Consider the following 288,358-nt stretch of genomic DNA (forward strand, 5'->3'; position numbering starts at 1 on the left):
TACCAACTTTTTAGAGCGGGGTTTCACTTGTGCGTTGCCCACACTTACTAGCCCCGCCTTCCAAATAGGTGCATATTTTCTTAATCACAACCAGCACTCTAAAAAGGATACAATGTGCTATGAACCGACAACATTGAAGGCACATGGCTTTAGAATGAGAACAAGGGCTGCTCACGTTGATTTACATTTTATAGATACGTACATTTTCCTCAAAAGAGATGACCGGTCCTTGGTTGACTGTTTTGCCTTTAGTTTGGATAGTGAGCATTTCATTTCGTTTGCATCGCTCAGTGGAAGGGCATTGCACTTTTCTTAGCGTGGGCACTCAGCGCCTTGCCTTCCCCCCCCCCTTTATCCATCCTTTGTTACCCCCCCCCCTCTACTCCTAATCAGTCATACCATGCAAGCAGTAGAAAATTGACACGACACCAGTTTGGGTTGGAAGGTTAACATGCCTCAGCAGCTTTATTTGCATAAAGTCTTGGAGTTATCTTACAGGCGATCCGTAATTCACCGTCACCGATACACTATTCCGAGTGCGGCTACCTAGGGCTCCCCCCCCCCCCCAATCGTACTCGTCCGGTGGACGCCTCGGATTGAGCCCGGCCCTGGCTATCCACCTCTCTCTACCCCGGCCGTAGTTGCAGTCAATTATTTGTGCCCCCCATTTCACCCTGCCCCTTGCTAGGTCTTGTAGCGGGTGCCCGACCCCCCGCACCCTTGCCCCGTGTCCTACGGGCTCTAGCTAAAACCGGCAGCCACGCGGTGCCTCGCTAATGTTCAGGTTCCTATACCGGCACCATACAAGTGCCCTTACAATTTCCTATACCGGCACCATACAAGTGCCCTTACAATTTCCTATACCGGCACCACCACAAGTGCCCTTACATTTTCCTATACCGGCACCACCACAAGTGCCCTTACAATTTATTTACGTATCCGTATTTGGGCCGGCACCGCCCTCCGATGCCGGCCCCCACTTTCTGCCTGCCTAGTTGGCCGTCGCTTGCGACGTCCATCTAACCTTTTCTTGCCAAACTCTGCTCAGCCCCCCCTAAGCCTTCGCGTTGTTCCGGTTATTGGCATCCTAGTCCTACCCCCGCTATGCCAAAACCCCCCCCCAGGTCTCCCTGCTGTGTCCCCGAGCCCCCCAGAAACATCGCAATTCCCTCTCACTCAAGGCGCCCCCCCCCTCCAACTGCAGCCTTAGCAGGTGTCCTCCCCCCCTTGGCTGGTGTCATATCTCTTCCAGATTCCCTGTCCCTCGTACTGTCTTCCTTTCCCAACTGTCTCCCCCATTCCCCCGGTCCCCTATGCTGCGCCCCGCCAGGCCCCCTCTTTCCTGTCCTTGCTGGCCCTCCTTGTCCGGGCTCCCCCCGCCCCCGATGCTCCTACCTTTCTTCCTCCCTCCTCCAGCTCCCCCCTCTTGCCCCTCCCCCTTCGTGACGGCTTACCCCTGCTGTAATTTTTGGTCCCGGTAGCATACCCCCCCGTATTCTCCTCTTGTTCCCCTCCAACCAGCTTCACTTGCTGCCCTCTTTTTAGTTTGTTGTTCGTTCCCTCCCCCCCCCGCAATTTGGGTCTTGGAATTGCCTCCCAAGTCCCCTACATCCCTCCCCTTTTTCCCCAGGGCCTCCCCCAAGCCTATTGCTCTTGGGGCGCCGTGCATCTAAACTCTTGGCTGCTCGTTCCCCTGTGGGTCTGCTGGCAGTGCTTTGTAAAGGGATCGCAATGTAACTCCGCTGGGCGACCTGTAAGACAAAAGAGAACATTATTCACATACTTTTTATCGGGAGGGTGGGTGGGAAAACGACGCAGCTCTGGCAAGACGGGAAACCGAGGGAGGATGTGTGAATGCTCACACCAGCACGGGCTTTTATGCCCGGCTTCTCCCCGGTTTCCCGCCCTGCCCCTGAAGCTTTCGCGCCCTGCCGGGGGGGCGGGCCCCCTTTTCGTCATCAGCCGCCCCCCCCGGCGCATTTTCCTTACAGGCCTGGGGGGAGGGGAAGGGCGGCCTGTACCGCCCCCACTAAGGGGCGGCGCCCGCCATGCCTGCTTTCGCTGGCGCGTTCGCCCGCCGTAGCGTGGGCACTCAGCGCCTTGCCTTCCCCCCCCCTTTATCCATCCTTTGTTACCCCCCCCTCTACTCCTAATCAGTCATACCATGCAAGCAGTAGAAAATTGACACAACACCAGTTTGGGTTGGAAGGTTAACATGCCTCAGCAGCTTTATTTGCATAAAGTCTTGGAGTTATCTTACAGGCGATCCGTAATTCACCGTCACCGATACACTATTCCGAGTGCGGCTACCTAGGGCTCCCCCCCCCCCCCCAATCGTACTCGTCCGGTGGACGCCTCGGATTGAGCCCGGCCCTGGCTATCCACCTCTCTCTACCCCGGCCGTAGTTGCAGTCAATTATTTGTGCCCCCCATTTCACCCTGCCCCTTGCTAGGTCTTGTAGCGGGTGCCCGACCCCCCGCACCCTTGCCCCGTGTCCTACGGGCTCTAGCTAAAACCGGCAGCCACGCGGTGCCTCGCTAATGTTCAGGTTCCTATACCGGCACCATACAAGTGCCCTTACAATTTCCTATACCGGCACCATACAAGTGCCCTTACAATTTCCTATACCGGCACCACCACAAGTGCCCTTACATTTTCCTATACCGGCACCACCACAAGTGCCCTTACAATTTATTTACGTATCCGTATTTGGGCCGGCACCGCCCTCCGATGCCGGCCCCCACTTTCTGCCTGCCTAGTTGGCCGTCGCTTGCGACGTCCATCTAACCTTTTCTTGCCAAACTCTGCTCAGCCCCCCCTACGCCTTCGCGTTGTTCCGGTTATTGGCATCCTAGTCCTACCCCCGCTATGCCAAACCCCCCCCCCCCAGGTCTCCCTGCTGTGTCCCCGAGCCCCCCAGAAACATCGCAATTCCCTCTCACTCAAGGCGCCCCCCCCCCTCCAACTGCAGCCTTAGCAGGTGTCCTCCCCCCCTTGGCTGGTGTCATATCTCTTCCAGATTCCCTGTCCCTCGTACTGTCTTCCTTTCCCAACTGTCTCCCCCATTCCCCCGGTCCCCTATGCTGCGCCCCGCCAGGCCCCCTCTTTCCTGTCCTTGCTGGCCCTCCTTGTCCGGGCTCCCCCCGCCCCCGATGCTCCTACCTTTCTTCCTCCCTCCTCCAGCTCCCCCCTCTTGCCCCTCCCCCTTCGTGACGGCTTACCCCTGCTGTAATTTTTGGTCCCGGTAGCATACCCCCCCGTATTCTCCTCTTGTTCCCCTCCAACCAGCTTCACTTGCTGCCCTCTTTTTAGTTTGTTGTTCGTTCCCTCCCCCCCCCGCAATTTGGGTCTTGGAATTGCCTCCCAAGTCCCCTACATCCCTCCCCTTTTTCCCCAGGGCCTCCCCCAAGCCTATTGCTCTTGGGGCGCCGTGCATCTAAACTCTTGGCTGCTCGTTCCCCTGTGGGTCTGCTAGCAGTGCTTTGTTTCAGGGATTGGCCTGTGATTCCTCCAAGACTCTCTGCTGGCTGCCGGCGGCAGAGAGTTCCCCCCACACCAGCTTGCTTCCACAGGGCACTCCCTGTATTTTAATGGCTGGCATCCTGGGAGGTGCCCCACCCCACTCGGGCCTCTCATACACATCCCGCATTTTGAAGTGCCGTCCTCCATTCTAATGACGTCAAAGCAGTGCCCACCTCGGACAGGTGGGTCCCGTCCCCTTCAAAATACCCTGGTACTTTTCAAGTGATGAGGGGATGGCGAATCCAGAATCATCCCCCTGCCTTTCAGAGAACCGCCTACCAACCTGTACCTATTACCAAACATGGCGTGATTTTCCTGATGAAACGATATGCAAGGCCATCAAAGCTCCAGCTAAGCTGCGCACCACTGTGTGTATTAAGCACCATCCTAGCGAGCCTGTAGCTAACCACAATCACGGGCAGTCATACTGTGTAACCAAACTACCAACACCTGCCCCTATTACCCATGCAATTCATGAACACACGGCAAACAGGGCGATAAACCGTACAAATCAACCTATCTTACCCAACTTGTTTACCAATCCCTGTTAACTGCCGCACCACGGGCAGCTGTTAATTCTTGGTATGCTCTTGCCACTGCTGACTATTACCAAAACCCACTTATGTATACAGCAGCGAGCCCTCTATCGCATCTGCCATTGTGGCACCCAGGCCACGTGTAACCCAACAACCTCCCCAAAACGCTGTACGCTGCCGGCTCTTGCCTATGGCGCTTGCCTGAACCCCCCCCCCCCCATGATGCCCCTTACAGCAAGGCAGTGGCATGTGATCTTATAAGCAAACAAAGTGCATTCCGAAAACCCCCTTGCCATGGACCCCCCACCCCAGTTATTCAGTCGTGATTAAGTGATTTTTCCTCACGCCCCGCATTTGCTGCCCCTTATCCGTCTGCAGCCTCGGGTTATGGCATCAAAGGCACTTCACATGCACAATAATAGCGCGTTTAAACATAGCGCTTCGCATAGCACATATTTGCATAATCATATTGATAAAGAATGCCCTTCTACATAGCAATGTCCCTAGCATTACCCCCGCTTTTCCTCACTCCCACTCCTTGGTCCCCCGGCCCCATCCCAAGATTACCTTCTGGGACCCCCCCCGTCCGAATCTTGCCCATACTCTTGAAATAGAGTCTCTCAGCTCCGTTCCTCATACTCCAAATGCACACACCCGACGTTGCGTATGCTGAGCCTGGTGATGTTCACTAGTCCTTCGATTATCCCCGCTTTTACTTACTCCCACTCCTTGGTCCCCCGGCCCCATCCCAAAATTACATTCTGGGCACCCCCCCGTCCGAATCTTGCCCATACTCTAGAATGATGGCCTCAACACCTTAGGCAAGACCAGACGCCATGGCGACTCTCCTTCCCGTCTGGAACCGGGCCCTCGCTCCTGGCATTCGCCCTCAGGCACCTCACTGACCCCCACCAGCTCTTCGGGTACCACAGGACCCCAACTCGAACAGCAGCACGCACGAAGCAGCAAAACAAGTGTCCTTAATGTGACCCCCAGGCTGACCCTGCATTACCAGCGGGCCCCAGAGCCCACCCCCATGTGTGCCTGGCAAATAACACTGCGGATCTGTGACCCTTTCTACTGCACACGACCCTCGCTCACCTGTGCCTTTGCTTCTTTACGACTGGAACCGAACCCTGCTGGCGCTGGAAAACCCGGAAACCTGACCTCGAACTTCTCCACTGGCGCTAAGGCCACTACTGCAGACAAAATCGACGATCCGGAGGGGGCAGGGAAAACTACACGGCTCCAAATTTCAGAAGGTGGAGGTCGAACTGCATATATGGCCTTCTGGCTGTGCTGAATATGTACCGTATCTTTTTTTTTTTTTTTTTTTTTTTCTTTCTCCCCCCCCCCCTCTCTCCCCATTCATTTGGCTAGGGCAGTTGGGAGGAGGTGGCTTTGTACTGGAGCAAAACTATTCTGAACTCTTGTGTTCACCATCGGTGACTTTATTGAGATATTGAAACATTATTAAATAATGTATGTAGGAATGGAGCAAACAAAATCATCTGCAATTACAATTAACCAAACAGTGAATAGGTGAGTATCTGGTTCCCCCGAGTGGATACTTATAGTATTACATCCAGAAATAATTACCTTTATTTTTGACTGGGCCCTACCAATAACTTGCTAAAATTATTAAATGACACTTAAATTGCTTGTTTTTTTTCTTTTATGTACTAACAATTATGGCCCATAAGGTACAGTAAAAGAAAATTATTTGGACACAATCACACACTTTAAGTGGAGAAGCTAGTATTTCAGCCTAGCTTGCAATTTAGGCCCCTAGCAGACCACCTGTTTTCTCAGCTCTCGTTTTTAAAATATATAATATATAATAAACCAATCTGGATAATAAATAAACCCTTATGGAATATATATTGGGCAAAAAACAATAATCGTATAATTGTAGTCCCTATTCGGGGTGGAAGTATACAAGTAATGTACTGCTAAGTAAGTTAAAGAGTAATATTTCTCCTCTAAGTTCTTCAACTTAATTAGGAACTGAAAATGTGAAGTTCCAAAGAAAACAAAACAAAGCATTTTTTGTCTATGACAACATGGAAATTAATTAACCAGTTTAGAATACGACAAGGAATGAATGTGTGACTCCATTTAAATGTCTTGAGGGAATATGCCAGGGGTACATGTAGGCAATCATTTCGGGTGGTATGGCGAGGGTTGGGGGTTGACTGAACCCTTCAAATGTTGGGAGATGCGCTAACCTCAGAAACTGTGGGGGAGGGGCAAACATACTCATGTGGAGGCATCTTACTTCTTACATGTTACAAGCAGTTAACTCTCTCCTTCATTTCTGAAATGTCTCGCTTAAGGATTGCTCCGATAATTACCTTTCTCCTGTACCCGCTACCCTTCTAAACACTCCCCAGGCATGCAAGTACTAACCCACATCACGATTTGAAGTGCCTGCAAATGTATGCATATGAATGCAGTGCTAACATGTTAGTGAGTGTAGTCCTATTTTGTGGCGGCACAGCTCGGTTGGTCAGCCTGTTTGAGTCTACAAAGCCCAACATCGCGGGATGTGCGGGTGGGCTAGAGCCCCATCTGCTCAATTGTGTTGCGCTACCGGAACATGCAGAGTTCCATAGTGAACAGTTGGTGCTATATGGGGGCTTTCAAATACAAAAATCCCCATCCACTCTTATCACCGAAACGTTAATGCCAAGTGAGTGGTATTACAGACACAACAGCAGTCTTTTCCACAGGTTTAAAGCTGAAGTTTGTGGGCTCTGCAAGACCCCTAAAAGAGCGACCCGATGGGCAATTCAAAGTCTACAAAGTATCATCACAAGAGGTCAATTGCCTGTGACTGCTTACTAAAGCTATTGTAAGCAGATGAAAAGGTTGCTTTGCATTTAGAAGACTCCTCCCTTTGCTAACATAATGATCTGGTTTCTCAGCCTGCCCTGCTCGTGAATTTTGTGACACTGTTTGCGGCCTCGCGGGTTTGGTGTTTTATTGCAGGCTAAACCGTTGAGTCGTGGGTCAGTTGGCAGCTATGCATTCATATCTACTGAGAGAGAAAATAACACTGAATCATGGCTGTCACCCGGGGCTTGGCGAATTCCATTTATAACAGACACGTAGCAGCAACGTAATGGACGTGCAAGCGACCTAGTCTTGGGACAGTGCAATAAAGAACTAGCTGACAGAATACCTCTAGCACCAGCAAAGCTAGGGTGGGTTTACAAATATATGAAAACAATAACTGCAATGCCAGAATGAAAAAGGTCATTTTCAGCTAACAAGTACACATGCCATAGTGCTATCCAGAACTAGTCCTGGAAGTTTACCGCAGTCTTAACCGACATAGCAGTGCATTGTGGGAATGCACATTTGCATTCATCTAATCCCCCACATGCCATTTGCTGCAGGCTTGAGCACTGTGCAGTGTGATGAATCCTAGGTATTCGTCCCTTCTCCCCAAGGGGGCGCCACACCCTGTGATACTAGGGAGGTGAGCCTGCTACACAAAATCCTCTCTAGTGGTTTGGGCAAGCGGGATGACAATATGAGTGACTAAATGGAATCGGCTTTGTCAAGACCTGTTAGGAGAGTATGACATCACTCCTTCAATGCTAATAGAAAATCCAGAGTCAGCTAAGAAGAAGATGTGGAGGCTGGACTGGATTAAGACCTGCGACCTAAGAGCCAAATCTAAAACAATGCATGAAGCACCGGGTGAGACGAGAGCTTTTAACCAACGCCACTCCTATTTAACTCGCCTGCCAAACCAGCATGCAAGAGCACTCTACATGCGCTTCAGATTAAATGCATTTCGCACAAAAGAACGCATATGTATCTGGCCGAAATACGCAAACCTTAACCCCATGTGCCGCTTTTGTAACCTCGCCAGAGAAACGTTGAAACATCTGACTATGTCATGCCCGAATCTTGAGCAGCAAAGAGGTCTTATCTTTGCCCCAGTTATTAACAGCTATTGTTCAAGGAGCACTGAAGAGTGGTGGAAAGCTCTTTTTGAAGGATCCAGTAGAGCAGTCCTATTTGCTCTGATAAACTTTCTTCACGTTCGAAAAACTCGGTTGGAAGAACTGGAACCAACTTAAGTGATTAGAGACAAACAATAAGGCCTGGTAGTATAAAGGGCTTGTCTACTCGAACTGGAGATGTCATAACGAACTGGATAAAGATTTGAGGAGGGAGGGAGGGAAGGAAATGACAAGGCTAACTTTGTTAATCGTTGTCTTGTTTTGTCTTCTGTTTTTTAAAGGTTGAACAAACCAATAAAAAAATAAAATAAATGAGTGACTCCCCCTTAGGGGACAATGTGCCTCATTACGACCCCGGCGCTAAACCATGGTGCTATTAGCACCATGGTCCATGCCGGGGTCCGCCATGGTGAATGGCGGAATTACCGCCCCATTCCAAGGTTGGCGGGCGGTAATTCCCCATTCACCATGGCCCCTTCCCCATTCCCATTTTTGGCCCATAGGGCTCAATGGGAATGGGGAAGGCACTAATTATGGCACCGTAAATTACAGTGCTGTAATTAGCTCCTAGGTCCCTTTGCGGGTTGGTTTTTTAACGCCTGCTAAAAGCAGGCGTTAAAGTGCAACCCGCAAAGGGACCTCGTAATCAGGCGTTAAGGGTTTAACGGCGCTGACACCTTTTACGGCGCCGTTAACCCCTCAACGCCTGGGTTGTAATGAGGCCCAATGACTCCCTTTCATGATCAAGATCTCAGTTTAACCCAGGCTTTTCCGCTTATGTGGGAGTAAAAGAGGTTGTTAATTTGATATAAAACCTTCACCTCTGCCTAACATAAATGCTAACACCGCACCCCCTCGATTGTGAAGTCTTATAATGAATGGAACTTTGTTTCAGCTGTGGTGGACCCGTGCAGAGCGCACGTCATCACTGCCGCACTGAAACAGTGCGGCCTGGAGGTGGGACCACAGAGTGCGGGTGTTGGGCGAGCAGCCAGCAGAACTTCACAGAGCTCAAGGGCCCCAACGAAACATGGCTTTCTACTCATGTACTGAAAGACGCTGACAGAGGAAGGAGAGACACCGGCAAGCCCACAAGAAGGCTGCTGTCAGAGAAAACCAGAGATAGAGGTCCTGGTAAGCTCGCATGAAGGTCGTCACCAGAGAAAGGCAAAATAAAGAAGTGATGGCTGGAAGGGTTACACTTAATCTTAACCTCTGGCATTGCTCTGGCCAACCCTCCGGACCATTGTTCTTCGCCTGCCAAGCAATTACAAAAGGGGAAAGACCATATGCAAATAAACTTAGTCCCACCATAAAAGGGGCAGTCCAGCCCCAACTGCTTGATCATATCCCTTCTGCAAGAGACAGCAAGCATCACCAAACAATCTTTGTTGGGCCTCATCTGTGAAGAGTAGCTTTGGTCTCTGGCCCAGCAGGCACAGGACCCACGTTTGGGCAAACCCTTCCCACTCGGGGGTGACTACAGCAAAACAAGAGGCGATGGCTTGAAGGTTTAGAATTAATTTTAACCTGCAGCATTGCTCTGTGCAACCCTCCAGATCATCGTTCTTCACCTGCCAAGCCATTACAAAAGGGGAACGACCATATAGAAATCAGGCTTAGTCCCACCCCAAATGGGCAGTCTAGCGTGAAATGCTTGGTCATATCCCTTCTGCACGAGACCTCAAGATTCCCTAACCATGTTTCGGCCTCGTTGGGCCCCATCAGTGAGGAGTAGCTTGGGTCACCAGGCCCAGCAGGCACACGACCCACGTCTGGGCATACCCATCCTGAACATCCAGGACTGGAACAATATGCGGCAGCCCTTGACCTTGACATTGTTTTCGATAGAGGAGATCTTGAGGTAGAGCCGCCTGTCATCTTCGTATTGCTGAATGTGGATGTTTTGTGAAGCCATCAGAGCTCTGAGCGGTTCCATGTGAAGGTTCAAGATCAAGGGTGAGAGGATGGATCATTACAGGACTCCACAGGTGATCGGTAGAGTTGGACATCTGGAGGGAAACATTTGAGAGAATTGGTGGCAGTTGGGCAGGATTTAAAGCAGCCGAGGACCATCTCAATAATCCCTAAACTGCCATGTAGAAAGCCTGTGAGTGTCTGGTATTCTGCTGTGACGAAAGAGATTGAGGAGAGCTAAGAGGCAAAGATGGCCATAGCCGTTTCTAGCCTGCATCTGGGTGTGAAGCCAGATTGGTGAGATTGAAGGAGGTTGTTGGCATCGATGTGTTGGAGGAAGTGCATGGCTACTGCACACTCAAGGATTCTGTGGTAGTTTCTTAAAAGCAAGAGGATTAGTCCAGTCTGGAGGGTTGAGGGGAAGGTGCCTTGAGTGGGGGAGCTGTTGATGATTGCCAGATGAGGGAGGAGTGTTTCAATCGGAGGAATCCTGAGTACGGAGGTAGGAAGGATGTTGTCTGCATACGATGTGGCCTTGAAGGATCCTAGGGAGACTGTCAGGTCTTACATGGAGAATCTTGAAAATTGGCCAGGTAATTAATTGTAATGGGTACTTTATAACACGCTTAATACCCAGAGGTTTCTAAGTGCGGACCCGTGGATCGAACTTGTGTTCCTCCGCGTCGTCTTGCTTCCAAGACGAGCGTGTTGCCCCTGAGCTATTCTACCAAGACAGTAATGGTGGTTTTGCAAGATGGGATGTGTGGTGTGCTGCCAATTGTGGCATTAGTGTCTATGTGGTGTCTGATCATACTTATCTTCTTGATGAAAAAAGAGTTGATTGCAGTGTTTTTTTTAAACTAAGTGCAGTACTGGTGTGTCGGGTATATGTGTAAAAAGGTGAAAATGATCCATGCATGCAAACATATCCCAGGTCAACTGTGAGATGCCTATCCAGTTCTTGTATTTTCTAAATCTGCTACTACAATTTGTGGTGGTTTAGTCTTTGGCAGCACACGGCACTGCTGACCAAAGCAGTTGTACTCAAAGGGTGCAAAAGGTAGATGGGAGAACCAGCACTTGTGCAGAGAAGAGCATAAGCTGGGGTGGGTATGACAGACTGGACGATCAAGTGGTTCAGTCTTTTAAATCTGCAGCATCTGATCTGATCCTGTGAATTCCAGCAATACATTGTAGATTATTTTGTTAATTAAAACCAAGCATCAAGTGATGCAAAGAGAATTAATAAATACTTGCTGAAGCAAAATACTAAGTGATGTATGTTGCAAAGAGATATGTGCATCACCACACATTGTGGTGAACTTGAAGAAGGACTCGGACGAGTGGGTGTAATGTTTAAGGACTTTATTAAAAATAAAGGGATCCAATGCCTAACTTTCCCTATTTCTATGAGCAAAGTTCCCTACCTAGCAAAGTAAAAACTAAGGATGGATATTAAAGTTCAAAATAAAGTTCTTGTGTCCGAATCCTAACCACTTTCTGGCCCCACCACTTAGAAAAACACCGAACTAAAAAGGGAAAAGGATGGGCTTGTTAGAGTAGCCTCAGCAAGGATTCTGCTGGCCCAGTTCATGCTTGGTTGGATGCAATAATCAAAATGATCCTCTTTTCGCACATGGTATTCTTCTCCTCTTTGCTGCAAAACTAAAGGTTGCAGTCTCTTTGTTTTGATAAACAAATTAATGTCTTGACACAAAAAGTTCCAATCCTCCAGGACTACTTGGAACTTTAAATTGTCTCTGTCTTTTCCTTGACACAAGTTATTTTATATGCGGCTTGGATCTGCCCAGCCAATTCAAAGTTGTATAGTTTCGTTGGCTTTTTTGGCATTGATTCGAAGTATCAATGGGCCTCATTACAAGTCCGGCAGTAACCGTGCCGGAAATTCCGGCAGGTTACTGCCGGACTCATATTACCATTCCGCCTCTGTGATTGCCGAAATCACTGGGGCATTACAACCCCAGTGACCCGGTAATTATGGAGGCGGAAATCGGTAAATCCCCATTCCCATGGAGTCCTATAGGACTCCATGGGGATGGGCACCATGGAAACACTTGCTCCGTCCATGACAGAGCCCGTGTTTCCATTTCCGCCTGCAGGCGGGTGGTGTTAAACCCGCCAGGTCAGACCAGGCGGGAGTGACACCTCCCACCTGCAGGATTCTCAATCAGCGGGTCCGGAAAGAACGGTGGTGGCAGATTTACCACCACCGTTCTTTCCAGAACGGCTGACTCTTATGAGGCCAAATGTCTCGTTCTCTACTCCTTTCATAGCATTGGTACACTCTGGCTTCTCAGGCTCCCATAACCTAGAGAGCTTCCCAGCTGTTATTCACAATATTAGTACTTTTTCTCAGATCCCCTTTCATAGGGTTATTCCATTCTCGTGTTTCTCAGGTCCCCGTAACCTTGATAGCTTTTCCATTGATTTCTCACAATGTTCTTGTTATTCTCCCTCCCCCTTTTATTGGGTATTTGTACACTCGTGTTCTTCAGGCTCTCATAACCTGGATAGCTTCCCAAGCTATTATTCTCAATGGTTCTTGTTATTCTCAATCGCCCTTCCATAGGGTATTTGCACACTCAGGTTTCTCATGCTCCTATAACCTTGATAGCTTTCCCAGCTTGTATTCACAATGTTTGTACCTTGTAACAGTAGGCTCTCCATCGGGGTTTTCAGTCTCTCGTAACCTCGATAGCTTTCCTGCTTTCCCAGCTTGAATTCATACCAGTCGTACCTTGTAATTGTGGGCTCTCCTTTGGGTTTCTTAGGCTTGCGTAATCTCGTCACTTTTCCCTGCGACTGCTTGTCTCCGTAGCTATGGTCTGACGTGTGCGGTGCCCGGGGATCTGGGCTCCTTCTTATAGTCTGGTCTCAAGGCCTGTTGACGGCCCTTCAGGTCACCAGTGCTCCTGCGAGGTCTAGCCACCAGACTGGAGGGGTGTCTCTCCGTCCATGCTCCTGTTTTGACCTAGACTTCTTGGCCGATTCGAACGCCAACCCGTAGGCCTTCGGTTAGCGTTCTCTTCATACGTCGTGGTTCCACTGGCCCTGCAGCCCAACGTGACTCTGCCCCTTGTGAGGGGTCAGACATGAAGGATGGACATAAAGGTATTGTTTTCCCACTTTCAGACATGTTTATTAAACGGAAATGGGTTGAATGAATGTCTCTCTATCCCTATCCTAAAGAGAGTTACCTTACCTAGGAAACTAAAACTAAAGACCAGTCTGTGTCAGGCCATTAAACTTATAAAACTGTCCTTGTGTCCAAAACATTCTAATCAGGCCCTCACACTAGAAATGAACAACTAAGAATGTAAGAAAATGTCTCTGGTTTAGAATTGGTAAAAAAAGTGTTCATAATCAAAAGTAAATTAGTAAATCCAACAAAAAAGTATTTTCCAAGGAGAAACCCTTGGATGCAGAGGGTGGTTCCCGTCCCCTGGACTTTTAGACGGAATGGCAAACGTGTCTCTTTCAAATAACAGTTTCTTGGCTCTTTGATTAGGTTCAGAAAGTTCCTGTGCAAACAATACATTCCATAACATTCAACTATTTCTTGGTTTCTTTGAACTGGAGTCACAAAAGGTTTTCTTTTTTTCACTATAACATTTTATTGGAATTTTAACATATGACAGTACATCAGAAATTTCGTAAGGTTCTTGTTACAACACCTCGTATGCTAGTTTCTTAGGTTAGTAGTTTGGTGGTCGGGGTGGGAGGGCTTTAGGTTATGCTTCTGTTCAGTTCGCGGTGGGGTGAGGAGGGGAAGGTGATGCTATTACTGTGGTGTTTCGTGGCCTCTTAATTATCCTAGCTAGCGGGTAAGTGGGGGTCTGCGGGAGAGGGTTGGGAATTGTTCTGCGAAGTCCTATGAATGGGGCCCAGGTGTTCCGGAAATTGCTTGGGTTCCCTGCTCGTAGGGCAGTGATCTTCTCTGCGACTACTGTGTCCCAGCATTTTGCCCACCACAGCGGGATTGATGGGCCTGTAGGGTTCTTCCAAAGCCGGGCTAACGCGATCTTTGCTGCCGTTAGGAGATGTGTACATAAGCCAGCCAGGTGACCAGTAAGGGGGAGTTCGCCTTCGCCTGTGTCCCCCAGCAGTACTATCCCTGGATCCCATGGGATGGTGAGGCCTGTGATTGCTTTTATGTGGTTCAGGACATCTCTCCAGTATGCTGCTGCTTGTGGGCATGTCCATAACATGTGGAACCGGGTTCCTTCGGATTTGCATCCCCTCCAGCAACCCGGTGGGATGCTCGGATTGGCCTTGTGCAGCTGCGCAGGTGTGATGTAGTATCTGTAGCAGATCTTATATCCGCATTCTCTGTTGGTAATGCATTGGGAGCTTTTTTGGTTCCTTGTCCATATCTTGCTCCATGTGCTCTCGTCTATCGGTCGCCCCAAGTCTCTTTCCCAATTGGCCATATATTTTTCCTTAGTTGCAGCGTCGTGGTTATCCAGGAGCCGGTATAGTTCAGAGATCCTCCCTTTAGGATTTGGGGCTGTTGTCAGCGTGCGTTCTAACAGCATTAGGTCTCTAGAGCCCTTCTCCTTGAAAGTTCTTTGTGATAGCCAGTGCCGTATCTAGGAGTATCTGAATCTTTCGGCTTCTGAGACCTTGAATTTAGCTTGGTACTCCTCGAACATATGTGTATTGCCTCATGCTAGGAAGTCATAGATTGTCCGCAGGCCCCAAGTTTGCCATGCAGCGAAGCTCAGTGGTTGGAGGCCTGGGGAGAAGTCTGGGTGAACCCAGATCGGTGTTAGTGGGCCTATGACTCCTGTGGTACCCCATTTTCGTGCTGCTGCTTTCCAGTTCGTTATTGTGTTATGTGTCACTTTTAGAGGCTCTGCATTTGGCTGGTTGCTTGGCAGCCGCATGTGTGTAAGGTCGTGTAGGGGAGCTTTGCACCATTCTCCTTCTATTTGTGCCCAGTAAGGGGGGGTCTATAGTTTGTAACCATGTGAATGCTGGGGCTAATTGAGTGGCTCGCTTGTATCTGGAGACCTCTGGATCTTCCAGCCCTCCTGTATTGCGGTCTCGGGTCATTATGCATTTTGCTATTCGAGCTCTCTCCCCCCCCTATATGAATTTAATTACCGCTTGCTGTAGCCCTTTGAGCTCACTTTCTGGGACATGGGTTGGCAGCATAGACAAAAGGGGTTTTATTAAATTCAGCTCCTCCTTGGTTTCTTTATTCAGATGTTAGAAGAGTTTTTTTATTTATATGAGAGATTCCACAAAAGAGTTTAACTTCAGCTGTACCTTAGCGAATTGCCTGATGTGCTGCTTCATCAGGGATCCTCTTGTGAGCTCTTAGGATTTCCTGGTGTACTCCCCTACCAGGTATCTTGTCCCAAAAGGTCTTTATTCAACTTCACAACTTCAAACTTTTGATGCCCGAACTCACCAAGACCTCCTTCATGTGTTTTCTAGATTCCCTGGTCTACTTCTCTGCCAGGTATTTTGCAACTTTGATGGACCTTCTAGTATACTCTCCTGCCAGGAATCCTTTGGTAGGCTCTTCAGATCCCCTGGTGTACTCTCCTGCCAGGTATCTTCCTACAATTCTAAAGGTTGTATTCAGTTCCAAACTGCCTGGTATATTTGGTTGCCAGGACTTTATGAATGGCCTTTTTAGATCCCCTGGTATACTCTGCTGCCAGGTATCTTGCCACAATGTCTTACAACTTTCTATATTTTTGTTGGATTGCCTGGTGTACTCCCCTACCGGAATCCTTCTCTGGGGTCCTGCAGATCCCCTGGTATACTTCTCTGCCAGGTATCTCCTCCCAAATGTGAACTGCCTGGTGTACTTCTTTCACCAGGACTTCTTTTCAGTTTCTCTGTCCTTTAGGTTTTCCACAGTTGTATCACTTTGCTGTGTTTCTTTTTGCTTGCTTAAGGTAATACTTGCTCAACTTTACCCACATTAACATCTCATACATGGGGACTTCTTCAAGTTTTTTCGTTGCACTTTATCTGCTCGGTATTCAAATGTTTTTAATTAATTTACTTGTGTACATGCCTGCCGGTATGCCCCGAGGACCCGAATGCCTCTGGGAAGACTCAGAGGTACTTTGCAGCATTCCTGACCAGTGGTTTGTCTCTGCGAGGAAGCTTCCTCTTTGGGACGGCCTCCTGTGCACTGTGGACATTCCTCCAGCGTTCCTTTCAGCTGTGCACTCTCCCGCCGGCACCTCACCATGACCGGGACTGGAGAATGCTGCTTTTTTGGCACAGTCGTGTCTGCAAGAGCTCCTCTGCTGCTCCCGGTACTCTGACGGTCCTCCAAAGGAGCCCACTGTGTCTCTCCTTCCTTCCCGCCACCCTGGTATGTGATTCTCGCATTTGCAAACTGCTGTAGAAGTGTGCTAGTTCTCTCGACTTCTTTCGGCACAGATCTAACTAAACAACTATTCTGCACATTCAACTTTGGGTTTCTTTTCATCTGCATCAGCTCCTTACTCCTCTTCCTCGTCTCAGTACTTGAAGCTTTATGAGAGTTGAAGTTCCTAAAGTTTAGGGGATTTCTAAAACATTGTTGTTTAGGAGTTGTACTTAGAAAAACACCAGAAACAGAAGATGTTTTGTGTGTGTGGTGTATGTTGTCTAAGGAACTCATGGTGGTAACAGTAAAGACAGACATAAGTGATCACAGTTCAAGGGGGTTTATTGAACTATAAATGCGGGGTGGAAAAACACCTAACCTAAATCTAAGATGGGAGCAAGCGTCGACCATCAAATGAAAAATATTACAGTCCTAGTGGCATTGCGTCAATTACAACTGATTACAGAAAGAGTGTGGGATAGGCTATCAAAGTAAAGGAAACAGTGTTCAAATAATAAGTCAGGATGTGATTGCCTTGAGGTCTCCCTTCACTACGTTTTTAGCACGGGACAAGGTGGGACTTTGGGGCACAGCAAACGCTCAAGCCTCTTCAGCATGAGCTGACAGTTCCGGTCCAGCTATCAGGTTCTTCGATGGTAAAGAGTCTCTTTCCTTCGAGGCCTGATGTATCCAACAAACAAACACAAAGTTCTGTTTTGCGTAGACTTTGGGTGACGACTTCACCTTGGTCAAAGACTTTCGATTGTACAGGATTTTGCTTGACCTCCTGTATGACCACTTTGACTTACCTTGGCAGCTCTTCTACGGCCTTCTGGGTTTCTCGAGTCACCACCCACATGGTGCCGGTTCTCTCTGCAGCTGGTCTTCCCTTAACACTTATACAGTTCTTTGAACTCTTCTTCATATGCCACTTGCGACTTTCATTCAACACAGCCCGGTTCTTATCGGGTCTCCCTTCGACTCACCGGTTGTGATTAACCACTTGGCTCTCCTTGGATCTGGAGTCAAGGCAGGTACCACGGTAGCAGGAGTTTTCCTCGCTTCAGCTTAACAGCGTAGACACGCTCCGTGCACCGTTGACATCTGTTGCAAAACACTTGGTCTATTGTCCATGGCCTTACGATTCTCTCTGCAGATTTTTTGCTTGGTCTGAGTCGAAAAGGGCAAAGTCACGTCTCTCCTTGTCAGCTTCTCAATATTTGCTGCCTTTCTCCTCCTTTTGAACTGCCAGGTCTGAATAGCTGTCTCGTCATGCTGTCTGCCTCTCTCGTCTTGTGCTCTTGTGCTCCACCTTTTATCCCTGTGGGGAAGGGAAAGGGACTTCAGGTGTGCATGATTCAGGTCTATTGCCTGACTGTGCCTGACCTTGGCATTGGGATATGTCAGGAAAACAGCCCTGGTTTTAGCCCGTTGTCCTTCATATTGTGCAAAAGTGTTTGTGTGGGAAAAGGGGGGGCAGAATTTTGGAATGTCCTGGGGGGAAAGGTTTCAAAGAACCTTTCAAAGGAGAGGGATACCACATCAAGTCCGTCGGCGTCTCGCTCCCACTCTCCAAGGACGCCCCCATTCAGGTGATCCTCCCTCATTGGTCCACCCCCAGGAACTGGATCCAATACCGATGGCCGTGCCCGAGCCATCTGGATGACAGATCCCCAAGGACTAGCTAGGGAGACACCTTTGGGTTTCTCATATACCCTTCCTCCATACGATGTAGCCACAGGGGAACCAGGAAAGAAAATCTACATTTCCCTGGTCTTTTCCTTATCAGTGTTCCACTGTGAAATAATAGGGTTGTAGGTCTAGAAACATTGTGTTGGCTAATCCAAATGAGGGGGGAGTGGTCTGTAACGAGTGTGAACTTTCATCCTAATAGGTAATACCTAAGCTGGATAATGGCCCACTTGATGGTCAGGGTCTCTACTTCCAACACAGAGTAATGTATTTCATGTGGGAACAACTTGCGGCTGGTGTACAAGATGGGATGTTCTAATCCATCCTAAACCTGGGATAGGATGGCTCCTAATTCTGTAACACCAATTCTTTAGAGTAGTCGACTACCTTTAGGATTGGGTTCTGACGCAGCGTTTGCTTCAAGGTGTTATAGCATATCTCATCCTTGTCATTCCACTGAAGTTTCTGGGATTCTGCATTCTTAATCTTATCTGTCAGCCGGTCTATTTGGTCAGAAAAGTTAGGGATACATCTTCGGTAGCACCCTATTAACCCAAGAACGCTCTAAGATATCTTTTAGTTTTGGGAATTGGTGTATCTAAGACAGCTTTTACTTTCTCATGTTGAGGTTGTACAATTCCGTTCCCTACGAGGAAGCCAAGATATTTTACAGCAGATTGAGCCAATCTGCATTTGGCTGGATTAACAGTAAGACCTGTGTTTCTGAGGACTTTCATGATGTGTCACGTGGCTGGAGGTACGGCTACTCTTCTACATAACCTTTGGACCTGTGGACAGAATGCATACAGGCAGTTGCCTCCAGCCTGGTGATATGTGTGCTGTCTCTCTTTCCTTAATGTGCTTGTCCTCGTGATTCCTAAAGAGCACCTGATTTTGGCCCATCCAATGCCCGAAATTACATCTGTGCCCCCTTTGTCCCCTGTGCCCCTAGTGTCCCCTTCACCACCGTATGTAGACAAATCATCGACTATATTTGACGGTGAAAATCCAGGACAATTACAACGTAGGAAAAGATTGTACCATCTCTAAGGAGCATCATCACAGACTTAAGGAAGAATTACAGGCACTGAGGCTCATAACTTTGCAGAACTGGTACATACTCGACCTCTTGACAGCAATGGAGGGTGGAGTATGCCAGAAAATCGGGAGTACCTGCTGCACATTTCTGCTTTCCAATGATACACAAAATGGCATGCTCACCAGGACTATTGCTGCCCTGCATATGCTGAAAGTGATCACGGAAACTGATGCTCAGATCACCACTGACTCCTGGATTGATTATTTATTCTCATGGGTACCTCCTTGGTTGAGCCTTGGTGTGAACATTCTTATGCCTATTTTTGTCTTTTTACTTATTCTTTTTTGTTCCTGCCAACTGATCCTACGTTGTTGTTCTGCCCAGGTACCAACAGTTGCTGCCATAATAACGGTAACCCTGTACAAGGGTAGGGCCACCACTACTTCATTCCATAAAGGTACTCAAACTGATGCTGTTTTGTTTCCTCCTCCAAATTGACATGCTTGTGTGGAGCAGCGGTTAGATTGCAGGAATGGTGGAGGGACGAGTTGGGTTGGTTCAGCTGAGGAGTATGCCCATATTAAGACCGAGGTGAAACATGGTTGTAGGGATGCTCTCCAAGAAGATGATTATGATTTGTTAGCTCAAGTATTAACTAAAGGGGGGAATGTTGGGGTGGTCCGGAAGCATCCCATCATTACGAGGGATTCATGTAGCGCGCACCATATTGATTATGGGGGGATGGCAGCAAACCGGGCGCAATGTTGCAAATCCATATGTATCGAGTGTAGTTAATTATGGATGGGATATGTTACTTTTAGTATTAGAAAAAGAGGTACTGACACCCTCTGCGAGAACGAACACGGCCTAATGACCTGTTCTATGGGAAGGTGCCCACTCGAGAGTCCGCAGCCACATTTGAGCTCACTGTACCTTTCACAAAGGAGGAATAGCCATTTGCATATCAGTCTTTGTCCCGCCCAATTGAGCAGCCCAGCACCGAAATGCTAGGCAATCCTCCTTTGAACAATAGTACCAACAGCAATCCCAGACACGTGTTTCGGCCTATTTGGGCCTCATCAGTGGGGTGGAGCTGTGCCTCTCTTAGCACAGCGAGCAAGGGGTCCACGTCTGGATAACCCTAGATAACTTAGGGTGACCAACCCTAAGTTCCTTAAACATAGAAAAAGAGGTACGGGTGCCCCTCTGCAAGACCAAAAACGGCTTCATGACCTGTTCTATGGGAAGGTGCCCACACAAGAGTCCGCAGCCACATTTGAGCTTGCTGTACCTTTCAAAAAGAAGGAATATCCATTTGCATATGAGTCTTTGTCCCGCCCAATTGAGCAGTCCAGCACCGAAATATATCCTGTTTATTCAGGCTTTCCTCTATTTGCTAAAATATGTTAGCGGATCATGTGCAATCACACAAGAGTAGTACAAAGACATTGGGAACACAGAGCACTGAGACATGCTGCATGCTGGATATTGCAGTGAAACAAAAGTACAGAGAAATTGGGAACACTGAGCACTGGTGCATGCAGGATATTGCAGTTAAAGAAAAGTACACAGACATTTGGAACAATGAGCGCTAGTGCATGCTTTTTATAGCAGTGAAAGACAAGTACAGAGACATTGTGAACACTGAGCTCTAGTGTGAAAAGCAACTCTACAGGGAGTGTGGGAACAGGACGAATAGGATGAATTTGATGCTGGACATTGTAATGAACCCATCATTGAGACAATGGGCACTTATTATTGGAACTGTGGTAAAAGGCAGCCTGATATATTATTGAAAACCAGACACGCTGACATTGGTAGGGAATTGAAGCACTACTACCATGTGCCGGTCAGAGTGGAAGGAAAGCCCAGACTCAACACCAGGGGCTAAGAGAGAGCAGCCTTCATCCTGGCAGCTCAGTCCTTTGAATAGAAGTCCCTGAAATGATAACTGTGTGCCACCATTTATTACCCATGCACCCACCATTGCATGCAATTGCACCGGCTGCCTCTGCATGTAACTGTGTCTAGTCCTACATCTGTCTGCATGTGTATGACTGTGTCTGCCGCTGCATGTACGTCTGTGATTGTATGTAGTCCCTCTCGAGCCTGGTCTGTCATACCTTGTTCTTTTTATGGTGCTGTGATTAATTTTGAATACAGTCAGTTTTTTTTACAGTTTATTCGGATTAAAAGTCCCTAAACTAAAACTCACATACAAATATGCACAGTCCAATCTTAAAAAACAATACACTATACATAAATAAACTTGCGATACACAAAATAAAAATACACAGTCCATACTGATGGCACGCAAGGGTCGAAAATGTAAAACAAGCATCCATGTGGCATCTGACATTGGGCTTAGAGGGAAAACATTAGCTTGAAGAGGGGGAAAATTATTTTTTAAAGTGTTCACAATGTGTTTCCTTCTGTTTCATGCCTTCCTCAGATATTATTACATGCCCCAGGCAAAAGGTAATGGTTCTGCACACAGCAGGAACAATAGTGTGGGTGACACTGCATAAAATCCGCTTCCCTAAGGAATGGGGTAATAGATTGCCTCCTGATGTCATGGTATAAAGCGCAAAACAGGACAAAACGGTCTTCGCACCCCCGCAACCCGGACAGGCCACATACCTCTCCTGCCCCTGCCATTTCTGCATAATATCCCTCAGGAGGAGCAGGTTTAGGCATGCCCTTGTAAGTGCCCATCTGTCAATCTGTCTATATCGCTATACAGTATAGTTGAATAATGTCTAATTTTGAAATGTATGAATGGAGCCTGTTGGATTGCAGCGCAAGTACAATGTATTTATGTTTTGTTGTAATGAGCGAGCGGAAGGCCCTCTTGTACGCAATCCTCTCTGCTAGTGTCAAATTTTGGGCCGGGTATTGTAGAGATGGTGCATTGACCATAGACACACATTCAGATATACGTTTCAGCCAAGGTGTTCTTTTGCCAACGGGTGCCTTGCAGCAGAGATCTAATAATGTCATGTGTCAGAGTGGCTCTCGGATTTGACCAAATCCCCAGCCAGTGCATAAAGGGTGCATCATACCAACCGTCACCTATGTGGGTAATAACCAGTTCAATGTTCACGCCATAGTTAGGGGCTGAACTGGGGAGGACCAACAGTTTTTTCAGAAAATGATTCTCTGTGACTTAAATGACCATTGCATTTTCAGTCCCTCCCAGGGTAGCTAGCCCCATAGTTGGTCACAGCCTTTGTTAGTGCACAATACACTTCCATAATGAGACTTAGTGGTTTACCCTGGCACATTTTCATAAATCTTGCAATACCCCCCAATGCCTGTTTCTTTTTTGTGCCTTGTCTCTGAACATGGGCCATCCCCCTACAATTGACTGAAAAACATATGTCTAGATAATCAAACTTTCTTATGGGGATAAGAGACCCATTGCTCAACATGGGGCACATTTTAACTGTTTTCCCTCTCCCAGCACTACATGACATCTCTGCGGATTTAATTTTGAATACCCCTTTCTGTCTTCATTTGTGTTCTCTTAAACCTTGGCTGCCTGCATGCCGGATGAGAACATATGATTGTGTGCCTGCATAAGCACTTTGAGCATGTCTGGTTCTTTGCATGCTTGCTGATATACACCACACACACAGAACACCTGCTATTTTCAAAAAGCTGTGCAGCTTTTGCAAAGAGAGGTAACACAAATAGTAAGTCGATGTGAAGAATACAATTTTACAATTTACAATTTTATTAATAATGTGATACAGTTTATAAATAAACTTTACACATGATTACAAAACATATTAGAGAAGAAAAAGTAAAAATAAGAACGAAAGAGTAAAACACAAAATAATAAATAACGGTACAATTAAAAGACATTTAATTCCTACATGCTTCCTAATCAAAGTGTCACCAAGTACAGTCATAGAAGAAATGCTTGCAACACTGAGACACAAGGATAACATCTTTTCCACTTATCTAGGTATTATTTTAGCATTCATCAAAGTATACCTACAAGGTTAGCGCATCCCACATCTATCATTGCTTCACCACAACTGCATTTGTTAAGATAAGCTTATAAACAGAGCTTAAGTCCATATTTCTGTCTTTAGCTGACCTATTGCCCAGAAATTAATGGTACTTTCTGCGTTGATTTTACAGATACTCAATATCGTCAATTGATCTTAGATGGAAATACCCAAAAGATTTTAAATTTTGAGCCAGACATTTAACATAGAAATTGATACCTTGAGGCTTTGGGAGTTAATACGGCGAGACCAAAACATGGGTTCTCTAATAGACTCCAAATCATGTACGTGATTTCTGTAGCATAAACGGTACGTATCTATCATACTAACACATTCTGTCAGTATGTGTTTTGCAGTTTCTTTAATCACTCCATTTTTATGAATACGGCAGAATCTTTCCGAGGAGGACTGATGTCTATGTGCACTTCGATTTGTCAAGATAGGTAGATTATCCATCCTCAGTAGTAGGATGATTCGTGTTAACTTACTTGAAGGGCAAATGTTCAAATAGCTCTGCATGCGTTTAATTGAATATAGCATATAATGTATGTATTGGTATTTCCGAAGCTTACCAATTTTCAAACCAATCCCAGAGATCAACCTTTTTTGATAGAGCAATGTTTGCGTGATGACCGAAACCCCCACCGCTGGTGGTCCAGCATATCTCCCCCAGGAAATGTTCTGTTTTATCTTTAAGATGATAGCTGGTGGTTTCCTTAGAGATTTCCTGGTAAATAGCCCTCGTAAGGAGATTCTCCGGGTTGTTGCTCATCCTTAAGTACGTTCTGCTCTCTTTTTCAGAACTATAGATTTTAAAGAAGATAGTGGAAGCCCTAATATCTCTCCGCCAGAATTTACCCTCCACCACTTGCAACCAATTCAGATTGATAGATATGCGCGCCTCAAGACCATAGACTACCATGGGTGCCAAAACCTGTGTGTTTAGTTGTTGGACTCCGCAGAGAGTGAAACCACAATTTTTGTTCGCAAATTGACTTATCAAAGATGTTATTTGGGCGATCCTAATTTTGCGTGATTAAATGCATGAATTATATTCCCTCTTACCGTCTACCTCTATACCTAGATACCTGTATTTTTGTGTATATTTGATTTCGGTTCCATAAACTGTAAGTCAGGGACGGCGATCTTTCTACCAGAGAATACCATTACCTGGGTTTTTTCTCAATTGATTATCAGACCATTACTCTCTGCGTAATCCCATACAATCTTAGCTGATCTTTGGAGCCCACTAAAAGTGTGGTCCATGATTATGCGATTATCCGCATAGGCCAATACTGGACAATGGGCAGTACCGATAGCAGGGGGACAATTATGTTTGGCAGATATAAAGACAGGGAGATCGTAAGTAAATAGGTTGTATAGAAAGGGAGCTGTCACGCAACCCTGCTTAACTCCTCTGTTCTGTGAGATCGGAGCTGTCATGTTCCCCTGGCTATCCAGCCTAAGTGCAACAGTATTGTCTTGGTGAAGTAATTTTAGATAATATAGAAGTTTGTTAGGGCAACCCAGATGTTCTGATTTAGCCCATAACTTTCCCCTCCAAACTAAGTAGAAGTCGGCCCGAAAGTCAATGAAGAGGGCATACAAAGGAGGATTCCCAATTTTCATGGCCTTCGCACCTAACATGTCCAAGATGGTAATATTTTGTATCTTAGAGTATCCTTTCCTAACGCCACTCTGGAAGCAATTAAGTATTCCAGCATTGGCAGCCCATTCCTCTAGTTTCTCTGAGAGTAATGACGCAAACATTTTACCCATGCAGTCAAGCATAGATACAAGTCTGAAATTGCCAGGATCCAGTTTATTGCCTTTCTTAAATTGTAACTAGAAAGGCTATTTGCCATGACTTAGGGATCCTTCCTTCTGCCAGGATTTTTTCAAAAAGAATTTCAGGAGATTGGTCCAGAATTCAGGTTTGCTTTTCATTACTACGTTTGCTAAGCTGTTGGGACCGGGTGCATGTGATGACTTAAGGGTTTTAATTTTAAGGATTAAATGGTGAATTGCAGTGCTAAATGGATATACCAAAGGTGTCATTTGTACTACGGGCGGGCCCTACTCACTATGAGGAATATTATGGCTAGCGTACAGTCCGTTCATTGTTTGGCTCCTATAGGGTTGATCATAGCAGTTTTACCACTCCCCTAGCTTGCCCAAGCATGGCCCAAATACTTCTAGAATATTTAGAGCACCTAATGTGCACCATATTCTGCCAACGGCTAAACTTTTGTAGGGTTCTCTTTGATTTAGTCCAGGCTCTGTACTTATTTATCTGAGACCTGCAAATGGAATGATGGAGTCGGGTGATCAACTAGTTTTTTTAGCCGTGCGAATTGCAGCTCTAAATCCCTTTTTGCATCTGATGGTTTTATTATGAGGTTCAGATGACTTGTCATCTTTAACTATTATACTAGTCGCTGATGTGGCATGAGTTGAAGAAACAGAAGCAATCCAGTCTTCAATGTCAATGTCATTCACTGACATTATTTGAAACTGACCAAGATCACCTATGTGCAAAGACTGAGCCATATGGGCTGCTTTGTTTTTATTTTTTTCTGACCAACGAATACAAGTACCAGGGTGGTTGACTGCCATGTTGCCCAAAGGCTTAGCTTTCTGTTCTACACCATCAACCTTGAATGCTAAGGTGAGTACACAGTGGTCGCTTCACCCATTCGAGTTGATCTTCATGTCTGTTACACTCAAAGCCGTTTCTGGACTTACAAATATGTAGTCTAACATACTTTTAGATCTACTACTTTGCCATGAATGTTTACCCAGATCGAAGTCCTGAAGGACAAGGGCAAATTAGCAATGCTATTACTCCTTGACCTTTCCGCCGCATTTGATTTGGTTAACCACCAGATCCTTTGCAGGCACCTCCACTCTGCTGCCAACTTCTCTCCCTCCGCAGCGGCCTGGATCAAATCCTTCCTGAGCAACAGATCTATGAGGGTCTTTGCACCCTCCGCTGCCGCAGCTCCCTCCCCTATTCATTGCGGTGTTCCTCAGGGCTCTTGCGTGTCTCTTACCCTTTACAATATCTTTACGAAACCACTCTTCGATGTGCTCGATTATCTGGGTGTCTCCTACACCAACTATGCGGACGACACCCAGATACTCATTCCCATCTCGGGTGACTATCTTGCTGACACCAAGGCCCTCAATGACGTCTACCTGGTCATCCAAGCCTGGATGGCCCAGCACCAACTATGTCTGAACGACGATAAAACGGAGCTACTTATTCTAGGTACTTCACAACGCCTGAGCAAACTGGAGCCATCCTATCAGTCATTCATCATAGACGGCAACTCCATACAAGTCTCGAAAGACACCAAAACACTAGGCTTTTACCTGGATTCCACCTTTTCCTTGTCACGACAAACTAATGCAGTCAGATCCACCTCCGCCTACACGTGCAAACTCATTTCAGCCTGTAGACCATTCCTCACCACCCACAATAGCGTCACACTAGCGAGAACACTTATCATGGCAAAAATAGATTACTGCAGTGCCCTATATCTAGGCACCACCCAGAACAATGCAATTCGAGCGGCTCTGAACATACCTCGTAACCACCACATCTCAGAAGCCAGAGCTAGCCTTAGGTGGTTACCCGTGAAGCAGGGAATTTCCCTAAAAACGCTTGCCCTCACGCACAAATGCCTAGCCAACAAGGCTCCGATCTATCTCTGCAGTCGGCTTACGCGCCACTCCACTGCCCGACCACTAAGAATTGCTCAGACTCACTGCCTGACTATCCCTAGGTTAAAGCTCCAAAAAGCGGGAGGCACTAGCTTCCCTGTCCTAGCCTCCAAACTTTGGAACACCCTCCCCGCTGCCATCAGAGCTGAAGACTCCTTCAACGCCTTCAAGAATAAAACCAAATCTTGGCTCTTTGACCAGCAATAGCTGTGTCAGACATCGGTCCTACTTACCCAACCCGCCTTTCCCATGCACGATTTCCGGTCTACTACCTTTCCCAACTACCTCAGGGATACTTCCTCTGCAGAGCCTTGGGACACTGTACCACTGTACCATGTGTAAAATATGTAATTATTAAGTCTGTTTATTACGCTGTATTGTTATACTTTTTTGTAATTTATCTCCCTGTATGTTCTTTTCTTGCAACCCTGTACAAATTGCGCCCTGATGCCCCCGGGCCTGATGGTCTGCGTGTTATAAATAAACAAATACAAATACAAATAACTGGATTGTCGCTTGGTGTTCTACCGTTGATCAATTCCAACTCCCATTTGCTAAAGAAACTCAGCCAGCACAGCCCCTCAGGATCTTCAACATCATGTATCATGATACATTTAGGGTTAAGTGAGGGATTAATGGAGGTACCCACGAAACCTTTCATGTGGCAGTTCAAGACCCCAGTAATTACTATAATTTTGTTCCCGGGTATCAATGTCCTTTAGGCAAGCAGCTCATGAATGGCTTCCTGAATGGTCTCAGTTGTGTTACCTCCTGGTGGACTGTACAGGCAAATTAAGAGGATTCTTTAAGCGGTCGCTCCATATATACCCTCTAACTCAACTGCAATAATTTTATCTGCAAGAATAGTTCCAATGCGGCGCGATTTTACGGTATGTCTAATACCTATGATTTGGCCCCGATAAGGTCTACCCCTCCTCCCCTTTTTGGCCAAAGACTGATAGATTGTGTAACCATTGAGCGTGATGGATGAGGTCAACCATGTTTCCTGCAAACATATACAGAGGTAGTAAATGAGGGAATGAAGCGAGCCCCTTGGGGAAAACAAATGCTTAAAACCTCTTCAGTTCCATGACACAATTGCAGATTCTCACTGTGCGTTCACAAACCTAGGTAGAGAGGGTGCAAGCCAGGTTAAGACTTTCTGAATGTCAACAATCTGGATCTGTTCACCCTTAGGTAATGGAGGGGAGCAGACTGTTTCTTGTGTTTCCACCATGCTCTTCTTGGGCCATTTCGGATCTTCCAGTTCAGGATCAGCGTCTATTTCGATGTCCACCACACATAAACTCTCCTTGAAACTGTGCATCATTTGGGCCGAGGAAAGGAATTTTCAGTGGATTGCCGATACATTTGTATTGATCACTTGCAAAGGTTCGATGAACTCAAAGTCTTCTGATCTTAGTACCCATAGCTGTGGTATTTATTTACTTATTTATATTTATATAGCGCGCAGACAGCCCAGGGGCATTGTGGCGCTGTTACTTGCAGGAACCTAGTTACAGGGGGTACAGGATTGGTAGCAGTCGTTGGCACATTATGATTGCTACAAACAGATTAGTCATAACAGCTCATGCATCTTTGGTTATTACATTACAGACAGTTTATTGGCAAACATGGTGCTGCGAGAGACCTTATGTGAAGAGGATGGTTTTCATAGCTTTCCGGAAGGCAATGAGGGAGGGCTCACCTCAGATTGTGGGAGGTAGGGCATTCCAGTGTGATGGTGCGAGATAAGGGAAGCTGGATCCTCCGGCTCTGGCTCTTTTTACTAGTAGCACACAGAGCATGTTGGTATATGGTGACCTGGTTGGCCTTGTGGAGGAGACGGGGTGGATTCTTTGTGAGAGGTAGACCGGGGCGGTGACGTGGATGCATTTGTGGGTCAGTGTCAGAGATGATTCTTTCCCTTATTGGTAGCCAGTGGGCTCGTTTTCTGGCCTCAGAGATGCGTTCTCTTTTCGTGGTACCTTGGGCAGCGCGGAGGGCATTGTTCTGAATGATTTGTAGCCTTTCCAGGTTTTTGTTGGAAGTTCCTAGGAAGAGTACATTGCAGTAATCTAGCCTGGAGCCGATGATTACTCCGGCTATGTTTGTGCAATTCTCTTTGGAGATAAAGGGTCTGACTGCGTTGATCAGTTTGGCGTGGTACGCAGCTGAGGAGGCTATTGCGTTGAATTGTCTGTCCATGGAGATGTTGGAATCCAAGTAGACACCAAGAGTTTTGACCGAGTCTGAGACAGGTATTTTAATGGAGCCAATGGTGAAATGACTGAATTGGGAGTCTAGATTTTTTAGCGTGTTGGGGGAGCCTACCAGTAGGAGTTCGGTCTTGTCGGAGTTGAGGCATAGTCCATTGTCTGCCATCCAGGCTTGGATGGCGTTGTAGAGGTTGTTGAAGGTCAGTGAGTCAGTGTCATAGTTGCCAGTGAGGGTGAGGAGGATCTGGGTATCGTCAGCGTAGTTGGTGTAGGAGATGCACATGGGGTCGAGGATGAGGAAAAGGGGTCGTGTGAAGATGTTGTAGAGAGTGGGGGAGAGGCAGGAGCCTTGGGGCACACCGCAGAGGATGATGGTGGGTGAGGCGGAGGCTAAGTCAGAGAATACTTGCATGGTTCTGTCTTGTAGGAAGGACGTGATCCATGCTGTGGCCTCAGGGGAGAATTTAGCGGTGGCAGAGAGGTGGTGGCATAGGACGTCATGGTCTACGAGGTCGAAGGCCGCTGATAGGTCGAGAAGTAGGAGAAGTGCTGGTTTGCCCATGTCTCCGGCGTCGTCCATCTGGTTTTTCAAGTCAAGTAGCGCGGTTTCAGTCCCGTGTTTGGGGCGGAAGCCAGATTGTCAGAGACCTAGGAATTTATTCTCTTCAATAAAATGCTGATCCTGCAGATAGGCTGCTTTGTCCAGTATTTTGAGGAGGAATGGGACAGTGGTGATGGGTCTATAGTTGTCAGGGGAGGTGGGATCAAGAGTTGTTTTTTTTAATAGAGGGCGGACCCAGGCTTCCTTGAGAGAGGCGGGGACTTTCCCCGTGGCAAAGGAAGCATTGACAAAGGCTGTCAGGAAAGGAGCTAGTGCTTCGGTGCAGTCCTTGATGAGGGTAGCCGGGCATGCATCACCTTTACAGTTAGAGGGTTTGATATTCCACATTATGTTGATGATGTCTTTCTGCTGTGTGGGTTTGAAAGAGAAAGGTTGGGGGGTCGGAGGCTGGCGGGGGGACAGGGATGTGTGTGTTAGGCTTGTTTAGTGGATAATATTTTCTTTTGGAGGAGGTTCAGTTTGGCTTGCATGGCAGTTTGTATTTTGTCGCACCAGTCTTTGTCTTTGGTGAAATTCTGGGGGGCGGGAGTGGGCTCTAGCTCCCTGAAGATAGCAAAGATTTCTTTAGTGCTAGATTGGTCCTCCGAGATTCTGGATTCAAAGGATTTAGCCTTTGCTTGGGTGATTGCGTTTTTGTATTTGGTAGAGCGGGCTTTGAAGATCATCTTATCTTTGTCCGAATGGGATGTTTGCCATTGTGTAAGTGCAGCCTTTTTCTCGTTGCGGAGTGTGAGAAGGTCTGGGGTGAACCAGGAGTTGGAGTGGGTGGTGGGTTTGGATTTGTGAGGTTTCAGTGGGGCAATGGAGTTGATGGCTCCTTTGATGGCACTGTCATATGCTGTTGCAAGTATTTCTGGGTCTGTGGAGAAAGGAGGTCTGAAGGCTGGGCCTTGGAGGAAAGGCAGTAGCCTTTCCTTCGTGAGCTGACAGGAGCTTCTTGCAAGGCAGGGTGGCAAGGGTTGGGGTGCCGGGGTGGAGGGTCTGGTGGTGGGGATGCTGAAGGTGATGATATGGTGGTCAGACCACGGGGTGGGCGTGTTACCAGTGATGGTGAGTGGACAGTTGTGCTGTGCAATCCAGTCAAGAGTTCGTCCCTGGGTGTGGGTAGGGATGAAGATGGTGTTTTTGTAGCTTAGTGCCTTGAGGGCTGAGTCAAGGGATTTAGCTGCTGAGTCTTTGCAGTCAAGGAGGCCTAGGTTGATGTCCCCAAGGAGAACGGCTTTAGAGTTCTTTTTAAGGTTGTCTGAAAGGAGGTGGATGTGAGAGGCTTGAAAGTCGCCTGTTGGGCCTGGAGGGCGATAGACAATGTGAACAGCAATGGTACAGTGGGGAGAAAGGTTGATTTTGACTTGGATTTAGTCACTGTTGTGCAGGGATTTCTCTATCTTTCTAATGGAGAGAGAATCTCTGGCAATGATTGCTACACCTCCACCTTTAGAGAGGCGATCTTGTCTCGTGATGGAGTAGGCCGGAGGTAGTGCAAGGGAGAGTGCAGGACCGGAGGCTTCATGTAGCCAGGTTTCTGAGATCATGAGCAGATCAAGATCATGGGAGATTATGAGGTCATGGATGTCCAGAGCGTGAGCATTAACGGACCTGGCATTGATCATGGCGCATTTGAGATGGGGTTGTGTAACAGCTAGAGGGGGGGGGGGGCGAGGGAGAGGTGGCGGAAACACATGGAATAGCGATTGGCACAGTAGCATTCAAAATGGTGGTAGACGATTTGCCTAACAGAGATTTTACATTTTGGGGCATGTTTTCAGTGGTGGTGGGCGGCTGTAGAGTCATATTCAGTATGGAAGCAGTAGACTTGTAAGTGGGGTCAAAAACTTCATTAGCTGCTATATTGGCAGTCCTTGTATTGGCTGTGGTTTTAGAGGTTGGGCGTAGGAGTCTGGTCTTATTGGCAAATAGAGCGGGTTGCACGGTGCGTGAGCATAGCCTGGTATTACGGGTGCTTGTGGGGATGGGCTGTGATATGACGGTGGCTTGCAGAGTACGGGCACGTAGTCTAAAGCGCCTTGCGGTAGGGCATGGATTACTAGGTAGGTAGCAGTAGTTGTGCTTCTTACCTTCCGGATGCAGCATAGGTTTGGGGCAGACGGTAGACGAGCAGTGAAGAGCTGCAAAGAGCACCGGAGGCCTTTCCTGACGGCCTTCCCAGCTCGGCTTTGCCTCTCGGTTCTCTCACCCTCCATATGAAGCAGGAGGGGAGGTGCGGGCTGGGGGAGCCGGTGAATCGGGGCACGGGCCCGCAAAGGAGATGTTGATTGCACTTTTAGTTGTTAGTGCACTGAATGAAGTCTTACCATTAGCTCAGACCTTGTTAACCAACTTCACTCACTTTGCTGGTCAAGATTTTTGATAAGACATATACGATTACCAGACTGCGAGGCCACCTTATCTTTACTCGATTCGTTGGGTTTGGTGTTAGCAACTTCCACCACGGTGGTAACTTTAATTTTTTCGTTTGGTGTAGAAGAATTCTTATCTTGTTCCTCATCGAATTGTGTAGTTCCCAAGTCAGGCAGGTCTCTGTATTCTCTATAACTCTCGAATTTATTATCAAGAGCCAGCTAGCTAGATAACCTACCTCCTTATTGTGTTTTTTCGCTAGTGCTGCTTTTTTCTTTGCCTTTTTAGGGCGCTTGCCCAAGAGTGCAGTCTCAGGTAGAGCGGAGGCCACCACACATGGTTTCTTGCTCTAGGCGGCTCTTTTAGCTAGCCTCAGCTGCTTACGATGAAAAATACTTCCGATGTGTCCATTTCATTTGGTTCAACATCGGGCTTCCCGTTCGTTTCGGGGATATCTATCTCTGGCTGTAGACGCTTAGTGGATTCTTTTCCAGAGATTAATACTTTGGCTGAGTCCTGTGGTATCAGACTAATTGTAGTTTTGAGTATACGGCCACACATTTTAAGGAAGATCTTAAGGGCAAACTGTAGCCATAGACGATTGCAATTCAGCCAAGTCTGAGGGACTGGCAGAGGAAGCATTACTTACTACGATGTCTCTTCCTTCTGTAGAGGGATCCACCTGTATATCCAAATTCAGCAAAGCTGACAATCTCACTGATTCGTCCCTCTGAAGTTGGGGTTCTTCAGTCGAAGAACCGCTGGGGAGTGTCTCCAAAGGTTTCATAATTGCTCATGTCATGGATCTCTGCATAGACAGACAGAACTCCAGAAGAGAGTTATTGTCAATGTCACCATAGTTGGAATAGTCCTAAGGATTCGTGTTTTTAACCACAACTACCTCAGCTTCATCCATAGAGGTGGAATTATTTTCAGGAGGGCCATTCGCCGGAAGAAAGTTTGTAATTGCGCCTTTAGCTAAAGGTTCTTGCTTTTTCTGCTTTCCCTTGGTCATCACGCTGCCGTCAATCTTCATGTTGCTTTTAATATTTCGCTGGCCCAGATTGTAACTTGATTGCTGGGCCTTCTTACACAGCGGCATATAGCAAATTCACTGACCACTTCTTTGTTACGGTAACAGTGTGCACGTTGTGCTTAGGGTCACTGTCCAAATGTCTGGCAATACAATGCTTATGCAGTGACTGCCACGATTTAGACTGCACAATTTAGTTAAAGCTCCAGTCTTTTCCTGTGATCTTAGGCAAAGACCGGCTCTTTTTAAATGATTTATGCAGCGTATCCAATAAATTAATCGGACTCACTGTGTGACAGATAATATTTCAATATTTCTAACTATAAAATAGTCAGAGAAAGGGCCATAGACATGGAGCCCGATGAAGATAGCCAAATCTGCTATTTCTTGCTGATATACTGATGTACTGCAATGTACTGCATAGTAATATTGGAGCAGTCCAGGTATCACTTGATTCAAAGAGCAAACAAGAACGGGTAAGATACCCCCTGCGGTCTCCCACAAACCTTGTAAGGATAAAGGTAGAACTTCACTATTGTGACTGGTCATGCGCGGAACTCAGAGCATCTAATAAAAGTCTATGGGCCTTAGCTACTGTGTGACCTTGATATTAATGCGACTCAAGGGCAGGCAGGATCAAAGGGAGTTCTCCCCACAGTCTCCTGCTCGCATCCGCTGCATGCTCAGGGGCTCAAGCCACATCTAAGCCCCACAGCGCAACCTAAGAGGGACCGCAAACAACCAGCATGCAAACTATGCGCTGACACACCAGCGGCTACCCAGGCCCAGCGTCTTGCAGTAGAGCGGGACAGTGATAAATATAATCTGTCACCCTGGTAGCCCGGATAGCTCACCTATACCAATGCACACAGTGGATCGTGGGTCCTGGAGTGCTGCAGTCAAATGTAGTCAGGCGCTCACACGCCCTTGCAGACGGTGAATGGGACTCCTTTGGTACCGACACCGACTCCGCAGCATCACACCGACACCGTGGCCACCAGAAGCATGTTGAATTTGGTTCTCAAGATCAGGATCAGCAGCTTCTCAGCGTTGTTACTCGCTTGCTCGAATTCGAAGATGGGGCCCTCGCCAATGTTGCTAATGTGGCTAACGCAACATAACGCAGCGAGAGTGTCAAGCCGCACCTCAGATAGCCTCCGATAGCAAGAACTGAGGCAAAAAGGCTGCTTCCGAATATGTTTCAGTCGTGACCCACTGGATGTGCAAACACCCCCAACAAATAATGCTGCCCTCTCTCCCTCACATCTCCTTTTATCTTCAGATAAACCCGGCCAGGGCTGCCAACCCTAAAATGTTACTGAAGGTGTGCAAAGAGGGAAGCTTTATGACGCAAACCTTGACTCAGGTGATCTCTTCAAAAGTAAAAACCAAAAGGGTGGGCGAACCTATCACCCATCGACACCTGGGCTACCTATCTACGAGAACAACCAAGGAAGGTGTTGCATGGGAAAAATGTCAAAACCTGCCACCAATGAGAGCCGGCTGGCGCTTACTACTAGGTCCGGCCCATTAGTTCAATGTCCTCCAGGAGCTGGCTAGAGGGAGGTGAGAATCCTGAGGTGTGGCTGTGGGCAGATTTACCCACTGTCTTTGTGCTGGAAAAACTAGGTGAGCCCCAAGTGTATACTAATAAGATGTACCCTCTGAGTTTAGGTGGGTTTGGGAATCTAATGTGGTGGCTGATAGAACAGATAAGAGTAGGGAGTATGTCGCGGGTGCTGTAGGAGCCACTGATTGGTCTGTCTTAGTTGCTTGACTTAAAGAGTGCACAGTGGAGATATCCTCTGAGTTTAGGAAGGTTTGGAAATCTAATGTGGTGGCTGACTGAACAGATAGGAGTAGGGAGTCTGTCGTTGGTGCTATAGGACCCAATGATTGGTCTGTCTTAGTTGCTTGACTTAATGAGTGCACAGTGGAGATATCCTCTGAGCTTAGGTAGGTTTGGGAATCTAATGTGGTGGCTGACTGAACAGATAGCAGTAGGGAGTCTGTCGTGGGTGCTATAGGAGCCAATGATTGGTCTGTCTTTGTTGCTTGACTTAATGAGTGCACAGTGGAGATATCCTCTGAGTTTAGGTAGGTTTGGGAATCTAATAAGGCGGCTGACAGAACAGATAGGAGCAGGGAGTCTGTCGTGGGTGCTATAGGAGCCACTGATCAGTCTATCTTAGTTGCTTGACTTAAAGAGCGCACAGTGGAGATATCCACTGAGTTTAAGAAGGTTTGGAAATCTAATGTTGCGGCTGATAGAACAGATTAGAGTAGGGAGTTTGTTGCGGGTGCTATAGGAGCCAATGATCAGTGTTTCTTAGTTGCTTGATGTATAGAGTGTACGGTGAAGATATCCTCTGCGTTTAGGTAGGTATGGGAATCTAATGTGGCAGCTGATAGAAGATATACGAGTAGGCAGTCTGTCGCGGGTGCTATAGGGGCCACTGGTCGGTCTATCTTGGTTGGTGTAAGGAGTGTACAGTGGACATATCCTCTGAGTTTAGGTAGGTTTGGGAATCTAATGTGGCAGCTGACAGAACAGATAGGAGTAGGGAGTCTGTCGTGGGTGCTATAGGAGCCAATGATCGGTCTGTTTTAGTTGCTTGACTTAAAGGGTGCACAGAGGAGATATCCTCTGAGTTTAGGTAGGTTTGGGAATCTAATGTGGCGGCTGATAGAACAGATAGGAGCAGGGAGTCTGTCGTGGGTGCTATAGGAGCCACTGATCAGTCTATCTTAGTTGCTTGACTTAAAGAGCGCACAGTGGAGATATCCTCTGAGTTTAAGAAGGTTTGGAAATCTAATGTTGTGGCTGATAGAACAGATTAGAGTAGGGAGTTTGTTGCGGGTGCTATAGGAGCCAATGATCAGTGTTTCTTAGTTGCTTGATGTATAGAGTGTACGGTGAAGATATCCTCTGCGTTTAGGTAGGTATAGGAATCTAATGTGGCAGCTGATAGAAGAGATAAGAGTAGGCAGTCTGTCATGGGTGTTATAGGGGCCACTGGTCGGTCTATCTTGGTTGGTGTAAGGAGTGTACAGTGGACATATCCTCTGAGTTTAGGTAGGTTTGGAAATCTAATGTGGTGGCTGACTGAACAGATAGGAGTAGGGAGTCTGTCGTGGGTGCTATAGGAGCCAATGATCGGTCTGTCTTAGTTGCTTGACTTAATGAGTGCACAGTGGAGATATCCTCTGAGTGTAAGTAGGTTTGGGAATCTAATGTGGCGGCTGACAGAACAGATAGGAGTAGGGAGTCTGTCGCGAGTGCTATAGGAGCCACCGATCGGTCTGTCTTAGTTTCTTGACTTAATGAGTGCACAGTGGACATATCCTCTGAGTTTAGGTAGTTTTGGGAATCTAATGTGGCGGCTGACAGAACAGATAGAAGTAGGGAGTCTGTCGTGGGTGCTATAGGAGCCAATGATTGGTCTGTCTTAGTTGCTTGACTTAATGAGTGCACAGTGGAGATATCCTCTGAGTTTAGGTAGGTTTGGGAATCTAATGTGGCGGCTGACAGAACAGATAGGAGTAGGGAGTCTGTCGCGAGTGCTATAGGAGCCACTGATCGGTCTGTCTTAGTTGCTTGACTTAATGAGTGCACAGTGGAGTTATCCTCTGAGTTTAGGTAGGTTTGGGAATCTAATGTTGCAGCTGATAGAACAGATAGGAGTAGGGAGTCTGTCGTGGGTGCTATAGGAGCCAATGATCGGTGTGTCTTAGTTGCTTGATGTATAGAGTGTACAGTGGAGATATATCCTCTGCATTTAGGTAGGTATAGGAATCTAATGTGGTGGCTGATAGAACAGATAAGAGTAATGAGTCTGTTGCAGGTGCTAAAGGAGCCACTAATTGGTGTGTCTTAGTTGCTTGTTGTCAGGAGTGTACGGTGGAAGAGGGGTCATTAAAGTGATGACAATATCTGACCTGGTAAGCGGGTGGGCAGGCTGAATATTCACATCCATGCCTGGGGTGGTCGGATCCTTGAGACCCTGTTAGGTTCAGTGGGTCCTCTGTGGCACCTTGCGGTCACTATCAATTGCTGTCTCTGCTTTTCATTCCGTGCAGGTGTGTATTGTGCTTCATGGCTGCGTCAGCTAGATGGCCAGTACCAGGTATTTACGATAGTTTCTATCATTTATTGGTGCACTCATCTAGATTTGGGGCATAGGCGATGGCTGGGTAGGGACCCTCATTAGGGACATATTACCTGTGGGTGGGACGCCTTATCCTGGGCTAACCGTGCTAGATCTTCCTGCCTAACCTGTTCAATAAGCTGCAACACATCTTTCATGTGTGTTAGTTATTGGTCATGGGCATCTGAGGTTTCTGATTCCATGGATATACTCTTGGAACATCTGGTTAATTTCGGTGACCAGGGTGTTGTGTTGAGCTTTGCCTGCATCTGGTGCAAGTGAGTGGAATGGTGAGATGGGAGGCAGAGCAGAGAATGTTTACCGTTGAGAGCGTTCCAGGGTTGTCAGTTGTAAAGATGTAAGCCCTGAGAGAGTATGCCGGTGGTGGGTGTCCTTTGTCCCCATACTTCCTTGACTCCAAGAACTGCATCTAATTGACTTTAAACTAAGTAAAGAGTTAACTGTTCATGTGGAGGTGTCAGAGTCATTTATGGCCAGAGTCAGAACCCAACAGAGGGCTTCATGTCCACGTTGAGAAGTGTTTTCGAGGCATGTGCCGGTGTGTGTTTAGCATGGGATAATCCGTACCGGAAGGTGGTCATGGTAATTTATTTGATATCTCACTTGCAGCAGTTGGCATATTCAGGTTCCAACCAGTGAGGTGTCTGGGCTTCCATATGTTTATTGAGTGCACGCAATGTGCACTTAGATGTCAGTGCATAATTCTGCGCTGTTAGCGTGTGTGCACGTGATCTGTCATTTCGACTCCACATTAGGTGGCGCGCACAAAATATTCCTCATCAAGGTTTGGAAGGGTGCCAGGGCTTCAGAGGCTTCTGAAATGTTTAGTAGGCCTCCTGCATTGAAACCTATCTGTGAATGGTGTTCCAGAGGCTGATGGCCATCGGGGAGGTGGTCTCTCCTGGGCTTTTCCTGTCTTATTAGGGAGCCATATGTAAGGCATCCTCTCTTGGCCGTAGCATCTTGCCCGGGACGTACCCTACCTGGCACAAATGCAAGCAAAGACCAATGGACCACCATTTCTGCTGGCACATGTCGGGTAGCAGGTCGAGACCCAATGGTCATGGGCCCTAAGTCTGGGGGATGTGTAGGGGGTACCGAAACCTTTGTGCTCACAGGCCCCTATCAATGAAATAGAAAATCAGCCAGATTAGATCTCAGGGAGTTTGTTATCATCATGTTCTTACAAGAAACAAACAGCATCCCATCATAGTCCTGCAGACCCAACTAATCCCGCTAGGACCTCCAGATGGGCTGCCCTTATTTTCCTAAAGAAGCTCAACTCCATATCTTTAAAATGTCCAATGTAGGCTTTCCGGCACTTTGCTCTCGCCTCCCCGGAACAAAGAACACCATTGTATTGTCGGAGACGTCCGTTGTTTATCATACCGATCAGACGTCACGTGATGAAGCACTTCCAGTTCAGCTCGGCAGACGCAATAACTTCCAGACCCGTTCTCCTCAGGAAAGGGGGGTAGGTCTTCCACCCCCGATGTGCTTCCTGTCCTCAATGAAAGGCATATTCTCTTAGTCAGCTAGAACTGGTATATTCCAAACATGTCAGCCAAATGACCTTCACACACTAACTCCAGGCACCTCGGAAATGCTAGTTTGAGCACCTCTTATGGCACATGACAGCTTATAGAATCAACCACAAGCATTGCCACATGCCACTAGTCCACGAGGGAAACCATGACTAAGGGCCTCATTACGACCCAGGCGGTAAGTTACCGCCTGGGTCGTACCTTTACCACCATGGCGTAAACTACGTTTACGCCATGGTGGTTGGCGGACTTACCGCCCCATTCCGAGGTCGGCGGGGCGGTAAGTCCCCAATCCCCATTTACCCTTCCCCATTCCCATTTTTGCCCCATAGGGCATAATGGGAGTGGGGAAGGCGTTAATTACGCCACCGTAAATTACGGTGGCGTAATTAACATCAAGGTCCCTTAGCGCCATGGATTTTAACACCTGCTAAAAGCAGGTGTTTAAACCTCCATGGCGCTAAGGGACCTCGGAATCAGGCGGTAAGGGTCGGCGCTGTTTACGCCGCCGTAAACCCCTTACCGCCTGAGTCGTAATGAGGCCCTAAGTCTGCTATGGTTTAAAGACAAATAATAAACACTTGGGCCAATGACATGTAGGCATGGCATCCACTGGGGAAAGTTCTGTTTATAAACTTGTAAGCCCTCCCACTGAGTTCACCTGCCCTCCCCACACCCTGTCATCAGACTCAGACGGGCCTATAGGGCAATAGGTCCATGGCCCATGACCGAACCAAAATTGCAAAATATTTGTGTGGGCCAGTTTTTTTAGCCAAAGTTGCCCACTTTTTTGGCCAATGTGGGCCAGTTTGATGAGTTACTTCACTATGTGGTTAGTAGTTTTGACCAGTGTTGCTGAATATATATTCTTTAAAATGCACAATTTGCATCACATTTTATCAAAAAGCTCCCCTTTGGCTAATATTCAAACAATGTCACAAAAGGAATGGATTCACATTTGCAACTGTGGGCCACTTTTCTGTTGGTGTCTTATGCCCCAGTCCGACCCTGCCATTGTGACATCATCTCATTTTATTGAAACCTAAAGAGGAGCGGCCAGACGTTGCCCCTCCATACCCAGTTCAGGCCCAGGCCTGAGGCAGGGTGCCTCACCCACTAAACATTTCAGTGTTTCATAAAGTTGGCTGTGTCAGGGGCAAGCTAGGGGACACATGAGACTGTGCTGTGTACTATACACATCACCAATATTATTAATATATATGGAGCAGCACTGCAGAGTGTTTAACCATCTATGAGTGAGGCATTGTTTGTGTTGTACACTCTTAACTAAATCTGTTGTAGGTTGCACCAATATTGGCAGTGAAGGGAAATTACCCATATCAGGGGAGTGATTTGCCCAGTATCACACTGAATGATACTATGGGCATACTGGGCTCTGAGCTGAGGTTGTCTGACTGCACTGTTTAGATGGTTGTTCCAGACTGCAGTTCCCCATATAAGCGTAGTTTTGCGTCAGCATGCAATGTTTTCAACATAACACACCAGGTGTATTTGTAATGAGTATGTTATTGTTCAAAAATATACAGAAACAAAGTGTTGCGGGGTGAAATGAAAGGTCTGATACTCAGGTAAGGGAAGTGAACATCTTTACTAAGTTCCAGTGACAAGGTATATACATTGGGTAAGTCCAAGGGTAAGTAAGTAGGAATGTACACAGGAGACATCTACCAGCCTCCTCTCTCACAGGCTGCACCACTCCAACTGACCTTCATGGAGCTTACAGGGACACTCACACACCAACATTCCACAGGCATAGCATTCCATCAGGAATTCTCTCAGGCAAGCATTCATGCAGGACCAAAGCAGGGAACAAAAGACACAAGACAAAGCTTGCAAGTTTCCCCAGGAAAAGTTTGAGACTTCGTCAATCCTTTGTGGTAGAAAGTGTCATTGTATTTTATTGAGGGCATATGTTACAGGTTTTTTCGCCCAAGAACACTGTTAAAGGAAATCACAACTCAACACAGCAATCCTGAGTACACTCCTGCTGTACAATAGAGGATGCGTTAGTGACCAAAAGACTGGCGGCTGAAGAGGCGCACGTGGAATAAAACCCATGGACAAGATAGCCAAGTAACAGAAAAGCTAGTACATACAGTGGGATGAGGAGAGGTACAGTCCGGAAGGGAAGGACAGGAGCAGAGAGGAGTAAGTAAAATGGGATGAGGAGAGGGATAGTCAGGAAGGGGAAGGGAAGTATAGGGGAGGAGCGAGGAGAGGGATAGTTCAGAAGGGGAAGGGAAGTATAGGAGAGGAGTGGAGTAAGTAAAGTGGGATAAGGAGAGGGATAGTGTGGAAGGGGAAGGGAAGGACAGGAGCGGAGAGGAGTAAGTAAAATGGGATGAGGAGAGGGATAGTCAGGAAGGGGAAGGGAAGTATAGGGGAGGAGCGAGGAGAGGGATAGTTCAGAAGGGGAAGGGAAGTATAGGGGAGGAGTGGAGTAATTGAAGTGGGATGAGGAGAGGGATAGTCAGGACGGGGAAGGGAAGTATAGGGGAGGAGTGGAGTAAGTAAAGAGGGATGAGGAGAGGGATAGTCAGGAAGGGGAAGGGAGGTATATGTGTGGAGAGGGGTAAGTACAATGGGATAAGGAGAGGCATAGTCAGGAAGGGAAATATAGGGGAGGAGTGGAGGAAGTAAAGAGGGATGAGGAGAGGGATAGTCTGGAAGGGGAAGGGAAGGACAGGAGCGGAGAGGAGTAAGAACAATTGGACAAGGAGAGGGAAAGTCAGGAAGGGGAAGGGAGGTATATGTGTGGAGAGGGGTAAGTACAATGGGATAAGGAGAGACATAGTCAGGAAGGGGAGTATAGGGGAGGAGTGGAGGAAGTAAAGTGGGATAAGGAGAGGGATAGTCTGGAAGGGGAAGGGAAGGACGGGAGCGGAGAGGAGTAAGTAAAATGGGATGAGGAGAGGGATAGTCAGGAAGGGAAGTATAGGGGAGGAGTGGAGGAAGTAAAGTGGGATAAGGAGAGGGATAGTCAGGAAGGGGAAGGGAAGTATAGGGGAGGAGCGAGGAGAGGGATAGTTCAGAAGGGGAAGGGAAGTATAGGGGAGGAGTGGAGTAATTGAAGTGGGATGAGGAGAGGGATAGTCAGGACGGGGAAGGGAAGTATAGGGGAGGAGTGGAGTAATTGAAGTGGGATGAGGAGAGGGATAGTCAGGACGGGGAAGGGAAGTATAGGGGAGGAGTGGAGTAAGTAAAGAGGGATGAGGAGAGGGATAGTCAGGAAGGGGAAGGGAGGTATATGTGTGGAGAGGGGTAAGTACAATGGGATAAGGAGAGGCATAGTCAGGAAGGGAAGTATAGGGGAGGAGTGGAGGAAGTAAAGAGGGATGAGGAGAGGGATAGTCTGGAAGGGGAAGGGAAGGACAGGAGCGGAGAGGAGTAAGAACAATTGGACAAGGAGAAGGAAAGTCAGGAAGGGGAAGGGAGGTATATGTGTGGAGAGGGGTAAGTACAATAGGATAAGGAGAGGCATAGTCAGGAAGGGAAGTATAGGGGAGGAGTGGAGGAAGTAAAGAGGGATGAGGAGAGGGATAGTCTGGAAGGGGAAGGGAAGGACAGGAGCGGAGAGGAGTAAGAACAATTGGACAAGGAGAGGGAAAGTCAGGAAGGGGAAGGGAAGTATATGTGTGGAGAGGGGTAAGTACAATGGGTTAAGGAGAGACGTAGGGCCTCATTACACGGAAGGAGGTAATGGTTAACGGCCACCGTTAATGGTAACAGTGACCGTTAACCATTACCGCCTTACTACGAGGTCCCTTAGCGGGTTGGTGCTTTAACGCCTGCTTTTTGCAGGCGTTAAAAACCAACCCGCTAAGGGACCTCGGAGCTAATTACGGCACCGCAAAATTGCAGTGCCGTAATTAGCGCCTTCCCCATTCCCATAGAGCCCTATGGGGCAGAAATGGGAATGGGGAAGGGCAATGGCGGAAGGGGGATTTACCGCCCCTCCAACCTTCGAATGGGGCGGTAAATCCCCTTTCCGCCTAGGCGGTGCCGGTATTTTACCGGCATGAGCCATGGCGCTAATAGCGCCATGGCTCACCGCCTTCTGTGTAATGAGGCCCATAGTCAGGAAGGGAAGTATATGGATGGAGGGGAGTAAGTACAGTGGGATAAGGAGAGAAATAGTCAGGAAGGGAAGTATATGGATGGACAGGAGTAACTACAGTGGCATAAGGAGAGTGATAGTCGGGAAGCGAAAGTGAAGTAGATGGTGTGACAAGGGCAGTACCCTGACCTTGTCAAGAGGGAGCTGGTACCCCTCCCAGACGGAGGTGGGTAGCTCCTAGGATAAAATCAAGTGCCTGTCCCACCCCTGAGGCGGACTGTGGCAGTTGCCAGGGCCACAATTCTGGTCACCCATCCCTATTGCCAGCCTGTATGTGTGCAGTCCACAATTATCTCACACCATGCCCCAGACAACAAATGCTCATCAGTTTTTTCCCCAAATTTCCTGACGAAAGAGCAACCAACAGTGAGATTCCTTTCAGCAGAATCTGTCCTCCAGGACCAGCAGAAATCCCTTGACCTGCATTGAGAGATCCGGCCCAGCAGATGCCCAGCCTTCCGGAGTACCATGCTGGAAGAGAAAGTGCAAACCAGCAGCACTGACATCTCGCAGCAGCCAACTGCGCCGTGCAGTACTTTCCAGAGGTGGCAGAGACAATCCACTGAGCGTCTTCGACACCCTAAACTACCAGGGAAATGTAAAGGGGCCTGTTACCCTACCCACATCAGTACTTGGGGTGTCAACGGACCAAAGCCCGATAACACAAATTTGGACATATGCTTTCTAGGAACACCATTGCAGTTCAACGGTGCATCAGCATGGAGAAAGTGGACCAGGTTAGGTCATTACTTGTGACATATCCTATTTTTGGCACATATGGGGAGGAGAAGACAGGGCCAGATTGGCCTGGGGTGGGGGCCTAATCCAAGGAGCGGGAGGAAGATAAAAGAACAGTTCAGGAAGCAGGTATTGTGGGTTGCTTGGGTGAGGTGGTGGACCAAGACACCAACAGGATAGACAAGCAGAACTTGGAGGCGAATTGTGGGTGGAGCAAGTGAGGTATTGGATAGAGAGTGCAAGCGGTACTGCAATGTAAGTGTGTGTGTTAGTGTGGCAACTGTGTTTAGATAAAGGAGTGACTGAGAAGTGTGTGGTACTGACTGAAAGGAGGAGGGTGTCTGAACAGAAGGTGTAGAGGCAGGAGAAGTAGAGGCGAGGAGGGCGTAGTGGAGTGGAGGAGAGGGTTGGAGTAGGAGGAGGAGGAGTGGTAGCTTGAAGAAGGGAGGTGAGGAGGGAGGAATAACATCAAAAGGGTGGATGCAAGACGTTGCAGGAGTGGAAGATATCAGAGGGACAGGAGAATAGAGGGAGGGGTGCGGTAGGAGGGACAAAAAGAAAAAAGAGTAGGCTAGGCAGAGGTGAGAGTGAGCATATTAGAAGGGAGGGTTTAATCCAGCCGGTGTCTCTTAGGCAAAATCCCTTACATCCCCGTAGAGGACTAACAACAGGATAGAGTAGGGACAGCTAGGAGGTCCAGGAGAGAGTCTAGTTGGAGAACGCAAACCGCTTTCATTTCATCATCCAAAGTATAAGTCACTCTTTAGACAGTAGGGGTTAACATTCAGTATCGACTAACCTGGGGCAAGGTAAGCCTGGGTGAGGGAGTAGGTGCATTTCAAGATGAGAGAGAGAGAAGGATGGCCCTAGGGCCTATTGAAGAATTAATAACACCCTTGGACTGTCTCTGAATGTTGGAGTGATTCCAGGGCCATATATGACAAATCATGGGGGTAAGTACCGTGGGATAAGGGTAGGGATAGGGAGGAAGGTGAAGCTCGGAGCAGGGGGATTAAGAACAGTAGGATTCGAAGAGACATAGCAAGGGAAGGCACGCACAGGGATGGGGGCGTAAGTACAGTGGGATAAGGAGGGGGATTGTCAGGAGGGGGAAGGGCAGTAGGTTACACCAACAGGGGTGGAACGAGTAAGTACAGTGGGATTAGGAGAAGCATGTGGAGAAAGCAGAAAGGAAGTATGGAGTGGGGAGTAAGCTCCAGTTTAGAAGTAAAAGAGTATTCTCAGTTTTTTTATTTTTACTGTGATTTTAATTGCTAATCAACTTTACACATAATAAACATTATCACAGAAAATATATACGTGTAAAACAGTTATAATCATATTATTGCATTACATGTGGTTATTCAATCAATTACACACTTTAAAAAATTACTATAGGTAAGATAAATACTTCTTGTACCTAAATTTGGGAGATTCCTGGTTCTTCGTCCATTATTGAGACTACAGGATCCCTCATGTTAGGTACTCTCCATTTACTACAATTTAAAACACATTCAATCTCATGTATTTACAGTGTTAAAAGTCAGTATGATCACTGCATAACCACTCTCGATTGAGTTCCTATGTCACCTACTTCAGCAGCTATTACCTCTATTCAGAACCCACCTTACTCACTATCATTGTATCTTGCTCACACTCTAGGTTTAATGTTAGTAGGAACTTGATTGTAGCAATGTTTAGTGAGATCTGGTTAGCATTAAATATCTTACACCACATGTCTTTGGAGTCTAATATTCTGAATTTTCCTAGATATTTATGGAAATATTCTTTATGCCAGGTTGTGAGATTTCTGCATTCAGTTAGCAGATGCTCTAGCGTTTCATTTTCTGCCGCTAACATGCAAAATCTGCAACATGTAACACCATTTACTTGCTTCTGTCTAGGGGCCATTGCATCTCTCGTAGGCAATAAGTTAAAGCGTAATCGCATAATACGCCGGTCTGTATTTTGGGTCACAGAACTGTTGCATGTATATCAGGATTTGCCGCATTGTTTTCATTATAAAATTACCATCTTTGAAAACTTTACATTTCGTGCACGTGCCCCATAATGCTATCCAATGATGATCCCTGAGTTTTTTTTGGCCAACTCAGGGCTTTCCATTAATAGCGAGACCTCTATGTCTGCGTCCTTCCTTATATGGATGCACTGATCGCTCCAAGATTTTAATGATGACTCCTGTTTAGCAATTAAGGCTTTAGCTAAAGCTGGGAGCAAGGTAAGAGCTTGATTGTCAGCTAAAAGGCATTTCCTATAAAGGGCTAGAGCCTGCCAAGAAATTGTTGTTTGAATAGATGTTAAACCTAATTCAAATCTGACTATTTGAATGGGAAAACTCTTAGGTAAGGCTTATAGTGTTTTCCAATATATTCCCTCAATGAAGTTCCAATTTGGCTGGTTTTCTTGGGATTTCACCGTTGCACCATATGTTATAATTGGGATGACTTTCTGTTTGTAAAACATTATGATTGGCTTACAAGTGAATGTGCTATACTTATTGTGTATTATTTTAGCGTGCAAAGTTAATCATTCCATTTTATGTCTGATTTCGTTTTTCTATGGTACATCTTTCATGTTGTTATCAATGTTTTGCCCAAGATATTTGAATTCTTGGACTCTTTCTAAATACATGGTACCTATGCTCCACTTGTGGAGGCAGATCTTTTATCTTTTTGATAGCACAAGAATGTTCGATTTGTGTGTATTAATCGTTAATAAGTTCTTTTCTGCATACGTTTGTAACACACTTAATTTCCTTTGTAGTCCGATTGGTGTTAAATTAACTATTACATGGTCAGCGGCGTACAGTAACCTTGAAATTGGTTGACCTCCCACGTTAGGCAGAAAGGCTCTGGTGGTTTCAAACACCACGTTATTATCTTTTATATAAAAATTAAACAAAGTGGATGCAAGCTTACAACCTTGTTTTGGGCCTCTAAATATGGGTATTGGTTTAGCTAATAGGCCTTGTTGGTTCAATCTTACTTGTATTACTGTGTATGTATAAAATTGTTGGATTGGCATAACTAAACAAGATGGACAACCTGCTTCTGCTAATTTATGCCATAATAATTCTCTTCAGATTGCATCGAAAGCTTTTTGAAAATCAATAAATGCAAGATATGGAGGTTGGTTGGTTGGTAGCACCTGATTTTCATATCGTGGTACCGAGTCCTGCTGTCACGCTTACCAGGAGACCGGGGTTCACTGTTCGCGCTCCCCCTCCCTGGCGCCTCTACCCGCGCTTCCGCGTTTGGGGAAGCGCTGGGGGGAGAGCTCCAGGGACAGGGGCGGCAGCTCCGCGGCGCTTGCATCGGGGACCGCGATTACGGTCCCGCGCATGCGCCGTGGGGGCGGCCGCCGAGGCGTGGAGCAGCTTGCTGCTCAAGCCTCATTCTGGGACCGCCGGCGCCTGGCAACCATCGGGCTTGCGCTCCAGGCCTCGCAGGCGCCGGCGGCCCATAAAGGGAGAGAGGCGGTCGGGAGCAGATCGCGTCTCAACGCGTTCTGTTCCGGATCGTGTCCTCGCCTTCTCCCGCTCTATCAGTTAACGCTTACCTTGTTTGCCTGATCCTCCAGTCCTTACCTTCCCCTACTGCCGGTTTTTTCCCTCCTGTGGCCGGGGTTCTTCCTGGCTTCATTCTCTGGTCCAGCTTCATCCCCTCCTGGTTTCCTCTCTTGTTAGCCCTGGTTCCCTGTCCTCCTTCTTCTCTTCCCTTGGCCTGGCTATTTTCCTGGTTCTCCTGTGCCATTTTGGACTCAGCTTCTCAGCACCCATCGCCTGCTACGGGTGTGGCCTCCCACACCTTTGGACTCTGCTTCTCAGCACCCATCGCCTGCTACGGGTGTGGCCTCCCACACCTTTGGACTCTGCTTCTCAGCACCCATCGCCTGCTACGGGTGTGGCCTCCCACACCTTTGGACTCTGCTTCTCAGCACCCATTGCCTGCTACGGGTGTGGCCTCCCACACCTTTGGACTCTGCTTCTCAGCACCCATCGCCTGCTACGGGTGTGGCCTCCCACACCTTTGGACTTTGCTTCTCAACATCCATTGCCAGCTACGGGTGTGGCCTCCCACACCTTTGGACTCTGCTTCTCAGCACCCATCGCCTGCTACGGGTGTGTCCTCCCTCACCTTTGGACTCTGCTTCTCAACACCCATTGCCTGCTACGGGTGTGGCCTCCCACACCTTTGGACTCAGCTTCTCAGCACCCTTTGCCAGCTGTGGGTGTGGCCTTCCACACCTTGGGACTCCTAACTTCTCTTCAAGGATTCCCTCCAACCACTTCTTCTGTCAACGCTGTGCAGAACTGCCATCTCTGCAATCTGGTTGTGGCATTGGGAATCGGTCCATCTTCCACCCAGTTCCCATTCAGGGTGGAGGAGGGGCTGGTTGCTTGTGTCACCAAGTCTTCCCGTCAGCCTGGCTGCCCCGTCGAGACCATCCAGAAATACAGGTACGCAGCATTCCCGTGATTCTCATCTTAACAGATTGAGACGCCTACCTTCCGATTTGGATATGGAGGACACGCAGGACCTGCGTAGTGAGTTGCAAGCCCTCAGGGCAGAGATGACTGCTCTTCATCAAGAAAATCAAGTCCTACGACAGATGGTAACTCAGGGGACCGGAGGTGCTCCACAGGCCGAAAGTTCATTGGCCCATACTGCCCCAATCAGGTTCGATGGAGACCCGCGTCGAGTGGCGGAATTTTGCAACCACTGTCGTATCCATTTCCTTTTCAGGTCAACCTATTTTAATAATGATAAGGCCAAGATCGGTTATATCTTGGGAAACTTGACTGGAAACGCCCTAGCCTGGACGACACCTTTTGTGGCTACCAACAGTCCTATTCTTAACGATTTTGCTGCTTTCGAGAAGGCATTTCTGGAGGTTTTTCAGACACCAAACTTGGCTGCCGCTGCGCAGAATCAGTTAATGGACATCAAACAGGGCAGCTCAGACGTAATAACATATATCAGTCGCTTCCGCCTGCTGGCTACGGATTCGCAATGGCCCGAAGTTACGCAAAAGACCCTGTTTCGCCGGGGGCTTAGGGAGGAATATAAGGACGAACTACTCCACATCCCTGAACCTGAAAGTCTCCAACTCTTAATTAACCAGGTGCTTCGCATAGACCAGAGACTAACCGAACGAAAGACCGAGAGACGTCGACTAGAGAGAGTCACTCCCAGAACGGCCAGTCTTCCCGCCGGCGCCTTTGGTTCGACAGACTCTGGACCAGAACCTATGCAGTTGGGTGCTGTGAGAGGGCCATTATCAGAGGAAGAAAGAAGGAGGAGAAGAACATTACGACTATGTCTGTATTGTGGAGTCGCCGGACACTATTTGGGAATGTGTCCTTTACGGCCTCAAAAGAAGAAGTCGGGAAACTAGAGGACCTGTCGTGTGGAGGAGAGGCAACGACAGGTCTCACCCCTTTTTCAGACCTTTCCGCCTTTTGCTCGATTCTTCTTCCCATGCAACCAGCTGTTTTATTAACCTTGAAGATTCAGATTCAACTGCCCGGCCGGACACTTGTAGTGTTTGGATTGTTGGATAGTGGAGCATCGGGCAATTACATTGATGAGGATTTTGCTAGCACTCATAAAATCCCTCTTTTGCCCAGACAATCAGTCCTTCCTGTGGAGGTTATTGATGGTACTCCTTTGTCCTCTGGACCAGTTCGTCTGCATACTATCGGACTAAGACTTAGGATCGCCGATCATGTGGAGAGGCTTGCTTTGGACGTCATCAGGTCACCTACCTACAAGTTGGTCTTGGGGCTACCTTGGCTCCAGCATCACAATCCTGTTATTAATTGGAGGACTCATACCTTGACCTTCTCCTCCACCTCTTGTACCTCGAGATGCAGCTTGCCTGTCCAGACTCAGGTTTCTTCAACTAATCTGGAACTCCGAGACAAGGGGACTCACCTTTGTTCTTCATTGCTGATCCCTCCTGAGTATGCTGACTTCGAACAAGTGTTTGCCGAACCAAGTAATATACCTCTGCCACCTCATCGGTCGTTCGATTGTGCCATAGAATTGTCTCCGGGAGTTGAGATTCCGCATGGCAGGCTATATGCATTGTCTCGGGAAGAGAGACGAGTATTACAGGATTATTTATCGGACTGCTTGAGCAAGGGGTACATCGTACCATCCAAGTCTCCCGCTGGGTTTCCTCTATTTTTCGTAAAGAAGAAGGAAGGTTCCTTAAGACCCTGTGTGGATTACCGGCTCTTAAACGATATCACTATCAAGGATCGGTACCCATTACCACTGATTCGAAGTATCTTAGAGACCCTACATCAGGCTCAGATTTTTACTAAGCTAGATCTTCGAGGGGCATATCATCTGGTCCGAATCAAGTGTGGAGACGAATGGAAGACAGCATTTAAGACTCCTTTTGGGCATTTCGAATATAGGGTTATGCCTTTTGGTCTGTGCAATGCCCCGGCGATTTTCCAACGGCTCATGGATCATATCTTTGGGGACTTAATCGGAATCTCTGTCTGGATCTATCTGGATGACATCTTGATCTTTTCCCGATCTAAGGAGGAACACATAAGTCATGTACGAGAGGTTCTCGATCGGCTGCTCCATAATCATCTGTTCGTCAAGGCGGAAAAGTGTTCTTTCCATCAATCCAGGATCGAATTCCTAGGGTTTGTGATAAGTCAGTCCGGTATTGAGATGGATTCCAAGAAGGTAAAGGCAATTCAAGAATGGCAGCTACCACATGACGTAAGATCTCTGCAACGCTTTTTGGGATTTGCCAATTTTTACAGGCAATTCATTCCACGCTTCTCTGAAATCACAGTACCTCTTACGAGATTGACAAGCAGCAAGATAACTTTTCTGTGGGATGATTCTGCTTCGCAAGCCTTTAACGCTCTGAAATCAGCCTTTATGGCTGCCCCGATCTTACGCCACCCACAGGATGAATTGCCCTTCATCGTTGAAGCAGACGCTTCGGACTTTGCTGTTGGAGCTGTACTGTTGCAAAAGGATCCTGCTACGTCAATCGAACATCCCGTGGCTTACTTCTCTCGCAAGCTAAATCCTAGTGAGAGGAACTGCGCAGTTATTGAGAAGGAGCTATTGGCCATCAAGATAGCTTTCGAGGAATGGAGACACCATCTGTTGGGAGCCTGTTTTTCGGTTGAGGTCCGTACAGATCATCGAAACCTACAGTATTTACGCTCTTTACAATGTCGGACACCCAGACAGGCTCGGTGGGCCTTCTTCTTTTCTCCGTTTGTGTTCCATATTACTTACATCTCCGGATCCTCGAATGTAAGGGCAGATGCCTTGTCTCGGTCCTTGGAGAGAGAGAAGAACGAAGATACCTCCAGTCAGATTCAACCTCTGATTCCTTCTCATCGTTTTCTGTCGACGGTATCGCCACTCTTAAAGTCGATATCTGATGCTACCCGGTCTGATCCTTGGAGGTCAGTCTTGCTCCAACGGCCCTCTATGTCTGAAAGTCATGGCCTCTTGTTCTTTCGGAAGAGACTATACATCCCTAAAGGGGATATTCGCGATGGCATTCTGCATGGTGTTCATGATTCCCCCATTGGAGGTCATCGCGGAATTCGCGCTACACAAGAGTTACTATCACGACAGTTTTGGTGGCCTGGTTGGGCTGAGGAAGTTCGGAAGTATGTACAGGCCTGCCCCATTTGTGCCCAATCCAAGGTTCCCAGACAACATCCTTTAGGGCTGCTCTCTCCTACTGAATTACCACCTTACCCCTGGCACTCGATTGCTACCGACTTTATTGTCGATCTTCCTCCTTCTGCAGGACATACTTGTATTATGGTCGTAGTGGACTGTTTTACAAAGTATGCCCATTTCATTCCTTTTAAAAAGATTCCCACTGCGGTCCAGATGGCCACTGCTTTTCTTCACGAAATCTACCGTTTACATGGTCTTCCTGAGAAGATCATTTCAGATCGAGGGTCTCAGTTTCTCTCTTCCTTTTGGGGAAAGGTTTGTGGTCATCTCGGTATTCATAGGGCTTTAAGCTCGGGATATCATCCACAGACCAATGGTCTCACGGAGAGAACTAATCAGACCTTGGAAGCCTATCTCCGTAGTTTTGCTAATGCCACACAAACCAATTGGAGTACCTATTTAGACCTAGCTGAGGTCTCCTACAATAATTCTTTTCATTCGTCCATCGGAACCAGCCCCTTTCATTGCTCTATGGGACAACATCCTAAGCTGATTCCTTTCCACCCTGTACCAACCAGTACGGTTCCTTCCGCTGACGCCTTGGTCTCCACAATCCAACAACAGCATGTATTGGCGCGTGCCTCTTTGACGGCCGCTCGTGACCGCTTGAAGGTTCAGGCTGACCGTGGGAGGCGGTTGGAACCCGATTTCCAGGTTGGTGATAGGGTTTGGCTGTCCTCTAGGAATCTGCCTCTCCGCAATCTACCTGTTAAGTTAGCTCCCCGATACTTTGGCCCATTCAGGATTGTCAAACGTCTATCCTCTGTAGCTTTTCGTCTCCAGCTGCCTCGTTCATGGCACGTTCATCCTGTTTTTCATGTTTCCCTCCTGAAATCCTATGTGGTAGATCCTTATGGTCGCTCCAGTGTTTGTCCAGCCCCAGTTCTAGTACAGGGGGTTCCCGAATTTGAGGTTCAGGAGATCTGTGATGCCCGCTATCGCAGGGGGGTGCTCCATTTCCTAGTGGATTGGAAGGGGTACCCGGCCTGTGATCGCACTTGGGAACCCTCTCGGCATGTGCACGCTCCGCGCCTGGTGCGCGAATTCTATCGGCGGTTTCCCTGGAAGCCTGGGGCTCCGGATCTTCCTAGGAGGGGGTATAGTGTCACGCTTACCAGGAGACCGGGGTTCACTGTTCGCGCTCCCCCTCCCTGGCGCCTCTACCCGCGCTTCCGCGTTTGGGGAGGTGCCGGGGGGAGAGCTCCAGGGACAGGGGCGGCAGCTCCGCGGCGCTTGCATCGGGGACCGCGATTACGGTCCCGCGCATGCGCCGTGGGGGCGGCCGCCGAGGCGTGGAGCAGCTTGCTGCTCAAGCCTCATTCTGGGACCGCCGGCGCCTGGCAACCATCGGGCTTGCGCTCCAGGCCTCGCAGGCGCCGGCGGCCCATAAAGGGAGAGACGCGGTCGGGAGCAGATCGCGTCTCAACGCGTTCTGTTCCGGATTGTGTCCTCGCCTTCTCCCGCTCTATCAGTTAACGCTTACCTTGTTTGCCTGATCCTCCAGTCCTTACCTTCCCCTACTGCCGGTTTTTTCCCTCCTGTGGCCGGGGTTCTTCCTGGCTTCATTCTCTGGTCCAGCTTCATCCCCTCTTGGTTTCCTCTCTTGTTAGCCCTGGTTCCCTGTCCTCCCTCTTCTCTTCCCTTGGCCTGGCTATTTTCCTGGTTCTCCTGTGCCATTTTGGACTCAGCTTCTCAGCACCCATCGCCTGCTACGGGTGTGGCCTCCCACACCTTTGGACTCTGCTTCTCAGCACCCATCGCCTGCTACGGGTGTGGCCTCCCACACCTTTGGACTCTGCTTCTCAGCACCCATCGCCTGCTACGGGTGTGGCCTCCCACACCTTTGGACTCTGCTTCTCAGCACCCATTGCCTGCTACGGGTGTGGCCTCCCACACCTTTGGACTCTGCTTCTCAGCACCCATCGCCTGCTACGGGTGTGGCCTCCCACACCTTTGGACTTTGCTTCTCAACATCCATTGCCAGCTACGGGTGTGGCCTCCCACACCTTTGGACTCTGCTTCTCAGCACCCATCGCCTGCTACGGGTGTGGCCTCCCACACCTTTGGACTCTGCTTCTCAACACCCATTGCCTGCTACGGGTGTGGCCTCCCACACCTTTGGACTCAGCTTCTCAGCACCCTTTGCCAGCTGTGGGTGTGGCCTTCCACACCTTGGGACTCCTAACTTCTCTTCAAGGATTCCCTCCAACCACTTCTTCTGTCAACGCTGTGCAGAACTGCCATCTCTGCAATCTGGTTGTGGCATTGGGAATCGGTCCATCTTCCACCCAGTTCCCATTCAGGGTGGAGGAGGGGCTGGTTGCTTGTGTCACCAAGTCTTCCCGTCAGCCTGGCTGCCCCGTCGAGACCATCCAGAAATACAGGTCCGCAGCATTCCCGTGATTCTCATCTTAACACCTGCTACAAAACCCGAATGGTATTTGTCCATCTGTTTGGTCTTTCTTATCCAGGCCTGGAGGTCTCTGAGGACAAGGCAAGCCAACAATGTCCCCGGTATATCGAGCAGACCTATCAGTCTATAGTTCAGTGGGCCAGCTCTATCTCCCTTCTTAAAAATAGGGATGATTATTGATTTTTTCCACGTTGGTGGAATTAGTTCTGTTAAAAATATCTTTTGGAATATTCCATTAAGAAGGTAGGCCCAGTTAGTTGGGTGGGCTTTCAAGATGGTGTTTGATAGCTCATTCGAACCCGGAGCCCACAATGATCTAAATTTTTGGATTAAGATGGCTATATCTACCAAGTCAAACACTAGTAGACCACTCAAAGCATTGGGCTTATAAGAGGGCGATGTCAAATTTCCAGATTTAGCCAATAGCGTGGAGAAGTGTAAGAGCCATGTTGTTTCACTTCCTATATTGACAAGGCGGGTTGCTGTTGAAGAATAATTGGTATTTTTTAACCATTTCCAGATTTCTCCACTTGATTTGGATCTAATTGCTTTTAGCATACCTTCTGCGTCTGTTCTCGTACACATTTTATTATATCGTTCGGATATTTCTGCCCAACTTTGTTCCCACCTCACTGTTACATGCTCGTATTTCCTTTAGCTCTTTTCTCATTGCTATTCTCAAGTTTTTGATGGTGATATCAAAGGAATATTTATAGTATATTCTCGGTCTGCTTGTGTTGTCTTTGGATTCCTGAAAAAAATGTACTATCTCATTATAATCTAAGTAAGAGTGTGTCATCTGTACTTCATCTTGAAAATACTTAGATATCTTTTGTAAATACTGTGGTGAGTTTTTTTTCGGTTACAATTATCTGTGAGCTGAAGCAAAAACCAAAAGCGAATCAGCCCACCATGGATAACTTTGCTAAACTGAAGCAGCAGGTGCCAGGAAGTAGTGCGGCCTTGGCGCAAGAAAAGGATGGGAGCACAATGGAGCTGCACAATCAGGAGATGCAGGCTAAAGTGGATCTGTCGGCCACACTGGGGATGCAGATAGCAGCAGTACAACTAGATATAGGACTTTTGTGTCAAGATGCGAGGAACCTAGCGGAGCGCACTACCACGCTGGAGACACAGGTAGAGGAGAACTCAGGAGTGCTCTGCGACACACATGCAGATGTCCACATTTCGCAGCAAAAGGTCAGTCTGCTAGAGAACAGAGTGGATTGGGCCGAGGGACAGGCCAGAAGGAACAATATTCGCATAGTAGTCCTGCCGGAGGGGGAGGAAGGGGCAGACCCTACAACGTACATCAAAAACATGCTCCTTAAAGAGATTGGGCCTGGCAACCTCACACAAGGTTTTACAATCGAGAGGGCGCATAGGGCGCTTAACAGGAGACCCCTCCCGGGAGCGCCCCACAGGCCGATCATCGCTAAAGTCCTGAATTATAAAGACAGGGAAAGAATACTGGCATATTCTAGACAAGGAGGCAAACTAAGGGGAGCCTCTGCAGACTTGCCGGTCTACCCGGACTATACGTTCCAGGTGCAAAAGAGCAGAGCAAGGTTTTCAGCAGCTAAGGCTGGACTCTGAGAGGCTGGTCTGAAATATATGCTGATCTACCCGGCACGACTTAAGGTTATACATAAAGGCAAGACTTGGTTCTTTGATATCCCAGAGGATGCGCAAGCCTGTATGGACAGGGAGAGAGTTGGGCCCAGCACAAAGGAGAGTGATGACGAACGTGGTAAACGAAAGGAGAGTCCAGCACAATCGGAGATGAGAGAAAAATAAGGTATTTTGGTCGGCACGAGCAGCACAATGAAGTGTGCTGATAGAGCGGGATATGAACATACGCTCCAGAGCCGGATGGCTCTTACCAAAAAGATACTGTGTCGGAAGAAGAGCTTCTGCGTGCATGGCAAAGGGCTTTATTGTATATGGCAGGACTATGGGCAGCGCAGAGAGGTGGAGTCCAGACCCATGGTTGTGCTCATCACACCATCCGAGTTCTATATTTCTGGGGCACTTGGTTGGGTGCCCACCCGCTGTGCAACTGCCCTGGGCAAGACAGCCTGGGGCGGAAGTGAGAAGCGGATAAGCCTGACCAAGGGTAACAAAGCTGGGCATTTATGTTTAGTTAGAGTAGTTGGGGAAGTTTATGGGGGGAAGGGGTTGCCTACATGTTTGTTGAAAGGAATATGCAGAATATGTTCTGAGATGAAACATTATGAGGATGGATGCCGAGGAATACTGGGGTGCCAGTGGAGAGTGGTCTAAGAAAAGGGGATAAAGGCAAATGGCAGGTACCATAGACGTATTGACCTGGAATATAAGGGGTTTGAATGCTTATGTAAAGAGGAATAGAGTATTTACATATTGGATAGGAAAGAAGGTGGGCATCGCCTTCTTGCAGGAAACGCATTTTACGGCCGAGAAACAGGCGCTAGTAGCTAGCAAATGGAGAGGGCAAGTATTTGGTTCTATGTATTCCGCTTATGCTTGCGGGCTATTGATACGTATAGCGCCCTTAGTGCCTTTCAAAGTTACTCACATCAAAACGGATAACGAGGGCAGGGTGGTGTTAGTCCAGGGCCTCCTGGAACACGTAGACACATGCTTAATTAATACATACGTCCCTAACCACAGTGGCGCCAAGCGTTTCCAAACCATGTATCCAGGTCTTGGCCCCTATCGGGATAGTAACATGATATGGGGGGTAGACTTCAACTGCACGTTGAACCCGACCCTGGACAGGTCAGACGCCAAGTACACTAAACCTGCTCTGCCTGCCAGGACATTACAGAGGCTTGTGGACTCCTTTGACCTGGAAGATGCTTGGAGAGCTCTCCAACCGGCAGCCAGGCGCTATTCCTATTTTTCAGCGCCACATGCATTACATACAAGGATAGATTACCTTTTTGTAGGGAAGAACCTGATCAATCAGATTACGCAGGCTCAGTATGGAGGTAGAGTATTGTCGGATCATGCCCTACTTAGTCTGCAGTGGCAATATGTGGCCTTAGGGCTCCTATACCTACATGGAGACTTAGGAGCTAATCATTGAGCGACCTCCCCATTCCGGGATAGCATTCACACTTGTATCACGGACTACGCGGTGCATAATACGGGCAGCGTACCTAGTGTGGGAACCTTCTGGGAAGCACTAAAAGTGGTGGTTAGAGGGGCCACTATGGCAGGGTCTAGAGCATAAATCGTGAAGTGACCTCCTCAGAGGAACAGCTGAGGGTATTAGAGCAGTTCCAAGAGCAACATCCAGCCACGAAGGCAAAGACAAGAGAATTAAAGCAAAAATGCATGGAATGCTGGGACAGTCTGGGCAAGCACAGTATTGCCAAATATATATGCCTGTGGCCTCAATACCTTCAACTCTCTCTTCTTAAATATCTTCCTTCTCGAGCTCTTCGCTCATCTGCCTCCAACTCCCTCAGGGTCACCTCAAGACCTTACTCTTTGCTTCTGCTTTCTCTCCTCCTCTCCCCTGCTGAACTCCCGACTGAAACTGCACTGGTCACTTGGCTACCCTCCGATCTCGGGCCCCGGTTCCCTCCCCTGCCAGCTGCTCACCTGCACTGCCGTTTAGGCAACCCCTGCACTTGGGGGCTGTTTCTGTATCCTACAGTCCCCTCCAGCTCTTGACACTTGATGTCTGCACTTACCCCAGCACTTGCCACAAGCTGGCTGCACTTTTTACCGATTGTTTTGATTATTTATTTATTTATTTATTTATTGTTGATCCCATGTATTGCACTGCCCCTCCATCCTACCCCTGCACTTTCCCTTTCCCCCCTCCCCTGCACTTGCATGATCTGAATGACACTGGACCTAGTAAGATCGGTGTCTGTCTTCCCTCTGTTCCCCCTCCCTTGCCTCGTCACACCTTGAAACACTGGTGTATAGGTGCTTTATAAATGCCATATTATATCCTATCCTATCCTATCCTATCCTATCATATCATATCATATCATATCATAGAGAGGCAGCATAAAGAAGGGGAAAACCAGGAGGATTGTAAGCATGGCTGTACAGGAATGAAGTGCAAAAAAGCCCTATACACTCAATAGGATTGGGCCAAGGGGACTTATGCTACACCCAAAATGGGGTAAATGAGGTGTTCCATGAATTTTGTCAGCAATTGTACTAAGAGGGGACCCGGGCGAGGCACCCACTTAGCAGATGTGTTGGTCGAGATCGAGCTCCCGAGCTTGACCCGAGAGGAAAAAGATGGTCTAGACACAACCATTACACTGGAGGATATACAAGCCACGATTATGAGTTTACCGACAGGGAAGGCACCTGGGTCAGATGGGCTATCTAGTGAATTCTATAAGGAGTATGCGCAAGAGCTGGCCCCCATTTGCTTAGCAACTACAATAATTTCTATGAGGCAGGGGTTCTCCCATTGAGTCTGAGAGAATCTATCATAATACCCCTCTTAAAACCCCATAAATCACTGACGAACTGCATGTCCTATAGGCCACTCGCAATGCTTAATCAAGATAGTAAGATACTGACAGCGATACTAGCGACTAGAATGAAGAGAGTGATACATAATTTAGCACAACCGGACCAGACAGGGTATGTCCCTGGTCGAGGTATGACCTGGAATCTGAGCAGATTACACCACACATGATTGATCGGACAGCGTCCTGCGACATTCCATGTGCTATTGCCACACTAGATGCAGTGAAGGCGTTTCAATCAGTAAGGTGGGACTGGCTCTATGCAACCTTGCGTAGGTTCTGATTTGGGCATGCGTATATTAAGTGGGTCCATTTGGTGTATACCAGGCCGATGGCCAGAATTAAAACGGGTAGATTTATCTCCGAATCGTGGGAGTTGGAAAAAGGTACAAGGCAAGGTTGCCCATTGTCATCGTTGCTCTATGTCTTGGCCATGGAGCCTATTGCTCAGTACCTCAGAACGGAATACAGGGATGCTGGTATTGAAATAGATGGGGCCAGGCACCTGTTATCCTTGTATGCGGATGATACTTTACTATATATTCAGAACCCGGAGGACAATTTGGAGCTGCTATTAGAGGCCATGTCATTGCTTGAGAAACTATCAGGGATCTCCATCAGTGTAGATAAATCGGCAATACTCCTGATAGCAGAGCTGAGTGGGCCAGGGAAGGGTATGCTGCCATTACTAGCCTTACAGTGGAAAGAACATACGTATCGATACTTGGGGGTTAACGTGTACCATGACCCGAAGAAGGAGTACATACACAAAACATTACAAGCGCTGGAGGGTATTCAGAGATCTATGAAGTTCTGGGCTAAATTGCCACTAACCATGATGGGGAGGACTACTTTGCTGAAGATGGTGGTATTGCCCAGATTATTACATCTTTTTGTGAACATCCCATATTATATACCTAGGTCCTTCTTTAAGAAATTGGACAGCATCAGCAGATGTTTTTTGTGGCAGAATGGGCGGAGTAGGTAACCGTTAGCAACACTGTATGAGCCACATGCGAAGGGGGTATCAGAGTCCCGCATTTTTGAATTATACAACTTAGCGGGAGAACTACAATTTATGGTGGATTGGCTCGCAAAAGACCCAACACCAGACACACTGTTGCAATCTGCTGGAATGAGCTATAATTTAAAGGAAATGGGGAAACCCAGAGAGAGCCAGCGGACACATCTGGTGTCCCTACGGGTGAAGGTTTGGGATAGAGCCCTGGCAGTAATGGGGTCCGGACCCCACTGGTCTCTGTAATATCAACCACGCCACAGGTGTGTAGGGGGCATATGCAAGTATTGGGAAACCTGCGGGGTGGCCATCGTAGCAGACCTGTTGCAGAATACTGAGTTCCTACCCTTCTTGGAACTGGCAAGGCAGACTGGGATACACTCAGGTCAATATATGTTTCATAGCGCCATTAAGAGAGAGGTTCAGCTGAGGTGGCCTGCGTAGAGCAAATTAATGGAGAAACATTTGATTGTGGATACCCTGAATGACATAGCTGAAGTGGGGCACACCATTTTCGCGGCTATACAACCTCCTACTGTCTAACGGGGCAGCTTTCCCCCTGGAGCTAAGGGGCAAATGGGAGGAGGATCTGGGCCACCTTCGCAGACACACAATGGGGGAGGATTCTGGGATACTACAAAAAAGTATCAAGAAACACAAGGTTACAGCTCATACAATTGTTGGTGATGCATAGAGAGTATATGACTCCTCAGCAAATTTCAGGGTTCTGGGAGCGGTAGCACAGGGATACCCAAGGTGTAATGACATGGAAGCGGGCATGCTCCATATGTTTTGGGCATGACAGGTGGTGGGGCGGTATTGGCAGGATGTAGCAAGCAGATTACAGAAAGGGGGAGTAGTACTGGATGTGCTTTCTCTGAGTTCTTGCCTATTGGGGTGCTTCCTGCACCCCAAGGGTTGGAAACATGTTACCAAGCTGAAGGATCTAGCGTGTATTTTGGCTAAACGTAGAATTGCTATGACATGGACATCGTATAAAGGCCCCGGAATAGAGGACTGGTGGAGAGACATGCATAGGTGGGGAATGGCGGAAACCATGGTATGGAAGAGGACAGGGCAGCAGGATTCTGGGGGAACCCATGGGGAAAGCGGGGAATGGGAACCATTATTACATACCCTGTTTGCTGAGGCTTCCGATGAGAAAGTACAAAGGGATAGACCCTAGCATGAGTACAGATGGTTCTTACCCGATGGAACGTAGAGTGTTTACAGTAGAAATAAATAGCAGGCAGGAGGTGGGGGTGGGAGTAGGAGAGTTGGGGGAGGGAACAACAGAGAGGGTGGGGGTAAGGTTTACGACGTGTTATATGGAAAGGTGGCTGATATTGTTTATAATGTTCACAAGTCATTTTTGGTTTGTGTTTTGATAAAATTAATAAAATATATATTTTTTTAATCTATCTGTGAGATGAAGGCATTCTTTATAATAGTCACCAGTTAAGTGGTTGCCTAACTTTCAACTTACCTCCAGGATACTATGATCACTATACGCTTTTGGTATGGTTTTAAAGTTTTATATTAGGTCTGAGTGATTATGTGAGATAAATACATAGTCCAAGATCAATGCTGAATGCTCTTTGTGCCACATCGTGGTCAGTGGCACATCGTCTTTCATTGTGCCATTTAACATAACAAAGTTCCTATCGTCCATAAAGATCAACCATTGCTTTGCACAGGCTGATATCTGATCACACTTCTGATTAAAATCGCCGACAATTACTGTTATTGAAATCATAACATTGTTTGTTATCTTTTCTAGCATGTTAGTGACTAATCTTATATACAAATCTTAAATTATGGCCGATAGAGATTGAGGATGGCCATATTGGTTAACGGGGAGTTTTCTACATCCGGCAAGCTTAATTTTGTCAATTGAATGCCTGGATGCAGAGAAGCCCATGGGCATAATGTCGCCCGTGTGGTCAATTTGATGGCCGTTAACATACTTGCCGATGGCCTACCTTTCTGGTGTTTAACCGCCGGAATCCAGGAAATCTCATATCCCGGCCAGGTAGGTGGATTCGTCATCCAGGTTTCTTGAAAAATCAATATATCATTATTATTTATCGGATTTTTAGAGTTGTTTTGCGTTACGTGTTTAAATCCCCTCGTGTTCCAAATGGCCATCCCCATATTTACAGACTTGGTTGTAATCTGGCATTAATATCCAACTTAGGATCTTGAGTCAGTTGAGGCTTTAGCCAGCCACTCCCATTTAGATGTATGTACTTTCAGCTTGTCTGGCTTCATTCTACCGCTCTATTTAAGTGGCCAGTTCTACCCACACACTTAATAGTCAAGGGTTGAAACCTCAAACTATTGTATCTGCTTTCTGCCACAACTTCGGAGCATTTCCTTTTCCTTACTCCTTCTGAGCTACTAGTATATGTTTTATCAACCTTCGAAAACGTACTCCTGTAGTTTGTCTTTGGAGTTCCATATTATGTCCTTGATGATTAAGGATGGAATTGTTATTTCCACCGTGTCCATAAACACATTGTTCATATTGTACTGTATGTCTCTTGATTGTATTAGCTCCAAACTTGGTATTAGTTTAAAGATTACAAGCTCGGTGGATCTATTTGGGAATGGAGCTTGTCGTCGTCTCTCTACCATTCTTATCATAAGGATCTCCTCTTTGGATGGGTAAGACTTGTTCTTCTTATCATAGGACCAATTATGTGGGTGTTTGGATTGCACTTTGAGAGGTGGATTCTTAATTTGCATGCTTTCGCCCTCTCTAGGTTCACAATCCACATTTTTGTAGACACGTTTGTTAAATAAATTCCGTTCACCCTGTCGCGCTCTTTTTTGTTCTAATGTTAAAAAGTCTCATTCATCAACGTTATTATGCTCACTGCTAATGATCTCAGTGAGTATCGATAGATCACTCAGGATCGGCCAATCTGCCACCACTACATCGTCAGGTAAGGTTGTGGATGCATTAAGTCCTTTATATCTGCAGGACAATCCGTTTCAGGTGCGATGGGTCTGGCCTTCACAGTGATAAGTGTATGGGCAGCTGATTGCTGCTCACCGCTCTCTAGACCACTCTGGTTCTTTTGAGTTTTTGTTGGGCCTTCCTTTTCCTTTGCTATAGAAAGGAAATTTGCTTCTGTTGCATTCTCAGTTTTAACATGGATGATGGAGCTGGGCAAGATGGGAGGTGACGTGCACTAAGTCCTACTTGGTAGTGATGACATAAACTTATAAAAACAAAAAAAAAGAAGTACAAAAAAGTGGGGGTTTGAACGTTTCCAATTAATTATGACCACTGGTACTGTTCTTGGCAAGCCTCCAGATAATTGTGTTTCAGCCTGACTAGTTACAGAAGGGCAAACATCTAAGGTTCTGTTGATGTAGGTTCAAGGGTTATGAAAATCCGAGGTAAATTGGTGATCAAGAGTTGGTGCCCAAAGCCTTGCCAATCCTAGGCATTGCCCCAAAGGTATAATCCTTAAGAATAATCCAAGTCACTAAGTGGAGAAGAGACATGAGGAGGCAAGGAGAGAGGAGAAGTGAGAAGGAGGCACCCTACACCAGACGCAGATCAGTTTCATATCCGAGAAAAAAGTAGGGGTAGACACCCTCAGTGAAGGCAGCACCAGTGAACGTATAGAGATGATCCATGGTGTTAGCATTGTAAAGGGCCAGCCGGCCCCCCTCATAGTCCAAATACACCCCCAGCATCACTGGGTACTGTAGGGAGGGCAAAGGGGTGCATGGCACGGTGAGAGCAGAGTAATGACTCCTGCATCCCTGCACAGCCCAGAATCCCCTCTTGGGTGACTCCCTATCTGCCTCCTTTCTGCTCACAGACTCCCGTGCAACTCCCACACTCCATCCCCACCCATCCCGCAGCACCTTCACCTCCCAGTAATGCCTCCCCGAGGAGAACCGCTCCCTCCCCAGCACACACTCAGAGGCAGTGAATCTCCTGGGATTGTCTGGTGGGATCTGCCTTCTGCCTGTCCAAGTCACACGCCTCCCATCCTCAGACAGGGTCAGCCATCCATGCGCCGTGTCTGGATCCAGGGTCACAGGCACTGCGGAGAGAGAGGAGAAGAGAGGGGATTAATAGGTAGCTAGGAAAAGAGTCTGCAAGGAGATAATTGAAGTCCCCTCACGCGTGGCTTCCTTCACAAAAGCAACATCACCTTCACATGAGGGGAACGAGGACTAGGTGTTCCTGGATCATCCCGCTAATGGAGACACAGGATGAGGTGAAGGCATGTGCCTTTGCTTCTGTAAGGATGTGCTTGGTTCAAGGGGTGTCTAAGTTTGTGTTAGGAGTTTGAACCGGCGAATATGCCCCTCGCTGATCGGTGCATTGTTACTCAATGCCAGAGCTAGGGTTAGTGGGGTTGAGTAACACCAGCAAGGGGTAGCATTTCTAGGGGTAGCGTGGTTGAGTAATCCAGCAAGGGGCAGCATTGCTAGGTGTATGAGGTTGTTGCTATCACCAGGTGTGAGGTAAAGGAGATGACCGGTGCTAAATTCTTCATATACCTGGCTACCTATTCTGGCTACCTATTCTGGCTACCTTGGCTTAGGCATGTTTGTGTAAGGCTCCAGGGCATCCTTTGGGGTTACATGCAAATGTGCCTGCATACCAGGCTAGAGTTGATAAAGAGCTTTAGACCCTCCCGCTATGCTACACATGGGCGCCGAGTACACGGGGGCAAACAGTGAACCTGAACATATGGACAGAGAATCGCACACAGGCTCCACACTCAAGAGGAACAGGCTCGTTTAAAGACATGAATGGGACTTTCCCCAGCTGCTGGCTCTGTGAAACCCATCAGGAGGGGTGTGCAAGTGTGGAGAGTCCTTCTGTTATTCCCACTCCCTTTATCTTAAAGAGGGCACCTCTAATGATCAACAGTTTCATTAATGGCTTCAGAAGACACCCTGAACAGTGTCCAAGGAGCCCTTCCTCAGAGAACCTCAGCTTTGCTTAGATGTTGATGGGATTGTGTGATATGCAAATGTTATGCACATTATAAACAATAACAATATGGCTGTTATGGTCGAACAGTGAATGCAAGCAGATCATTTTTACCATAAAGGCTCTTCTGGGGACTGAAGGACACTTAATGGAGATCTCAAATTGTCCAATGTCAGGTGTGAAATAATCAAATTCACTGGATTTTAACCTCTTATGTTGCATTCTGGGACTTATGGTCACCCATTTATAATGTGTTAAGAACCCAAAACAGCGTATGCTAAAAATGCCAGTATTTACAGAAAAAGGTTTTAGAGCTATTTTTCTGCATATGTTTAAAAGAAAAGAGTGTTAAATGAAGAGGCTTTGGAGGGCTTTAGAATTCTGATCTTTTCATTATCACCAAATTTAAAAAACATCTTCATAAACAATTCATCACTGTTACACTTCAGACTTCCCCGCCGGCATCCTTGCAGAATACAACTTCTTTACAGGCGTCGACGCACTCCAGGTCACCTGACACGCCTTGTACGTGGAAGATGTACAGCAAGCCACGCCCCTCTTACGACTATAAAACCACCGTCTTCCAAGGGGCTCGTTGCTGCTAATTAGCGTTACCAGCTACACGCGGTTTCATCCGTTTCCTCTTCGTGTCTCCCTACACGAATCCTTATCTGAACTCCTGGTTTTGACCATTTGCCTGAAATTTGGATTGCTTCGTCTTCTCCCTTGTTCTGTGATCGTCTGGTTGTTGGACTCGGAACGCTACTGGATACTGCCCTCTTCTGTGTCTTGCGGTTCTTCCCTGGTTGCCGCTCTGCACTTCAATTTGCTGTCTACATCCAGATCATCTCAACAACTACTCAACTATACTTGTGTACTCAGGTACATGTCTATTGTCTTCCATGGACATTGTCTTCTGTTGGATTCTGGGACATTGAGTGACTTTCCTTTGAGATTGCTTTTTAGTGCATATGAACGCTTTCTTGAACTGCGTCCCTCGTGCCGTTCGGGGTTACTTACCTATACTAACTTCCCTGTTTGTTATTTTCTCCTGTCGTTGTCTTCAGAATCCTGGACTCCTCTTACTCCATTTATCTTTACTCAGGTCAGTTGTTATCAATTCTATAGCTAAAGTGGGAACCGATACTGATTTAGATCAATTCCACTCATTCGTGTTATTCTTTGTAGATTATCCCGGGGAAACGCAACTCCACTCCAATATCCATATAGGTAGTTGTCCAATCATTTCAACTGTTCTAATCACTTATTTAACATCAACACTAATATCTTGGTATTCTTTTGCAGCATTGGTATTGGCGGTGTGTGTTCTCCCCGCTCTTTTACTCAATTGACACCTCTGTCTGTTCTAACTGAAACAGCAGAGAGGTACATTGTGGAAAAGAGCCCCTCTTTGAGGAAGCCTGAGTCTTGTACTCAGGGGAGCTGGGATGGAAGGCTGAATTCGGAATTCTATACTACCAACACCTCCAAGGTCGTGTTCTCCGCATCTTCGGCCTATTCGGAGTGGTGAGTAACAGAATTAGCAGCCTTAAAAAATGTCCACAGAGGCCAGTGATGCTTTGAATTAAATTGTGCAAATGGTCACGGATCTACGTACCGACTTGACCAATGCACAAGAAGCACTGCGCCAACGTATGGACGCCATTCAGTCTTTGGTTACCACACCAGCGTCACAGATGGCTGGTGCCGGAGCTACAGCATCCGGTTCAGGGTTTCCACTTCCACAGCAGGAATCAAATCCGATCATGCTTACAACCCAGTTCCAGCTAGCTCCTCCTGAACGCTTCCTAGGCGATCCCAAACAATACAGAACCTTCATCAATCAATGCAAATTGCATTTTCTGTGTCGCCCCGCCTCATTTCCCACATCTACAACCAAAGCGGCTTTTGTTTTGTCTCATTTGGGAGGCACTGCAGCCGCATGGGCTAACCCGTTGTTGGAATCTAATAGTCATGTTCTTTACAATTGTGATGCCCTTCTTGCTATGATGAGTAAAGTATTTGATACACGTTATACTACTCAAGCTACTGATCTGGAACTCTTAAAACATCGACAAGGAAACAATTCTTTATTGGTTTATTTGGCACGATTCAATCAGTTGGCAACAGAGACTGACTGGCCTGAAGAAAAGAAGACAGCTGTCTTCTATCAAGGCCTCTCAGATGAACTAAAGGACATTCTCTCCACTGTTCCTGTGGTTCCCGCAGCATTCGGGGAACTACTAGATTTAGCGCTTCAGATTGATGCTCGTAAGTCTGAAAGACGCGGCGAAAAGAAAACAGCATTGTTCAGCTCGGTTGCAACAGAGGCCTCATCTTCGTCATCTCCTGCGCCTGAACCTATGCAGATTGGGGTGGTTAGGGGACCGCTTACCCCTGCTCAACGAGAATATCGTCGATCACACAATCTCTGCATGTATTGTGGGGCCTCTGATCTCTTGTTACCTGAGTGTACCAAAAAACCTAAAAGAAAGGCGGAAACGCCAAATCCCGACAGTAGACAGAGTCCCTATGTCGGGAAACTCACCCTTGGACTCTACAGTACAGAATCCGAGTCATTTAGTTCGCCTACCTGTTACATTTTCTTTAGATCATGGTGCTTCATTCCAGACTACAGCTGTGATCGATTCAGGTGCAACAGGTAATTATGTTGATCAATGTTTTGCCACCATGTCAAAAATACCATTAGTTCGCAAAACTATCCCTGAAACAGTAAATGCAGTGGATGGGTCACTTCTTGTCTCAGGAATGGTAACTCACCAAACAATTCCACTCCATATGAGTACTGACGAAGGCCATACTGAAGACATCTCATTTGATATCATTAAAGCACCAGCTTACAAAGTCATTCTGGGCATTCCATGGTTGAAACTTCATAATCCTGCCATCGACTGGTCGACATCTCAGATTCAGTTCCCTTCCAATATGTGCAATACTCGATGTACTACATTACTCGGTGTTACCCATGATAGTCCAGTTAGGGCGCTAGTTTCACCTACTATGCATATCGGAGCTGTCTAAAAATGTATCCTCTGTGATACCTTCGCAATATACAGATTATACAGATGTTTTTGACAAAGGGATGGCGGAGACTCTACCCCCACATAGAGCTTATGATTGTCCAATAGACCTAAATCTGGGAGTAAAAATACCATCCGGCAGAGTGTACTCCCTCACTCTCAAAGAAGACGAAGTTCTTAAAGATTACATAGACAAAGCTTTGTCCATGGGATTTATTCGTTCTTCCAAATCACCTATTTCATCCCCACTTTTCTTTGTCCCTAAGAAGCAAGGGGATCTACATCCTTGTATAGATTATCGTGCTTTGAATGCAGCAACCATTAAAAACCAGTATCCTCTTCCTCTGATTTCTGTCCTTCTTGACCAGTTGGGTTCTTCCAAAATATTCACTAAGCTTGATCTTAGAGGAGTTTACAATCTTGTCCGTTTGAGAGAGGGGGAGGAATGGAAGACCGCATTTAAAACACGTTACGGTCTATTTGAATATCTTGTCATGCCGTTTGGCTTATGTAATGCCCCGGCCACCTTTCAAGCTTTCATGAACGATCTGTTTTACGACATTCTTGATTGATTTGTTGTTGTCTATCTGTATGACATTTTGATTTATTCTCAAAACCAGAAAGACCACGAAAAACATGTCAAGATAGTACTCCAACGTCTGAGAGAACATAGATTGTTCGTTAAAGCCGAAAAGTGCATATTTCATGCCTCAGAGGTGGGATTTCTGGGATATGATCTTACTAACAATGGTGTGCGCATGAGTCAATCCAAAATTAGTGCGATCTTGGAATGGCCTGTGCCCAATTCAGTCAAATCATTACAATCATTCCTGGGATTTGCAAACTTTTATAGACGCTACATCAATGGGTTTTCTGAAATATTCGCACCACTTAACTCTCTGACAAGTGTCAAAGTACCATTTGTATGGTCTTCAGAAGCTCAGGGAGCCTTTGATCAATTAAAATCAGCCTTCACTTCCGCTCCTGTCCTCAAACATCCTGATCCCGAGCTTCCTTTTTTTGCTGAAGCTGATGCTTCAGGTTATGCCATTGGGGCGGTATTGTCTCAAACCTGTCCGCATTCGGGAGAGATTCATCCTGTTGCCTATTTCTCTCATAAATTGACAGCTTACGAAAAGAATTATTCCATCACAGAACGCGGACTTTTAGCCATCAGAGACGCATTCTTGGAATGGAGGCATCATCTTTTGGGGGCCAAACACCTTGTCACTGTATACTCTGATCACCGCAGTCTGTTAGCCTTCAAATCTATGAAATGTCTTACGGCTAGACAGGCGCGGTGGCATTTATTCTTTTCACAATACCAATTTGTTATTACATACCGCCCTGCTAAAGCTCAAGTTCCGGCTGATACTCTCTCGCGCTTACATGCGGATGGCCAGTCTCAACAGATCGAAGCTCTTCCTCTTCTGCCAAACAAGGTTGTTTGTGGTTGTTCGGTTCAGCCCTCTTTGCGTTCAATTATCCTTGATTGGGTTTCAAAACATCCAAAAGAGATCATTGACCTCAATCTGGAAATCATTCAGGGTATGCCATTCATTCAAGGGCGCGTCTATATACCATCAGGTCAAGCTAGAGATTTAGCTCTTCAGTGGTCTCACGATTCCTTGATTGCTGCACATCCAGGAAGTCAAAAAACTCTTGAAGCCTTACGGCGTTGGGCCTGGTGGCCTTCTATGGTTCGTGACGTAAAAGATTACATTCTGACTTGTTCCATATGCACTCAGTGTAAAACTTCTAGAGCCAAACCAGTTGGATTTTTACAACCTCTTCCTGTGCCGTCCAAACCTTGGCAGATGCTGTCTATGGATTTCATTGTGGAACTTCCTGACGTTCAGGGCTATGACACTATTTGGGTAATCGTTGATTACTTCACTAAATACGCATTGTTCATACCTTGTTCTGGTTTACCTGCAGCTCCTGAATTGGCAAAACTGTTCTTGACAAATGTGTTTTGTTTCTTTGGTTTACCCTCGGTTATTGTTTCCGATCGTGGCACCCAATTTACGTCACGATTCTGGAAGGCTCTTACAGCTTCTTTGGGTATTGAGGACAGGTATTCCTTAGCTTACCATCCTCAAACGGATGGGCAAACTGAGAGAACTAATGCTACCATCGAACAGTATCTACGCTGCTTATGCCTTCAGTACCAACAGTCTTGGTTTACTTCTTTGCCTTATGCAGAATTTGCATATAACAACTCTATGCATACATCAACTGCAGTTTCTCCATTTTTTCCCTGTATGGTGGTCATCCTAGGGCACTTCCACTTGATCCAGTATTACCAGCAATTAATCCTGCAGCAAAGGATTGCATCAGAGATATTGATAAGATTCATCGGGATGTACGCTGCCATTTACTCCGAGCTCAAGATCGTGCCAAGAAGTATGCCGATGTGCATCGATCACCTGCTCCAGTCTATCACAGTGGCACGAAGGTGTGGTTATCGTCCTGCAATTTGCGAATTGCAGGTAAACGCTCGCTTCTGCCTAAATTTGTGGGACCCTATGTCATTACTGATGTCATCAATCCTGTGGCAGTTAAGCTTTCTCTGCCGCGATCATGGCGCATACATCCAGTCTTTCACGTCTCCTTGATCAAAACATTCATCCCTGGGACCCGTCTGCCTACTCGTCCTTTGCCGATCTTGGTGGATGGTGAGGAGGAATATGAGGTCTCGCGTATCCTGGACTGCAGGGTGTCTAGGGGTACGTTATTCTACCTCGTGGAATGGAAGGGGTATGGACCTGAGGACCGTACTTGGGAGCCACTCTCCAATTTGCATTGTCCGGTTCCTCTGAGGAGCTTCCATTCCACCAAGGGGTTGCCGGTGTCTTTGGGGGAGGATGCTGTTACACTTCAGGCTTCCCCGCCGGCATCCTTGCAGAATACAACTTCTTTACAGGCTCCTCTATGGTCCAGGTACAAGCTACCATGGCATCTGTACAAACGTCGACGCACTCCAGGTCACCTGACACGCCTTGTACGTGGAAGACGTACAGCAAGCCACGCCCCTCTTATGACTATAAAACCACCGTCTTCCAAGGGGCTCGTTGCTGCTAATTAGCGTTACCAGCTACACGCGGTTTCATCCGTTTCCTCTTCGTGTCTCCCTACACGAATCCTTATCTGAACTCCTGGTTTTGACCTTTTGCCTGAAATTTGGATTGCTTCGTCTTCTCCCTTGTTCTGTGATCGTCTGGTTGTTGGACTCGGAACGCTACTGGATACTGCCCTCTTCTGTGTCTTGCGGTTCTTCCCTGGTTGCCGCTCTGCACTTCAATTTGCTGTCTACATCCAGATCATCTCAACAACTACTCAACTATACTCGTGTACTCAGGTACATGTCTATTGTCTTCCATGGACATTGTCTTCTGTTGGATTCTGGGACATTGAGTGACTTTCCTGTGAGATTGCTCTTTAGTGCATATGAACGCTTTCTTGAACTGCACCAACCCGGCACTAGTGCGTCCCTCGTGCCGTTCGGGGTTACTTACCTATACTAACTTCCCTGTTTGTTATTTTCTCCTGTCGTTGTCTTCAGAATCCTGGACTCCTCTTACTCCATTTATCTTTACTCAGGTCAGTTGTTATCAATTCTATAGCTAAAGTGGGAACCGATAATGATTTAGATCAATTCCACTCATTCGTGATATTTTTTGTAGATTATCCCGGGGAAACGCAACTCCACTCCAATATCCATATAGGTAGTTGTCCAATCATTTCAACTGTTCTAATCACTTGTTTAACATCAACACTGTCTAATAACTTGGTATTCTTTTGCAGCATTGGTATTGGCGGTGTGTGTTCTCCCCGCTCTTTTACTCAATTGACACCTCTGTCTGTTCTAACTGAAACAGCAGAGGGGTACATTCTGGAAAAGAGCCCCTCTTTGAGGAAGCCTGAGTCTTGTACTCAGGGGAGCTGGGATGGAAGGCTGAATTCGGAATTCTATACTACCAACACCTCCAAGGTCGTGTTCTCCGCATCTTCGGCCTATTCGGAGTGGTGAGTAACAATCACTGACTTAATACACCTTAGTACAATTTTATTAGTGTAATCCATTGTTGAATTAGTTTAAAGAGATGAGTAAAACTATTAATGAAAGAATAATAATGCAAGTATTTATCATTCATATAGATCAAGATAATAAATCAGTGCAAGTAAAATTGATGATCAAAGCGCAGTAGCAGTAGCAAGATTATTTGTGATTCATATGATAGAGAATCAAGCAGTTTCTGGGCCCTACGGCGCCATGCCCTATGTATGTCACTACCACATGTAAGAACATGCTTTCATGTGTGGATGATTTGGCTTCATTTATGGTTCCATGTCGATTGAGAATGGGCTTTAGATAGAGTGGTTTTAGGTCTCAATACTTTGGGCCCAGGAATAAAAAGTGATGCCGCGCTCCTACTCTTCCAGAGCAGGAAGCGCCTAGATCTGAGTACTCTGAGTTCCAGGCACTTTTTTACACGACCAACTGGAAGAGCACCCACCCTGAATCTGATATGCAGAGATCTCGCGTATTGCAGTTGGATATGACCTAAGTATTTCTCGTAGCAGATCTCTTGGATTACTGACAAATGCGTTCCTGCCAGAACAGGGTCCTGATACTGACTAACCATTTGGTTAATGATATAACTATTTTAGGCATCTTTCCCCACCAGAGGTGTAGTGATACACGAAATTGCAACCTTGCCAATCAGGGCTTTAGATGACAGCATTAGCCGCTGAAAGCCAATAATGTATTCAAAGTATGTGCTAAAAATGCTGACAGTAGTCTGTTGTAGCACTTCCATTATGCAGTAGTGACCTACAAGGAATATGCAGGCCTAGTATGAAATAGGTCAAATTAAGCATTGTTGATAGACAGGCAGGGAGGGCCCCCAGCTATGTAGCTAATAGGTTTTTGGAGTGTTTGGAACATCATGGCACCTATATAGCGCTTAGATAGCCAGTCTTAAGCGCTATAAACACTAAGCTATGAGTGCATGCCTTTTAGAGCTTGCAGATGGGGTTAATACATCCCTGCTTCCCTTAGAATATTCAGCCTCACTAACGGTAGCCCTGGCTCCAAGCTAATCTTCCTTTTCTCTGGGAAGGTACTGATAAGACATTCCTCAGCCAGCGCAGATGGGAACCAAGGGAGGGGGTAGGAGCGAGCAGGGAGCATCTCAGAGAGAGCTGGGTTTTTTCCATGAACCAGCCTCACAGGGAAAGTTCTGGAACTATGCGTCATGGTGACTGACAGCAAGAGATTATAAAATATCCATGCACACATGGGATCAGGGGGAGATCGCCTGTGGACTTGATTCGTGTACAGTCAGGTGCCCGGAATTGGCTCTCACGGTGTCCTCCAGCCTTGTTTTTCTATGAAAAACCCAGGTCTCCCAGGGCTGAGATTAAGGGACGTAAGACTGTGTTTCTCTATGTTTCTCTATATTTCTCTATGTTTCTCTATGTTTATCTAAGTTCCATGTTTCAATATATTTTGCATTGCTCTTTGTTTTATGCTTTGTAATATTCTCTAACTTGAATCCCAAATGTATATGAAATTCACTGCTTAGAATAAATATGCTAAAACTTTGAGGGTGTCATTTGTCACTAGCATGAGATCACTGCTCAGCACAATAGAACCTGTATTTTGGGCTGAATTGGGTATTTTTGCTCTCAAAGGGCTGGCCCCGAGGAAGATTTTGCCCATATCAAGACATTTGGTGGCAGCTTTGTGGGATTTGTGAAGAGCAGTGCCATGCTGACATGACAAATGGTGTGAGAGAACACAGTGTAGAGTGGGGAGCAGGCTGTCGCATTTCCTTGATGGTCTCACTGCAGCTCTGAGACTTCAAAAGGCAGCAATGTTGTGTCGGCTTGCCGTGGCCGATAGCTTGTGTGGTTAAGACTCCCTTCAGTAAATCAGTCGTGACTGACTTATTGCATGGGATTGGTGCCAGGGAGTACAAGGCAATAAACGAGCGGGAAATGGCTTTGTTTAAAGCACTCCGATGAATGGTTAAGAAAGATGTATGCTCAATTAGAAAAAGAATTTTATCATGTGGTTTCCCAAGTTTAAAGTTGTAATTTGGAATGCATAGTGAGACGGAGCTCTCATCTCTATTCTGTCATGAGGGCAGGAAAAAAATAATTGCAGGGATTTGACATGCAAATTGTGAATAGTGATTTAACCATTGACTCAGCCCCAGTGTGCTAGCGAGTGGGGGCTGTAATGTTCGGAGGCGAAGGTTCGCTTTTTTGATATATGCTTTTGAAGGGTTGGCATTCCTGAATAATGAGGAAGGGGAATGAGCCATGCTTAGGAGAATGAGTAACATCTGTGCTGAGAGCCTAAAGAGTTTTTTCTTTCTTTTGGCAACTGTAAAATTCCATGTGCTAATGGTGGCAAATTCTGTTTAAAGGAAACACACTAAAATGGTTATATTGCATTTTAGGCTGTGCCATGCTTATATTGGGTGAGAGACTCACTTAAAAGGAAAGTGAGTGAATGTTATTTGGATTTTCGATTTTTGTGTACTGATTTGAAATTGCAGAATCAGTTTGCAATGGTTGGGGGGAAAAACAATTTATATTTTTCTAAATTGCCCCTGGAGTATTTTTGACTGTCCCCATGCTATGCCATGGATTTGTGCTGTTGCCTTATAAGTGATGTATGATTTGGAAATAGTGTCCTGTTGACTGTGATACATGGGGAAAAATGTTGTTGACACATTAAACAGCCCACAAGCAATAGAGTGTGGGTTGTTCTTGCAGAAAAAAAAAACGTGCAGGGAGCTGCAAAATAAATATGGCATTTTTATTTTTTAAATGCACTGAAATGAGTGGTTATAGTTTGGCAATGGTACAACAGAATTGACATCTGTGTGTGATAAGATAGCACAAAGATTTAATGGGTTGCGAGTTCTCTTGAAAGATCGCACATTACAAGAAAAGTGCCGCTTTTGAAAACAAGAGTCTTGCTGTGTGTGCAGAGCTTGTGCCTTGAAGCTGTCTTGGGCGAGGTGCGTGAAGGCAAACAAAAGCAGAAACAGCACAAGAAAGAGTTAATCTGGATGAACTGTCTGAAACGAGTGAAGCCGCCACAGTATAAGAGTTATAGGCAAAAGAGATAAGCTGCGTGCTCATGGCGCTGCCAGGTGCACACGAAAGATAAACATGCCTGCATTCCTGAGGAAGGGGGAGCAAAAACAGAGAGCTGTTCAAAAAGTAAAGAATTTGCCCAGTAAACTGTGGTACGGAGCAAAGGCTTCATGCAGGATGGCAGACGGGCACATCACATCTGAACATTTACCTATGCATCTGTGAATGGGCCAAGAAAAGACAGCTGCCCATTCCAACAGACATTACTGTGCAAACCGCATTCCCATGTGATGTGATGTGAAGTGAAGTGAAACGCTATTGCTGTGCAAGCTGCATTCCAATGCTCCATGTGATGTGAACTGAAGTAAAGCGCTGTGCACTGGAGAAGAAACCTCTAGGCGCTTTGAGAAGAGAAAATACACATCTGGCAAACTGCAAGCTACATTGCCAGGGGATGGAGTAACTGACAAAGACATTATGGCATTCCAGATGGAAGCAAAACTGACAAAAAGTGCTTAGCCGTTTTGCAAGAGACAACATGCAGAGCGGGGCTTTGAAGTACAACATGAACACTGCACATTAGCCATGATCCAGAAGCCACACGGCTTAGTGCAAGAATGAATGATTTGTTGAAGCAACAAAAGAAACTAACTTAGACTATCGCACTCAAAGGGGTGGTTCAAAAAACAGCAAACGCCCTTTGAAAAAATGACAAGTGAAAAAACCAGAGGCTTAAAAAACAGCTGCCCGTACAACTGCAAGCGGTATTGGACTGAAAGACTTTACCTTTGAAAAATGGAGTGATGCCAGCAGGGCAAACTGAACCAAGATCATGGGACACTGGAAGCAAGTTGGCGCCTGGCATTTGTGATCGCTTTGGTGAAAAAAGAAAAGCATTGTGCGACCTGGGTACTTACTATATGGCTTTGTAAAAGCACAGATCAGTCTGAGGTACCATTGACCAGCTATGATTGCATTGCACAAATGAGTTTGTGATTAGGCAGTTACACCCCGTATGGTTGAGTGTAAATAAGCCCCCAGAAACATGCAGAAAGGTGATAAATAATTGCAGTAGCAATGACAAAGTGTGTAGTTACCTGATGAGACTTTTTGAAGATGGGGGTGGTATTATGGGAAGGGGTGGATAACGCTGATATTGAAGTTTTGATGACATCCTAACATGGATAATAATGATATTGAACTTTTGATGAAATCCTAACATTTCTGTTTGTATTTTGCCTAGACAAAGCACGACATTTTACAATATCAGAAAGTTAATATGCAGTTTGTGGGTGACACTGATCAAAGAAGGGTCAGACGCATTCTCAGAGAAAGCGAGCCACTGCGACATGCTATTTCAACTTTAACGTGCCCTGCACCGCACTCAATGCTGTAACCTGCGAATAGTGTCCAACAGAGTAATAACTTTTGCTGAACTGGCACGATGCAGACTTGGCTAATTATCAAGTATTTGATGCTACACATTTAAATGACATGTTTTGCCCTTTCTTGTTTAAAGGACTATGGACAATGAATTGTGGACTGTAACATCAGGCACCACATACAGCTGTGTGACACAGCAATTGAATGCTAACACATTGAAAAATGGTTTTTAAATGCACTGTTGAGATGAATCTGAAAAAACCAAATGGTTTTACTCTTCCAACTGAATGGCTTTAACCAGAGATGTTTTGTTTTTTGAAAAAAAAAAATATTCTACATTGCACGTAGGCAGGAGAATGATTTATGAACTGTTGGGGCAGCAGAATTATGCAAGCAGGAGCGTAATTTATTTTGAGATAAGATGAGTGCGCACATCAAAGTCACCTGTGCGTAGGTTAAGATTCTTAATTGAAGTAATGCTGCCAAGTGTATGAGCTATAATTTGAAATGGTAATCTTTTGTCACTGAATGGATACCATTTGTTTAATTTGTCTAATGTGATGTTTTTCTGACCAAGAACTGCAGCGAGTGTTCTCGCCAAGATTTTATGAACTATAACTTGACTAAATGAATTTTTTCCATGGTGTGATGAAACAGCCACTGCCGGATAGTAGTATGGTGTTTGTGGCTAAAGTTAATATTGTATATGGTAGATATCCCACTTGAAGAAGGGTATTCTCCAAGTCACAGAAGGTAGACACTGTGAACCTGTTAGATTTTCCAGTAGTAAGACAACATGTAAATTGTAGACTGGTAATGCACACCTTCATTATTACAGTGATACACTTAGACATAGATTTACCATGAGGCAATGTTTCCTTAGTACTACCAAGCTGCTACAAATGGAGTCCATTTCTATGGCCCATCACTAGAGTGCGCGTAGCTAGGGAGCTAGATTCATTAATTGCAGGAGCTTTATATGCTTGTGACATAGAAACTGTGCACAATAAGCTAGCCACTATGGGTTCTGATGCCAGCTCTGCTATAGAACTTCTGGCCTAGTGGGGCCCATTGATATGCCCAGCACTGCTACAAGTATTGACAGCCAATTGAAGATGACAGAATTTTAGACATGAAGACATTTTTGTCTGCCATAGGGCAGGTCAACAAGACTGCTAAATACACACAATGCATTGTATGGCAAACATTGTTAAATCAGCAGGTGTTGGCTTTTTACTGGGTGGGGGCAACCATCCTCCACACACTGGCACGCAGAGCTACAGTTACCAGCATACATATGGATTGAATTGCTTGCTTTTGATTGCATGAATAACACATGCCATGCTTTGATGTAAATTAGTAGAATTGTTTTTATTTAGACAACCTGGTGCCCATGGGTTCACCTTGTTCACGAAATTAGATGGTTTCTGGTTGGGTTCCACCTACCTGGGGGAAGTGTCTAGTCACACAGCCCATAGTCACGCTTGAATGCCCTGGGATCAGGGGGAGGGTAGGCCCTTAGGGTGAAAGGCTGCCAGGTTTTAGAATTGGTAACCATACATAAATGCAATAGTGCATTGTAGATTAGACTACACTGGATTGCCTTGACATTTTAACTGCATGCTGCTTTTTAACTGACAATCAGTTATACAAAATTGATTTAGGTATTTTTGTGTAGGCCATGTTTTGGCTAGAGTAAATGTCCATGTTCACTTGGTGTAGGTATTTTTTGTGTAGGCCAGGTTTTGGCAAGGGTATATGTCACTGTTCACTTTGTGTACATTTTTGTTTAGGTAGTGTTTTACCTTGCATGCCACGCTAACTAACCGCTAGAAGATAGTTTGCTTAAACCTCTTGCAAAGCCCCAAGGTCTTTATCACTGCACTAAATACTATATTGATAGGTATTAGTCAGCATTTGTCGCACAAACGTTGAATAGGGGTGGAATGTAGTGATACACGAAATTGCAACCTTGCCAATCAGGGCTTTAGATGACAGCATTAGCCGCTGAAAGCCAATAATGTATTCAAAGTATGTGCTAAAAATGCTGACAGTAGTCTGTTGTAGCACTTCCATTATGCAGTAGTGAGCTACAAGGAATATGCAGGCCTAGTATGAAATAGGTCAAATTAAGCATTGTTGATAGACAGGCAGGGAGGGCCCCCAGCTATGTAGCTAATAGGTTTTTGGAGTGTTTGGAACATCATGGCACCTATATAGCGCTTAGATAGCCAGTCTTAAGCGCTATAAACACTAAGCTATGAGTGCATGCCTTTTAGAGCTTGCAGATGGGGTTAATACATCCCTGCTTCCCTTAGAATATTCAGCCTCACTAACGGTAGCCCTGGCTCCAAGCTAATCTTCCTTTTCTCTGGGAAGGTACTGATAAGACATTCCTCAGCCAGCGCAGATGGGAACCAAGGGAGGGGGTAGGAGCGAGCAGGGAGCATCTCAGAGAGAGCTGGGTTTTTTCCATGAACCAGCCTCACAGGGAAAGTTCTGGAACTATGCGTCATGGTGACTGACAGCAAGAGATTATAAAATATCCATGCACACATGGGATCAGGGGGAGATCGCCTGTGGACTTGATTCGTGTACAGTCAGGTGCCCGGAATTGGCTCTCACGGTGTCCTCCAGCCTTGTTTTTCTATGAAAAACCCAGGTCTCCCAGGGCTGAGATTAAGGGACGTAAGACTGTGTTTCTCTATGTTTCTCTATATTTCTCTATGTTTCTCTATGTTTATCTAAGTTCCATGTTTCACTATATTTTGCATTGCTCTTTGTTTTATGCTTTGTAATATTCTCTAACTTGAATCCCAAATGTATATGAAATTCACTGCTTAGAATAAATATGCTAAAACTTTGAGGGTGTCATTTGTCACTAGCATGAGATCACTGCTCAGCACAATAGAACCTGTATTTTGGGCTGAATTGGGTATTTTTGCTCTCAAAGGGCTGGCCCCGAGGAAGATTTTGCCCATATCAAGACAAGAGGGTATCCGGTCATTGCATCGACAAAGCATCAACAGCCATACTATCTAAAAAAAGCATCTAATGCATTTTTTTAGATGGTAAAAGGTTTAGTTTAATAAAAATGGGGTTTAAAGGTTACAAAAGGGTTTGGGGGGGACCCCCCTTAAAAGAAAATGGAAAAAAATGCATTAGATGCTTTTTTTTAGATTTTTTTTATTTTTAGATGGTATGGCATTAGATGATTTGGCTGTCGATGGAATGACTATAAACCCACCAGAGCACTGAATGTGTTGTTTGAAGACAGGGGTTCTTCCGACAGTTATTTAAGGACAAGTGTGGTGAGAGCAGATATCACATGTCTAACCACAGAAGCGTTCTGCAGCCATCTTGTGAGAAGACATTGATGAGCGCATCTCTCAACTTAGCTAACATGGGAGATATCCATACCTGTGTGCAATCGGGTATTGGTTTATTAGCTAAGACGTGCTTTATGCCCCTTTGGCAGACACAGTACCTACCGTAAGAAGGCGTTTTTTTCCAATAATTGCTAATTTCTCAACCTTGACATGTCCCCATAGTTCGCAGCCGTATATGGAGGCTGCCTGGGCTTTACAATTATAAGCCTCAAGCGATGGCCTTATAGCTCCATTGCCATGGGACTTGGCAAACCCTGTTACTGCTTTACCAGTCCTATCCAGCCTTGGCAATTTGCTCAGACCACCCGCCTTTACCCTCAAATCTCTCCACAAGATACATGTGCACCCGTTTGAGGGTCTTATCTTTAACTGTTATCTTTAGGTTAAAGCCCTTAGCTCGGGGGACATGGATGACCATAGCTTTGTTTTTTTGTTTGGTGATTTTCAAGCCATTATTGATACGAAATTGGTGAAAGAGTGCACACTGTTTCCTCAAAACCATTGGAGTCAGCCAAATTAAAATGGCGTCATCAGTGAATGAAAGCAATGGAATGTTATTGTTTCCTAGTGTATGTGCATTCATTGCCAGTGGATCAATAGAGTAGACCATGGAATTAATAAACAGATAAGAAGAGGGTAAGGGCCAGGGCAACCCCCTGGCGCACCCCTTTTTCAACCGGAAACAGGAGATCAGATCGCTGGCCAGGCTTCAACCAACACATGCTTTATTCTCACTAAACGACAGAGGCAGTGGTACTCCAATTATCATGAGCTTTTCCCAGAGTTTAGACCCTGGAGCACCCTCGAAGGCACACTTCAAATCAACAAATAGCACGTCAAGTTTAGCCTTTCTCACGGATACTGATAATGAGCGTCTGGAGCACTGATCTATGGTGCTAACGCCACGTTGAAATCCTCCTTGGAGGTAGTCTATTGCTTCAGTCACTTGAATCCAGTCGTAGAGGTGATCTAATAGGACCTTGGCATAGACTTTGCCAGAAGAGTCGAGCAACGAGGTGGGACTGCAATTTGCCGGCTCATCTCCTCCGCCTTTTTTTATAGATCCGACTTATTTCTGCCAGCACCCAGGTTTTAAGGACAATCGAAAGAGCCGTCATAGCATTAAATCGCTTATGTATAAAAGGGACCCAAATTGCACTTTCGCTCTTATACAGGTCCACTGGGATTTCCTCCACTCCCGGGGGCTCTGCACCCCCTTGTGTGTTCCAAGGGGCCACCCGATCTCCTCCTGCTTGAAGTGCAGTGGATCAATAGATTCTCTACCATCGGGCAGGAGATCAACATTATGAGATAAGAACACCATTCATTCATGTCTACTCATACATTTGATACAAGCATTAATCACACTTAACAAAAAGCCACGTTTTTACAAGCTTTTTGAAGGCAGAGTATGATTGTTCATTTCTGAAGGCGGCCGGAAGAGAGTTCCAGAGAACCAGTGCAGCAATGCAAAAGCTGACGCCCCCTGCTGTTTTTTTTTCAGTGACCAGAGAGTACATAATACAGGTCATCTCATTGTATAAACCCGGAAACTCTGCGTTGCTGACATCTGGGTCAGTAAGTATCCGCCCGAGTGGTGTCAAGATAGTGGAATATATTCTTTAAGAACAGAAGAACAGCATGAAAGCAGTGGAGCTGCATCATCAATGCCAGCTGAGGATGCTGGAGCCAGTACAGGTTACTAGGAAGAGTCTCCTGCCCAGCCTAAAAGCAGACGAGCTGCACGATTAGTGCCAGGTCAGGATGCCGCATGAAAGGAGACGAGCTGCATGATCAAAGCAAGCCAGGAATTCTCAAGGTAAGAAAGATGGAGCAGGTGCAGGATATTAAAAAGAGGATCCTGAGCAGCATCGCCGCTTGATCAATGCCGGCCAAGGATGCTCAAGCCAAGACAGATGGAACATCAAGAAGAGGATCGTGTTCAGCTTGAAAGGAGAGGAGCTGCGCGATCAGTGCATGCCAAGGATGCTTAAGATCAGAAAGATGGAGCATGTACAGGTTACTAGAAAGAGCCTCCTGACCGGCATGAGAGCAGTCGCGCTGCATGATCGGTGTGAGCCGACGATGCCCAAATCAAGTAACCTTGAAAAATGAATTTATGGTGCACCTCCATAGGTTAAGGAGGGTGCAGACTTAGGACGGCTGGTGAAACAACCACAGACCCTAGAAAAAGCTAAAGAAGAGGGAGTGATCGCTTCTAATCACTAAGGACTGTTTTCATCCACCGAATCCAGATCACATTTTACCTCAGTCTAGTAGATGGGTATTGTCATATTTATTAAGTTATTGAAATGTATGAGATTCTTATGCCAAAGTGCTGTGCAGAATTAAAAAAAGGTAGTAACAAATAATACAAGAGAAGTAAAAGTGAACAACATGATGGGGATATAGAAGATGAGCATTCAATCCACTAGGACCTGGTTGAGTCTTCTACAGCATGGCCTCCGCTCTCCTCCTCCTCTTACCATTTCCTCCTCCTCCTCCTCCTCCTCCTCTCCCATCTCCTCATTGTCACTCAGTGGAGCTGCATCTACCATCTGATGGCTTTTCCTGTCTCCTCACTACTCCTCAGACTTCTTATGGGATAGTAGAGTGTTTCTTCTCCTTCAATTCGCCGAACCCCTACCTCTTGCAGATGCCCGGCCGGGCACAGCTGGTACGGTCCACTTAGACTCCTCCTTATTTTTCACCAGGTCCTGTTAAGTCGGCCATGTTGCTGCTGACCAGCTCACTAGACTACCCACATATGTCTTCTCTGCCGCTCCCTGATTACATGTTATCATAGTTATAGTGTGGCGCCCTCTGGTGCATCCCCAGAGCCTCACGATTCCAGAATTCTTAGGAGGACTCATTTACATATTCAGTAACAACACAGGGAGGTAGTCTGATCTCAGAGACTATAAGCAACATCCCTGGTCCTGGCATTATTCGAATGAGCAGGCCTGTTAAATACTGGAATCCTTACTCTGGAATCCAGTCTTAAGCGCCATCACCCTGATGGCTTGCAGTTATACCCTTTCAATGCAAGGCTAGGGTACAGCAAACTTTCTTCTCGCTAACTGAGAAACATCTCTCTTACACGCCATTTACTCTGGATCACAGGAGTAACATTCGAAACAAAGATTTTAGTGTCTTCCTCAAAACTCTGAACAGTGGTTGATGCCCACCTGACGGATGGGATTGCTGGTAAAACAGATGTGTCAAGACACTCACCGTTCTGGGCAAACAAACCACTTTGTGGGTTTCGCTTTAGAATTAGGAGACATTTGAAAAATGCCCAGGGATTATGAAAACACCCTCCATTGTCTTCACCTTTGTATTTCTTTATCATGTCATTCTTCTCTGGATCCCGAAACTTGACACTTTCACACCTGAAACAGCACACATATGCATTAATGTACAATACATGCAGCAACCGAGAACATTACTACACAATTTTACTAAATACATGACATAGAGGAACAGCCCAAACCATGTTACAGAACACACCACCACTGCAGCCCAGAATCAGAGGAGGGAATAGCACACATGCACACTCAGCTGACAAAGCTCTCTGCACTTCAGACAGGGGGAGCAACCATGACATATAACCATACACAGAACTCATACAGTTGTGGACTATATATTGAATGTTCTTATTACATGGCTATTTTCCTCTATTTTTCTATAGACCTATGCATAGTGTGGGGAGTTGTCCAAACACTCCATCCTTGCAGGTGTGGAAGCGCGCCACCAGGGACTGGAGTGTGGGTGAAATAGGATCTTGCCAGCTCGCTGTCCCCCAAAACACATGGCAATGCCATACCGGTGTCCCTCTGTGGAGTATATGTCCACAGAATTACCCTCCCCAACTTTTCATGCAAAACATGGTTAAACACCAAAACCTAGAAAAGGCTGCATGCACGTGTGAAGAACTGCGGGTGTGGAAACCCAATGAGTTTGCCAGCTCCAACAAAACATATAAAGAAGCCTATCAAACATGTATTATGAATATAATATCAACATCTTCCAACTGTGATTGCGCAACCACCACCGCGCAATCCTGGAGCGCTGATGTGCGCAATGCGGCTGCAGAGCAAAGGGAAGTGCTCTCCAAGTTAGGGAGAAATCCAATATGGCAAGGCATGCCACAAGAGCACTGGAAACCTGGTGGCCACACGCACTAATGACCCCAACAACCTCAATCTAATGAAACAATCCAGAGACCACACCAATAATCTGACAAGTGGTGATAGACCTGACCCTGCAATCCAATCAGCAATAAGAATGCAAACCTCAAAGAAGAAACATCTATCAGGGGTCATGATTTCCAAGGTACCCTGCATGACAGAATCTAACCCCCACCGCAAAGGGGGTCTAAATGCGCACCTGGGGCTGTGGTAGGTTTTGCGGGAGAGAATAGTACTGTGCCCGACACAAGGCTCTGGGGAGAGTTGGATCGCTGCATTTAGTACAACATAAACCACTACCACTCAGCACCTGGCAAGCTTATTATTGAGCAGCAATATTGTTGTGGGCCTACATATAGAGCATCAAGCATCAGTTCCATGTTTCGGCATCTGCAATCAAGAAGAAAACTGAACTTTGATTTGTTTGATGCCATTATGCTATGTGCTATGGCAATGGAGAACCATGGCATTGAAACAGAAGACATGCAAGCTGAGGAATTTCAACATAACACTGCACACAAAGAGCACCCTCCTAACTCTACATTACTTGCCCACCTTAGTGGGCGATTTAGTTGTACATCTGGTGTGCTCTGCTTCAGATTATGCTTTAGTAAAGGGTCATTATTAAAGCCCTATCTGGCCAACTAATGGAATGCTGTCGTCAATATTTATTTCTTCTGGGTCCCCCTACCTGTCGAGTAATTTACTGACCTTCTTTGTAGAGGCTCCTCCTATAGCCACCCCCTATTACATCCCTTTCAAGGTGTAGTCCATAAGTATCAAAATATAGAGCTTTGACGGGCCCAGCGTTTCAGAAGAGTTGACAATATCCAGTGCTACTTTCCTCCAGGCAGCCTGAGTGCTGCGGTTGAGGTTTTATCCGTTTTGTGTCTTATCTCGTATGAATGGCCGTCCCTCACAAGGTTCTCTACGACTGCAAGCAGGCCTAATGCAAAATAGTTTTTTTTACCTTTGCTGGTTTTAGTTATTGGACTGAGCTACAGCTTCACATATTTTAAAAAGATAATAAAATGATCCCATACAAAATGTACTGCATTAGTACAACATCCTCTTTTCCACTACTCAGCGGTGAAAAATACATGATATCATATGTTATTTATAACGCGCTTAATACCCAGAGGTTTCTAAGCGCAGACCCGGGATCGAACCTGTGGTGCTCTGTGTCGTCTTCTTTCCAAGGCGAGCATGTTGCCCCTGAGCTATCCTCCCGAGCCGATTCGCAAGTTACTAGCCAGGCATTCAAAAACTCACGTCCTCAGTTCTACAAATGCCCACAGGAAACCATTTCTCCCTGGCCAAGAAATTAGCCACTGTTATACCCAACATTTCTGATACATCTGTAGACTGACCTAAATTACATTGTTAGTACAATTAATCTCAGACCAATTAGGCTGTGGATAAGGTTTTGGAAGAAACGTATATTCCATTTTACTCACAGGGTTATATGGCATTTGGAAGCCTCAGATTAGTTTTTGTAGCCCATGGCTGCAATTTCTTAAAAAAGAAATAACTTTTTTGGGTTGCCCGCAGATATTTCATGACACGTCCACGACTATCTAGAGTGGTGCAACTCACACAGATTAGGTAGAGAAAAGGCTGAGGAATGAGTCAAGCAATATCTGGAAATGGCGCGGAGGGTTATAGGTCAAAGGCTCGAAAAAAAAGGGTTGAATGACAAAAGGGTCAAGTCAATTCGACCGAAAAAAAGGATCAATTTTTTTTTTTACCCCTGTTATGGGGTAAAAAAAAACCTTTTAAATCTACACTAGAGCAAAAAAAAAAAATATTTAGATTTTTTTTTCCGATCCTTTGGTTTTCGGTCGAATGCACTCGACCCTTTTGCATTCAACCCTTTTGCTTTCGAGCCTTTAACTGGACACCGGCGCGGAGAACTATGCAAATTGGTTCGAAAGCTCTGGAGTGAGAAGAGAATTGTTTAATCTCAGGGGTAATAGATTTTCCCCACGCTCATTAGAAAAAGACTGCGTAATTGTCCCTGTGGTGTGACAGAGGTGGCCTAGGTTCATCGTCACGGCACTCAGCAGCACTCTTCACTCACGTGGATCCACACTCTCCCATATACATGCACACAAGCAGCCAAGCCCCCACACAGCCTCTTTGAATCACTGAATGCTTGAGAGAAGCTGCATGTGGGTGTGACTGATTGTGTGCATACACATATATATATATGTGCATCTACCCAAGTGTTCCAATGGGTGCCATTAAGGGCCTGATTGCAAGCATCATGCAAAATAAGAAAAGTGACGCTCCATCGCAGACTGACACTTTCCTTATTTTACACAGAGTTCAGAATCAGTCCCTCAATTACACATTCACAGCATTCACACAAGTAGTCAGGCACATCTATAGCCCCTCTCCCGAAATCTTACACAACACCCACCAGAACACTTACAAAGACACACTCATTCAGGGCCTGACTGTAAGAACCATGTAAGATAACAAAAGTGACGTTCCATCACAGACTGACACTTTCCTTATTTTACAAAGAGCTCAGAATCAGTCGCTCATATACACAGTCACAGCATTCACACAAGCAGGCACGCCACACCCATACAGCCTCTCTCAATCATTCAGATGGGACCCACCAGAACAGTGGACCAGAACAGAGACGCACACCTTTACAAACACACTCATAGCATTCATACACGCAGTCACAGACCCATACAGCCTCTCTCAATCATTCAGATGGCACCCACCAGAACACTTACTCACAGAGACACACACATTCATATCATTCACACAAGAAATCACACACCTATACAGCCTTTCTCAATCATTCAGATGGCACCCACCAGAACACTTACTCACAGAGACACACACGTTCATAGCATTCACACAAGCAGTCACACACCCATACAGCCTCTCTCAATCTGACAATCATTCAGATGGCACCCCAGAACACTTACTCACAGAGACGCACACATTCATGAACACATTCATAGAATTCACACAAGCAGTCACACACCCATACAGCCTTTCTCAATCATTCAGATGGGACCCACCAGAACACTTACTCGCAGAGACACACACATTCATATCATTCACACAAGAAATCACACACCCATACAGCCTCTCTCAATCATTCAGATGGCACCCACCAGAACACTTACTCACAGAGACACACACGTTCATAGCATTCACACAAGCAGTCACACACCTATACAGCCTTTCTCAATCATTCAGATGGCACCCACCAGAACACTTACTCACAGAGACGCACACATTCATAAACACATTCATAGAATTCACACAAGCAGTCACGCACCCATACAGCCTCTCTCAATCATTCAGATGGCACCCACCAGAACACTTATTCACAGAGACACACACATTCATATCATTCACACAAGAAATCACACACCTATACAGCCTTTCTCAATCATTCAGATGGCACCCACCAGAACACTTACTCACAGAGACGCACACATTCATAAACACATTCATAGAATTCACACAAGCAGTCACACACCCATACAGCCTCTTTCAATCTGACAATCATTCAGATGGCACCCCAGAACACTTACTCACAGAGACGCACACATTCATGAACACATTCATAGAATTCACACAAGCAGTCACACACCCATACAGCTTTTCTCAATCATTCAGATGGGACCCACCAGAACACTTACTCGCAGAGACACACACATTCATAGCATCCACACAAGAAATCACAGACCCATACAGCCTCTCTCAATCATTCAGATGGGACCCACCAGAACACTTACTCACAGAGACACACACATTCATAAACACATTCATAGAATTCACACAAGCAGTCACGCACCCATACAGCCTCTCTCAATCATTCAGATGGCACCCACCAGAACACTTACTCACAGAGACACACACATTCATATCATTCACACAAGAAATCACACACCTATACAGCCTTTCTCAATCATTCAGATGGCACCCACCAGAACACTTACTCACAGAGACGCACACATTCATAAACACATTAATAGAATTCACACAAGCAGTCACACACCCATACAGCCTCTCTCAATCTGACAATCATTCAGATGGCACCCCAGAACACTTACTCACAGAGACGCACACATTCATGAACACATTCATAGAATTCACACAAGCAGTCACACACCCATACAGCCTTTCTCAATCATTCAGATGGGACCCACCAGAACACTTACTCACAGAGACACACACATTCATAAACACATTCATAGAATTCGCACAAGCAGGCACACACCCATACAGCCTCTCTCAATCATTCAGATGGCACCCACCAGAACACTTACTCACAGAGACACACACGTTCATAGCATTCACACAAGCAGTCACACACCCATACAGCCTCTCTCAATCTGACAATCATTCAGATGGCACCCCAGAACACTTACTCACAGAGACGCACACATTCATGAACACATTCATAGAATTCACACAAGCAGTCACACACCTATACAGCCTCTCTCAATCATTCAGATGGTATCCACCAAAACACTTACTCACAGAGACACACACATTCATAAACACATTCATAGAATTCACACAAGCAGTCACACACCCATACAGCCTCTCTCAATCATTCAGATGGGACTCACCAGAACACTTACTCACAGAGACACACACATTCATATCATTCACACAAGAAATCACACACCCATACAGGCTCTCTCAATCATTCAGATGGCACCCACCAGAACACTTACTCACAGAGACACACACGTTCATAGCATTCACACAAGCAGTCACACACCCATACAGCCTTTCTCAATCATTCAGATGGCACCCACCAGAACACTTACTCACAGAGACGCACACATTCATAAATACATTCATAGAATTCACACAAGCAGTCACACACCCATACAGCCTCTCTCAATCTGACAATCATTCAGATGGCACCCCAGAACACTTACTCACAGAGACGCACACATTCATAGAATTCACACAAGCAGTCACACACCTATACAGCCTTTCTCAATCATTCAGATGGGACCCACCAGAACACTTACTCACAGAGACGCACACATTCATAAACACATTCATAGAATTCACACAAGCAGTCACACACCCATACAGCCTCTCTCAATCTGACAATCATTCAGATGGCACCCCAGAACACTTACTCACAGAGACGCACACATTCATGAACACATTCATAGAATTCACACAAGCAGTCACACACCCATACAGCCTTTCTCAATCATTCAGATGGGACCCACCAGAACACTTACTCGCAGAGACACACACATTCATATCATTCACACAAGAAATCACACACCCATACAGCCTCTCTCAATCATTCAGATGGCACCCACCAGAACACTTACTCACAGAGACACACACGTTCATAGCATTCACACAAGCAGTCACACACCTATACAGCCTTTCTCAATCTGACAATCATTCAGATGGCACCCCAGAACACTTACTCACAGAGACGCACACATTCATGAACACATTCATAGAATTCACACAAGCAGTCACACACCTATACAGCCTTTCTCAATCATTCAGATGGGACCCACCAGAACACTTACTCACAGAGACGCACACATTCATAAACACATTCATAGAATTCGCACAAGCAGTCACACACCCATACAGCCTCTCTCAATCATTCAGATGGGACCCACCAGAACACTTACTCACAGAGTCGTACACATTCATAAACACATTCATAGAATTCACACAAGCAGTCACACACCCATACAGCCTCTCTCAATCTGACAATCATTCAGATGGCACCCCAGAACACTTACTCTCAGAGAGGCACACATTCATGAACACATTCATAGAATTCACACAAGCAGTCACACACCCATACAGCCTTTCTCAATCATTCAGATGGCACCCACCAGAACACTTACTCACAGAGACGCACACATTCATAAACACATTCATAGAATTCACACAAGCAGTCACACACCCATACAGCCTCTCTCAATCTGACAATCATTCAGATGGCACCCCAGAACACTTACTCACAGAGACGCACACATTCATGAACACATTCATAGAATTCACACAAGCAGTCACACACCTATACAGCCTTTCTCAATCATTCAGATGGGACCCACCAGAACACTTACTCACAGAGACGCACACATTCATAAACACATTCATAGAATTCACACAAGCAGGCACACACCCATACAGCCTCTCTCAATCATTCAGATGGGACCCACCAGAACACTTACTCACAGAGACGCACACATTCATAAACACATTCATAACATTCACACAAGCAGTCACACACCTATACAGCCTTTCTCAATCTGACAATCATTCAGATGGCACCCCAGAACACTTACTCACAGAGACGCACACATTCATGAACACATTCATAGAATTCACACAAGCAGTCACACACCTATACAGCCTTTCTCAATCATTCAGATGGGACCCACCAGAACACTTACTCACAGAGACGCACACATTCATATCATTCACACAAGAAATCACACACCCATACAGCCTCTCTCAATCATTCAGATGGCACCCACCAGAACACTTACGCACAGAGAGACACACGTTCATAGCATTCACACACTGTCAGGATTAGTCAGGCGAGTACTAAGGCAGCGAATATGGCAAGGGAAATGTGCACCCAGGAACAACAACTCAGGTATGCTAGAACCCAGGAGTGAAAAATAGAGTGTGACATCAAAACCAATATATGAAAAGGGATGTGGGGTAAGCACCTGACCGCGAGGAAAGTCGGCAAGCACCTTACCCCCAATTGCTGTTACAGGTACTGACAGCGCTAAACCCACGTGGAGGGCCAGCAATGACAGGATCTGTGTACTAACACTCTTGATGGTATTACATAAGGGAACTTAGGAACTGTACTCACGAGGACGAGATACACCTCTTGAATGTCAGCTAGCCCACGAATCCTGTTGATGAATCTGGGACCCAGAAAGGCTATAACAGCAATGGGAGAAGTAGGGAGGTCCAGAGGACAAGGGCTGAAGACAGCCGGAATGAGGCAGGCTGCCGGGCAGGGAGCCCAGAGGACAAGGGCTGAGGCTGAGAATCAGCAGAGCGAGATCCGCTGCTATGTGGAGAGCCCGCAGGGCAAGGGCGGAGGCTGGAAGGCAGCAGAGCGAGATCCGCTGCAATGTGGAGAGCCCGGCAGGACAAGGGCGGAGACTGGAAGGCAGCAGAGCGTGATCCGCTGCTATGTGGAGAGCCCGGCAGGGCAAGGGCGGAGACTGGAAGGCAGCGGAGAGTGATCCGCTGCAGAAAACTAAATACCTAAGTTGGAATAGGGATTACAAATTAGTGGGGAAAACATAAGCATTCACACAGGAGCTAGCTACCACCACACACCACACCTAATGATCAAATGGGAAATGGATGCAGAAGTGCAATGGAAAACATGGAATGGATCCTCTAGAAAGTAAGGATCAGGAGCAGGGAAAAACGAAATAACCTATGCAAACTTCTCCCTACCCCTCCAAGGAAAAGACAGGAAACTAAACTAAGAGGAAGGCTAAGGCAAATGGGTAACAGCAGCAAAGGACAGAGTCAAAGAAATATAGAACACAGACAAACTGGGCTGCATCTAAAAGGGGAAAGCACTGAGAATTGCTGCCTGCAAACAGGGGAAGACAAAAAAGGGAAATCAAGGGAGCAGAAATCAATTAGCGCATGAATTCGAAATTCAGGGCGGAGGAAACAAGAAAACAGGAACAAGGAAGTAGGTACAAAGGCAAGGAACCAGGAACCAGGGACTAGTCAAAAACAGGAACACTGCAAACGATGACCAGCGCTGGACTGAAGTGAGACTGAGGCTTTTAAAGCTGTTTAACGAGCACACGCCTCAGGTGTGCTGACTGCTGCACCTGCAGCCACAGGTGTTGCCTATCCTCCACCCAACCTTGTCCTGCAAGGGTGGAGGTGGAGCAGTGGGCCAGGCATTCTGGGAAGCACAGTCATTTGGTTAAAGAAGCATGCTGGCTGCCAAAAACCTGGAATGGATCCGGAAGGGAAGTAGTTTGGAAAATAGGGATTTAGCGCTCCCAATTCATTACAGCACTGTGGCATTAGGTTCGGAGGAAATGTCCAGCAAGGAATAAGCCCCAAAACATGCCCCCAAGTGGCGGGAACGGGAGCGAAGGGAGCGAGTCGTGACAGTATACCCCCTCCTACGGCCCTCTTCGGGTGCCTGCCACCCGTACGAGACTTCTTCTTTCCATGATGGGAGTGCTTTTTCTTTGGAGGTGGCACTGATGGAAATGGTGGCCTGTGGGCAAAGGCAGATGGACTTCCATGATAGGAGTGCTTTGTCTTTGGAGGTGATACTGATGGAAACGGTGGCTTCTGGTGAGGAAGAGACTCATGGTTCGAAGAAAGGCATGAAGGACTTGCAGGACCAGAAGCAGAGTTGGAAGGTCCAGGAAGCTCAGTCACTGGGAGTGGACCCTTATAAGTCTTTGAGGAGGGAGGCAGGCTGGTGCAACATGCCTTAGGCAATGGTAGAAGCTCTGTTAGCCTTTCCGCCGAGAGCGGACATGCGGGAGGTGAGGAAGTTGCTGGCTTCAGGAAATGTTCATGTTCAGCCATTAGAGAAGGTGGCGGCTGAGGTAGAGGTTCAGATCTTTTTCTGTCATCCATCTGGGAAAAGGCTTGTGGTTGAAAATGATTAAGGTTTGACTGCACATATTCTACGCCTTGGATGCCTGGAAGTCCCATGGGTTGTACGAGGCTGGTACTCCTGGTGACAGTCGTGTAGCCACTTTGTTGCACATTGGATACAACAGCAGGGACGTTTGGCATACTGATAGGAGTGATAGACACAGTACTTGGTATTTCAGGCACACTCGCAGAAGGAGCAATAACAGACACATCTTGAACTGCAGCAGTCATTCCCTTCCTTTGGCTACTAGCACCCAACTGGTGCTTCTTGGCGGAATTCTGTTGCACATGTTCTGTAGGTAATACGCCGGTCTGCACCACCCCCTGTGCACACCCAGGTGAGTGGTTCTGACTCACCACTTGGTCCAGCTTGATGACTCTGAAGCGGGAGCTGGCAAAAGTCTCAAACTCTGATGCTGCATTTTTAGGAGGCTCTGATGCTAAAGTGAAGCAGTTGGGAGAATCGTCTTGTGTAAAAGGCAGGCATTCTGGTGCTCCTCCTGAAGCAAAAGAAAGGCAATCTAAACGTTCATCGACAGTAAATGTTTGGGATTCAGGAGGACTGTCTGGAGCAGTAGAAAATATAGCAGGATCTGATGGTGTAGACAGGTATACCTCTGATGTTGGAAGCGAAGCTAAGCAGGATACCGGTGTATCATGAACTGAAGGCAAACAAGCAATAAACTCTGGAACTGAAGACATGCACATATGATGGACTACCGGAGGCTCTCTGGCTGAAGGATGATCTTCTGGATGAGTCACTGTAGCTGAAGACAGGCAGGCCAGAGGAAACTTTGAAGCTGAAGGCATGCGAGTTGGAGCCATCTCGGTAGCTGAATCCAAACATGTCAGGGTCTTTGGGACTAACCCCGTGCATGGTGGAGGCTCTTGATTAAATGGCAGACATGGCAGCGGTTCATTGATTGAGGACACGTGTACCAAAGATGACTGCAGGGCTGTGGATTGGATCATAGAAGAGTCAATGGTTGTAGGAGGACACACAGAAGTCTCAGAAGTTGATAGACACATTAGTGGCTCAGGAATGGAGGGCACCTTTAGGGCATTAGACTCCTTGGCTCCAGTAACCAAGGACTGAACTGTACCCTTGCAGTCCTTTTCTTTAGTGGGTGACACAGAGTCTCTTTCTTTGTGGAAGTCAAAATCAACCAGTGGAATCACCATAGTAAAGTCTCTGTTAATCAGGATTTCGTCAATTGTCCATTCCTCTGTCTTAGCTTCTGAAAGAGGCAGATTAACAATCAACAGTTCAGGAATCGCCTGCTGGTCTTTTGGTTCTGTATACTGTGGAATGAGTTCATCAGAACATGAAATCTGTACTGTCTCTGACTGTTCGTATTGATCAGAATTGGCAGAAGGAAGAGTGAACCCAGAGGTAAGATCGTCTTCCACATCAGCTTTAACATCTACTTCAGTCTCAGCAGCTGTATCAAGAGCAGGACCTAAGCCTACTGTAGTGACTGAATCTGTGTATGCCACCTTTGTGTATTGTGTTTGGAGATCAGAAGCTTGTATGTGTGCTAGCTCAGAATTATGACAGACTGCTACACAGGAAACTTTAGGTAAAGGAGTGGCTGGTAAATCTTCAGCTAACTGCAATCCCTGACAATCAGCAGAACAATTGTTAGAAACTGTGCCCAGATTGAGCGCTGTGCTAGAAGAAAGACTTTCACTTCCAATAGATCTAACATATTGGCAATTATCATGGTTTACCAAAGTCTCTGCACTCAGGGGCTGAACTGTGTTCACTTCATCAACATCAATGGATAAAGTCTGAGGTGTATTCAGGAATGCGTGCAAGATCTTATTCTCCTCTTGTAAAGAAATGAATTCTTGTGTTAACTCCTCAAGCTTAGCTCTTAGCATGCCCTGCATTAACTGTACATCACTATCAGTAGGCACAGGGGGAGGCATAGTGGCATCAGGGCTGGATCCTGCACTAGCAATCTGGATGTGCACCGATTGTGCATTATCCTCAACTGCTTTCAGGTTCTGAGATTTATACTTTCTCATACTAACTTGGTCTGTGTTACCCTTAAGCAATCTATTGACCTTAGACCTCTTGACATTAGGGACTACCGTATGTACTTGTGCAAAGAAGTATTTGGACTGAGGGTAGAAAACTGAAGTTATGCAAGGAACCCCTCCATTCGTTATGTTTGTACCATGAAACTGTTCTATCTGAGGTGAAGCACAACTGGAATCATGGGGTTCAACAACAGAGGTACTCTTGTATAATAAGTCTAACAGTGTGTTGTTTTCTGCGGCTAAGGCTTGCGCTGACATAGAATCGGGATCAGAACAAAAGATCGAACTAGGATCAGGCAATGTAGGATGTGCCATCCTATGGGAAAAATACTTTGCTCGTAAATGCCCATTCGTGACAAGGAGTTCATTTAAGCCAAGACTAGTGATTTGATTGTCACAGGTAAATGTAGGGGAAGCTTTCTGTACACGCTTGTTAGAGGCCTTGCTGCCTTTCTTTCTTAAACTTGCCATATTCAATGGGAATTTTGGGCTGGTCATACTGTCAGGATTAGTCAGGCGAGTACTAAGGCAGCGAATATGGCAAGGGAAATGTGCACCCAGGAACAACAACTCAGGTATGCTAGAACCCAGGAGTGAAAAATAGAGTGTGACATCAAAACCAATATATGAAAAGGGATGTGGGGTAAGCACCTGACCGCGAGGAAAGTCGGCAAGCACCTTACCCCCAATTGCTGTTACAGGTACTGACAGCGCTAAACCCACGTGGAGGGCCAGCAATGACAGGATCTGTGTACTAACACTCTTGATGGTATTACATAAGGGAACTTAGGAACTGTACTCACGAGGACGAGATACACCTCTTGAATGTCAGCTAGCCCACGAATCCTGTTGATGAATCTGGGACCCAGAAAGGCTATAACAGCAATGGGAGAAGTAGGGAGGTCCAGAGGACAAGGGCTGAAGACAGCCGGAATGAGGCAGGCTGCCGGGCAGGGAGCCCAGAGGACAAGGGCTGAGGCTGGGAATCAGCAGAGCGAGATCCGCTGCTATGTGGAGAGCCCGCAGGGCAAGGGCGGAGGCTGGAAGGCAGCAGAGCGAGATCCGCTGCAATGTGGAGAGCCCGGCAGGACAAGGGCGGAGACTGGAAGGCAGCAGAGCGTGATCCGCTGCTATGTGGAGAGCCCGGCAGGGCAAGGGCGGAGACTGGAAGGCAGCGGAGAGTGATCCGCTGCAGAAAACTAAATACCTAAGTTGGAATAGGGATTACAAATTAGTGGGGAAAACATAAGCATTCACACAGGAGCTAGCTACCACCACACACCACACCTAATGATCAAATGGGAAATGGATGCAGAAGTGCAATGGAAAACATGGAATGGATCCTCTAGAAAGTAAGGATCAGGAGCAGGGAAAAACGAAATAACCTATGCAAACTTCTCCCTACCCCTCCAAGGAAAAGACAGGAAACTAAACTAAGAGGAAGGCTAAGGCAAATGGGTAACAGCAGCAAAGGACAGAGTCAAAGAAATATAGAACACAGACAAACTGGGCTGCATCTAAAAGGGGAAAGCACTGAGAATTGCTGCCTGCAAACAGGGGAAGACAAAAAAGGGAAATCAAGGGAGCAGAAATCAATTAGCGCATGAATTCGAAATTCAGGGCGGAGGAAACAAGAAAACAGGAACAAGGAAGTAGGTACAAAGGCAAGGAACCAGGAACCAGGGACTAGTCAAAAACAGGAACACTGCAAACGATGACCAGCGCTGGACTGAAGTGAGACTGAGGCTTTTAAAGCTGTTTAACGAGCACACGCCTCAGGTGTGCTGACTGCTGCACCTGCAGCCACAGGTGTTGCCTATCCTCCACCCAACCTTGTCCTGCAAGGGTGGAGGTGGAGCAGTGGGCCAGGCATTCTGGGAAGCACAGTCATTTGGTTAAAGAAGCATGCTGGCTGCCAAAAACCTGGAATGGATCCGGAAGGGAAGTAGTTTGGAAAATAGGGATTTAGCGCTCCCAATTCATTACAGCACTGTGGCATTAGGTTCGGAGGAAATGTCCAGCAAGGAATAAGCCCCAAAACATGCCCCCAAGTGGCGGGAACGGGAGCGAAGGGAGCGAGTCGTGACACACAAGCAGTCACACACCTATACAGCCTTTCTCAATCTGACAATCATTCAGATGGCACCCCAGAACACTTACTCACAGAGACGCACACATTCATGAACACATTCATAGAATTCACACAAGCAGTCACACACCTATACAGCCTTTCTCAATCATTCAGATGGGACCCACGAGAACACTTACTCACAGAGACGCACACATTCATAAACACATTCATAGAATTCGCACAAGCAGTCACACACCCATACAGCCTCTCTCAATCATTCAGATGGGACCCACCAGAACACTTACTCACAGAGACGCACACATTCATAAACACATTCATAGAATTCACATAAGCAGTCACACACCCATACAGCCTCTCTCAATCTGACAATCATTCAGATGGCACCCCAGAACACTTACTCACAGAGACGCACACATTCATGAACACATTCATAGAATTCACACAAGCAGTCACACACCCATACAGCCTTTCTCAATCATTCAGATGGGACCCACCAAAACACTTACTCGCAGAGACACACACATTCATATCATTCACACAAGAAATCACACACCCATACAGCCTCTCTCAATCATTCAGATGGCACCCACCAGAACACTTACTCACAGAGACACACACGTTCATAGCATTCACACAAGCAGTCACACACCTATACAGCCTTTCTCAATCATTCAGATGGCACCCACCAGAACACTTACTCACAGAGACGCACACATTCATAAACACATTCATAGAATTCACACAAGCAGTCACACACCCATACAGCCTCTCTCAATCTGACAATCATTCAGATGGCACCCCAGAACACTTACTCACAGAGACGCACACATTCATGAACACATTCATAGAATTCACACAAGCAATCACACACCTATACAGCCTTTCTCAATCATTCAGATGGCACCCACCAGAACACTTACTCACAGAGACGCACACATTCATAAACACATTCATAGAATTCACACAAGCAGTCACACACCCATACATCCTCTCTCAATCTGACAATCATTCAGATGGCACCCCAGAACACTTACTCACAGAGACGCACACATTCATGAACACATTCATAGAATTCACACAAGCAGTCACACACCTATACAGCCTTTCTCAATCATTCAGATGGGACCCACCAGAACACTTACTCACAGAGACGCACACATTCATAAACACATTCATAGAATTCACACAAGCAGGCACACACCCATACAGCCTCTCTCAATCATTCAGATGGGACCCACCAGAACACTTACTCACAGAGACGCACACATTCATAAACACATTCATAGAATTCACACAAGCAGTCACACACCCATACAGCCTCTCTCAATCTGACAATCATTCAGATGGCACCCCAGAACACTTACTCACAGAGACGCACACATTCATGAACACATTCATAGAATTCCCACAAGCAGTCACACACCCATACAGCCTTTCTCAATCATTCAGATGGGACCCACCAGAACACTTACTCACAGAGACGCACACATTCATAAACACATTCATATCATTCACACAAGAAATCACACACCCATACAGCCTCTCTCAATCATTCAGATGGCACCCACCAGAACACTTACTCACAGAGACACACACGTTCATAGCATTCGCACAAGCAGTCACACACCCATACAGCCTCTCTCAATCATTCAGATGGGACCCACCAGAACACTTACTCACAGAGACGCACACATTCATAAACACATTCATAGAATTCACACAAGCAGTCACACACCCATACAGCCTCTCTCAATCTGACAATCATTCAGATGGCACCCCAGAACACTTACTCACAGAGACGCACACATTCATGAACACATTCATAGAATTCACACAAGCAGTCACACACCCATACAGCCTTTCTCAATCATTCAGATGGGACCCACCAGAACACTTACTCGCAGAGACACACACATTCATATCATTCACACAAGAAATCACACACCCATACAGCCTCTCTCAATCATTCAGATGGCACCCATCAGAACACTTACTCACAGAGACACACACGTTCATAGCATTCACACAAGCAGTCACACACCTATACAGCCTTTCTCAATCATTCAGATGGCACCCACCAGAACACTTACTCACAGAGACGCACACATTCATAAACACATTCATAGAATTCACACAAGCAGTCACACACCCATACAGCCTCTCTGAATCTGACAATCATTCAGATGGAACCCCAGAACACTTACTCACAGAGACGCACACATTCATGAACACATTCATAGAATTCACACAAGCAGTCACACACCCATACAGCCTTTCTCAATCATTCAGATGGGACCCACCAGAACACTTACTCGCAGAGACACACACATTCATAGCATCCACACAAGAAATCACAGACCCATACAGCCTCTCTCAATCATTCAGATGGGACCCACCAGAACACTTACTCACAGAGACACACACATTCATAAACACATTCATAGAATTCACACAAGCAGTCATGCACCCATACAGCCTCTCTCAATCATTCAGATGGCACCCACCAGAACACTTACTCACAGAGACACACACATTGATATCATTCACACAAGAAATCACACACCTATACAGCCTTTCTCAATCATTCAGATGCCACCCACCAGAACACTTACTCACAGAGACGCACACATTCATAAACACATTAATAGAATTCACACAAGCAGTCACACACCCATACAGCCTCTCTCAATCTGACAATCATTCAGATGGCACCCTAGAACATTTACTCACAGAGACGCACACATTCATGAACACATTCATAGAATTCACACAAGCAGTCACACACCCATACAGCCTTTCTCAATCATTCAGATGGGACCCACCAGAACACTTACTCACAGAGACACACACATTCATAAACACATTCATAGAATTCGCACAAGCAGGCACACACCCATACAGCCTCTCTCAATCATTCAGATGGCACCCACCAGAACACTTACTCACAGAGACACACACGTTCATAGCATTCACACAAGCAGTCACACACCCATACAGCCTCTCTCAATCTGACAATCATTCAGATGGCACCCCAGAACACTTACTCACAGAGACGCACTTCATAGAATTCACACAAGCAGTCACACACCTATACAGCCTCTCTCAATCATTCAGATGGTATCCACCAGAACACTTACTCACAGAGACACACACATTCATAAACACATTCATAGAATTCACACAAGCAGTCACACACCCATACAGCCTCTCTCAATCATTCAGATGGGACCCACCAGATCACTTACTCACAGAGACACACACATTCATATCATTCACACAAGAAATCACACACCCATACAGCCTCTCTCAATCATTCAGATGGCACCCACCAGAACACTTACTCACAGAGACACACACGTTCATAGCGTTCACACAAGCAGTCACACACCTATACAGCCTTTCTCAATCATTCAGATGGCTCCCACCAGAACACTTACTCACAGAGACGCACACATTCATAAATACATTCATAGAATTCACACAAGCAGTCACACACCCATACAGCCTCTCTCAATCTGACAATCATTCAGATGGCACCCCAGAACACTTACTCACAGAGACGCACACATTCATAGAATTCACACAAGCAGTCACACACCTATACAGCCTTTCTCAATCATTCAGATGGGACCCACCAGAACACTTACTCACAGAGACGCACACATTCATAAACACATTCATAGAATTCACACAAGCAGTCACACACCCATACAGCCTCTCTCAATCTGACAATCATTCAGATGGCACCCCAGAACACTTACTCACAGAGACGCACACATTCATGAACACATTCATAGAATTCACACAAGCAGTCACACACCCATACAGCCTTTCTCAATCATTCAGATGGGACCCACCAGAACACTTACTCGCAGAGACACACACATTCATATCATTCACACAAGAAATCACACACCCATACAGCCTCTCTCAATCATTCAGATGGCACCCACCAGAACACTTACTCACAGAGACACACACGTTCATAGCATTCACACAAGCAGTCACACACCTATACAGCCTTTCTCAATCTGACAATCATTCAGATGGCACCCCAGAACACTTACTCACAGACACGCACACATTCATGAACACATTCATAGAATTCACACAAGCAGTCACACACCTATACAACCTTTCTCAATCATTCAGATGGGACCCACCAGAACACTTACTCACAGAGACGCACACATTCATAAACACATTCATAGAATTCGCACAAGCAGTCACACACACATACAGCCTCTCTCAATCATTCAGATGGGACCCACCAGAACACTTACTCACAGAGTCGCACACATTCATAAACACATTCATAGAATTCACACAAGCAGTCACACACCCATACAGCCTCTCTCAATCTGACAATCATTCAGATGGCACCCCAGAACACTTACTCACAGAGACGCACACATTCATGAACACATTCATAGAATTCACACAAGCAGTCACTCACCCATACAGCCTTTCTCAATCATTCAGATGGGACCCACCAGAACACTTACTCTCAGAGACACACACATTCATATCATTCACACAAGAAATCACACACCCATACAGCCTCTCTCAATCATTCAGATCGCACCCACCAGAACACTTACTCACAGAGACACACACGTTCATAGCATTCACACAAGCAGTCACACACCTATACAGCCTTTCTCAATCATTCAGATGGCACCCACCAGAACACTTACTCATAGAGACGCACACATTCATAAACACATTCATAGAATTCACACAAGCAGTCACACACCCATACAGCCTCTCTCAATCATTCAGATGGGACCCACCAGAACACTTACTCACAGAGACGCACACATTCATAAACACATTCATAGCATTCACACAAGCAGTCACACACCTATACAGCCTTTCTCAATCTGACAATCATTCAGATGGCACCCCAGAACAATTACTCACAGAGACGCACACATTCATGAACACATTCATAGAATTCACACAAGCAGTCACACACCTATACAGCCTTTCTCAATCATTCAGATGGGACCCACCAGAACACTTACTCACAGAGACGCACACATTCATAAACACATTCATAGAATTCGCACAAGCAGTCACACACCCATACAGCCTCTCTCAATCATTCAGATGGGACCCACCAGAACACTTACTCACAGAGACGCACACATTCATAAACACATTCATAGAATTCACACAAGCAGTCACACACCCATACAGCCTCTCTCAATCTGACAATCATTCAGATGGCACCCCAGAACACTTACTCACAGAGACGCACACATTCATGAACACATTCATAGAATTCACACAAGCAGTCACACACCCATACAGCCTTTCTCAATCATTCAGATGGGACCCACCAGAACACTTACTCGCAGAGACACACACATTCATATCATCCACACAAGAAATCACACACCCATACAGCCTCTCTCAATCATTCAGATGGCACCCACCAGAACACTTACTCACAGAGACACACACGTTCATAGCATTCACACAAGCAGTCACACACCTATACAGCCTTTCTCAATCATTCAGATGGCACCCAACAGAACACTTACTCACAGAGACGCACACATTCATAAACACATTCATAGAATTCACACAATCAGTCACACACCCATACAGCCTCTCTCAATCTTACAATCATTCAGATGGCACCCCAGAACACTTACTCACAGAGACGCACACATTCATGAACACATTCATAGAATTCACACAAGCAGTCACACACCCATACAGCCTCTCTCAATCATTCAGATGGGACCCACCAGAACACTTACTCACAGAGACGCACACATTCATAAACACATTCATAGAATTCACACAAGCAGTCACACACCCATACAGCCTTTCTCAATCATTCAGATGGGACCCACCAGAACACTTACTCACAGAGACGCACACATTCATAAACACATTCATAGAATTTACACAAGCAGTCACACACCCATCCAGCCTCTCTCAATCATTCAGATGGCAGCCACCAGAACACTTACTCGCAGAGACACACACATTCATATCATTCACACAAGAAATCACACACCCATACAGCCTCTCTCAATCATTCAGATGGCAGCCACCAGAACACTTACTCGCAGAGACACACACATTCATATCATTCACACAAGAAATCACACACCCATACAGCCTCTCTCAATCATTCAGATGGCACCCACCAGAACACTTACTCACAGAGACGCACACATTCATAAACACAGTCATAGAATTATTGAAAGCAGTCACGCACCCATACAGCCTCTCTCAATCATTCAGATGGCACCCACCAGAACACTTACTCACAGAGACACACACGTTCATAGCATTCACACAAGCAGTCACACACCTATACAGCGTGAGGTGCTTTACTTAGGACAGCTCATCTCAGCAGAGAGCAAAAGAATCGTACCAGACAGAGAAACGACTGTACACCAAACGCCCAAACCTATTACAGTAAAAGACATGCAGAAATTCCTGGGGTTGTGTAACTACTGCAGGGCATGGATTCTTGACTATGCAGCATACACGAGACCGCTTTTGCAGTGCATCAAGGAAGCACAAAAAGGCAACCATAGACTAGAATGGACAGCAGACATGGTTCGAAAGCTTTTATGACCTGAAAGAAGTGATTTCCACACCGCCAGTTCTCATCACTCCAGATTACACGCAAGAATTTTATATATTTTCATATTCAAACGGCACCCTTATGACCGCCGTGCTGACACAGAAGAGCACAATGGGCCACAAGCCATTAGCCTACTACAGTGGCACACTGGATTCAGTTATTGTCATGATGCCTACCCGCAGGCATCCGGACCAAGCCCATCAGCCCCGGGAGCAAGCATCTAGACATTTAGTAAAACCTCAGCAGCCCCGGCTGGGGGCTATCTGGGTTTAGTCCTGATGCCTTAGGCGCCAGGCTCATAGCAGAAATCAGTCCTTGCACCTGAGGCGCCAGGTTCATAGTCATTACTTACCTCAGGCAGACCATGCTGCAAACGACTCCAATCCAACATGAAGCCTGAAAGGGACTATTTTACTACAGGGACTATTTATTTACTCGGGTGTGGTTCTAGGGACTTCTTACCTGGGACTACTTTTGAGGCTATTTAAACCACGCCCGACCAGAAACACACGCTTCGCGTTATTCTGTATCCAGCAGCGTAACGCTCACCGTGCCTGCAAGTCAGCTTCCAGAACTCTGCCACGCCCGTCCTGAATCCGGAGCTCCTAGAGAGGAAGGAAAGAAGAGGCAAGGTTAGAAAATGAACTTTATTCCAGTTTCTCACCTGATTCCGGAACCATCACGTCTCAGCACCTGGAAAGGACATTCTTTCTACACGTGTCGCATCGCCAGCTGGAGCGCCGCGCCATATTCACCAGTCCTCACAGCACCTTTTGATCCGGCGCTGCCTCCATCATTTCTTCACCGGGCTCCGGCATCTGGGGACAAAAGAAATAACCAGGTGAGCCGAGAGAGCCAACAAATACAATCTCTCTCACCACCATAGACATACCTGATTTACCACCGGAGGCATTATTCTTTAACTCTTCACATTTCAAACGCCGCATCTGAAAATGGAGAGAAAACAACACGTTAAATACATGCATCATTTACCAGACAGCATCGGGTAATACAGACTCTTACCTGAACGCCATCTTTTCACGAACTCCACTGCAAGGTAAGAAAGGAATGGGACAAGAGTGAATATCGGACATATTGAACTCTAAGAACTCTATACTTACTGGTCTTTGCCAGGAACCTCAGAGTCAACTCTGGTCCGGAACTCCCCAAAGCCTTTTAACCAGTGAAGCAACTGGTGTCTAGGCACCCCTGCAATCCACGCAGGATGGAGAGCTCATCTTTGAAGAATATAAAGTGAGAGTACTGGAAGGGGATTTCGGAGGTGATTAGTGGGGAGAGCAGGGAGGTGCCATCACTAGAATCCACGGGTGGCTAGTTTCCTCTCTCCACTTGCAGGAGAATCCTTCTATGGGTCAAGCTGATGAGATTAGGAGGGCCAGTCCAGTCTGTCATCTCTGCACTACGCATCACGTTGGTGAGCGTAACAGTTATGCAAGGACAGTTCGCATGCAAACAAGCTCTCGCTGCAGCCGCTTTTGCCATTGAGAAAAGCTCCACAATTGTAATGGTATGCTCCGTAGCATTGTATGTGGAGCACTGAGTATTTGCGATCTTGGAATGGTCGAAGTCCACCGTAACCACCCAGAGAGCATCGGTCTACGAGATTATCATCTCAAGCCAAAACATTCATGTAGTGCGATGCAAGACAGTAAATCTTGACACGTTCCTAACGGAAGTGTGCACTAACGAAGACTTGCAACGACATGACTACGCCACATATGAAGGTGAAGAAGATGGCATCCCCAAAGCAAAAGACAGTCCACTAGAAGAGGGTGAAGTACTCTTTGTTGATGGGTCAGCGACAATTGACCAGGAAACAGGACAAAGACATATGGGCGCAGCAGTAGTGCGCCCTCGAAGGAGGAGACTATGAAACATTAGTAATGAAGAGATTACCAATGCACTATTCAGCACAAGCAGCGGAGCTCGTAGCACTCATCGAGGTACTATGTGCCTCACAAGGATGCCACGTGACCATTTATTCAGACATGGCATATGTCACGACAACAGTGCATGCCGGGTTGTCACGAGGGAAAAGGAGAGTGTTCCACAGAGCAGACTGTTCCCCAGTACAACACGCCGCATTTTTAGACACACTTATTTCCGCGCTATCACATCCTTCTGTGGAAGCGGTCATCAAGTGCGCTGCACACACTGGTAACAGTGATGAAATAGCCTTAGGGAAGGAATGCTGCGGTGGATGCTGCAGCCAAAATGGTGATGGAAAAAGTCCCCAACGGACCTGCTTTGGAGACAAGAATGGACTGGCAAAACAGTAATGCCTGTGTATCTCTTGGCAATAGCATTAGACCAGTTACACCACCCATCCCACAGCTCCAAACAGCATATTGAAGCGGACAAACAAGAGGATTGGTCCATAGCAAACCTTCAGGAGCATCTCACAAATTTAATTATACACTGCCCAACCTGCAAAACTTTCAGCACTGACATGTGCTCTGGACAATACAAGGCACAATGCCTCACCCTATTGAGCCGTTCCGTGAGTTACACATTGATTACGCAGATATGGGAAAAAGATGCAATGGTTCATGATACCTAATAGTTGTAGTGTGCTCTTTTTCACGATGGGTTAAGGCTGGTCCTTGTGAAAACCCGGATGCCAAATGCGCTGCAAAATTTTTAGTGCGCAAGGTGTTCCCTCTATCGGGCGTGTGAGATGCGTTAAAATCTGACAACGGCACCCATTTTTTCAAAGAGCTACTTGATATTAAACACTGGCTGTGCTCAATTTACAGACCCCCAAGCAAACGGCGCTAAGGAACGGATAAACGGCTTTCTCAAAAGTAAGCTCTCCAAACTCTGCACCACCTCAAACAAGAAATGGGTGCATTGTTTGCCCCTGGCCTTGTTCTTTTAATTCACTCAGCCAAGCAAAGTCCATCACCTCTCACCACATGAAATAGTAACTGGCAGGCGCATGCACACATACCCATTTTCCCAGTCAGGAGGGTGTCAGACGCCCATAGAGCTGCAGCGGTTCTGGGGAGGAATTCAAAGAATACTTAACAAACTTGACACGTGCGATCAAATATGTCTCCCGGCAGATCACGCTACCTCACCCAGGAAGTCCATAGGGCCCTTCAGAGCAACCTACCACAGAGACCACACCCGCCCAACCACTGCTGCCAGGTGACATGATATATGTCAAGAGCTTTGTGCGCAACTGGAACAACCCTAGGTTACATGGTCTTATGAAGTGGTGTTTTCCACCCCTCTTGCAGTAAAAGTGAAAGGGCTCCGATATTGGATCCACCTCTCGGACATGCGTAGGGCACCCCCAAACTCCTCACCAGTACTCTAAAGTAAACTACCAATCTATCTCGAATTAACAACCTCAAAAGTAATAATGTAACTACATTTCCCAGAGAATACACATGCATTGCTGCTAAAAGCATAAGCACTTTTAAGTAAAAGAAACCCTCTCTCTCCCACCGCACCCACCATTTTTGTTCCCTCTACAGGAGTGTACAACATGGAGCGCTCAACGCCAAATTATTCATTGTATGTTCAGAATAAAGATAGATATACTGTTAGTTCACAAGGTTATATTCTTACACTTGTGGCCTGCGCTTCACTGCCATCCTATTTACCATATTAATGTTTATGTTAGGAATTTATTGGGGTACATCTTTTATCTGGGCAAGCCATATAAAAGAAGGGAGAAGGAGGAACATGAATGGGACTGTCAAATCAAACTAGCAACGCAACTGTACATGTGTATAATACTTCCCAAATAAGTAATAATAATTTCAACAAAGTGTGCATGAGAAGAATATTAGAAATATTATTCCCCACAGTTAAAAATCTTTTTTGTAGCACAAATATTAGTAATAGCAAAAATGTTAGCAGTACTATATCAACAAGAAGATATTTATCGCGCCATGATAGAATGAAAAGGCAAGCGCGTAGGCCCAAATATGATGCATATCATGGCCTAGGCCTGGATGCTATTGAAGATATCAGATATTCTGAGTACTCGAATAGCTGGTATACTGATATAAATTCAGTAGGAAGACGAATCGCAAATGGTAGCTGTCATGTATGCTCGTTGATACCGCATGCATCGGGGCACCCACGGTTTTAGTACCGCAGGAAGTTCAAATTATATAGGCACAAGGCGTGGTTTATCTTGCGCTATGTAGAATAAAAGACACCTTCCAGGCACACAGCGTGCGACTAGAGCTTGTCGATCCAGGTGCCCTGCAATGCAAAAACAACCAGAAGAACCTCAACTGCTTACCACAGCCATATTAGTGGTTGCCGGAGTGAAGTATGTGAACAGCAAGTGGCAGGAAACTACGTTTAGTTGCCGAGCTAAAGGCCTCCTAGGATACGAAGAGAAAACAGTAGCGTTTGTGGGGAAAATATGTGCACACATATGAACAGAGCACCTCACACAACTGATATGGATTGTAGCAATGGAGAAGCCAGTGAAGGTGCACCGAGAGAACTATGAGCTGTGCTTCCACAGCGAAGAAACTGTCTTTGCCGGCTCCAATGAGCGATGCAACAGGACATTGTTCATTCCAGACTTGAAGAGGAGCACCGTGGCCGTGATGGACTCCTACTGGGTTTGTGTCCAACAATCAAACTTGCACCTCCCACCATCATGGAGGGGATACTGTTCGCTGGCCATGCTGCACTCAGCACTAGTGGTGTTACTCTCACCTGGTCTCTGCGGAGGCGTTGGGGCACGGTCGCAGCCCACCCAGGGATGAAACTCCTCTTGTCTGTTCCTCCCTCTGCTTCTGTGTGGGGAACTGCAGTGATGAGCAGTGCGGTTCCTGCGTGAATATAAGGGGGGTCATATGAGTATGCAGCATGTGGTCCCTAACCCCTTCTCCAGACCTCTTCTCCCTGGATGTGGCTTCCCTGGGGTTGCACTACTCTTGAGGCTCACCTGCTAAATGATGATGATGAGCTCTCCGTCCTGCTGCTTCTGGCAGGGGCGCTTGTTGAAGGGAACCGAGTTCCTTCACTGGTTGGTCCCTTGTCGTGGAAGTCCAGGCCAGCTGCGACTAGTCCACTTCTCTTGTGGGTAAGTGTTTCCCTTGTTTCGACTTGCCTGCTTGTCTTCCGACTGTTGTAATTATATTTGTAAAGTTTGTTTTCTGTCCTTTGTATGTAATGTCTCTTTTCTCTGCTCTCTCCCCTTGCAAGTGGTGTTGCGGTGCCAGCTGTAGCTGCGGTAGAAGAAGCACAGCCGGCGGTACGGAGGAGCGGGGCTGAGACGGTCCGACAGCTGGTAAGTAGCCTTTAATGATATGATATGATATGATAGTTTATTTATATAGCGCCTATACACAATGTGTTTCAAAGCGCTTCAAGGCAAGGGAGGGAACAAGGGAAAAAACAATGACATTCTTACAGGCCATGAACAGTAAGGATGTGAAATTAACTATCGTACTCGGCCTGACGACATTTGATATAGTGCAAGAGCTAAAACATAGATAAGGAAGGGAGGGGGAGAGTGGGAAGGAAATGGAAACAGACAGGCGACTACCGTACTAGGCCTGATGACATTTCTGGTAGAGCCGGAAAAAAAAACAAGAGGTGATGGAGAGGGGTGCAGAAAGGTAGGGGAGGAACAAAACAAGCGACTATCATATTAGGCCTGACGACATTTCAGATAGTGCTGGAGGGGGTTTGGGGAGGAAAAAACCAGTAAGGGGAGGGAGGAGGTGCCTTATGGTGCGCGTTTGGTTTTAAATGCGGCGCGACCCTGGGTTTGGTGTTTTTGGGAGTTCTAACCTTGTCTTGTCTTCTTTTGTCGTTTCAGGACTTCGGCTTCTTGGGACAGAGAGCGCAGGTGCTGCAGCGTTGATTCGGGATCTGCCAAGAAGATGGAGCGTTGCCGTGAGATGCGAGCCAGGGTCCAGGTAAGGATGCTGTTGTTGAAGGATCACGAGGTAAGTAGCTGGTCCAGGCGGCGGTGAGCGTCACGTTGCACGGAGGTGCAAAGTAACGCAAAGCGTTTGCTTGAGGGATCGGTGGGTTTATATAGTCTTGTTCCCGGCCACACCCATTAGCTCTGGCCTGCCTGCTGCCACGCCCTGCCACAACCGATGAGTCAGCACCTGAAGACCAGGCCTAGGGAGCCACACCCGATGAGTCAGCACATGGGGATGTTCTCTGGAATAAAGGCTTTCAGCACCTGGAAAGGTCTTGTAAAATAAAAGCACTCCAGCACTGAAGTAAAATAAAAGCATTCCTGCACTGAAATAAAGTGTGCACTGAAGTAAAATAAAAGCACTCCTGCACTGAAATAAAGTGTTCCTGCTCACATCTCTATAGGAGTCCAGCCAGGGCCCTGTGTTTATGAGTCCCAAAGGGACATAAGTGAGTCAAGTGACCCATTGCCCCGTCACTAGATGGTGTGTTTTTTGTGTTCTATGGCCCGTGGCCATGACAGTACTCTCCCTCAAGGCCCCTCTCAAGGGGGTTTCCCCCCTGGCCCTGGTTTAGTGGGGTTATTGCAGTGGAAATGCCTGATTAATCGTGGAGTGTGGACATGTTCACAGGTCTCCCAGGTCTGATCTTGGGGTCCATAACCTTTCCAGTCTATAAAGTAGTATAGCTCGGACCGGACCATCTTAGAGTCTAGGATCCTTTTAACTTTGTAATCTGGTTCTCCTTCAACTATTTCGGGATCCGGTGGAGTATCGATCTGTGTACCTGGTCTCAATGGTTTTAGGAGGGAGACATGAAACACTGGGTGGATCCGCATGTGGGCCGGTAATTCTAATTTCATGCCTGCAGGGTTGTTCACGGCTTTGATGGAATAGGGTCCTCGGTATCTGGGACGGAGGATTCGTGGCCCCTTCAGAGAAATGTTTTTGGAAGCTAACCAAACCTTGTCCCCGACCTGATCATTTGGAGCCCCCTTTCGGTGTCGGTCTGCAAACTGTTTCTGCTTTTCTTTGGCTCTGATCAAATGTTTTGCTGCCTTCTTAAGGATTCGAGTGATGGTTTCATGTAAGGTCGTTACAGCTGGCCTCTCCAGTGCTTCAGGCGAATCAAAGACAGATGTTCCTGGATATTGACCATATACTGTGTAAAATGGCGTTTGTCCTGTACTGGTGTGGATGGAATTGTTGTATGCATATTCGGCCAACAAGAGTATTTCCTTCCAGGTATCTTCGGTTTGTTGTAACATGCACTTTAAGTACTGCTCTAGAGTTTGATTGGTCCGTTCAGTCTGGCCATCGGTTTGGGGAGGATGACTTGTGGACAATCGAACGTTGATTTTGGCGATTCTGCAACATCTTCTCCAGAGAGCTGAGACAAACTGAGTTCCGTGGTCTGATATCAATATTGATGGGAATCCGTGTAGTCGGACAATTTGTTCCAAAAAGACAGTGGCCAGAGTAGAGGCCGTCGGGATCCCTTTTAGAGGAGTGAAATAAATGGGCCATGTTAGAGAACAGATCCACGATGACCAGGATGGTGTTGTATCCGTTGCACGGGGGAAGATCAGTAATAAAATCCATAGACAGCATATGCCAAGGCGCCGGGGGCACCATCAAAGGACGTAGAAGGCCTGCAGGACTTTGTTTTTGAGACTTGTGCTGAGCACAAACACCACAGGTCGTGATGAACTGGGCAATATCTTTTCGCCAAGTGGGTCACCAGTAATTTTTCTTTATCTTAGCTTGAGTTTTAGCCATTCCTGGATGTCCTTCTATTAAAGAGTTATGGTAGTTTGCTATAATTTGGTTTTGCAGGTCTTTATCCGGAACATACAGTCTCCTTTGAAAGTGCGGTAGATTGTTCACGATAGTGTACTGGTCTCCTCTTGACAGCCATTCCTGCTGTTCTGATTGGTTCATCCAGTGTTGAAGGTAAATTTTTAGGTCATCCAAAGTGGCAGTTGCTGCAATCGTGTTCAGGATTAGTTCTTCAGGGATGATTGCCACGGGGTCTGGTGTGGTGAACGCCTTTTCGTCTTCGCTCATTCGTGATAGGGCATACGCTTTTCCATTGCGTCTGTAGGTAATGACAAAGTCATATTCCGCAAAAAAGAAAGCCCAGCGGAGTTGACGTGATGATTGTGCTTCTGCGTTTTTCAGATATTGTAGGTTACTATGGTCCGTAATGACGGTGACTGTGTGCCTGGCTCCAAGAAGGTAATGCCTCCATGCCTTGAATGACGCGTTTATTGCTAACAGTTCTTTATCTGTGATCGCATAGTTCAATTCGGGAGTGGAGAACTTATGAGACCAGAAAGTCACGGGATGTAATTGTCCTGTTTCGGGATCTTGCTGAGACAAAACCGCTCCCATTGCTACGTTGGAAGCATCGGTTTCGACGATGTATGGCAACTCGGGTACGGGATGCCGTAAAATGGGTGCTGATGTGAATGCTCGTTTTAGGGTCTGGAAAGCTTCTTCTTCTTCTGTGGTCCACTGAAATCGTTTGTTCTTTCGCAGCAGGGATGTGATGGGGTGAACAATCTGGGAGAATCCTGGCATGAACCGACGATAACAATTGGCGAAGCCGAGCACACTTTGTACACCTTTCGTGGAAGTTGGTGAGGGCCATTGGAGGATGGTATCTACTTTGTGCGTGTCCATGTGTACTGTCAGATCTTGCTGTGTCGTGAAGAGTATAAGGGCCTCTGTCCCCAATTTCCCCACAGAGAGAAGCAAGATCACTCTCTGTGCGAGCCTTGAGGCCACAGGTGTGGATGTCGGTCACAGGAAACACGCGCCGCCGAGGACCCCAAGGCTGTATGAAGGAAACAAGGAATTAGCACTCACAGGCACAGTACAGTGATAGCAGGCGTGTAATGATAAGAAAGGCACTTACCTAAACCCAAAAGGAATGGTCTTGGAAGGCGAGAACTGTTGTGCAAGGAGGACGCGTGAACAGTGACTGAAGCCTGGCAAAAGATGGTAAGCACCGGCTCCACACACCTGGTTAGTTCTTAAGAGTTCGTGACACTTGAGGAAAACGTGGAGCCTGAGTAACGTGTGGAAAAGCCAGCAGTAGTTCAGGGTTGACATGAGAGCAAATCCATAAACAATCCAAGGGTTAAAATCCAGGTAACGGTAGAAAGGCGACACAACCAGGGGTAAAAGAAGTAGCAGTCTGTAATCCGTTAGCGAAGATCAGAAGTCCAGGTATCCGTGTAGAAAACAAAACAACCAGGGAGCAAAGAAGAAGCAATGCAAAGTCCTTGAGCCGTAGTCTTGAAGCCGTGAAGTCTTGAGGTAAAAACGCTGAACAGTAATGTGAAAACAGCTGTGAAGCAACGAGCGTTTGAACTGTCCGGGCTTATATGAACGCCTCCCGATCACGTGAGTGGAAGCTAGATCACGTGATTGGGGAAGCATCCCGTAACCAGGAAGGGATCGTGACAGGCTGATCCTGTCTGCTGGTAACCTCCACAGTAATTGCCAGTGTAGGCGAGGGACCCAATGAGGACGCCATCCGCCCCGGCCTCAGGACAGGGACTGTTCACGCGGCCTTCGTACCACAGGTAATGTGTTACTGCTAGATGCGTAGGGTGCCTTGGAGAATCTGGTGGAATGACTATGTGATTTGTGGGGTGTTGTCGGGAGACCAATGGGAGTGCAGACGTTACTGCGTCTGGTGTCATGGACAAAGCACATGGTGGTACCCTTTTTGCTGCGCATGACAAAGCCCCCACCCCAATGGTCCCGGACCGCGTGGGCTTGACGGGTTCTCCAGGTGAAAACGGGAGACAAGGTGTGGGGCATGGACGTCACGGGCAGGAACCCAAGAGCGCTCCTCAGGGCCAAACCCAACACAATCCACCAGATACTGAATACCCCCCCTACACATATGGGACCCCAGGATTTCAGAGACTTCAAACTCCTCAGACCCACCCACAGAAACAGGACCAGGGGAATCCCGAAGACGGGTAGGAGCGGGACATGGTTTCAGTAGTGAGGTGTGAAATACGGGGTGAATACGCCAAGATGCGGGAACCGAGAGCCGATAGGCCACTGGATTGATCACCGTGGAAACCTTATAGGGGCCCACAAGCTGTGGCAGCAGTTTGCAACAACCGGGTAATCGGAGATGGCGTGAGGATAGCCACACCCTATCCCCTACAGCATAGAGACGAACGTCAGCCCTCCTTTTGTCACCCGTGGATTTCAAGGAAGCCTGAGCCTCATGAAGGCGAGCAAGAGTCTGTGCATGAACAGCCGGATAGGTCACGGGCACAAGCCACAGCTGCAGGATTGTTCGCAATGGTGAAATCAGGGAGAGGCAAAGTACGAGGGTGCTGACCGTACAAAGCGTAGAAGGGAGAGGAGCCAGTGGATGAATGTAATGCATTATTGTATGCAAATTCTGCAAGGTGTAGGACGTTGAACCAGGACTGTTGGGGCCTCAATACACGGTAGGCAGTGGACTAAGGTGCTAATAGCACCTTGGTCCATGCCGGTAAAATACCGGCACCGCCTTGGTGGAAAGGGGAATTACCGCCCTATTCCAAGGTAGGCGGGGCGGTAATTCCCCCTTCCACCATTGCCCTTCCCCATTCCCATTTTTGCCCCATAGGGCATAACGGGAATGGGGAAGGTGCTAATTACGGTACCGCAAATTTGCGGTGCCGTAATTAGCACCAAGGTCCCTTAGCCGGTTGGTTTTTAACACCTGCTAAAAGCAGGCGTTAAAGTACCAACCCGCTAAGGGACCTCGTAGTAGGCGGTAAGGGTTAACGGTCACCGGTACCATTACCGGTGACCGTTAACCCTTACCGCCTTCCGTGTAATGAGGCCCTTGGTGTTGTAAAATGAGGCAACGTAGGTATTGTTCCATGGCCTGGTTCACCCTCTCGGTCTGGCCATCCGTTTCCGGATGATAAGCCGAGGAAAACCGGGAGTCAATCCCCAGGAGTCCCGTCAATGCTCGCCAAAACCGAGATGTGAATTGCGCCCCCCTGTCTGAGATGATTATGGTAGGTAACCCAAAGAGACAAAAGATGGACTTGAAGAAGAGGCCAGCTAACACGGAGGCAGAAGGATTGCCCGAACAGGGTATAAAGCGGGCCATCTTTGTAAAGGAATCGACCACTACCCATATTGTGTCAAATCCTTCGATCCGTGGTAAATCTGTCCCAAAATCCATTGTTAGGGTGTGCCAAGGTCTAGGGGGCACAGGCAATGGATGCAGGAGTCCTACAGGGCGTCCCCGACGATGTTTACACTGGGCACACACTGCGCACGTGTTCATATAGCATTCGACATCCCGTTTCATAGATGGCCACCAACACCATCATTTAAGGAGTGCCAGTGTCCGCTTCTGACCGGGATGTCCGTTAATGGTAATGTCATGGGACCATTCCATAGCAAGGTTGCGAGTGTCAGTGGTGGGTAGCAACAGTCTGTTTTGGATGAATGGTAGGCCATCGTGAAACACCGGATCCCACTCACACAGTTGTTCGGGGTGTTGTGATACCCATGCACGGATCAACGATACCAGGGGCAGAGGAGGGGTACAGACACGGATGACATGTTTGTCTAGCAGAGTTTCAGGAAACACGGGCACGGAGACCCTGCCAGGTGAACGAGAACGAGGGTCAGCCTTCCCGTGAGACAGACCTGATAGATGTTTGATTTGGAAGTAATAGGCCGCAACAAACAAATGCCACTGCACCTGACGACTATTGAGACATTTAAGAGAAGCCAGTTCTTGAAGATTGCAGTGATCCGTGAATACAGTGACTTGATGCTTTACCCCTAAAAGATGATGCTGCCAGACTTGAAAGGCATCCTTGATCGCCAATAATTCTTTTTCTGTCACTGTGTAATGACTTTCAGCAGGTGAAAACTTCTGGGAATGAAAAGCCACCGGATGTAACTGACCAGAAGAGGGACAATGTTGGGATAAAACAGCGCCAAGGGCAAATGAAGACGCATCTGCTTCCACGATAAATGGTAGTTCCGGGTTGGGATGCTTTAGAATGGGGGCAGTGGTAAATGCAGATTTCAAGGCATCAAAAGCTACTTGGTGTTCTTTTAACCACAAAAACGGTACACTAGGGCTAGTCAGTGCAGTGAGTGGTGCTACAATGGATGAAAAACCGTGAATAAAACGCCTATAGAAATTCAAGAAGTCCAAGAAAGGGCCTTAAGGCTACTAGGTTTCGGCCAATCCAACACTGCCCGGACCTTGGAATGGTTCATGGCTAAACCCCCCAGAGTGATGTGGAAGCCTAAGAATTCTACACTGTCGGTGTGGAACTGACATTTCTCGGGTTTAGCGAAAAGTGAGTACTGGCGGAGACAGGTCAATACCTCACGGACGTGTGCCACATGGTCTTTCATGTTTTGTGAAAATATGAGCATGTCATCGAGATATACCGCAACACATACGTCCAACAAGTCATTGAATATCGCGTTCATGAACCGTTGGAACGTGACCGGGGAGTTGCAAAGTCCAAACGGCATAACCACATATTCGAACAACCCATAGCGAGTGCAAAATGCCGTCTTCCATTCGTCTCCGGGACGGATCCTGATTAGGTTGTAAGCTCCACGGAGACCAAGTTTTGTAAAAATGGTGGCATAGCTTAATCGGTCCAGTAACGGGGTGATCAAAGGTATTGGATACCGATTCTTTATTGTGATGGAGTTCAGGCGACGATAGTCCACACAGGGACGGAGATCGCCCTCCTTCTTGGGGACAAAAAAGATAGGACTGGCGGCTGGAGAGGTGGAAGGGCGTATGTGACCTAGTTTTAGTGCTTTCTGGATGTATTCTTTCAGGGCTTGTTCCTCTGAAGGGGACAGTGAGTAGATTTGGCCAGAGGGAAGGGTGGAGTCAGGGAGTATATCAATAGGACAGTCGTAGGAACGATGAGGAGGAAGGACTTCAGATGAACCTTGATCGAAAACCTCCTGAAAGTCCTGATATACCACGGGAATACCTGCTGCAACGACCCCCACTGGGTGCGACTCTGAAGTGGAAGCGACGTTATCGTTCAAGGTGAGTTGAGTGATGGCACCCAATGCACGCAGAGGTGACCCAATCCCTTCTGGTACGGTGAGACAAAAATTCGGACAAAGTTTGGATTCAAAATGGACTTGCCGCGACTTCCAATCAATCAACGGGTTGTGCTCTTTCAATCACGGAATACCCAGGATCAGACCAAACTGAGGCATGGATATTAGATCGAATGTAATGGTTTCCGTGCGATCAACTGCTTGTACGGGTTCTGGACGGTGTTTGTTAACCAACGGAAGATTCAAGGACCCTGCTAACATGATATCTAAGTAATTTCCGGTGGCACCTGAATCGATAACGATGGAGACCGGATGGGTGATATCTGGTGTGGGTTTTACAGTGGCTTGCACAACTACAGGCCTAACAGAACCAAAGGCGGACACTGATTCCGAGGAAAAATTAGGGATGCTCGATCCAGCCCCCGGATCTAGGGACGAGCATTCCGAAAAACCTGATTCTTTAACTTGGGACGTTGGGGACAGGTTTTAACAAAGTGCCCATTCAAGCCACAATAGTAACAGGCATTGTCAGCTCTTCGGCGTTCCCTCTCTATGGGTGAAATAGGACTGCGGATCCCGCCTACTTGCATGGGTTCGCCGGCTGTGTCTGTGGAAGGGGAAGCCTGGGCTATGTTAGAGAACCCTGCTTCGGATTTGCGTTCAGAACGCCGAGCATCAATCTGTAGGCCGAGATCCACTAGTTCAGTATGCTGTGATGGTAGAGAGGGAACAACCACCATGGTGTCTTTCATGGAGTTGCTCAACCCCCTATAGAACACCACCGCTTTTTTTGTCTCAGGCCAAGAGGTCTCGACAGCCAACTGATTGAACCGGGTGATGTATTCTATGAGAGAACCTTTGCCTTGGGTTAGGTCTAACAATTCAAGGTCTCGGGACTGGGCCTTATGTCTGGTGTCAAAAACGTGAGTCATTTCTGCCACTAGCAGATCGAAATCGTACAGTGTCGGGCTGTCATTTTCTAGTAGAGCATTAGCCCAGGCTGCAGCTGTACCAGCTAAACGAGATAAGGTAAATGCCGCCTTTGTGGTGGAATCAGGGAATGCCAAGGGTCTACATAGAAAAGAGGAATGTGCAAAACTTCCTGGGATCTCCATGAAATCTTTCTGGGGCTGCTAGTGGGAACAAAGTGGGTAGAATTGCAGGAACCTGTGGCGCGGCATTGGAAACAATGGGTTGTGCTGTCGGGGGTTGGGCAGCTGAGTCCCCAAACTCAGCGTCTGAGGGTAACGGATGCTGAGCGCTTTGAATAGAGTCTACGCATTGGTGTATAGCCGTATTGGCGGCTGCCATGTCTGCCCTTAGTACTGTGATTGCTTGCACCAAGGCAGCCACGGAGTCATCAGCTGAGGCCTCCATACTCAGCACAACAACAAAGGCTTCACAGTCTATCAGATCTTGCTGTGTCGTGAAGAGTATAAGGGCCTTGGTCCCCAAGTTCCCCACAGAGAGAAGCAAGAACACTCTCTGTGCGAGCCTTGAGGCCACAGGTGTGGATGTCGGTCACAGGAAACATGCGCCGCTGAGGACCCCAAGGCTGTCGGAAGGAAGCAAGGAATTAGCACAAACAGGTACAGTACAGTGATAGCAGGCGTGTCATGATAAGAAAGGTGCTTACCTAAACCCAAAAGGAATGGTCTTGGAAGTCGAGAACTGTTGTGCAAGGAGGGCGCGTGAACAGTGACTGGAGCCTGGCAAAAGATGGTAAGTACCGGCTCCACACACCTGGCTAGTTCTTAAGAGTTTGTGACACTTGAGGAAAACATGGAGCCTGAGTAACGCATGGAAAAGCTAGTAGTAGTTCAGGGATGACACGAGAGCAAATCTATAAACAATCCAAGGGTCAAAATCCAGGTAACGCTAGAAAGGCGACACAGCCAGGGGCAAAAGAAGCAGCAGTCCGTAATCCGTTAGCGAAGATCAGAAGTCCAGGTATCCGTGTAGAAAACGATACAACCAGGGAGCAAAGAAGAAGCAATCCAAAGTCCTTGAGCCGTAGTCTTGAAGCCGTGAAGTCTTGAGGTAAAAATGCTGAACAGTGTTGCGAAAACAGCTGTGAAGCAACGAGCGTTTGAACTGTCCGGGCTTTTATGAACACCTCCCAATCACGTGAGCGGAAGCTAGATCACGTGATCGGGGAAGCGTCCCGTAACCAGGAAGTGATCGTGACAGGCTGATCATGCCTGCTCGTAACCTCCACGGTAATTGCCAGTGTAGGTGAGGGACCCAATGAGGACGCCATCCGCCCTGGCCTCGAGACAGGGACTGTTCACGCGGCCCTCGTACCACAGGTAATGTGTTACTGCTAGATGCTGGGGGTGCCTTGGAGAATCTGGTGGAACGACTATGTGATTTGTGGGGTGATGTCAGGAGACCAATGGGAGTGCGGACGTTACTGCAGCTGGTGTCATGGACAAAGCGCATGATGGTACCCTTTTTGCTGCGCATGACATGTACCCCTCACGGTGTGAGTATAAACCCGAGGAATTCAACCTCCTTCACGTGAAAGAAGCATTTCTCCAACTTGGCGTACAGCCGATGTTGTCGAAGTCTTTCTAAAACAGCTCGGACTAGTCTGACATGATCCTCCTTGGTGGTTGAGTAAATGAGGATGTTGTCGACATAGACGAGTGCGCACACATCCAATAGTTCACGGAGCACGTTGTTCATAAAATATTGGAACACTGCAGGGGCATTACATAGCCAGAAGGGCATAACCTGATATTCTTAAAGGCCATATTTTGTACGAAAGGCTGTCTTCCACTCATTCCCCTTGTTGACTCTTACCAGATGGTAGGCCCCTCGTAAATCCAATTTGGTATACATTTGCAGGTTTTTTACATGATCCAGAAGTTCTGGAATGAGTGTCAACGAGCACCGTTTTTTTACCGTGATCTGATTGAGGGCTCTGTAGTCAATGCAAGTTCTCAGGTCTCCCTCCTTCTTAGGCACGAAAAATAAGGCATAGAAAGCAGGGGATTTTGACGGGCGAATGAAGCCGTTGGCTAAATGCTGATCCAAGTATGTTTTTAAATGTTGGTTTTCTGGCGCGGTTAGTGTGTAAATCCGACTGCAAGGAATCTTGGCTCCGGGTACAAGATCAATTTGGCAGTCATACGTTCTGTGCGGGGGAAAGGTATTCGTTTGCTCCTTTTGAAGTACATCTTGGTAATCCAGGTATTCAGAGGGTAAAGAATTGGTGAGACCTAATAGGATTTCTTTCTTTGAAATTGGTTTAGTGTGATCTTTCACTAAGCATTCTTTGTTGAAACAGGTGTTAGCACAGTCTGGGGAAAATGTCAGAACTCTTTTACGCCAGTCGATCTTGGGATTATGGGTTTCCAGCCAAGGCATCCCTAATATCATTTGGAACTGAGGAGCGCCAATGCGTTCGAAGGTGATGTCCTCTTGGAGACCTCCCTGACACAGAAGCGTAACTTTTTTGGTATAATGCGTCACTGGGCCAGATGATAACTGAGATCCATCAACCGCTGTAACATTTTCCGATCTCTGCTTCTGTCGGAGAGGAAGACCTATCCGCATAGCCAAATCTTGGTCAATGTAATTCCCCATAGCTCCACTGTCAATATATGCTTCTAAAGCATGCATTTTCGATGGGTGTTTGTGGTCTACCAAGAGCACCGGGATGACTAGGTGTGAGGTCTGTATTGGTTCCTTTTCACTGATCGACAAGTGGACCATTACGCTTGCCGGGCGTTGGAGTTTCCGGAGTCCAGTTTTTCTTCTTCACTCTTGTCAGTTGCACCGACTGTTCTCCTGGGTGGTTTCACCGGACAGTCTCGGAGAAAGTGTCCTGCTTTGCCACAATACAAGCAGAGCTGTTGCTGTCTTCTTTTTCTCTTTCCGCCTTGGTGAGAGGGCTCTGCAAGCCCCCGATCCACATTCGTTCCGACCGTTCCTGCAGCTTGGCCTGATTCTCACAGGGTCGCACATAGACCAACCAACCTTCAGCTCTGGCTCTATCCATTTTCCGATTCTACAATCTATGATCGAGTTGAACTGTTAGGTCAATATATTCAGCACACCCCTCAGGGGGATTTACTATTTGGGCTAGAACGTCCTTAAGCTCCCATCGTAATCCACAGTGAAAGAGCGTAATTATTTTTCCCTCTGGCCAATTTGTTTGGACTATAGGACAGTTGAAGGAGGCGATGTAGGTTAACAAATTTTGGTTACCCTGCCGGAGTGACAATAATTTGTTGTCCAGAGCCTGACCTTGGGCATGCCGTGCAAATAGTTTCTCCATTTCGCACTGAAAACACCCAAAGTCCTGAAGCAAGGGGTCATCTTGAGTTACCAAGGGTATAGACCAGTCCGCCGCACTTCCTCCCAAATATGAAAGTACAAATGCCACCCTAGATTGATGGTTGGGGAAGGCCCCAGGTCTGCACAGGAAATGAAGGCGGCATTGATTCATGAATACAGCATACTTATTTGGATCACCAGTGAAGCGTTCGGGCGGAGCTAAGGGAACCGCCCCTGGAAGAACCTCCTGGGCGAGCGTTGGCGTTGACTGTGGTGGTGGATAGGGTGGGCCAGCCCCAGTAATGGGGCTTGGCCAGCCTGTGCTTGGAGCATCTGCCTTGCTAAATCGTCCGTGCGTTCTCGATTCACAATGAGGTCCCTCCTTAAGGCATTGGTTTCCTGTCTTGAGGCATGAACTTCAGCCCGTAACTCTCCCAGTAACTGGGCCAACTGGTCAGTTTCTGAAGTTTCCATAATGACCAGGAAGAGATTTGTAGGAGGCTTTGCATTCTGTTACACTCACCTGGTCTCTGCGGAGGCGTTGGGGCACGGTCGCAGCCCACCCAGGGATGGAACTCCTCTTGTCTGTTCCTCCCTCTGCGTCTGTGTGGGGAACTGCGGTGATGAGCAGTGCGGTTCCTGCGTGAATATAAGGGGGTTCGTATGAGTATGCAGCCTGTGGTCCCTGACCCCTTCTCCAGACCTCTTCTCCCTGGATGTGGCTTTCCTGGGGTTGCACTACTCTTGAGGCTCACCTGCTAAATGATGATGATGAGCTCTCCGTCCTGCTGCTTCTGGCGGGGGGCGCTTGTTAAAGGGAACCGAATTCCTTCACTGGTCGATTGTCGTGGAAGTCCAGGCCAGCTGCGACTAGTCCACTTCTCTTGTGGGTAAGTGTTTCCCTTGTTTCCACCTGCCCGCTTGTCTACTGATTGTTGTAATTGTATTTGTAAAGTTCGTTTTCTGTCCTTTGTATGTAATGTCTCTTTTCTCTGCTCTCTCCACTTGCAGGTGGTGTAGCGGTGCCGGCGGTAAGTGCATTAGAAGAAGCGGAGCCGGCGGTATGGAGGAGCGGGGCTGAGATGGTCCGACAGCTGGTAAGTAGCCTTTAATGGTGCCTTAGGGTGCACGTTGTGTTTTAAATGTGGTGCAACCCTGGTTTGGGTGTTTTTCAGGAGTTCTAACCTTGTCTTGTCTTCTTTTTCTCGTTTGAAGACTTCGGCTTCGTAGGACAGAGAGCGCAGGTGCTGCAGTGTCGATTCGGGATCTGCTAAGAAGAGGTAGCGTTGCCGTGAGATGTGAGCCAGTGTCTAGGTAAGGATGCTGTTGTTGCAGGATCACGAGGTAAGTAGCTGGTCCAGGCGGTGGTGAGCGTCACGTTGCACGGAGGTGCAAAGTAACGTGAAGCGTTTGCTTGAGGGATCGGTGGGTTTATATAGTCTTGTTCCCGGCCACGCCCAGTAGCTCTGGCCTGCCTGCTGCTACGCCCTGCCACACCCGATGAGTCAGCACCTGAAGACAAGGACTAGGGAGCCACGCCCGATGAGTCAGCACTTGTTCTTGAAAGTTCTTGAAAAATAAAAGCACTCCAGCACTGAAGTAAAATAAAAGCACTCCTGCACTGAAATAAAGAGTGCACTGAAGTAAAATAAAAGCACTCCTGCACTGAAATAAAGTGTTCCTGCTGACATCTCTATATGAGCCTGGTGCCAAAGGTGCCAGGACTGAGTCCAGCCAGGGCCCCTTTGTTTATGAGTCCCAAAGGGACATAAGTGAGTCAAGTGACCCATTGCCCCTGTCACTAGATGGTGTGGTTTTTGTGTTCTGGGGCCTGTGGCCATGACAACTGGTAGTCCCAGAAGAACATTTGAAAGGGGGGCCAATAGCTGACATAGCACCAACAGTTTCCTCTGTTTTTTCAAGAACAGAACCCAATGCCACCGCCAGAATTCCGCATCATCCCTGCAAAGAGCCAATATGATAAACTACGAAGGAAAAAGAGGGCCTTCAACTACTTATCAAAAGACTCAACAGCACTTCTTGAGGAGATACCTAAAGAATACTGCTTGTTCAACTTTGCTGAAATGTTTTTCACATCGTTCTTGCTACCCGGCGTACAGGCGACAGCTAATGCTAAATGGCTGCAAATCGTACATTGGGAACTGGTCCAATTGATGAACGACCCCGAGCAGGGGTTCAACATCATAAAGGTCGAGCTGCGTGCCCTAAGGTTGATGACAATGCAAAACAGATACATCCTGGATATGCAGACGGCAATAGAAGGAGGCGTGTGCAAAAAGACCATGGATTCATGTTGTACATTCGTACCTCCCGAAGACGCAGAAAATGGATCGCTGGGCCACATAATAGCGGCAGTGCATGGCCTGGGGGTCCATAGGACGAAAGAAGCTGATATCCAAGGAGGTAATTGGTTCGATATCACCATTGACTGGGCCCAGTCCTGGCTAGGAGCCCTTGTGAAGAGGCTGGTGCTTGTTATCGTGTTCATCTTGGTTCTTTTCTGCATGTGCCAAATGAGACTACGATGTTGTGCCATAGCAGTGACTAGTAGCGCAATGATGATGGTCTCAATTGGCGTTTCAAAAGTACCTCATAATACAAGACATAGAAATACAAACTGACCACCCTAACTTCCACATGGTCCCCATACCCTATGGAAATGAAGTAGACAGACTGTACCACACAGTCATTGTTCCTCCCCTGACCCTGCAAATTATAAAGAAGTATGGGTAGACTTAGCATGGGATGGGGATGCATCTACATGACATGTACTCCTGAAGAATATACGCAAGCACCGGAAAGCCAGCGAAATGTATGTAGGGCGTGGATGCCAATAAAGGGAACACAGTATGTAGAGGAATTTGTTACTGTAGAAGTAGCGAAAGGGGGAAATGGTGGGAAGGAAATGAACCTTTCCCACACCCCTAGGCTTTAGAGTGAGGCACGTCCCATAGATAGACTTGTGATGTACCACGTGGGAGAGGGCGGTGCTAAGAAACCCTGCATGAACACGACATTGCATGAAATACAGACGTATAGACTTAGTGCGCACATATAAGGACACGCCATTTTTGTAGTTGTGGTAGATACATTCAGTCCTGCCAGGCTGCACGGTAAACACAGCCCCGATGAACAAACCTGAACAGGCCCAAGCGCTGATGGTAGAAGGACCCGCGCTCTAATTCCCATAGAAAATTTTCTTTGTTCCCTAACTGTTGCAAATACTTGTTACACCAAAAAGGAATGCACCCTGCAAGGCCGCGAGACAGCACCAGGCATCGCACTGTGCTCATTCATCACAGCCAGGCCAAAAGCAGACCTGCAAACCCCCCGAATTCCACGACAGTAGGTGATCGCAGACCACCAACCATAAAACCAGTGGTTATAAAAGATCTGGACGGACGAACACAACCATTTCACCATATCGCATAATGACACACTTTGTAATACGAGGTACAGGGAGTTAAAAATGATAGTACAAAGCGAGGGTGGAAGCCTTGGGTGCAGAGAGTGCGATATGAACTAAGCGAAGAATGTGTGGGTCAGCATGATCGTGATCTTTCCCCTGTGCACGTCCCCGAGGTTCCCAGGTGCACGCCATAATGATAGAATAGCATTGTCTTGCAATAGTAACTGATGAGGAACATGAGCGTCATTCCCTGGAGAGATGAGCCCAGCGGACACCACGTGATGGAAGACAGATGGACGGGGTTCGGGCCAATCGCAGCCGGGAATCCTGTATGGAGCAGGCTCATGTAAAGGGGCTCACCAACCAGCCATGCAGGTTTTCGCTGTACGTGATGACGATGTGCTGCCTTATGACCTTCTGCTTGCACTAATCTTTGGCAGAACGATCTCGAGCAGCAGAGTTCTTTGCTGACCAGAACATTTTTTGTGCTATTAAAACTTGTTATCCTTGCCAGAAATCTCTTGCCCTTTTTTCCCTAGCGGGTTGTATTTGTTATGCTGTGAGCGTTTAGGGGCGTGCCTTTATTATATATGTATTCATTTTGGTCTATATATACAATGGATTTGGAATGTTTTGGTTGTAAGTATTCTTTTAATGTCTTCTTTAGTCTTGTTGTTTTTAACAAGAGGTAGAGATTTCCATCAAATAGTGTGGACGTAAAATTGCAAATCTAGTTGTCTGGTTTGTATTAACTTTTATCTAGCTGATCGATGTATGATGTGGCCAAATGATTGTATTTGGTCTCATAAATGGATATTGTGAAAAGGTCTTTGAACTGTAGCACACACACAAAATGGCTGATTGGGCTAGAATCGGTTTGCCATCTTGTACCACAAAAACTCATGCACTGTTCTGAAAGTATGCACACCCCAGAATCAGCCTGAGCCCACACCAACACTCCAGTCACCCCAATGTCTCTTCCGTACTAGAGTGTGCCTTCCGTTAATCACTGTGGCTGGACCCCGAATCACCTTACGGGGGAATACGGGGAGTGAGGGAGGGTCCTGGGCTAGAAAACCTCTGCAGTTAAGCTGCCAATGTCCTGTGCTAAAGGAAAACATGGAACTGCCACTAAACCACTCCAGGTTTTGGCAAACACACAATCACAGGGTGATAAAGTGATGTGCCCAAAATCACACATTTAGCTCAAGTGGTGGACACAAGGGATTAGAGCTTTGGTATCTGTGTTTCACAGCTGACAAGTACATCACTGAGCACCATCTCCCTGAGAAACCTGTGAAACATGTATATTTCCTTTTCTTTCATGGACATAGAAGTGACTTCGATTCATAGCACTGGCCAATCAGAAGCCCTACGAAAGACACACTATGACCTCAATATGCAGTTTCCCATCAGCCCTGTAATACAGAGCACTCTCCTGCCATCCACTGGCTAAACACACACTCTATGGTCTCTTCTTCACATGCACTCTCCAAGGAAAAGGCCCTTTTCTTTCATACACATTCCTCTGACACGCATTATATGATCACCCCCCTACTGGTGAGGCGGGGACTTACCTGCTCAGGGTGCACTTGACATCCTGCAGGAGAGGAGCAAACACAAGGACATTAGTTTATCAGGCACAGAATACACAGCGCTCGATGGTGACATGAGGACATATCTAACTTGTATCTCCCACCTTGGGCGATATCAGCTCTACATAGAACCTCTACTGAGATTTCACCCATGGGCACTGCTACCGAGACGGTGCCATGGATACACCAAATAGAGGATCTTGAGTTGCCCATCAGGCCCTCCCCCACCTCTTGGCATTCTGTGCTCAGACACACTATATGCATCCACTCTAAGCCACTCACACATGGCAACTGAATAATATCCATTTGTTTATTGCAGATGTATAAGCCTCCACCAGTAATTCACAGTCACTAGGATAACCCTCCCAACAGACAAACAACAGAATGATACACCTCCACAACCAATGTACACATCAGAAGCACAGCCAATGCATCCTAGCACCAGTGCTATGCATGGCACCGCTCTGGGTACCAATGCATCCCAACACCACGGGTAAGCATGTCACCCCTCTGGGCACCAATGCATCCCAACACCACGGGTAAGCATGGCACCCCTCTGGGTACCAATGCATCTCAACACCGCTGATAAGCATGGCACCCCTCTGGGCACCAATGCATCCCAACACCACGGGTAAGCATGGCACCCCTCCGGACAGCAAGGCATCTCAACATCGCTGGTAAACATGGCACCCCTCTGGACAGCAATGCATCTTAACACCGCGGGCGTAGAATCCCTCCGGACAGCAAGGCATCTCAACATCGCTGGTAAACATAGAACCCCTGTGGACAGCAATGCATCTCAACACCGCTGGTAAGCATGGCATCCCTCTGGACAGCAATGCATCTTAACACCGCGGGCGTAGAATCCCTCCCGACAGCAAGGCATCTCAACATCGCTGGTAAACATAGAACCCCTGTGGACAGCAATGCATCCCAACACTGTGGGTAAATATGGCACCCCTCTGGGTACCAATGCATACCAACAACACGGGTAAGCATGGCACCCCTCTGGGCACCAATGCATCCCAACACCACGGGTAAGCATGGCACCCCTCTGGGGACCAATGCATCTCAACACCGCTGATAAGCATGGCACCCCTCTGGGCACCAATGCATCCCAACACCACGGGTAAGCATGGCACCCCTCCGGACAGCAAGGCATCTCAACATCGCTGGTAAACATAGAACCCCTGTGGACAGCAATGCATCCCAACACTGTGGGTAAATATGGCACCCCTCTGGACAGCAATGCATCCCAACACCACGGGTGAGCATGGCTCCCCTGTGAACACCAATGCATCTCAACACCGCTGGTAAGCATGGCACCCCTCTGGACAGCAATGCATCTTAACACCGCGGGCGTAGAATCCCTCCGGACAGCAAGGCATCTCAACATCGCTGGTAAACATAGAACCCCTGTGGACAGCAATGCATCCCAACACTGTGGGTAAATATGGCACCCCTCTGGGTACCAATGCATCCCAACAACACGGGTAAGCATGGCACCCCTCTGGGCACCAATGCATCCCAACACCACGGGTAAGCATGGCACCCCTCTGGGTACCAATGCATCTCAACACCGCTGATAAGCATGGCACCCCACTGGGCTCCAATGCATCCCAACACCACGGGTAAGCATGGCACCCCTCCGGACAGCAAGGCATCTCAACACCGCTGGTAAGCATGGCACCCCTCTGGGCACCAATGCATCCCAACACCACGGGTAAGCATGGCACCCCTCTGGACAGCAAGGCATCTCAACATCGCTGGTAAACATAGAACCCCTGTGGACAGCAATGCATCCCAACACTGTGGGTAAACATTGCACCCCTCTGGACAGCAATGTATCCCAACACCACGGGTGACCATGGCACCCCTGTGAACACCAATGCATCCCAACACCGCTGGTAAGCATGGCACCCCTCTGGACAGCAATGCATCTTAACACCGCGGGGCGTAGAATCCCTCTGGACACCAATGCATCCCAACAACGCTTGTAAGCATGGCACCATTCTGGACAGCAATGCATCTCAACACCACTGGTAAGCATGGCACCCCTCCGGACATCAAGGCATCTCAACATCGCTGGTAAACATAGAACCCCTGTGGACAGCAATGCATCCCAAACCCGTGGGTAAACATAGAACCCCTCTAGACAGCAATGCATCCAAACACCGCGGGAGAGCATGGCACCCCTCTAGGCAGCAATGCATACTATATGGCATGCAGTGCCTCATTTTCAGGAGTTCCTCTGTTGGGTACTCACACTCGTCTCTATCCCTGTCTCACGGTGGCAGTGTACTCTGTGGCATGTAGTGACTCACTTTCAGGAGTTCCACTGCTGGGTACTCATACTGTATGGCATGCAGTGACTCACTTTCAGGAGTTCCACTGCTGGGTACTCATACTGTATGGCATGCAGTGCCTCACTTTCAGGAGTTCCACTGCTGGGTACTCACACCCGTCCCAATCCCTGTCTTATGGTCTCAGTGCACTCTGTGGCATGCAGTGACTCACTTTCAGGAGTTCCACTGCTGGGTACTCACACACGTCCCTATCCCTGTCTCACTGTGTCATTGTACTCTATGGCATGTAGTGACTCACTTTCAGGAGTTCCTCTGCTGGGTACTCACACTCGTCTCCATCCCTGTCTCACGTTCTCGGTGTACTCTGTGGCATGCAGTGTCCCAGGAGTTCCACTGCTGGGTACTCACACTGTCCCTATCCCTGTCTTACGGTCTCAGTGTACTCTGTGGCATGTAGTGACTCACTTTCAGGAGTTCCACTGCTGGGTACGCACTCTTGATCCTATCTCTGTCTTACGGTCTCAGTGTACTCTGTGGCATGCAGTGACTCACTTTCAGGAGTTCCTATGTTGGGTACTCACACTCTTCTCTGTCCCTGTCTCACGGTGTCAGTGTACTCTGTGGCATGCAGTGACTCACTTTCAGGAGTTCCACTGCTGGGTACTCACACTTTTCCCTATCTCTGTCTTACTATCTCAGTGTACTCTGTGGAATGCAGTGACTCACTTTCAGGAGTTCCACTGCTGGGTACTCACACTTGTCCCTATCTCTGTCTTACGGTCTCAGTGTACTCTGTGGCACGCAGTAACTCACTTTCAGGAGTTCCACTGCTGGGTACTCACACTTGTCCCTATCTCTGTCTTGCGGTCTCAGTGTACTCTGTGGCATGCAGTGACTCACTTTCAGGAGTTCCTCTGCTGGGTATTCACACTAGTCCCTATCCCTGTCTCACTATGTCATTGTACTCTGTGGCATGCAGTAACTCACTTTCAGGAGTTCCACTGCTGGGTACTCACACTTGTCCCTATCTCTGTCTTGCGGTCTCAGTGTACTCTGTAGCATGCAGTGACTCACTTTCAGGAGTTCCACTGCTGGGTATTCGCACCTGTCCCTATCCCTGTCTCATGGTGTCAGTGTGCTCTGTGGCATGCAGTGTCTCACTTTCAGGAGTTCCTCTGCTGGGAACTCACACTTGTCCCTATCTCTGTCTCACGGTGTCAGTGATCTCTTTGGCATGAAGTGACTCACTTTCAGGAGTTCCTCTGCTGGGTAGACACACTTGTTCCTATCTCTGTCTCACGGTCTCAGTGTACTCTGTGGCATGCAGTGACTTACTTTCAGGAGTTCCTCTGTTGGGTACTCACACTCGTCTCTGTCCCTGTCTCACAGTGTCAGTGTACTCTGTAGCATGCAGTGACTCACTTTCAGGTGTTCCACTGCTGGGTACTCACACTTGTCCCTATCTCTGTCTTACGGTCTCAGTGTACTCTGTGGCATGCAGTCACTCACTTTCAGGAGTTCCTCTGCTGGGAATTCACACTAGTCTCTATCCCTGTCTCACTGTGTCATTGTACTCTGTGGCATGTAGTGACTCACTTTCAGGGGTTCCTCTGCTGGGTATTCACACTAGTCCCTATCCCTGTCTCACTGTGTCATTGTACTCTGTGGCATGTAGTGACTCACTTTCAGGAGTTCCACTGCTGGGTACTCACACTTGTCCCTATCTCTTGTACAGGAGGGCAGAGCATCCTCTGACGGGTCATAGGTCAGACTCACCCTCTAGTACCTATAAAACAAGATAGCTGCACCTTGAGGAGGTTAGGGTGCAGGATTCATTTACTCAGACACACTCCGTTTAATGACAAGTACAAAAAACGGAGAAACAAATGGTAATCATCAATGGTGCGATCGCCTGTCTCGCTTCAACTCCCAACTTCTTCATTCAGACAGCAACTTTTATAGGCAAAATTCGTCATCATTTGACGTGCAAAACTCATAAATTTGTCATGCAATTTCTATTGGTCGGAAAGGTAACTTAAGTATAGGTGCTATACCTGTATATGGTAACAGAGCATGCGGATTGGATAATTCTTATCGGGTGGGCATCTACGCCCATCCCACTACATCACTCGTGATAGACGTCGCTACAACTACGACGTCTTATTGGTTCTACAAGCTATAGGACCCTAGATTATTTGGTACATTGTGATTGGGTGAGTTACACCCCTAGACATAAATCTCCACTTTAATTAGCAGCATGCAGAATAGACACCCAGATGCGGAGTGCCCCAAGATTCACCCTGCCTCCCTCCCATCAATCAGTACCTTTAGGGCTATGTGTCAATTAGTTGGCTGAGGATGGCCTCGAAACTGTAGTTCTTATCAGGAAACGTTATGGCATCCTCGGGTTCTAGGTGACATCAGACGTTGGTACCTTTTTGCGCTTGGCTGGTCACGTGTCTGTTCACCGTGAATCTGCTTCTTTTTCCTTCTTTTTGTATAATTTGATTCTTTGTTCAGTCCAGCCATCTGCCTGGGGCCTCTTATCTCGACCGTCACTGGCTGGCAGTCATGCTCTGACGCTTTAAGTCTTCAGAGTAGCCGCTCTCCTCCCTTCCTGGAGTTGACCTCAAATTCCCAAGCATGAGCTACTTCTTGCTGAGTTTTGATTCCACTCTTCCCTTCTGGCTTTAGCTGGAATATGAATCTCGGCCTTGGTGGCCCCCTTGGAGCCTGGGCTTAGTTCTGCTTTACAAAATGGAGTCGCACTCATATAGTGTGCTTCTTTGAGGTAGAGATATAATTGGCGCATGCCGCTCTATTCTTCTACTAAGCATTGCAAGCAGTGTCGTTTACTTAGCTTCTTGCGCTCCAAGCCTATTTACATGCATTCAGTCAGTTGCACGATTCGATCCTGGGTACGTTCTTTGTGCTGCAACGTGGTATCTTCTTATACGTTTGTCACATCATTATTGTCACAAACATTCCACTGAAACTGCTCTCACCTCGATTCTCAACTCGCTCCTCTCTGCTCGCCATGCGAAGCAATCCTCCATACTTATTCTCCTTGATCTCTCTGCCGCTTTTGACACTGTCGACCATCCTCTCCTGCTCCACACTCTCTCCTCCTTCGGGTTCAAAGGCCCTGTTCTAAAATGGCTCTCCTCTTACCTTTCCTCTCGTTCCTTTGCTGTTTCATGGGGAGGCCAGACCTCTTCTTTCTTCCCTCTGATTTACAGTGTTCCTCAAGGCTCTGTACTTGGCCCTTTCCTCTTCTCTCTCTATACCTCCCTCATTGCCCCTGTCATCTCCTCCTTTGGCATCTCCCATCATTTCTATGCGGATGACACCCAACTCTTTCTCTCTTTCTCCTCCTTCACACCTGGCCTCCACCCTAATCTCTCCTCTTGTCTCACAGCCATCAAGAACTGGATGTCCTCACGCTTTCTCTCACTTAACACGGATAAAACTGAAGTCCTTTTCTTCCCCGCTAACTCTCTTCCCCCTCCCTCTCCTCCCCCGTTCATCCACTTTCCTCCTTCCAATCTCCCTATCTCCACTCATGCTCGCAACCTAGGTGTTCTTTTTGACTCTTCTCTCACCTTCTCACACATTTCGCTCACCTCCCGCTCCTGCAGATACCACCTTTACAATATTCGCAAAATCCGTCCCTCCCTCCCATTCCATGCTACCAAGCTCCTAATCTCCTCACTCATCTTTTCCCGCCTCTTCTACTGCTCCTCTATAATTTTCGGTCTTCCCTCACCTCAGCTTGCCCCTCTTAAATCTATATACCACTCTGCCATTCGAACCCTCTGTCTCCTTACCTCCCGCAACTCCATTTCCTCTTTGCTCTCTCAACTAGGCTGGCTACCTTTCCACCTACAACTAAAATTCCACTTTCTCTGCCTTGTTTTCAAATCCCTTCACGGTCTTGCCCCTCCTTATCTCTCCTCCCTTCTCTCCTTCTACTCCCTCTCTCGCTCCCTTCATTCTGCTGACCACTTCCTGCTCTCTGTACCTCCTTCCCCTTGCGCTTCCTCCCGGTTCCACTCTTTCCAACTTCTTGCTCCTCTGCATTGGAACTCTCTCCCCCTCTCAATCCGCTCTTCCACTACCCTCATCTCATTTCACACTTCCCTTAAATCCTTCCTCCTCCATTCCCCACCTTGAAGCCCCCCCGCCCTCTCTACTCCCCCCCGTCGTTCCCCTCTTCTAATCCTTCCCCTCCCTTTCCACCTTCCCCTTTTCTATTTTACACTCTCTCTCCCTTCCTTCTACTCTCACTCAATCCTTCCCCGCCCCTCCCTTCACTCTCCTGTTCACACTCCACTTCTTCCCCCTCTCAGTAAATTGCTCTTTGCACTGTTTTGTTGTTGAATGATTCAAGTTGCCACTATGCTCACATTGTTATTTGTTGTTATTACTCTGTATTTTGTTGTTCCATTGTACAGCGCCTTGGTGTAAAGCGCTCTATAAATAAATAAATAAATAAATCAATCAATTATTCTTTTACAGTTCGTCCTTGTGTACTTTCTTTTGCTTGTCGTTTTATGGTTGTCTGTATGTCACGTCTAGGCTCTTATATCGTCACCAATTGCCATCCATTAAGGCTCTGTGGGCCTCTTTGGGGACACTCTGTAAGTAGTCTTCGTATCGTGTCATCTGTTGGTATGGCATTCTCAGTGGATACCTCGCAGCCCACGGTTGTCTGGTTTTTGTTACTTCAATAGGTATACATGTCCCTCTGATAGGTACTGGACAGAGCCCCACCGTGGCTCTCTGTTGATTCATTTGCTCCTTATATGTCACATATCTTGGCGCGTATGCTTCTGGCATTTCGACATGACTGGCTGGAGTGCAGGCCATATTTGGGACCTCCTCTACACACCCCCCTCTGGTCGGTTTATCGACCACTTCTTCTTCTTCTTTTAAATTATTCTTGCTTTGTTCTTCCACATCCACCTCTTCGTCATCTGCGTTTGTACATGATGGTGTGAACATGTGCATTTTTGGAGTCCATATTTTTATGACTCCTTTCAAACTTCCTGTTGTTTTTACGTGTTCGTCTTTGTTCCAGGTCATTAGTTAGCATTGCCTATTTGGGCTGCTGTAAATCCACTTCCCTTCATACCTTCTTTGTTTTCTGGGGTATGCAAACTTTGCTCCTTCTGGCGCAAATTTGCTGGCCTTCATGAAGTTTGTTATTTCTTCATCTGTTAGGTCTCTGGGCTTCCATCCCGGTTCGACACCGACCATAATTTTCATCCCAATGGCTTTCTTTGCCGTTTTCTGGCATTGTGTTACGATTATCTTGATAACACAAAATCCTAGTAGTATCATTACTAGCAGGGCTCCCAGAATTTTGAATATGTCTGCCATCCATTGTGGGACCCATAGAAACAGTGTTCCAAACCAGCTGTCATCATCCACTACGTCAGTTTCCTTGATCGTCTGATTCTGCAGAACTGCCAGCATACTTATGGCTTCTGTTAAGGTTCCATTTTCTTCATCATGTGAAGGTATAAACGTGCAACATGATTCTCCGATTTTTGTGCAAATACCTCCATCCATTGCTGTGATCATGTCAAGTACATATCTGTTCTGGAGGGTCATCAATCGGATTCCTCTCGGTTCTTCTTTGATTGCATTGAATCCTTTTATGGTAGTGTTGATGGTCTGCAATAACTCCCATCTGGGTATCTGCAACCATTTCGTATTTACTCCAACTTAAACGTGGGCCAAGAGCAGTGTTGTGAATGCTGTTGAGGTGAGGCTAAACAGCCTGTGCTCGTATGGGATTGCATGGAATGCTTCTTCTGATTTGGCAGAAAAGTAATTCTCTCTCTTCATCTGGGATACCAATGCTATAGATCTCCTCTTCCTTAGATGGGCATCTGCTTTCGGGAAACTGCAATACTCAGGTCATTTTTTGGGATCACTAGTGCAGGAACGTGGGCGTTCGCTAGTGTGCATATGCCTCCCCAATTTTTCAGTAGTCTTATGTATGCCTTGGATCCACACGCCCAGTAATGGTCCATGATTACCGCGGTCCCTTTTGTCATTCCCGGGGCTTCAAAGATTCGTCCGCAGTTTTGATTCTCTCCCATCTTATTTGTGCCATTGTTCCTAAAGCATTATTCCGAGCTTTCCAGTGGCACTATCTGCAGGGGTCCCCTGCTATCTTTGACCCATGTTAGTAACTTCACCAATTTTGGCCACAGGGGTTTGCACAGTTTTTGAGAGTTTTCTATTGCTTCCTTGCAGGCTCCAAGCACCATCCATGCTCGGCATATCACTACTCCTGCTTCCCATCCGTCTGGGTAAAGCACAGTTCCCCAAATCTGCATCTGGCCTCTATTTCTCCATATTTGTGCTCCTTTCGGGGTTTTCTTTGGACGTTCAGTCTGTCTGTTGATCTCCCATCTTGTTCCTGTTTCTCGTGCTTCTGGCTTTGCATACCTAATCACGTGATTCCTGGTGTGAGCTCTGTTTCTTGTCTTGATTTCATGGATATAGTCGTCTTCATCAGGGTATGCTATCTCTGTTGCCCATATCAGTGAGGCATCTCTTCCCATGAACTGTCCTCTTGTGTTGCACATTGCTACGTGTGATAAACAGTGTGCTGTTGGGACATCAATTTCTACAGCCACGAAGATCTTGGACTTTCCAATGCTGTACGGTATGAGTGCGCAGACGTAGCATTCTCCTTCAGCTTTTCCTCTTCCGACCTCTTTCATGTGTGGGTACCAAATGTTGTTTCCTAGATGTGCTGTGCTGTCTAGATAATTGTTTAGTTCATTGTTGTCTTCATGTGGGTTTCTCTTGATTCTTGACGTCTTTTTGTAGTTAGCTACAACTACGTCTCTAAATTCATCTATGTGACTTTTTCTAGCTGGAGGATTCTCTGGCATAATTGTTGGAGGAGCAGGCTTCATTACTTGTACCGCTGTGGTAGGAGAAGGTTTTGTGTGTCTCTTCTCCTCTTGCATTCTCCTGTAGGGCTCCTTTAATCACCATCTGTGTATCGTCTGTCCAACGTGTGGCCTCATCGTGGGCCTGGTGCTCGTAGGAACTGATGTGCTTGCTGCAATAATCACTGTTGTCCTATTTTTCAGCTCCTTATGCACTTCCTTTGATCTGGCTATAAACGGGAACAAATGGTCTATCAGCATTTTTGTCTTTGCAGCAAATTCTTTTGTAGCAGTCTCTGTCTTCTTGAGTGCTTTGGTGATATCCTTTTCAGTTGGCCTTTCGATTGCTTCCTCTTGGTTGCTTCCACTATTTTCTGGAACTGGTTGTTCGGTAGGCAGTCTCTTATTTTCTGTCGCCATCATTCGAGGTTCTGTAGCCATTGACACTTGCCCTTGTCCGTGTGCATTCAGTGTGTGTGCGTGTAGTGGTCATTGCTATGTTTTCATTTATTCTGTGCTGACCCTGTCTCCAGCTTTTCTCTTCATTTGTTACCTCAAATGTGTATGAATCACTGCTAATTACATTTAATTTTAGTTTGTTTACCTTATCATCAGTTTTTCTAGGAATCGGAATGACTATATAGGGTCTGGGTGCTTTAGTAGGATTTGTACGTACATTATCTGGTGGGTGCACTGAAATTGGAGTGCTTCGTGCACTAATAAAGAATGCAGTTCTGATTGTTAATGACAGAAAACCAATAATAATAACTATACATATGCACATTATCGTCCGATAAGATAATTTGCAGCATTTTCTTCCAGGGATATTGAGCCCCCACTCCCCCCGCTTTGGGAGGACTAGGTTACTGTTCTGGGCCCCCATTTCAATCATATCAATAGTTAAAGTTCTATAACGATCTCTTCTTTTCATTTACTCCATAATGGTCTTTCAGGAGATCTTGGACGCAGTGTCTTGTGCTTCATAAGAATCCCCCCTCTCGAGGGTGATGATTGTCTCTGGTTGTGGGATGTAGTTCCCTTGCTAGACTATGGAAAAGGATTAGACTAGCCTCTTTGGTGAGTCACACTCATTGAGCATATTCAAAATCGGTCAATTCCCAGTCCACCCCCCGAATTTGCCTTAGTCCGGAAGACATGCTGGAATCTTGTTTGAATGCGACAAAGATAGAAAAATTGGAAACAATAGAAAAAAATGGAAAAATGGTAAAAGACGGAAAATGGAAAACGGAAAAATGATACCATTCAAAATTAAATCAAAAGATAAAAAATAAACATAAGAATGAAAAATAAAAATAACCAAAACGGTGAAGTTCTCTTCTCTGCTCTTCTCAATCTGTCCCACGGCGAAAAGTTTCACTGGAATCTCCTCAGGTACTCTCGCTGAACATTGGATAGCTCCACCTAGAGCATGATTCCGTGGAGGAGTGTGCCCATATGTGCGACATTAGCTGGGTCTCTGAGGAAGATGATGACGTCAACATCTGCAGGCCTTCCCACCATTTCTGGATAGTCAGTGACTAGACGGAAGAGGACATTGTCCGTCAGGCGACTGTCCTTGGGTGACAGGGACATTTGTCCTGTTTGGCTGGGTTCTGGATCACAGGCCTTTCTTTCGACGAGAACAGTGTCTGCACTTTTCTGCTGCGTGGATTGCGACCACATAGTTTAGCTTGATCCACACTTGGTTTAGGTATTCATTGTTTCTTGGATCTCTGATGAATGTTAGGGTATCCTTGGTTCTCCCTACGAGTCCTGGGCATTCCTCTATGATGCGAAAGAAAAGCGTGTATGCCAGCTCATCAATGATCACTTGTGGTGGAAGCATCTGTGTCCTTATCACCGTACTTGGGCAGTACAATGAAGGCTTCCGTGATGACAGTCAGTAGTTGCCAGATTATTTTCTTGTTGGCTGGATCTTGGACAAAGTCTGTGATGCTGGTAACTCTCCTTACAAGCGATGGATATGTCTCTAGCACTAACTGAAAACAGGATAGCACATCCCTTGTGATATTTCTGTTGGGAGATGTCATACGTTCTGCAAAGCAAAGTCTGGGTGTTGGTTGATTCAGGTGACTGTGTGATGTTCTTAACTTTTGCTCTTAGTTCATCAAAGTCTCGTTTGCTGAAAATGCTTGGATATGGCTTGATTTAAAAGTTCGTCTCATCAGTGTGATGTGGCTTAGATGTGCGATTCTCTTCTTTACCCTGCAACTAGAATGCACAGAGTGTTCGTTATGTCCTTATCCCCCTTGGCTTGGAGAAACTGTCCAGTTTTATGCCACAACTTGCATCCGGGTTCTTTGTCTTGATTTTCCTGCTCATGCGTCCTTCTTCCTCGCCATAGCTCTTGTTTGCACGTGCTGAGGTTCTTCGCTGTTGTCTGTAGGTTCTTCGCGGTGGGGTGCAGCTAAGGGGATCTCACCGATATAAGGTTTAATGTCATTTAGGAAGATCCAAGCTCTCCTGCCTTGCAGTTTCACAGCTGAGGGAGCGCAGTCCTCCACGATGAACGGGCTGTTGAATCTTGGCTCGTCCCACCTTTTCTTTGTGTGATTTCTCACAAGCACTGTATCACCAGGGAAGATGATTGGCGTACGTAGTCCTTGAGCCGTGTCTGTTTCAGCATCTCCCTCTGGGTCTGGTGTTGTGCTGCACCCTTTTCGTCATCGCTGCAGTTGGTCTGAAATGACAGCGAGGCTTGATGTCATGCAGTTCAGATATTTCAATAATTCGGTTCCCAGGACCTCTCGGGTAGACTAGGCATCACATCTAGCTCTATCTCGAGGGGTAAGGGGGGTCGTCATTCTCCTTCCCGTGACTATCTCGTGAGGCATGAGATGGTGGTCGGAGCCTGGTTGGTTCCGAAGTGCATACAATGCCAGTGGTAGACAGTGCAGCCATCCCTTTTTTAGAGTAAGCTTCAACTTGGCTATCCTCTCCTTTAGCAAGCCGCTGAGCCTCTCGCATATGCCATTTCCCTCTGGATGATACGCCGACGAGAACATGTGCTTTATACCAAGCCACAAGTTAATCTGTTCAAAAACTGTATTTACAAAATGAGCCCCATTATCTGATCTCATCACCTGACACACCCCCCATCTAGGGAATACTTCCCTTACCAGGAATTTGGCAGCACAGGTTGAGTCTGGGTGTGTACAGGGACCTGCTTCTATCCATCTAGAGAATGGACACACCACTACAATTAAGTACCTGTACCCGTTACACACTTGAATCAGGTCGACATAATCGACGTGCAAGTGCTGAAAAGGCCCATTTGGCAGCGGGATGACTCCTCTCACTACTTTTAATGTGTGCCCAGCTGTGAACTGCTGGCAAATTATGCAGTTCACTATAAAAAATGCAACCTGCTCTGCTAAATTCGGTATGAACCAGTCTTCTGCAAGCGTTGCCGCTAGATTTTCTTTTGTCATATGGAACGGGTAGTGTAATTGTTCTAGTGATATCTTTAGTAGGGCTACAGGCATTACTGGTTTACCAGTGCTGTCTTGTCTCCACAATCCGTCCGAGGGGTTTAAAGAACATCCTCTACGTTTCCACAGGTTCTTTTCGTCCTGTGGTGCCTCCCCTTGAAGCTCCATCAATTGAGTTTGCCCCATTTTACTATAAGCCTCTGGAGTGGCTTGAGCTATCATCATACGCTCATGGGTGCGTGCCACTTCTACTTCCATGATTGTCTCATTTTTGGATGCCATACATTTGGCTTCTGTGTCTGCTGCATGATTTCCATGTGACAAGAAATCTGTCTTGTGAGTATGAGCGGCACATTTCACGACCGCTATGCCCACTGGGAGCTGTAGTACCTTGATCAGCCTGTCCAATAAGGCTGCATACTGCACTGGCGTGCCGTCTGCTCGGAGGTAGCCCGTTCTCTTCCAGCGCGCTAGTCCTGCGTGCACTGTGGACGTTACATAGGCAGAGTCACTGTACACCGTTACTTCCTGGTCTGCATGATTCTCAATGGCGAGTATCAACGCCAATAATTCTGCAGCCTATGCTGAATAATGAGATGGTATTCGTGCACTAACGAGTACTTGGAATTCTCTGTTCGCTATGTGTTTTATTACGGCAAAGCCTGTATATCTTTGTCCGTCTTCTTGGTCAATTCTCGAAGAACCATCAATGAAAACGAGCTCACCTCCTGCCAGGGCATTTTCTTTTACCCTGGCGATTTCATCATAGAATTCTTCGTAGTTTGCGCAGTCATGTATCGGCTCACCTTCAGTGACTGGTTCAGCTATGAACGTGGCTGGATTCACTGTTTTATATCGCACTATTTTGATCGATGGATTCAATATGATCACCTCATAGGCAGAGGCCCTTTGAGATGTCAATGTACCTTTTGGTTTCTCTAATATGGCAAATAATGAGTGTTCAACATATAATGTCATGGAGCATCCCATTACAATGGTTGTTGCCTTCTCTATGGCGAACGCTGCGGCAGCTAAGCTTTGTTCACATGGGAACTGGCCTCTTATTACTGGGTCCAGATTCCCACTGTAATACGCCGGGGGCTTGTACCCCAACAAGGTTATTTGAGCGAGTACTGCCGTCATAACATTGCCATTCGTGTGCGAGAACAGGTAGGATTCCTCTGCATAATTAGGAATCCCAAGAACTGGAGCTGCGCAAATTGCTCTCATTAGTTCTGTGAACCACTCTTCCATCGGTTCAGTCCATTCAATTTGTTCTTTTGTTGCTCAGGCCTTCTTCAGGGCCTGGAGCAAAGGCTTGGTATATGAACTGTAATCGAAGACCCATGCCCTAACATAGTTGCACAGGCCTAGGAAGCTCTGCATTTGTTTTATTGTGAGCGGCTTAGCCGTGTTCATGATAGCTTTAGCCCTTTCTGGGGTGATCCTTTTCCCCTCATGCGAGATTAGCTGGCCTATGTACAGCACGTCTTGTTGACAATATTGTAACTTTTCCTTGTGAACCTTATATCCTTTTTCAGCCAATATAGTCAGAAGCTGGATAGAATCGCGCCTGCATTGTTCTTCAGTGGTGCTGCAGATCAGAATGTCATCCACATACTGCAAAACAGCACTGTCTACTGTAATGTTGCCTAGGTCCATTTGCAATACTCGGATGAAAATGGATGGGGACTCAGAGTACCCCTGCAACAACCTTGTGCTTTTCAGACGCATTTGTCTGAATGTGAAGGACGTCAGATCTTGTGAGTCACGGTGCAGAGGGAATGAGAAAAAAGTATTTTTCAAATCAATCACTGTGAAGTATTTCGCCTCGATCGGTATGTTACACAAGATTGTAGATGGATTAGGGACTATAGGGAACTCGGCTTCAACAATATCGTTTAATGCTCTTAAATCTTGGATTAAACACCACGACCTTCCCTTTGATTTCTTGATGGGGTAAATCACCGTATTGCATGGTGATTCTGACATCACAAGGATGCCCTGCTCCATCATGGGAGAAATTGTCTTCGCAATCCCTTCCTCTGCTTCTCTGGACATGGGATATTGTCGTGCCCTTGGTAAAATTGCTCCTGGTTTCAATTTAATTTTCACTTCTCCTGCTCCTTTCAGGAGTCCTACGTCATAGGGTCCTGTAGTCCATACTGAGACAGGCACCTGGGCCATGTCATCATCAAAGTATGCGGGGCGGATCAGCGCCAACATCATTCTCTGTGGCACTTCTCGTTTGATCATTTTGACACAAAATATGAGACTTACTTCCACCCTTGTCTCTTCTGAGTCAGGGTGTTCTTTGAACAGATCATCATCGATGACGTGATACCCTTCTTCAATGGCGATAATTGCACACCATTGTCTGCCTTCATCATCGTACCCTTCGACCATTACTACCTTTTCTCGTACTGCTGCAATATGTATCGATAAGGGAAATACTTGTCCCTCTTATTCATGCATAGGTATCATTGGTCTGAATAGAAACTCATCAGGGGTTCTCATAGTTCTATCTGCAAGGCCTAGCAGTCCCGCCATAAGCACACACACGCCATATGCGAATACTTCTGGTTCTAATGGTATAGCTCTCATGGCTATACATCCGGAGTACGCTCTGACCATTTTGCATACGTTAAAATAATGCATTCCTGGAGTGAAGCATACTATGCCCTTCTCTGTGAATGATATAGTCATGTTCAACTTTGTCATTAAATCTCGACCCAAAATGTTTACTGGGGTCTGGCGTGAATATAACAAGGGCACATTCATCTCACATTCCCCCACAGAGACTGGGAGATTGTCCGTAAAGGGAACCCTACTGCGAGCTCCTGTAAAACTTTGAGTGTCTACGGCGTGGCCGGACAATGAAAACTTGCCTACTTGTATGCACGAGCGTGTTGTGCCCGTGTCAACTAAGAAGAAATATTCTTTCCCCTCTATGACGACATTTACCCTAGGTTCCCTGTTAGGGTCTGGTGTCACCGATAGGATAGAGCACATCAGAGTTTCCCGTGAGCTGTCCTATTGTATATATAGGTTTGGTCCGTTATAAAGTTGTGGATTTCCCCCATTTCTAGGGTTGACTCCCCCTCCGGAGTTAGTGCCCTGCGACATTTGCGGTGGTGCCTGTTGGGATTGCCCCTGTGGCAAATTCCCCATGTTCGAGGGTTGAACCCCTTGCGGCGTACCTTGCTGCAAGCCTGGCGCCTCCTGCTGCACTGCGTGATTCTGTGCACCGTCTTGTTGTGGGACTGCAGGCTGATCTACCATGCCTGTTCCCGTCCCTTGGCCATTCTGCCACATGCCTTGGCTTCTGCACATGCGCGCCACATGTCCTGTCATTCCACACAGCCAGCACACCAGCGGTGGTCAGGCCATCTGTCCATCTGGCGTAGCTGGACTGCCCATCTGCGCGTTCTGAAAGCTACCTTCATTATTCTGAAAACCTCCCTGATTACGTTGAAATCCTCCCTGATTACTCTGCCATCCTCTTCCTCTAAATCCCCTACCCCTCGGGTAAAATTCTGAGCTACCCTGGTTATTCTGCAATGGTTCAGTCACTTGTTGCGCGCTTGGCTCTGCTGGGTTTGTCAGCATGGCTCCTTCGAGAGCATACTTTGAGAGGTTCTTTTGCACCAGCTTTGCTTCCTCACCTTTACGAGTTGCCTCCTTTTTTCGGTTCTTTTCTTGTAACAATCTGCAGTAGTGTGCAATTGTCAACTGTATTTCAGCCCACGGTTTAACTTCTACTCCTACCAATTTCTTGAGCTGTTTCTGCACCGGTTCTGGCAACCCATGGCACAATATGTGGTAGAATACAGGGATAGATTTCATCCAAGATTCATGCGATTCGAGTACCTAAGCGTCTTGAAAATTCTGGCTATAAATCAAGGGATCCTCTGACTCTTTCATTTTCCGAGTCACTATAGCTCCCATATCAGAAGTGTCTGGGTACAGCACTCGCAGTGCTTTCCACACTGCTGATCTACAATTATTGAATGGTGCTCCGTCATGGGTAGTGTTAGTTATGGTTACTCCAGGGTACCCAGCCCGCTTCCATACATCATCAGTTCTCTCACCCAGTATGGCGATCAGGAGACCTTTAATGTCCCCTATAGCCAACGTGACACCCCCTGTCATTTTTTCTAACTCGTGTATCCATTTCCCGGCTCCCGATGTCAGCATTGGAAGCTTGTTTTTTAAGTTCTCTCGATCCATGTGTGGTCATGGAATATATTGTGGTCTTGCGCCCCCCCCCTTTTCTAGCAGCGGGAACTGAAATGTGCAGTCTTCCTTCTCTTTCCCCATAGCTCTCCTGTCTATCGCTGGGGTAACATTCCTGCATTGCTGTCTACCTGGCAATGTCCTCAATCTTTCTACATAGGCAGGTGCTGGCTCCCCCCTCTGACAGCAGGGTATTCCCTCATGTCGGCCAGGTTACGCGGCGAACCCCGATACCCTAGGTGCGGACTCACTAGTGTCTGACCATCGTACCCCTTGGTCCCTTGAGAGCCGCTTCTCGCGTTGTCTCCCTTCTTCGTGTGTCCCGTCTTCCGTTTCCCAACCGGAGTCGGACGCTGATTGTTCTCAGTTCATGCAACTCCTTGTATCTTCTTCATTCTTACTAATTTCTAGCCTATCCAGGGACAGTCCACTCCTCCCACTACTTCGGGTGACTTCCTCAGTGTCATACAGCTGAGTGCTTTCCAAGCGCTAATCTTCCCTTTCCCCTTGGGAAATCTCTTCCAGCCCCATTTCATCGTATATTTTATCAATCGTTTCCGTGATGCTTCTGGTGTCGAAGTCATCCTCAATATTACTGAGTCATTTGCAGGAAAGAATTCTTCTATGTCTTCCCATTCTACAACAGGATTGGGTTTTTTAAATTCCTGCTCCAAATATTCCAGATCCCGTGCCCTCTGTCTGCGTTTACGCTCTATTTCCTCATCTACTTCCTTGCGCGTCCTCGCTTCTTCTCTAGCCTTATCTAGTTCCCTCATCTTTTCATTTCTACATTCCTTTGCCCTTCTAACTTCCTCGTCTTCTCTTCTCTTCACCCTCTTCTCACCTACTCTTTGCTCTTCTTCCAACCTTTGCTAATCATGTCTGTAATGGTCATAGGCTGCCTTCTGTTTGCGATCGAGCTGTTTCTCTTGCTCTTCGCAATATATTAGTTCTTGCTTCAGCCTATCCTTTCTTCTTATTCTTTCGTCCCTCATTTCCTTCTCCTTTTCTCTCTCCCTTCTTTGCGTCTCATCAGACTTCTCTCTCGGTCTCATATCATCACTTCCTTTTCCATCAAGTTTCAGCAATATTTGTCCTCCCATCTATTCATCTTTTGTGAATGCTATCTCATCTGTTCTGTCTTTACTTCCTTTCCATTTCTTTCCCTCTCTCTCCTTAACGAGAGGTGCACAACTCTGTGCCTGGTCCTTCCCTTCATCATCGCGTCTCTCCTTGACCCTCGGGACTGCGGAGGCAAGTTTAATTTCCTAGTCCTTCTCTTTGATTTCATCACTACTGTACGTAGGTGACTCATATGCGGGGTTGCTATACCCCTTGGCTGCCTTTAGTTCTATTAGCGGGTAGAGTCCCTCTGACTTACTTCCCTCAATGACTGGCTCAGGCGGGGCTGGTGGCACGGTAGGCATCTCAACCCCCTCTGTGCATACGTTTAATATCCAGTCTGCGGGTGGTTCAACAATCAACAATACAGTTCCTTTCGTTTGATATATAACAGGACACATATGACAGACATCTGACAGACTAGACATACACCAGCTGGACACACATATACCTGCCTTCTAATCAATACCCCGACATGGGGTATAAACAAAGCCCTTTTATGACATTTTTAATCGTCATAGTAGCCTAATTTTTTGTTATTATGTGGGACTATGAGTTCACGTTTCTTCTGGCCGCTGTATTAAAGTGCAGGAACAAGGCGAATCCTTACTGTTTTCTCTCGGGTGCCCTCCCGGTAACCTTACTTTTTCTCTCGGGTGTCCTCCCGGTAACCTTACTTTTTCTCTCGGGTGTCTCCCCGGTAACCTTACTTTTTCTCTCTCATACTCCAGTCATTAACCCCTTATATATATATACAGTGTTCTCTACATCTAACTATTTTCATTTTTTCTCCACCACCCTCCGTTACCTTTCCCTTACTTGTACTAATGCCTACAAGACTTTTGCCAGAGTAATGAGTTTATTGTTTCACTCACCGCTCGCATCTTTTCCTCTCTGGAACTTCGGGATCACCAGCCCCTCCGTCGTTACCGCCTCTTGCTGTCTTTTCGTCCGATCCGCTGCCCGTGGGAATGAGAAGGGTTATGCTTGGAAAGGCAGGTTCCTGCAGACCTACTGCAGATTTGATGAATTTACTTCTATCATTGTCCACGGGAAGCTTCTCAGTCTACTCAGCCGAATAGTGAAGGACTTGTGATATTGCCGAAGGCCTAGAGTTACTTCGTGCCGTCGGTTTATGGGTGTCTTAATATTAATCAATCAATAGTTGATGGTCGAACCATCCTCACGCTACCAAGTGTACAGGAGGGCAGAGCATCCTCTGACGGGTCATAGGTCATAACTCACCCTCTAGTACTTATAAGACAAGATAGCTGCACCTTGAGGAGGTTAGGGTGCAGGATTCATTTACTCCTACACACTCCGTTTACAAAAAACTGGGAAACAAATGGTAATCATCAATGGTGCGATCACCTGTCTCGCTTCAACTCCCAACTTCTTCATTCAGACAGCAACGTTTATAGGCAAAATTCGTCATCATTTGACGTGCAAAACTCATACGTTTGTCATGCAATTTCTATTGGTCGGAAAGGTAACTTAAGTATAGGTGCTATATCTGTATATGGTAACAGAGCATGCGGATTGGATAATTCTTATCGGGTGGGCGTCTACTCCCATCCCACTACATCACTCGTGATAGACATCCCTACAACTACGACGTCTTATTGGTTCTACAAGCTATAGGACCCTAGATTATTTGGTACATTGTGATTGGGTGAGATACACCCCTAGACATAAATCTCCACTTTAATTAGCAGCATGCAGAATAGACACCCAGATGCGGAGTGCCCCAAGATTCACCCTGCCTCCCTCCCATCAATCAGTACCTTTAGGGCTATGTGTCAATTAGTTGGCTGAGGATGGCCTCTAAACTGTAGTTCTTATCAGGAAATGTTATGGCATCCTCGGGTTCTGGGTGACATCAGACGTTGGTACCTCTGTGCCCTTGGCTGGTCACGTGTCTGTTTACCGTGAATCTGCTTCTTTTTCCTTCTTTTTGTATATTTGATTCTTTGTTCAGCCCAGCCACCTGCCTGGGGCCTCTTATCTCGACCTTCACTGGCTGGCAGTCATGCTCTGACGTTTTGAGTCTTCAGAGTAGCCGCTCTCCTCCCTTCCTGGAGGTGACCTCGAATTCCCAAGCATGAGTTACTTCTTGCTGATTTTCGATTCGGCTCTTCCTTTCTGGCTTTAGCTGTAATATGAATCTCGGCCTTGGTGCTCCCCTTGCAGCCTGGGCTTAGTTCTGCTTTACAAAATGGAGTCGCACTCATATAGCGTGCTTCTTTGAGGTAGAGATATAATTGGCACATGCCGCTCTATTCTTCTACTAAGCATTGCAAGCAGTGTCGTTTACATAGCTTCTTGCGTTCCAAGCCTATTTACATGCATTCAGTCATTCGCACAAATCGATCCTGGGTACGTTCTTTGTGCTTCAACGTGGTATCTTCTTATACGTTTGTCACATCATTATTATTTTACAGTTCGCCCTTGGGTACTTTATTTTGCTTGTCGTTTTATGGTTGTCTGTACGTCATGTCTAGGCTCTTATATTGTCACCAATTGCCTTCTATTAAGGCTCTGTGGGCCTCTTCGGGGACTCTCTGTAAGTAGTCTTCCTATTGTGTCATCTGCTGGTATGGTTTGTGTCAGTGGATACCTCGCAGCCCACGGTTGTCTGGTTATTGGTGCTTCAATAGGTATACACGTCCCTCTGATGGACACTGGTCAGAGCCCCACCGTCGCTCTCTGTTGATTCATTTGCTCCTTATATGTCACATATCTTGGCGAGTATGCTTCTGGCATTTTGACATATTTGGGTCCTCCTCAACACTCTGTTTTACGGTCTCAGTGTACTCTATGGCATGCAGTGACTCACTTTCAGGAGTTCCACTGCTGGGTACTCACACTTGTCCCTATCTCTGTCTTACGGTCCCAGTGTACTCTGTGGCATGCAGTGACTCACTTTCGGGAGTTCCTCTGCTGGGTTTTCACACTAGTCCCTATCCCTGTCTCACTGTGTCATTGTACTCTGTGGCATGTAGTGACTCACTTTCAGGAGTTCCTCTGCTGGGTATGCACACTAGTCTCTATCCCTGTCTCACGGTGTCAGTGTACTATGTGGCATGCAGTATCTCACTTTCAGGAGTTCCTCTGCTGGGAACTCACACTTGTCCCTATCTCTGTCTTACGGTCTCAGTGTACTCTGTGGCATGCAGTGACTCACTTTCGGGAGTTCCTCTGCTGGGTATTCACACTAGTCCCTATCCTTGTCTCACTGTGTCATTGTACTCTGTGGCATGTAGTGACTCACTTTCAGGAGTTCCTCTGCTGGGTATGCACACTAGTCTCTATCCCTGTCTCACGGTGTCAGTGTACTCTGTGGCATGCAGTATCTCACTTTCAGGAGTTCCTCTGCTGGGAACTCACACTTGTCCCTATCTCTGTCTTACGGTCTCAGTGTACTCTGTGGCCTGCAGTGACTCACTTTCAGGAGTTCCTCTGCTGGGTACTCATACTCTACGGCATGCAGTGTCTCACTTTCAGGAGTTACTCTGCTGGGTACTCAACCCCGTCCCTATCCCTGTTTTAGGGTCTCAGTGTACTCTGTGGCATGTAGTGTCTCACTTTCAGGAGTTCCTCTCCTGGGTATTCACACTAGTCCCTATACCTGTCTCACTGTGTCATTATACTCTGTGGCATGTAGTGACTCACCTTTAGGAGTTCCTCTGCTGGGTATTCACACTAGTCTCTATCCCTGTCTCACGGTGTCAGTGTACTCTGTGGCATGCAGTGACTCACTTTCAGGAGTTACTCTGCTGGGTACTCAAACCCGTCCCTATCCCTGTCTTAGGGTCTCAGTGTACTCTGTGGCATGTAGTGTCTCACGTTCAGGAGTTCCTCTCCTGGGTACTCGCATTCATTCCTTATCCCTGGATCAAGCAATAACAAAGAAACGTCCCAGAAGCTCAGGGGACGCTGAACCAAAGAAGGGGTCCTTTGTTGTTTTCTAACCTTTAAGGTCTTATAATTGTTGGTTTACTACCCTTTCTATGCAACATCCCTTCTTTTATCTAAATTGTGTTTTAGTTCTTGTTTGGAATCTCGGGGTGTCACCTGCTGCTATAAGTCAATTACAGATTTGATTGTTTGTCGACAATCCTTAGTTACGCAGCAGTCTGTCTGAGTGGCCCTTTGGGCTTGTTTTTGGTTGTAACTAATTACATTTATTTCAGATAAATGTATAGTCTCAGTTGTTTATTTCAGGTTTTTGTATTGCCAGCTGGGCCCACAGTGTCAATGGTGTTTTTCACTCACTGTGCCTGCTTTCCCAATTTGTTCTGAGAATATGTCAATATCAAATTCTTTTGACATCTTAGGCAAAGAATCTGAAGATGCACTCACATCAACTTCAACCAATACTACCGCAAGAATTCAGGGAGTAATAGACAATGTGGTTAACATTCCCAAAAGCAGAGGCCAAGGCACAAAACAAGGAGTTAATCAGCCAGATACAGTGAGAAAAGGTTAGGAGAAAGCTAAAAGGATTAAGGATTGCCGAATGAAATGGAGCATCCGACTTGCAATTGGTCTTTGCTTCTGACAAGCGAAATAGGGCGCCCATCAGAATGGATCGACAGTTCGATATAGCGACTGAAGAGCTGCATTCCCTAGAAGAAAGTGAGCGAAGATAGACATTCCCTAGAAGAAAGTGACTGAAGATAAGCAATCCCTAGAAAAAAGTGAGTGAGGAGCTGCATTCCCTAGAAGAAAGTGACTGAAGATAGGCATTCCCTAGAAGAAAGTGACTGAAGAGCAGCATTCCCTAGAAGAAAGTGACTGAAGAGCTGCATTCCGTAGAAGAAAGTGACCAAAGATAGGCATTCCCTAGAAGAAAGTGACTGAAGAGCTGCATTCCCTAGAAGAAAGTGACGGAAGAGCTGCATTCCGTAGAAGAAAGTGACCAAAGATAGGCATTCCGTAGAAGAAAGTGACCGAAGATAGGCATTCCCTAGAAGAAAGTGACCAAAGATAGGCATTCCCTAGAAGAAAGTGAACGAAGATAGGCATTCCCTAAAAGAAAGTGCCTGAAGATAGGCATTCCCTAGAATAAAGTGACTGAAGATAGGCATTCCCTAGAAGAAAGTGACTGAAGAGCTTCATTCCCTAAAAGAAAGTGACTGAAGAGCTTCATTCCCTAGAAGAAAGTGACCGAAGATAGGCATTCCCTAGAAGAAAGTGAGTGAGGAGCTACATTCCCTAGAAGAAAGTGACCGAAGATAGGCATTCCCTAGAAGAAAGTGACTGAGGAGCTGCATTCCCTAGAAGAAATTGACCAAAGATAGGCATTCCCTATAAGAAAATGACCGAAGATAAGCAATCCCTAGAAAAAAGTGACCGAAGATAGGCATTCCCTAGAAGAAAGTGAACGAAGATAGGCATTCCCTAAAAGAAAGTGAGTGAAGATAGGCATTCCCTAGAAAAAGTGACTGAAGGTAGGCATTCCCTAGAAGAAAGTGACCGAAGAGCTGCATTTCCTAAAAGAAAGTGGCAGAAGATAGGCATTCCCTACAAGAAAGTGACCAAAGATAGGAATTCCATAAAAGAAAGTCACTGGAAATAGGCATTACCTAGAAAAAAGTGACTGAAGATAGGCATTCCCAAGAAGAAAGTAACTGAAGAGTTGCATTCCCTAGAAGAAAGTGACCGAAGATAGGCATTCCCTAGAAGAAAGTGACCAAAGATAGGCATTACCTATAAAAAAGTGACTGAAGATAGGCATTCCCAAGAAGAAAGTAACTGAAGAGTTGCATTCCCTAGAAGAAAGGGACCGAAGATAGGCATTCCCTAGAAGAAAGTGACCAAAGATAGGCATTCCCTAGAAGAAAGTGACCAAAGATAGGCATTCCCTAGAAGAAAGTGAACGAAGATAGGCATTCCCTAAAAGAAAGTGAGTGAAGATAGGCATTCCCTAGAAAAAAGTGACTGAAGGTATGCATTTCCTAGAAGAAAGTGACCGAAGAGCTGCATTTCCTAAAAGAAAGTGGCAGAAGATAGGCATTCCCTACAAGAAAGTGACCAAAGATAGGAATTCCATAAAAGAAAGTCACTGGAAATAGGCATTACCTAGAAAAAAGTGACTGAAGATAGGCATTCCCAAGAAGAAAGTAACTGAAGAGTTGCATTCCCTAGAAGAAAGTGACCGAAGATAGGCATTCCCTAGAAGAAAGTGACCAAAGATAGGCATTCCCTAGAAGAAAGTGACCAAAGATAGGCATTCCCTAGAAGAAAGTATTACAAAGACTGAGAGAGCAGGAACAGTGTGCTAAAAATACCCTTGATTACCTATATCAGTCAAGCTGAAGTTAATAACGCTATTACATCACAAAGAGCAGAGAAAGCACCAGGCCCAGATGGCACCCCGATTGATTTACTGAAGGATGCCACAGAAATCTGGGTGCTGTACCCGAGGGCCGTCTTCAGTGCAATTGATGCATAAGAACAAATACACAGGTCATGGACTAAGAAAAAGGAGGGCGAGAAAAACCCGAAAACATTGTCCTATATCCCTAGGAGACATTTTCAGGAAGGGCCCCCAGATGTGTCTAGAGGAATGGCGTGTGACAAATAATGCTATTGGACATTTCCAGGCCGGGTTCCATAAAGGAATAAGTACAGGAGAGCAGGCATTCGGGCGATACCCTTTGATGCAAAAATAGTTTATTTTTAACTAAGAAAATGTGTATATGTCTTTTGTGTATTTGAAAATGGCACTTGAAGGCGTACGGTGATGTGAGTTCAAAACGCCTTAGAACATCAAAATATACAATGTACAATTATAAAAGCAATCGCCTGGTTGTATACCATACATGCTGCTTCAGTCAGATGGGGGACTGGGGCGAAACTACCAAGTGCTTTGTGGTACAGAAAGTTTTCTTGCTCCAACCCACATCTGTATTTCTGTAAATGAAATCGCACTTGAGCTCATTAATATAAATGCAGACGCTTCCACACGTGACACAGCGCTATGTTACTATTTGCCGACGATGCAAGTGGGTCGCAAACATTCATGGAAAGATTCACTAATATTTCTAAACTGAAGGGCTTAGAACTTAATATAAGAAAAACAAAAACCATGACCTGCTCAACTAAGGAAAACAGTACTAAAAAAATTATCTGTATGGATTTTTCCTGATTAATTTTCATCGAAAGTACCATTTCTGTCATTTATGTCAAATTGCCATAAAATATAAAATATAAAACAAATAAAAAATAAATGGGGAAAACATTTCATTAAAAATGAGAGCTGGACCCAACCACTGAACAACTCCCTATGCTAAAACAGTCCTCGGACAACAGGGCTGTGGTCGACTCTACAAGTCTATAAGAGTCAGGCTAGTCAGGCCGCAAACTATGGGGCCTAGCATACATGACAACAGGGCTGTGGTCGACTCTACAAGTCTGTAACAGTCAGGCTAGTCAGGCCGCAAACTATGGGGCCTAGCATACATGACAACAGGGCTGTGGTCGACTCTACAAGTCTGTAAGAGTCAGGCTAGTCAGGCCGCAAACTATGGGGTCTAGCATACATGACAACAGGGCTGTGGTCGACTCTACAAGTCTACAAGAGTCAGGCTAGTCAGGCCGCAAACTATGGGGCCTAGCATACATGACAACAGGGCTGTGGTCGACTCTACAAGTCTACAAGAGTCAGGCTAGTCAGGCCGCAAACTATGGGGCCTAGCACACATGACAACAGGGCTGTAGTCGACTCTACAAGTCTACAAGAGTCAGGCTAGTCAGCCCGCAAACTATGGGGCCTAGCACACATGACAACAGGGCTGTGGTCGACTCTACAAGTCTACAAGAGTCAGGCTAGTCAGACCGCAAACTATGGGGCCTAGCATGCATGACAACAGGGCTGTGGTCGACACTACAAGTCTACAAGAGTCAGGCTAGTCAGACCGCAAACTATGGGGCCTAGCATACATGACAACAGGGCTGTGGTCGACACTACAAGTCTATAAGAGTCAGGCTAGTCAGACCGCAAACTATGGGGCCTAGCATACATGACAACAGGGCTGTGGTCGACACTACAAGTCTATAAGAGTCAGGCTAGTCAGACCGCAAACTATGGGGCCTAGCATACATGACAACAGGGCTGTGGTCGACTCTACAAGTTTATAAGAGTCAGGCTAGTCAGGCCGCAAACTATGGGGCCTAGCATGCATGACAATAGGGCTGTGGTCAACTCTACAAGTCTTTAAGTGTCAGGCTAGTCAGGCCGAAAGCTATGGGGCTGAGCTATCGGGCCACACGAAGAGCACAAGGGTTTACGGCACAGGAAAAGAGGTTCTTAAAAAGAGTGTTGTGTTTGCCAAAATCAGCACCTAATTGTCCATCTTGGGTTCAACTGGTACGGCATTGAAAACACACTAAAAACGTAATCCGTTATTTTATTGGGTGCGCCTTTGGTCTTCCTACAGAGAGGCTCTAAGAGGTACACTGAACTCCCCAAATAGTCATTCACTTTCTTGGGTGAACCATATAAATACTATGAGCATAGTGGTTGGAGTGAGTAATTGGTGGACTACTCCAAGTATGATTGATAGTACCCAGTCACTCAGTCAAAGTACTTTATTTCAGCTAAGTGCCATAAAAGTAAACAAGGAAAACAATAATGTATCAATATACAATATTTTACAAATGTGTAGTAAAGAGAAAGGGATGCATCCAAACCGCTGTTGTATGAAGCGAAAAACATAATCAGAAAATAAAACAGGCATTGTATGTGAAATTGATTTCCTTCCACATTGGCTTACAGGCTCATTGTAGCACTTAGACCTGCGTTCTACTGGATTAGGCTATGGAGTACACCACAACAGCCTCTATCTTGGAATGTCAGAACACCTCACAAAATACTACAACGCATCCTAAATATTGCGGCAAGACTACTCCTGACACTAAACAGAAGAGACCACATCACGCCAGCCCTGAGAAGCCTACACCGGCTACCAGTTAAAAACACATTCAATTTGAAGCCCGCTGCATTGCCCACAAATCACTACACGGAGAAGGGGCCGAATATTTCTCCAAACTAAAATCAACCGCTACCAACCAGGAAGAAACCTAAGATCGAGCAACGACATCCAAATAGAAACAAAGCACTAAGAGAAAAGGAAATTTGGAGGAACGCTATTCTCCTATTTGACAGCCAAAACTATGGAACTGGGTACCAAAGGAAAAAAGAATGATGGAAGACCATCTACATTTCAGAAAACGACTGAAAATCTGGCTATTCAACTCACAGAGACAAGCATACAAATGTTCACCCCCACAACCATACTCTGGGACCAAAGCAAACATGGGACAATACGGATCAAAGAGCCAACAATAAAACAACCACACGCCCAGAGCCAAACAGAAACAAACTAATACCCCACCTCATCTTTTCTACACCTGCATACCTCTCACGTATTACACATGCTCAAAAGGGCCAGTAAAACTACACACAAAAAGCCACACAAACCACACACCCATCTCTAACCACACCACAAAAACAAACAGTAGAAAATAACAAACAGTAGAAAACAGCAAACAACTCATATACAACAAACAACCCAGATACTGAATGATACCTCTCCGGACACAACAAGCCCAGCGCATACAACCAAGCACACCCAGGAAGCTGACATGCACAGGCACCAGTTTCAACAGAAGAGCACAACATCTATCTTGTCCCTCTTCCCTCGCTAACCAACCCTAACCAACCGTACCCACATTTCTTACAGAGCCACGTGAGCGACTGGAGGCCATGCAAATGGCAGCGCTGCGTGGTATAAATCATCATAACATAACATATATAGACAGGCAGCCAGGTACATTCTTTGGCAGTTGGGTGGACTATCCCTTCCATGGTGTCCCAACGTCAAAAAGATTATTTACAAAGTTGGTCATGTGGACCTTTGTGGCTACATCCTGAATACATTAATGGCAACGTAACAGAGACAGTAAAGGCCGATTTTCATGGGAAATGCGAACGAGAGCTGCTGGTTCATATTTCTAGCTCAGCCCCCCTGAGTATCTATTGCAATTACTGACTCTTCCTCCTCTGAGCGTCCTTCCCAACAGAGGCTTCCGGCTCCCTTCGGGACCTTCTCCTCCTAGGTGATCCTCCCTCCTGATACCGCCCACAGGCTCTGGATCAGGTAGCGGCTGCCTTCCCCTGGCCACCTGGGTGGAGACTGTAGGTAGGGTCTTTGTGAGGGCATTATAGGATTCATCACACTGCTCACACACATCACTATCTCTGTCTCACTGTGTCAGTGTACTCTCGGTATCATGCAGATCCTCACCTCCAGAAGTTCTTCTGCTGGCTGTTCATGCTTCATCCCTTTACCTGTCTCACTGTATCAGTGTACACTCTGTGTCATGCAGTGTCTCACCTTCAGGAATACCTCTGCTCACACTCATCACTATCCCTCCCTCACCAGGCCAGTGTCCTCTTTGTTTCATGCAGTGTCTCACCTCCAGGAGTCCCTGTGCTTCCTGCTCACACTTCTTTTCTAAATCTATCTCACTGTGTCAGCGTACTCTCTGTGTTATGCAGCGTCCCACCTTCAAGGGTCCCTGTACTTCCTGCACACGCTTCTTCTCTTTACCTGTCTCACTGCATCAGTGCACTCTCTGTGTCACGCAGTGTCTCACCATCAGGAATCCCTCCTCTCATTGCTCACACTCATCACTAGCTCTGTCTCGCTGCATCAGTGTACTCTATGTGCCATGCAGTGTCTCACCTTCAGGAGTCCCTCTGCGTGGTACTCACACTGATCACTTTATTTATATATTGAATATTATATATGATGCGCCTATACGCAATGTGTTTCGAGGCGCAATAAGACAAGAGGGTGGGGGAACAGGGAGGACAAACAAAAAAACAATCCTACTAGGCCTTGTGACATTCAGATCATGAAGTGCAGTAGCGAGAAGTGCAGGGGGGAGAGAAGATGGGGTGGAAGTGCCAGTTGAGGCAGAAGGGCCAGTGAGAAAAATCGAGTACCAGGGGAGAGAAAAAGCGAGTGCCAGGGGAGAGAAAAAGCGAGTGCCAGGTAAGGTGAACAGAGCCAGGGGAAAGCAGGGGGTGCAGGGAAAGGATGGTCCACAAGCTAAGGGGATGGAAGGGCTACAAGGGTGCAGGCCCAGCCAGGCTAGTGCAGGGGGAGGGGCCCGGAAAGGCAAGTGCTGGTTGGGGGGGGGGGGGTCAGGAGGGTCAGGGGAGATCAAGTGCAGGGGTAGACTGGACTAGGGGGTCCTGGTCCCCTGTAAGACTCTGAAAGAACCAAGTAGCCAGTCAAGAGGCAGACACAGACATTAGCAGGGGAGGGGGAGAGCGAAAGAAGAAGAGAAAAGGAAGGCCTTGAGAAGCTTCCGGAACTTAAGGAGATCCGGCTCAAGTCTGAGAGGGGCAGGGATGCCATTGCAGAGGGAGGCCACTACGGAGGAGAGAGATCTACCCCCACTCTCTGCTTGGAAACACATCTGATCTGCAGAGAGTTAGAGCTAGACAACCGAAGGGCTCTAGCAGGGAGGTATTAAGGGAGAGAGAGTTTGATGTAGCAGGGGCCCAGGGCGCAGAAAGCCTTGTGGATGATGCAGAGGGTCTTGAACTTGATCCTTGCAGCCACCGGGAGCCAGTGGAGAGATTTTAGGGCTGTAGAGCTGCGGTCCCTGGGCTTGAGGCCAAGGATAAGTTATGCAGTCCTGTTCTGGATTAGTTGAATGAGGTGAAGGTAGGCGTTACCGACGAAGTATGTGTTATAAACTATATGTTATAAAAGCTATGTATTGCTAATGTATAAGAGTCAGTCATGTTTATACAATGTGAAATTATACCCATTAAACCTACTATAATCATGACCTAAAACCTTACTTTGTTTTCTTCTCTCCCTTGTCCTTCACATATTATTATATATTTGTTTGCATTGATCTTCTTATATGTCATATTGTTTTATAAGGCTTGCTTGTTTGCTATTTGTATGTGTTTTCCTTTCCATCGATGTTGGACCGTTGCCCACCTTGTACTGCAACAACTTCTTTGAATGTATTTCGTTGATGCAAACAATTATATATTGGTGTTACTTGCCTTGAAAAAGCCCACGAAGGGCGAAACTGATGTCCATGCAGTAGGCAAAACCATGCTATTATAGTGGCATACAATGTATCGTAATAATGGATATATAGGATGCCACCTACTAACTTCCACATGATTTTAATGTGAATATTTTAAAGATACAGCTACTCGGATAACAGGGGGTATTTGGTGACAGTTTATGAATACAATAAACCAACTGACCTTAAGCTAATGGATCTATAACCCATTTTGTCCTTTGGAGCACTTTCACATGGGTGTATTTTGATTGCTTCTATGTGATTAGTTATAGCATTTTGGTTGAATGCTATTCACCTAGCAGTTGCAGCTCCATGTATGCATTATAGAATTCCTTTTATTCACAGATAGGCGCGGCTTACTGGTCCTACAACCACTACTCTCACCTTCAGAAGTTCCTCCGCTGGCTGCTCACATGTCTTCTCTATCTCAGTTATCAGGGCACTAAGAGATGAGATCTGCTGCGATAACTTGGCTATGTTTCCATTTTCAGCCGTAGCAATTCTCCCCTCCATTTCCTCTAGTCGCCCCAGTATCACCTGCTCGTGGTCCTTCAGGAGTTGACGCATTCCTTCAAACTCAGCCATGGTTTTCTGCTTCTCAGCTCCCAGCTTGTCCTGCCAGGGGTAATGAAAACTCAAGTCACTTATTGTGGAGTTTCCCAAAAATATGCAACATTGACTAGATGATTACTTCTGCGAAACATGGCAGTACGACACCGTCACCTCCCTCCAAGGATGTAATTTAGGGACAAGCAGGTGGAGCTGGAGTTCAAAGACCATGGGCCTCATTACGGATCCGGCGGTAACCGTGCCGATGATACCGGCGGGTTGGTGCCAGACCCGTAATGATTTACCGATGTCTGACTTCCCAGTAACACCAGGGGATTACAACCCTGGCGGACCGGAAAGTCAGGCGCCGGTAAATTCTCCATTCCCATAGAGTCGCATAGGACTATATAGGAGTGGGGACCACGGAAGCTTCCGTGAAAACTCTGCAGGTACTGTTCCGCCCGGCAGGTCTGATCTGCCGGGCGAGACAGCACCCGCCTGCAGACCTGTAATTTGCCGGATTGGAAACAACGGTGCCAGTAAACTTACCGGTACTGTTGTTTCGAGGGACCATTAGTACATGGAACCCCTGTGATTCATACATATATTGAGGTTTGTTTGCCTAGGACCAGCCCTACAGATAAGGGGTGTATCAGCCATTTTTATTTTTACTCCCTATAAATAGGCAAAAACTTCCAAAAAATGTAAATAGGGAGTACAAATACTCCCAATAAACAATGGGAAATGGACCCATATGTGCTTGTTCCCCTGCTTTCCCCCAAACAGTTCAATGGATGTGTTTGGACCATTAGTTCATGTACTACCACCCGAGCAAATGACTGTAATATGGAAGAGGTCAAATGTATCTTTATAATATGCATGAATAACTTGGTGCAAAGAAGCATTTCTAACAAAAACATTTCTGTTTTACAATTGAACATAGGTTTACTTGTTTATAAAATACTCCCATTGGGAACAAGACTCATGTTTTTACTCCCCAGAAAATCATTGTACTCCCAACTTTAACAAAATAGGGAGTGAAATGCTCCCACTTCAAAATCTTATCTGGGGCACTGTCTAGGACACTGTGATTCACGCCCATTTGTATTTTGTTTGTCCAGGACCCTGAGAGTCTGTGGCCCTGCTGGTCTATCACTGCATCCTCTGCCCACTCCCCATGCCCCGACCAATCCTACCCTCTCTCCTCTCTACTCTGACCCTCTCCCTCACCCATGGTCATATCCGCCCCACTCCTTTCTTCCCACTTTCTCTATTCACCTCCCCCATCTACCCAGCGCCATCCCCTCTCAAACACACTCAGGCACCCCCTGTTCCCATCCAACCCACGCCATCCTCATCTACCGAAGCTGTCTTGCTTCATCTACTCTTCTTTCTAACACCCCTACATGTGTGACCTTCAACCTCACCCTGGGTCTCGGAAATGCCCGATCCTTCTCCAATAAATACCCCTTTTGTCACCTGAAACTCTCAGTGATAGCTATCACATGTTGTTGGATTTCCCCCATAACACTGCTGCCCTTTCAGCCCTTCACACCGGCTTTGCTTCTTTCACCCAGTACCCTCTTGTGATGTTGATCTTATAAATCACACGTTCAACACCCCTTTCCTTCACTAATTCCCCACCCTCTTTCTTTTAGCACATCTCGCCCCAACTTTTGCAGCGACCTTTCTCAGTATCATCTTATCTATGACCTGTCGGACACCCTCACACTATTTTTCTCTGATCTTGACCTTTTACTCGAAACTCTCTGTGCTGCTGTCTCTGTCGTCACAATGGGCAACTTTGACCTCTCCTGGATGCTCAAAGCTTCTTAGTTTCAACTATACTCCACACTCTCTGCCAACCCACTAAACAACTCACACAGCCTTCCAAACCACACACAAGGAGATTATCTTCATCTCATGTTATTATCTTCCACATTGGTCCCCTCTGCTCTCACTGTTGACTGTTCCACATCTGACCACACACTCATTAAATTCACGGTTACCCTTCTTGCCCCACTCTCCCATACCGTCCCCTATCCATCATCAAAAGTAAATTCAAATGCAGCTCCATGATCCCCTACCTAACAGACATTAAGACATCCCTCCAAGCTCTCTTTCCTCCTCTCACCCACTGTGTAGAACTTACCGTCACTGAATTAAATGCTTCACTGCCACCCCTTTAATGATCACCACCATCATTCTATCCTACCATTACCCCCAACCGTGGATCTCTCCGAACATCCATCTGATAAGGACAAGCATGCAACACAGTTTATGCCGCCAGCACCACAACAGATCCCAAACTCTCCTGGTACACTACAAGGACTTGTTGATAAACCTGAGCACCGCCCTTGACTTGGCCAAATCTTGTTATTGATCTGATCTATTTACTGTGTTTTTTTAAGGTGCAACTGGGGGAGCACACGTCAGTTGCTGAACAGGAAAAAGGTCAGGGAAGAGAAGCAGGATCTGGGATGGGGGGCTATTTGTGCTGACTGAGATTGTGTCACTTGGGCGGGATGGCATAATATAACAACAGGTTACAATGTATATTTATAAGGGCAAGAAATTAGGAATGTGATCAGGGATGTCTCTTCAAGTCTCACGGGCAAGACTGGTGGGATAGGTCCGGCCAGACCAAGATCCGCTATGCGGGAAAGGGATGTAACCGTTATTTGGGATACCCTGATGTGGTTGGTCAGTTGGAACTGAGTCTGAGGAGATTGTGCAACGTCACTGCCTTAGGGCCAGGAAGTTGGAGGGTTTTCTTGAACAGTCTGTGGTGGAGTCTATCTGAGGGGTCTACTGGGCATGTACGCTGTGGTTCTCTTCACCGGGTATGCTAGGCCCAGTCCCCACCTGACCCTATGGCCATGCAGAGAACCTTGAATGTCTTCTGTTATACAACTGGGAGCCAGTGTCATGTGTTGCAGATAGGGGAGATTACTTCATGCATGAGGCAGTCCAAGGCCATCAGAGCTTGCTCTGCTTCTTTTAATGCATTGTTTATTGTCAAATGGTTTACATGAAAACTTACACAATATAAACAAGCCTAAAATAATTACAAAATGACATTTCTTAACATGCTTATACATAGACACAAAAAAGAAAACCAAAAAAAGAGAAAAAGAGATAGAGAAACAAAAACAAAATGAAACCACTAACCAACTAACATCCTAAATACATTCGATTGCATTAAAGAAACCCACAAGAGCAAGCATTAGAGATATGTTCTCTCCACACATCAGTCTCGACCAAAGCAACTCCTTAGAAGAATCTGAGATGATGTTCCCCCATTCCTTGGTGAAACAGGACGATCTAATCACCATAAGAGACTGGCAGTCCATAATCCGATGCTTTGGACTGAAAACACATCCACAAACGCTCAATACGCTAGGGAACAAAGGCAAGAGATTCCTGCAAGAATAATAAGTTTTAATCACTCAAAATAGGTATGCTAGCAAAGATCTCTGCTGTCCAAGAACGTTCTGCTGAAAAATGGTACAAGCAGAATGGTATAAGGAAACAATTCGTCATCAGTGAGGTAAAACATATACAGTAAAAACCTGCGTGGCTGGTTGGTGACACCTTATAAGTGGTCAGCCCGCTTCATAGGAGATGCCAGGCCATTGGCCCCTGCCCTGTCCCTCCGTCTTACATCACGTGGCCTCTGCTGGGCTCATCATCTCCAGGAAACAAAGGTTGAGTTGGCAATTAGTTACTATGTAAGACAATGCTACCCTATCATCATGGTGTGCACCTGGGAGGCTTGGGGATTAGCACAGGGGGAGGCTTAAAATCAGGCGGTCCCACACATTATTCACTTATGCTGTATTGCACTATCCGCACCCAAGGCTAACACGTATGGGCAACAGTTGTAGGACAGAGGAGAGTTTCTATGGGAGCTAACCGCGTGGGTTTCTCTATCATCAGCGCTTCGGCCTATTCAGGTTTCTTCGTTAGGTCTTCATTTTACCGCACAGCCATGCACGGACGAATGTTTCTACCATAGCTACAAAAATTGTGCCTACATGTTGCATAATATTGTGTCCGTGCAGGGTTCTTTTATGTCCCCCACTTTGCCCCTGGCACATCACAAGTGTATTTATGGGATTTGCCTTACTCTAAAGCACCTAGTGGGGTGGGAGAGGTTAATTCCCTTCCCAACAAGAGTTTCTCTTGTGTCACTAGATTTTAAGAAACGGCAGGCCAAAGATAGATCGCCTTGGGGTCATAGCTTCCCCCAATATTGAGCCCTTTCTTTGGTGTGTATCTGATTCAATCTGAAACGCATATACAAAAGGACCTTAGAGTTAAGGAGCCTTATGTGTGTTACATCAGTACAAGGTGTTAGATTTTTCTAGCAGCTGGCACCACGTTGGTCAATAAAGTAGTATACAATGTTGTGCACAGATAGCTCTAGAAAAATCTAGAACTGGGCATTGTCTAATGTAAAATGCCCACTTTTTCCAGTTGCTACTAAAACACTGGGACTGATTTTAAAATGTTGTATTTGTAAAAATGGGAATACGTAATTTCTTTTCTACTATCCGCTACAAGCGGTGCTATACCCCACGCTAGGGATGGCCCGCTAAAAGTGCTGCTATGAGTATATGATGTACTGAGCACACATATATAATATGTTTAGCAGAATTACTGTTTGTACAGGCAGACAGCTGGGTCGACCTTCTCTGGGTAGAAGAACATGCTTACAATAACAGTGTCCACATCCCACGGGCTTCTCACCTTTCTTTACATGGGAGGGATCCACGTACCACAGCCCTAGATCCACCTGCACCATTGGAAATGCCCACTATGACATCATTGTACACCAGTATCCGAGAGACCCTACAGAAGGCTACCAAACCTTTACAGGTCATCAAGGCAGCTCACAAGCGCTTTGCTGATAAGAGAAGAATTGAAGCCCCCGCATATGAAGTAGGGGATAAAGTCTGGTTATCAACAACATACATCCAACTGAAGGGATGAAGAGGTTCCACCCAAACTACATTGGCCCCTATCCTGTTATTTAAATTATTAATCCTGTGGCGATTAAGTTAGGGCTGCCCACGTCTCTGAAAATACCCCCCGTTTTCCATGTTTCTTTAGTAAAACTCATGCAACCAGGAACACGAAACTCCATACACGAACCCCCTCCAGTAGAAACAGTAGGTGTGGAAAAAGAATACGAGGTTCGAGACATCCTAGACTCCAAAATCATTAGGAAAAGATGACATTATCTGGTCAATTGAAAGGGGTACAGCGTGCTGGATAGGACTTGGGAACCAGCTGAAAACATCCAGGTACCTCGCCTATTAGCCCGCTATCACCGCAATCACCCATCCAGGCCAGGACCAGGAATGAATCTCCTTGAGGGGCTTTGGAGGGAAGTTCTGTCATGAACCCAGTGAGAACAACAGGCACACCCTCATATGGTAGCGTGGGGAGGGACTGGACATGCAGGATGGCTGGCTGGCACAGGCGCTTAGGAGAAATTGACCACAACCAACACGGCCGCCAAGTAAGGACCTGCTGTGGAACTCAAGATGGTCACCAGCTGGCCGAGTGCTTGGGATCCGTGGTGGTCTAGTGTTACAGGGTGCAGCCCGACGCTATAAAACCACGCCCCAGGCCACACCCAGTGCTTAGCGTTTCTTCTGCAACCAGCGAGAGCAGTGTAATGCTACCGCTCCTGTTTCCACGTGCACGGAGACTTTAATCTTACCGATGCACACTCAAACTCATCTGTGCTCTGAATCCATTCCTGCATCCATACTTACTTGAAGACTATGTCAACCGAGCTCCGTAGCAGCCTCTGTACCTGATACTTACTTGGAATCTTCACTGATCAGGTCCCACGGCAACTCCGGCTCCTGAAACAGAGGAACTGCAGTACGAGTCGGAGGTTTAAGACAATGCCCACCTGAATTCCCCATTGAGAATGCGCTTACCTGTGCAAGCCGTTAGACAGCTGGAAACCTACTCAACTGCCGATTCCATCATTCTTCGTGCGGCGGCCTGATCTGGAACAGCATTTTGCATATTCCACACCTGTAGTAGGACAGGAGAAAGAGACTTGTTAATGCGCTCTGTGCCACCAGACAAGAACGAACAATACAAAACAAGCCCCGTTTTGCGCCGCAGGTTGCCAGAACCTTAGAAGGACACAAAGCAGCGCTGAACTAATACTTACATCAGCACCCTCAGCATCTCGTGTGGCGCAGCCGGCCTGGGCCACTACTTCCAGTGAAGCAACTGGAGTCGGATGCTTACCTGACACTTCAGCCTTCATCTTTCTTTAAACACAGTGAGCAAACCGACTGCACGCCAGCCAGAATATCTAGGGGATACATAAGGGGGAAACAGGGGGAAATCCAGGAAGCACATACTGGATCTATGCACTTGCTTGACCTTAGGTCTCCATCCAGACCCCCTCGCACCTCTTACCAGAGACTCAGTATCCTACCAGGCCACTCCCAATAACACTGGTCACTGGGCTAGAGCTCTTCAGTGAGACAGATGGGAAGGAGTGGTTTGGGTAGCCATCATCACTAGTTCATCCAATGGGGGCAACGTTTTGACACAGTCCGGACCAGACACTCCTGCAGGGCACCAAAGGTAAGCGTTACAACGAGTTTGACACCCACGGGGGCACATCCTTTTGTCTTAGTTTTCGACTGATTAATGCAAAGGTCATTTGCAGCACATAATTTCGCAAAGGTGTCAAGCTGATGTTGTAGCCCCACCAGTGTTTTGGTCAAAACAACAGCATCGTCTGCAAAAAGAAGTAGGCTCCATTTGTAGGAACCCATTTGGAGCATCCTTGGCCACATTGTGCAAATCTGAGGCAAAATCATTGATAAATAACAAAAATAAAAGAGCAGCCAAGAAACACCCCTGCCTTACAGCAATATCATTGGGGACTCGCTCTGTCTTTTCCCCATTGGGGCCCCAACGTATACGAGCACTATTACCAGAGTACAATGACTTAATGGCACGTCCTAGCCGCAATGGAATTTGCAACCACTCTAGGGACGACCACAAACAATCTCTAGGAACAGTGTCAAAAGCCATTTGCAGGTCAACAAACACTAAATACATTCTAAGCCGTTTTAAGGATACATGTTTGCGTAATAGGAGATCCAACTGCATAGCTTGGTCAAGTGTAGAAACCCCAAGACGAAAGCCCACCTGCACATGCGAGAGGATGAGCAAATTATCCGCCCACTCCCCTAATCGATGCAGGAAAACCATGGTGCACAGACGAAGCAGGCACCACCACTGGGGCAGGGATGCCCCACAATTCCTCTTCCTCAATTAAATCGGATAGGATTTGGCTAGGGGCCTCCAGCTGGCAATTCAAATCACTAGCCAGCAAACAGCATAGGTCACCATGCCCTGCAACCGGAGCACTTATACTTGCTGGTTTTGCCTTAGGTACACATTTAGGATTGCTAGATTACAATCTCCCCCACTCCTCACAATCACACCAAGCATATCCAGTGAATTCATTTCCATTTGACTACATAAACCTTAAGGCTTTCATTAACCCAAATTAGGAGTCCACCCTTTGGACGGCACCCTTTAGATGGAACTGCTGTATGGTAATTTAACTTATGAGTCGAGACAGTAAGCCATGTTTCCTGCAGACAAATAATTTTAAACTTTTCTATTAATGCATGCCAATCAAGATGTATAATCTTACTGGCCAAACCATTCTCATTCCAGGACAATAACAAACATGTGGGATGGGACTTAGGCCTAACGCTCTCAGGACCACTCCTCCTCCCAAAACAGAGGGGCGAAGCTAGGGCCGTACTCGGCCGCATACCAGTGCACAAGAACAAGCCCCTACACCTAACCCCATGCTCCATTAAAGTATCACTTTGGACCCTCTCAGGTACATAACGGGGAGATCACAAACTATAAACACTATCTTGGCACCACTTGAAATAAAACGAGAAGCGTTCAGCAGAAGGGCTTTTAACACTGAGGTTAGAGATGCATTGGGGCAGTCCAATATTACGTTCTTGACTCCATAATGATGATCGCAACCATCGCGACTTGCCTCATTACCGACTACTATTGGCCAGGGCAGGCCTAAAATAGGGCTATGCCTGGAATCATGGAGATGACAGATCTTAAACATTGTATCACAACATGCCATAATACCTTTACTCGTCAAAGCCTCCATACAATTCAGAAAGCAAGTTCTGACATGGGGGTTAATAAAAGCAAATCTGACATTTCACCCCCCGCAGAACATACAGTCCAAAAGAATCCTGCAGGTTGAAAAGATCAAACACGTAATGTCATCAACCCACAAAACCTCAGATAGCGCCTTGACCGAAGCACGCTGATACGCACTCGTGTTCTCATGTGTTCTACATTTGAAGGTGAATATTAGGTTCATAGAGCGCCAACCCTGTAGTGGATCAGGCACTGACTGATTTAATGCCCCTAACCCCAGCTTTGGGGGTGGCACGGGCAAAGACAGGTTCCCTCTGAGATCAGGTCTCATCGTAAGGCCCACTACAGACTGTGTGCCCCCGCTTTCTATCGATGCACACCTCTGATCTTGCCCACTGCACTTGCACATCCGAACCTCACTCATATCAGAAATGAGAGATAAAGGGCCTCATTATGACTTAGGCGGAAAATCGGAGGTAAATCGTCCAAACAATAGTACTGAGAAATTACTGTTACTGCCACTTGCTCAGGTCAATTTTACCACGTACTGCCTAACTCATAATGAGGCTGAAGGATTTGTATTTGTATTTATTTGTATTTATCTATTTGTAGCGCGCAGCCTTGTCCTGAGGCTTATTGGCCCGTAGTTACAAGAAGATGGTTACAGGCAGGCATAACCTGTTCCCCATAACAAGTACTAGAAGCTAGAGTAAAGGTTGCAGATGAGAGAGAGAGAGTAAAAGAGAACATAAAAGAGTTAGACAAGGGAAAGAAGTGCTGGTGTACTACGGAGAGCGCCTATAATGGGAGTGAAGTAGGCTCATCAAGCTTGTGAAGCCAGAATTATGTTTTGGTTTTGGAGGAGTGGAACGTGGGTTCTGATCTGAGTGTGACGGGGGTGGTGTTCCAGAGTTTAGCTGCAAGGACTGGGAAGCTAGATCCCCCAGCAGACTTTAGCTTAAACCTGGGTATAGATAGTGTGTTGATATAGGCTGATCTCAGTGGACCGAGCGCAACATGCTGAGAGAACCGGCTGGTCAGATAAGCTGGTGCCAGGTTGTTCTGGGCCTTGTAAGTTAATGCTAAGGTTTTGAGCGATATTCGCTGTGCAACAGGGAGCCAGTGAAGGTTGCGTCTGATGTCAGAAATGTGAGATCTTCTAGGGATGTTGAGGGCTGCCCTGATGGCATTGTTTTCTATAACTTATAGCTTGTGAATGTTTTCTTTGGCTAGTCCCTAGGTAGAGTGCGTTACAATAGTCTATTTTTGACATGATTAGTGTTCTAGCTAAGATGACGCAGTTTTCAGTGTTCAGGAAGGGTCTGCAGGCTGTGATAAGTTTATAGGCCGAGGCAGACGCTACAGCATTGGTTTGTCTGGTTAGCGATAGAGTTGTGTCGAGGTAAATGCCTAGAGTTTTAGCTACGTTGGACACTTTGATGATGTTGCTATCTATGGTGAATGATTTGTAAACTGGGTCAAGTCTGGCCAGTTTGGAGTGCGTTCCAAGGATGAGTAGCTCCGTTTTCTCATCATTGAGGCAAAGCCGTGATGAGTCATCAAAGCCTGGATGATTAGGTGGACATCATTAAGTGCCTTTGTGTCAAGAGCAAAGTCACCTGAGATAGGGATGAGTATGTGGGTGTCATCAGCATAGTTGGTGTATGAGACACCCAGATAGTCAAGTATGTCAAAGAGAGGCTTGGTAAACACATTGTATAGCGTGGGAGAGACGCAAGATCCTTGGGGGACTCCACAGGGGACAGGTGCAGGTTCTGCTGAGGCTAGAGGAGAAAAACCCTCATGGTTCTTTTCGCTAAAAGGGAACTGATCCAAGATGATGCTGAGTCAGAGAAATGCGCAGCAATTTTGAGATGGTGGCAGAGAATTTTATGATCGACCAAGTCGAATGATGCTGACAGGTCGAGCAAGAGGAGGAGTGCCAACTTGCCCTTATCTTTTAAGTTGTCAATTTGCGTTTTTAGGTAAATCAGGGCAGTTCCTGTGCCATGTCTAGGACGGAGCCAGATTGACGAAGACCAAGTAATTGGTTTGATTCAAGATAGTCCTGTATTTGCAAGTATGCAGCGCAGTCCAAAATTTTTAGTAGGTATGGTACCGTAGTGATAGGCCTATAATTGGCGGGGTTGCTTGGGTCAAGGGAAGGTTATTTGATGAACACTTCTTGACACAGTCATTACAATGCCTGCTCATTTCACTGTGTTCCCATACTGCATTTTGCAACTCTTGTAAGCGCTGTACAATAATGACCATAAATGGGAAAAAGGGGGGGGGGGGAAAACACAGAACTGGGACTCTCCTGCAGCAGGCTCATATCAGGGCCAACCTCCCCTCCCCATCTTCCTAGTTGGCTCCGGTGGAAGGCTAGCGCGATGCGGGCGCATAATTCGAGGAAGACTGATCGAGTCCAATAATAGGATCTACAAACTGACCTCCAGGATTACCTGCACCAGAATTGTAAGAGCAGTCGCGCAATATGCCCCAACATCCTCTTGAGGCCCATCACATTTGATAATTAATTTGTTAATTGCACAGATTGTCTGAAAATTCTGGACATCTTCCACACCAGTACGGTCTACAAAATGGTAAGCAGTAGCTACATACACCAGTGCCGTTCACAGGTGACATAAGCTATTACCTCAGAGACCACCCCCCCATGGTCCACCAAGGATCTATCCAAATCTATTTGACAGTCCATTACAGACAAACCTGACGCCTGATGTTGGCAATTTTCAAAATAAAGTCGATCAATTGAGCGTTCCAGGGCCTCCAAAATTGATAGATCCGAGGATTCATGGGCCCCACAAGCTGTCTTGGATGACCTAATAGATGGCTCGTTGGTCACGTCTATATTCTAAGATGGAGCAGGTGCAGCTACCTCTACGGCTGGACTAACAAGACATACATCCGGAGCAAAAGAACTGTCCTGTTTCACCATTAGAGCCAATGAGCCAACCCGAGCATCCTGGGCCCCCTGGACCATTGTGATTTCCACTTGAGACAGGCTCGTCACTGGACCAGCAACGGAAGATACCACCTTGGGACTTTGTACTCCTTCACATTCATTGGCCCCACAAGGATGGTCCTCCATCAAAGATAAGGGTAGAAAGGGATCGTCAACTGGCTCCAAGGGCGAGCTCTGCACTACCAAAGCCACCTTCTGACTTCTTAACGCCCATCTAATGGTGGACTAAGAAAGGAGGAGGTTTATTCTGCTTGGCCTTTCCAGGGCCTTTTTGTTGGGACGATATTTTGGAAAGAGCACCATCCCAGACTATGCAGTTACCACAAAAACAGCCAAGGCCTGATCCAGAGGCCAGCAACCAGAGATGAAAGCTAGGAAAACTCTAGCAAAAATCCAACCGCTTAGGTTTGAAAACTTTCAGTCTATGTAATACACAGGCACCACTGGTACCACTAAAGACTGATCTACTCCGGTCCTATTCCAGTCCAGGATCAGGGCTCAGAATCAGTCTAATTCCACCACCTTGGCAAGATAATTACAGAGGTGGAAAGGTGGCAGTTGTGGAGAATCTAGGTCAAACACACGCTATCAGGGTACAGATGCTTCCCAACAAAGGCCTACGTGCTGCATATGGGGGCTCTTCTTATCCCTTATTGCCCCTTAACTAAATACATAATTTGCAACAATAGCAGAGCCCGGAGCAACCCCTTCAGTTGCAACCATCTCTCTGGGCCACTTTCTCTTTCTCTCTGCCGTAGTGCTCCGAGACTCTGAGGTGCCAAGGGTATCAGGACCCCCACCTCACCTGGCGTCCACCACAAGACCTCGACTTGATCTCAGCTGGAAGAGCCTCAATAACCTCAAGCCACTCATTTCATTAGTGTCGATCTAGAGGCTCCTCCATGTTAATTGCTACAGTGATGTCCCCATGCATTGATTACACTAATAGAATATTATTCAAAACAACATTGACAATACAATTCAGAGAGATACATTTAGCTCTTTGCCTAAGTTTAAACCCCAAATAGGCACTTTCAGCTCAATAATTGTACAAACCTCCTTCTTACACACCATAAGTGCCCTGTTGCCACCTCTCCGCTTTGGCCAAATTTGGTATGTTGCAAAAAAATATATATTATAGAAATATCACCTTCCAAATGTTCATTCCTCCAGTGTATTGCTAGGGGTTAACTTTCATCTTCATTATTCTCCGACATTCAGCTTCCTTATAGTACTTGAGATGTAACACAAACAATTCCATAGACAACATACAGTTATGTTATGTTGATTTATACCGCGCACCGATACCACCCAAGGGTAGTCTCCAGGCACACATATTGAACTGTGTAATATCCCTTTTATGACCATTCGGACCAATATGCTTTAACTGGCCTTAAGACGCATGATGTGTGAGGCCTGGGACAAAACAGAAAAGTTAAAGCAAGAAGAAGCCATCAGGAGTGGGTCCATTGCTACTTCTACAACCATTTCTTATTGATATTCTTATGAGGATCTTATCAGAATCTTATAAGATCTTGCATTAATCCTACTGCAAATCTATAAGATTCTATAAGAATTCAATAGGTATTTCGGTGTCATGTAAGTTCTTCTAAAGTGCATATTATGTTTCCAAAATCCCACTAGTTTATCCTAAGTTCTTATAAGCTACTTATACAAATCCTATAAGGCATTTTGTATGAGGCCACACTTTCCAGGGGCGGGAGAAAACTCAGTTTAAGTAACAAAGACGAAGGAGGCTTAGAAAATCCATTCAGGCCTACGGAAGAACTCAACCACAGTGACCCCAAACCTATTCACACCGCCATGGAGGATCTATTGAGGACCCTGGTCAAAGGTCAGCTGGCAATAAGCTGACAGCTCCAGCAGACACTAACAGCCCTAAAGGTAGCACTCAAAGAGCAATGTACTTGAGAGAGCCACGGGAAGGTGAAACGAGACTTAGTGAGGTGAAACAAGTAGTCAGGATGAGAGATGAAAGTTCTATGTAGATTGGACTGCTAACTTCCGGACTCCAGGAAGAATATCCCATGGAGATAACGCTAGTGCCAGAAGAAGACACCACAAGCCTGGAATAACTCCACAATCTGTTCTGAGAAGAACAGGAATCCCAATAATCTCCATTCTGAGCCATATACTCAACAGGAGGGACGGACCAAAAATGTCATCTTCCTGCGGACAATCCAAGGGAAGACCACCACTTATTGGACTTGTGTCAACCTTGTATCTCAGGAGAAGCGAAGTCCTGGCCCTCTATCTCAGATAATCTGCGTGCATGGAGATATACACATATACCAGGCTCAAGTGAAGATCACTATCTTGTGAAAACCCTTACGGTACCCAAGATCGTAATGCCTGGATTGCCAGAGGAAGATCTTCTGGACACAAACTTTCAGGCATTTGAGCAGTTTCTAAAGGCCCACGAGACACAGCAGGAGAAAAGTTGACAAGATCCATAACCCCAGGTAGTAAGCAACGTGGACCGGGAAGGTACTTAGAAGAATTGGAGAAGGAAGGTGACAAGGTCTATAATAGGCAGGTGGGCGCTGGTCAATGGAAGAAGACTTCCACCATCTTGATTCTCATTGTCCCCCTCTCTTTCCTGTCCCCTCCGCTTCCTCTGGAGCAAGGCACCTTGGGTGTGACATCAGAAAGGCAAAGTCTACTCAGTTCAAGAGCAGGGTTTGAACCACTAAAGCAGACCAGCTTTAGTCCAAACACATGGGGACTTTGGCCTTTAAAAGAGGCGGTCTCCCACACTTTCGATCGATTCACTCAGATCCTTCAAGGCCGCAGATTCGTTCTGAAATTCTCACTGCACTTCCTTTGGGAGAGTTGTACTCTCCAAAGCCCTCAGCTTGTGGTGAAGAAGGAATCATCCAAGATAGAAGGAAGATATTTTACCTACCAGCTCTCAGGGCACATCAGAAGTAACCTTTGCTGTGGATCAGAACCTACCACTCTGCAAAGGAATCTTCTGAGCTGGGAGATCAGACCATGAACAGAACCATCCTATCCTGGAGTCCCCCTGAGTGGGCTTCAGAGCAACCAGAGGACCAGACCAGATGAAGCTTCTTGTTCTACCGCACCAAACGGGTCGCTCTATGTTTACTGCACCTGGAGCAGGAGGGAGGGCACTGAAGCTGGTTACTGTGCTACTCCACCACTTCGAACTTACTTGCACCTTGAAACAGCTCGACATTACATCTAGTCCCAGCTAAATCTCATCACCTGCTAGGCCCGAAGCGACTGCCAAATGCCAGGAACCAAATTGAATCACTGGATAGTCACACGCCGACTCTAACCACAGGTTTCAACCACAGCTCTACCCGGCTAGCTCTTGAACTGCTGCCTCAACGATCACACATTGATGCATCCTTCGATGACCGTCGCCCGCCCACTCAGCCTGTGAAGCGTTCCTGTGACTGCCCTGACTTGCATCCTTGTGAGCCTCCCTCTACCGCACCCAGCGACCACATTCGCCACTAGTCGATGCCTGCTTGCTGCATGGGCCCACACGATCCAACGTGCCCGAAATGAGCTTAACCTGCTCGCATCCTCTCTCGATAATGGGTCTGATGTAACGGCCCACTAAGAACTGAATCCAGGTACTGTTGACTCTGAACTGTCCCGTCGGTACACTTCCTCCTAGAGACTGGTTAGGTCATGATCACTCCTGATTTCAAACAATGTAGGCTTTTTCTGGCTAGTGAACTACCTACCAACCCTAGTACTAGAGTTCTACTTTCTCCAATCTATCGCATCTTCTCTGTTCTTCCTTCAGGGTAGGTTTTTGTACAGTATTTTCTATTCGTTCTACGTGCATTTGGTGTGTTTGATTAAAGTATTCATATTTTTTATAGAACTTTATTGGAAATTCCTTTTTTTAGACTGTAATACTTCGCTCTTTGGGGCGCTACTGAACCAAATTCATCACCCCTCTTAAGAGTGTAGCCTTCCCTCCGCCCACGTTACCACAAAAGCCGAATGAGGTATATCTCTTAACTGTCCCTGTTTTACCTTTATGATTGAGTTGTGTTTTGGTTTGTAGAAGTGTGAGGGCTGTGTGGGACATTTTACCCCTACTCATTCATCGTGTACTCTTGCGGAGCAGAATCCAATTTGTCACAGTCCCCCTAGTCGGGTGGTATCCAGATTGACAGTCTTGGATCCCGTTTTTCTCCTTGACGTACTTCTAGACATGGAGGGGGGGGCTCTTTCTAGGCTTTATCCTTTGTGAGGAAGGACAGGGCACACCGCAGGACCTATCCTTCGAGGAAGAGGACAAGGCAGAGGAAAAGTAGCCCCTGTTAATGTGTTCCTGAAAACAAAAACATCTTTCTGTCGCTGATAGCCTCTTGATATACGTCTGCGTGTAGTTGTAAGCTGCCCTATCCTCTTGCGATGGTGTGCTATTCTATGAGCATTCCTCACACAGATATAAACCCACGAAGACTCACCCTATACATACAGATGCCTACAGGCCACCCGGGTGTGCGAGCACACATGCCCACACTAACACACACTTGTTTTCACTCACCCTCATTGTTTTGGAGGCCTCTTCTTCTTTCAGTTTTAAAACCAATAGCCCATCCTTCTCTTTTCTTAAAGGTGTCAGCCAGTCCTGGAGTCTACCCTAAAAGGTACAGAGGCCATGGGTTAGAAACAAACATAAGAATGGCTAGGCTGCCACAGAGGAATAAGGAGCAGGTCTTCTCGATTTCATGCACATGCGGGCACATGGACACACAGCTTCACGCTTAATTCAAACACTTGTAGAAATGTAAAAGGGCATTTTATAATCCCACACACTGAAAGGAAGTGAGGAAATTGTGTTAAGAAGGAAATGGCCAAGAGTGCAAAATATCCCACTGCAGCTAACAAGAGGCCAAGCATTAAAAACAATCACTGACAAAGCTAATAGGTTTGCCAGATGTACAGGCATTTTTCAGGCATTATTGCCGGCTCCAGTACTCACACCTTTTCACAACTTTTGACATCTTAGAGTCCGGCAGTTCCATATTTTGTAAAGAATTGAAAACGTAACATTATTGCTTGAAAATAAAACCTCACACGTGTAAAATATTTTCCAGTTTTTAACTTTTCTTAGCACATTAGCTATAATGTTGATGTATTATCTGTGCATTTATTGGTTTTCTCAATAAAATGGAGTCATAGGCTATAATCCTTCAAGCATCGTCTTGCAGTTTCTATTGTTTCCCACCTGAGGGCAATCTAGTATAGCCTGGGGTGCAGAAGAACCCTTTTGACAACACTCTTATTTGGTGCCCTCCAGAACTCATTCTACACACAGCAAACCCTTGGCTCTGACACCTTTGTCAGGGGGCTCGGCTCTGCTAGCACCCCTTCCAGCCATCAGCATGATTGTGTGGTTAGTGGCCCCTATAACTCCCAGGAATTCTTAAGCACACCTCAAGGCCATCACGCAACCACAACATGACTTTTCATAATACCACCGCTGCACTAGTAACGGCCTCCATGAAAGTTCTGCTGGCCAATAAGGTAAGCTCCCGCCCCTTGATTCAACCCATTCTCTTCTGGTCAAAATACTGAAAACTATACACTCCTGCCAACTATGGTCACCAGATGTCCTGGTTTTACCGGAATGGGGCCCTCTCCCCAGTTTTGTGGGTGGCTACTGGCAGAATCCCAGCTGTGACAGCGGGCATTGAATTTTTACTTCTCCATGGGGTAGGCTGGCACCACCAGCCTTTCAATTATCAGACATATGCATAACCTCCCAGTGCCACAGATACCGCTTGGGAAACAGTTTTATAGCAAAGCCTGGAACAGCAATCAGGGCAGAAGCCAAAGCTCACAGTTTGTATGCAGAGGAATGGCTGGTGTCCCCACGACACTCCATTCTCCCACTCCCACTCTACTGAACTGCAGTCACAGTATTTAATGCTGTTTTTATGGTACGACGTCCTTTCATTGCGGGATGTTTTTACGCACGTTTTTTTTACAGCAGATTTTTTAACGAAAAGACGAATCAGAATTTTTATGGGGGGTTAGAAAAATATATATATGGGGTGTGGGTGTTCGGAATAGATAACAAAATAAAGGGGATGCGGAATTGGGGGGAAACCCCCCAAAATAAAAAGAAATAAAATGTGATGCTGCCACTCACACATGTTGTGAGCCAAGTCTGTGCATTTCTGTTTCCTTCTCTGTCCCTTACCTGCGCTCCTTCACCGTGTTATCTTTTCACCCCACAGGCCAGCGTCTAGGTGCCAGTCATGCGGACTCACAATATGCCTCTTTGTAAACAAGGCTAAGCGCATTAAGACTTCTGTGTTAGTTACGTGTGCAGTTTAAAAAACTAATAACACAACATAACATAATCATTCACATTTTATTTATTATATATTGGAATTGTTGTGACTTCAACCATCTTAATTGTGAAAATGCACTACTATAAAAATGTTTAGCCACGTGTTTTAAATGGCATTATAGCCAATACCAGTTTCGTGAGGACCCTCTGCTTTTTCGAGGCCGGTTGGTTATGGGCTCAAGTATCTCCTACAACTGTAGAAAATATAGTTGTATGCAAATGACGTTACAAAAGGAAGTAGATTGGAATGTAATTGAAAGTAAATCGAAATGGAAATGAGAAAGGTTTAGGGATGTAAGAGAACAGGGCTCTATATTTAGCAAGCATTCCTGGTGTAGCTTAGAGAGGCTCCATTTTGAATCATATGATGGCTGTCAGAATGGAAAATGGAAACGTAGAACACTGAAGTGGCATTGTACTCACAAGCTTCCTTTCTGCGGCCTCAGCATGTTTTTTTCTAACCTTGTGTACTCTGTCAGTAGTGTATCTATGAACTAACACAAATTATCTACACAAATGTATCTACAAACTAACTAACACAAATACAAATATGTAAATATGAGCGCAGTGTTGATATCACTTGAAAGAGGCAGGAGTGAAAATGGAAGACAACGCTTATCTGTCTCCTCATAGAAGTCTAATGTACTAATTGGAAGGTGTGAAATCCTCCCAAGTGAAGTCATAAAATCTTTCTTTCACTGCATTAGAGTCTAGCTGCTGAGACACCTATATAAGTAGATGGACAAGGGACAGGGTTGACCAAGCTTCGGGATTGTTTCGAGATTGTGTACTGTCAGTTGCTGTGTTCAATCTAGAGTGCTGCTATTAAAAATGTATTGAACTAACCTCACTCAACATTAATTTCCACAGTTTGATTTCTTGTACAGAATTTGGTATTGGCTCGACTCGGATTCATTGGCTGAGAGTGCACCCCAGAAGAGCCACGAGTGAGCCCCTCAGCAACGTCCCTGGTCACTGAAGACGGTACAATGCTTTATCCTAATGGGAATCTCACCGAGGAGATGGTGTTGTAATGTTACTTCCTACTTTGCTGTTATCTTGTTTATTAAGTGTCTAGTGCTTCATGTATTTATATTGTACTTAGTTTTCCATTGTTGTTCAGCCTTGGTTAGATTGGAACTCAATGACCTCATATTCTCGGGCTGTTAGAATTATTATGGCTTGAGAGGGAGATTTCTGGTGTCCGTTGAGAGTGGACCTCTTCGGAGGTTGGCCACAGTCTTACCTTTGTGTTGACAGTACATGTTACCTGCAACTCTTTCTTGAAGCCTCACCAGTGTTTTATGTCATGCTGCATCTTTACAATACTGGCAACAAGCCGTCCAGACTGCGGTGGAGAGAGACGGTGGATTGGACCCTGTAGTGCCGAGCAGACGGACCATGGGAGTGGCGGTCTCATCGTACTGTACATCTGTGGTAGAGGTGTCTTTGGAGGAGTGTGCTGGCATTGCTCCGAATGAAAGTGCTGGTGACCGTGGAGAAGCGGATCGCTGGAAGGGGGGCTATGTTGATGTAGCAGATCTTTGAGAGGGGCATTTTTGGAGGGGGCCAGGCAGCACGATTCCAGCGCGAGCATATGGGAAACTGAGGTAGGGCACGCAAGCCCATCATGAGCTTTTAGCAGCAGCACTGAGGTGCACGAGCTCTGCACGAGCATTCGGCAGCATTAAAGAAAAGAACCTCACTGCGTAGTTCTACACACGGACATCTTGTCCTACTATTGGTTGCCGGGGCAACCGCTCAACAACATTTTACTGCCTTGCAGGACGTATGCAGGACACTGTGGAATAAAGTGATACCCTCCTCCTTGTCTAAGTAGATAATCTTAAAGATTTTTTGTGTGAGTTTGCTTGCCAATAGACAACAGAGTTTGGAGGCAGCTTGAAGACAAAGGAGGAGAGTTGTTTATTAAGGGATCTTCTGGAACCTATTAGAGTTAGTGTACTGTGCATTTTATAACAGGTTTGTAACAGGTTTGTACTCACTACTGCATATTGTGCCATTTTTATTTTTTTTTTATTTTTTGTATTTAATCAAAATTAGATTTTTACAAAAGAAGAAGAAAAGTCTTTCTTTGTTATTAGCTGAGGAGAAAAAAAAGAAGTCTACCGTTTCCTGTGTACACTGGCTTGTTCATACCGCTGATTGATTGAGGCTTTCGATTGCTGAGTTTTTTTGTTGTATTTTCTCCAAAGCAATGTCTATTAGTTTAGAAGCCGCTATTAGCCATCTGGTTTTAGCTCCCGTGATCAAGCGAATCCACCAGACATTGTAGTCAATGAAATATGAAGATTTTAATATAGGGCCGAGAAAGGCCTCTCTTTCGTGGTCAATTGAAGGACAAGTCATCAATAAATGTTTGATTGTTTCTGTGGATTGGGGGTCTGCAGGATTTATCTTTCGATGCGGCCCGAATTGCCAGAACCTCTTGAGTCGGTAGAAGATTTAAACGGGCTTTGAGTAGAGTTCTCATGAGGCGCTTAGATGGATATTTCAGACAGTACTCCATTGGTTGCTTTAATTTGTTATAAATTGGTGGCAGGTGAGTCAGTAGCTTGTTCGCAGTTGAGTTGTCGTTGGTTTTTATCCAATCCAACCATTCCATTTTAGATTTTATTCTCATGGGATACTGTCATGATCTCTGCTTCCAAAAGGTCAGGGTTTTCCCAACTCCCTTGGAAGCAGATCCATAACCCAGGTTCCGAGTGCCAACCAGTCCCAATTGGGACCTTTTGGACCCAGTCCTGGCGCCAGTGGCACCAGGCTCATAAATATGCCCAGTCCCAGTGCTGGAAGCGCCGGGCTCATAATGCTTGGGTGGACTTACCTGCAGCAGACCATGCTGCTTACTTGCCTGCCAGTTGAGCCTCTGATCCTCTTCTGTTTGGAACTACTTTTCCTGTTGGGTGGGGCAGGAGCCACTCCCTAGATTCAGAACACTGGAACTCTTCTGGAAAGCAGGAACTCTTTTCTTACCTAGGCGTGGCTGTGGAAGGAGACACCTAAGCACTACAGGAGGCTATTTAAACCACACCCGATGGATGAATCTTGCTTTGCGTTATTCTGCATCCTCTGCAGCAGAACGCTCATCGTGTCTTCTGCATCTGATCCTGGGCCTAAGGAAAAAGGCTTACCATCCTGAATCCAGTCTTCAGCAACACCTATAAAGACAAGAAAGAACAGGTTAGCATTACGGTCTTCAGTGACAGCTCTTCACTTACCTGGTCCATCGGCTGTCACCAACGCCTCGCGCTGCATTCCGGCATCTGAAAGACAAAGGCTTACCTACTCTTCGTGCGCTCCGGAGGTCTTCACACTGCATTCCGGCATCTGAAAGACAAAAGCTTACCAACTCTTCGCACGCTCCGGAGGTCTTCGGCGCTGCATCCCGCATCTGAAAGACAAAACAAGGTGCGTTTAAAGACATTGGGGAACTTTAATACTCACGTGCCATTACTCCTTTCCACATCTAACCCAGTGGGTATTCCGGCACCCTGCAGCCGCTCCGAACTTGTACCTGCAAAATAAAAAGACAGTTAGAGCGCATCGTGAAGCAGGCAACAAGCGCTTACTTACGTGCTTCCAGGCGCTTCTATTCATCACACGGGCTCCATCTTCAACTCACTTCAGCCCGTCATCCGCCATCGCCGGAACCCTGCAAAACAAGAAACATCATTACTAAAGACTTTAAAGACATTAGAATTACTCGAAACTTACCGTTCGTGCAGTAAACGACGGACAGCAGTCCTCTGAAGTCAAGAGGCCTGCTCCCCTTATCCAGTGAAGAAACTGGTTACAGCACCCTGCCCCGAGGCAGATGGAGAGCACGGCGTTCACTTACCTAAGGTGAGAGCGTTAACCTTTGGGGTTCTACAGGAGAAGAGAAAGGGAAGAAGAGAGAGACATTCAATAACCCAGTTCCTTAATCCCATATTTTCTATCTGCAGACATCTTACCCTTCGAGTCAGACATACAGTGCACAGAGGTCCAGCCCAAAGAGCCAGCCGTGTGTTACACATCACCTTTGAAGATACGGTATACGCCCAGTCAAGACCGGCGCCTCTACGGGAATCAGGTGAGCGTTACAGAACGCAAAGCCTACCACAAAACTCCCGTCCAGGCGCTATGGAAACCTCGGATACCGACCAGCTAGCCCAGTTACTTGGGGAACTAAGGGCAGAAGTGCATGCAGCCTGTCAGGAAACGAACGCTCTAAGAAGGGAACTGATTATTTCCAAGGAGCGAACAGATGATCTCGCTAGACAATTGCTACAGTCACAAGCCGGACAGACCCCGTTACCCGCATCTGGGGGAAATCTTCCTTCTACATCCTCTATGAATCCAGTGCAGATCAACCTACCTGGGAATGTACCTCTGGCTCCGCCCGAACGATTTTCTGGTGACCCAAAGAGGTTTGCAGTATTTATCAATCAGTGCCGGTTGCATTTCTTATGCCGGCCAGCAGCCTTTCCAACTGATCAAGCTAAAGTAGCTTTCGTGCTTTCGTACCTTAGTGGCAATGCGGCAGACTGGTCGATCCCTCTAGTAAATCAAGATGATCCGGTCCTCCATGATTTTCAAGCTTTTCAGCTCAGTATGGAAAAACTGTTCGCAAGACATTCACAGGGGCAGGCCTTGGACAATGAGCTTCTTTCGTTGCGACAAGGTAATCAAGACCTTTTGGCTTATATTGCGTCTTTCAACAGACTGAGAGTGGAAACTCAATGGCCTGAGGACAAAAGGATTACGCTGTTTTATAGAGGTCTACGTGGAGAGCTCAAAGATGTGTTAGCCCAAGTAGTGAATCCCCCACAAGATTGTTCGGACTATATAGACTTAGTCGTTCAAATAGATCACAGACTGCAGAACAGGAAGGCCGATCGTTCCAAGTTTGATGCTCGAGTATTTTCCAAACCGCCAACTCCTTCCAAAGGAGTATACTCTGGGGAACCCATGCAAATAGGGGGTCTGAAAGGTCCTCTAACACAAAAGGAGCGGGAAAGGAGAAAACAGTTGCAATTATGCCTCTATTGCGGAAACTCAGGGCACTTTCCTCGAGACTGTCCGGTGAAACCTGCCAAGAAGGCAGTAGGAGCTGCTGTTACCAAAGTTACAAACTCTGAGCAGGGAAACTACCTCGCCCGACAATTATAGAGGTCCTCTTGCCGAGCGTGAAAACCAGTTCCGTGACCTCGCATTTCGTGATACCTATGGTCCTCATTAGCCCTGATAATCCGGATAGATTACATGCAATTGAAGCTTACGTCGACAGCGGTGCCATCGGCAATTATGCGGATCATGAAATGGTTTTGAGGATGAATCTAACTCTTTGTCCCAAGGCTGTAAAGGACGTCATTACTACGGTGGATGGTACGGAGATAGCCTCCGGGCCAGTAACGCATACCACTCAAGAGGTGATGCTAGTAAGTCAAGATGGACACCATGAGAAGATCGTGTTCGATGTGATCAAGGCACCCCAGTTTGAGATTATTCTAGGAATAACTTGGTTAGCGAAACACAATCCTCTGATCGATTGGCGAGCAAGAACGGTCCAGTTTCCAGAATGTGTCTCTACTTGTCACCCTCCACCTGGTGTTGCACTGGCAGCAATTTCTTCAGAGACTCCCCAGTTACCTCCCGAATACCTAGAATACCAAGATGTTTTCCGGAAGGATCAGGCTAACTCTCTACCTCCTCATAGGTCTTATGACTGCCAGATAGACCTGATACCTGGATCTACTCCTCCTTGTAGTAGAATTTATGCCCTCACCGAGCCTGAGAACCTTCACCTTCGACAATACCTGGATCAATACCTGGCAAATGGGTTTATTCGTCCTTCCAAGTCCCCTGCTTCTTCAGGTTTGTTCTTCGTTCCAAAAAAGGAAGGAGACCTTAGAACTTGTATAGATTATCGCTCCCTGAACCAGATCACCGTTAAGAATAGATATCGGTTCCCTTTGATCCCTGAACTCCTGGACCAAGTCAGAAAAGCATGCATATATACAAAGCTGGATCTTAGAGGAGCTTATCACTTGGTACGAGTAAAAGAGGGCGATGAATGGAAGACGGCCTTCCGCACCAAGTATGGGCTATTTGAATATCAGGTCATGCCCTTCGGACTTTGCAATGCCCCGGCCGCCTTTCAATATTTTATGAACGATGTCCTCAGAGAGCTCATAGATGTGTGTGTTGTTGTTTACATTGAGGACATCCTCGTTTATTCTTCATCGGAATCTGAACATCGGAAACACGTGAAAATGGTCCTCGAAAGATTGCGTCAACACAAACTTTTCGCTAAGTTGGAAAAATGTGTTTTCAACGTGACTGAAGTTGAATTCTTGGGATTCATATTATCACCTGGCGGAGTGCGTATGGATTCAAAGAAGGTCGATGCAGTTCTCAAATGGCCATCACCATCCGCCGTAAAAGGTGTGCAAAGCATGTTAGGCTTCGCTAACTTTTACCGCAGGTTTATCCCCGAATTCTCTCGAATAGTCCAGCCCATCACTGCCTTGTTAAAGAAAAACAAACGTTTTGAATGGTCTACCGAGGGGGAACAAGCTTTCCAGGATTTGAAGACTAAATTTATCTCTGCACCAATCTTAAAACACCCTCGCCCCGAACTCCCCTACATCGTGGAAACTGATGCTTCAAGCCTTGCCATGGGGGCAGTTCTATCACAAAAGGACCCAGTAACCAATCAGTTGCATCCCGTGGCATTTTGGTCCCGCAAATTCTCGCCTCCTGAAATCAATTACACGATTACTGACAAGGAACTTCTGGCTATCAAGTCTGCCTTTAAGGCTTGGCGGCATTATCTGCTGGGGGCCCAACACACCGTTACTGTAATTACAGATCACCGAAACCTGCAATATTTGAAAACCGCAAAAGCCCAATCCTCTAGACAACTCCGTTGGGCATTATTCTTTGCCGAGTTTGACTTCATAATTACCTATCGATCTGGTACAAAGAACGGTAAAGCTGATGCCCTTTCTCGGATGGGAGTGGAAGAACACTTGATCAACCCTAAACCTGTACCAATCATTCCCGAACAAAGAATTCTGGGTGTAATCGCCACAGAATCCATAGAGGAAGTTAAGGATAAAGCCAGGCAACTTGTAACTCCAGCAGACATACAGAATTGGCATCTGCAGGGAAAGGACTTTGCAGTAAAGGACAACTTATTGTATTTCCAAGAACGATTATACCTACCCAGCACAGATTTACAGAAAAAAGTAATCTCTTGTTATCACGATTCTTTAATGGAAGGACATCCCGGTATGGCCAAGACCTCAGAAAAGATCAAGCGCTACTTCTGGTGGCCGTCTTGGAAAAAAGATATCAGAGACTTTATAATGTCCTGTGGAGTATGCGCCCAAAACAAGAGTCAAAAGGAAAGACCAGCAGGCCTCTAACACCCTATTGACATCCCACCTCGCCCTTGGCATACGCTTTCTATGGACTTCATCACTGATCTACCTCCATGCTCCGGATACAATACGATTCTAGTAATCGTGGACTTATTCTCCAAGATGGCGCATTTCATTCCGCTCAAAGGCTTGCCAACAGCAGCAACTCTGGCCCGAGAATTTCTCGAAAACATCGTCCGACTGCACGGTTTTCCTTCGGTTCTAATTTCTGATCGGGGTAGTCAATTTATTTCTCATTTTTGGCGAAGTTGCTGTCGGTCGGCTCAAATTGATGTGAGACTATCGACCAGTCACCACCCTCAGACCGACGGACAAACCGAGAGGACCAATCAAACTCTGGAACAGTATTTACGCTGCATGCTGCAACAAACTGAAAAAACTTGGAAAGACATCCTTTGGATAGCCGAATATGGCTACAATAACTCTGTCCATTCGGGAACTGGGAAAACCCCGTTTTTTCTTTTGTACGGCAGTCATCCTCGAACCTCGGAGTTGGATCCCCTCCAAGATCTTGAAACACCAGCAGTAGACTACCTGCACTCTACAATCACCCAAGCCTTTAAGGAAGCTGTTTCTCACCTTCAAAGGGCTAAAGAACAATACAAGAAAGGAGCAGATCAACATCGGAAGGAAGCCCCTCAATATCAAGTAGGGGATCAAGTCTGGTTATCCACCAAATATCTACCTCTAAAAGGGCCACGCACATTCAACCCAAGATACCTTGGTCCCTATTCCATCACTACCATAGTAAACCCAGTAGCGGTCAAGTTGGACTTGCCCCCGCACATGAAGATACATCCGGTCTTCCACGTCTCTCTATTAAAACCCGTGCACCCTCAAACCCAACTAACTAAATCTCCAAAACCTATCCTAGTTGATGGAGAACTCGAGTTTGAAGTCAAAAGCATTCTGGACTCCAAGATCTCCAAATCTAAACTATTTTACCTAATTGACTGGAAAGGCTACAGCCCCCAAGAGAGATCCTGGGAACCTGCTGAATATGTCCACGCTCCTCGCCTAATCAAAAGATTTCACCGAACATTTCCTGACAAGCCAAAACCCCCGGAGAAGCCCGGTTTGGGAGGGGCCTTGAGGGGGGGTACTGTCATGATCTCTGCTTCCAAAAGGTCAGGGTTTTCCCAACTCCCTTGGAAGCAGATCCATAACCCAGGTTCCGAGTGCCAACCAGTCCCAATTGGGACCTTTTGGACCCAGTCCTGGCGCCAGTGGCACCAGGCTCATAAGTGCTGGAAGCGCCGGGCTCATAATGCTTGGGTGGACTTACCTGCAGCAGACCATGCTGCTTACTTGCCTGCCAGTTGAGCCTCTGATCCTTTTCTGTTTGGAACTACTTTTCCTGTTGGGTGGGGCAGGAGCCACTCCCTAGATTCAGAACACTGGAACTCTTCTGGAAAGCAGGAACTCTTTTGTTACCTAGGCGTGGCTGTGGAAGGAGACACCTAAGCACTACAGGAGGCTATTTAAACCACACCCGATGGATGAATCTTGCTTTGCGTTATTCTGCATCCTCTGCAGCAGAACGCTCATCGTGTCTTCTGCATCTGATCCTGGGCCTAAGGAAAAAGGCTTACCATCCTGAATCCAGTCTTCAGCAACACCTATAAAGACAAGAAAGAACAGGTTAGCATTACGGTCTTCAGTGACAGCTCTTCACTTACCTGGTCCATCGGCTGTCACCAACGCCTCGCGCTGCATTCCGGCATCTGAAAGACAAAGGCTTACCTACTCTTCGTGCGCTCCGGAGGTCTTCACACTGCATTCCGGCATCTGAAAGACAAAAGCTTACCAACTCTTTGCACGCTCCGGAGGCCTTCGGCGCTGCATCCCGCATCTGAAAGACAAAACAAGGTGCGTTTAAAGACATTGGGGAACTTTAATACTCACGTGCCATTACTCCTTTCCACATCTAACCCAGTGGGTATTCCGGCACCCTGCAGCCGCTCCGAACTTGTACCTGCAAAATAAAAAGACAGTTAGAGCGCATTGTGAAGCAGGCAACAAGCGCTTACTTACGTGCTTCTAGGCGCTTCTTTTCATCACACGGGCTCCATCTTCAACTCACTTCAGCCCGTCATCCGCCATCGCCGGAACCCTGCAAAACAAGAAACATCATTACTAAAGACTTTAAAGACATTAGAATTACTCGAAACTTACCGTTCGTGCAGTAAACGACGGACAGCAGTCCTCTGAAGTCAAGAGGCCTGCTCCCCTTATCCAGTGAAGAAACTGGTTACAGCACCCTGCCCCGAGGCAGATGGAGAGCACGGCGTTCACTTACCTAAGGTGAGAGCGTTAACCTTTGGGGTTCTACAGGAGAAGAGAAAGGGAAGAAGAGAGAGACATTCAATAACCCAGTTCCTTAATCCCATATTTTCTATCTGCAGACATCTTACCCTTCGAGTCAGACATACAGTGCACAGAGGTCCAGCCCAAAGAGCCAGCCGTGTGTTACACATCACCTTTGAAGATACGGTATATGCCCAGTCAAGACCGGCGCCTCTACGGGAATCAGGTGAGCGTTACAGATACTGAATTAATTCCTCTTCTGAGCAGGCTATTTCTTGCAGCATAAGCTTTTGTTTCTCAGCCCAGTTGGTAACGGATTTGTTGGTTCCCTTCGATATTTCTTCAGAGATCATTTTATATATTTCCAAGCTGTATTTGTTCCGCAGTTTCTTGTAGAGCTGGATCGAGCTCTGCGCAACTACCGCCTCCAGGGAGAGCAGGCCGAGTTCGCGCCTTATAGGAGCCACTGCTGTCGATTTAGGTAAGCCTAGAGTAGTTCTCCAGATGAATCCTTCTAGCTTTGCCCATAGGGTCGTAGGAATGGAGAGATTTGCGTCCATGCCGTATGTCAAGGTTGGAATTATTTTGGATTTATAGAATTGAATTGCAGGAAGAAGACTAAATTTGCCATATTTTCTGTCCACTGCGCGTAGTTGTGCTGTTAGGTTTTTGGTTTTACGCCACAGGGTTTTCTGCATGCTAAGAGATTTTTTCAAACTATCGATGGTTACTCCCAAATATTTGAAGGAGGGTACTATCTCGATTTTTGATTGATTCAAACACCACTTCAATGATTCTTTTTTCTTACGATCTTGCTTTTGGAAGATCAATATTTTTGTTTTTGAGTTGTTAATCTCCAGATTGTTCTCCTTTGTGTACTTTTGCAGATTGTCCAGTTGTTGTTGGAGACCCACCTGGGTATGGTCTAAAATGATGAGATCGTCTGCATATAGGAGTCTAGCAACCATTGTGGATCCTATTTTCGGAGGAAACGATCTGATTGGTTCTTGTGAAGTTTGGAAATCACAGAGAAAAGAGATAAAAAGAGCTGGAGCCAAGGGACAACCTTGTTTGACTCCTCGATCGGTCGGTATAGGATTGGAGAGTAGTCCACTGTTGTTTAGCATGACTGATATATGAGTATCCGTATGTAAAGCAATGATTGGGTCAAGAATCTCGCCAGGGCAATTCCAGTTTTTCAGCTTGGCCCACAGTTTGGCTCTATCTACTCTGTCAAAAGCCTGAGATAGGTCCACAAAAGCAAGGAAGATTCTCGGTGCTCCAAGTAAGACTTTTTCTTTTAAGATGCTTAGGATCATTAGGTTGGCTGCTGTGCTAGCATTTTTTTGGAAACCGGTTTGGAGAGGGTCCATGGCTGGCGATGTTGTTATCCAGGTCCGAAAGTGGGTCAAGAGGTAGGTGGCAAAAACTTTTCCGATAACATCCAATAGAGCAATTGGGCGATAATTAGAAGGGTCTTCTCTCGTGCCCTTTTTGAATATCGGGACGATAATTGCTTGGGTCCAAGAACTCAGAATTATCCTTCGTTCCTTACAGTGTTTAAATATCAGGCTCAGGGCTGCTGACCACGCCTCTGGGTGCTGCTTCAGGTCGGTGTTAGCTAGACCGTCTGGTCCAGGTGCGCGCGCGGGTTTCAGTTTCATGATAATTGATTTTATATCTTCTGTATCGGAGAGGTCGACCCAGTCGGGTTTAGTTGGTGGATAAGCCCTCTCAGTGTCAGAGGGAGTATGATCAAACAGTTTAGAGAAATGGTTAAACCAGCCTTCTTCCGGCACAGCATTTATCATTGGCAAGTTTGGATGAGGTTTCTTTTCATTGATCAGTTTCCAAAATTCTCGGGTTTTCTTATTAGCTATGATCGTGATCATGCTTTCTGCATCAGCTTGGTAGAGTAGTGATCTGTTGTTTCTTAGCCACTGTTTATATGCTCTGAGCTCAAGATGGTAAGATTCCCATGTGCTAGGGGAGTTCATCATAGTTGCAACTTTTTTTAGTTTTCTTAGGTGGCGGCGTTTGATCACTAAAGTCTGGTTGTAAGTGTGGGCAAAGTTCTCACTTCGGTTGTCTAACCTTTTCCGAGGTTTTTTGTACTGCAGGAGCAGAGGAATGTAGCTACTCCTGTATGTTACATCGTTGGCTTTACTATCCATGATGAGAGCTTCGTAATCGTCACTCAAGCGTTTGATGTCGTTGGCATTCATGCGTAAACGAGAGAGCTGCGTGTTCACTTCAACCGGGACGTTATAGAATTGCTGGTCATATCTCCTGGTTCTGCATATGAGGTTTAACAGGTTGTGGTCACTGTTCTCCGTTCTAATTACTTCGAAAGACGCAATGCTTGAATAAATATTTTCTGCAATGAAGATGTAGTCGAGAGTTGCTGTAGATTGTTCTCGCTCCCATGTCGGAATAGTGGGTTGATTATTGATATTTGCGGCATTGCGAAGGTTTTTTGAGTTCATTAGCGAAAGCCACAGAGTTCCTCTTTCTGATGCTGGCGTTGAATCAGTCGCTTTTAGGCAATTGCAGTTCAAATCTCCACAGACAAGAATGTTTTAGGTTTTGTGTTCAATCATTATTCCGTCGATGATGCTGGCAGCTTCATCACAAAATTTAGCGGACGACATTCTTTGAGGATTCCAGTAGGTATTAATTATTGCCCAGATTTCGGAGTCATTTTCGCTGTCCGTTCTTACAAGCACTACCAAGAAAGCATAGGTAGCTACGATTGTCTTGATGATTTGTAGATTAGACCCAGTCCGGATGGCTATCAGGAGGCCAGAAGATGGTCTGCCAAAAGGCCCCTTTAGCGCCGGCGATATTGCAATGTTATATCCATCAAGTGCCGGTTTATTCAATAGCCACGTTTCTTGGAGGCATATAATGTCATGGATTCCCAGGTTGTAGCTGCCAATTTTAGTTAGATGCATGTGGCCTCTAGTATTCCATGACGCTATGGATAAAGTAGCGCTCATTTGGACTCCATTTCTGAATTCGGGTCGCCGGCGTGGTGAATTGTCTCCCCTTGTTTGCTGCTATTTTTTTAGCCCCGGAGTAAAGGCTTTTCGGAGCCAGGACCACATATCGTTTGGAGATGTAGGATGTCGGTGTTTTGTAGACTGGTCTGCGTCTTGTTTAGGTCGTAGATAATGTGCTGGAGATCGTGGTCTTTGTTCGATTCGGCTCGCTGGTAATCTATGCGATGGCGAAGTTGATCTTCTATGATCTTTCCGGTTTCTTGAATCGTTCCTGTCTTCCTTTCTCTCATTAGCGTAGTGGTAGTGTCTCAAATGAGCAGTTCTAGATGGAGCTATCCCCGACGTTCTAGTTTCACGATAGGCTGGTTTATCCATACGTGGTGGAGTTATTCCTCGTCTTCTTGCTCTATACAAATCTTCAGTCTGTGATTTATATCTATATTTTTTTAGTGCCGGGGATTTATTGCTTTCCGTCTGGATCTTGGTGGTTTTTTGAGACAAGGATCTCAGTCAGAATGAAGCCCTCTTGGGCCACTTTTGCGTAGGCTTCTTGGGGGATTGCTTGGAGCGCTGAATTCTTAATATGGAGATATGCTTTTGCTTGTTTATTTCTATGATACGGCTCTATGAGCGTAAAGTCGTCAGTTTTTAGTGTGTTAAGTATGTCAACCTGTTTGAGAATTTTGAGAACAGTTCTTCTATTCAAGATCATGTAGTTGTCTTCTGCCGATTTTTGTTCAATCTTGGAAAGGCGCACTGAATCACGGATCTTGCCATTGGTTCTTACTGAGGATTCATGTTGGTATTTGGTTTTCGCCACTTTTTCCTTATAAGGAGACGATTTACTTGCGATGGTAGATTTAGTGGATTGTAATTTTTCATACAGTTGGTCGATGCTCAAGTCACCCGCCTGGTTAGGATCAGTCTCACCTTTGCCGACGTGGGATGGTGCAGATTTTTTTATTTCGTCGTTTTATAGGGGCGATTGCGTTTCATGAGGATTTTTGTCGCTGTCTCCCGTCACAGTATCAAGATCAATGATTTCTGCTGGGTCCTCATATTGTGATACATCTATCAGTGAACTTTGGCAGATGAAGTCCTCGACAGATCGAGGCGATTGGATGGGATGGTAGGTGCCGGGTGAACCATTTTCGTATGCCGTCGCTTCATCTGTAGAGTAAGATCTGCTCTCTTTAGAGATTACCTTGAGAGAAGATGGTGGCTCTATTGTGGGTTCATTATGTCTCTTAGACAAATCTAGTTGAGGACTTTTTGTTAACTTCAATACTGGTTGATTTGACGTTGAGGGTAATATTTTTTTGGAATTGGCCTTTGTAGGTCCCATTTTCGGTGGCGCCGTTTTTCTGTGGGTTAATTTACTTTTTTCGTTGAGAAAAAGCGGTGCTGTTTTCGTAGGTTGTGTTTGTGGCGAAATCTGGGGTTCTTTCTCATCCAGGGATCTTTTTTCTGGGTTTGTAGTTTGTAACAGTCTCAGTTTTTCTTCCAAAATCGATAATTTCTGGTCCCAGGTTACTCTTTGTTTCTTATTAGTTTGTTCCAAAGCAGTGATAAATCCTTCTACAAATATCAGCTTTGTATGCATCATTGCTGAAACTGTGATGCTGTCCTTTAATGAGTCGTTAATATTTTCGTAAAGCTTCCCAAAAGGAGCTAAGGATATTGTAATAGCCGACATGATGGATGCTAAATCGTTTTTTTTAAAAGGGGAGTCTTTTGAATTTGGGGGGGTTATTTCACTAAGTCTCCTGTTCCTTGGTGGAGAACGTGGACGTGGTGAAGAGTGCGGCAATAGCTCTGGAGAGAGTAGATTTTCATCTGTTTGGGTAAGCTGGTCATGTTTTTTTGTTTTTTGCGTTTGTTGATCCAGCGACAATTGCGGCTCTAGTTGTGTCACCAGAGATTGCCGGTTATTTGGAGCTGAAGGAGACAATTGAGCATTTTTGCTGACTGGTTTATTTTTTAGTGGAAGTTCAGCGATTAGGGGTAGCAGTACGCCAGTTTGCCCTTTCCCGTTTGGAGGTGTAAAAGGTTTTATGTTGTTTGCAGCCTCCGTTGTACCCAAACTAGTCGTGTTCGGTGTTGGCGATTGCCCTGGTTTCGGGGTATCGGATATAGATTCTAGGGTGGGTTCTTTTAAATTCGGTTTGGAATTTTCCGCTTGGGTTTTCATAATAGAATTTTCCCTATTCTGGACATTGTTTAAATTAGAATCGTTTTTGTTGGCACTTGGAGAATCCCTTACTTTTTTGGCATGTAGGGTTGTTTTTCTTACCTTGTTGACAGGGGAGAGGTCCTGAATTGCTTCCAGGATTTCTGCATCCGAGAGTTCATTGGCCTCATCCAGTTTTCTTTTGCATTGTTTTTTAAAGAAGTCTTTTAGCGCTGATGATAGCAATGGGCAGGGTAGAATTTTTTTCCCTGTGTCTTTTTTTTATATTTCTTTTTAGGGTTTTGTGTGTTTTTTTTGTGTTGAACATCTCGCTTTAGGTTCTTAGCGGCTATTTGGACTGTGGCAGATTCTAAAGCCGGTTCTTCAACAATTTCCTCAATATATTCATTCGATGTATTGACGATTGAGGGTTTAGTTGTTCTAGTTGTTCTAGGCTTAGAAAGATTTTTGGCACTTGAATGGTTTCCGGGTTTTTTTTCCCTTTGTGGACTTATTGGAGGTAAATGTTCGTTGGTTGCATGAATTTGGGCCAGGATTCTGACCGGTAACTGCAGAGTTTTTTCACGATTGCTGATGGGCTCTGGTAAATCAGTAGCAGGTTCATCCAAAGTGGAGGGAATTGTCGCTGGAGTAAACAGAGCGTTACCTGGGGCAACATCGGCGCTGCCAAGACGAAAGATTTTCGACATCCGGTACTTGAGGCTGCGTCTCTGAGTTTGTGATCGTAATTTCGCCTCCATTGTCCTGTGGCCTCTCCCCCTCAAGACCGTCAGCCCAGGCTGCGAGCACAGGGGTAGACGCCGGCGGTCCTCTGACCGCCGAACCGTCCGCACCTCTCGCCATCGTTGGAGCCTGGCGGGAAGGCTGGGCAGGCTGGACGTCGGGACAGGAAGGGGAGGAGGGGGGAGACACCCGCAAGACAGACGGCGAAGGAGTTGAGGAAGGCGCAGGTGTCAAAGCGATGATTCTTGGGGCCTTCGGTTTTGTAGTCAGATGTTTCATTGCCGAACCATCGACACTTTTAAAATTACTTCTTAGAAGTCTTTGCTCCACTGAGCAGTCTATCCGCACTTGTTGCACTTCTTGCGGACATGTAGAGATCGTTAAGTTTACCTGTGAAGGGGCTTCACGTGAGATGCGAGGCTTCATTTTCGGAAGGTCGTGGGGCGCGGACATGCCGCGGACTGCCGATGACTGCCTCTACCTCGCCTCTAGCTCCGCTCGCCGCTCCGCTCTTGGAACAGGTATTTAGTGGGTCCTCCCACTGAAGAAAGGGTAGAGAAAGGTTAGAGAGACTGCCGATGACTGCCTCTACCTCGCCTCTAGCTCCGCTCGCCGCTCCGCTCTTGGAACAGGTATTTAGTGGGTCCTCCCACTGAAGAAAGGGTAGAGAAAGGGTAGAGAGACTGCCGATGACTGCCTCTACCTCGCCTCTAGCTCTGCCATTTGCAATAGTCCTGGACGGCCAGGACTACAGTTTGGGGCAAGGGACGCCGCTCAGTATTCAAGAAATGAGGCTGAAGGAGCAAAAAACGACGCTTCCCAGCATGCTGTGGGAGTATGTGTCGTTCTGTGGTTTTGCGCGGCGCTCCAGCTGGGTAATCAGGAACTGCTTAAAGTCCTCAACCGCCCGTGCTCCAGTGCCGATAATTGCGGATTATCAGCACTGGCGGTGGCGTTGGAGGACATGAGGAAATCAGGTAGCACTTGGACGCCGAAGGACTGTTGGGCTGTTTGCCGGGCCGCGACAGTGATTATGAGCAGCTGGAGCACGAAAGAGCAGGAGCCTGGTCCGCGGAGGTGATTCATGAGCGGCTCCTTTTCTCGTGTTGGGCTTCATACTTCAGGGTCCGGGTGTCCTTGTGAGGCATCCGGACCATCGGTTAAGTACACTGAAACCTTTTGTATTGCAGCTGAGGCATGTTGTATATGCTGCTTTATTCTGAAATAACATTGCTTGTGCGTGTGAGGAAACACGGCAATGAGTTATGAACTGACTAAACTACGCCAGTGAAATCTCCTGGTTCTGATGTACATGCAAGGAGAGTGTTTTAGGCGAACCAGGAACAATATCTAGTTTAGTTGTTTTGGGGGTAATTACATGGTGTCCCACAGTAAGGAGTAACTTTGTTTTGACATATTTGTTTGTCGCTTCACTGTGCCCAGTGGGCCATGAGTCTCGTGTTTCATGCAAGGGACAACCCCTTTGTTTGTGCCATCATGCTTGTTTGCAAAACTCTGTTTACCAAGGTAAACATTCAAATATTTGCTTTAATATTATGTCATGTATGAGTATCTAACAACATGTTCTGTGTGCTTAAAGTGGTGTCTTTTATGGGAACAATTAAGGGTATGTTACACTCTTAGAGTACACCTCTTTTCATTAAGTTTGGTATGCAATATGTTCATTTTTGGATTTAGGAGGTCAGGTCAGGTTTTCAGGATTAAGGGTCCAGGTACAGGAGTATGGATTATACAGGGTAGTCATTGTTATGTACCTGCATGTTATGTTTTCCCCTCCTTTCCTTTGTCATTCCACCCCTTTCCCTAACTCCGTCTTCCCCCCATTGGCTGCCACGTGGCTTCCTGTGTTATTCATTTCAGGCGCCCGTGCCAACCACGGTGGGTGGGTCAATCTATTCGGCTTCTGTGGTTCGGGAGAGGGGGTCGAGTCCCCTATCATCCCTTTTGCTAGTTTGACATGGACCGGTGTTGTTCACATCCTCAGAGTTTGAGACGTGGCTCAATTCCTTGGGCATAGAGCTTAAAAGGACTTCTTTGTACCGGCCACAGGGTAACGGGTGTGTCAAAGGTTCAATAGGACCATCATGGATGAAGGGAGAATGGCTGTTGCCGATGGTAAAAACTGGAAGGATGTTTTATTGCAGAGAATGTTTCAGTATAGGGTTACTCCACATGGGACAACGGGAGTGACACCCTTTGAACATTTTTTGGGTTGGAAGCCCAATACTCTGTTGACGCCAGCATGACTTTGTAGGTCGAGGCTGGTGTGTGTAGACTCTTGAGAGAATAAGAGATTGCATTGGCAGGTGCAGAGAAGTGGCAAGGAAAGGTATGACCGGAAGCGGGGTTGTCGGTCTACCAGGTTTGTGAGAGGGGACAAGGTGAACGTTTTGGTACCAAGGAAGGGGAGAAAGTGTGAAGTGAGAATTTCTGCTGAGAAGGTGGTGGAAATGATTATGGCAATGCTGTGATAGTGTATGGTGGTGAATTGTGGAACAAACAAAGGGTGGCTAGGTTTAAGTGAGTTTGTGTCTTGTGGTGTATAGTATTAAAATATATATTACTCAGGGAAGGAGGTGTGTTGTAATGTTACTTCCTACTTTGTGTCTAGTGCTTTATGTATTTATATTGTCCATAGTTTTCCAGTGTTACTGTGACTGTATAGGCTGCCGAACCCCTTCTTCTTCCCGTCCCTCCACACTCTCCTCACCTGAGTCTTCAGAGTTGCCTGCGTTCAGTAGATTCCGCCGGCTCAGGTAGTTCCGTTCTTTTTTATGTAGCACTTGCCTGTCTCGGTGAGAAGCCACAGTGACAACTGAATAGATAGCCGTCCTGGGGCCCCGTTACCGGGAACAGGCCGGAATAAAGGGAAAGAAACCCACACGTGGGAAAAACCCTTAGGATGTTCTGGCGATGAGGTAGGTGAGGATCCCAGCTTGTAACCAGTAGGACTGGAAGCAGATGCGAGGTCCACAGGGTTGAACACAAGAGAGAAGTCCTATGCGACACCAATGAGAGGTGAAGGGAGCCGAGGCCACCACCGGCCCAAGGACCTACCAGGCGCGGTAAGAAAGAGAGAAAAGAAAGGGGAGAAAACAATGGACAGAGAAAACAAGGGAAAACTGGAGAGCCGCGAGAGAAAAAAGCGGCAAAGAGGATAGAAAAACACGCCTGCCGCCGGGGCGGCGAGACTGGAAGGAAAAAGCAAAGTAGTGCCGAGGGATCGGCAAGGAAGAGGCTGCAGGAGGAAGGCCACCGCTGAAAACTTACGCGGCCGTCAGGTAAGTAGAAGTAACTTATCCCAAGGAGAAGGACAAAACAGCAGAAAAAACCCGCCACCCGCCGAGGCGGGCAGAGGGCAAACGCTGGGAGCGCAAAAACCAGAGCCGCTGGTGCGAGAACCAGCAGTGGGGGTTGAAACGCAGCGACTGCTGGGCTAGAAGGGCAGATAAACACCCGGCAGTGCTGGGATTGGCCGTGCCTAGTTACCAGACACAAAAAAGGGACTAAAACCTATCTACCTGCCGGTTAGCCTCCAACGTGGAAGGAGCGGTAGCGATTGCGGATGACAGTATGCCCCCTCCCCACCTAACCACCCCAGGCTTCGCTGGATAGCGGCGGTGAAAAGTAGCCAACAACCTTGGAGCATGAACCTGAGAAACCGGTTCCCATGAGTTCTCCGACTCAGGGTATCCCTTCCAAGACAGCAGGTACTCAAGACGTCCGCGATAATACCTGGAATCACGGACCTTAGATACCTCATACTCCTCAGGCTCAGAGGACTGTGCTAAGATAGATCTGGGAATAATTCTATGGTGAAGATCGGGACAGTAAGGTTTGAGAAGAGAGGAATGAAAAACCGAGTGAATGCGGCGAAGAGAGGAGGGAAGCCGAAGGCGAAAAGCAACAGGATTGACTTTAGAGAGAATAGTGAAAGGTCCAAGAAAACGAGGAGACAGTTTAGAAGGCCTTGTCCATCTGGGCAGAAACCGGGTGGACAACCACACTTGATCTCCTGGCTTCCATACTGGACATTCTTTCCGATGTTGATCGGCACAGGATTTTGTCCGTCTTATGCTGACCTCTAGACTCCGCATGGCTGAAGTCTGGGCTTCCTTAATATTCCCTAATACCTCTTCTACCGTCGGGGAGTTGGTGTAGCTGGGAACCTCTGGAAACACAGGACGATGGTGAACCCCGTAAGTGCAGAAGAAAGGAGAGAGTCCTGTAGCGGAATGCCTGGTATTGTTGTATGAGTACTCTGCCTTCGGAAGCAGCGAGACCCAGTTGTCTTGATGTTGGGCTATATAACACCTTAGGTATTGTTCCAGGGTAGCATTCAGGCGTTCCGTTTGACCATTGGTCTCCGGGTGAAACCCTGAAGACAGAGCTCTTTCAATGCCCAAACGGTTGCAGAAGGCAGTCCAAAACTTCGAGATATACTGACTTCCCCGATCCGAGATTATCTTATCGGGGAGACCATGTAGCTTGAATATATCTCGAGAGAAGACCTCCGCCATCTTAGCCGCAGTGGGCAGACCTGAAAGAGGAGAAAAATGTGCCAACTTAGAAAAGGCGTCTACCGTGACCATAATGCAGGTACAGTATTCCGATACCGGCAGATCGACAATGAAATCAGTAGATATGAGACCCCAGGGGCGCGTTGGGAGTTCAACCTGAGTGAGTAGACCCAACGGTTTTCCCAGGCGATATTTGGCTCTGGCACAAATTGGACAAGCCTTGACATACTCGTATGTCTCCTTTCTAGCGTTTGGCCAAAGAAACGTTCTAGAGAGGAGCTCAAAGGTATTCTCAGCCCCTCGATGTCCGGCCGAGCGTGAGTCGTGACTCCACTTCAGGATTCTAGAACGAAGAGGACCCTTAGGAATGTATATTTTCTGTTTGTAGAAAAGCCAGTCACCTCTTTGTTGAAAAGGAGAGGTAATACGTAGGGATAGTTGGGGCTTTTCCTGAATGAGGGAAGTTTTCACCTCTTTAAGGAAAGAGCCAACAAAGGCTAGGATTTGGTTGCGTTTGAACATGGACTCCCTCTTGATTTCCAGGTGTTCCTTGGTGGAGTCTTTGCGGGATAAGGCATCAGCTAGACTATTCTGTGATCCCGGGATATATGAGACTTGGAATTCAAACTGTGCAAAATGATGGGCCCATCTCGCTTGCCTGGAATTTGAACACTTCAAATCTTGTAGTACCTTGAGGTTCTTATGGTCGGTCCTAATCAGAAATGGATGTTTGGCTCCTAGTAGGAGATGGCGCCACTCTTCACAGGCAAGTTTCATGGCCAGTAGTTCTTTCTCCAGTACCGAATAGTTGAGCTGGCTAGGAGAAAGAGTTTTTGACATGTATGCCACTGGGTGTTCCACTCCTAGGATGATCTGGAGCAATACCGCTCCTACAGCTACCGCAGAAGCGTCGGTCTCCAAAACGAATGGTTGTGATTGATCAGGATGCTGGAGAATGGGGGCAGTACAGAACAATCTCTTGAGAAAATCGAAACTCTTCTCTGCCTCATCAGATCAGAGAAACGGAACGGCCTCCTTCTTGAGTAGGCGTGTAATCGGGTATACTACCTCCGAAAAGTTTGAGATAAATCTGCGGTAGTAATTCGCTAATCCCAAGAATCTTTGGACTTCTCGGACTGAAGTAGGAGCTGGCCAATCAAGAATAGCAGCAACCTTGGTTTGGTCCATGGCCACCCCTTCTTCGAAAAGAACGAATCCGAGATAGTGAACCGAGGGTACTGCAAATTTGCACTTCCCGCCCTTGACCAGCAACTGATTTTCCTGAAGACGAGACAGAACCTGTGTGACGTGTTGGATATGTTCCTCCATGTTAGGGGAGAAAATCAGAATGTCGTCGAGGTATATTATAACCGAGACCGGCAGCAGATCTGAAAATAGCCTGTCCATGAATCTCTGGAATGCAGCCGGTGCGTTCACTAAACCGAACGGCATCACTCTGTACTCAAAAAGACTGTATGGAGTTCGAAAAGCCGTCTTCCATTCGTCCCCCTCAGTGATGCGAAGCAGATGATATGCGTTCCTGGGATCCAATTTGGTGAAGATTCGAGCCCCTTGTACCGCCTCAATAATGTCGGTAATGAGTGGCATGGGATACCGATCACGGATGGTAACCTTAATGAGGCCCCGGTAATCGATACATGGTCTGAGATCAGTCGTGTCTTTTTTCTTGATGAAGAACAGGGAGGCGCCAGCTGGTGACTTCGAAGGTCGAATAAGACCATTCTCCAAGTTGGTATCCAGATAGACTCTTAATACCTTCTTTTCGGCCTGAGAGAGAGAGAACATGCGCCCAAATGGAACCAGTGCATTAGGTTCAAGATCGATTGAGCAGTCTTCTGGCCGATGAGGAGGTAGCTGAGCGTGACGATTCTCTTGGAATACCCCGGAGAATTGAGCACAATAATGAGGAAGCATGTGAATACCTTCAAGATCTTTGGAGAGAACTCTAACTGACTGTTGATCTTCCCTGGTATTGGGAGGAAGACAATTGACCGAACAGTACGTAGAACAAAAACTTAGTCGATTTTCCGTCCAGTTGATATACGGGTTATGCCTGCGCAGCCAAGGAATGCCTAGGATTATGGGGAAATGTGCGGCTCTAATAATGTCGAACTGCAGGGCCTCTGTGTGTTGGTTGATAACCACAGAGAGTTGTTCGGTGGTATGTGTGATTAGTCCAGACGACAAAGGTGTACCGTCCACTCCTTCCACTTTCTGACCCACCTTCCGAACTATCCGAGTGAGCCCCATCTTGTCAGCCCACAAAGTGTCCACAAAATTACCTGCCGCTCCACAATCCAATAAAGCTAATGTTTCCACCAGTCTTCCGTTTAGATTCAAGGTAACAGATAGTACCATCAGTCTGGAATCCTCTTGGGATTCTGAAGCCGACACCGAAAGTGTGACATAGGGACATTGAAAAAGATCGGAGTACCCCCGGCTGCCCGTCCCTATTGACGCCGAGGGTATTCGTTTATCGCCTTCCTCTCCGGAACCTCAGAGCAATCCTTCAGTACATGTTGATCGGAAACCACAATAGGCGCACAATCCTTTTTCTCTTCTTCGCCTTCTCTCTGCTGATGATAGAGGTGCTCTGGTAGCTCCGATTTGCATCGGTTCTTCGTTCTGAGTAGAGGAGAAACGTCCAGAGGGAGAGTGTGAAGGAGGGTTCATGGGATTTCCTAATCCTCTTTGCTTTCTGCGTTCTGTCCTTCTCTCTTGGAGACGGTACTCGATATGGAGAGCGGCAGCAAGTAAGTCCGGAAATGTGGGAGAGCGTGGGGATCTGGCTAGCTCATCCTTGATCTCATCTCTCAACCCTCTCCGGAATACCGCATATTGGGCCTCATTACGACCCAGGCGGTAAGGGGTTTACGGCAGCGTAAACAGCGCCGACCCTTACCGCCTGAGTACGAGGTCCCTTAGCGCCATGGCGGATTTTAACACCTGCTTGGCGCTAAGGGACCATGGAGTTAATTACGCCACCATAATTTATGGTGGCGTAATTAACGCCTTCCCCACTCCCATTATGCCCTATGGGGCAAAAATGGGAATGGGGAAGGGTAAATGGGGATTGGGGACTTACCGCCCCGCCAAGGTCGGAATGGGGCGTTAAGTCCGCCAACCACCATGGCGTAAACATAGTTTACGCCATGGTGGTAAAGTCACGGCCCAGGCGGTAACTTACCGCCTGGGTCGTAATGAGGCCCTTTGTGCTTGTTCGGACCATCCTGCTCCTGCTGCCAGTGTCTTAAAGGAGGAGATGTATGACAGCACATCTAGAGCACCCTGTCGTGCATCCAGCAGGTCCTCACCTGCAGTAAAAGATAGTTCGGGTCGCTCTGTTTCAGTAGGTTCTGAAAACCCGAGAAATCTTGTAGAACGGCATTACTGTTAGTAACTAGCGGAGTAGCCCAGGCTAAAGCATTCCCTGTCATATTTGAGACCATAAACCCTACTCTGGCTTGGTCCGTGGAGAAGGTGTGTGGTCTGAAGGTAAAGTACACATTGCAGGCCTCCAGGAATTCCTTTACCCTCTTAGGTGAGCCATCAAATCTTCCTGACGAAAGAGCCATAGGAGGCAATTCCGGGGGATGTGAGGGTTCCCGGACCGCTACCATCTGTTTTAGCAGGGCATTCTCCGTCTTTACCCCCTGTAATTCCAGTGACATGGCCTGAAAAGCCTTCCATAACTCCTGAACTTGTTCTTCGGCTGACATCTTGGTCCTTAATGGCGTTTCAATCTGTGACTGTGTAGGCTGCCGAACCCCTTCTTCTTCCCGTCCCTCCACACTCTCCTCACCTGAGTCTTCAGAGTTGCCTGCGTTCAGTAGATTCCGCCGGCTCAGGTAGTTCCGTTCTTTTTTATGTAGCACTTGCCTGTCTCGGTGAGAAGCCACAGTGACAACTGAATAGACAGCCGTCCTGGGGCCCCGTTACCGGGAACAGGCCGGAATAAAGGGAAAAAAACCCACACGTGGGAAAAACCCTTAGGATGTTCTGGCGATGAGGTAGGTGAGGATCCCAGCTTGTAACCAGTAGGACTGGAAGCAGATGCGAGGTCCACAGGGTTGAACACAAGAGAGAAGTCCTATGCGACACCAATGAGAGGTGAAGGGAGCCGAGGCCACCACCGGCCCAAGGACCTACCAGGCGCGGTAAGAAAGAGAGAAAATAAAGGGGAGAAAACAATGGACAGAGAAAACAAGGGAAAACTGGAGAGCCGCGAGAGAAAAAAGCGGCAAAGAGGATAGAAAAACACGCCTGCCGCCGGAGCGGCGAGACTGGAAGGAAAAAGCGAAGTAGTGCCGAGGGATCGGCAAGGAAGAGGCTGCAGGAGGAAGGCCACCGCTGAAAACTTACGCGGCCGTCAGGTAAGTAGAAGTAACTTATCCCAAGGAGAAGTACAAAACAGCAGAAAAAACCCGCCACCCGCCGAGGCGAGCAGAGGGCAAACGCTGGGAGCGCAAAAACCAGAGCCGCTGGTGCGAGAACCAGCAGTGGGGGTTGAAACGCAGCGACTGCCGGGCTAGAAGGGCAGATAAACACCCGGCAGTGCTGGGATTGGCCGTGACTAGTTACCAGACACAAAAAAGGGACTAAAACCTATCTACCTGCCGGTTAGCCTCCAACGTGGAAGGAGCCGCCACCCGCGGTAGCGATTGCGGATGACAGTTATTCAGCCTTGGTTAGATTGGAACTCAGTGCCCCCATATTCTCAGGCGGTTAAAATTGTTATGGCTTGAGAGGGAGAATTCTGTAGTCAGTTGAGAGTGAACCTCTTAGGAGGTTGGCCACAGTCTTACCTTTGTGCTGAAAATAAATCTTACCTGCACCTCTTTCTTGAAGCCTCACCAATGTCTTATGTCACCTTGCACCTTTACAACACATCGCTCAAGGGTTGAGGAGCCTTTTTGCCAAATGAAGAAAGAGCCATTTCATGCAGAGAATGCTCTGGTAAATATTACATTGTTATTTTCTTAGTTTTTTTATTGTGACTGTTTATGATAAATGTTATTTTGGATTTGTAAAGAGTGCTCTTAAAAACCCTGTCTGGTCTTGGGACAGCTGGCTGTCAGTAGCAGAAGCACTTGCAACCATGTATAACTCTAAAGGGTTAATCGTCACTGTAGAAAGTCAGTATTTCTGTATGGATGGCTCTTGAATAAATGTAAAAATAATAAGTCTGTACACAATTCAAAACTATCAGACAGACCCGTACCTGAAAAAGATGTTCTCACCAGGAAAATGTGTTGTATAGGGCCGCCGGCAGAGAATACATTATGGCTGCCGAAAACAGATTGTGTGAAAGAGTTTGTCCACCCACTCTTAACTTGACTCCTTTGTGCATCTATGGGTCTGTTGAGTCAGTTCCCGACCCAGGCTCTTGACCGCCGCTGATGTTGACAAAATGGTGAAATAAACCGAGTCTAGACGTTGATGCGTGGGGCATCATTATTGGTTATTGAAAAGCTGATGTTAATGGGGTTTAACCACATCCCTGCACTGCTGTGAGGAGCGTGGTTATTGAGCGGTCAATCATGAGTGGTGTCTTTGCGCGGTAGCAAGGGTCATTGCAAAAGAGCAGCACAGATTTCCTTACAAGCCTTTTTAAACCCTTGTTTACCCTTGGTAGAATGGGACAAGGTCAATCAAAGTAAGTGCTACTTCTCCCCAAGGGACGCTCAGTTTATGTACACACATTATTACCCCAAGACGGGCAAACTAGATAAATGACACTATTTTAAACAAAGTGACTATCTTGTTAGAATTGTTTATTTAAGAGGAACTCTAGAGACCTTGGTTTTAAAAGTTGACCAAAAGCAGTCAGTATCCTTGTTATGACCATTATAAGGCGTTCCAAGTCTGAAAGATGCCCAGGGCAACCTCAACAGCAGTTAAACGAAGTAAAAGCAGAGTGAGTGAATTAGGCTGTCCCTAAAAACAGAAAAGGTTACAGTTGACTTTATCTGGCTCTTCAAGGGGTATCCCCCCCAAAACAAACTTCAAAGGATATTTTAGAGTTGTATAATCCTGCTATGTTGAATCTGGCACCTGAACATTGCACCAACTCAAGCAGCTGCATCTGCCTCGCCATCTCCATCGGATGGGCAGATTCAATTCCAGAGCCCAGATTCCTTCTTAAGTGAATGCCAGCATATAGTCACCCTTCACCTATAAGATCACTGGGGGGGCTTTACATCCCGACTGATGCAATTGATACGCTGAGTGATGAATGGCGGTTGTATAGTCTTTTTGATACCTCACCTGCATCTAATGCATCTGCAACCTAATAAAGGGCTCCATAAAACTCCCCCTTAAGATGACGCTCAGGTGTATCCTTTGAGGCAGTTTCCTGGGGCAGGTAATAGAAAGTGACTAAGCACGCACTGTGGAGCTCCACTGATATATTTAATATTGTACAAAGGTTTCCTAGAATCCGTGAGGAGCCTTCTAAGTTTCAAGAAGAGTTACAAGTTATCATTGTCTGTCACAATGCTACATATTTGTATCTCAATCAGCTGCCGCGGGCGCCCTCCATCCGGACACATTTAACTTATTGAAACAGAAAAGTAATTTCCCATTGCAGGAACCCTGAGGAGGCATTAAAAGATTTGACCGACCGGCTACTCTGCATGATCCTAGGATCTTCTCCAAACAATACAGGCTGGAACAAGATCAATGCATGCAAACAAGGGGAGATCCCAGCCAATTTTCAAGAGGTTGAAGAAATTAATTGATTAGCTTTTAGGGATTTTCAATGCTGCAAATACCGCATCACAAGCTGTGGTTTCCACATTTGTAAGCAGGCTGCAGCCCAAGATTACCAAAGGAATTCAGGGAGTACTCATTGGCCGGGAAAGCAAGAATTAGTGTTATTAGCTTCACAGCATTTCCATGAAGAAGCACAGAGACAGAAAGAGACTACCTAGGCTTGAGGGATGACGTTACAAATGAAGCACTTCCAGCCTTCGCCAGGAAGGATGTGGCCCCAAGCACGTCCTAGCTTTAGAGGAAGAAGACAGGGCAGAGGAAGAAGAGCCCCTGTTAATGTGGCTCAACGAAGGGCACAAGGTAGATAGGTGTCAAATATGTACAATGATCAATTTAATTATTGCAAGGAATTGAGTATTGGAAGTCAGAGTGCCCGAACAGGCTAGCGCTGCAATCAGTGCGAGAAACACAGTTCTCCCTTTCTTTTTAGAAGGCTCAATTTTGATCACTTTCACAATGAGGAATAGCAACCAGGCACACTTAAGCAGCATTATACTAGCACGCTTCTTTTCTGTAACCACAGTACATGTTTTGTAACCTCGCTTATATTTAACAGAATTATGAAAAAACATCAGTGTGTTTATCTCTTGAAGGTGGTCAAGCTTGTCCAAGGCATAAATTAGTTTTCAAAAACTGATTAGCAGAGTTTGCTAATTAAAGTTTTCTTGATTATTAATGTTGTACTAATATTGTTAATGTCGCCAGAAGTTATTTGTACCCAAGACATGAAATGAGCAACGATACAGCAGTTTTGCATACTGCTGAAATACGTCATTAGTCAGGCCTTGCAAATTCTTTCAAATTCAGCAGGTCAGGTAACTAGTTTACCTATTCGACCAAATAAAAATACACTCGACCCATAGCAACGGATGACAACAAATGTAAATGTAAAATGGTGCATGTGACTAAAAACCCACTTTGTTTGGCACACTGCTCCCACCCAGAGGCCAGCTATGCACAGTGAAGGATTTATTTGACATTTACTACAAACAAAAATCACTTTAAATAAAAGTTTCAAACATCCCTTGCAAATGGTAATCACCTTCATACAATTTACTTGACTATGCGAGGGGGCGTTGTGAAGGCAACATGAAGCAAGACACAGACAAGAGATTCAATGTTTTAAATAAAAGGATTTATTTTCTTAAATGTCAGGATGGAGGAAGGCCTAACTTGCCCTATGCTAAGGTGGGATTTCCCTACCTAAAGAAACTAAGGATAGTCTGTGTCCGTATGTACAACTTAAAAGTCTGTCTCTGTCCAAAACCTACACTTGCACTCACAACTAAACATAAACAGTGTGTAGGGAAGTCAGCAATAAAAGAAATGGTGTTCCAAATAAAGTTCTGAGCTGCCTCCTGTTTTGGCTTACTTTCCAGCTTCCCCTTCCCCAAGTTCAAAATAGTTCCAAAAGACCTTGGGGTTCCCTTCACAAAGAGGACAACACAGTTTACAAAGTCTCAGGGTATCTTTCCCTAAGAAATAAGCTATTCCAATGTCACAAGGGCCTTGGGGATCCCTTCCCCGAGAAGTTATCTCTTTCAATGTCAAAAGAACCTTGGGAGCAATGGAATGCTTTTAATGAACTCAATCTTTCAAATGAGCGCTAACAGACTCTGGTTTGTCTTATAATCAACTTTAGGGTGGTTAATTTGTTGAGATGTTTTTATGTTTGTCTTGTTTTATGTGGTAGTGTGTTTTGTCTTTTTTTACCTCTTATTTTTGGCTCTGTGTCCTTTCAAATTGTGATTGTTATATTTTGGTGGGGGGTTTTTGAATAATTTTGCTTATTGATTCTGTTCTATTTATATCAACTTATTTAATGATATTCTGTTGCATTTGTAGTTTTATTGTTTAAATATGTTGTTTTGAAATGATGTATTTTTTAAAATCAAGATGAGAAACAAAAAAAAAAGGACCTTGGCGGTCCCTTCCCCAAGAGGACAACACAATTCACTAGGTCTTGGGGTTCCCTTCCCCAAGACGTCAGCTCCTCCAGCTTCAAATCAGCTTTAAATCGTACAGTCAGTTCAGTTCTCTTGGCTTTCAGAACCAGTTCCAGTTCAACTTTGTTCTCCTTTAGACCTTTCAATAGTTCTTATCGATTGCTCTCTTTCTCATTCACTTCAGCAGTCCTGTTTCAAAATTCAGTTTCTTTATCTTTGCTTTCTTTGGCTCTTTCCAAGTAGGGGTCACTCGGTCTAGGCATAGTTGTTGGACCACACGTTCCACCCATTACAGGTCACGCAACCGATAACCCTTGGCACACTTTTATCCTTCTGTATTCTTTACCTTTCCTTGTTAACACAGGTTTCTCTCTCTGGACCTCGGGAATGGGTTTTCATTCACTTCGGATTCTCCTTGGCAATCTCTTCAGTTTATCACAACGTGCTTTCCACAAAACTCACTCAGTTGTGTTCACTCTATTCCACCACCTAGCTTTCACAGCACTCATTCTTATATGCATTCATAACAGTTTGTAGATTGCTTGGTATTCAAAACCCCTCGCTCTGGGTTCCACAACCAATTGTCACTTGTTTTATTTCATTCTGCATTATCATATGCCCATTTACTGCCTCAGGAGCACCCACGGTATGAGTGTTCCTTTTATTCCACTCACCGGTATGCGGCCGCTCCTCCAGGCATTCTCTCTCTTCTCTCTGGTTTATTTTCACACTGCGTACACTTCTCTGGAGCACGGCGAGCAGCGCTCGTCCTCTTCGAACCTTGTTGCTTTATTTTGGTAACTCTGCTTTTCCCTGGCAGATGCTACCAGTGGTTTGTATCGCTTGAGGGCCTTCAGTACCCCATAGCTCCAATTGTGGCCACAAAACAAAGGTGGCTGGTGTTCTCTTGACCCTCTCACGGCCCGCTTGTGCCTCGGCATCACTTTCTCCCTTCTGCAGCACCAGGCGTTCTTCGCACCATCCCCTCTCCAACCTGCCCCACCATCAGCCGTGTCCTGTCCTCCAGGTAGCCTTCACCCAGGCAGCTCTCTCCCAGGCAGGTTCCTCTTCCTTTGTTGGCTGTCCCATAGTTTATGCACCTCTGACCTATTAACTGGTTGCAGGTGCAAGTACTTGATTTCAATTGCCTGACCATAATTGCTCCTATTTGCTGGACATGCCTGACTCTTATACTGGTACTCCTCTGCAGTCCTCTTCCTCATCCCAGTAACAGAGGTGTATGAATGAATGGGAGTGTATATAACTCGTAGCCGCCTCTTCCTCGTCCCAGTACCAAAGTGGTGTCAATGAGTAGAAGCATGTAAAACACCTAGTTGTTATGTCCCTGTTTTGGTATTGACTTGATATTTCTCTGAAACCACAATAGGGGGCTGATGTATGTTTACCCTATCCAATCAAGGATGTGTCCTCCTAGTTGGCCTTTTCCTTGTCCAAATATAATGAATGCACTCCTGTGACACGCACAATGCAGCGACACCCATCACTTACCTCTGGTAACCATTGCCGTGGCCTGGAGTTGAAGACTGCAGTACCTCCAGCAAGATTCCAACAGGGTTTATCATCTTGTCCCCGTCGTGGCTGGAGACTGTCACGATTCATGCCCCTGACCCCCTCAAGCATAACAGCCCCCCGGCAACAGTGGGACTACAGCTCTTAAAAGTGGCCCCAAGGGCCTTTAAACACCTAAAAAAGAACACTTCGAGTCAGTCCTGGCACCTCTGGCGCCAGGCTCATTATCAAGAATAGGACAAGTATCAGTCATGGGTCTAAACCAAACATGGAGGCCAGTAGCACAGTTCTGCTCCTAGAACTGGACTATGCAGACCAGTGTTTTGGGTGTGGTCGGGGCCTTCAGGTGTGGCTGGCTATATAAACCCCACCCAAGCTGGAACACACACTTCGCGTTATTCTGCACTCCTGCAGCGTAACGCTCACTGTGTCCAGCTCCTGCTTACCTGCTTACCTCTGGCCCGATCATGAAGTCCTCAATCTTGACACCATCACCGATCTGCAGGAAATAAGAACAGCATTACTACAACACTTACCTGGGTAAGCAGCGGATCTTGAAACCATTCCAGCGCTTCGCTCACTCACCGCTCCGGCACATCACTGCAACCTGCAACGGTGGGAACCTCACCGCAACCTGTAACGGTGGGAGAAAGAGGAGAGAGAATAAAACAGCAGGTTAGCATCTCTCGCAATAAATCTAAAGAACAGCGCTGCGCTCCGCGCATAAACACTTACCTGTAATCTTCGCCGCCTGGCGATACATGCTCTTCTTCATCCGGCTTCTCGTCAAGAGCTCTAATTGCAGCCATACCAGCGGAGACAAAAGACATTATTAGAGAAATTGCATAGTCGGAAAAAACAACATCGAAAAGAAGGACAAAATGGAGAGAGGGGAAAAGGACAGATTAGAGACTGGTAAAGACACTATGACTCACATGAAGACAGCAAAACAAGAGTCATAGTCACAGCCGGTCTGGACCCCATGCGAGGGCCCACGGACCAGTGAAGCAACTAGGTCCAACGGAATGCCCGCACTCACAGCTGTGCCCCTGCACAGAGAAGCAGGATGGAGAGCTCTATGCTTATCAATCCAAGGTGGGAAATAACCCCAGGGGAAAAGGGGATTCGGGATCAGAGGGAGGTGGGAGTTTCACCAACCAAGGACCCAAACCTAATTGCTCCATTCACCTGTCATAGGAGCTGCCCCCACCAGGCGAATAGCCAAGCTGAGATAGCACACAGAAGCCCCATACAGCATTGTGTGGTGCCCCGTGGATACCAGGTGAGCATAACAGACTCTCCCTATTTGTACATAAGCCCCGGAGGTTGCTCCGTTATCGACCCGGCATGGAGAAAACACAGACCCTGGAGGTCGGTATGTGACGTTGATCTCGTGAGATGCTGCAGTGGTCACGTGACATGCAGGACAGGTCCGTTCCTCTGTGGTGCGCTGCCTATAACTGCAGCAGCGAGTTCTCGTTCCGTGCATTTCAACTGTTTTTGGTACCTCCCTTGCTCCTGCACTTACTGGACCCTCTGGATATTATTGACCCTCTGCCCATTTTCCTGGTTTTCTTGCTTGGATTTCCCCAAGAGTTGGTTACCCTTTTGTTGAACTATCTGGTTTACGGACTTTGCTTGGCTTTTGGATTTGCTATATTGGATTACCCTTTGGTTTGTTCAACTTGGATTTTGATTGCTCTGTTGCCGATGTTGCTTCCCTCGTGGGTTTCTTCATTGGATCATCCTTCGTTTGTAGCGTCTTCTTCTATCTGTACATTGACACTTTGTGGAACAGTACTTTTGTTTCTGCCTCTACGTGGATTGCTGGACCTTGACTTTTGATCCTTTACCCTGCCTTGTCCCTTAGCCTGCACCCTTTTTCGTCCAGGAGGTTCCCTGCCACACTGGAGTTTCCCTTGTATCTGGTTCCCGGCCTCCTTGGTTTCTTCTCACCAATTAAACATAGGTAACCACGTACAAAACTGGCTTAGTTGTTTTCCGGTATACTTGCTGTGTGTAACCTTTGTTATTTCTTTTTTAACAGCTGCCGTGTTCTGAGCATCATTCCTGTTATTTCATTGGCTGGTTAAGGGAGGAATATTATTTTCCCTGACTGGCACATGGAAGAGAAGGTCCAATAGTTCACCTGGAACAATACATTACAATTCCCAAGGGGCATCTTGAAAGGAAGGAAAGCAGAAAGGATGACAATAACCTCTAAAGGCTGCTGGAAGTGAGACATTCAATAATGTCTTCTCCCCACTCCCCAAGTCTCCTCCACCCAGGTGATCCTCCCTTGCATATCCACCCCCAGGGTCGAGATCCAAAAGCGATGGCCTTTCTCTGGACACCTGAGCAGAAGATGTTGGGGAAATGAAAGTGAGGACGCCCTCAGGTTCCTCACAGCGTCAAGACTTTGCGTGCCTTGGATGAGTGTCTGTAAAATGTAAAAGGTTAGCTGCAGGAATGGACACAAATAAACAGATATGATAAAAAAGGCTCTCAAAACAGTTTGGCCAGCTGTCTCTTGCAGGTGCTAGTATATAATGCAATTATAATTATAAAGCAAAGCAAGCTCTGGAGGCTAACTACAGTGTATGGTAGTGCAGTAGATCTGTAGATATACAGACTGGATGGAACTATTGGTTCTATGTGATTTTAACAAATTAAAAAATAAAGAATTCATGTTTACTGAAACAAAAACAACTAAAAACATATCTAATTATTTGGGGGGAGGATGTCCCACAAACACTCTGTTTCCCCATGTTTAAAACCCAACCCACACCCCTCCCCACCAAATATAACCCCTTATCCCACCCCCAGATATATATATATTTTAAAATGAGTATTCAATGGATACCGAACTATTGATCACTACTACTTTGCGTAAACATCTAGTTAGCTTTGTGTATTCATTGTGTAAGAGGAAAGAAAGAGACCAAGCAGATTGTCTAGCAGGCAGAGAAATCGGCGAACTTGGTGGAATATTGTAGTTTGTGATCATCTCACTTGCGGGGTAGCTGGTATAAAGCAACAGAATGTCACGAGGTATTGAATCGCTCATGGGTTGAGCACCTATTGCACACATCTATGCAACCAGCAAGTTATGCAACTAGGTTTGTCATCAAAAGCATTTGAACGTGTGGTCATTCCTATTTTCCGGGAGGATAGCACAGCGGCAACGTGTTCGCCTTGGAAGCAAGACGACACAAAGCAACACAGGTTCGATCCCTGGGTCCGCGCTTGGAAACCTCTGGGTATTTAAGTGCGTTATAAGCAACTAAGACAAAAACAATTATGCAACAAAAAAGAACAATTCCTGTAAGAGCACATCGATGCCCGCGGGCTGTGTGAGCGCTTTAAAAATGCAAATAAACAAATACATTTTCAAAAGTGCATCTTCCCCAACAAAATGAAATATAGCGGGCATTATGAGCTTTAGATACAATAAACTAAACTTTACTGTAAAGCATTGAGATGATGCAGTGTTTTACAGTATCAATACTGTAATTATGCATTATGTAACAACTTACATTTTAGGAAGGAAGTGCATGACTATCTTTAAAAAAAAAAAGATAAACTTAAGACATACTTTGCCAGACAGGATATAGAAAGCTTAATAAAAGTATCACTAAAAGTATCATCCCGATTACTTCTGGTTTGCAATTATTTGAAAAAGAAATTCTTGCCTAGCACTCCTACACGGGCTTTTGGCATTTAATATTGGAGGAGATGATTACTGCTGCACTTTCTCCCCAGTAGCACTTGTAGTGAATAGAGAAAAGAGGGTGTAAGGAACACTGAGGGTAAGAGAGGAACGCAGGACGAGCTGTGCTTCATTGAACAGGGAAAGTTAAATAGCTAGCTTTGCTACACAAGGGTCAATTTGATTAGCAAACCTACAGAATTGCATAGCAAATTGCTATGCAACACCGGTTATTTTATGCCTTGCTTGTTGTTTCCTTATAGAAGTCTATCGTACCAACTGGAAGCTGTGAAATTAAAGTGCTGGGCAGAAGTACCAATCTCCCTCATCTACTTTCTCCATGACCTTCTCACCCACTCACCCAGGGCTCACAATGTTGAGGGACTTTTTTACAGTGGCTTGAATCTCTCCCAGTTCATCATGGCTACTGCCACTGGATAGAGACTACACCTCCTTAATATCAGCAAAATATGCCGACACCTCTCACACCACTCAACCATAATCCTTTTTAATGGATGACTTTCTTTGATATCTATCACCCAGCAGAGCTGCTCTTTGAAACTTTTTCTGCCATTAGTGGGCGCAACAAAGGCCCCACCTCAGCTCTGCATGCCAACTCTATGTGTCACGCACCAAACGTGACATATGGCCAGTATATAGAGGCTCCGACCCTGTGACCTTACTTCTCTTTTACATGTTAGGAACACTGCCTTATTGAAGTTTCTGCGATTCTCATTTTCTTTGACGATATACCAAATCCGATGGTCTTTGGGGTTCAAAGTCCATTTTGGATCATCAACAAATTCGCCTTTTTCCTCTTTGAGGGGCAAGACACACAAGATTGCACTTTGTGTCAGTCGATGCACCTAAAGGAGATTCGGTAACAGGAGGCAGAGCTGTTCATTTTCCTTCACAAGAAGAAGAGAGATAAAGAGACTCATTTGAGTTCGCCCGGCATGGATGTTCTGAAAAGGACAAAAAGAAAAACTTGCAAGAGGTCTCGGTCTCCAGTCAGTTCTTCGAAGAACAGGAGCACCACTCCACATGTACCTTTCCCTACCCGATCCTCTACTCCAAAGGAAAACGAAGCCTTCAGGCTTAAGATGCTTGACAGTACATTGGCAATCAGAACATCAACCAAATTAAGTTGATGATTTGAAATGCATGGCACTAGAAACAGTCCACATACCAGCGAAAGGAGAAAATAAAGAGCCAGTTCTCAGACACAAGGAGGCAAGATGGATCCACAATACGGGCACATGGCATTCTGGACTCAATCAAGACAGTTGTCTTTTGGTAACATACATTATTTTCAGAATTTCTTACATGGCTTTAATACCAGGTATATGTTTTCAAATATCAAAATTCAATATTAATCAATTAGGCTAAACCAATCGGATATTGCATAAAAATTCAACATGAATCAAGTATGTTAAACCAATGAGGTGTGCGGATGGGCCTCTAATCACTTCAAGTTTATTTTACAATCATGCGCAGAGGAGCTAGATGACGCTGTAGAGTCAAACTACCCAGAGTCTGCCTGAACTGCACACGTTGATACATTATAACATTTTGCAACAGTTAAAACACTCCCATATATTTTATTACAAACCACCCCCACATGTGATTGGTCAAGACCTATACAAAAAATCTGATCTTTCGCCAATTCCCCAGTTCTCATTGGTCATGCAATCGTAACGTCCATCTTCTGCTCATGTGTACAACATACCCTCTTTTAGGATTTGTCCATGGTAGGCCGTGTCATCATCACATAGTTACACATTCACATACAAACATAATCTATTACAAGTCACAGCTGGTCTGAGACCTCCTAACCCTAAATGTAATTGCATATAGTTTGCACAAATACTTCAAATAAGATGAGGAGGGGCAGAATAAACAGATTCCTTTTGAACTGATGATAACCCTAGAAACACTTGTGTTCAAGCACGGTATAAATTACATATCATATCATATCATAACCATCTCACCCATCCGGACCTTTTGGCGTCTCCAAAACATTCTAATCCAAACGACTACCAATTCAGCACGCATGGCACATCCTGAGGAAACAATGAAACCCATGAGTATCGGTCACTCTGGCCTCGAGTATCACTATACCCCCCTTTTATTGTTGGTCAAAAGCAAATGACCGGATCCCCCTGCAAGCTCCCATGCACTTAAGGAGATTACATCTGCTTTTATGATACTGCCAAGCCATAGAAACCCTTGCCGGTTTGTTGGCTGACCATCTGCTGAGGTCGTAGTTACTCATTACCTCTCCTCTGGCCTCTGAAACACTGCAAAACCAGTTTTTCCTAGTCACTTAGGATTCACTGTATGAACCCCTGACTGCAGAGTTTAACAATTTTATAAAAAGTGCACAGTGCATATAGATCTGTAAATTCCCCATGTACGTATATCACTGTGCATGCATGTTTAAAAATGATTGTGTCTTCTTCACAGTAGGTTTTCCATGACATGTCCCCTTAGTCGCATGCGCATTATAAAACTCCTCCTTGCCTGGCTTCTAGGCCCTTCATAGTGCACCATATCTAGATTGTGTTTATATTCCAATGTCGTTTTCGACATTTACATTGCTGCGCACATGCAAATCTAAAATGTATATAAAATTGCTACATCCTGCCAACTTCGCCACACCCCCAGTCACAAATATGGCCCGCACAACATTAACCCCTCTTCCTCAGTGGGAACTTTCCTGACCAGCCCAACATTCACCCTTTAGTTAATACTTTACCTAATAAACCAAATTCTTGTTTTTCAAAACCATTTTCTGAGGAAAGAAACCTACAATCCTCTCTCACATTGACCCCAATATGGGCATACTCCTCCGCTGAACAACCCCATCTCGTCCCCCTAACATCTACACAATTCAGCTGCTTGTTTTCCAGTGGAGTATCGATCCGCGTACCTGGTCTCAGTGGTTTTAGGAGGGAGACATGAAACACCGGGTGGATCCGCATGTGGGCCGGTAATTCTAATTTCACGCCCGGGGTCCTTTCAGGGGAATGTTTTTGGATGCTAATCAAACCTTGTCTACAACTTGGTAGTTGGGAGCTTCCCTTCGGTGTCGATCCGCAAACTGCTTCTCTTTCTCTTTGGCAAGATGCTCTGCTGCTTCCTTAAGAGCCTGGGTGATGGTTTTATGTAAGGTCGTTACAGCGAGCATTTCCAATGATTCGAGTGGGTCGAAAACAGATGTCCGTAGATGTTGACCGTACACTATGTAGAATGGGCTTTGTCCCGTACTGGTGTGAATGGAGTTGTTATATGCGTATTCTGCTAACCAAAGTATGTCCTTCCAGGTATACTCGGTTTGTTGCAGCATACACCTTATGTATTGCTCGAGGGTCTGGTTAGTCCGTTCGGTCTGGCCGTCAGTTTGGGGGTGACGGCTTGTAGATAACCAGAGGTGTGCAATTCCCGTGAGGAGAGGACACTTTCTTTCTTGCTGCTGCTGCTGCTGTCTTTTCTCAACGTGCGCTGGGAGTTCTAAGAACTCGCGCATTTCGTATTTCCAACTCGCCGCTCGCTCGCTTCCAGGAGGAGGCGGAGCGCTGTGCCGTCACGTGACTGATCACCTGACCTACCCAGGCACAGAAAACAGAGCCCAGCACAGCCGAGCGGCGTGTGCAATTCCCGTGAGGAGAGGACACTTTCTTTCTTGCTGCTGCTGCTGCTGCTGTCTTTTCTCAACGTGCGCTGGGAGTTCTAAGAACTCGCGCATTTCGTATTTCCAACTCGCCGCTCGCTCGCTTCCAGGAGGAGGCGGAGCGCTGTGCCGTCACGTGACTGATCACCTGACCTACCTAGGCACAGAAAACAGAGCCCAGCACAGCCGAGCGGCGTGTGCAATTCCCGTGAGGAGAGGACACTTTCTTTCTTGCTGCTGCTGCTGCTGCTGTCTTTTCTCAACGTGCGCTGGGAGTTCTAAGAACTTGCGCATTTCGTATTTCCAACTCGCCGCTCGCTCGCTTCCAGGAGGAGGCGGAGTGCTGTGCCGTCACGTGACTGATCACCTGACCTACCCAGGCACAGAAAACAGAGCCCAGCACACCCTTGCGGCGTTAAGCCCGAAGGAGAAAAGGCCGCTGGCTGTTGTGCGGCTGTTTGGCGCTGGAGGTGCCCATAACGAGGATACTGCTTCCCTCTCTTAGTGACCAGCTCGAGAGGAGCTGCACAACGATGGGTCGCTTTAAAAGTGAGAACTCAGACTCAGGGGCGGAAGAGCGAGTGAAAACTAGGCAACAGGTAAGGCAGCGTGTTGCTTCTGATCCGGCCTTGGCCAGTGGATTGTCACCAATTGTAGACGGCCCTAAGAAAGGTATGTTGCATTGGAAACAGAGCCGTCTTGTCTTTTCAGCAAAAAAAGCACATGTGCAGGACCAGCCCCAAGCACCGGCCATACAAGAAATTACTTCTATTGACCTGGTACACGATGAAGGAGATTCTGGCAATACACTGACGGAGGCCCTATTCAACCCAGACCTAGAACAGAGCCTACCTGTGGCGGATAGGCCCCAGGGGGAACAGAGTCAGCACACCTTGCCGAGTGACCTAGGGGGAAATATATACCTGCAATACCCTTTAAAGGCAGGGTCGTCCACATACGGGTCTCATTGTTTGGAAATGCCAGGTGGGGCAGAATCCTCGGAAGGGGGGCTAGACACACACAAGGAGAATCTGGCTGTGGAACAGTCCTATGCTGTGGCCCCAACAGGTATGGCTATGGGAGCAATGGTAGAAGGGTCAGTTTCTTATGATTCAGCCCTATCCATGAACAAGGAAGACCTGAATGAGCAACAAGGGTCTATACTCCTCAGCAGACAATCAGAGAAAATTAGGGAAAATATGGAAATTATATCAACTCAGAAGACGGTGATCACAGAATTTCCAACTACAGAGAACGATCTGCCTCAGATGTATCCTGCCACTCTGGAGAAATCTCCCAGCCCACGACAAATCCATTTAAGCTCTGGAAGCAGTTTCATCGATATGGATTTAAGTGTCAGTGACTGCAGGGAACACAGGCCTGGTTCTTTGCAGGAAACCTACCCTCAAAGTGCTGGCATGGATAGGGCCTGTGAAACCCCTAGTAATACTAGCCTCGCTTCCAAATTAATCCAGGATATCTCAAACCTCACGGGCAAAATAGTGAGAGAAAAAAGGAGAAGTTTATCGCTCATCAAGGATAAACTAGCTGCGATTGATGATGAAGTGGATCCAGCAGATCAGTTTCCTTTGAACTCCTCACAAATAGGGGGTAATTTGCATCAAACCCCAGGAATTAGACAGAGGGATTACAGAAGCCAAGCCTCCCAAAGGGAGGCAAAAAAGGCCCACAAGCTGGGCATAGATGACATCGGCCTGGAAAAGATAAGTGATTTGCGCTCAAAGGGAAGGCAGGAAGACCTAGCTCACATCCAAAATGTGGTGATGGCATCACTAAACATCACGCTTGCTCCCTTTTTGAAACTATACGAGACTCTAAATGAAACTTTGCAGTTATTACACCTATCAACAGTAAAAACTGAGGTAGGGATGGGTGAAATAGTTAGCTTCACGAAGCAATTGGACATGAGATTACAAAAAGAGTCGGACCTCTCACATCAATGGCAAAATCGCCTATGTGACTTGGCGCGTCAGGAGTCCAATGATAAGCAACTACTGATGGAAGCCATACTGGATGATCACAAATGGATAAAAAAATTGAATCAGCAATCCGCCTTAAGATCAGACCCAAAGCGAAGCCCTATAAGGGACCGGGACCTGGTAGATCCTAGGATGAAAGACCTGGAAGACCGGAGAAGGGTAGACCCGGAAATGGTCAAGACAAAGGAAAAAGTTGGCGGTCCCTTAGTATTAGGGAAGGGCATAAAGACGTCTAAACCTACTAATCCGGAATGCATCTTGATAGTGGAGGATGAGAAGGTAAAATCAAGCTTTGCGATCTTCAAAGAACTCCCACAGCAATTGGGAAAAAACAGCACTACCACAAAAGACCCTTCCCATAAAGACCAGAAAAAAACAGGTCAAAAGAAAGCAAAAAAACAGGCATGCAAGCATAAGGCTAATGGATCAAGAGCCTTCTTAAGAAACATCAACCTGCCTATCGAGCAGCCGGAAGAGCCATTACCTAAGAAGCCCAGGAGAGAAATAAACTTGTTGAGTGTATCGAAGGAAAAAGTTGTGCAGACGACACCTCAAACTGGGGAGTCGGTTCTGCAAAAGAAAAACGGTCGGGACACAAGTGGCTGTCTGAGTGATCTCATTGAAATAATAGAGGAAACCAGAGAGGAAGAGATGTGGGACGACATCAGCTTATCAGAATGGCAAGAAATTGATAAGCAGTTAAATGATGTTCCGACAGGAAAAGAACCAAGAACAGAGGAAGAGCAGCGAGTGAATAAGCTCACTGGGAAAATAAGGAAAAACGAAAATGATAAACAAAGACAGAATCGTTCGCATGATCGCAAAGATGAACATCGGGATGCCATAAGGAATACACGGGACAGGCATCAAGTAAGTAGCTCCCATCGATGGTCAGAACAACGAGACCGTGTCCCAAAAGATGAGAAGGAAAACGCTAAAAGGAGGCCAAGGGACAAGTACCGAGAAAATCGATCTCATCGGTGGTCTAAATCGCCGTGTAAATCCCGTGACAACAGGGTAAAAGATCTCAAAGGAAAAAAGATTGACACTAAAACCCAGGAACTACGATCAATCCCACGAGACAAGAAAAGGAGCCCGAACATTGCAACAAAAAGATGGGACTTATTAAAACAACTAGAAGCCAGAAGAATGTCTAGACGTCAGACAAGTATAGGGAATCTTCCGAGAAAGACCCCAAGATACAGGAGTCCTGAAAACTCAAGGATAAAAGTTCAGCAAGGGGTGAGATGGGACACCCCAGTGGAGTACGAACAATTCCACACACTGAAACTAGAAAGGACCTGGAGAGATAGACGAAGGATAGTGCTGAATAGGAACAGGGTGATGTCAATACTTAAAGATCTATCAGCAAGTCGGAAAATCCACACTGATGACGTGGCAATTGTGGAATTCATTGATGAAGAAAAGCCGGACGTGGTCCTATTACACTTGACAACAAGAAAAATGAAAGATAGCTTACTGGATGTAAAGAATAATCTGAAGTCCTGGGGATATAGACTTACTGACCCAGATAATAAAAGTACCTGGAGAGAGGCAAATACCCACAGACCAGTCGATGATAGGGTGGAAAAAATTATAAAAACCCGAGAAAGGAAACCCATTAACATGCGACAAGAAGAGAGGTCGAACCAAAAGTTAAATATCAGGCAAGATCGCGTGGATACAAGGGACCGTAGCTCAGAACCAGTCCCTAAAATAAACAGCACCCAGAGGTCAATAGATAACCAACTAATAAATCTGAGATTTACAGTTGATAACTCAAGTAACTCAAGTAAGAAGATAAAACGGGCAGGAGTCAGCAATCAGACACTGACAAAAGTGGAGAGTCGAGGACATACGCCCAGTATCAATCCAGAAAAAAAGCGACAATAGACCGACCACATCGGTGTAGGAACCAAATCCCTCTTAGCCTCATGGAACACACGGGGATTTGTCCATCTATATTCGGGAGAAAGTAACTTCCTTGAGAAATACGAACTCATTTGCATACAAGAGAGCTGGATTTGAACAACTCCCATTTGTGAAGGTTATTTGGTCTATATGAATCCGGCACAGAAAGGTCCTTTGGGAAGACCCCGGGCGGGGCTTATAACCTTAGTGAAGGATGACTGTCAGCTTCAAGTCTTAGACCATCTGACGCCAAATCCGCTCCTTCAAATACTTAAAATAGTGAAAAACAGAGGACGGTATGAAAAGAGACTCCTGTTAATAAATACATACTGGAATGTCTCCGAATTAGCTACGGAGAAGTATCTATCGGACTTGACGGTGGCTCTTGACGCCTCAATGCAAGAAGACAAGGATCAACTGATTATCATATGCGGGGACCTGAATATTAAATTGCTGGATAAAAATGGCTTGTTACAAAGAAGACACAATCTCCCGAATAATGAAAAACGCTGGCTGGTAGAAATGGATATTCGAGAGTTGTCAATGTTGAATGGCCAAACAGCAGGTGATATTCCGGGAGCGGACACCTGGTTTGCGAACTCAACGAAAGCCTGCTTGGATTATTGCTTTGTCACAAGAAATACATTGCCTTGGATAAACTCCTTTAAAGTTGTCCCACAGACTCGTAGCGACCATGCTCTCCTTGAAATTGAATTACTCTGGAAAGCGGAAGAGCCGGAACATCAAATCACCCCCGAAATGGAACTATCATGGGGACGTAACAGGCTGAAAATCAAAGCAAGGACAATCCCTCAACTAGCAGTCCGGCTTACTCATAACTTTGAAGTTAACCATGAAACAGCGGAATATGGCTGCCTACTTAAGGAGTTTGAGATTAAAAAGGGATTAAACAAAAAAAAAGATTTCACGAGGAATCACGCATATAGCAAAATCCTGGTTGAAAAAAGAAGGGAATATCGTGCAGATTTGAGACATCTCCGGAAAAGCACCCACATAAACAAAGAGGAACGTATAAGACACTGTAAACAGTCTTATAAAAATTGGTTAAAATCCACCAGGATTTGGCGAGCACAAGCAGACGCAGAAAAAATGATGGCAGCAATAACTACATCTAACTCTAGGTCCCTGTGGGAGATAATCAATAAAGGGGATGATTTTCAGTCACCCCTGACAGCCAGTAACGTTTCAAAAAAGGACTGGGTAAAGTTTTACAGTGATCTCTTTCATGAGAAAAGCCCAATAAAGACCAAGAAAAGTTCGGGGAACGAATGGCGTATTGAAATAGACAGGGATGACATTCTAACAAGAATTCAAAATTTGAGTTCATCGCGAGCTGCCGGTCCAGACGGCATCTCGAATTTAATGCTGAAGGAAAACAAGGAAGAGTGGGCGGATTTCATCCTGGTATTATTCCAGCAGATATTAAAAACAAGATCAATCCCACACTCTTGGAAAGAGGCCCTAATTGTTCCCATATATAAAAAAGGAGATCGTAATAATCCAAGGAATTACAGGCCCATCGCCCTCCTAGATTCCATAGGGAAACTGTTCTGTTCCATCTTGCTAAGAGATCTCAAAAAGTGGGCAATTAGGGAAGGGATTCTGGACAAAAGACAAACAGCTTTCATGAGTGGCGTCGGAACATCATTGAATCTATTTATTTTGAATATGCTAAAGATGCGGGCACTAAAACAAAAAAGGAATATTTACCTGGGCTTCATTGATCTTGAACAGGCCTTTGATGGGATCTGTAGAGAACTGCTCAGGTCCAAACTCAGGAAATGGAACTGCCCGCAAGACCTGCTACAGGCCATTCAGGAACTGTACACTAACACCTCAGTTCAGATAGTGGTCTCAAAAAGAGGAGATCTGACAGAGAAAATATTAACCACCAAGGGCATAAAGCAAGGGTGCGCCCTGGCACCTTTCCTGTTTGCTTTGTACCTAGCAGACATGAAAGAATCACAGGAACACATTCGTGCATTCCCCCCGTATTTCAGGAGGAAGCCCTCTCATGGATCATCTATGCGGACGATGTGGTATTTATGGACCAAACTCCCATAGGTCTGCAAAGACGCATGGTGGAATTCAAGTCTTACTTAAGCAAAAACCATCTGTCGGTCAACGTTAAAAAATCCAAGGTCCTAATAATGCAGTCGGCACGAGGTCCTAATATCGGGAAAAATAAAAAGGGCTTTACATGGTCATTGGATAATCAACCTCTGCAAATAGTTGATTCAATAGTTTATCTGGGGGTCAGAATAAATAAAAACATCAATGAGCAGGGCCAATTAAATTTTATCAAAGAAAAGCTGATGAAACTCTCTAATCAAGCTAGAGCCCTGCATCGACGCTACGGAACCTTTTCAATGATGCCACTAATCATATTCTATAAGCAAAAAGTAGTGGCAAGCATAACATACGGAGCTGAATCATTGTTAAATCTTCACTGGAAAACGTGGGCGGTTCTAGAGGCTTTTTTCTGGAGAAGAGTACTTAGGCTTCCGAATTGTCTCCCTGCATCGATAATTAGACATGAGTTGAGATTACAATCAATGGAGTCAATAGTGCTGTGGAAGACCCTCTCGCTATTTCGGAAATGTATTCTTGATAAACCTCCCATTTCATTCGAACTACTAGCGAATAAAGAGGTAATCAATGCAGATCCGTATTTCAATGCTTGGAAACAGAACTGCTTCGAAATTCTGGAACATCATCATATTAAAATGGACACGCTAAAAGATAATCCCGAGAAAGCAAAGAAAAAAATACGAGAAAATGACTGGATAGCCACTGATAATCTAAAGAGGGAGAACACAAAGTGTTATTATATCATCTGGGAGCGCAAGGCACTGAATGATCCTCCACCTTATCTCCGAAGATTTCCCTCCTCAAAATATAGGGATCTATTGATGAGAGTCAGATTTAACATCCTGCCAACAAGAGAAGTGCAATATTTAAGGAAACAAATTCCAAAGGAAGCTGCTATTTGCCACTTCTGTAATGCTCCGGACATCTTGGAATCAATAAAACATTGGACGTGTTCTTGTCCGGCCTTAATCACCCGAAGGAACTTATACCTAGGAGATTGGGTGGATAACATAAATATACTGACAGATGAGGATTATTGGGAACGAGTTCTGACGGTCCAAAAACTTGGTCCGACCCTGGAAGTACTACGATTCATAGAATCGATATTAAAAGGTATAGAGGGTAACAATGATGAAGTGGAAGAGGAGGTTGAATCCTCGTAAGGATGGGGGGGTCTGGAAAAGGAAAAGGACATTGACTGTTTCTTGGGTCTTTGTTAAAGGTTGAAAATTTATTTAACCAATAAAACATAAAAAAAAATAAGAAAAAAAATAACCAGAGGTCAATTTTGGCAATTTTACAACACCTTTTCCAGAATGCAGACAGAGACAAACTGAGTTCCTCGGTCTGATATCAATATTGATGGGAACCTGTGTAGCCGGAAAAATCTGTTCCAAAAACACAGTAGCCAGAGTAGAAGCAGTTGGGAGACCTTTCAGGGGAATAAAGTGGGCCATTTTGGAAAACAGATTTAGGACGGCTAAGATGGTATTGTATCTGTTACAGGAGGGAAGGTCTGTAATAAAATCCATTGGTGGTGTATGCCAAGGTGCTGGGGGTACCTCTAAAGGACGTAGCAGACCTGCAGGACTTCATTTTTGGGGCTTGTGTTGTGCACAGGTGCCACAGGTTGGGATGAAATGGACAATGTCCTTTCGCCAAGTTGGCCACCAGTAATTATTCTTTATTTTAGCTAGGGTTTTGGCTATTCCCGGATGCCCTTCTACTAATGAATCGTGATAGTTTGCGATGATTTGATTCTGTAATTTCTTATCCGGGATGTACAATCGTCCTTGGTAGTATGGTAGGTTGTCCACAATCGGTCTCCCTTCCCTAGCCATTCCTGTTGCGGCGGTGGACTCATCAAGTGTTGCAGGTCAGATTTTAAGTTGTCTAGAGTGGTGGTTGCGGCGATCATGCCTTGGATTCGTCCTTCCGGGATGATGGCCACCGGGTCTGGTGTTGTGAATGCCTCTTCTCCCTCACTCATGCGAGACAGGGTGTCCGCTTTTCCATTGCGTACTCCGGGTCTCTAGGTGATGACAAAGTTGTATTCTGCAAATTAGAGAGCTCAGCGGAGTTGGCGTGATGATTGCGCTTTATGGTCTTCAGATATTGTAGATTGAGATGATCCGTGACGACAGTGACTGTATGTCTAGCTACAAGAAGATAATGTCTCCAGGCTTTGAACGCTGCCTTAATTGCTAGCAGTTCTTTATCAGTGATTGCATAATTCAATTCAGGGGCTGAAAATTTGTGAGACCAGAATGACACGGGATGCACCTCACCTGTTTCGGGGTCTCGATGTGACAGGACTGCTCCCATTGCTATGTTGGAAGCATCAGTTTTGACCACGTATGGTAGTTTTGGTCGAGCATGGCGTAGAATGGGCTGTTTCTAGCTCCTGGAAGGCTTTCTCTGCCTCTGCGGACCAATTAAATTGGTTATTTTTCCATACTAAAGAGGTGATTGGGTGGACGATCTGGGAGAATCCTGGAATGAACCGGCGATAAAAGTTGGCGAACCCGAGTACACTCTGTACTCCCTTTATGGATGTCGGTGAGGGCCAGTTAAGGATAGCGTCTACCTTGCGTTTGTCCATGCGTACGCCCTGTGGTGTGAGAATGAAGCTGAGGAATTCTACCTCTGTCACATGAAAGAAGCATTTCTCCAATTTAGCATATAGCCAGTGTTGCCGCAGTTTCTCCAAAACTTCCCAGACATGGGGCCTCATTCCGACTTGGGGGGTAAGGGATACCGGGCACCGGTAAGGAGACAGTGCGGTAAACCCTTACCACCCAATTCTGAGGTCCCTTAGCGGGAACCGTAAAGGACGTGTGGTCTAGCCACATGTCCTTTACGGATCCCGCTAAGGGACCAGGGTGCTAATTACGGGCTCGCTATTTGCGGGCCCGTAATTAGCACCTTCCCCATTCCCGTTGAGCCCTGTGGGGGCTCAAATGGGATTTGGGAATGGTTGGGTGAATGTGGACTTACCGGATCCTCCAGGGTCGGAATGACCCGGTAAGTCCCCATTCAGCCACACCAGACCTGGACCCGGTATTGGAGGCAGCTATGGCGCTAATAGCGCCATGGCTACCTCCAATCTCGGAATGAGGCCCATGGTTGACGTGGTCCTCCTTGGTGGTCGAATAGATAAGAATGTCATCAATATAGATAAGAGCGCAGACGTCCAACAGTTTGCGGAGCACGTCATTCATGAAAAATTGGAACGCCGCAGGGGCATTACATAGTCCAAAGGGCATAACCTGATATTCATAAAGGCCATATTACACGCGAAAGGCCATCTTCCACTCGTCTCCTTTTTTGACTGTTACTAGATGGTAGGCCCGTCGTAAGTCTAGTTTTGTATATAGCTGAGCGTTTTTGACTTGATCCAAGAGCTCGGGGATATGCGATACGGGTACCGGTTTTTTATTGTGATCTGGTTAAGTGCTCTGTAGTCAATGCAAGTTCTCAGGTCTCCCTCCTTTTTAGGCACAAAAAAGAGGGGCAAGGATGCACGGGACTTGGACGGACGAATGAAGCCATTTGCCAGATATTGATCGAGGTAGGTTTTTAGATGCTGGTTTTCCTGTTCTGCTAGGGCGTAAATCCATCTGCAGGGAACTTGAGCTCTAGGTACCAGATCAATTTGGCAGTCACACGGTCTGTGCGGAGGTAGGATGTTTGCTTGCTCTTTTTGAAAGACATCTTGGTAATCCAAGTATTCAGGTGGTAGTGAACTGGCGAGGCACAGTATGGTTTCTTTCTTCGACAAACTTGGGTTGATAAGACCTTTTAATGAGAATCCCTTGCTATAACAGGCATTGGCACAGTCGTGGGGAAAGGTCAGGACTCGTTTATGCCAGTCAATCCTGGGATTGTGGGTCTCCAGCCAGGGCATTCCCAATATCATCTTGAACTGAGAAGCGCCGATGAGATCGAAGGTGATGCCCTCTCGGTGACCATCCTGACACAGAAGCGTGACCTTCTCGGTGTAATGCGTTACTGGGCTGGATGATAGCTGAGATCCATCAACTGCTGTGATGTTTTCCAAAACCTGGTTCTGTCGGAGAGGAAGGCCTATCCGGGTAGCCAGATCTTGGTCCATGTCATTTCTCACAGCCCCACTGTCAATGTATGCCTCCAAGGCATGTATTTTTTGATGGTTGCTTGTGATTTACCAGGAGCACAGGGATGACTAGATGTGAGGTCTGTATAGGTTCCTTTTCACTGCTCGACAAGTGGACTCCTACGCCGGGTGTTGGAGTTTCCCCGAGTCCTATTCTTCTTCTTCTTCACCCTTGTCACTGCTTTCCTGGGTGGTTTCACCAGGCATTCTCAGAGATAGTGACCTGCCTTACCACAGTACAAACAAAGCTGCTGCTGTCTCCTTTTCTCCCTTTCTGCCTTGGTGAGTGGGCTCTGGGGCCTCAGATTTGCATTGGTCTGGACTGATCATGAGATTTCGTTTGATTCTCGCACATAGATGGACCGACCGCCCCTCAGCCTTGGCCCGATCCATCTTCTGATCCTGCAATCTGTGATCGAGCTGCACTGTCAGGTTGATGTATTCAGCACATCTTTCTGGGAGATTTACTACAGGGCTAATACGTCCTTAAGTTCCCCTCGCAAGCCTTGGTAAAAGAGAGTAGTTCTGTTCTCCTCTGACCAGTTAGTTTCTTTTATCAGACGATTGAAGGAAGCGATATATGTTAGTACGTCTTGATTACCCTGCCGTAGTGATAACAGTTCATTGTCCAGAGCCCGCCCTTGAGTATGCCATGCAAATAGTTTCTCCATTTCACGCTGGAAACCTCCAAAGTCTCGAAGCAAAGGATCATCTTGGTTTACCAAGGGTATTGACCAGTCCGCTACACTACCTCCCAAATAGAGTACAAATGCCATTCTTGCTTGATCGTTGGGGAATGCCCCAGGTCTGCACAAGAAATGTAGGCGACATTGATTCATAGAGAGGGTTTACTTATTCGGGTCGCCTGTGAAGTGTTCTGACGGGGCTAGGGGAACCCCCCTGGAAGAACCACCTGTACTGGCGTGGGCTGTTAAGGTGCGGCAGGAGGGGCATACCCCGGCAGTGGGACCTGGCCTGCCTGTGCCTGGAGCATTTGCCTTGCTAGTTCATCTGTCCACTCCCGGTTCACAATTAGATTCCTCCTTAGGGCATTGGTTTCCAGTCTTAAGGCATGAACTTCAGCCCGTAACTCTCCCAGTAATCGGGCCAACTGGTCCGTTTCAGAAGTTTCCATAACGCCCAGGCAGAGATTCGAAGAGGCTTTGCGTTCTGTTATGCTCACCTGTTCTCTGCGGAGGCGTTTGGGCACGGTTGCAGCCCTCCCGGGGGTGAGGTAGCTCGGGTCCGACTTTGCCCTCTGCCCTTAAGTGGTGACTGGTGGTAATAGGTGATACTGCTTGTGACTGCTCCTGCATGGAGAATATTGGGCGTGAGTATGTCAGCTTGTGCGCCTGATCCCCTTCCAGACCCCTTATCCCAAACCGTGGTAACCGTGGGATGCGCTGCTCCTGGAAAGTTCACCTGTTGATTAGTTTTGGCGAGCACTCCGTCCTGCTGCTTCTGGCAGGGGCGCTTGTATGATCTGGACCGAGTTCCTTCACTGGTCCCTTGTACGTGGTAGTCCATTCCTACTGCGACTAAGCCACTATACTTCAGGTGTTCCTGTTTACCTTTGTCTTTCCTCATGTGTTTTTGTTATATTGTAAAGTTTGTTGTCTCGCATTGCTGCCTGTTCCACTTTTGATGTTTGCTCTTTTGCTTTCTTCCCTTGCAGGTGATGTTGCAGAAGCTGCGGAGCTCGAGGCGGCAGCCGGAGGGAATGAGGAACGAAGCTGCAGAGGTTAACTGGGGGGCGCGCGGGGTTCAAATGCGGCACGGCCCTAGGACGGATGTTCTAACCTTGTCTTTCTTCTTCTTCACAGGGTCCGAGTTTGTGCTGCGGCATCGGGATCAAGATCACTAGATGTCAGGAGGTGAGTCTGCAGATGAAGCGATGAAGAACCGGTTACCTGGAGGTGAGTATGCAGGAGAACGTCTGGTTTCAAAGGTAAGTAAACTGATCCGAGTGGTGGTGAGCGTCACATTGCAGGTGAGTTCACAGTAACGCGAAACACCGGCCTTAATGATGGAGCAGGTTTTAAAGCTGAGCTTCTGAAGCAACGCCCACCAGGTTCAGCCTGCCTGCCAAACCCTGCCACACCCGATGAGTCAGCACATGAAGACCAGGCCCAGGGAGCCACACCCGATGAGTTAGCACATGAGGATGTATCAGCTCCTGGAAAGTTCTTGTAAAATGAAAACACTCCTGCACTGAAATAAAGTGTTCCTTCTCACATCTCTATATGAGCCTGGCGCCAAAGGCGCCAGCACTGAGTCCATCCAGGGCCCCTGTGTTTATGGGTCCCAAAAGGACATAAGTGAGTCAAGTGACCCATTGCCCCCATCACTAGATGGTGTGGTTTTTGTGTTCTGGGGCCTGTGGCCATGACAGTTATAGGCCCTTTATTCATACATAATATACAGAAAGAAGAATAAACACATCATCAATTATACATAGACCAAGAGAAAACTCATCACTGTTAGCATTGTTGCAGAAGACACCTGCATCTCGGCCACTACGACACTGCTTAGTCCCACAGCAGGTAGGCAAAGAGATTGATCGTCCTAACGGGATTTGGAGCGGAGCATCCTCCCTCTCATCGAGACTGCATCACCCGGGGTCCAAATTCTAACTGCTTTCCCAAGAGTAAAAACTCTTCTCTTTATGGGGCTACTTTCGATCCCGCCCCTCATGGGTTACCATGCTACCCTCGGCCGAAGAGCAGACAATAAGCCTGAGGCGCAAAACAAGTGGAATATTCCAGTTACAAGAGGAAAAAAAACAGCTTCTCTTCTTGCTTTCGTTCCCATTGCCCCTTATCACTGCACCTGCAGAGTGCTCTGTATCCCTTTCTGGCTTGCCCTTCAGTGGACAATACAACAACTATTTTCCCCGGCTTGGTCATCCTACATAAATATGTGACCTTGTCTTCGCTGCAGAAATACATGTTTACTTGCTGAGTCAGTGAAAACGTAGGCTTTCATTGCTATTTCATTACGGTAAATGGAAGTGAATATCCAAGATGGCAGCGCATCGGTGCCATGGTTTCAGGCTCATTTCGCACAAGCACTACACTGCTGCTCCACACAATTATCGCAACTTGCTGGAGGACACAAGACAGCTTCAGTCGGAGTAACCATGTGATATGGAATGGTAGTGGTTCTAGATTTGGATCAGGGTCACAGTCATCATGGCAGCTGCTTTCGGTAACTGGGCAGAACAACATCTTAAGAGCATTTGACAAGAGCACAAGATAAGGAAAAAGATAACAATTGGCAGTATGATTTTCGTAGCTAGTCACATTCAATATGGCACCCGAGAAAAAAGAGAGTCCAACCAAGGGTCATTTGTGATTCCTGCCTAGTTCTCCAAGATCTTTCTGAGCTTGTGCAAGGCAGCAACAGTCTGAATTAGGGACCCATTCCCCGAATCAGTGGGGGGCGCACATGTGCAGCACCTGCTCCCTTTCTTCTGGTGGACCCCTCCCTCCAGAGCTGTTAAGAGGTCAAGGATATACCTGTTCTGTAAGATTATGAGTCTTGACAAATAGCAGGGGTTCATATGGGTCACACGCCAATTGCCAGGAGAGGCAAAAAGGTTTCTGTGCGCCTAAATAACCAATACTGTTAGAGATGTCCAACAAAGCTTTTGATGATGCCGAAGAAAGGTAGTTAGACTGCTTGGTCTGTTGCAATAGTCCCTCCTTTTCGTGATCAGACAGAGTCATTGATGTGTTCATGTGTGATGATACAGGGAACACAAGGGGCACAGGGGACAAGGGGGCATGGATGTGGCTTTGAGCACCGGGTGGGTAAGGCTCAAGTATTCCTCAGGAATCACAAGGACTGGCGCATGTAAAGTGGTGAAAATGCACACACCTCGCAAGGCTGGAGGCAAGTGTCTGTAGGTGTACGCAGCCCCCCAGATAAGGTGAATATATTAGGCCTTTTTAAGCACAGAAATCTTGTCAATACCGCCCTTTTAATTATTCCTTGCATACCACTTACACATGCTATTTATGGCAGCACCCCCATAAATCATGGCGCTCACTGGTGACAGCCTGGCTAGCAGCAGTTTGCAAATCCATTCTTTAATTTAGCAATCCAAAGAAGCAACTGGGATGAGTCCTGGTCCGTTTAATTTTTTTAACACTCTCCTCTATTAATGATTCTATCAAGATAATACTTTCTGATTAATGTAAAAGGGAATTTGTGTTTTGTTCACTTTGTTCAACTGCTTGCATTTTGTACATTACAGTGTTATTAAAGCATCTTGAATCATGAATATGCTTTTCACTTTGCTTTAGGACACATGCAGTATTATGTAAAATGAACATTGTCTTAAACAAGGGCTGCATTTCTGTTTAATTTTCCTCAGTCTTAATCCGCGTTAATAGAGGCAGCGCATTTGCAGCAGCATGTGCATTTCACACTTTGCTTTCTTTTAATCACAGAAGCGCATCCATTGCATTTAATGCCTTGCGCTTCTTGATCTCTTGAAGTTTTAAAAGAGCCTTCCTGCAAGCAGTTGTTTGGCTTTTGCGAGAAGGACATTTGTTGGGGTGTTCTATATGCAGATGTGTTTTTTTTTGTCTTGAGTTTGCATGTGTTTGCGTGCATGAAAGGGCACTAGACATAGTTTGAGCAACAAATAGCTAGGCATGTGGTCTGAACTTTGACTCCCTTTCTGACCACCCACTGCAAGCAGGTATAATGGATACAGATAGAAGCAGTGCTGTATATATTTTCTGTGGCACAGATTGTACCGGTACCTCTCAACAGGACTGATATATATTGAGGCTATATGCATGTCATGGCACAATGCCAAATATTACCACAAACGTGATGGGTGGAAGGTTTTGAATTAATCTGAACCACTTACATTGCTCTGGGCATTCTTCCACGCCACTGTTTTTTAGCCCATCTGCGGCATTGCAAAAGGGGTCCAGCCATATGCAAATCAGTCAGGTTCTGCCACCAATGGTAGCAGCGCAGCCCAAACTGCTAGGCCAGGTCCCCACTGCACAGAAACACACGCAACCGCAGATATGTTTTTGCCTTGTTGGGCCTCCTCAGTGAGGTGCAGCTTGGTTCCTTATGGCAGAGCGGGCATGGGACCCAAGTCTGGGCATATCCTCTCTCACATAGTGAGATAAACTATAACCACAAAAGTGACAGGTTGAAGGTTTTGAATTAATCTTAATGATGGGTTATGATTAATTCAAAACATTCCAGCGATCACCTTTTTGTTTTGCTAAAGTTACCCCGAGTGGGATGGGTATACCCAGACGCGGTCCAGAGTCTGCCGGGTCTAGAGACCCAAGCTACTCCTCACTGATGACGCCCGACAAGGTTGAAACATGTCTGGGGATGCTTGTAGTCTCATGCAGAAGGGATGTGACCTAGTAGTTCGGGCTGAACTGCCCCTTTTGCGGTAGGACCAAGCCTGATTTGCATATGGTTTTTCCCCTTCTATCATGGTTTAGCAGGTGTAAAAACGATGGTCTGGAGGATTGCCCAGAGTGGTGCCCGTGGTTATGATTAATTAAAAACCTTCCAGCGATCAGCTTTTTGTTTTGCTAAAGTTACCCCGAGTGGGACGGGTATGCCCAGACGTGGGTCCCGAGTCTACCGGGCCTAGAGACCCAAGCTACTCCTCACTGATGATGCCCAACAAGGCTAAAACATGTCTGGGAATGCTTGTGATCTCATGCAGAAGGGATGTGACCTAGCAGTTCGGGTAGGACTCACCCTTTTGGGGTAGGACCTAGGCTGATTTGCATATGGTTTTTCCCCTTCTGTAATGGCTTGGCAGGCTGAAAAACAATGGTCTGCAGGGTTGCCCAAAGCTGTACCCGTGGTTATGATTAATTCAAAACCTTCCAGCCATCACCTTTTTGTTTTGACAATATGATAGGTTATTTATTTACAACGCCAAATAATGCCAAATATTCACAGCAGGGCTGATTGCATCATGCCCACATTTCTTAGCAGGACTGCTATGTTTTGGGACAGTAGCTGAATTTCTTAACAGAGCTGCTGTAATGACAAAGCACGAACATATGTTGGCATTTTCTGCAGCAAGCTAAAGTACTGAGCAAGAACAGTGTCTAAGCTTTTTCCACCAACCTGCTGAGCTGGTGTGATGCACACTGGCAGACAGTGGGAAAATATGGAATTTCTGTTATATACTTCAATCCCTTCTACTCGGTCTTGCACTGCTTCTCCCGTGTCCGATTACTGAGTCACACTGCCAAAAGTCTAGCACTGTTCAAAGCCTCATTATGAATCTTCTGACTCATGTAGGATAGTTCAAACAGGTTTAGAGCTTTTGACAAGCCATTTATGTCAGGCAAGCCTTAAATGGAACTGCCAGTGCCCTAACCCTATGTGCCTTTCAGTGTCAACAGCCTGTTGGAAAATACAGCTCAGTGGGTCAATAACCCTGCTGCAGAGATTATTGTGTAACCTGTTAGTTCAAATCCTGTTGATAGGTGAGTTAATGAGTCTGCATCAGAGGTGTGCTTTTAAGATGCAGGTAACATTCAATTGTTACAGAGATGACGTAACTTTTGACTACTAAATGTTCAGTGATTCAGAAGACACAAATGTCATCGGGGCCCTACGTGTAATGCCTCAGTACACACAAATCATCAGGGATGCTATGCCTGTGATTGCTCAGAACACACCACTCATACGGGCTCTTATACTTGTAATGGCATATAGTGTTGGAAAGAATCTGTATTCAAGCAAGTGCTGCATCTTAATTCCCAGCCTAATGGGCAAAAGAAGGGTTGCACACATCTACAAGGGAGCACCCAATGGTAAAGCTGCACTAGATCTTCCTATAGAAAAGTCATTTCCAGCTTTTTGGATATTTATTGGTGCTATGTTAATTCGAGCAACAGGAAGAGAGAGCAATGAGCTACATGATAGGGCAACAAAGAGACTGAGAAGGGAAACAGACTTAATAATAGGACAAACTCACAATAGGAGTGAGGTATAGAAGCCGAGCAAAAGAGACATTTATTGACAGTAAAATAAAACACAGATCTACAGCAGATGGGGAGAGGTGGAAATAGAAAAGCAAGACTACAGAAGGGCAGGCAAATAACATAAGAGTCAGTGCAAGAAAGATTATCAAAAGGAGTAGCAACCACAATGAGAACATGAAAAAACAGATCTAGCCAGAGCAATGACATGAGAGACGAAGAGGAGTTATATCAACCGATACAGCGAGATAATAGGAGGGAAACAGCAACAATAGCATGCTGAGATGGGAGAGGAAAAGTGACAGCGAAATAGACCACAACATCTGGCATTGCAACACCTATGGGTGAGAGGCAGAACATCAGAAAGTGAGAGGCTGGGGAAACAAAGTAGCAAAGGGAAGGAGATGGAGCAAAAATATGGAGTGGCTGTCAAGCAGGTTGCTCCAGGCAGCAACGGTTGGAAGTAAATTATTCTCACTCCAAAATCCTATTTGGAGCACTGAGTGTACGGACCGCAAGTCCAAAAAATATCTACAAGAGCAGCTGTACCTACAGCCACATCGGCGATGCGAAACGTGCGGGTGCAGCTCCCATTTCTGCCAACCGGCACTGTGCCATCACCCTTAAAACACTGAGGACAATGGATACGTATCTGTATCTTACAGGTTTTTCTGACTCCTTGGTCCATCTGAGATGTTTTGGATATTTCTGCCACACATTTCCACATTCTTGGTTTACACGGGCGACTTCTTCTTTTAAGAATCCCCTCGTCCATCTAGCTCTGCAAACCTTCACCTCTTGCTCCCATTGGTTATCAGTGATAATCGGGCTCAGACTGACTATAGGGCAATAGGCCCATGGCTGTACCAAGAACACAAAATGCTGGTGTGGGACAGTTTTTTTGGTCAAAGTGGACCAGTTTGATGAGTTATTCACTATGCAGCTAATTGTTTTGACCAGTGTTGCTGAATAAACATTTTTTAAAATGCACAATTTGCATCATATTTTATCCCAAAACTCCCCCTTGGGTAGTATTCAAACAGTGTCACAAAAGGAATGAATAGCCATTTGCAACTGTGGGCCACTTTTTCATTGGTGCCCGAGGCAATTATATGGCCCAGTCCGACCCTGGTGACAATAGCCCCTTTTAAACTCAATTGGACTCTTTGCGTACACCGAACATTCTTCTGCTCTTTACGGCCTGTAGCTGAACATTCCTCATCAAGAGGTTTAAATTGATGCTGTGACTGATCACCCTTGGAACTGCCCTCAGACCTGCATTGTAGCAATACTCTGCTGTAACTATACACCATGCCATGATATTGTACCCCTGTGCTGCTGCAAGCATACTGACACACTGTGCCAGAGCATAGTAGCCCTGTTCTGCTGTAAACTCACTCATACACCATGCCAGGATATTGTAACAATACTCTGCTATAACTATACTGATGCACCATGCCAGGATACTGTAATCCTGTGCTGCTGCAAGCATACTGACACAATGCGCCAGAGCATAGTAGCCCTGCACTGCTGTAACCTGACTGATGCACCATGCCAGGATATTATAACCCTGTGCTACTGCAAGCATACTGACACAATGTGCCAGAGCATAGTAGCCCTGCTCCGCTGTAACCTGACTGATGCACCATGCCAGGATATTGTAACCCTGTGCTACTGCAAGCATACTGACACAATGTTCCAGAGCATAGTAGCCCTGCTCTGCTGTAACCTGACTGATGCACCATGCCAGGATATTATAACCCTGTGCTGCTGATACTGACACAATGCGCCAGAGCATAGTAGCCCTGCACTGCTGTAACCTGACTGATGCACCATGCCAGGATATTATAACCCTGTGCTACTGCAAGCATACTGACACAATGTGCCAGAGCATAGTAGCCCTGCTCCGCTGTAACCTGACTGATGCACCATGCCAGGATATTGTAACCCTGTGCTACTGCAAGCATACTGACACAATGTGCCAGAGCATAGTAGCCCTGCTCTGCTGTAACCTGACTGATGCACCATGCCAGGATATTATAACCCTGTGCTGCTGATACTGACACAATGCGCCAGAGCACAGTAGCCGTGCTCTGCTGTAACCTGACTGATGCACCATGGCAGGATATTTTAACCCTGTGCTGCTGATACTGACACAATGCACCAGAGCATAGTAGCCTTGGTCTGCTGTAACCTGACTGATGCACCATGCCAGGACATTGTAACCCTGTGCTGCTGCAAGCATATTGACACAACGTGCCAGAGCATAGTAGCCGTTCTCTGCTGTAACCTGACTGATGCACCATGCCAGGATATTTTAACCCTGTGCTGCTGATACTGACACAATGCACCAGAGCATAGTAGCCGTGCTCTGCTGTAACCTGACTGATGCACCATGCCTGGATATTGTAACCCTGTGCTGCTGCAAGCATACTGTCACAATGCGCCAGAGCATAGTAGCTCTCCTCTGCTGTAACCTGACTGATGCACCATGCCAGGATATTGTAACCCTGTGCTGCTGCAAGCATACTGACACACTGAGCCAGAGCAAAGTAGCCCTGGTCTGCTGTAACCTGACTGATGCACCATTCCAGGATATTGTAACCCTGTGCTACTGCAAGCATACTGACACAATGTGCCAGAGCATAGTAGCTCTCCTCTGCTGTAACCTGACTGATGCACCATGCCAGGATATTGTAACACTGTGCTGCTGCAAGCATACTGACACAATGCGCCAGAGCATAGTAGCCCTGCTCTGCTGTAACCTGACTGATGCACCATGGCAGGATATTGTAACCCTGTGCTGATGATACTGACACAATGCGCCAGAGCATAGTAGCCCTGCTCTGCTGTAACCTGACTGATGCACCATGCCAGGATATTGTAACCCTGTGCTCCTGCAAGCATACCGACACACTGCCAGAGCATAGGGCCCTGCTCTGCTGTAACATCACTCATACACCATGCCAGGATATTGTAACCCTGTGCTGCTGCAAGCATTCTGACACAATGCGCCAGAGCATAGTAGCCCTGCTCTGCTGTAATCTGACTGATACACCATGCCAGGATATTGTAACCCTGTGCTGCTGATACTGATTCAATGCGCCAGAGCATAGTAGCCGTGCTCTGCTGTAACCTGACTGATGCACCATGGCAGGATATTGTAACCCTGCTCTGCTGCTGCAAGCATACTGACACACTGAGCCAGAGCAAAGTAGCCCTGGTCTGCTGTAACCTGACTGATGCACCCTTCCAGGATATTGTAACCCTGTGCTACTGCAAGCATACTGACACAATGTGCCAAAGCATAGTAGCTCTCCTCTGCTGTAACCTGACTGATGCACCATGCCAGGATATTGTAACCCTGTGCTGCTGCAAGCATACTCACACAATGCGCCAGAGCATAGTAGCCCTGCTCTGCTGTAACCTGACTGATGCACCATGGCGGGATATTGTAACCCTGTGCTGATGATACTGACACAATGCGCCAGAGCATAGTAGCCCTGCTCTGCTGTAACCTGACTGATGCACCATGCCAGGATATTGTAACCCTGTGCTCCTGCAAGCATACCGACACACTGCCAGAGCATAGGGCCCTGCTCTGCTGTAACATCACTCATACACCATGCCAGGATATTGTAACCCTGTGCTGCTGCAAGCATACTGACACAATGCGCCAGAGCATAGTAGCCCTGCTCTGCTGTAATCTGACTGATACACCATGCCAGGATATTGTAACCCTGTGCTGCTGATACTGACTCAATGCACCAGAGCATAGTAGCCGTGCTCTGCTGTAACCTGACTGATGCACCATGGCAGGATATTGTAACCCTGTGCTGCTGCAAGCATACTGACACACTGAGCCAGAGCAAAGTAGCCCTGCTCTGCTGTAGCCTGACTGATGCACCATGCTAGGATATTGTAACCCTGTGCTGCTGCAAGCATACTGACTCAATGCGCCAGAGCATAGTAGCCCTGCTCTGCTGTAATCTGACTGATGCACCATGCCAGGATATTGTAACCCTGTGCTTCTGCAAGCATACTGACACAATGCGCCAGAGCATAGTAGCCCTGCTCTGCTGTAACCTGACTGATGCACCATGCCAGGATATTATAACCCTGTGCTGCTGATACTGACTCAATGCGCCAGAGCATAGTAGCCCTGCTCTGCTGTAATCTGACTGATGCACCATGCCAGGATATTGTAACCCTGTGCTTCTGCAAGCATACTGACACAATGCGCCAGAGCATAGTAGCCCTGCTCTGCTGTAACCTGACTGATGCACCATGGCAGGATATTGTAACCCTGTGCTGGTGCAAGCATACTGACACACTGAGCCAGAGCAAGGTAGCCCTGCTCTGCTGTAGCCTGACTGATGCACCATGCTAGGATATTGTAACCCTGTGCTGCTGCAAGCATGCTGACTCAATGCGCCAGAGCATAGTAGCCCTGCTCTGCTGTAATCTGACTGATGCACCATGCCAGGATATTGTAACCCTGTGCTTCTGCAAGCATAATGACACACTCCACCAGAGCATAGTAGCCCTGCTCTGTTGTAATCTGACTGATGCACCATGCCAGGATATTGTAACCCTGTGCTCCTGCAAGCATACTGACACAATGCGCCAGAGCATAGTAGCCCTGCTCTGTTGTAACCTGACCGATGCACCATGCCAGGATATTGTAACCCTGTGCTGCTGCAAGCATACTGACACACTGAGCCAGAGCATAGTAGCCCTGCTCCGCTGTAACCTGACTGATGCACCATGCCAGGATATTGTAACCCTGTGCTCCTGCAAGCATACTGACACAACGCGCCAGAGCATAGTAGCCCTGCTCTGTTGTAACCTGACCGATGCACCATGCCAGGATATTGTAACCCTGTGCTGCTGCAAGCATACTGACACAATGCGCCAGAGCATAGTAGCCCTGCTCTGTTGTAACCTGACCGATGCACCATGCCAGGATATTGTAACCCTGTGCTGCTGCAAGCATACTGACACACTGAGCCAGAGCATAGTAGCCCTGCTCTGCTGTAACCTGACCGATGCACCATGCTAGGATATTGTAACCCTGTGCTGCTGCAAGCATACTGACACAATGCACCAGAGCATGGTAGCCCTGCTCTGTTGTAACCTGACCGATGCACCATGCCAGGATATTGTAACCCTGTGCTGCTGCAAGCATACCGACACACTGCCAGAGCATAGGGCCCTGCTCTGCTGTAACATCACTCATACACCATGCCAGGATATTGTAACCCTGTGCTGCTGCAAGCATACTGACACACTGAGCCAGAGCATAGTAGCCCTGCTCTGCTGTAACCTGACTGATGCACCATGCTAGGATATTGTAACCCTGTGCTGCTGCAAGCATACTGACACAATGCACCAGAGCATGGTAGCCCTGCTCTGCTGTAACCTGACTGATGCACCATACGGGAGCATGTTTACTCTTCCCTGCTGTAGCCATCCTGATGTCCCATGCCACGGGATCATAACCTGCTCTGATATCAGTCGGCACAAGAAGATGTTTGCTTACCTTGTATTTCCCGGCAGCCTCCTTTGTGGGGTACACGCTGTGTGATCTGTGGTGACTGGACTCTCTGCAGATCACACAGATGAGCTTCTCGTCCTCTTCACAGAAGAGTTTCAGCTGCTCCTCGTGCTCCTCGCACAGATTCTCCCCCTGGGGTCTCTGGGGTCTGCCCCTCTGCACCGAGAGCTGTTTTGCGATTTCCACCACGTTCTGCAGCTGCCGGTTGTGCCTGAGATCCCCCTCCCGGCAGATCTCCCTGCACTGAGGGCAGGGGAGGCGCGAGTCCAGGCTCTGGGACCAGCCACTGATACAGGAGCGGCAGAAGTTGTGTCCACACCTGGTGGTGACCGGATCTTTATAATACTCCAGGCAGATGGAGCAGGTCGCTTCTTCCTGCAGACTTCTGACAGGGTTAGCAGCCGCCATGACTAGCAGTGAGACATGGAAAAAAGTTTACTTTCCCTTTGGACTTTCCTGATGTCACGTGACTTTACTTGGCTGCAATCCAAAAACCTGGCCCAGCAGCAGCCTCTTGAACTCTGTGATTGTTGGAGCTGGAAATATATAATACCCAGCAAACTGCACACACTATGGCTAGAGTTACACAGGACATGTGATATAGTAGCGAATTAAGAGTTTGCGCAAGAGATGTGTATACATACTCAGTTTGAAATCTTGGCAGGACAGAATCATTACAAGTCTGCCCGTCTGGAAATAAGGGTGTCGGTAGCAACGTACGGGCACCCTTTCAGGACTGGCAGACTACAACTGTACCTGCTGGCGCCCAGAGGCGTTGCTAGGGGGGGCTGAGGGGGCTATAGACCCGGGCCTTTTGGTTGTAGCCCCAGATAGAAGCTCAGGGACTACAACTAAAAGGCTATAGCTAGCCCGGATACCACCAGTCCCGACATTATCTTAGCCCCTGATCTTTTCCAGTCCTAGCAACACCCCTGCTGGCGCCGTTGCGCGGCAGGTCTGACCTGCCGGGCGCAGTGGCCCTGGTAGGCAGAGTTGTCATGGAAGCGTTAGTAACAGTGCCGGTGTTTCCGAGTCCCCAGTCCTGCGCAGTCCTATAGGATTCCACGGGACTGCGGACTAACATTTTCCAACGCCTCTCACCCTACTGAAGCCTATAATTACAGCGCTTAGAAGGAGGATAAATACCACATGAGTGGCTTTATCAGGGGTGTATTTGATTTATTTATTTGTATTCTTGTGTCCTGCGATTGCCCCACCCTGAGGGTCTGGGAGCGCCTTACAAAGTTCTAAAAGTTCTAAAGGTGATAAAGAAGTTACCGAGGGTCATTTTCTACAGGGGGGTGCCTGATATAGAGGCATATAAGCGATGTAACACTCTGGGGCTCATTACAAGTGTGGTGGTAACCAGGCAGTGATACCGGCGGGTTGCCGCCGGACCGGGCTGCAACACCATTTCCCGCACCTAATATCCCGGTGCCACCGGGACATTACAAGCCCCAGCGGCCAGGGATGTCAGGCACTGGAAAATGTTAGTCCCTTTTCCCGTGGAATCCTATAGGACTCCACGGGAACGCGGACTCGGAAGCACCGGCACCCTTAGCAACGGTGCCGCTGCGTCCATGATAACTGTGCCTACCGGGTCCGCTGCACTCGGCAGGTCAGACAGGCCGCGCGCAACGGCACCAGCAGGCACAGTTGTAGTCTACCGGTCCAGAAAGGGTGCACGTACATTGCTACCGGCACCCTTATTTCCGGACTGGCAGACTTGTAATGAGGCCCTCTGTCTCATTTTCATTTCTTTCCCAGTTGTAGCAAAGGCAGAGAGCAGAGTTTGCATCTTTGCTTTTCTTTCATCCTCTGTCTTTAAAGAGCACTCGATTTTTAACCCTGCATGAAGTATGCTTTGAGGCTTCTTTGGAAAGTGATGATAGGGGTGTGGAATGGATGTGGATTGGTAGCTCGTGCCCGGCTCTGGCCACCTACTGGGTGAGTGCTTGTTTTTGTGTGCAGGTTAGTTTAGAGAGAGGAGTGCGTAGTAGATTTTGGTTGACTTGTCTGGTGTTTGTGTGTGCAATTTGTTGTGAAGGTAGGATGGGGATTTGAGTCGGATGGCTACTATGCATAGTCCTTCGAGAGCAATTCTCTCAGGTATAGGGAGGCAGTGGTGCCAGGAGAGCGCTGCAGTGATATGTGAGTGGGGGAGGGAAAGAGGCACTGGCAAACAAGCTTGCCATTTTTTTGGGCATTAGAGCAAAGCTTACAAGATGAGTGTTCTTTCGTGGCCACACAGGCCTACATTGGTGCAGCCAGTGAGGAGCATGTATTTGTGAGTGGCATTAAATTGTTTAATTGGAATTATGAGCAAACAAGATGTTCTTATGTGATAGTACAGGCGTCCGTTGCTGGAGCCAGTGAGGGCATGTTTCCTTAATTGGCATCTTCATTTTTATTGCCCATATAATATATAAGCAAAGCCAACACGATGTGTGTTCTTATATGACCATACAGGACTACATTGCTGCAGCCAGTGAGGACATGTTTTTTTAACTGACATTGCATTTTTTACTGGCATTCTAATCAAAGCCGAGAAGAGGAGTGGTCTTACGTGGTCCTCGAGACCTACATGAGTACAGCCACTCTGGACATGTTTTCTTACTGTGGTATTGCATTTTCTACTGGCATTATAAGCAAAGCTGACAAGATGGGTTTTCTTGCGTGGCCATACAGATCTACATTAGTGCAGCCAGTGAGGGTATATTTCTTAAATTGCACTGCATTTGTTACTTGAATTGTGAGAAAAGTCAATAAAATGAGTGCTCTTAGTGGCCTTGTAGGCCCACATTATTAAAAGTCAGTGAGGGCATGTTTTTGTAAGGGGCATTATGGGCAAAGGAAACAATATGAGTGTTCTGACGTGTCCATACTGGCCTATGTAGTGCAGCCAGTGATGGCATGTTTTATTACAGTGTCATTGCATTTTTCAATGGAATTATGAGCAAAGCAAACCGGAGTATATTCTTATGTGGGAATACTGCCATTTATTGGTTCAGTCAGTACTTTAAATGGGCCGGCACTATCCAGCCCTCAGTACCGGCACTTCTCAAAATATGTACATTTTAGGGCCGCCACTTATCGGCAATAAAAAAGCATACCAGTACTGGGGGCCGCTGATTTTCTCTGCAGGCCAATTGGAGTCTCAGAGCAAAGTCACAGCTGTGCCCGTTCCTGCAAGCTGATTAGTCACTTGATTCCTTAATTTAACAAAGCGGACAGTGCCCAATTAGCTTGCAGGAACAGATGGACACCCGCCCCCTCCCCAGTCCACTGTAAGCCCCGGACGTTGCAGTGTTTGCCAGCGAATTTTCCAAATAAATGCGTCCAGTCAGGCACGCAAATGCAATCGTTTTTGTTTTGCCTGCGCTTCCAGCAGCTGTAACTCCTTCAGGCATTTGCCTTGTCCAGCTAAGGTTGCATTTCCGCTCCCTAGTGCCATTTGTGTGTGTGCTGAGAGTGGCCCTTCCTTTTGTTGTGGGTAAACCTATGCAGTGTTATAATGGGCGGGGCATCCTCCCTTTGATGACCATTTCACGGATGGCGTGGTTTTCGCTTTTTACTTCACCGGTGTGAAGGCATCCTTTTTTTTTTAGTTTGGTGGTCAGGTGACCATTTCAAGTTTCATTTTGAGAATGATCGCATTTTGGGGGTTTAAGACTTGTTCCTCATGGTGGGGTACAGAGGAGTTTCCATGGAGTGCAGTGATAACCTGGCCGAAAAGAGAGAGAGGCGTGCTAAAGTCGGTTGCTTTTCTATGGAGTAGCAGAACAGGGGGCTGCAAGTCTCACCACCAACAATGTCTCTGAGATTACAGATGACTGCAGAGCAATGTGTTTATTTATTTATTTATTGAGCATTTGTTAGGTATTATACAACCAAATTGTGTTTCCAGGTGCCACAACGCAAGTGGGGAGAGCACAAGGGAGTACAAATAATGGCAAGACACTAAAATATACAATCATGGCCCTACTAGGCCTTGTGGCCTTCGGATGCGCAAGTGCAACGGGGGAGGGGGCGCGGCATGGGCAAGTGCTAGCGGAGCCCGCGAGGGAAGTGCCGAAGGGTTCCAAGGCAGGAGGCTGCTGGCTAAGTGCAAGGGTGGAGGCAACCCAAGGTAGGGGTGCACAGCCACCAGGTAGGGGGTACATACGGGCAGTGCTGGGGGGAGGGTGATGGTGTCAACTGGGCAGGGGCCTGCTACCCTATGAGGTGCATGAAAGTCCAGGCCGCCAGTCTCAGCGGCAGTGGGGTGATTAGCAGGGGGGGGGGGAGAGAGGGAAAGAGGTGGAGAAAAGGGCCACTGATTTAAAGGAAATGCAGAGTCATTTTATTGCGCCACATGCTGTGACTTTAGTCTGTATGTTTTTGTCTTCTACATTTCCCAATCTTCCCCTTTTTCATTCTCCTTGGCCCGCTTGTGCTTTTACTGCAGACTACGGTCTGGCTGCCACCCTAGACAAGGTCACAATTCTTCTCTGCGCACAGAAGGCGTAGGACTTTGTGGCTACTGCAAGAGTGATGTGCGCAGTGTGAAAAACTAACGACATTAGAAGAACTGGCCAAAGAGAGGAGGATTTTAGTTATTTATTTATTGTGCATTTGTAAGGCGCGCATACCTCAAGTAAATTGTGTTTCAACGCGCCCACAGGGCAAGAGGGAAGGGAACATGGGAGTAACCGGCGTACATAATAACAATGCAGAAAGAGAGAGGCGGTCCTACTAGGCTTTGTGAGCATTCAGAACAAGTGCAGAGAGAAAGAAGGGATGATACAACATGGGGTACAGGTTATAGAATAGGTTGGGGTTATAACAGGGTAGCCCAGGTTGTGGGTGTGAACTTGGGTAGATATTCCTTATCTGACAAAATTGTGACATCTATTTTTGTCCTCATGATCTTCTACAGCACAAACATTTTGTTTGGCTTTCTGTAATTGCAATTGTTTGCAAATTGTAAGGATGCCTAACCTTTAGACCAAGAAATCGTATAAATAACTGTAAATTAGTGAGCAACATTTGAATGTTTTCTTCATATTTGAAATGGTTACTGCGCATGTCAGGGAATCCTACTCGCATGGATGGAAGCGCGAGAGCCCCGCAGCCCTGTGAGTCAGGAAGTGTAACCAGGACAGACAGGCATTGGTTGGTTACATGGGAGAAAGTAGCAAGATGAGTTTGCTGCGGTGGATCCAGAAGGGCCTTGGTCTGGCTGCAAAAAGGAAGCAGATGGAGTCTGAATGTCGAGAGGACACTGAATCCTGGGCTCGCCACAGTGCCCCTGCGTGTTCCGTAGAGGCCCCCCCAAATCTACAAAGCCGCTCATCTGCTGCTACAACCATGTGTGTGGACAAACCCGACTGCGGGAGTACTGAGCAAATGCAGTACTTAATGAGCTCATTGGGTGCCACAGATCACAAGGTTTAAGAGTAGCAGTAGAGTGGCTGCAGTGTACAGTCGCACAATGTGTGGAGAAGAGAAAAATAACAGCAGGTTTCACTGCCAAAAGAAATGCGGGGGCACACATGCTCTGTTGCCCATGTGACTGCAGAGCAAGTTGCACATGACTCTTTGGAAAAAAAACCATTGAAAAACATGCTGTCGCAATGCGTGCTGCTGTGCAGTCCACGTCTTGCCGCGTTTTTTGGAAGATAGGGAAATATGGGAGGCGATATCTAGAGATGATGCTTGATGTGGATGTACAAGGGCAGAGTTCTACACTCAAACAATTCCTGTGCGGATATCAAAGACCACATTGCAGCTGAAATGAGAGTACGGCCTGCAGAGGACACATTACAAAATAAACGAAAAATATGTCTGTTAATTGATGAGTCCTCTACTCTTAGTGTAAAGTGGTGGCTGCTACTATGCGTGCGTGCTGCGGTGGCTAACGATTCTGATGTGAAGACTTTTCATTTGAACTTGCTTGGGCTTAAGGGCACTACAGCTTCTGGCATTGTCAATGCCTTCATTGAATGTTTGCACTCAGACGGTTTGCATGTGGACTTCCTTCGCGCATGCATCATTTCCCTTGTGTGTTATGGTGCCTCTGTCATGCTTGGGAGGCAAGTCAGGGTTGCAACACAGCTTCAGAAGCGGTATCCTTGTTTATTTGTGAGGCACTGCCCAAATCATCGCTTGGAGCTAGCTGTGGGCGATGTTATGAAAGAGGTTTCTGGGCTAAGTCATTTCCAAATGTTCTTCGATAAGCTGTACTCTCTGTATCATGTGTGGTGCTACCCTTTAAGGGATGAGGCCTGCGGCGGAGTGACGTTGCACTCTGCAGCATGCACTGTAAATAAAGGGGGCATGCCTGGCCGCATCAGTGCGACCGGGGAGCCCAAACACTACGGACGTCTGACGGCCGAGTCTGTAGGTGTGCTCGGCGGCTCACAGGCATTGCATGGCGGTGCAGACCAACCCCCAACAGTGGCGACGAGTCTGGTATGTCGCCCGGGCCCGGCAGTGAAAATCAACATGATTTTGGAATCAGAACGAGTGAGGGATTCCGTTCGTTCCATGCCGCGGGCTGGGTGTCTACCACGCGGCAGGCGGCCATTTTGTCATTCAGGCAGTGGATGATCACGGTGCTCCGGAGGGGCCCATGAATGCCATCCATACATCATGCATCCCCAAAAAATCAAAGGGAACTGGGTCAAAGTGCAAAAGATATTGACCAGCGATTCCTCATTATTGGGCGTATATGGTCCATTCGCTGTGTCGCTGTGAAAGGAGGGTGAAAGCTGTTTGCCAGAGCTTCTCTTCACTCCACTGGCATTTTTCTACAGCTGCAGTCGACCAAAGGCGAGATTCCAGTGACCGAGCAAAATATGTGGGTCTTGATAGCATTCTAACTTTGGGTGCTTTTTTAGGAATTTTGGCATTATGCTGGATGCCTTAATGGAACTAAGCGATTTTTCAAGGCAGCTACACCACTGTGATACAGCACTCCTAGACACAGACCGATGGTCAACCAGAGTCATCAGGGTTTTTGAGTCCGTGATAAACACCCCTGATCCATACGCGGAAGAGGCCATGGAGGCCTGCACCAATATATCTTTCAGAGGAGCGGTACTACATGACCGTAGTAAAATTCCAGCAATAAATGCAGGACAATTTTATTGGAGTTTGTAAGAAAACTTAAAATCAAGGCTGGCAATCGCAACCTCTTCACATGTAAGCACTAATATGTGCTTACGCAGACGATGATTGCAGGGAAAAGCCTACAACTCTCATGGAACACGTAAAGACACTCTACCCAACACGCTGGCCACATGGGCAAAGAGAAGTTGATATTCAGCATGGGGACAAAGATGTGCCACAAATTTGCCAAATCCTGCGGGTGAATGTGGTGGATAGTTTGAGAGGATTTCGAGAATGTAAGGAATGTAATGCTGCCCACACCCTGGCAGATCTCATGCCATTAATGAAGGCTGTGGAAACCCCTCGCTGTATCTACCGCTGAGTGTGAGCGTAGCTCTAGTGGCATGAATGATCTTCTAACTGCAATGAGAAATTCCCGGGGCACGCAGCGATTGTCGTCTCTTATATTTTTGGAAAGCGCGTACCCAGCGATCCAGAGAATTGATCCACTTCCTTATGCAAACACGCGGTTAAAGAAGGAGAGACGATGTGCTGACGAGACAGCCCGCCGCTCTCGCAACCAAGAGGTGCAGCATCCACCATGTGAGTCAAGGCGGACACTTTCCTGGCGAAATGTGCCAATTCCCTGCACAAGGAAGGGGTTTCTTGCTAAGAGATTTACTCTTTTCTGATTTCAGAACCATAAGTAACACCTACGTGTTTGTGAAGTAACAGCATTAGGTCCCGCATCGAATCCCTTGAGCATCTATAGCAAGTCCTTAGGATGCCATGAACATTGTAGATATACGACACCATTTAAAGGGAATAAACTTGAATTTTTCGATTGCATGCGAGTGTGGAGGGATTTGGTTATTAGTATTTGAACGACTAATGTGTGCTTTTCATTTTACCCTGGTGAATATTACAGCACACAAGAATCAATAGAATGTCAGCATGCACAGACAAGGGCACTTAAACAGGTCCAAGAGATGTCACCATGAAAACCCAGGCATGTGATGGCTCACACAGTGGTAGCTTTGCGAAAACCGGGTTTTTACTGCACAATTCGTCACTTTTGTATGGCTGAACAGGACTCTTGGTGAGTTTTTCCCTTTAAAGCACTGGGTGCAGTCACTATGGACGTGCATGGGAGCAAAACACGCAGGAGAATGCTTCTTATACTGTCAGCAAAGGCATCATGAAAATATGTTGGAAAATGAATTTGTGCACTGTGGTCGACTTCACATCTATTGGATGTTTTTATGCATTATCCTAAAAAATCAATTGTAAACTATGCAGCTTTTTTTATCTAGGATTTGGCAGAAAGTGACCTGAAAACGCTCCGTTCTAATCCACTGTCTGAAAATATGTATTTTGGGAGAGCCCCCAAATGCCCATTAGCTGGTTAGGTCCCTTCACTAAGCTTGGTACTCTTGCATACTCATGGGAAATGCTTACGCCCCTCCAATGCGAAAATGCACCTGTTTCCATAAAGACTTGACAGAGCTTGTAAAGTCATCACTCACACCCCTACACTGAAAGTAAGTTTTCTGAACTGCTATTTCAGACTAAGGACGCACCAAGAAAGAGAACTCGGATGAGCTTCTTATTTACTTTACTTTGATCAATTTCTAACGTGCAGCCGTGAACCCTGAGGCGTGAGGGCGCATACATGACAGACAAACGAAGAAGAGACACAAACTAATCAGATCATCAGGAGTAATGGGACCAGGGCCGAGATAGAAGTCGAAATATGGGTGACAGAGAGGGCCCCATGCCCTAGCTCAGGAGCATTTTTTGGAGACTGCTGGAACTCTGGCAGGGGTGGCTCCAGCCCACTTAAAGCCTTGGCCTCATGGCTGGTATTTGTGTTGAAATCTCCCAAACTCATCAATCTCGATACAAGATACATAATTTTGAACAAAATGTGTCAAGTGTACGGAGGGGACCCGTCATGTTTATACTTGAGTGCAAACAGGTCCCTGCTGCGCAATTTTAGTCATTTGCACAATGAAGTGTAAAACCAAGGTGTAAATGCAGGAATGTACGCCTTTGATTTTCCGCTTCACAGTGCAAATTGAGTAAACAAGACTTGCTATCTAGACATGGCAGGCAGCATTAACAATGGGTTGCAAAAAGCCGGCGTATTCTAAAGCAAGACATTGGTTTTACGCCAGCATAAAAATACCATACTGCTATAAAAACAATTGTTTTCCAGAGGTAGGGTGGGGTGAAAGGGAGGTGGAAATGTAACTCCCGTTCCGTGGCCCCCTCGCCCCGGACCAAAAAGAGCATCATCACGTTCACCGAGGCCCCTGTGCCGATCCTCGTCTTTCACGTAGGCTGCCTTGGTTTGCTCGCGTCTTGGTCATGCATTACATGAACTACCTGGGCTGAGTCTGAGTCCGAGACGCCAGCAGTGGAAATGCTGTTACGATATGATATGGCATTTATAATGCGCCTATACACAAGTGTTTCAAGGCACGGCGAGGCAAGGAAGGACAGACAACGATCCCACTAGGCCAGGTGTCGTTCAGACGGCGCAAGTGCATGATATGGGGGAAGGGGGACAGTGCAGGGGTTTAGGGGGGGGGACAGAATAATAGTAATAAGTAAAAGTAACGGCCAGCAGGTGGCAAGTGCGAAGGTAAGTGCAGACATCAGGTGTCAGTTCTGGTAGTGGGATTGTAGGGATACAGAAAACGGTCCCCAAGTGCGGGGGTTGCCAGGCAGGCAGTGCAGGAGTGTGTGACTGGCAGGGCAGGGACCCGGGCCCGAGATCAGAGGGTGGCCAGGTAACCAGTGCAGTTTTAGTTTCAGCCAGGAGGTCAGCAGGGGAGAGGAGGAGAAAAAGCAGAAGCAAAGAGAAAGGTTTTGAGGTGCTTCCGGAACAGGAGATGGTTCTCAGGGAGGTAGGCAGGCTGTTCCAGAGGGACGCCCCAGCCCGATGAAAGAGATCTAACACCAACTCGTTGCTTGGAGAAGTGACTGACCCTGAGGGAGTTGGAGGCGGATGAGCGCAGAGCTCGAGAAGGGAGATATTTAGGAAGAGAGGGTTGAAGGTATTGAGGCCCCAGAAGGCCTTGTGGACAATGCAAAGGGTTTTGAACTTAATCCTCGCAGCCACTGGGAGGCAGTGCAGAGATTACAGTCCTGGAGAGATACGATCCCTGGGCTTGAGGCCAAGTCTCACAGTCCTGTTCTGGATGAGTTGCAGAGGGCGGAGAGTAGAGGCAGGCAGATTTAGAAAGAGGCTGTTGCAACAGTCCAGCCTAGAGAGAACCAGAGCTCTGGAGACAGTGAGCCTCTGGGGGAAGGAGAGGAAAGGAAGAATACCTCTGAGGAGGTGCAGCTGGTAGTGTGAATTCTTAGAGATGTCAGAGATGTGAGGAGAGAAGGAGAGTGTGGAGTCGAAGATGACCCCAAGGTTCTTAGCCTTGCAGGTGGGAGCAGGAAGAGAAGCTGGCCAGAGAGTGACAGGAAAGGAGGGAGTGTTAAAACTCTGCATCTAAATTAAAAATGTAATTAATTTGAGTTGCCTTCTCCCATCAAGAGTTAGATTTTGGACTTCATGAAGCGCTGAGTAGTGCGCCGCAAGTGTGCCGCTGTCACTGCTGATTTCATAGTGACCTGGGGCCAGATTACAGAAAGTTTGCACCGTATTAGCACTAGGGCAAAGTTTGCCCTATTTTTAAAAACAATGGCAGACAGTAAAAAACCATTGCCCTTCGACAAGTGCAGCTTGGCATATTAAAAACACCAGGGCAAAAATCACCAGGGCAAAAATAGCCCTAGTGCAAAAAAGATGCATTTTCACTAAATGTTTGCACCAGGGCAAATACGGAATGAAATTAGCACTAAAAAATGTATCTTTTTAGCACTAGGGCCATTCTAGCCCTGGTGCTTTTAATATGCCAACTTGCACTTGTCGAGGTGCCATTTTTTTTAATGTGTCCCATTGTTTTAAAAATATGGCAAACTTTGTCCTAGTGCTAATACCATGTAAACTTTGCACTTGCACCGTTGCAAAGTTTCTGTGATCTGGCCCCTGATGTGATGGTCCTCCCTAGGGCGGCACAAGCAATGGGGAAGAACCACTCCGACTATATGGGGGCCGTTAGGAGTGGAAGCGCTAATTGCACGCTGGGGTCTACCAACGTTAGCACTTTCGAGCTGTTGCGGCTCCTACATGTAATTTTCATCCTTTGCTAAACTGAGTGCAAAACCAAACCGTAAAGACAGACACGATCGCCTTTGTGCCCTGCTTTTATGCTGAGTTTGGTAAATAGTGTAAATGCCGACTCTCCTTTACGCTCGGCAGATGCCTTTCACTATACATTCCTAGGGAGTCTTCCTGATGTGAGCATTTACACCAGCAAGAATACTTCAAGCTGGCGAAAAACCAGGTGGTACAGCAAGCATGGCACAAAGGGATGCTGGAAACATATATCCCCTCGAGCCTTCTGTTTCCCACTCTGCCTGAAAAAACATGTAAAGCAAGCATTGGCAAAGCCAACATTTGTGGCTTTTCTGTAGGCAAGGGGTATGCAAGAATTGTCATAATGGTACTACCTTGCTATAAGATGGTAACAGCTGGGAAATGGTGTGAGTACTTGGGCATATGACGGCAGTGCTCAGCAAATGCCCAATACCTATACAAAAGCCAAACCTATTGACTGTTTCAATGCTTATTGTTACAGAAGAGAGAGAGAGAGAGGTGAAATGGGTATTCTGAAATGAGAATATCTCGTTCGCATAGCAACAGGCAATACCATGGCATGAAACTGCAAAACCACTTAAATCTTTGTCTAAAGTCCTCTACAGGAATACCCAATGAGAAGTTCCCTAAGAATATTTGCTTAAATATGCGGTTTGTGTAAAAAGCAAGACAGGCCCTGGCTTTCCATTTCTCAGCTGCGCAGTCATTTCATATTGGGCTACTTTAGGCTACCTTTTGTGGTAAGTCGGGGTACTTTTGGGCTACATTTGCAGGCAAATGTTTTTTGTCTTCCTGAGGCTGCCTTTCTACACACACTTACCAACCCATCCCCACTCTCTCTCCCCCCCACCACCCCGCCTCCCCTCTCTCTGCCCCTCCCCTCCCGCATTACCTGTGCTGGTTGGGTTTTGTTTGGGCTATTTTGGGCAACTTTAAAAAAAAACAAACAAGACTTCTTTCCTTCATATTTTCGCCCCAACCAACTACCACCACCCACCAACCCCACCCACACTCCCTAATCCCACCCACTCACACACCACTACCCACGCAACCCCCTCTCTACCACCAGCCACCCAATCACCACCCTCTCTACCACCACCCACCCAATCCTCTCTCTAGCAACACCCACCCACCCTAACTCCACCCTGTCTACCAGCACCCATAGACCCTACCCACTGTTAGGGAGAATTCTCATTTCTGTGCTAATTCCCTTCAACCTTAGAGATCCCCAGCTCTTTTGCTGGACTTTAGGACTTTTTCATTTGAACCCTTGAGTGAATGAGCCCTTTTCCTCCCTCTCTCGTGTATTTTGATCTGATTTGGATTATGTGTTTCCTTTGTTTTTGGAGTATGACAAACTCCATAGGCATCTACATTTGTATTGTGACACACAGCACCTTCAGTGCAGTTTCACAGAGAAATCCTTTTAGATTTCTCTGAAGGTTTACATACCTTTTCTTGTGAGAACTACTGTTCCCAAGAATAGTAAAGTGAAATTGACTTTACTTACCTTTTTCTCTCTGTAGATCCAGCACACACCATCATATGTGGAGTGCTGGAGGGGTTAGTTAGTTAGTAACCCCTTGTTCTACTTACTCATGTAGTAGCCCCCTTTTCTACCTACTCATGTAGAAATGTTTGTGTTACCCTCACTACTTTAAATGGCTGTTGGCAGTGGTTTAATTTTCCTACCATTGTGCTTTTCTACCGCAGGGTGAATCCTCAGCTGCAGTATAGCACCCATGGGTGACCATTGTGTCAAAATGGCCCCAGTCTTCTTTTTTCACCATTTCTTGTTTGTGAGGTCTTTCTTGGGTTTTACTCTGCGCGCCAAACCAGGTTTAAACCCTTTGTTCATTTTGCCTTTGGCAGGCTTCAGTACTGAAACCCGCCTCTGGCTCCAGTGTGTCTGGCAGGGCAGCAAGCGAGGGCGGTGCCTGAAACTCCCTGCCCTTAGTCTCCTTGGTTAACTGAATGCACCCAGTCTTGATTGGCGGGCTGGCTGACCTTGCAGGACAGCCACCCTGCTGTGTGAGTGGCAGCTAGGCTGTGCATGAATGGGAGAAACCTGCATAAAAGCCGAGGCTTCCAGAACTGAAGACAGAGTCGACCACTGGACGAAACATCCGACAAAGGACTCGTGAAGAGAAGCTTGTTTAAGGCAGCATCATTTCATGATGCAACATTGACAATCAATAAATTACTACGAGTAATAATTGCTTCCTTGTTTATTACAGTTGCAATGATCTCACTAAACTACAGGATGTGATGTATGTCTGGCTTTCATGGCATATTGCTGAATGCAAACAGAAAGCTAAAGGGTAAGCAAATTATTATTTTTTTTCATCGAACGATCTATATCTATAAAAGTAAACATTCCTTATACATTTCCACACCATTTCACCAATCTGCAACATATTTTGCAGAGTTGCCTGTTAGGACCCTCCATCCTTACAGCTACATGACATTTGGACACCCCACCGCTTTCCCCGGATTTCAGCACCTTCACACATGAGACGGTTGCCTGAAATCGGCAAAACATCAATGTGGTCGCAGAAGGACCCGTCCCGACCCGAGGAACAAAACATCAGGTTCAGACCCTAGGATGCACGCTTTCTGAGATATTTGCACCTCAATGCACCGCCACCAACTGCAGCATGCATGGGTGAGGCAACAGGTGGGGAGAGAGCACAGAAGGTCCCAGTATGCAGCAGCACACCAACTCTCGCCTCCCCGTAATGTCGGCTCCGAGGTATGTCAGCCAGCCACACACTCCCATTCTCAGTGCAGTTTACTTCAGGGTGCAAAGCAAATCAAGCGAGAAGCGAATCAGCGACCTACAGGATCAGTGTTATCATGTCTGTCTACAGAACCCGTTCAGAGAATGGGTACTTCTGCTAGTATTCAATAAAATAACATTTTAATGTTTCTGTTTAAAGCTCTATTTGTAAAACTATCAAAAAGTTGCCCTGAGGATGGCCACCAGAGGGAGCACTTTCATGGCAGTAGACTGAACGTCAAGCTCCATTTCCATACGGTTGAAAATGTCTTCAGCCCCCGTTTCAGACCCCCACTTCCCCCCCAAAAGGCCAACCATGGAGCGGATGAACAGAGAATGCTCATATTCTAGCAGAATTCCGGAGCCCAGTACTGTCGGGCTTAGAAGATTGAGGTGACGGGAGAGTGGCCTGGGAGAGAGGCCTGCAGGCTTCTGCTGCGTCGGTGTCTGTGGCCGAGTGTCCCTGTGAAGGGATATGGGACTGACCATTGGTGGAGACTGTGCCCCGGGGCATTCAGGCAGTGGGCTGAAGGTCAACGTCTGTGGGAAGCAATACCCCTGCAGACCTGGAGTTACGGTGCTCTGCCTGAGAGCTCCGGTGAGCGGGCAGGGCCTGGGGAGTAGCAGGAGCGCTGTTTCCGGCCGCTGCGTCATTTTGGGATCTCGTGCTGGCAATACTGCGTGGGAGCTGAGCTATCGTAGTGGCTGCTGGGGCGAGACCGGGCCCCTCCAGAAAACGCTGCTCAAGGAATGGCTGAGAACTCATCTGGTGAGGAGTAGGGTGAGCGCGGACAGGCTTCAACGTGTACCGCTGGATAGCGTGAGTTGTGGCATGGTGCTTTGCCTGGAGGGCGGCAGCGGGCCTCTGACAGGAGGGTCCAGGAGGAGGAACCCAGGAGACCTACCCTTGGAGCTGCCCAATAGAGAAACTAACACTGAGTGGAGGGCGCCGGAGTTGGATGGCAAAGTAGCCCCCCGGTCCCCCTCCCACATGGACTGGAAAACCACACTGGGGCGATTTGAATATCAACAAAGCCGAAAACCCGAGAACCTGAGCTGAGCCCGCATGCAAAATATAGTGGGGGAATGGACCCAGGGTCCATCAAAAAAGACATCACCTCCATACTTGAAGAAATACAGGGGTTGAGAGCTGACATAGGGGGAAACTGGACAAGATCAACGTGAGAATAGATAAGATGGATGAGAGACTACAAACGGTGGAAAACAACCAGACCTCCCTCGACACGTTGGAAACCTAAATGGGCATGCAGGCAGCGGAGCTGGAGAGGAGAGAGAGACTGAAATCACCTTTAAAATTGACTATTTTGAACAACCTGAGATTTTTTGGCCTGCGCAAGAAGGAGGGGGAGCCCGAAAGAGTCTTGCGGAGGGCCATCCATGGGATTAAAAAGCTTCTCTTTTGGGATGAGACCATTGACGAGCCGAAAATCGATAAGGTGCACAGAGCAGGTGGGGCATCCAGGGGCCAGAGGTCAGTGTTAGCTCGTTTTCACAACTACCCTGATTAGTTGAAGATCCTAGAAGAGGCAAGATCAGTGGGCTCGGTGACCCAGGGTAATGCCAAAATCACAGTCTTCCAGGACTTGTCCGCCCTAACCCTGGTGCAGAGGTGGTTCTGTGCCCACCTTACGAAGTGGCTGAACAACAAACGAATCAGGTACAGATGGGGGTTCCCGTTTTCCATCGCCTATGAAGTGGAAGGGTCATTCCGGAGGATGGAGAAGTTGCAAAGGTGGACAGGCGATGACGCCCAAAGGGGCCCAACAGACGTAAAGTCCCCGGCGCCCGAAAGTTTATGAAGCTAAATACCCCGCCAGGGGCAAATACCTGGGGGGTACCTCAGGCTGAGGAGTGAATTACGGATGGGCCACCTGTTACTACGCTGGGCATGACAAACCATTGGGAAAACCTGAGAGTGCATTGGTCTTTATTTTCTTGTTTCAGCCATGTCCAGGGGAAGTTGGGGAGTGGGCAGGGATGTTTTGTGGTATCTTGAGCTAGAATGGGGCTCTTGAACTAGTGAGGTTCTTGGGGGAACCAGAAGGGTTCGGTTGTTACTGGTGGTTCGGTACTTATCCAGTGGTGTTAGCTGGCTGGGACTGGACGCTTCTAGGGGAGTAGAGGGTTGTTGGGGGGGGGGACGGTTAGGGGTGGGTGGGGCGAAATTAGATGGGTATGATGGGGAACTGGTAAAGGTGATGTAAATTAGATCATGGTGATGGCAGAACTGAGTAGGAGGGGGGTGGATCACCTGAGGGTCTGCATACTTAACGTTAAGGGGTTTAACGTGCCCACAAAATGATCCTTGGTGGCCAGAGCGTTCAGGAGGGGGTGGGGGTGGATGTGCTCTTCATACAAGAGACAAGGTTCTCCCGAGGGGAGGATAGGACAGTGGCCTGTGGGCTTATTGGTCCTCTGGAGACACCAGGACAGGTGGGGAAGGCATTCTGATACAGAAATGACTCAGGATGATCGAGGAGAAGGTGTGGGGGGGGATGGGCAAGAGCTTGCTGTATCGGGCTTATCAAGGGGATGCTAATTACCTTTGCAACAATGTACGTTGAAATGTGTGCGCCCAATGCAAGCTAGAATGATGAAGGAGGGCACGGGGCGCTTGATTGTGGGGGGACCTCAACCTGTGGGCGGATATCACATTAGACAGAAAGGCCCTGAACATGTCAGGGACAGAAGCCCCAGGAGGGAGTGGCGAAGGGCTCCAGGATGTGTTGGACTTCCATGATCTGTGGGATGTGTGGCATTTCTTCCACCCGCAGGAGAGGGGCTTTACCTTCTATTCATCACCACACGGGACATGTGATATGATAGGTTATTTATAACGCGCTTAATACCCAGAGGTTTCTAAGGGTGGACCCGGGGATCGAACCTGTGGTGCTCCGTGTCGTCTTGCTTCCAAGGCCGTCTTGCTTCCAAGGCGAGCACATTGCCCCTGAGCTACCCTCCTGAGTTAACATACACTCGTATTGATTAGTTGTGCATAACAAGGGAACTGTGGGATTCAGCCTTGGGTTCCAGGATTCACCTGATTAGCTGGTCCGATCACAACATGGTTTCTATGGATCTATCATGCCCGAGTCCGCAGGCAGGAAATACTATATGGAGGCGCAATAAGTCCTTATGGAGGGATAGGGTGTTCAGGGAAGAGATTGCTAGGATGATCAGCAAATAATATCCCCTTGAATGACACTGGGGTGGTGGACCAGGGCACAGTTTGGGATTCAACAAAGGTGACATGGAGGGGACTCCTGATTAGAGAAGGGGCTAAGAGATTGAGAGAGAGGACGGTCTTGGAGAATAAACTATGAATAGAGACAGGGACTCTTGAAAGGTGAATACATAACTCAGAGATGGGGACGGAAGACTGGGCAGAGGAAGTCCAGGGTAAGGGGCTGGAATTGCAGCTCTTGGAGGAGGGCAGGATAGTCCACAAGCTCCAGTTCCTAAACTAAAAATACTATGAGAAAGGGGATAAGGCGGATGCACTGTTGGCAGCCCGCGTAAGGGGACAACAAGCAGAAAGATGGATCACGGAAATGAGGGGACTGGAGGGGATGATGGAGGGGACGACGGTGGGGATAATCGAGACCTTTGCCTCCTATGAACAGTTGTATGAACAGGGGATCCCCTGGAGAAGAGAAATTGTGGGCTTACCTTGGGGGGCTCCCCTACCGATGTTGACAGCCCAGGAGGCTGCAGGGTTGGATGCCCCCATTACCAGCGAGGAGATCCCAGAAGCAATCGGGGGTTACGGCAGGGAAGGCCCCGGGGGAGGATGGCTACAAGGGGGATACAGTTGCAACGCGCCAAGCATAGCGGATTTTGCATCTAGTGAGCTCTCTATTAAATTCTTGAAATCTTTCGTTTTTCAAATATTCTGGAGGCTAGTTCTTGGAAACCTCCAATCTTGTGGCCCGCCCACACCACCTCCTGCTTATCTCTGGCTACATTTGTTACCTTATCTTTGACTGTGAATCTCAGGAACCATGCGCTCTGTCGATTTCCGTATGCTCTTGACTCTAAGTATAGATTAGTATATAGGACTAGCCCTCGGCCCCCTTCTGCACTCTGTGGAGTCCTATGTTATTGCACCTCTCCCCAGTTTCCTCATCATCCAGTCATTCCATGAGGTGTTCTAGATGCTCCCTGAGCCGTGGGTCACCCTTCTTCATGACATGTATCTCATGTTCAAGTGTTAGGATACGGTCCTCTGCTTCGCCCATTCCAGTATGGACTGTACCCAGGTTGTGGCAATGTTGTGCGGGCCAGCTGCCCACCCTGTCTCTCTCAGGGTCACACCACCACCAATTCTTTTTCTCTCAGGCTCTCAGGTATGCTGACCGTTCAGCTTTCGTTCTCTTGAGTCCCAGCAAGTTTGGAATTCTCAGGTTCCACTTCCCGCGATGGCTCTGCCTCTTCCCATGCTCACGCCGGCTGGGAACCTACCATGAGTGGAGACCCACTGCTCGCTTTCGCTGCATCCTAGTTCTAATTCTCTACATGACAAGTGTTCTCCTTTCAATCCATTCATCTCAGTGGATTGGTTAGTTCCCCTTAAAGAGACATTTTCTCTTTCTTCTGAAGAATAGCAACCCTCAGCCTCTTCTTTGGTGCAGTCTTGATACTTTACAAGATTTGTTAGTCCATGTAATAAAGTGTTATTCGGTTTTCATATGCCCTACATTATCTCTTAAAAGTTGTAGATTGATTGTTTAAACACAGCTACCTTGGGGAAGACCACCCTTGAGTCTGGTTACAGTCTCTGGAGAGATGAATACAAACCTATTGGAGTAAAAAGTATATTTAGTTATGTAAATGTTTAAAATGATCGTATAGTAAAAGTGCAAACTATATATATCATACATATATTATGATCATTGCACTGATGCACCATTTTCTTCACAGGAGGCAATTGGAATGTCACGGTATATGAACATATTCAGACCGGACACACCCATTCCAGATGAGTTGCCATCGCTTATTGATATATTAGGTTGCAGGTAAGATTGAAATCCTTTGTGCGATAGGTCAAAGTGGCTGATGGAGGGCAGACCTCCCTGGGGAGGGAGATTGGGGAGGGAGGCAAGCAAGGAGGCAGCCGAGTCCAGAGTTACTATAATCATGTTCACGGCGGGAAGCAGGTGGACGGTCTGGTGTTAGTCAAGCGGGGCGGAGGGGTTGCAGTCGATAGCGAGAAGATGACTGCATGGTCAGTCCAGATTAGTGGTCTCGGGGAACGTGGAGATCGCATTAGAGGAGATGTATGTTGCATCTAGGTTATGTCCTGCAGTGTGCGTGGCACCTGAGATCAGTTGACTCATGTTGAGGGCTTCCTGGTTGTCCAGGAGTGATTGTGTCATGGGGTTATGAGGGGCATCAAACCCTACGTTGAGATCTCCTAACATGGTGAGGGAGGGGTGGAGGACCAGGTTGGCACCTAGGGAGTTGCATAGGGCATCACCAAGGTTTCTGCTATAGCTGGGAGGTCGGTGTAGAAGAAGCTGTGGGTAAAAGGGGGTGGCTGAGAAATTTCACTGGGAGGGATTCCCAATCTGGTTGCAGGCAAGTTCCTCAGAGTGTGAGATGGTCAGGGCTAATTTGTGGAGGATGGCGATTCCACCTGCTCTGCTGGTTCTGTTGTGCACGATAAGTGTGTAGCTTGGGGGAAATGCCTCGTGTGCGATGGGTCAGAAGACATCAGAGAACCAGGTTTCTGTAATGAAAAGGATGTCAGGGCTTTCAGAGTAAATTAGGTCATAAATGTTGTGTCTGTTTTTGGCGACAGATTTAGAGTTAATTAAGATGCATGCGATTTGATTAAGTGGATGGGGTTGTTGGCCCCCGGGGAGAGGGCGGAGGAGGTCCGGTGAGGGGGGGGGAAGGTGAGTAAGGGCAGGGCCAGGGATCACCTGGAGGAGTCCCCGTGGTGGGTATCTGTGTGAATTGAAGGGTGGCTGGGATGGGAAGTGAGGGGAGGGGTGCAGGAGATGGAAGGGGGTGATGTTATTAGGGGGATGTGAGGTGCCTCTGTTGTGAGGGGCTGAGGCTATGAGCAGTCTTTGAGTGTGTGAGAAGAGTGCTCGAGATGTGCGGTTCCTTGGGAGGAGGCCTGGAGGGGAGTGGAGGGTATGTGAGAGAGGGGATTGTAGAGGGGTCCTTTGTCAGAGGTGTGCAGTTAGGGGTAACAAGGGGGGCAGGTGGGGGTTCAGGGAAGCGACTGGGGTCCCCGAGAGGGATTGTAGATAAATGGAGGCAGACAGGAAGGAGGGTGTAAGTTCAGAAATTATGTTGGGTTTCTGATTTGCAAAGGAGTGTCGGGAGGGCTGAGATGGGTCAGTCCTGGGGGTGTTGAGGGATGGGTTGAAGAGTGATTCGACAGGGTTGGGGGGGAGGTCGTAATGGTGTAGGTGAGTGGTGTAGGCAGGGATCTGGGGGAGAGAAATTGTGAAGTGTGCATGGATGAGATGGTTCGGGTGTTGCAGATTCTTTGTTTTAGGGGATTATTGGGGGCCAGTGGCATGTGTGAGGGTCAGCGGGGCATCCGAGCGTGGGGTGTTGGTGAGGGTAGCCTGGGCAGCACTTAGGGATATGAAGATCTTGTTGGGTAGAGGTTGGGAGGCTGCAAGGGTAGGTGTAGACCGATTGGGGAGGTTTGGTGGGAGGTCTGTCGGGGTGTGCAGCGGGATTTGTTTACAAACTGCAGTAATATTCTTTTTATATAATGAAGGTATAAGCCAGTGGCCATTACCTACCACGCTGCTGAACACTTTCGGTGCGTCCATTGCCTGCAAAATGATAACTGGGTATTTTATGATGGAATGAAAGACATGCAAAGTCCAGGCATTGGCCAAATAGCTGCCAGAACTGAAACCATGAAACTGGTCCTAACTCCATCACATGCAGTTGGACACATTGTGTGGGTTCCTCAAAGCGAATCATCGTCTCCTACAAAGGTCTGTATGAAATGTGTTATTACATGAAAGACACGTGTGCACAAACAATGTTTACTGATTATACAGAACACATCTATTTGAGTTGTTTAGTAGACCTTCAAATACATGGTACCTCATGCCCATTAGAAGCAGGTGTTCAGAAGGGATTGCAACCTGTGCAACGTGTTGCGCGTGATGCGTTACAGTGGAAACTGCACTGCGCGCCCATTCATTTTCTGATGCTTAGGCCACTGGTTGTGTCTGGGGCATGTGTCATAGATGTAAGATAACGTGAGACGGATTCTATGTCATTTCATCGCAGGATGTTTTTCAATGGTTTTTTGTACCACACATTTTTCAACGAAAAAACTCCCCACCCCAAATATATATTTTTCTAACGCCCCTAAACATTTTATGAGTTTTTTAAATAAAAAAAATCTGCAGTAAAAAACCCTGCCCCGCAATGAAAGGACGTTGTACCATATGTAGTTGTTTAAGGTGGTATCCAGTGTTGGGTAGTGTGCCCAGGTTTGTTCAGGAGAATGGGGAAAATGGGATTGATCTGGCTGTGCTGGTTACTTGGGGCTGAAGAGTGCAATGTCCAACTTGTTCCTGAACTGCACCCAGTTTGGTTGCAACGCCAGTGATTAGTCCATTCTGTGCCATGACAAGGGACCTTATAGCTACTGTAGACACCTTTGCATTCAATGGGCCTCATTCCGAGGTGGGCGCAAAGGGATACTGGGCACTGTTAAGGACATCGGTGCCGGTAATCCCTTTGCACCCTATTCCGAGGTCCCTTAGCGGGTCACGCAATGGGCGCCTGGTCTTACCAGGCGCCCTTAGCGGGAGCCGCTAAGGGACCAGAGAGCTAATAACGGTACCGCAAATTGCGGTACCGTTATTAGCTACTTCCCCATTCCAATTGAGCCCTATGGGGGCTCAAATGGGAATCGGGAATGGATTTTTCAATGGGGACTTACCAGTCCCTCCAGGGTCGGAAATGGACCGGTAAATCCCTATTGAACAAGGTCGGGCCCAAACCCGGTATGGGAGGCAGTCATGGCGCAAATAGCGCCATGACTGCCTCCATACTCGGAATGAGGCCCTCTGTGTTAGAAGGTAGCTTGCTGGATTGGATTTCCAGGTTGCAGACAGGAGGTGATATTATGCAAATGGCCAGGTCATAGAGACTCCTGGATGGAGTTAGTACTGCTGGATGATCCATACCACCCACTAAGTAAGGACACTGGAGTAGGGAGCATGCTTCTGCTAGTTGGAAACATCCCACCAGCAGAAGCCTTTTTTTTAACATTGCCACAGATATTCAGTGGCTAGGTGGGTGGGTGGCTAGTGACGTCGTGGTCCAATACTTTGGCAATTCAATATGCAGGAATTGGTCAAGAAAATAAAAGGCGGACATGCCGACCAGAATTAGATGAGCATTATCTAAAGCTGTACATATGTTCGCCAGAGTTACTGCACGGCTGACTTGTATTCAGACAGACCGATTGTCCCCAGGCAGGAGATCCAGACCCTGTCCACTCAGCGTGCGCCTCAGAAACCAGTATCAGAAACGAATACAAAATGGCGGACCCGCCTCTTTCAGCCTTGCTCCAAAGGACGCAGGAAACTAACGCTCTTCAAAGAAATACACTTGAACTTCGTTTCAAGAGGCAGCCAATCCATCACTGACAATCAGAAACACTGACATTTCTATGCTCTCAACAACAGCCCAGCAAAAGGGGAGGGGATTGGGGCGTGTAGAAATGAGCCCTTCAGGTGCATATGTGTGGGAGTTTGTAGATGGAGCGAGTATCTCAACAGTTGGAAACAGAAAAGGCTGGTGGACTACAGGAGACTAAGCGTAAAAGGAGAATCAAAGGGCCAGGGGGCAGAAGCGGTAACAGAAAGAGCATTGGCGCAGCAGGTGGGAATACGATCTGAGGGGGCTGTGGTGAAAGGGGGATTACACTATCAGGAGGAATACATGGTGAAGGGAGGAGCAAAGAGGAGGAGGAGTGGATAGGACCTGAGGAGGATGAGGTGCAGGAAGAGGAAAAAGGTTGCACCCTCTGTCCCCAAATCTACAAGTTGCTTTGCAGCCATGGAAGGAGATGCAAAGACATGACAAAGCATCAAGGAGGGATTTGAGTAGCCAAGGATGAGACAGGACCCCTGAGTGACCTATAGCGGATAGCCACCAATATGCACGCTTATATCAGTGCAATGAGGAGGGCATTCAGAGAAGGTAGGTAGGCTGTCACCATAGGGCTCTCTGCATAGGTGACAAGCCCTAAAACCTCTGTACTGGCCTTCCTCCTCACATAAGCCACCTCGGCGCCCGCCTTTCCAACTGTGCTGGCCTAAGGCTGGACACATGCAAGAGCCACAGCCCCCTGCTATTTAAATACACCACACACCTACCCTGCACACACATATATACCCGCAAATGGTAAATTACTTCTGTATATTGCGTTACGCTGTACCTGTATTTTTTGTTTAGGCTAACCTGTAACTAAAATGTAAAATGTAAATTGCTCCTGTTTATTCCTTTATATTGTAACTGTGTCTATTACCTATGTACCTGCACCTGTAACAAACATTTTCTGCAAGCGCCCAGATGCCTGATGGCCCGGTGCGCTCTATAAATAAATAAACAATACAATACCATAACCATGGGCCTGTAAGAGGTCCCCAGGAAATGAGAGAGGTGTGCCAGGAAGTCCCTGGAGAAAGCAGCAATTGTTTATCTGCTGGAGTCTAGACATTTAGAGACTGTGCCTGAGGCCCGGAGATGTGTGCAGGGTGTTATATTAAACAGAAAGCAATATTTTCCCTTTTGCTTCCCATTAAAGAAATGTGATGGTGTGATAAGTCGTCACAGTCATTTTGAAGACGAGGAAATATTGCTTTGTTTTCTCCATGTCCGAAGAATCACCATTCTGCCAAAATCACTGGGATGTCCAGTGGGACCCAGAGGCTTGTTGCCTGAGAGTTGGAGGGAAGGGAACTTTGGCAGTGGGAAGTGAAAGGAACACTATATAAAGAAATCCAACCAGTAGCTGCTAGGAACCTAGCAAAGTATTTAAGCTGTGCTTGCTAAAGTTATCCACTTTTCTTGTGAATCAGTAAAATACAACCTAGTTGGCATCCACACGTTTGCTTGAAGAGTCTGAATATCACTTCTGTGCTTTGTAACATTACTTTCCCTGGATGGAATTAAAAGACTACATTCTGGTATCTCACACAAGGTTATGTAAAGTTACGGCAGCTCACAACTAAGTCAGGAGGAGCTAACAGAGACGTTTTTATGGGAGGGCAAAAGGGGCACTTCCCAGGGCCCCCACCTTGGAGGGGGCCCCACAAGGCTAGCTGATCTGAAGAAGTAAGATTCCATTGCTCACCAGTCTTAAATAGCACAGGTCAGGATATTTTATGAGGTGCTGCTGAGGCTCTAAACCCATTGCCTGTCTGTTTTGGCAAGTGCATTCTGCCTTGATCAATTCATCATTCAGTGATTTCTGTGATCACTGTGGTATACATAGTGTGTGTGTTCCTTATGGCACAACTCTGTAGCATTATTTCCTTCCTGTGGGAATTATGTTGATCATGTGCAATAGGCAATGGTGAAATGCATATTGATAAATTGAGTACCACAATGGTTTAGAAGTTAGCTCAGTGTGTGAAACACCTATTGCAGAGATATGTAGTCATATGCAAAATTAGAATATCACATTCCGGCAAGGCTGGCTGAGTCTTTCCTATTTCTAAAGTTTATAAACCTGCCTACATATGTACTTGGTTTTGCTGAACAACATCAGCTAGTATCAGCAATGTACCTGTGTACCTGATAGGGTTTGCTAACTAACATATCATCCATATGGTCAATGTCTAGAAATTGGTTGGTTCAGATGGGGTGTTGTAAAATCTAGGCAATTGCCTCCAACAATGTTTGTATCCTGGATTTGCCAGCAGACGATACAGGTCAAACCATCTAATCTGGTCAAATCATCTAATATATCTTACATTACTGTGCAGACTTCTGTGAGGGTTGCCTTCTCGCATGCTGCTGGTATCGTTCCCGTTCTTCTCATGTAGGCCATTTGGCTGGAAGGGATGGTAGACAGAAGAGAGCGGCCATATGTTGCAGGCCTCAGGCAAGCATATTTTAAGGTCTGCTTGTTTGACACAAAAAACGTTTGATTTTTGGTAAAAGTCAAAGTTTTTTATGCACGTTTATAAATGAAAATGTTACAAGCCATTGTTTGGGAAGTATTTAAAGCTTTAAAATACAAAAGACAACCCAGATTAAATTTGTTAAATCACATCGATTGGTATGCTGGTTTTTATAAACTTCCCTTGATGATGGAAAGAATGAAGCTAGAATCATTCCCATTTTGCATAACACCCTTCTATAATATTTTATTTAAAAATGGTCATGTTTGGTAATGTGATTTGTTTACTTTCCAAGATTTTTTTAGTTCATGGTAAGAATTGGAAAAGAAAGTGTTCAAATGCAGAAATGGCCAAGTTGGCACAAATCCCATCTTCACCCCTTAACTCGTGTGATCCTGGGCATCTCATTTAATCTTGTATTGCCGAACCTCTCAATATTGCGAGTCCCTAAACCTTTCAAAATTGTCAGCCCTTCCGAGTGATTTCCTTCGCATGGTATGATCTTCATAAAAGCCTTATTGATGGGTTCACTGTGTTAATAGTGAGCATATTTTTATCGCACACCACAGGCATTCGTTCCTTTGATATCTAATGGTATCACTATTTGAAAACCATATCCCACTTCTGATCTCAGTCTGTCTGGATAAAGACACCTTCCTGGTAGCTTCTAATCTGCCTCCACTATCCATGCTACGGTATGTGTAGCGTTCGCCTTCCTTCCAATTGGTGGTCCCTAGCCATGCATGAGCTATTTTGCATTCTGTGAGGCAGCTAGCGTGAGTTCTCTGTCTATTATGGGTTACATGTATCTTTTACATCCAGCCCTGCATTAATACTACATCTAACTTCCTGGATGTTATTGATAAAAAAGTACCCTGTATGTACTAGCACAGTAACCCCTTTGTAGACTCCTAATGTTGGTCTTCAAATGCTACGTGTTTATCACTCTGATTAGAGCAAGGATGAGGACAAGGGGACTTAAAGGGCGTAAACGTCCCTATTGTAAGCGAGACAGCATATCAACCTATAGGTTGTGAGCGCGACGGGTGGGGGGCTAGGGGGTTCAACCAGTATTCTTGATCCCTTTATTTCTTTGGTTTGGCGGAGGGGGGCCCCAAAGATGTCCGTGCGCAGGGCCCCAAAAGTGCTTAAGATGGAACTGGGAGCTAACTGTCAGTTTGCTCGATTAGGGTATACAAGTACAAAGGAGCACATTAATTACGTTATGCACGTTATACATGAAGTCAGGGTAGCTCGAATATGGCAAGATATAAACATAAATGCAAGTGAGCGCAATAGACATGTAAGGCCTGATTCATGGAACATTTTCCTATGGGATTGCGCCATTATAAAACACTTCCATGAATCAAGCCCGCGGGGCACACAGTAGTCAGGGTAAAGTAGGTATGATACAAGGCTACCCAGGAGTGGGCAGGTTCGTTCGTCGTGGCCGGAAGCTCGGGGATAGATCGGGTGCATGGTTCGGTGTAGCGGTGTAGCGCAGATAACTTTAGGTAATAGGTCAGCTGCGTTCACCTGCCTGATGGTCAGGAGCCTTGTGCTGCGGTCCAAGAGTGACAGATATCACAAAGGCAAAGTGTCGGCAAGGGTCCTGATGGCTGCAACTGGCACTGGACATAAAACGCAGCGAGCGATATGGAGCACAATAATATGCAGAGTTCACACTATGCACGGGGCGCTGTATGTAGGCACCTACTGACGCCGTTACAAGGTGCTTGTTTACAAATAGTGTAATCTGACCCAGAGTCTATTAACATTCTTACATCTACTCCATCAATAAGAACTACTGAGTAGGATTTCTTGTCCAATCGTTTGGTTGGCCCCTCCTCACAGGCAGACCAGGTCACTCCAATATCTTCACCATCAGTTTACGTCACATCAATGCATTCACATTCTTAGTCATCAGAAATCCCTTTCACTCCTTTTTGGGATCGATTCTGGCAACATCTAGCAAAATGTCCCTTTTTTCTGCACTTACCACAAACTACCTGGACATCCAGGATTATTTGCCAGATGAGGCATACTTCCACACCTAAAACATTTCCTAGACATATTGGATTTGTTGTGGAGTCACCACAACCAAGACCTTCATTCTTTATTTTCCTTGGTTTGTGAGCCTGAGAATGTCTTTTTTGAGGATTTCCTGGCCTTGTGCGCAGTTACTGCATTTAAGGACTCGTTATTACCCTTGTCATCCAATCCCTTCACCCAGGCAATCATGTGCTGCAGTCTTTGGCTAGCTCCATAAACTCATCTAAACTCGTGGCACCCCACGCACGTATTTCTTTCCTTATTTTGGCTTCTTTTACGTCAACATGAACTGATCGCTGAGGCGCTCATCGTAGGATGAGCCAAAATGGCATTTGTTTGCAAGCTCTCTAAGAGCAGTTCTAAAGTTCTCTATTGACTCTTCTTTAGAGTGCTCTCTGGTGCTAAAATGATAGCGTTGTAGAATAATACTCATCTTTTTCTACTAGTGTTTGTCTAGCCTTTCAATATCACTTCATCGGCAGCCAGGACTTCTGCACCTTCACCAGAGGCCTGGGAGGGGATAGAGTGTTCTGGGAGCCTCTAAATAATGTGCCTACCTTCCCTCGTATCCCAGACTATGCATAAGATGATCCCTGGCACGCTCCATATTGACATTTGGGCCATGAATGGCCGTCACGTAGTCCCGAGAATCATCCCTCCAGGTGTCCCAAGGTACTACGGGTTCACCGGGGGACTGTAGCGAGAGAGGAGGTAGATTGGACATGGCTAAGAGCAGGAACAACAAGAGGTTATTGGATAGGGAAGGTTGCAGACAATGATCAGCCTATTGGCGAGTCCAAGTTGGATATTTTAGGTATTTTGCAGTCGTCAGCAAGCCGAAAGACCCATTATTGTGGCTGCCCAATATTTTAATCAAATTGTATCACTTGATTGGGTCATCCAGTATGCGCCAATTCTGCAGTATTTGTTGGAAAAAGCACAGTTTCAAACTTTGTGGTGGCTTCAAGTCAGTTTTATTCAAGATTGCCCAAATTGGTCTATGTGTGACCTTATTTCAGTTTGCAGTAAAATCTTTGCATAACCTCTACACGTGTTTCTCCACTTTTGGTTTCAGTGGGTGATCAGGAGGATTTGCTTTGATTGTGAGTTTTAGCTAAAGAAAAATTACACAAAAAATAAAAGATTTGTTTTACTATCCATCAAAGTTGGAATATGGACAATTATAGCTAAAGGAGCTCAAGAGTGTACTAATATAGGCTCTTAGATATTGTCACATATTGTCACTGCAACGTTGGAGATAACTCACTCTTTGAAGGTTCCCTTATGTTATTAGTATGGATTTGCCTTAAAGTTTCAAGGCCAGCCAGGGTTTAAGGCAATTATTAGCCAACGCTGTAATTAAACTAATTGGATTGCCTTTAGTGGTATTCTATGTTGGGTTGGGGATACATTGCAGTAATTCTATGCAGATCTTTGTGGCTTACTAGCTAAGAGGGGACGTATCTGCCTTTTTTTGGTGCTTAGGGGGATTCAATTGTCCCGTGGAGTTCTAGAAAATTGATCGGCTCTTCAGATTGGTAATTCCAAAATGGCTGCCTGTATATGCGCATACGTAATGGCATCATCACGTTGTTATACATGATGACATCATCGTGTCGCCCCACAAAATGGCCATCTTGGATTGGGCTTATAGTTAGACTATATCTGTACAGATTTAGCGAAATTTAGAACCCAGCTGGGACAATCCTGTATCGTTTGATTGGAATTAAGCATTTGCTGCTAACGCTTCTAAAGGGATCATATTGATGTTCCTGCTGGTTTTAGTAGGGGAATGCATATGGAAAATTGCAAAAGATATGCATAGTTTGTATTAGTGTGTATGGTTTCAACTTAGTTCCAAATTACACATCTTATTTTCCTGATTCAAACCAGAGTTGCAAGCATCCATTTTTCTTCTTTTCTCCTTAAAAGAAATTCTTTGTTACCACCTCTGGGTCAAAGAGTATCTGATCAGGAATGTCTTTCGAATGTTCCACTTGAAAGTGGTTGGACATCAGGTATTTAGGATTCTGATTGCTTATGGCTCTCAAATGCTCCATAATTCTTTAAAAGGGCGCACTATGACCCTGATGTATAGTTTTCCACGCAGGCATTGTATGCCTTATACCACCTACTCAGAGCTGCAGTTCATAAACTGCAAAATCTTTTTGGTTTTGCCATTTGGTAACTCTATTGTGTCTTTCCCATTTTGTGGGAGTAATGTAGCTTGCACTAATTATGTTTTTAATTGTCAGAGCCCTACGAAATGTCCCTGCTGGTTCCTTATCCAGATATTTACTGATGTCTTGATCTAGTCTGAGTATATACCAGGATCTGTTCAGAATGTTCTTCATATTCTGTGTCTCTGAACTGTAGGTTGTTTTTAGTCTTAGTTTGTGGTTCAATTGTTGGGGGGTGTCTTTGATCTTGTTGATAAGTAGATCCCTTTCCAACAAGATCCCTTCTAATCTTCATGTTAGCTTTATTGAAGGATTTCTTTAAATTCTTTTCGTCATAGCCTCTTTGCCTGAATGTATCCATCATGTGCTTGGCATGTCTTAAAAATTCCTCATTGTCAGTACAATTTCTGTTTAATCTAAGCAACTCTCCAAAAGGCATATTCCTGATTATATGATGCGGGTGGTTGCTGTTCATATGGAGAAGGCTGTTTCCAGCCGTGGGTGTTGTACATACAGTTGTGTAAATGGTGTAATTCTCCACAACGAGTTCTAAATCCAGGAAACATAGTCTTTCTGTGCTTTCATTCATGGTAAATTGGATGTTGTATTTATTAGTATTTAGGAAAATGACATATGAGAGAATATATGCGTGAGCACTGCTGTAAAATAAAACAAAGAGAAACTGTGCAGAAAGTACAGGATATACAGTAACGTTTTGCAGAAAGCAACAGGTGTGCAGCAAAGCAAGTGCCAAATCACAATTATAGTACAAATGAGCTCAGGCTCATGAGACACATATAATATTGCCCGTGTGAGAAGGGCAGATTTGCAACAGGCATGCAAACGATACATAAGGGAAAGTATTCAGCGCATAGCTTTATATTTATTTATTTAGGACAATTATATAGCTCACAAACCCTGGGGTATCACAGCGTTTGGTACAGAAAACAGAGGAGAGAAGTAAAAGGTGCAGACAACACAGTACATTATTCATACTTATCGAAGAGCCAGGTTCTTACACACTTTTGGAATGCCCTGCACGATTGTTCGTTTCTGATGTTCCAGAGAGTTGATGCAGTAACCCCAAAGCTGGTGCTTCCTGCCCGTTTGCTCCTGTAGTGAGGGGTGACCAGGGAGATACTGGAGCTGGATCTAAGCGCGCACACCAGAGGTTTCTGGGAGAGACTGTCATTGAGGTAAGTGGGTGCCTCTTTGCAGAGACACTTGTGGGCCCGAGATAGGGTTTTAAAGTCAATGTGTGCTTTGATTGGCAGCCAGTGCACCTCGCGTCTGACTGCAGAGGTGTGGCCTGCTCGATTTAGACCAAGGGCAGCTTGAGGGGCATTATTTTGCAATAGCTGGAGTTTAGCCTGCCTAGAAGCTGAGGTGCCCACGAGAAGCACGTTACAGTAGTCCAGTTTGGAAAGGATCAATACTCGTGCAAGCGTGAGGCAGTTGCTTGGTGCCAAGGATTGTCTGCTCAATGATATAAGTCGGAAAGGGGACGCCGTGGCGAAGAATAGTGCATTACTAGGCCTGGTCATAGTCAGCTCTGCTTCTGGATGGAGCCCTAGGGTTTTGACCTGTTTTAGGGCTGGGCTGGGATGGAGGTGCCATTGATGCAGAGGGAGGTGAAGGAGGAATCAAGGTTTTTAAGCCGGTTAGGGGAGCCCAAAATGAGAGCTCAGTCTTTTCATCGTTTAGACACAGATTATGTGTGGCCATCACATTTTCAATGCTGCTACACTCTAGGTTGAGTGGGATGGTGTCTTGGGCAAAGTTATCTGTGATGGCGGATGAGTATTTGGGTGTTATCTGCAAAATTAGTGTACATGACACCCACAGAGTCAAGGAGGTCCAAAAGGGGCTTAGTGTATGTATTATACAGTGTGGGTAAGAAGCACACCTTGTGGTACACCTAGAGGAGCAGGGTTAGGATTGACAGTGGTCTCACCAATGAAGACTTTTGTGGTGCGCTCGCTGAGGAATGAGTGTATCCAAGATGTGGCTTCTGGTGAGAAATAAAAGTGCTGGCTGAGGTATTGACAAAGGGTATCGTGGTCGACTAAGTCGAAGGCAGCCTAAAGCTCTAAGAGTATGAGGATGCCTCAGCTTATACTGAAGTGGTCCTTCTGGGCATGATAATGGGCAAAAGTCACTAATGCGGGGTCGGCTCAGAGGTTGGCAAGGGGTCGTCTCTCGCAGAAGTCGGCAATTGCACCATGTGGTGAGTGACGCACAGAATATGAGCTGAGCTGTTGCGTAGAGGCAGCAGAACAAGCTTGATATGAGCGGGCTTGAGTTGCGCATGCTACGCGAATGGCGTAGACATTGTGGAGCGGCTGGGCAGTGTGAAGAACTCATGGTGGCAACAAGTAAGACAGACCAAAGTGATCACAGTTCAAGAGTGGTTATTGAACAATGAATTATGGATGCAGGTTGGAAAAACGCCTAATCTAAACCTAAATCTGGGATGGGAGCAAGCGTCGACCATTTAATGAAAATAAGGCAGTCCTAGGGGCGTTGTGTCAAGCAAAAGGGGCCTAGACTAATAAACCTATTGCCAAACCTTACAACGAATACTAAAGGGGTTTGGGATTGTTTGCAAGAAAAGAAAGAAGTGTTCACAAATAATATGTCAGGATGCCGTAGCTTGGGCCTCCCCATGTTTTGTGCACGGGGTAATATGGGAGTTTGGAGCACAGTACAGTCTCAGGCTTCTCCAGCACGAGACGACAGTTCTAATGGCAGCTTTCAGGACCGTCGATGGCCAAGTCTCGTTTCACTTGAAAGTCTCTTGCCTTCGAGGGCCTGGCGTGTTCAGCTAAGAAAACAAGTTTCTTTAACAAATGAAAGTTTATTTCTAAAGTTCGTTGGGTGATGGGTTCACCTCTGGGTCCCCCTCTTCTGGGAGCTGACCCTTCTCAATTGTTTACCACAGTTTCACGTAGGGTGATGGCTTCACATCTGGGTCCCCCTCTTCTGGGCACTGACCCTTCACTTATCGTAGTCCTAAATGTATCTTTAGTTCTTTTCTTACTTGACGTTTGGATGATAGCTTCACCCCTGGATCACCCTCTGCCTGGCTCGGACCCATCTTGACTGGTGGCACTCAGGTGATGACTTCACCCCTGGATCTACCTCTGCCGGGCTCGGACCTTTCTTGACTACCAATACTTGGGTGAGGGCTTCACCTGTTTTATTGTCATGTTCACTGGGCAAGAATCACAACTGACATCACTTGAAGGGTCCAGTTGGACCCAGTCCTGGCACCTTTGGCGCCAGGACTGGGTCCAACTGGACCCTTCAAAAAAAAAGCTCTGCACACTTTCTTCCTAGTGCACATGCTATTTCATCCCTTGCTGAGCCCCCACATGCACCTAGGCCGGGCGTGGCCATTGGAATGCATTGGGCTACACGTGCAGCATCTTCTGGGAGTGGCAGGGTGGAGCCATCAAGCAGAGCAAAGGGGCGTGGAAGGGACCAGGCTTTTTAAGCCTGCCCCGCCCGCATTCCAGAGCTTCACGTTAGTCTGCTCATGCAGCATAATGCTCACCGCTGCAGGGAGCGCTTCTTACCTGTTTTCAGCAAAACCATTGCTGAAGCGCATCTTACCTGTTTCCAGCAAATCCATCGCCCGAGACACATCCTACCTTCGCCTGAAGCACATTTTACCTGCTTTCAGCAACACCATCTACCATCGCCTAGAGCGCACCTATGTGATTCCAGCAACACTACCGCCTGTAGCGCTCCTCACCTGTTCCGGAGTTCGAATACTTACGCAGGAGTTCTTCTCGGCCAGTATCCTCGCGGCTACAGTCTACATCACCCGCCGACAGGTCTTCAGACAGCTGCTCCTTGTCAGGCGTCGCCAGGGCATACCTGCAGAAGAAAAGGATCATTAAGGCCAGAAACCACATACAGACAATTTGCTAAGGTCACACGCTACATAACCCTTGCGCTGGCCTTAGGGCTCAAACTTACCATCTATTTGGGACATTGTAGACTCCTCAGGGTCCTATTTGGGCTCACTTCCAGCAGCGCGACTCTGCTGGGCCTTCATCACCTACTGGGGAGAAAGAAAGACATTACTAGGTATAAGAAAGACATTACTAGGTATATGAACACTAATCATGTGGAAAAAACATTGCTAATGAATACAGAAAATAATAATTGTTGAAGAACACTTAACTTAGAAGTGGATCAGTCACAGCCGGTCTGGGCTGCCACGCACCAGAGCCAGTGAAGGAACTAGGCCCAATTAAAGCACCCCTGCACTTGAGAAGCAGGACGGAGAGCTCATCATCATAGTTTAACAGGTGAGACTTTATGGGCAAACGCATGCTCACCACGTTCTGGGAAGAAGGGTTTGAGAACTACAGCTATATGACAGCATCCTCACGACCTTTCGTATCCTTACAGGGGCAGTTCCAACCATCAAAGCAGTTCACAACACGGGAGCATGGGAAGAAGCCTGATCCTGGGAAGCCAGACCCTGGGAGGGCTGCAACCGTGCCCCAACGTCCCCACAGACACCAGGTGAGCGTAACAATTACATCTTAGCTGAATCTCCCTCGGGTGGGCTCGGACCCTTTCCTTCTCTTTAGCGGGATTCACTTCCCTTGTTTTCGCAATGCCTTTTTAGAAGCAGTTCATAGTGGATATCCCTCTATCGGGCTTACGCCTGTCAACACACTGTTTCTCAGTACTTTAGACTTTGCCGCTCTCGTCAGCATCCCTTGGTTGGGTTAGTTCACTACTGCTTACTTCACATTAACAATTCAATGTGGGTGGGATATTTTTTTCCCTTCTTTCACTTAGTTTGTAGATTAAAGTCTTTCGATTGTACAGAGATTTTGCTTGATCCTCAGTAGGACCACTTTGACCTATTCTGCTGGCTCACCTATGGCCTAATGGTATCTGTAGTTTCTCTCTGATTGGGATCGACCAGAGTCTCTTGAGTTAGCACCCACATGGTGCCGGTTTTTCCCCTCTATAGCTGGTCTCCCCTTAACACTTTACAGTTCTTTCACCGTTCCTCGAATCACCGGCTGTGATGAATAGCTTGGCTTTCCTCTTCATTGAAGTCAAGGCTGGTACCATGGTCAGGGGTGCTTCCCTCGCTCCTGCTTATTGGCGTAGGCTTGCCCTGTGTACCGTTGGCATCTGCTGCAAAACAGTTGTGCTATTGTTTGCGGTCTTAGGCATTCTTCCTCAAAGGTTCTGTGAATCTGGGATGAAAAGGGCAAGCGTACTTCTCTCCTCACCACCCTATCGATTCCTGCCGTCCTTCTCATTCGTTTGAACTGCCGCACCTGATTAGCCGTTTCGTCATGCTGTCTGCCGTGCTCGTACTGTCCTCTCTGGCTCCACCTTTTCTCCCTGAGGGGAAAGGCAAAAGGTGGTCGGGTGCGTGTGATTCTGATCAATTGCCTGATGTTGCCTGACCCTTGTATTGGGACATTCCAGGTACACAGTTTTTTTTTACCAGTCCTTTGTTTTCTACATTGGGATTAAATGTGGGTTAGTTTCCTACGGGACGGGATAGTGAATGTTTGGGAAATAAGCAAGAGTTTTGGGAAAATTCAGAAAATGATAATCAGAAAGACGGGATTGTTAGGGTTTGCGGGATAAACGGGAATAGATGAAATCGAGAAATGAACAAAAGGGATTGTGGGAATCATAGTGTTTAATCTGAGCCTGATGGGAATGTGGGAAACAATGATCAGAGGGACGTGGAGAAGAACAGTTGGAATCATTCAAGTAGGAATTAGAAAAGCATGGATTCTGGGATAGGTCGTTTCTGGCAGCAATGGAAATTGGGATCCTAGGGGATTGGTTAGGAGGAGTTGTTGGCTTTCAGAAGAGGAAGTGTATTGGGTTGGAGGGTGGTTGATTTGGTGCAGCCTATAAAGGCTTCATAGACCTCGTCTTCCTCGTCCCTTTACCCTGTATAATACCGCGTCTCACCCGTTTCTCAAGTATGACCCTGAGTCCTCCTACCCATGTGATCCTCCCACGCTCGTCCACCCCCAGGGATGGAATCTGAGAGCGCCAGCCCTTCCCTGGCCACCTGAATAAGGGTTTCTCAAGGTCTTATTGGGAGAGTAACCTACAGTTTCTCACATCAGGCACCGGGTACTTTACGCAAAGAATGTGGGCCTCACAGATGAGCGAAAAAACCTCAGGAAAAGAAACCCTGGCCAGTGTACGCAAGTAGCATAGCCAATAGGACATCAGGCAAGAAAACAGCCGGGATCAGTTGATTGCAGCTAGCAGAGGATCCTTTTCTCATGCCCAGCCTTGATGGAGAGTAGCGTTGTGGGAGTCACAGTGGTTTCCACACAGGGAACTACAATAGGTAGATGGATGCCGACGAAGCAGTAGCACAATGGAGGGACACAGCAGCACGATGAAGGGACATCAGAAACAAGAAGGAGGAAGGCAGAAGAAAATCACCTGGAGGGACTCTGGAGGGTTCCACTCATCGCCATTCTGAAGTATCCACAGGAGCCAGGTGAGTTAGTTCTATAAAAGTATTTATTGTCAAAGGAGGCCTTCCGGTTCCCAATTATGTTTGTCTCCTCTCATGAACTCTCATAGTGCCCCAGTTTATACACAGGAGCATGGAACATATTAAGATTCTAAGTTGCCAGCGGAGACCTGACAACATGTTATGATGCCAGTGCATAAGAGCCGGGCAACCTACAAACAAGTGGACACAGGAAATGTAGCACCTGTCACATCATGTTTACAAATACAGTTGAAGAGTGACAATAACATGTTTATGTCTACAGTTTGTTATTGTACACAAAAGAGTACAACTATGTAACCGCCATTGACTAACAGCTCTTGATAAAAAGATGACATATGATATAATACATGCAAGTTATAAAAACATTTATGAACACATAACAATATGGCATGGTCCTGTAAACCTCTGTGACAACTCCCCATTGTTTTATTTTCCTTAGTCACGGACCACATGGACAGTGAAGAGCCGAGGTGAGCTTCGGCAAGTAGCAACTAAGTGATGACAGCTTCTCTGACAAGATAACAATCGATAGAGAAGAAATTCCTAAAGCAAATCCAGACAGTAACAAGTTGTTAGAATTCTCGGAAATTAGGCAGCAACAGAAACATAATGTGTAACCTGGAGCAGAGGATCTCAAACGGGAACTGAATAATGCATGGGGAATAGTAGTAGACATTTTTCTATGCGCCTTTAAGATAATAAAACGTGTCTTAGGTTCTGGTGCATTCTCCCAATAACAATAATTTACTGAGCAAATGACGTCAAAGTGGCTAATCCTTCCAACATTTCTTAATAGATATCCTGCACGTTTTCTTTCTCTGAAATTACAAGGTAGCATATTCATATGGGCTGGGAAGGACGTCTGAAGCGTTTGGGGGAAGTCAAACCATCATTGTAAGGATCTGAGGAGAATGTGTGAGAGATCTGAGGGTTTTCCCACATCTACTCCCATGGGATCCTCTATGCAGATGGCCATGGAAAGGCCCTCACTTTTGGGTCCTGCCTCCTAGGACGGTCAAGCGAGGGAGAATCACCTGGGTGAAGGATCCTTAGGGATTGGAAGTGAGAGACCCATGGGTGAGACACAGTATTCTTCATCTTCTTGTCAGGTCGATAACCCCATATCAGGGAAGGTTATGGGATACTGTACATCTGGTTCAGTGGTTTCTGAGAAAGATAGGAATCCTCATCACATCAGATATGTTAAAAAGAAGAGAAAGGATAGTGATGAAATACATGGGAATACATATCAGTATCCCTCTTATCCGCAGGATATTAAACCTGATCTTCCCCCAACCTTTATGGGCCATTACAAAAGTGTTCCTCTTCACTCCCCTTTTAAGAGGTATAACTATACTGAGACGAGGAAGAAACAACTAAGAGCTGTGAAGATTACCTCCATTGACTATTCAAGTACTGGGATGAAAGAGACCTGAAGGTCAGGCATGTCCCGTTGATTTGCTTAAATATGCTCAGGCAATGCAAATCATTGACTCACACCTGCAACATGTTAGACAAGCAAAGGAGCATAAAAGCTGTAGTCACCAGCCGATGTCGGAGAGACCGGGGAAACCTGTGGAGCAGAAGGACCAGAGTGGAACCGTGCAGGAAGAGAAGACGAGACGCCACAAGAAGCCCTTGAATCCCGCTGGAGGGTGAACGCTGACCAGAGGTCCCAAACCAGGGTAGGAAAGCAGCAGGCGCTACAGGAAGGGGAAGGCAAAGCTCTGCTTAGCAGCCAGCGAGTGCGAAATGGGGCGCACCGGCTATTTAACTGTCCCTCACAAGATGAAAGCAGAGCGAAGTAGCTGCCGATATTGGGTAAGTATCTGGGACACTTAAAAGGCTGTATAAGCAGTCGCGGTCAATTGAATGAAGCAAGCTACGTTACTTATATTGAATACCGATCTGAATGAAAGGAAAGAAAGCAATTTAGAGCTTTGAATGAAACAAACCATGTTACTTATATTGAATACCGAACTGAATTAAATAAGCAACAGTAACCTAATGCATTGAATGAAATGAATGTTACTTATATTGAATACCGAACGGAAACAACAAATGAAAGTAACCTAACGTATGGAATGAAACCAACTACGTTGCTTCTACTGAATATCTAAATGAATAAAACAAGTGGAAAGAACTTCTGGCAAATACCAGATTGAATGGAGTGAACAAAAGCCCCCATTATTAATTACTGTCTTGAGTGAAATAAGTAAGCTGATCTTTTTTGGGATACAGAAACCAAGAGATGTTGAACTGCATAAAAGCAACATCTACACTAAGCTGAAGGAACGAAACAAGGGTGCCAAAATTGTCAAACTATACTTTAAGAAATTGTTTGTTGAATCAAATCTTCAACTTTGAAAGAAACCTGGAAGTTCCTGGGTGCGTGAGCTGTAATGGGTGTACCTTGTGGTCTGAAACTGCTCCTTGACCAGCGAACTTCTTTATGTCAACAAGGAAACTTGCTGAAGTGAAAGCAGGAAACCAAATATCGATACACATCAGACGTAGGGATGGGAAGCCTGAGCCATACAACTTCAGTTTAAAGACTAAAGCTTCAAGATACTTTCTTTTGACATGAACATTAAGCTTGGGGAAGGAAAACCTAAGCTTTGGTATCCTGTAACTGTGTTATCTTGGAACAGTGTTGAATTTGGGGGAAGGGCATTCTGACCATTATAGAACTGTATTTCATGTAAGGGAGGAGAAGAAACTGAACATTGTGGTGAACTTATTGGCATTTGGGAGAGAAAGCTGACGTATAAGCTGGATGTAGCTCAGAACCTTATGTTTGAATCACTGCTGAGTTTATGGTTAACCTCCCCACACCTTGTGTTGTATTTGTTGTGAGGGCAAGCATAGGTTTTGGACACAGAAAGACTTTTCAGTTGAACTTACTGACACAGATGTTCCATAGTTTATTTAGGCAGGGAAATATTACCTTAGCATATGGCAAGTTAGGCCTCACTCCATCCTGGCATTTTCTTTAATAAAAGATTGTTCAACTTTGAATCTGTTGCCTGTGTCTCCTTCCATGATGCCAACCTCACAAATGTACCTCCTTGATTTCCATATATATTTGTAGGTCTCCATGATTGAAGACAGTGAATTTCCGCACAGTGGGGGTAGAGCTGATATAGTTTTTTAACACCATTCTACCTGTTTGACCCCGGGAGCCTTGTTTGTACATTTTATCACATGGCCTTCTTGAAGAGATGTAACTCCATGATTGATAAAAACTTTAATTTGGTGTATTAGCAGGTCAGAAAAAAAATGTCCGGCGTAGTTACTTCTCGGGCTGCCTCCTCTTGTCGAATGGAGTCTTTTTTGATTTGACCTTTATGGATGGATTGGTCACGCCGCTGAAGCTTGAACGGGCATGCGATTTTGAGTCATCAGGCTATTAATCCTGTAAGGACGTTGCATAGGCTGTAATGTTTCTTGCTTTAAATACCTCCCACTTCAATCCCTTTACAAAATATGTATTTAGGATATTTATGAATCCCTCGATTAGATGACAACTCTGACCAATAGGATGGACTCCTTCCATCCACTGTATGTCTGATTAGTGTACCTTTCTTTAGGCCGCCAGTTGTAACCATTAGGAGCAAAGTAGAGTCTACTGGGCAATGGTGTTGGATGTTAGCTTGTCTGACTCTCAGTGGCCAAAATCCTTAAATCATACACATAAGGTAATCACACCAGAGGACCCCAAGAGACAACACAGTTCATGTTGCACAATCTAAATAACTCTAGCAGGAAACAGCAAAACAATTGTGAGTAGAAGTAATGGTGTTGGTCAGTGTGCAAAGTTGCAGATTTATTCCATTTGCAGGCAGGATAGCTCAGCGTGTTAAGCTGTGGCCTCAGATAGTTGTGTTCAGCCTGCAGGACACAGGTTGGAAGCCTAGCAGGGCTGACTCGGTTCTTCATCCATCTGAGGTTGATAAATGGAGTATGGTTGCATTGGGTGAAAACAGCAGCCACTATTGGAGCAGGAGGAAACTGGCTTGAAGTGCTGGATGCACTGTGATTGCATTGCTGATCTGCTAGCGCTCCCTGTTTGGGCTTTTGGTAGAAGTAATGTAACATGGCATTTGGATAGCACCTTTTCCCATTGGTATGGCCTCAAAGCGCTGTGGGTGGGTAAACTACTCGCAATATGTTTGGCCTTCGCGAACAGGTAAGTGGCCCATTTTGATGATTTTAGGAGCCGACTCAAGCACATTGTGACTACGCGAGATAAAGCTACTTTGTTGAAGCCAGTTATGAGAAATGTGCTGTTTGATCTATAAATTAAAGTGTGCACTGTTAGCGGAGAGAGATGTGGTCCATGTTGCTGCTGCCTGCATATAAAAGGCCTTAGGCGCAGAGAAAGTCTTTAACAGGAGCTGTTTTCGAAGAAAGATTGGGTGACTTACTAACACCGGTCCTTTCTCCTCTTTCACTCTCACCCCTGGTCCCCCGAGGCCGTCAAAAGTCTGCGAGGATCGCGCATGCGCTGTGACTCAGCCCTTCATCCTTCTGAGGACTTGAGTACCACTGAATTACCTAATATTTTTTTATTTTATTTGTTTTGGTCAAAATTGACCTTTACAAAATAACAACAGTAAAATAAACAATAAAATTATGAATCTATATTTGTTTTTCCAATCATAAAGATTTAATGAGTGCATTTCATAGCAGAATTTAAAGAATTTCCTTTAGCACAGGAGAATAAGAGGTAGGCTGGATAGTTGGTCAAAAGAAAAGAGAGAGGAGTAGTAACCTTCCAGACCGATGTGAAATGCTTGTCTGTCTTTTGACAGCCTCTTGCTGTCCTCTGCTATTTAAACTTTCAACCAAATTTTCCTCTGAATAAAAATCTGTAACCAGTAGCAGTCCATAACCACTTCTTAGCCAGGTCTATTTATTTATAAGAGCAGTGCCGAGGCTCTGTGAATAATGGTTGTGGATGAGCCCAGCCCTAGAAAGAACCTGGCCTACTGCTATTGTTATGGCTGTGTTATGTATGCCCTGAGGTCAGCAGGTTCCAGAGGTTTTCTGAGAGCAACCAGTCCTCTTTGTCCACGAATTTGCAGAAATATTTTGCTCTTATATCCCATGTAGCTTGACAGTACCAGAGTAAATGGCTCAGACTTTGATTGACTGGGTCTACACAGATTTTGCACAATTTAATTGTGTCTTGCTTTTGCCCTCTTATGTTCAATATTTCTCCTGTGTGAATAATGTTTAAGCAGACCCTTAAGAATGTATTTCTCGATTCCCAAACTGGGTATTTCGTTAAGTAATTTGGCAAATGACCCAATTTCTTGTCCACTACTAAAAAGCTGCTCTGGGGTCTGATTTGACGCATTTTCTCAGCAGTTCTGATCCAATCCCTGATTTCAATATCTTTTTTTGCTTTCAAAGGGTTGGTAATCAGCACTTCAATGGTAGAATCTGCCTCAGTCAGAATTCTTGAGGCCTTTTGTTCCAAATGGTCTAATATCTCTGATTGGTGAGATTGTAGATGCAGATTGGTGTCTTCATGTAATGAATGTTTTTGAGGCTCTACTATTAGCCTGGACAGGGATAGAAGCCTCCATTCTGCTAGTGATTTCAAAGATTTTAGGCCCAATTCCAACCTGAGGACTGAGATGGGGAGGCATATTGGCAAGTCTGTGGACCTCTTCCAGCTCTGACCTTCCACTTTTTGCCATTCCAGATACCAAAGTCCTGGTTTGGTCTCCAGGCCGTACAAGATTATTGGGACTATTTTTGTGACATAGAATTTCAATAAGGGTATAAAGGAGAATTTACAGAGTTTGCGGAAGACCTTCTTCATCTGCGGCACTGTTCACTCTATTTTCAACCTTAGTTCCTGTTCCATTTTGCCAATTGATGGGGAGGCATAGACTACATAGCCCAGGTATACTGTCTCCTCTACTCTTGGGATGGCTTTGCCTTCTAAAACCCAGCCTGAGCCTGCAAACTTTATGTGTTTAAAACACTATAATCTGTGACTTCTTGGGGTTAATTAAGAGGCCATTTATTTTGGCATATTCACTCAACCCGTTCAGTAAATGTTGCAACCCACTGCAGTCCTGTCAATCAAGACGATATCGTCGGCATAGGCGAGCCAGTGTACCTTGTTTGTATTAAGCACTGGACTCGCCATTATCCAAGACTGCAGAAAAAGTCCTAAATCTGCCAAATATAATTTAAAGAAAAAGGGCGCACCCAAACAGCCTTGTCTAACCCCTTTCTCGGCCATGATCGATCGGGTCAGTGAGGTGACCGGCCTCATCAAGCCGAACCGTCAATGAGGTGTCTTTATGGAGTTCTATTATTCTAGATAACAGATTGCTTGGTACGCCCCAATCCCTCATTTTGCCCCATAAGCGATCTCTTATCACCATATCGAAGGCTCTGGAGAAGTCTATCCAGGCTCCATAAATAGGCCCCTCTCCCACCTCTTTCGAATGCTCAGTCAGTAGATTCAATGTCAATCCATTTAGGGCTGTGGACATCCCACTTCTAAAGCCTGTTTGGAATGTTGATAATATATTTGCTTTCTTAGCCCAGTCTTCCAGGTCCATCAACAAAATCCTCATGAAAATCTTGCTTTCAATATCAAGGGGGCGATTGGTCTGTAGTTCTCTGGTTGTGACCGATCGCCCCCCTTATAGAATGGAATTATCATTGCTCGCTTCCATGAGGCAGGGAAGGTATGGCTTACTAAGATCTCATTATATAGATGACACAATAAGTTCACCCAGGTCTTGGAGTTGTATTTTAGGACCTGGTAAGTTAAACCATTTGGGCCAGCTGCCTTAGAGGACAAAGCTTTTGATATTAGGTCCTCTATTAACTGGGTGTCGAAAGTGAGTTCCCATTTGGCGCTTTCCATCTCGCTTTCCTGAGCTTCCAGATTGTTTTTGAAATTTTTTGTGAGGTAGTCTGTCCAACTTTTTTCTGAAATCAAATTACATTTAATGTTGTTATTGTTATTTTTTTTGCCCAAATTGTTAATAATGGACCAGACTTTTCTACTACTATCCGTGGAAAGAGCATCCAGCATCTGCTCATTGTCTTGTTGATGGTGTGTAAGTCTTCTCGAAAGAGACCATTGCTTGTAGGCCCTTGTCAGTTTTTGTATCTCTCCTCGTAATATGGTCTGATCAATGTTGAGTTTTCTCAGATGTCTACTTTCCCTCCTGTATATTTTTTTGTGGGCCCACGTTTCTTCATCGAACGAATGCTGGTGATGAGTGATTCTCTGTGGTCCACCTGAACTTGGAGGATGAACAGACGAGATGAATTTCTCAAAATGTTCAGGGTGACAGTTTTCCTTTTGTTCTCTCAAGGTAATAGCGACGAGATTGTCACTTAGTTTCTTCCCCTCTCTTTTGTACTTCACCAGTCATACTTTTCAGCTTGCGTGATGTTGAAGTCTGAGATGGTTATTTGTAGGCGGGCATGGTCACTCCCTTCCCCCAGATGGTTTCCATGTGTATGTTTTTTGCCAAGATGCCTTCAGATACAAAAATATAGTCCAAAATGGAGAAGGAATTGTCGCGTGACCGAGGTTGGGCCTGGCGGGCTATCGCCTGGCACAGTCCCATTCAACATATTGGAGCCCCATGAATTCAGATAGTTCACCCATTGTTCCTCAATCTTGGATTTTTTGGCCTGTCTTGAGTTGTTCCTGTGATTTTGAAGTTGGGTGCACTGTGCATTGAATTCCCCTGCTAGGATCACATAGGCCTTGCCATAATCCAAGGCTATCTTTCCCATTAATATTGATAGTAAGAGATGGAAAGCCTGAAGATCGATCTGGGTGGGGTTCCAGTAGACGGTTACTACTATAAGCTGCACCATTCCCACTGAGAATTGTATACCAACTTTACATGCCAGGATACCATTCTTGTTATTATATATTGGTATAACATCTTTACTTAATGAATTGCTGATTCCCAACAAGAGCCCCCCCCCCGATGAGCGACCCTTATCCTTCTGAATTGCTGGTATTGTATGGATTGTGTAGCCCTCTATTCGTGTGGGATGGGTTAGCCAAGTCGCTTGAAGGAAAACAATGTCAGTATTGCAAAAAAGGGGTCTCCGTCTTTTAGTTGTAAAGGATTTTGGGCCATGGGTGTTCCAACTTGCCACATTTAATTTGTCCTGCCTAAAGATTCTGTGGCCCCAAGCCTAGTTTTTGAAGTACTTGTGTGAGAATCTCAGGCAGTGCGGCTAACATACTGACCTGTGGCTCCCTGATGATCCCTGGAGAGTTTGAGGCTGCTGTATGGTTTGATATTCCTGCATGTCCAGGGGACTTCCCAGTGTTTGGGGAGTTGTTTTCATCATTGGCCTTTTTGACTTCCTCTGGTATAGTAAAGACGACCTGTACATACATTTTCTCCAATTTTTTGTTGTTGTTTTGTATTGCTTTCCATGCTTTTGTTGATGTGAGTCCCACCTCTGCAAATTTCGAGTTTCCTCTATTCGGGAACTTCACATATTCTATATCTCCTGTCCCGAACAGATAGAGATTTGGAGTCTTGTTGAAGTAGGCCAGAATTGCCCCTCTGCAGAGGGAGTTATGCAGCAGGATCCTATTTATTGCTTTGAGCCACAATGTTGGTATTGCATAATCTAGGCCTTCTATATTCTCTACGAGCATTGTGGGTGAGGATTCTCTAGCCAGTGGTCCCTCGGTGGACAGCTTTTGGCCATGTCATTTGGCACTTCCCCAATTACCCTCGTTTTACCCTGCCCATTTTGACTTCCATCAATCATAGAGGAAACAAGGTGTCCCAACGAGGATCGTTTCAGGAATATAGGTGCAATTTTTTTAATTGCTTCTTCTGCTGGGGCGATGGCTGTCTTTGGTGTGGACTTAGATTGTGGTTCATGGCTTCCAGTCTCCTCTACATATGAGCCATCCCACTCTGGGCATCTATGGTCGTCCAGAAGAGCCTTGCTGCGCAGCTTCATATTTCTCGAGATTCGCATCTTTCTTTTTTCTGTTTTTTTTTATTTTCCTCTTTTAAAAGTTGCCTTATTACACGACCCTCCCCTGGCGCACCAGCCTTGGCGGCAGAATAAAGCTAGACTTGTTTCTTGTGCACGTTTAATAAGACGTATGTGCACCTTAGAAGTGAAGTATCGTGGCCACTAGTATGCGTGAATGTGCGCTCTAGGAGGAAAAAGTACTACGGAGTATTATAAGTATGGTCTTTTTAGTTTCCCCTCAATCCACCAGTGATCTTTGCAGTTCGTTATAGAAAGTTAATAATTGGAGGTGGGACAGGGTGCTAATTAACACTACTGCCAGCCAAGTGGGCCAAAAAGGCTTCAAGCAATGCCCACACGCCTAATATATAGCGTGGTGCTAAGAGAGAAACTTTCAAATTACGGCGTGCAGTGCAGTTCAAAGTGCGGCAATGTCTCATATCACCTACCAGTGTGACCTACCAGTGTGATTGAGCTGAAGACGCCTTCACTTTACTTCCTCTGGATGGTGCGCTGAACTTATTCCAGTTTCCTGTGACTTCTTCGTGATCTACAGTGATGCTGCCGATCCGCCGGTCACAGCACAAATTTGTTCAGTGCGCGATGTCTTGAGATATCTTCTTCGCTGCTTCGCTGTAGGCTGTTTGAATGGCTCCTTCCAGCTCCAAACAGCCACAAAACAGTCCTACGAATGCGCCACCCTTGTCTCCGCGGCTGGGCTTCTCGCAGCAAAGGTGACGTGCACAGGATAATGAGGCTTACTTCCTGATCACGTGACAGAACACGTGTCTGGGAACAAGGACGTGTCTTTAAAGGGGAAGAGCCCAGACTCGCTCGCTCGGCCCAATAGCAAGGTGTCGTGCTGTATGAGGGTGCAGCAAGTGCAGTAATCTTGAGAGTCTTTCAGGGAAATTACTCTGAATCAACTCCACAGTCACAAAACAGTCCTACGAATGCGCCGCCCTTGTCTCAGCGGCCGTGCTTCTCTTCTTACCTAATAATAATGTTAATGTTAAAGGTATTTGTATCGCGCACTGTCACCAAAGGAGTTGGTCTCCAGGTGCTCAGGCGGATCTGTAACAAGAGGTCAGGCGGGGTTAGGTTAGTCGGGTGAAGAGGGAGAGTGTGGAAGAGTGGTGTGATGTTGGCGGCTTCAGTTCAGTTTTTACTGTGCACTGAGCTTTGGTGTAAGCATCGAATCGGAACGAGGCCTCATGTGCTGTTGATGCAGTTTATGTGTTCCTTGTTGTTGTCACGGTGTTGTGAAGTGTGTGCGGTTTGCTGGGTGAGAGATGGTTGTATGGGTTTTCGGGGTGAATTAGGTAAGCAGAGGTTTGAAGTTGGGTTAGTGGGTTGTATATGCTGGTTCTAGCCGATCTTGTTATATTTAGGTGGCATTCCTGTAGGTACGCTTAGTAGCTGGTTATGTTTCATGGTCATCTGCTCGTTACATTAGATGTCACGGTGCGTTCCTGGTTGTGTTGTAAGGATGTTGGGTTGGTGGGGCTGGTTATGTCTAGTCTTCCCCGTATAGTGTTGGTTTCCACAGCCAGATTTGAGAGTCCTGTAAAATGAGAGAAAAGGCCTACACCTAACATTGTAACTGGAGTACAAGATCCTGTATAGTGGGAGAAAGGCCTACACCTAACATTGTAACTGGAGTACAAGATCCTGTATAGTGGGAGAAAGGCCTACACCTAGCATTGTAACTGGAGTACAAGATCCTGTATAGTGGGAGACAGGCCTACACCTAACATTGTAACTGGAGTACAAGATCCTGTATAGTGGGAGAAAGGCCTACACCTAACATTGTAACTGGAGTACAAGATCCTGTATAGTGGGAGAAAGGCCTACACCTAGCATTGTAACTGGAGTACAAGATCCTGTATAGTGGGAGACAGGCCTACACCTAACATTGTAACTGGAGTACAAGATCCTGTATAGTGGGAGAAAGGCCTACACCTAACATTGTAACTGGAGTACAAGATCCTGTATAGTGGGAGAAAGGCCTACACCTAGCAATGTAATTTGAGCACAAGCCTAAGCACCGCTAGATTTGAGTGTCGTGTATAGTGGGAGAAAGGCCTATACTAACAATGCAATTTGAGTACAAGACTAAGCACAGCTAGATTTGAGTGTCGTGTATAGTGGGAGAAAGGCCTATACTAACAATGCAATTTGAGTACAAGACTAGACACAGCTCGAGTCCACATCTAACAATGCAATTTGAGTACAAGACAAAGCACAGCTAGATTTGAGTGTCCTGTATAGGTGGAGAGAGGGAGGCAGAGCAAGGTAGTCACAGTATTGTACAGGCGTACTTAAGTTAGCTAAATATGTGGGTGTCCAGAGTAGACTAAATGTTCTACTCCTACCGTACCAGTTGCTGCTGATTGACGGCTGGCCACTGGCTTCAAAGGCTTCCCCTACTAATAATACAAGCTGTTAGTGGAGCCCTTAGAACGTGAAGCAATCTGCAATAACGCACTATATAAAAAATACATACTAAACCCTGAAGGTCGCATAATCAGCACAATTATTAGGATACTTGTCGCAGGGCCTTGTGGTCCCAAGCGTATCAAGCCGGAAGGCTGGTTAATTAAGTTGAGGGAATACGCTCTTTTCAACTGGAAAGTGCATGGTTGAGATGGAACCATGCTCTGTGACCAGAGCAACAACCATGCAAAACCGCAACTGTGACTTCCGGGTTAGACAGGAAGCGCGGTCTAATAGAAACATCTCGATTGCTGCTGCCAGTGAGCCACAGCTGGTCCTATGTCAGTTCAGTGTTGCACACGCGGCTGACATGAAACCTCCAGAGGAACCATAAAGGCACTCCTGTATCCTGCAACCTGTTCAATACAGCTGAGAGCATAAACCTGCCCCAGACCTGACGTATCGGCCTGGATACTTAACGTATCTGCATGCATGCTTGCACTGAGAGTTGTCTAACATAAACCTAGATGGCTAGCCACTTTGAGATGGACACATGCGGGAGTGTAATTTGGTCACCCTAGCGATGACGGACTATTTCGGGTAGATCATGCATATTTCTTGTTTAGGTGCTGTATGGCCCATGTTTTCAATAACATGTTTATGTGCTGTATGGCCCATGTTTTCAATAACATGTTTATGTGCTGTATGGCCCATGTTTTCAATAAAGTCTATTGAGAAACTCCCCAGAGAGAGAGGAAGTGACATCGCAGGAAGGCGCAAGTGTTTAGCGTGGGGCACTGTGATTGGGCAGGTGTGGATTTCATTCCCATGGGATCCTGGCAAATGTACTTTTTATAGTTTATCTGTGCTGCACCTGAACCATTGAGGGGAGCTATGTATAAGTGTTGCTGCATGTCACTTTTTAAACTGAATAGTCAAAGACTTCAACGCGTGGCATTCTTCTGCCGTCGCCCCTTTGCGCATGTCCTGCTCTCAAACCTCTGTGCATTGACCCCTGTCATGGCCGACGGAGCGGCCCATGCATCGAGACCAGAGCAAAGTTCACAGCATGGTTTACTGGGTTCACAGTAAGTCATGTCCTATTTCCAATTCCTCCCTCCCCCGCCCCTGATTCAAGGCCACCTCCTTGGCAATCTTTGGAATGTACAGTGTCCCACACTTCATTATTACCTTCCTTTGGCTGGAGTTGAAGTGGTGAGGGCCCGGCTTTGGTCCACCTGGACTTTCGAACCAGCCACAGCCACCTGGTTCCCAAGGTCTTCCAGCGGGGGAAATGCACCCCTGGGCCGGGAACTGAATCCTCAATTTACCTGCCAATTTGTCCTGGCTGAACCCAGATCCATAAGCGCATCCTCCACCAAGCTGGGAACCCCTTGAGGCCCTAAGGTATTATGGCTGCTGCAATGGTCTTTCATTCTTCCACCGCCGCCACATCCTCCTGCTCCTTTATCTTTTTCCTTTGCACACCTGAGCGGCAAGGCAGTCGCGCTATTATAGCAGCGACACGAGGATGTGGTTACTTAGAGGTCCATTAATTAAATGATATGACACTTTTTATACTTCACCTACTCACTGTACCGCCATGCCCTAACCTTCTCCTCAACCTCTAAACTCCAACACCACACCTATCTCCTACACCTCCCCTTCATTGCATTCCTTTTTTATAGGGTGGCGCGGTTGGGGCAGAGGCGTGTACGTGTTTTATTACACTGAGGTGAGCAAGTGGTGGGAGCATGGCTTGTGATTGGGAATCTGCAAGCTCTACAGGCTCCTACGCTGAACGCCTTTGGAAAATGGATATCCCTGTGGCGCTGCTAGCTGAATTTAATAAATCCATACCTGCCATCTTTGAATAAGAGCCCTCAGTGCACCTCCATTAGAATTCAGTATTATCTGTTTTGTGAATGTCTTCGGCACCCTGGGAATTCACCCTGGGAGCAAGGCTTGCTAACCTCTCTACTGATACCATGTGGCTTGCTGACGCCCATGGTGGTGGGTCCACAAGCATCTTGGCTCTCCACCCAGCACTTTCCTTTTTTGCCCGCTATAGTCATAGGTTGCAGGCCACATAAGTGGTTTGAGGTTAGTGGGAGTTCTCAGTATACACAAGCTCAGTGAGGGCCAGGAGAGCCTGGATAACCCACCATATATACCTCCTCCAGGGCCTGCATCAAGAAGCGGGTGGAAGTCCCTGGCCCCCAAGGTCACCCCTTCCTCTAACCTCAAGCCCAGGACTTTATCACACTCCCCACCATGTCTAGGCTGGGGTGGGCTACCTGAGAGCCCCTTCAGATATCTCCTTGTCCCACAGCATGTGGCATGTCTTATGTCGTTGGTCCAGTTTGTGTGGAGCCGTCACCTGGCAACCCTAAACCACAGGCGGCAATAGCTTCCCAGTAAAAGCGGCCAAACTGTGGAACTCCCTTCCGCCTAATCTCAGAATGGACCTGCCCTACCAAAACTTCCGATCCAAGGTAGTCTCATGGTTGAAAACGTAGGCCTTCAGGGATATTCCACTGCCAGGCCGTCCCTTTCTATGCCACCCACACACAATGTAACCATATGTGCCCCATTGCTCATTTGTATATAACATCTATGTACCTTATTGTTGATATGTATATCATTTCGGCCTTTTCTTGCTCAATGTATACACTATGACCTGTAACCAAGCTTTGCATATTCTTGTAAAGGCTGCGCCCTGATACCCTCGGGTACGCTCGCGCATTATAAAAAATAAAACAAACAAACAAACAAACTCACCTGTTTCTTTGAAATAATCAAGACTTTTATTCATTAAGGAAAGTCTAATCTTCAGGGGGATGATTTTCAGACTCCAAAACAAATCCTTAGTAATTCCAACCAATCAACCGCACTGCCCAAGGTTTTTGAGCCATGCTGCAAACCAAAGTTACTGGATCTACACTTTTCAAGCATGACTGTAGTCCACAGACTGCTAGCCAAACATGTCTCACGCAGCCCTGCTGTACTCTTAGGCTGTACTTACCTCTTTTGTCTGTAGCTTACATTATCTCACTTGAGACTTGCAGTAGCTGCTTTTTGCAGACTTGAGCTCAGCTCTACCTTTCACAAGCCCAACAGCTTGTGGCCCAAAAGTGATTTTCACAAAATCACTAAACATTGTGCAAGACTTTGTGCTATCTAACGAAGTGCCTAGGCTCCATAGATATTGTTCAAATTGACTTTGGCTGTCCTGGCTCCCTGCAGACTCTGCTGACCCATTGACTTTGATTCTAACTATCCCTCATAGGTGGTGTATAGGTTTAACTTGTAGTGATGGGAAAGATCTAACCTATACTTCATTGGGAGATTGAAAAGTGCTCACATGCTCTGAGAACCTGTTAACCTTTTTCCTTCCCTAACCTTTTCCTTTCCCGCAACCGCAGAATTTTACCAAGTACAAAAAGTGATACATAAATGCCAATACTGCCCTAGTAAGTTAAGTCACCTCAGGGTGTAGGAAGTGTGTATGAAACATGTCTAACGAATATCTACTTGCTTATATTGATTCGGAGAAAGTGTTATGAAGTGTATTTTCATTGTTGCATATTGCCCTTTTTAAGGAAGGCTAATTTAAAACTAACTGTTAAATAAATAAATAATTATTTTACTAGAAAAACTTGAGAGTGAGTGTTATTTGTATACTTGTATTTGTGGATTTCAATGATACAGCTCACATTTACCCTCTAGAGATAAGTCTGGCTGCTCAGTCACTCCACCAACTTGTGTAGTACAGACCTATACCAATAGTTGGTTGAGCTAATACCAACAGGACAAGACTGGCGTAGTCTCCCACAGGGTTACCGCATACACTCTTGCCTAACACTGATAAATGCCATTCAGGATGAATCCACGCACAGGTGTGGAAGGTACAGGTTTCCGGCGGAGCGAGTAGCATCCACCGTCTACTCTCTTTGGGTGGTGTATCCGGTGGGGTTTGTCTGCATTTCCTCTGCACTTGGACGTCCCCCTGGGGTTGTTCTCAGTGGTTCCCTTTGTTCTTGTATCTGGGTGGTTGCTCAGTTGTTACAGGGCTTGCTCTCATGGGGTCTTCTTCTTTTTGGGTCTCGCACCAGGTGGCGCTTGGTATTTGCCTGAAATGCAACACATTCCGCGTGACTGTCTCTGAGCCTCGAGAGGCAGTTACGAGTCCATGGTCTCAATGAGTAGTGATTCGTAGGGGAGCACCATCTTTCTGGGAGGGGCCATGTTCTTAATTAGTGCTGTGTCCACCACCTGTAAGTGATTTGGTGTTGCTCTCCTTGTGCGGTCTTCCTTTGTGTTGTGTTCTTGCTTCCTTTGCTCAATCCGCTCTAGGTCTGCATGCAGAGGGCACCAGGAGTGGTAGAGGGGATTGACCTGGATTGACATCTAGAACATGACGGCCATGGGGCTCACTTGCGTAGCTGAGTGAGGTGTCTGTCGCTATGTCCGGAGAAACCGGTACAGTTCTGGAAGCCAAGGTCACCCTCTATCTTTGACAATGCCGAGGGCACCTATTGATGAATGCCATGAATCTCTCGGCGTTTCCATTGGTTTCGGGCCAGTACGGTGTGATATGGTGGTGTTGTACTCCCACATTGTCGAGGAATCATTGGAAACTTTACTTCTGAACGGTAGGCCATTTTCGCACTTGAGCGATGTGGGGATGCCATGGATGGGGAACATTTTCTCCAATGCGGTTATCACGTAGGCCGCACAGGTGGACTTGACTGATTCCACTTCCGGGTATCACGTGAATTCATCCACCGCAACTAAGAGATAGGCCTTGTTGGCAATTGTGCAGAAGTCCACACTTACAGCGTCCCATCTGCATTCACCTCCGGGTGGGCAGGCCATGGGCTCCGGTGGTACTGGCCAGCGGGATGCTTGGCATGATGAGCAGGTTTCTACCAGGCATATGACTTTTTGCTGAATTTGGGGCATCCATATTCCTGATTTGAGAAAGGCCTCTGTCTTCACGATCCCTCAGTGTCCTTCATGCCCAAGTTGGAGCGCCCTGTCTTGTAGGTTGGAGGGCATTACAATGCAGTGCCCTTTGAGGATCAGTCCTTCCGGGGATGCAGACAGCTCATGTCTGATTCCGAATAATGCTTGCATCAGTTCTTGTGCTTGTGGTGTGCGATGGGCGACTGACGTAAAGAAGGATTTCCATTCACCTGTCAGGATGGCTTCCATGGGAATTTGTAAGCATGTTTCATTGTTTGTTTCTGTAACCGTTTCGTCTAGTCTCATCGCTTTGGCCCGGTGCATGGGATAATGTGGCATACATGTTCATCTGTTTCCTTGGCATCCTCGCATTCCGTCATGGTGGCAGGTGGCACAGTGACAGGAGGTCTGCAGGGTTATATGCTCCTGCTCGGTACTATACTTCCAGGTTGTACTGTTGCAGTCGAGCATCCAGCGCTCTCTCCTGCCAGAGGGGTGCGGTGCCGATCCTTTGAATATTGGAACCAGAGGTTTTCGGTCGGTTAGTACTTTCACTGGGTGACCAACGGTGTATACATGAAAGTGCCGGCAACCCCATCTGGTGGCAAGGGCCCCATTTCTATATGTGCATAATTTCATTCAGTTGGTGTGAGTGCCCGGCTGGGAAATGCAATGGGGACTATTGTTCCATCTCACTCAGTTTGGGTTAGCACTGCTCCTAGGTCCACCGGACTGGTGTCAACCAGCAGCTCCGCCTTCCGTGACATTTCAAAGAAAGCCATGGTGGCATCCCTGGACAGGGAGTCTTTTATTTTCTGAAGCGCTGTGTCTTGCATTTCGTTCCGCTCCCACTTCGACTATGTCTTGGTGAGTTTTCGCAATGGGGTGGCGATGGTGGCTAAATCGCCGTCTGCAAGTCGCCATTCCTAGGAAGCTGCGGTCTTCTGATGCATTTGTGGGAGCTTGGGCATTTTTGAAGTCAGTGACCATGCAGGAGCCAGGAGATACACCGTTTTCATTAAATATATCCTAAAAAGCTTAGTGTTGATTTCCCGAACTCATACTTTTCTTTATAGAGAGTTAGCCCAGACTCTTCCAATCGCTGGAGTGTTGCTGCTAACTGTCTGTTGGGCACTTTCTCTGTCTTGCCGTAGAATAGTATGTCATCACTGACATTGGTGACTCCTTATAGGTCCTGTAACACCATCCTTATTTCATGTTGGAATACCTCCACCGTGGAGGGTATTTCAAAGTTGAGCCGGCAGTATCTTCTCAGTCCGAGGTGTGACGAGAAGGTTGTTGATGTACCTCGACTCTTTTGCTAAGCAGATCTGGTGGTACCCTGATCTTAGGTCAAGCTTGCTGAACACGGTGGCTCCTGTCAGGTCTACTATTAGTTTATCCACTGTCGGGGTAATGTGTCTTTCTCGCCCAATGGCAACGTTTTGTAAGCGCATGTCAATGCAAATTTGTACAGCTTATGGTTGCTTTGGTTTCACTGTTACAACCATGGGTGATATCCATGGGGTCGGGTCAATGGTCTTTTCATTTATCCTGAGGTCCTCCACGTCGGTGCCAGACAGCTCTGGTTTCAACTGTGGGGTCGATGTGGAGTTTCCCTGTTCTCTAGTGGTCGAAGTGCACAAAAAGAAGTAGTGGAGCTATGTTCTTTAAGGGAATGTTCAGTGCAGTGCACTGAATTGCAATCTTCAACTTCTTCCTACACTTTGGTTTTAAAACTAAACTGTTCCAGAACTGTTTCTTTTTAAATAAAAGTATGGGAACAGTGAAACTTAAAAATAAAAAGTATAGGAGCACCGCTCCGACTGCTCCCGACTGCTCCCGCCCACTTTGACCTCTGCTGTTCTCCCTTTTAGGCATCCGATACCTTGAAACAGCTTCTTGTGTGTGACTAGCAAGTGATCAATTTCTCTCGAGTGGATTGCAAAGGTGAACGGGATAAGCTGTAGTTTATCTGCTGTTGGGCAGCTGAGGAGC

At 46.6% G+C, this 288,358-nt stretch overlaps 1 protein-coding gene across 1 annotated transcript; it reads right to left on the bottom strand.

The window, feature by feature from the left end:
• Nucleotides 1-44,850: 44,850 nt before the first annotated feature.
• Nucleotides 44,851-234,374, bottom strand: LOC138447813 (E3 ubiquitin-protein ligase TRIM39-like). The gene is made up of 7 exons (XM_069604179.1): nucleotides 233,932-234,374; nucleotides 171,557-171,652; nucleotides 155,652-155,882; nucleotides 125,094-125,116; nucleotides 82,518-82,576; nucleotides 53,784-63,350; nucleotides 44,851-46,800 (listed from the first exon to the last, which is right to left on the bottom strand). Exons 1-6 carry the CDS (start codon nucleotides 234,352-234,354, stop codon nucleotides 62,839-62,841), a joined length of 1,344 nt encoding a protein of 447 aa, XP_069460280.1. The 5' UTR covers nucleotides 234,355-234,374; the 3' UTR covers nucleotides 44,851-46,800; nucleotides 53,784-62,838.
• Nucleotides 234,375-288,358: the final 53,984 nt, after the last annotated feature.

The sequence above is a fragment of the Ambystoma mexicanum genome, chromosome 3q (assembly GCF_040938575.1).
Source record: "Ambystoma mexicanum isolate Mex_15411 chromosome 3q, UKY_AmexF1_1, whole genome shotgun sequence".
In the NCBI taxonomy this organism is placed as follows: Eukaryota; Metazoa; Chordata; class Amphibia; order Caudata; family Ambystomatidae; genus Ambystoma; species Ambystoma mexicanum.

Bases quoted from the DNA above. Each gene is read 5' to 3' on its own strand.
- LOC138447813 (XM_069604179.1), bottom strand. From the start codon at position 234,354: ATGGCGGCTGCTAACCCTGTCAGAAGTCTGCAGGAAGAAGCGACCTGC. The intron at 125,117-155,651 runs GTGAGAGTAGTG...CCTCTCCTGCAG, and splicing joins CAGCGGAGGAACTTCTGAAG to GATGTCAAGTGCACCCTGAG. The intron at 63,351-82,517 runs GTGAAGACAATG...CTCTCTCCGCAG, and splicing joins CATGATAAAGAAATACAAAG to TGCCTGTGACCCTGGATCCA.